The sequence below is a fragment of the Phacochoerus africanus genome, chromosome 14, assembly GCF_016906955.1.
Source record: "Phacochoerus africanus isolate WHEZ1 chromosome 14, ROS_Pafr_v1, whole genome shotgun sequence".
NCBI lineage: Eukaryota > Metazoa > Chordata > Mammalia > Artiodactyla > Suidae > Phacochoerus > Phacochoerus africanus.
Window position 1 is genome coordinate 22,934,633 of NC_062557.1, and position 286,813 is coordinate 23,221,445.

Consider the following 286,813-nt stretch of genomic DNA (forward strand, 5'->3'; position numbering starts at 1 on the left):
AACCAGATGGCCACACTTTGGCCCCTCTTGAGCCTGGGTGTCCCATGTCTGAGGGTCTCAGAGACACTGTCTGGTGGCCCCTCTATAGCCCACTTCCAAAAAGCACAGGCCTCGTGGTCTCTAAACAAAGGGGTTATTTGCATATTATTTGCATGTTGCTAATTAGATGAGAAAGGCAGATTAATTCAGCCCCTTCCTTCACGTCTGTCTGTCCTATCGCATGCCCATTGAGTTCTTCTTCCTCAACTATCTCGTGACTTCAGCAACTTCTCTCTTAACTCTAGACCCGGACTTAGCCCTCAAGTCCCCTTCTTACCCAGCTCCAGCCCAGCCTCTAATGTATTAAGGGGTTGGTCCTGCCTAAAAAAACTACCTGGTGGGTCTTGAGTATATTTAGTCTGGGTGGAGGATCTTGGAGCATGTTGCAGTGAAAAAGCGGTGATGGGCTTTCCAGCTTGAGGTTTTCTCGGAAAATGGGGAGTGATGAGTTCTGACTCCCAGTAGCCCAGGGGCCATCTGAATGGGACTATGAAGTGGGGGAGGAGGGTGCTCCTTGGGGATGAGGTGGGCAGGTGCCAGCTGCATGCCCCAGGCCTGCCCCAAGCCTCTTGGCTGGCAGCCACACCAGCCCACAGAGGAGCTGGCTCCTTCTTTGAGGGAGGGGGAATCCTGGGGAAGGTCAGGGAATATCCCTTGGCCTGGCAGCTTAACATGGATGTGGTTGAGGTTACCATGAGAGTTACTGTGGATCCTCCAATGGGGATAGCACAGCCAGATCCTGGGGCTGTCGTCAACCCAGTCCAGAAAATTAGGAGGTACTATGCTAAACTAAGCACAGTGTCTCCCCGAGGGTAGGCACTCAATAAAGATTTTCTGATAATGAGGGGCCACCTGTCTCCTGGAGACAGGTAAGTAGGAGAGGAAATCAGAGAGAGACACCGATTCTGCCTCTCCTCTCCCATTAGCCCCCTTACTTCTGAAATCAAGGCTATGCCCAGCACCTCTCTCAAGTGAGCCGATCACCTCCACACTATAACCAAGGCTCCAACTCTGTAGCCTTATTCGGACAGAGTCGCTGTGGGGCTCTGTCACCACCATGGCTGACTCAAGGTAGCTGCCAGGAGCTGGAGAATGTTGGTGTGTTAGGATTTATGGGGAAACCTGGGGTTTGGTCAGGCTAGCATCGTGCAGAAACCGGCTAGCCCTGGTTAGGGCAGTGGCCTGGCTATGGGAAAAAAGACTGCCCTGCACATGTGAAAATCCTTTCTCCATGTAGAGTGGTGCACAAGGTGCATGTATGTAAGCTGCAGGGGGACTCAGAAAGCATTCTGACCTGCATGCACAGCTGTGTGTACACATCCCTGGGTTGCATGTGAGGGTCCTAATGGAATTCTACCTTTCCTCTTCTCTGCTCTGGTCCTTCTCTTTATTTCCTGGTAAAATGGGAAGTGGGATTGGAATGTCATTTTCAAAATCCCCAGCCCTGCTCCCTCGTGTAGCGATTCCTTGTCTCCATGTGCCCATGACAGCAAGCAGTGGATCACTTCTTGGTCCTGGGTGGAAGGATCCCAGCTACTTACTGACCCAACTGACTCTATCTTGCACCAATTCCTTCTTCCCCTAGGGTGTCCCATACCACTCTCTCATCTAATGTCCAAGTCAAGGGGAGAGGTGGGAGGAAGTGGGGTGATGCTACATGAGTGGGAGTGGGAAGGGTGGATCGGATACTGTCGATTTTGCCTAGGTCCCTCTGGATCACTGCTGCTCATTTAAAATTCCGATTTAAAGCCGAGCAGCTCTTTAAATTTCCACATTAGCATGCCGCCCTGATGCCAGGCCAAGATGTTGGGATGGATTTGGCAGGAACGCCTCCAACAGCAGCAAGCAGCAGCATTTGCCAGCAATAAAACAACGCATGAATAAAAGAAGGCTGGCTTGGCAGCAGCAGCAGCCCAGGTAGCTGGGTGAGTCAAGGAGGGGGCCCTCATATTCAGAGGCTCAGAGGCATGAAGGCCTGGCAGGGGCATGTGTGAGTGGAGGCCTCTGTGGCTGTTCTGGCTTTCACCCTCAATCTGTGCCTGCAGTGGAATCTGGGGTGAGGACCCAGGCAGGATGGGGGTTCCTACCCTGTGCCTGTCTCACCCACCTCTGCAGGGTTATCTTCTTGGAGGAGACAGATGTTGCTTTTGATGAGGACACAAGGACTTGGCCCATAGCCTGAGTTGTCCTACTTCATTAGGGGTCCAGAGTACAGGTGGGGTCAGAGGGAGCAACAATGCCTAGAGTGGTTTCCAGATCCATGACTGAGGGGCACTGTCAGGAAAAAGGGACTGGGTGAGAGGCCATCATGAGGACCGGGTATTGGTTCTAAGCTGGGTGGGAGAGACGCTCTGGGCCGGGTGGCTGGCTAGAAGGAGGAGGGGCCAGGAAGAGCAAAGGGCTGCTGGGCCTGGCCTAACTTTAACTTCTTGGAGACTCGGGAATATCATTTGAGGTCAGGTGGCAAGGGCAGCAAAGGGGTCAGATAAAGCCCTGGATTGAAGGCTGGCTACACCTAGAGGTCATTTTGTCCACCCCTGCTTCCCAGGGTCCTCAAAGGACTTGAGGCTGCTGGATCCTGTGTTCCTCTGCTCCAATCACCTGGCTGAGGCTTATCCAGCAACCCCCTAGACATTTCAAGGAACAGGCAGACTGGTTTGCTCTTACCATATTCTACCATCTATCCCTCCCACTTGGTCAAACCACCCGCTTCCCTGGAGCCCAGGGAAAGAAGACAGAAGCAAACAGAGGGGTGGTAGCAGGTGGTCTCTGCAGTCTCAGCTAAGGCAGAAAAGAGGGGTTTTCTGCAGAGTATCCTTCCCCAGTGAACTTCTCCCTTCCAGCACCTGAGTGATTTCCGGCCTCAGTGTGGAGAGACACATTGGAACATTGAATTCTCTCAATCCCTGGAGAAGCTGGAGAGCAGACAGGCAGGGCCAGACTTAGGCAAGAGAGGGGCTCCATATCTGGGCATTTGGGCTGTCCTGTCTTGTCAGCTTTTTCCAGAGAGAATGAGGTGGCCTGGCTTCCCAAGCACCCTGTTCTCTCATCCACACATTGCAGGCAAGTCAGCTCTGGGGTTGTAGAGTGACTAAGAAGCTGAGTTTAGGCTGGAGAAATGACCCTTTGTCATTTATTCATTCATTCAACAAATATTTACCAAACAGCTGCTTCATGGCAGGTACTGTGCTGGGCACCAGGAGCACATTGGTCACTGTCCTTGTGGCACTTTCTATCCGGTGGGGGAAATAGGATCATTATTAAAATGACTGCACAAATAAGAGTGAAATAACTGTGCTAAATGCTATGAAAGAATATACAGTACCATGAAAGTATATAATCGGGGGACTTGGCTGAGTCTAAGGAGTTGAGGATGAGTTTGCAAGGGAGACAGAGAAAGAGCAGCCACAGTGGTAGGAGAATTGGCAGTGACATCGCAGAATCCAAGGAGGAGGTGGTCAGCTGTGCCGAGAGATGCTGCGAGCTTGCGAGACACCTATTTGCCCTGACTCTTCACCTGCTAGTTGTGAGTACAGGTATGGAGAGGCTCTGGCATCATGCCTGGCTCACAGTTGGTGCTCTGTAATGTTAGCTCCCTTTCCCCCCTCCCTAAACTGAGCCTCCCTCCAGGGACCCCAGACTTCTGGAACAAAGGAATTGTCTAGGCTCGGCCTCCTCTGTCAACTCAGGCTCCAAACCCCAGCCATCCAGTCCTCAGTGAGGGACTCTGGGCCTTTCCCTGCTTCTCCACATTAGTCCCGTCGCATAGAGCTCCACCATCCCCCAACCTGCTCTTCCTTTGCACTGGTCTTCCATGAAGAGCTGCTGGGGTCTAGGTCTCAGAGAAAGATACTGTTCTGGTTCTGCTTCTGGGGCTGAGTCTGAGAAGAGAGCTGGAATCCTCAGCAGCTCCCAAAGCTGCCCGGGGTGAATCTGAGTGTCTTAGGTAGGGAGAGGGAGTAGTTGGGAGATGAGGAGGGGGGCTGCCCACCCAAGGCGGCGTAGAGCCCAGAGCCTTTTCCATTGCAGACACCCCATCTGTCTCCCACAGAAGGCTTGGGTTGGAGGAGGTGCTGAGAAGGGGGGTATAGAGGGTGAAATTGTACAGTCTGTAAGCCGGAACAATGGCAGTGAAGGTGCTGTCGGGGGAGAAGGGTGTGGAGGGTCAGCGTGGGGTATCAGCGGGAAGAACTAGAGGTTAGAGGTTGGGAATGGAGATCCAGGAGGCGGGTACGAACACTGGGCCACTATTCTCCCCAGACAGCTTTGTGTTTGATTTTGATTTAAAGCTCCCTACCAACCAGAGGGCAAGGAATCACATCCTTCTGACCCAAAAACTAATGGCCTTTCTAAGCCCAAGGCCAGGTTGGATTCATGATGCCTCCCTCTTCCCAGCAGTCAGACCTTTGCCAGACCTTAAAATGATATTTTAGTCAAGTCTGATAGCTTCCAAGGTGTTTCCTTTCACATATTACTTTAACGGATGCAGCTAAAGTCCTGGGAGGTGAATGTTATTACTACTCTTGATCTACAGATGAAGCAACAGGGGTTTACAAGATTAAGTGAGTAACTTGGATCACAGGAAAGTAAGGAGAGGGCCCCAAACCCGGGTCTCCTGACCAGACCGGAAATGGTCAGGTCAGAGGTGTAGGGCAAGGTGAAGGGAGGGAAGATACCAGTCCGGGAAGCAGCTCTGTTGGTGTCCATTCTGGGTCCTGAGTAGACCCTTTGGGAATCCCCGTGGACATCTTATCCCCACATTCCAAGCTCTAAACACTATTTTTTCCCTCTACCTATACTTACGAGAATATGATCCCATAGCTTCCCTACCTACTGCAGGTTTTTTCTTTCTCCCACTCTTGTTTGGAAGTTCTTCCTCAGGTGTAACTTTATAAGGCTGCAGCTTATTCCCTCTAAAACAGATGCCAAGGGAACCCAAGACAGGGCTTCAGCTATTAAATATAAATAGACAAGGGAGGGAAACTGAATATAGAGACAGATATTATATCTCTCAGTCCCTGCGAGTTATTAGGAAGAAGGAGCTGGTGGTTGCTAAGCAACAGGTCTCCACAGAGGACAAGGCACCTAGAGGAAAAAGCCTCCTTTGACTGAATATTGGGGTGAGAGGGTAGGGACGGTGGGGGTCAAAGGGCTACAGATTGGCAGGTGGGCCTTGGTGGTGGTGGGAAAAATGGCTCTGGCTCATTTATCCAAGACCAGCCCTATCCCCCAGGCCTCAGCAAACTCCGCCTTTGTAGCCTTCAGGATTGGTGGAAGAAGGAAGGCCTCAGGCACTCCTCCCTTCCTGCCAGGAGGAGGGAACCTGGTTTCTATAGCAACCCAGAAACAATCCTGGCCTTGTTTTACTTATGGCTTCTCTGTAACCCTCTCACGGAGCACCAACTTTCGTACACTCCTGTCTCTGACCCTCAATTTCTGACTTGAGGGGGAGGGTCCATGGAGGGATCATGGAAAGGTTGGGAGTGGGGATGCCACAAAGCTAGTCACACTTGGCCCTAAAGTGACCTATTAACACCCTAAAGGGGGAGTGACTTTTAGGGGAAAGGGCTTCCAGATGTCCCCTGACTTCTGCACCTCCTAAGGGGCTGAAGAAAGCAGGGGAAAATCCTGGCATCAGATGCAAATTCTGGGCCCAGGCTTCCTTTCTGAAGGGCAAATATAAACTGAGGGGTTGGAGGTCAGGAAGAATGAGGAGGCAGGGTCTTTTTTTGGCCCTTGGCCACCTAGTCCCTCATCCTCCTAGATCTGAGGTCCACTGTCGTCAAGCCCCGAGAATGGAGATATAGAACATTAACGTACGTCAAGTATAAGTGAGTGGCACCGAGGGGCATAATCTGTTTTTCTAATATGACCACAAGCAGAGTGTTAGAAGAATTAGGCCGACAGCTGCTGGTTTCCCCCCTCCCTTCCTACCCCCCCTTCCCGCTCTCCCTCTCCCTTCCTCCTCGGCGTTTGCACACACCAATGGCAGCGGAGCCCTGCTCGCGATTTCTCTTAATCTTCCTCCGCCATCCTGCGTTCTTTCCGCAGGCGGTGCTGCGAAGCCGGCAGAGCCCCGCGTCACACCTTACTGCTCTCTGAGATTGCTCCACAGAGAGCTCAAGGAGATGGCAATTCGGCGCTGATGCCGGCTGGCAGCAGTTGGGAGAGGGGAAGGAGAGAGGGAGGAAGGGGGGGGGGAAGTTGGCACAGATACCAAGTTTTTCCCTAGAGAGACATGGTTGGGGGGGGTGGTAGAGAAGAAGGGAGAAAATGACACAGAGAAAAGGAAACAAGGAAAAAAGAGGCAAAGAGAGAGGGCACGAGAGAATTGAAGTTCTCTCAGACATTCACATGTGGGCATCCTCAGCCCATCTCACTCACAACCCTCTAAAGATCACACCACCTTGTCCGGGGTTCCCACTCTCACCCCCCATCCCGGTCACAAATGCACACACGCGTATACACACGCACACACTCCCAACCAACCTGGAAGTCAAAGCGGCAGAGGCATGTTGTGTGTATCGGTGTAAGAGTGTGTGTGTGTGTGTGTGTGTGTGTGTATGTGTGTACGCCTGTATGTTGTCTCTGTTTTGGATCGCAGTAGAATGCAGTATGTAAATGAGATGGTTATTACCGCAATGTTCATCAAGCTGAGCCGAGAAGACATTAATAGCCTGATGAATATGCATGTGAATTTGTTAATTAAGTTAATTATTCTGCTGAAAATGCATTCGTCTTCCAAGGACATTTTCCCAATGATTTTTACATGCTCTAGCCATTAGTCATGCTATATTTTATCAGGGAAATGAGTTTGCTTAAGTTGTAAAAAAAAAAAAAAAGAGAGAGAGAGAGAGACTGAGAGCAGGAAGAGAAATAGAGAAAGGAAGGAAGGAAGAGGGAAAAAATGAAAGAAGACAGGGGAAAATGTGTTGAAGTTGAGGATGGGAAGGCATCTGAGGCCAGCCTGAAGTTTGAGGCCCAGCTGGGCTTTTGAAGCCTGCCCTCGATTTTTATGGGTATCTCACTTCACAATTTTTGCCCCTTTTTTTGATGACAAACTTTTTTTTTTCCAGTGCCAAATTTCCAACACATTAATTAATTGTTGTAGCCAATTAACTGTAGTTGTGCAAATGAGTTTAGCACTAATTACCATGCAGTGCCTGTAATCACATAAAAAACTTGCTGAGAGAGGGAGAGAGAGAGAGAGAAAGAGAAAGAAGAGAAAGGAGGAATGGGAAGGGAGCGGTGGCAGGAGAGGAGGGTACCTGCAGCAGAGGGGCAGCCAAGGAAAGGGAAGAGACAGGGATCCTGAGGCTTCCTGGTTAGGCTTCAAGGGAAGGCCTCCACATCCAGGACCTCTGACTCAAGAAATCTCAGTAGGATACGAGCCAGAAAAGCGAGGTCTCCTTTTGTCTAAGAACTTCCAACCAAAAGACAGAGGTTTAGAATGGATAGCTGGTTGTTTCAATAATGCAATGTAGTCCCTATAAATCCTGAAGCCCTCAGTGTTTATCCACCATGGCTGGAATTACTGGGTAAGGATGGAGGGCACCACTGGAAGAAGATGTGCCATTTCTGATGGGCCAGGGGAGATGGAGAAGAGTGGTACGTGCTCTCAGCCTGGTTCTGGAGCTGGAAGTAGGAAGGAAAAGTTGTTTTAAGTCCATAGCCACTGGAATAGGCCAAGGGAGCAGTGGTAATATCAACTGTAAAAAATCCAGCTCCAGCAGGAGGTGGGAGGAGGCAGCCTTTGGCCAGACATAGCTCCCAGGAGAAAAGCCAAACCTCTCCTGCAAGCTGGCATCTCTGCATTCATCACTCTGGGGCTGACTCTAGGTTTCCACCTGTCAGCTTCTACCAGTGCCCAGAGGCTGAGGGATAGACCAAATGATCTATCTCCTTCTTAGTTGTCCATGATTGGTAGAGAAAGAAGTGGTAAAAAAAGTCAGGAGTAAGCATGGGGAGTTCCCGTCATGGCACAGCAGTAACAAATCCGACTAGGAACCATGAGGTTTTGTGTTTGATCCCTGGCTTCACTCAGTGGGTTAAGGGCCCGGCGTTGACAAGCTGTGGTGTAGGTTGTAGATGAGGCTCAGATCTAATGTGGCTGTGAAATGTGACTGTGGTGTAGACTGGCAGCTGTAGCTCTGGTTTGACCCCTAGCTGAGGAACCTCCATATGCCACAGGTGCGGCCCTAAAAAGCAAAAAAAAAAAAAGAGTAAGCATGAACTGGCATTTTTGCTTCCACTCTACTTTCCCCTATATCATGTTCCAGGCACTAAGCCCGCCCAAAGTGTGTCTGTGTGTGTGTGGGGGGGTGTTATAAAAATGACCTATAGTTCTTCACTACTACCAAATTTTGTTTCTAGTGCAGGTATACCTCCCTGCACCCCTCCAGAATAGAGAGCTTACTTGTCATGGGACTCAATTTCCTCAGGCCTCAACAGAAACACATTCAACTTCATATTTCCAAGGAGAACCTTGACCCTTTATTTATCCTCTAATAGATACCCAAAGGCTGAGTTCTCCCTTTCCCATTCCAGGTCCCAGGTCTGTGGCTCATGGACTCTATCCACTTCAGCCTTGATCTTCCCTGACAGAGGGGATACAATTTCAAGAGCACAAGCCATATTGCCCCCTGCTTCATGGCACTGAGCTTCTCACCTATAAACCAAAGTCAGCTGTGAGAACTTGAATTAACCCAGGCTGCTCCAGTGCTTTTCCTGCCTCTTACTTCTCTCTACCGGTTTTGCCCACACCTAGCAACCCTATCAAGGTCTCAGAAAGCCTGGGGTAGTAAAAAGAGCCTGAACTATTGTCTTGAGTTCAAGATTTTCTTTTGCCTTTTAACAGTATGTGATAACGAAAATCAATTTTCCCTCTATAGGAAATGGAAATAATAATAGGGACTATGCTTGAAGAGTTAAAAATTTAATCACTGTAAATATAAAACAACACTCAGCACACTAAGTAAAATAAGCTACTTCACTAATTGCTACTGAGCACCAAGTGAGAGTACAAAGTGTTCTTCAGTAGGTGAGTAGTTAAAGTGTGGCACATCCACATCATGAGATAAATAAAAGGAACAAACTACAGATACATAACAAAAACTTGGGTGGATCCCCAAAGAATTAAGCTGAATGGAAAAAACCCAATCCTAATTTACATAGTGTATAACTCCATTTTTTTTTTGGTCTTTTTTTAAGGGCCACACCTGGGGCATATGGAGGTTCCCAGGCGAGGGGTTGAATTGGAGCTGCAGCTGCCAGCCTACACCACAGCCACAGCAATGCCAGATCCCAGCCATATCTGCAACCTACACCACAGCTCATGGAAACGCCAGATCCTTAACCCACTAAGGGGGTCCAGGGATTGAAACCCGTGTCTTCAGGGATACCAGTCAGGTTCGTTGCTGCTGAGCCACAATGGGAACTCCCTCCACTTTTTAATTTTTTAAATGATTTTTATTGTTTCCATTTTTTAAATGACAAAATTTTACAAGTGGAGAATAGATTAGTGACTGCCAAGGATTAAGAAGCAGGTAAGGCAGCATCATTATTAAAGGGTAAAATGAAGAATCCTTGTGGTGTTGGAGCTGTTGAGTATCTTTTTTTTTTTTTTTTTTTAAGGGCTGCACCCACGGCATATGGAAGTTTCCAAGCTAGGGGTCGAATTGGAGCTGCAGCTGCTGGCCTACACCACAGTTCATGGCAATGCCGGATCCTTAACCCACTGAGCCAGGCTAGGGATCGAGCCTTGCATCCTCTTGGATGCTAGTGAGATTTGTTTCCACTGAGCCACAAGATACTGAATTCCCTGTTCAGTATCTTGACTGCATGGCAGATGTAAGAATTTACATAGGTAATAAAATTGCATTGAACTTAACAGACACACAAACACAGATAAAACTGAGTAAATATGACTAAGACTGGTGGATTGAACTAATGTCAGTATTCTGGTTGTAATGTTATACTATAGGTTTTTTCTTGGTCTTTTTTAGGGCCGCAACCAGCAGCATATGGAGGTTCCCAAGCTAGGGGCCCAATCAGAGCTGTAGCCGCTGGCCTATGCCAGAGCCACAGCAATGAAGGATCTGAGCCGCGTCTGCAACCTACACCACAGCTCACGGCAACAATGGATCCCTAACCCACTGAGCAAGGGCAGGGATCGAACCCAAGTCCTCATGGATGCTAGTCAGATTCGTTAACCACTGAGCCACGACGGGAACTCCTGTTATACTATGGTTTTACAAAATGTTACTACTGGGTGAGAGTGGACAAAATGTACAAGGGCTCTCTGTATTATTTCTTACAATTGCATGTGAATCTACAATTACCTCAGTTTTTAAAAAAAGGCTATGATAGATTATTAATGTCTCTGCTGGGTATAGGAGAGAGAAGGGGCTGCTCTTGTGTTTCCACTGCAGAATTCCAAAGAGGAAGATTAAAAATATTATTCTCATTATGGTATACCAATAAAATGATCATAACTATGGGGAGGGGGGAATATTTGTATCTGTTGATCCAATAATTCCACTTCCTGGAATTTACTATAAAAATGCATGAAATTTTATGTGTTAGGATGTTCATTTATTATAGTATTATTTATAAGAGTAAACACATCTAACAATTAAAAACAGTGGATGAGGAGTTCCCATCATGGCTCAGCAGTGACGAATCTGACTAGCTTTCATGAGGACGTAGGTTCTATCCCTGGCCTCGCTCAGCAGATTAAGGATCTGGCATTGCCGAGAGCTGTGATGTAGGTTGCAGACAGGGCTCGGATCCCATGTTGCTGTGGCTGTGGTGTAGGCCGGTAGCTGTAGATAGGACTTGACCCCTAGCCTGGGAACTTCTGTATGCCGTGGGTGTGGGCCTAAAAATAAATAAATAAATATATAAATAGTGGATGGGCTTTATAAATTATGGCATATCTAAGTGATGAAATAACCCTATAGACTTTAAACATATATATATATATATATATTTTTTTTTTTTTTTGGTCTTTTTGCCTTTTCTAGGGCCACTCCTGAGGCATATGGAGATTCCCAGGCTAGGGGTCTAATCAGAGCTGTAGCCACCGGCCTACACCAGAGCCACAGCAATGCAGGATCTGAGCCTCGTTTGCGACCTACACCACAGCTCACGGAAACGCCGGATCCTCAACCCACTGAGCAAGGCCAGGGATTGAACCTGCAACCTCCTGGTTCCTAGTCAGATTCGTTAACCACTGCACCATGACGGGAACTCCATAAAACATATATATATATTTCTAAATATACTGAGCACAATGCCTGGCATTCAGTAAATGGTAGTCCACTTTACTGAGATATTCTGGGTATTAAAAGAGCTAATGTAGGTAAATGCACTTGACAAACTGTAAAGTGCTTGGCAGGTGCTGTGTTGCTATCTAAATAACTGTCTCTTCCAGCTCCACTCTAGATGAAGCTATACTTCCAGGTAGAACACTGCCTAAGGAGCTCCTAGCTTCAAGCATGGGCATGGGAGGGTGAGTCAAAGAACTGGGGATACTTCTTTTCCAGGAGACTGCCACCCCCTGCTCCAAATTATCAATAAAACGCTGGACATCCTCCTTAGCATAGGCACATACGCACATTTGGCCTATAATTCCAGGGGACCTAGAGTCTTTGAAACAGTATTAGCCCTGATGACTCCCTAAAAGTACCAGACTACTGTATGAACCACTGAGTACCTGCTCAGTATCAGGCACTGTCCTCAGTACTTTACACACATTATTTCACTAATTTCTCTTCGCCACCTTAAAAGGCTGCTTATCTGCATTTCACAGACAAGGAAACTAGGGCTAAAAGAGGTTAAGTGACTCAAGGCTGTCTGCCTCTGAGTCTTACAATCTAACTATCATACTTTCTTTCCTTTCCTTCCTTTCTCCCTCCCTCCCTTCCTTGACAGTGCCCTCAGCATGCAGAGGTTCCTGAGCCAGAGATCAAACCTGCGACTGTGACAATGCTGGATCCTTAACCACTAGGCCCCCAATGAACTCCCACACATACAGACAAACTGAGGAGCGGGGCACCGTGTAAGCACTGAGGCCACATCTGCAGAAGCCCCAGAAAAGTTCCCATGTTTTTTTTTCTTTTTTTAAAATGGCTGCACCCATGGCATTTGCAAGTTCCCAGGCCAGGGACTAAATCCAAGGCACAGCAGCTGCTGCAATGCCAGATCCTTTAACCCACCGTGCTGGGCCAGGGATTGAACCTGCACTTCCACAGCAACCTGAGCCACTAGAATTGGATTCTTTTTTTTTTGGTCTTTTTAGGGCCGCACCCGTGACCTAAAGACACAGCAATGCTGGATCTGAGCTGCGTCTGCGACCTACATCACAGCTCATGGCAACACCAGAACCTTAACCCACTGAGCGAGGCCAGGGATTGAACCCGCAACCTCATGGCTCCCAGTCAGGTTCATTTCCAATGCGACACAAGGGGAACTCCCTACAGTTGTATTCTTAACCCACTGCACCACAGCAGGAACTGTGTACCCGTTTTTCCAGTGCCTCTTGGGTATATACAGACTTAAACCCACCCCAGGCAGAAGAAAAGTCTCTAAAGACCAGTAGGTCTATTTGGAAGCCTTATATCCCAAGAGTAAATTTTCCCATATCTAACCGCTATCCTTTCTGCTAAAATCCAATCCCATTTCCTCACCTTTCCAGTGGGGATGGTGAATATATGACATGTTGCTCCTCCATAAAAGGTCCTGTGTTAGGTGGAAACAGAGGAGCCTCTCTTTCTCCAGGACTGTTTTTCTGTTTTTGTTTTTCTTTTCGTCTTTCTAGGGCCACACCCATGGCATATGGAAGTTCCCAGGCTAGGGGTCCAAAGGGAGCTGTAGCTGCCGGCCTGTGCCAGAGCCACAGCAACGTGGGATCCGAGCCTTGTCTGAGACCTATACCACAGCTCATGGCAACACTGGATCCTTAACCCACTGAGCAAGGGCAGGGATGGAACCCAAGTCCTCATGGATGCTGGTCAGATTCGTTAACTGCTGAGCCACGACAGGATCTCCTCCCCAGGACAGTTGAGGCTTCAGTTTCCTGGGTCTCTTGAGTCTTCCCCAAGGTATCAAACCAGGAGAAAATGGACCAGGAAGAAGAGCAGAGGGAGCAGCCTAACCAGATCAAGGAGACCAGCGTGGAGGATGGCCTAGGGCTCCCTCAGGACCTAGTGCTGGGCTCAGGGTAAAGTCAAGGTGGGCAGCTCTTCCCTCTAGGCTCAGCAGCCAGCCTCATGTTTGACATCTACCCAGCTGTGGATGTCTGGCCAGTGTCCCTCATGCCTGAGCCTCTTGTCTGTCTCAATATGTCTATAGAAAGGGGGTCTGGGGGTTCTGCCGGTCCATGTTTATTCCTCCCGTCTCAGTACTGCCTCGCTGTACTTCCTCAGGACCAGGAAGCCCAACTAGGGGGCTTAGAATACACAGGGAAGAGAATCATCTCGTCAGGAGGATCCTGGGATCCCAAGACTCCGTCCAAAGCTCTCTTCTCTCACCATGAGAGCCAGGAGGGAGATTGGGGCCTGTGTCTAGACACGGACTGGGGAGAGGTATCTTCCCTCCCTCCCTCCTTCCTTCCCTCCTCCACACACTCCCCTAGTGGGGGCCAAGTATGCCTACTGCTCACTTTGGCTTCCCTTGACCCACCTACCTTATGGACAGTAGAGGGTTAAAGGCATGGTATGGGCAAGCTATAAATTTCCCATCAGTGTGGGGAGAGTAGGATTGTTGGCAGGGAGGGGGTTGGGCTGGGGGGGGAGGGGGAGCTGGGAAAAAGCCAGGAGGTTGTCTCTAGGTAACAATAAACACTGCAAGCAAGGAGCAGCTGTTACACTTACTCTCTCTGCATCACAATGCTGAAATAACACTAATAAACCAGTGTGCCCAATGCACGGGCATATATGCATTTAGGGCCAAGCCCCACTCCACCCATGAAGCTGCCCTTTGCTTCAGGTCAGGGCCCTTGGTGCCAGTGGACATACCAGCCTTGGCCTGGCTATACTTGTGTAGAAGATGAAGACTGATGAGTCAGTCTCACAGTCAGAGGGGCACTCTCAGAGGCAGGGGGGGTTGTAGAGGCTGGGGATTCTGGGTTCAGATCCTGATGGCATTCGCTGGTAGAAAGAGTTCAAACAGGGTAACTCTTGGCTAGAAGTCCGGAGGAGAGAAGGGTGAGAAACATGCAGAGAACAGACAACTACTTACCATGTCTTCTCAGACTGGAGGGCACAAGGCAGCCAGGAGTGGAGTCAGCCGAAGAGAGATGGAAGAGGGGGGGTTGGTTGCTGAGGAGGTTTGAGAAAGAGCAGGAACATGGGGTATTGAGGAGTGATCTTTGGATCTCCTGGGGCTGACCTCCCCACCCATGCCTACACTCCGCCTGGTGTACCCAGGCTCCCGCTACACCATCACTTTTACACCAGAGCCAGGTGATAACGTCGGTTCTGTTCAGGATTGAGCTTTATTTCGTTTTCTTTTCTGGCCAACCCCCAGCATGTTGAGCTCCCAGATCAGATCTGAGCTGCAGTGCGACCGTCATTGCAGCTGCAGCAACGCAGGATCCTTTAACCCACTGTGCCGGGCAGGGGATCAAACCTGCGTGCTGGCAGAGACGCCAAGCCTATTGCAGCACAGCGGGAGCTCCAGGACTGAGCTTTATTATGGGTGTTCTAACAGGGGCCCCTGGGTTTGTGATGCTGCCAGGGAGAGCTGGGGGAGTGGAGTTGGCCCCATCTCCCTATAGGAAGAGTAGCTAGTCTGTCCCTTTCTCCAATCAAAACTGTTCCTGGATCCCCAGGAGCATCCTGACAGACAGCCCCTCGTTCCAGCTGGACAGCAGAGCCACCGGCAGTGAAAGGAATAGAAATAGGCAAATAAAGTGGCACAGTGGGTTAAGGATTGGCTTTTTCCTGCTGTGGCTTGGGTTGCTGCTGTGGCTCAGGTTCGATCCCTGGCCTGGGAACTTCCACACGCCTCAGGTGCGGTCAAAAACAAAAAAAGAGAAAAGAAACAGGCAAATGAAAACTTAAGCTCTGTCAGAAAACCCGCCTCCTCTTAGCCTATTCTCTGAGGTTAGAAAGAGAATATCCATTATGCATCTGGATATACTGATATCCAAGAACCCTATTTCCTTTGGCTGAAACAGGGAGGCTCCTGGGACTGTGGTCAGAGGCATCACCGGTTCTCCCGGTCCACCTTCTGGCCCTGTTCTGCTCGTGCTGTGTGACCTCAAACACAGTACCCTATCCCCCTGATTGAGAACGTCATCTGGAGAAGAGACGCACGTTGCCCACCTGCCCTTCGGGAGGAGGGAATCAGCGCCTTGAAGATCGTGGTCTCTGTTTCCGGAAAAGAGAATACTGAGACCAAGTGATAAGCCTTCCAGGCTCTGGTCTTATAATAGTGCTTTCCTTTCCTTTTCTTTTTAAATTTTAAGTCATGTGGTGTCACCTGGGTACCCAGAGGTCTGAACAGGCGAATGAGGGCAGGGAGGAATAGCTATGTCTGCCTGGAAGGTCCCTCTCTGGGAAGGTGCCCAGATGTGCAGAGCGGCCTCAGCACAATCCCCTCTGTGCAGGCCACGGATACAGTAGGGCAAGAATGACTGGCCTCTCCTACCCTTTCCTCACAAGGAAGCCTCTCCCTGGGAATGCTCAGCCTCGCCTACTAGTTCTCTTCCATTTCCCTCTCTTTTCTCTTAGCTGCGGCCTCCTCTTGCCCCACAATACAGAGCTCAGAGTAGGGGAGATCTGGGGCAAAAGAGAGCTCCAACAGGCCTGGGCCCCCTTCCCCTCTGCTGTTTTCATGAGCCACCCCCATGGCTATGAGTCACCAGAACCTTGGATTCCGCTGAGCTGCCAGCAGCCTTCTTCCCCCCAACAGCCGCTCTAGCCAGGCAGATACTCACCCAAAGGGCCCCGAGCCCACCATCTTCCTACTCGCAGGGCCACAGCCCCCTCCTTCATCCCTTGGAATCTGTACCACAGACACACTGAGATGAGTGAGGAAAGAAGCGTGAGAGACCCCAGCATGTGCTCTGTGCTGGAGCAGGGGGCCAGCTGCCTGTACGGCAAAGCAGGATCACCAGCCAGGAGAGCTGGCACAACTTGGGTGCACAGCCTTGTCGGCGTGTGAGAGCGGGCGCGGGAGGGGACAGGGTCTGAAGGCTGTTTCAGAAGCACGCTTCTCCTCCTGGCCCCCTCTCTGGTCACTGTTTCTTCTCCGTGGCTTCTCTCCCTGGTGCTGATGGACATCATGGCACTGCCACCTCTGAACTGCCTTCCTTCACCTTCTCCATGGCTTGCGGAGCTAGAGAGGGGATCTGCACGATAGCCTTCGAGGTGTCAAGGTGGGAGGTTCAGACATCCAGATCTCTCCCCAACCAATGGGACACACTGGGGGTGGAGGAGGAAAGGAGTCCCATCAGAGTAAAAGCTAAACCCTGGGCCAGGCCTGAGCTCCTCAACAATTCCCTCCTCTCTAGAGTGCAGGGGGTTCTGGGTACTACTGCCTTCCACTTACCTCGGGTCTATCCCTCTTTCCCTGCAAAGGCTCAGAGTTTCTTCTGGACTCCAGAGCAGGCTCCAGGCTCTGACTCCAGCACTGTAGTCATACCCTTGGCTAAACCTTGAGAGTATGAAGTGGGGCTGGTAGGGGTCGAGGGGAAGGAGGGCTTGTTCCTTACAGAAACATGGAGAGTCTAGATTGAATGCTTTAAGGGCCTTTTAGCCCCTCCAGTATACCTCCAGTCTTGGAGTAGGGATGGACAAGGGGTGAGAAAGAGGGCTTACAGGAAGCCTGACACCTCCTCTCTTTCTTCACTGCATGCTCCTCCACGGCTCTCTATTTCAGAGGAGAAAGAGTAGCTCTGTAAGCAGGAGCCATCTAATAAGGCCCTTGAATAACACTCAGTGAGAATGGCCTGTCTTACATTAGGTAGGCAGCCCCACAGGTGGGACCACAGGTCCCCGTTTGTCTTCTCCCCTTTTACAGGCTCCTCTTCGATCTCCCCCTATAAAAGAATCTTCCTTTTCAGCCCCCTGGCACAGTTTTCCTCCCCCACTCTCACCCCTGCAGGCCCTTGGAAGCAGGGCGTAGCTAGATGGATTCCATCCAAGCTGTCTTGGGACAATGCAAGGGGGTCCTTCTCATCATGTTGGGAACAGAGAAGGCAGAGAATCAAATACCAAGGAGATGACCCTGAGGGTCTAAGGACAGGCAGGGTGGGCCTGGGGCATATTTTGCTCTTCCCTAGGGGCTCTGAGGATATTAAATGGTGTACTAAGACAGAGAAAAAGACCATTTTGGGAGTAGGGGATAAGTATTTGAGGCTTGGAGAGTGTCACAAAGTTTCTACCCACACTGCTTTCCAAGCTCTGTGCCAATCCTTGCCCTGACCTCAAATGAGTCTCATGAAACACAGAACAAAGAATGCTGATTTTTTTTTGTCTTTTTGTCTTTTTGCCTTTTCTAGGGCCTCTTCCCCTGGCATATGGAGGTTCCCAGGCTAGGGGTCTAATTGGAGCTGTAGCCACCGGCCTATGCCAGAGCCACAGCAACTCGGGATCCAAGCGGCGTCTGCGACCTACACCACAGCTCACGGCAACACCAGATCCTTAACCCACTGAGCAAGGCCAGGGGTCGAACCCGCAACCTCATGGTTCCTAGTCGGATTCGTTAACCACTGTTCCACAACAGGAAACTCCAGAATGCTGAATTTTTTGAGGAAGGAAGAAGCCAGGAAATGCCAACTTTGGCAACAGGGTGGGCAAGCCACTTCTCTCCATCATTCTTTCTTAACCCAGTGGAGGAGGTGGGGGTGGGACGGGGACAGCTGGAAATGTGCCCTTCTCTCCGGTGTGTACTGACACCACATAAAGCCAAGTGGAGCTTACTGAGAGCGCTGGACATGGCACCAGATGAATCCAGGGGCATTTCCTACCACTTTCGGGGCCTCGAGTTTTATTTCTCTCTTTTCGACTTAGACATGGGATAAGACCACTCCTTGCTGGATTTTTTGGCGTAATTTTCTCCAGTAGCTAATATTGCAGCAGAAAAACTTGTGATAAGATCTCATAAAAAGCTTAATATTTAGTCACCATTGGGGACATTTATTTCTTGGTTAAAGGACTGGGGTAGTTGGTGTATTTCCTTCCCTGTAGACCTTTTAGAATATGGTAAAGCTTCATGAGAGTAGGAGGTTCCGGGGGATCTGCCTACTTGGAAGCAAGGAAATGGATGAGATGATCTCTGGAACGGGGAAAGCGTCTCCCAATAACGCACCTGACTCCCCTGAGTTGCTTCCAAGACTCAGGGGCCAGAGATATGAGACTCCAAGCAATGGAGAATAGTATCCTGCCAGAACTCTTGCCTTGACTTTCTTTCTCGCACCCTACCTGCCCCTGTGTTCCCAGGAACTGTCCAAATCCAGACACACAAAGCAACTCCAAGACAGGATTCAACTGACTTCCCTTCTCTGAGTCTCCATTTTCACATCTGCAAAATGAACGGTTGGGCAAGATGAGTTCCAAGTTCTCTTCTTTGCAGCAGTAAAGGGTCTATGATTCATACCCCAAAGGCATCAGGCCTCATTTGCATGTTGTTTTGCATGTAATCTCCATGGCACTTATTTTATGCCTAAACACACAGAAATATCTCTGAACCCTGCCCTTCTCCCTCTCACCACATCTCTGGCTCTCTGGTCCCTAGGTCTTGTCCTCTCTCTTCAAGGTCCTCAAAGCTCTGTCCCCACCTTCCTTTTACAATTTTAGAGCACTTACTAGGACAAGCCTAACTGGACAAAACCCCAGGAGCAATAAACCAGCCTTACCTAGTATCTTGGCTGTAATTTTGGGCCCCAGAATGGAGTCAACCACTACAGCTCCATTCTTTCTGAAGGTCCTGGCGGTTGGGGGGAAACCTGGCACCTCTCCCTAGCGCCTCCCCTCCTCCGCCGCCTCACTATTCTCCATGCCAGAACGCAAAGTGGCCAGTGATTGATGGGCCTGGGTTCCCAGTAACCGCACCCAGTGGCCCAATCCTCCTCCCTTACCCAATCCCTCCCCTGTCCCTATTCAGAGATCAGATTGTCTCATGTTGGTCCCTGAGGTCCCATTAATTAAAAATACATCCAATTAAATGGCAGGTGAAAACGTGCTATTGGAGCTCTCCACCCCCCTGCCCCAGCTTGGTTCCCCCCCACCAACCTTTTAAGGCTCAGCTGTGCTTTGAGCTGAGAAAAAAAAAGGGGGGGGGGAGGAGAGGGAGAGGAAGAAAGAGAGAGAGAGAAGAGGAAGATTCAGGAGTGGGGGTATGGGGGGCTATTTGAATCTCTGCCAGGGTAGCATGTGCCAGCTTGGGAGGGTGGCACTGTGCCCTGGTGTCTAATTTCTGGAGGTGTGAGTAGGTTCAGTCAGCTGGGTACCCACTTTCTTTTCCCTTAAAGGGGCAGAGGGAAGTCAAAGGGTGTGGCTAGTTATGCTGCCCACCTTCTGGGCTTGGGGAATGAAAGGGAGAAGTGTAAACGGGAGAAGGCCCTTAAGAGGGGTTGTGATGTTCAGGGGTTGGGAGAATCTGAGGCCTCCGTTCTCGGCATATCCCGGCTCTTCCCCAAACTGCAAAGATAACGAGAAGCCAGTTGGGACCCAGGTGGCAGGGCATGGCAATGCTCCCAAGCAAGGCTGTGTCTACCCCTGCCCACAGGAAAGCTGTGAAAAAAATGGAGAGAGGGAGGAAGGAGCCATAATTTGGGTGGGAGCAGATGGGTCAAAGAGGATAAACTATATAAGCATGGACATTTGTGTGGGCAGTACCTTATGGGTAAGAGAATCTGGAGGGACCTGTCCTATTTGCCCTTTCTCTAGGCAAAAGGAAGCAGCAGTAGTGTGAAGTCACCTCAACCTGGCAGACTGTGAGTAGGGCATCTCCCTGAATGAGCACTGATCACTCTCATTCTCCTCCACTCTTATGGTGTCCCCAGCATTTTGTCAGTTAAGTTATTTGCCCCACCTCCCACCCCTCTGAAGCCCTCTGGCTCCAAGCAATGTGAAGCTAACAGGCACTAAGGGCTGTTGGGAGAGCAGCTAGGATAAAAAGGGGCACTAAGGGTGGTGCTCAGAATCCAGGCAGCAGTGGGGGTATCTGCTGACTGAGGGCCCCCGCCTGGCCTCCTTGGCAGCCACAGTACCTCCTCACTTCACTTTAACGCTAATTGGAGATTTTAATCTGCGCTGCTGCTCTGCTCGGGGTGCTGGGGGGAGCGCCAGCTGTGCAGCAATTCCAGCAGCACCGACTGTTTAATCAAGCTGTCCTCCTGGGGAGGGGCCCTCGGGCATGAGGGTAGGAGGGAGGAGCAGAACCTCTGTCATCTCCCTTAGCCTGTTCAGCCTGGAAGGGCTTCATGGAGACAGAGGATCAATTGTGGGATACCTCATCCCCATAAGGGCTCCATAGCCACTTGGATCCCAAACAGACCTGTTATATGATATGGGGGTGGCGTGAAGCTCATGGGCCAAAGCAGCCCCCATCCCCATCCTGCTTTCTGACACCTTTTGGGGTGCAGAGCTCCAGAGCATCCTGGGTTCCTCTAGCCACTCAAGCTGCAAAAATCCTCTAGACGGTCTTAAGCTCTGCAGATTTATGCTGGGGGAGGTGATGGGGGCACAAAAGGTTCATCTTTCCTACTCTCTGCCTTCTAGGTCCTCTCCCCAACACCCTCTCCTAAGAGAGCTACTTCTTTAAGAGCTACTTTTCTTTTTTCTTTTGTTTTTTTTTTTAGGGCCACACCCATGGTATATGGAGGTTCCCAGGCTAGGGGTTGAATCAGAGCTATAGCCACTGGCCTACGCCACAGCCACAGCAATGTCAGATCCAAACTGTGTCTGCGACCTACACCACAGCTCATGGCAATGCCGGATCCTTAACCCACTGAGCGAGGCCTGGGATCGAACCCACGTCCTCATAGATACTAGTCGAGTTTGTTAACCACTGAGCCACAATGGGAACTCCAAGAGCTACTTTTCTTAAAACAATTGTAAGAGATTTTTTTTTTTCCTCTCTGAAAAACCAGATACTTCCACCCTCTAGGTTGGAAAGTAACTGTCTTAGAGGCTGAGGACAGTGAAGGGGACAGCTGGAGCTTGATACACCCTGAAGGAGAGAAACACCTGTGCAAGGCGTTCGGTGCCTAGAGCTAAGTAAGGGGCTTCGCAAGTTCAGCTGCGAACTTCCTATGTCAGTCCACTAGGGCAGCACATTCAGGGTCTCAGGCCATTTTTAAGAAAGAAGAACTAATCGTTCATCTAGCTCCCTGGGCTCCTGTCTCAGGCGCTGTGGGAGCATTTCTGACCCCTGTTTTGGGGAAAGAGTGTGGTTGTCCCCACCCTGCCCTCCTCCAAACTCTCTCTGCTGCGAGGCAGGAGTTTTAATTGGTCAGCAGCGCCCTCGTGTGGCAGAAACCAAGACTGCAGCTGCCCAGAAGCTTTGATGAATCCGACAACTAGGTTGGTGGACAGCTGGAGAGGGTACTCCAGGTCCCCCACACATACTGCTTGACCACTTCCAGAGCCATTTACTACTTTCTAACACCTACTCTATTCCTCTATCCACCCCCTCTAGTTGCTTCGCCTCTAATTCTAGGTATGTGCCTACCAGGGAGAGCACCTTACCCAGAGCTGGCACTTATTTAGGCCTGCTGCTTGTACTGTCTGGATTGCAGGGGCTGCTGAGAGAGGAGGCCTGAGGTTAAAGGGTAAGCTTATGTCATCTCCAATGGCAGAAGAGACTCTAGAACCTCTGCCCACTCTACAGGCATCAGACAAGAGCTGCCACCTGAGCTGGAGAGAGTACCACCTACTGGTGGGTTCTGCCCCACAGCAATCCATTTGCTACGCCCTGGAGAGGTCTGGGGATGAATAGAGACAAATTCTCTGGGTCGGAAATCGTTGTCCTCAGGAATGGACCCCAGGTAAAAAACCCTTCCCTCTAAAAGATTCAAGTATTCCCCAAGATGCCAGGCCACTGGGCAGAGTGCACATATGAGACTTCAGGCTTCCAGCTCTAAGAGAAGGGCTGCCTGTCATTAGACTCTTCCCCTCCAGTGTTGTATATCATCCACTTACTGGTTCCTTCTTCCTACACCCACTAACTGGGTGAAATGGTTCTGAACTGCAGAAAAGGGGATGGAGATTTAACACCAGGAAGATCTCTCTAAAAATTAGGGCTGAAAGTCACCAAGACCTTCCCCTTGTAGGAGATATTTAACAACAGAGAGAAATATTCCCAGAGAGAAATATGACCCTGTTTGGAGTTAGTGGGTCGGGAGAAGAGCACACCTACCTGGCAGAAAAAAGGGCAGGAGTGGGCACTGTAGGTTGGTGACTTGCCCACTTCTGGGCATTGAGGATGGACGTAAGTGGGCTGGTAGACCACCACGTCTAGTGTCTTGCACAGTGTTTGGACAGGGGAAATCTCCCTTCAAACCTGGAAAGGAGGTGGAGAAGCAGATGAGAGGGAGTAACAAGGGACAGCAATGCCCTATCCTGACTCAGAAGAAAGAGGAAATAGTTTCTTGGGGAAGAAGATGAAGGCAGGGCTATGTGTGTGGATGAGGTGCTGGGTGAGTGGTGCAGGTGTTGTGAGAGAGGCTGAGCATCACACTATGGGGGAATATTCATTAGCACAGCTGGCCAAGAGAAAAGAGCAGGACCGAAACGACCGCCAGTGCCGGTGAAGGAGGTTACCCACTCTAGCCAGGAGGGAGTAATTGCTAATCAGCAGGCAGGACATCATAATAGGGTCAAGTAAAAAGCTAAGGAAACTCCCATGGAGATCTCTGCAAATAAGAAAATAAGAACTTCCCTCAGATTCGTGTTTGTGTGTGTGTGTGTTTTAATCCCTTGTAAGAGCAGGCCAGTGGCTTCTGATTGGCCTTAGGTTCCTACCTGGCTTTAAAGTCTGTGAAAGAGACTGAATTTGCCAGGGCTCCAGATGTCAGGTGACTGATGGACATTACCAAATTCCTCAGGGCCATCCCTCCTGTTGCTGTTGCCACCTGGAAAGGAAAATGACAGGTTACATTAGATATGAGATAAGGGACTACACACCAGAGAGGGTCTGTGGTCATTCACGCAGGGACCATGGCCTTGGTAGGGAGAGTGATGGTGATGGTCACCGCTCTTCTAATTCACAGAGTTGAGAAGGATTCAAAAGAGCCTTAAGCATATTCCCCAAGAGAGTTACAAGTATTCTAAGATTCCTACCTCCGGAGACCTAGCTCCCAGTCTGATAAACAAAAACTTTGGTTCCTTTACTTTAAGAGAGAAGTTAGGAATTCTACAGGAATAGAAGAAGCTGTGAAACCCAGAATTATAAAGGGCAGTGAAGGTTCAAGGTTAAGGCAGTTAATGCAACAAAGTGAGTCAAAGGAGGCCATCTAGTTGTAGATTAGATCATCAGCTTGTATTTGAAGGCTCTCTTGTCCCAACGGCTTCTTCAAGAAAGGCTCGGAGGCCAGAAAAAGGTCCTATGAGATAGAAAGGAGGTTTGCGGGATAGCAGACTAGATGCAATTTGGGCAAGTAGGTCTATTATACAGTCTGTGTAGGTTTGAATCTGCATGGAGACCAGCTCCACATTCCCTCCATGCTGTCGGTCAGGGTGTGATGGAGAAAACGTATAGGGTGCGTACTGGGCTCTATTTCTTGGTCATCAGCACTCAAGGCTTATTTTGCAACCCCCTGTCCCTCTGACCTAGACCCATAATCCTTTCTACCTCTAAGCTGCCCAGTGGTGCCTTTCTCTTTCTAAGATTCTGCTTCCAGTTTAGGAACTCGTTAACATTCCCCTCTCTGCTCATCAGTGCCTCTCAGACACTTAGGCTCAGAAAAGAAGCATTGGAAGGGACTGTAGATATATCTGGGAGAGGTCCAAAGAGGGAAAGGAGTCTGAGCACCAGAGTGAGATGACTTCAGAAACTACCGCACACATCAGCCCATTGAGCTCACTATTTGGGGCATAGGTCACTGTGGAGCACACCACTTCCTTCTGCCTCTCAGAGGAGAAACTTGAAAAAAAAAAAAAAAAAGGAAAGAAGCAGAGCCCCCTCCTCCCGTTCCCCCCAAAAGAAATTTGCCTGTAATCTCAGAGGCGATCTCATTTTACTCAGAGTTCTACAATCCCTTCTCTCATTCAATGATCCCCTGAGTTTCGCAGCAGTTGCGCTGTTTTCCTTCTCCTTTCCTCCTGATTGTTTTTCAGTATGGCTGTATTGTAACGCCAAGGAGCCTGAGTTAAGATTTAGGGTCCATTCCTCACAATGCCTCTGAGGACCTTTTCCTGCTATCCAAACCCCAGAGATGCAACAAGTTCCTTGTACTTTGGGGTAACTCTGAGGCACCAGGATCTTTGGCCATGGCTGCCCTTGCTTCTCAATGAATTGAAGCTCTTGACTTTATTTTATTTATTTATTTATTTTTGCTATTTCTTGGGCAGCTCCAGAGGCATATGGAGGTTCCCAGGCTAGGGGTCTAATCGGAGCTGTAGCCACCAGCCTACGCCAGAGACACAGCAACGCGGGATCCGAGCCGTGTCTGCAACCTACACCACAGCTCACGACAACGCCGGATCGTTAACCCACTGAGCAAGGGCAGGGTCCGAACCCGCAACCTCACAGTTCCTAGTCGGATTCGCTAACCACTGCGCCATGACGGGAAATCCTTGACTTTAAATAAAAATTACACTTGTACAATTTGCATGTCACTGAGAGATTAGTCTTTGAGGTAAAAAATACATAAAGCTGCTCAGTTTTTCTACCAATTTTTTAACCTAACTTTCCCCCTCAATCTGTCCTTCCCCCCTCAAAATCTCACAGCCCTACCTTCCTTTCTTGAGGAAGGACAAGGCTGACAGGAATTGATGATCTTAAAACTGGAGGCTCTATACTCAACAGATTAAGATTCTGGGGACTCGGATTCTAGTCTTGGCTGGCTCTGTCACTCACTCACTGTGAGACGTGGGCAAGGCATTTCCCTTCCCTAAGCCTCAGTTTCCTGCTCTGTAAACTGAGAAATTGGATTAGGTGGTCTCTAGTTCCCTTTCTAGCTCTGGCCATCTATGATGCTATCAGGAAGAAAACACAAGTGTCCTTCCGACAGGAAGTGAGACATTCTTGCCCTTCACACCTTTCTCTGTGGCCCACTGCATAAAGAAGCTCTCTGTAGATGCCTGTTTTTCTCATGCCGGCTTAACTCAAGGGACAGACAAGTGAGTTCTAGTAGGAGGCCAAATTCCTTTTACTATGAAGAGAAGGTGTAAAAAAAGGTCACCTAACTCTAACCCTGAATCTTGACAAAGCAGATGGGAGACAGGGATGGGGACAGATAGGAGACAGGCAGGTACAGAACAGGGAAGCATATGATAAGCACTCCCCCACAAAAGACAACGTAGACTATTTAAGAGTCTGAGCACATACTTGGTCTTGCCCTAGGGAGCCCCATACAACCAGTGACTGGTTAGCCAACACAACCGTGTGTGGATGGATGAAGAAAGCAAGGACATGTGTAAACACTTCCAGAGCACAGACATAAATGTCCAATCAATGCGTGTACCCTCACTCCTCTTGTCTACTTTAGGCCCATACGTGTCTTGTAAGAAGCTATCTTGGGAGGGGACATCACATCCGTCTTCCCCCTCCCCAAAGTGAGAAAGGAAGAGACAGTGAGACAGGAGCTACTTGGCTTCCTATAAATTGTTTTGTCCTTCCTCACAGCTGCAATCAGAAGCTAAGGGCTCCCGCAGGCCTTGTTCTGATCTGCTGCAGGCGATGGAGGGTTTTTGAAACCGAGAGGACTTGGCTGCGGCCCCGTTTCAGCTGCCGTTGGGGCTGGCTAATGGGCTCATTCGGGAAGACCCCCGCCTGCTGCACTAAAGAGTCCCCTGCCGACCCCCTCCCCAGTCCCAACCCAATTAATAAATGGGGGCTCCCACTTTATGGCTCTGGGAGCAGGAACCAGAGATACAAATGACCCCTAGGGAGGGACAGGAAAAGGCCTTCCAAGAATCAAGCCAGAGAATTGTATATCCACAGGCACATGCTGCCACAGGCTAGTCACATCCCATTTTCAAAGCATTAAAGGGGAAGAAACTGGCAAAAAAAAAAAAAAAAACACCCAAAAAATAAAACTGTATTTTCTTTCCCAGATCCAGTAGGATAACATTCTTGAAGCCTGCAGGTACACCCCAGAAATAAACACTCTTTCACCTGGTTCTCCAAGCTGAAAAAGGCAGAGTGCAGGTGATCATCTGGGCACATAGCCCACATTCAACTGTTTTCCAGGGGCCATGTCCCCTCCTAGTCTCTGCAATACTGAACATAGACAGCCCATCTACTGGTTAATAAGTGCTTTCTTAGAAACAAAGCAATTACCTTTTCCCAAGTCCTTATCACCATCAACAGCATAAATATGTCCTGGGGTTATCATCTCCAGTCTTTTATTCCTCCCCTCACATCCAAACTATCATCAAGCTTTGCTAATGTTACTGACCCACTTCCTTTCTTCTCAACCCCCTTGTCCTCCCCTCAGGGCCTCACATCTGGACAAAAACAATAACATCCCAGCAAGTTTTCCTGCTTCCATGACCTAGTAGAGCTGCAAAAGTCAACGTCATAGTCATCTCATGCTCTGCTCTGTCATTGCTCAACAAATCAAATTCAAATTCCTTATTCAGGCCAACGAGATTGCTCTCCAACCTCATTTCCTAATATTCCTTTCCCCCACTACCCAGACTACTCCATTCATGGCCCTCTGCACAAAACACACATAAATCCTAAGTTTTTCTCCCCCTGATCACTTTCCTTTCTTCTGTTCCATGTCTTCTATCTTCATCACCTTCAGAGAATCTTTTCTGGTTAACACCAGTTTTTCTGATTATTTCTTTGCTTTGGCTCCCTCTGAACTATGTTACGACTTTATTTTGTAACCTGCATGAATATGACTTATAAATATCAAATCCCCACTTCCCCCCAGGTATAAGACTTGTCTCTCACTAGACCCAGAATCTTCCTAAAGATGGGACCCTCCCATAATCGTGCCCAGAAGTTGCCCTGTACTCAGGGGATGATAGAGCTAGTATTACTGGCTCCTCATGGAAGCAGCCCTCATGGTATTAACTCTTGAGATATCATATCAAACATCGACAAGAAATACAATCTTATTCCCAATGTCAATTTTCAGGCTGCCACCTGTCCTTATCAACATTGAACTTGGCACTCTTTCCCCTTCCAAAATCACAAGTTGTTTCAAGACTTCAAAACGTGTTACAAAACAAAAACATTAAAAAAAAAAAGGCACAGTCATCAAAATTTTTTTATCACCTCAATGCACAGTATATAAACACTAGTTTCATTGTAGACACCTCGGGATGAGAAGCCTCATTTCATTGTTCCCCATTTCTAAAATTAATCCTATATTCTTAGGTCATGATCTGACTTTCTAGCATGCAAGTCAATCCCAGAGGCAACAGTAATCTTGTTTTCCACCAGCCTTGCCTCTAGCCTATCTCTGACCATCGCATTTTTGGAAGGTCCCTCAGAATAGAAAACTTATTCATGAGTCTCCCTCACTTTTTAGCAAGCACCTTAGATTAACCTCACTCTCAAATTTCCTCTAGTTTAGTCCTGTGTGATTAGACAGGAAAAAATGATCTGCTACCCTCTTTTATCTCCTACATATTGCTCAGGACAACAAGGATTTGCCTTGTATTCTTTCCATTCCTTAGCCTCAAGGTGTTAAATAATCAAGGTAACAAAAGCAAAGGTACTGTGGTACCTGACACATAGTAGGTTCCAGACAATGTTAGTTTCTCATTCTTTCCCTTTTTCCTCCCAACACGTTCTCAACCCCTCTGGGTCTGTTTTTTTCACCGGCTAATGACAGCACTGAACTAGACCAACTAGTGTCCTTTTGTAAGCTCTAACACTCTGTGACTCTGATTCACACGTTCTGGTTTGTTTGCTCTTCTGTGAGTCACCCTCACTTAGATCTAAAATGAAGGGGAGAGGAATATTAGTTTCCTAAAACATGTAAAACCACTTGCAGAAGAGTTTTAAAACTCAAAAAACAATTTAGCTTGATGCTCAATCATTGATGCCCAATGCTATATCATTCCCGCCTTATTCCTGAAATACTCTTGAACCATGTAGAGAGCAGTGCTAAGCAAAATGTTCTTGTATAAATTATTTGCCTAATATAACTGTCTTCATAGCATGCCCCAACTATAAAGGTAACCCTATCACTAACATTAATCAAGGGGACAGTTTGCTCTTTAATGGGGTCTCCTTGAAATGAATTGTGAAACTTTAAGGCATTTATCCCCTTTCTCTACTCCATTGATTTTTCCTTCCACCCTTATATCCCTCTCTCTTCTTTATAAGCAATCATACACTGCCTCTTTCTGCAGTCCCACTAAGACTTCTCCAGTTCCCCCTTCTTTACATTTCCTTCTCATATTGCTTCATGTTATATGAGAACTTTTGGGAACTTAGAAGTTACTGAATTTCTAAAAGGGATCAGGCTCTCTAGGTCTCTAAAGCACCTTCTTTTCTCCAGGGTTAGAAGCATGAAAAATTGTATTAGCCTTGGTGGGGAGGTTATCTGTCTATAAGCTGATCCTTACCAAGGGTGTCCCTCGTGAAACACAGGAGGGGGAAGGATGCTCTCCTTGAGACAACCCCTCAGATAGGATCCTTAAACAAAGACAAGACATTCTCAAAACTCAAGCTCTGCTCTTGGCTTAGCTCTGACTGCTATATTGTAGCCTTTTTAAAGTCTCTCGGTGCTGCCTTCCTCAGAGATGTTTTGGCTTGGGTAAAATGTCTTTTATTCCTTTAGAACTACCAACATTATCTTCAGGCTACAATCATGCCAGAGCAAAACATCCAAAAAATCCAGCTATTTCCAGGTCCTAGGGAACCTATGTCTAAATGAATTAACTTCATGGCTTATACCCTCTCATTGCAGAGAAGCATAATGTGGCTGAGGACTGGGTATTGAGAAAACTTTGCTAACAATTACCCACCTAGAGAGTATTAAGAACTAACTGTATATCAGCCTCTCTCAGCCTTGAACTATTAATTCATTCTTGAGACAGAGATATGAGAACAATCCAGTGGCCAAGTATTTGGGCAACCTTGTGACTAATCACCAGGGCATCAAAGCAGCCCTCATCTGCTTTCTCATGGACAGGAGGACCCTCTTCTCACCAAGCTTTACTTCCCATAGACACTATCTGCAACTGAGCTTAGAAATGACAGCAGCAAAATCAAGTGTCAGGATATGAGGGAAGAGGATGAAGTGAAAGTTGAGACTTTTCCTAGACCAGTAAATCTCTTATACTTCATGCAACATGAATTAAAAGCTCCTTTCCTTAGCAGTTAGCAATAAGAAAGTGATTTTGCTTTCTCTTTCAGTTCTCATCCCATAAATTGAGGAACTGGAATAGACATTTGTCTCCTGAATTTCTTCTCACCACCCTTCAAAACTATGAAGCAGCAAAACTCTAAATACCCTGCAAGGTTAAGCAATCAACCTCCCTGGCTCGACTAAAGCATGCGAATAGTGAGTGGGGAGGAGAGAGAGAAATAGGAAATGAAGTGGATGGACAGGAGATGGAGAGATAGCTGCACATGGTGAGGAGTGATAAGAGTACCACCATTAATTTCTTCATATTTCCCCCAAAGCCTCTCAATCCTGGCTTGGAGTAAACTCTCACTTGAGAATATTCCTACGGCTATGGGAATACTGGAAGTGTTCCTACAAATGAGAGACGCCACACCTGGACAGTAAAATTAACCAAAGCGTCCAGGAGTGCTCACCCTGCCTCTTAGGACAATGAAGATTTAGCAATTCCACTTCTCCCTTGGAATGTCTGAATATTTACTCACTTGAGGAACTCCCCACTTCCACTTCCATTCCACTAGCCCTTCAGGATGACTAAGTTGTGAACAAAGTCACTCAATACCTAAAAAAAAAAAAAAAGCCAAGCTATGGGGTATCCTTCAGTAACAATGAAATCCCAGTTCAGCACAAAGAACATTAACTGTTAACTTTCTTGAGGCTTTGACTTTACCATACAGTTAAGAATGCCTGTCTGGGAAAAGAAATTTAGGTACTGAACGGTAAAACAACCTTGAGTGTGATAGAGAAAAAAGTCCAGATTAGGTTAGGTCTTCAGTTTTCAGGCCCAGAATTGAAGACACACATTGCTATGAAGTGGAAAACAATATTCTCTAGAAGGTTGAAGTTCACACTCCTAGTCATGAATATATAAAGACTGGAAAACATTTTCCTTTCTCCGGAGGCTAACCAGAAACACAGGACTCCAGGAATTCGAACAATCTCGAGCTCTCCATTCTCCTTCTGGATAAAGACATGATAGCCCACAGGCAATCATACTTAAAACTGTGGGGATTCAAAATCAAGCTGGCAACCCTCGTCACCACCAGGTTTTGACTGGATTTCTTCCTAGCTTCCTTGTTCTGGTGTACCCCTTGTATGATTGTTTACCCTGCTCACAACTTCCCGATACCTATTTCCCTTCTTCCTTTGTCTCCAGATGCATTTTTCCTGTTCTCTACCTACTTATGTCATATCTAGCAGGATTGCAGCACATACTACAAGGGAACGTTTAGTCCTCATTTTCCTAAACCATGAAAGAGAAGGGACATTTTCTCCTCACGTGGAGACAAGAAAAATACCAACAGAGCTAGGAAGACTTAGCCGAGCCCATGCTGACCCTACTCATGGTAACAGGAAGTGGTGTAGGGGTGAGGGTTTCTGATTTAAGGGACTAGCTTTTATTCTAACCAGCCTCTTACCAACTTCTCTTGATGACAGTTGAGCTCAAACCCACTTACCTCTCCTTTCAGGAGGAGTCAGGGTACATGAAGCTCAACTCTTTTGATGGCCTGACACCATCATTACTTTTGTGCAGCTGCTACTTTAAAAAATCACATGGCTTCCCCCAACTCTTTATTATCTAATTCTTAGTCTAGGGTTTTGAAGCACCTCTTCAAACCCTGAAAACTTTTGTCTTTGGTAGTTTATGAGTCTATAGAGATTCTAAGACAAAGAACCCCTAAGATAAAGTGGAGGAAAAATGCCCTTCATACATAATTAGATCTGTTCAAAGGGTACAGAATAAGAAGTAAATGCAATGGAGCAAGAGTGGTATAGTAACAGGAAATATTTAATTTTCCAATCTCCACTTTCCATTTTTATAAACTGAAAGAAAAAATTTAATATATTACAAAATATCTGTACATAGACAAGGTAAAACCTGATGGGGAGCAAAAACGAGAGAGAAAGGAATACAGTGTCAGGAACCTAAATCAGGGAGAATGAGGTGGCAACTGACACTTTTCTGATGCAGCATTCTCTCTCAAAACCTGCTGGTAACCATTTTAGTACTGTAACTATATATGCATATTAAACACACACACACACACACAACACACAAGTGGTTGGGTGATGTCTATAGCATAAACTAACAGAAGTCCTACTTACAAATTTGTGCTAACTGCCCTGCTTTTAAATGTATAACTCTGATACAGTTTTCAAGTCCCTATTTCTATCGATAGTTGAAGAAAAACCTAAGGAAACTGTGTCAAGCAAAGTGGTTTTCAAAACCACAAAAATGATAATGGTCAAAGCGTTTTTGCCTCTCATTCATGAACAGAATCAGATTCCTCATCTGATCAAAATAATGTATTTAATTAAAACAAACCAAACCAAAACCATAACCACTTTTGAATATAGTTGGGTTTGTAATTTCCTAGCTGTTGAGTAGAAATTCTGCCAAACTTTTACTTTCATCACATTTACGGATAACATAGCTGAAAAATTAATACCTTTCTTCCTCCACACAGATTCCAGGATATTTAAGTGAGTTTCTGTCCCTCTGCTTTTAGAAATGGTCAAAATCACCAACTTTTTTTTTTTCTTTTTAGACTCCCAAAATGGGGGTGGGGGATGGGATGGGATCACACATAAACACACACACACACACACACACACACATTCACCCTTTTCCCCAATAGTAGGGATGGGGAAAGGAGACTTAAGTATATTATTTAGAATATTTGGCATAATTAAAAATATGCAGTGGGGAGGAAAAAACATTATTGATGACTGCTGATAACCAAAATACAATTAAAATATATAATTTTATTCATATTTGATGGGAAACCAATTTTTTTTTCACTAGATACTTTTGAAAGTATCCCAGGCTTGAGTTCTTTAATCAAAAATGGGAGAGTGGGGCCCAATGCCTCAAATCAAATATTCTAAAATACAAAGGCCCATGTCTGAGGACTAAGACAGTCAACAGACAAAAGGTTCAGATGAACTTTAATGCAATTTACCAACAGCATGTCAGTGAGCCTAGCAAATCTAATTGGACACACTGGTATAAAAAGCCATCAATGCCAAAATGGCTAGAAGGTTCTCTTTTTAATCAATGTTTGGCCCTGAGGGCAAGGCCAGACCAAAACCCAGAGAATAAAGAAATACACACACCAGATATCTGCCTATTTTTATAACAGGGGAAAATAATCTTCATGTAAGTACCAGAAGAGGGGTTCTTCTTTCATTTCTTTAAAGTTTTGTTTTCTGTTTTATTAATGCACCTCTCTCTTAAAAGTAGTGTTTATTTTTTAATATAAGAACTTGGCATTGAAACATGAAACTTTGAGTTCAAAACTATTCTCCAAAATGCTGAAGCATATCTATCTTCTCTTTGTAAAAGGGAGCTAACCTACATTTCACAAAGGTCTAAGTCTGTGCAGGTAATTTATAGAAATGTGTATGTTTTTAAAACACATTACATGCTGGTACTCACACAGAACTGGAAGCCAAAATGAGAAGCCCATGTTATCCCCCCATGAAAACCTTTCCCTCCTCCATTTTTTGTTTATAGTAAGGCAAAATTCTTGCCATGCAATTCATAATTTAACCCCCTTTATCAAAAATCAAAATCAAAACCAAATCCCTCTGGAGGAAAATTCCTAAAAGAATTGGCAGGATATACATGCTGAGATGTGTATATGTCAATACTGTTCTTTCTTATAGTCTGCTCTTTTAAAATTATTTTTTAAAAAAGGTCTTAGGTAGTGATACATCTTCAGAAAAATATCCACCCTAAACTAAGTTACATTTCCATGTATTTTCAGGATGTATTTTTTTCTTTGACAATATTACAATGCTCTGTTTAAAAGTTTTTTTTTGACAAAAATATATGTGTAAACAGTATGCTAACTGTTCTTACTAGCCCTCTAGGTATGGAGGCATCATCTCTAACCCTAGCTCAGCAGCAATGTCCTAGGCTATCTGCATTTATAAATCAACTTCACCACTCCAACATGGTTTAAAAAAAAAAATTTTTTTTTTAGAATTGAAGAGTTACAGAGAACAATATAGGAGTTTGAATTTCCTTTCCTTTATTTCAAAAAAAAGTAAAGAATTATCCCAGGTTCTTGGGCATCTCGACAATTTTTTTCCAAACAAATGCCTCAAAAAGAGAGAGACAGAGAGAGAAAGAGCAAACTCTATATAAAGATAGGGGTAAAAAAATTAAGGGATAGGGTAAAGTCCACCTACTTGCCCAAGAATGCTACTTTCTACAACCTGCTTCATGTGCAGGGAAAGGGGGCATGTCTTTTCTCAAAGTGGAGCAAACTTTAAGGATGAGCAATTTATTTGGAAAAAAAAAAGGTATGTTCAAGATGCTCAATGGGGGGAAAAAGAGTTCACTTGAAAGCAAAAATGTGAGATGGTGGAGAGGAAGGAAACATTTATTTAAATCAGCCAGTCACTCTGTTTCCCTTATAACAAAAGCCTAGGAGCAGCTCAAATTTTGTGAACACTATTCTCTAAAAAAACAAAAAAAACCCCACTAAATTCAAAAGTAAGAAACCATTAAAATAAAAAACTCACAAATCCAAAACTTTAAAAACCTATGGAGAGCTTCTCCTGAGCCATCTCAAAATTTAAACTGTTCTCTTCTGCTGCTGCTCAAGAAGCACAGGCTATGAACTAATAAAACATTTACTTTTCAATTTAATGACCCTCTTCATATTCTCTACTTATATTTACTAGGCAGAGTTGAAGTAGATGTTCTGGCTATGGCCCATCCGGGGAAGTGGTGCCAACATCACTATTTTATAAGTCGCCTGCTAGTAGCAAGTGAGCAAGGAATACAACAGACAGCTTTGCAATAGCCAAATGCAGATGATTACCTCGCTCTGGCAAATGATTTCATTAAAGGTTCAGAGGACTGGATGGAAGGATGGACAGGGAAGGAATCTTTCAGGACACTGAAGTCTCTGGGTTAGTAAGGAACTCCTCTCCCTCTTCCCCCTCTTGGAGGGACTCTTGTAGGCCCCCGATAGAGTTTTCCATAAGCAGAAGACTGAGCTGGGGCCCCCCAATTAAGGCCTGCTCCTGAACTGCTGGCCCCAGTAGTTCCTGGCCCCAGCTCCCCATAGTTTTGCAATTTGGTCTCTGCATGTACCACAGAGTTGCTGCTTCCCTCAGCCTTCAGGAATGGTTGCCCGACCACCGAGTGTAATGCTAAGGGGACCCTGGCAAAACGGAGGTCCTGGTCCCCTGGGAACTGCACTGACCCTGTGCCCTGGTAACTGCTGGACTCCCCAAGGTGGCTCACAGAGCCGGAGAAGGTCCTGTTCTTCACCAGGGTCTGGGCCAAGGATTCTGTCAAGGCTGGACCAGAGTTGCGTTCATCAGTGTCAGTGGCACTGAACCCTGTTTCAGGCCCATCAGTGTTTCCGTAAGTCCTGGTGGGATGGGGTCGGGTGGAGTAATCCATTGGTCTCAAGGCCTGGTGCTCATGTGGCAGGTGGCCAGGAGGCTCTGCTTCAGGCTGGGATAAAAGTTGCAGCAAGGCGGCTGTCACGGCTGGGTTCAACTCCTGGGGGGCGCTGGAAAGATCGCCTTCAACCAGAGGGGGTGGAGGTGGCGGCGGTGGAGGTCCGGGGGGCTCAGGGGGCCTCTTCTCTGGTGGAAGAATGTGAGGAGGACATGCTGTGGAAGGGTTACTTCTTTTAAACACCATCTTAAAAATCACATGTGATTATAAACACAAACACACACACACACACCAACACACACTGCCCAACACAAATACCAATACAAGTAACCAAATATATATAAAGAATAAAACTTTGGGATCAGGAAATCGCAATTTATAAATAAAATCAAGTGATTAAAAGTAAAACAGTTGCATTCTAGATCTAACAGCTTGTGTAAAAAGATCGTATGTTTCAAATGATTATCCTGATTTCCTCCATTTCCTTCCTTAAGGAACCGTTCTAATACGTAGGCTGTTGGCAGCCTCCCCACCCTTTTTTGCTGTTGGATCAAAACATTAATGAAAATAAAGTAGAAAGAAGGAAGATGAGAGGGAACAATACATATGCTGTGGTCACATTTCTAGGACATAATCTTGCTGTACAACAGGAGACCTTGTGTGGACTTAGCTAACACATTTTACAGAATGTTTGATGATAGAAGGTTAACACCTGAAACAGAACTTAATGTACAGGAGAGATGAAATAAAGTAAAAACTTTTCATTACCGTCGTGTATAAATATACACTTGCTTCTTCAAACTTTAGTCCCTTCTCCTCATAATCACATTCTGAAGAAAATGATATTAACCACCATACTGTCATTCAGCTTCCTATGTTACAGTAATTATAAAAAATCACTATAGCAATGTCATGCAGAATGGGCTGTTGATAAACATTTGTTTATCTTGCAGACCTTGACAAGAAGTGAGTATTTAGAAAAGTACTGAACTAATACTATACTCTGACATTCCAAAGATCTTTCTAGAACCACTCCCTAGATTTTTCATCCCCCACTGCTGGATTAATTTGCCTAACCATGGTAATCACTGTCTGATAATGAACTCCTGCCAAGGCAAGAGATTAGAAATGTAAAGTGGTGTGAGTCTGAGGACATATAAAACCAAGTACAGTCAGAACTGTGCCCTTAGAGATTTCGGAGTCATCCTGCTGAAGAAAAGGTTTAAAGTTTTTGATATCTTCCAAATGATTGATTTTTGTTCCCTATGGAAAAGGTTTTTTGTTTTGTTTTCTTTTGTTTTAGGGCTGCACTCTCGGCATATGGAGGTTCCCAGGCTAGGGGATGAATCAGAGCTGCAGCCACCAGCCTACACCACAGCCACAACCACGCCAGATCCGAGCCACATCCTCCACCTACGCTGCAGCTTGCAGCAACCCACTGAGAGAGGCCAGGGATCAAACCCTCATCCCTCATGGATACTAGTTGGGTTCTTAACCTGCTGAGCCACAATGGGAACTCCTGGAAACATATTTTTAAATGTCCATATCATCAACTCTTTATTATTTGAACTAGTGAGTGATATGAAAGTCATTACTCAGGCAAGCCAAAAATAGTTTTTATAGTTATAATTAGGTATTTTGGTAGCATATTTACCACAATTGTATTTTACAAAGACAGTAAGTAAAGTATGCCCTTAGAGTACAGTTGAAAGAACTTTGAAAACACTACAAAACTGTTGTGCAGTGGGAATATAAGGTCAGGTGCTATACATATAATACAGATAAACAGTCCCGATTTGCCTGGGACTGAGGGGGTTCCCAGGTTGCTAACTTTCAGTTTTAAAACCAGGACAGTACAGGGACAAGTTGGTTATCCTACATATAGTACCCACCCAAGTTAATTGTTAAGATTAGCTGGCTGACTAGGTGGTAGTGAAAACTAAATTAAGGACAAAAAAATTAGCTATAGAAAATTCACAATTTGAAAAGTAGACAGCCTAAAAAAGGAGGCCTAACTGGACTACAAACATTTATAGATTTCAAACTTTTTGCTGTCAACACTACATATCTCACTACATAAGAACATCACAGTACCAATTATTTTTAAAAAGTATTTTTGGACTATACATGAAATGAAACATCAGGTTTTTTTTTTCATATTGAAGGCAAACAACTTCCAGCTATACTACTTTTCATATTTAAACTTTGCTTTTTTAAATAAATAGTCTAGTTGTGTTTCAACAGAACTAATTCTTGAGCTCAAATTCTTTCACACGTTATGAGGATGAAAACTATTTCAAAAATAGCAAAGGCAGATGGGTTGTAAAGAACTATTAAAGGTTAATAAAACATCTTAAGAGAATTAAAAATAAAGATCACATTAAAAAAACATGTTGTTATAAGATTCAAAGTGTTAACAATATTGCCAATCCTTAACAGTCTGTACCAATGTCAGGAGGTATTAATCAAATGTACAAATAACTTAAAAACTTCATTTTACTCATTAAATTTCAACCATTATACCCTTTTCCCAGTCAAGTATAGAGTAGCTAAATAGTAGCCAAAGTGATAGATTTTTTTTTACCTTCTCTGGCTTACTCAGTCTGCCCTCTGGTGGAAGTGCTAATGAACAATAAAATGGCCAAATGAGAGGTAGCAGGGGAGGGAAACAAAAACAGGAGAGATACCAACTGGATAATCCAAAAGTGACTGTAATAATTAGGAATGGCATTTTTAGTCTCCTCTGAAAAGTAAAATCCAACAATTTCTGGGCATGAGCCAGGCCTTAATTTTAGTTCAATCTCACCATTTGGCTAATAGCTTGTTGGCTCAATTATTGGGTAAATTTCTTTCAGTCACTCTGCTATTTAATTTGAACCAGTTCTTTCAGATACTGTGACTATAGCTGAGTTTTTTTTCTGCTGGGGGTAGGTGGTGGTGTGGTGGGGGAGGGTATGAGAGATGAGATAAAGAGGCCTGCTTTAATTCTAGATTTGCTTTCTCTGTTATTCCATGTCCTAGAGTCTTTCTTAAAAACAACTGGAACTGTTATGACAGAATAGCAAAGTGAATCAAGAAATACATTAAAAAGAAACACATTAAGTACAGGAATTCTAGCTCTGCCTTTGTCAACAGTACGGTTCCAGCAGTGGGACAATCAGCAGGCTTACTAAAACTCCTTGGATTGCAGTTTCTCTATCTATATAAAGTAAGGGTGTTAATTTTATTTGTCACCTTCCAGTTTTTAAACTTTACATATGATAACTCACTTATATACTTGACACCATACCAGTGGAAATAAGATATACTCCTCTCTACACCATCCCATATGAAATGTGAATGCAACACTCTAAAAGGTGAAGGTTAGTGTACCCCATCAGTCCTTGTACCTCTTCTCATCCCCCAAATTCATGGGGTCTTCATGAACCGCAAAAATTTCCAAGGATTTGAAAATATTTTCAGATAAGTAAAGATTCTGCAAGTAAAGACTGTGAATCAGAACTGATTAGAATACTGAAACTTCTTTTCCTTTTAATAAATTGCATGCTGTGGTCAGGTGAGATCAAGGTATACATATTTCCTTTTTTAAGATTTTTCCTTATATATAATGCTCAATTCTTAATCTAGGGTCCATTTAGTTATCTCTTTCAGGAACAGAGATTCAAAGGAATCATTTTTACATGGTATTTTTTTGGAAAGGAAATGTATGGTGTTAATAATCTACTTGGGAAATCTTCTCAAATTATTCTTCAGGAGATTAACAATGACATTTTATTACAGCTTTCTTGACTCTATCTTTCCAGCAAAACTCTGGTATCCGACATCCACTACACTAGAGTACAACTGCTTATTTGTACAATCTGATAACGATTTTTGTTTGGAAGGCAGATTTTCAAGTGCTAGTATACTAGTTGGCCATGACACACACAGTGGTTCAAGATGCATCACTAGTACTGTTGTGGATTCCTTGGGTGAGAACACAGGGACTTTACTTACCTACCTCCTAGGAAATGGAAAAATGGAAAAACGATCAGTATATGAAAGGTGCTTTGAGAAGCTTCGAAATTTATATAAAAGAAGCTGGGCAAGAAACATATCACTTGGTGCTATGTTCTCCTGTAGACTAGGTTACAGAAAAACTGAAACTGAGGCCACTGATGTGAAAAAGAAAATGTTAGAGATTTGTAAGAGGATCAACAGCACCTGAGCTCAGTGAGATTCATGACCGGTCTGTTTACCTGCTGCCTCCTCCTGTGGCATTGTGGGAGTTCTTCGGGGCCCCTGTGGCCCACTGTTCTTGTTGTCACTGTTGTTTTCCTCCAGGTTGCCTGCTGGCTCCTGGGTTTTCATCAGTTGACCCAAGAGAACTGCCAACATATTCTGCATGTCAGCTGGTGTGCTTGAAGCTTCAGGGGTTGTCTGTTCTGCTGAAGGCTGGACCACTGGGGCAGGGGGTGCCTCCTTTAAAGACTCCTCTGGGACTATGGACTCTGAGTCCTGCTGCTGGGAAGCAGCTTCCGTTAGGGCACTGATAGACTGGTTCAGGGCCTCCAGCTGCTGTTGTATCTCTGGGTTGGAGTGGATGTTAAGCAGCTGTGCCATTTGAGGAATGCTCAGGTCGGTTTGGCTCTGCAGCAGGTTTAATAACACTGCCAATTCGCTTTGATTCAACTGCTGTGTGATGTCACCAAGGCCTGTGGAGAGACAGTGAAGCCAATCAAAGGATGAGGCAGGGTAAGGACCTTTGCCTTCTTCAGCTGGCAACAGCAACTTGCAATATCCAAAGAATGAAGCTTCATTTTGAATGTCTCATTTCTCATGCCTCAAACTGTCGAGACATATTTGTTATACTTTATATTTTCACTTAAAAATACAGGGACTAATTAAAACATATCTCTGTATTGTGAGTAAAAGCAATTTCATTTTACCTCTATTCTTCGAGGTCAGTGATTTTCAACCCTTACTATAAATCAGAATAGGAAAGATTTTTTTTTTTCTTTTTAGGCTGCACCTGCAGCACATGGAAGTTCCCCGGCAAGGGACTGAACCTGAGCCACAGCAGCAACCCAAGCCACTGCAGTGACAACACCAGATCCTTAACCTGCTGAACCAAAAGAGAACTCCAGGAGATATTTTAAAATTCAGAAGCCTCAGGTCCCATCCTAGAGATGTGACAACTGTCCTGGGGGTGTTTATGTTTAAAGTTTCTTAGATGATCCTAATGTACAGCCAGCACTGAAAACCCACTGTTGTAAATGGACAAGGACAGAGAAGTGAGCCAAGGAAAGCACAGCTGTAGTTCAGAAAAAACTGCTGTACCAGAGAAGAATTCCTTTGTTATTTATAATAATTCATTATTACACAGTTTCAGATATATTTAGATCAAATAACAGTCTACAGAACTAACTACATTTAGCAATTGAGATTTAACATGATAAAATTCTAAGAAGGTCTTAACCAAATCTAACATAAACAGGGCTCCAAATTATGTGGGTAAACTAATCTTGAATTTGGATTACCTAATTCGCTGATATATATACCACATGTCCAAGTGAGATATGGTATTCAGAAAGGGAAAATAATCTACTGTAAAATTTCTAGATTACACATACAAAACTGGTTTATCTCCTTCTCTCCATATTGAGGACATCGACCTCTTTATTCATGCTTTAGTGGCTAAAAACTAAAACACACATCACACAAATCCTTGCATTTGACCTTCAAAACTGTCCAAGTGCTTAATAAAAGCACAAAGGCTCCATCCCAGCACTGACCTATTGCATCCCCAGCCCCAGGCTCCATCTTGCCAGGAGCAGGCTGAGGTGGTGCTGGGCTGCTGTTCTTCACAGGCTCAGCACTTGTCCCTGAGATAGTTTCTTTTCGAGAGGCTTTAGGTGGAGGTGGCTCTTCGACCAATAGACCACTTTGCCGCTGCCGTCGCCTTTTCTTACTCCATAATTCATGGCAATCCTGCCAGTGGGGTAGGCTGGAGAAAGACAAAATCAAAGCAGAAAGGTGTTTGGGAATGCAGTAGTGAGTGAATGGAGCAAACACAGATTAAAATGCAAAGAGCAAGGGGAAATGGAAAGGATAAAGAAAACGTAAAAATAACCAGAAAAGTTAGTAAATAAATTGTAGCACTGTAAACCGTATTGTGGCATGTAGTAGTCTGAGAAAATAAAAATCCAAAAGCCCAAAGGATTTCTTTCTACTGTGAGAAATGAGGATCTTGGAAGTTCCCTTGTAGTACAGGGGGTTAAGGATTTGGTGTGCCAGAGCTTGGTGTAGGCAGCAACTGCGGTGTTCAGTCAATCCCCGGGCCCATGGAACTTCCACCTGCCAAAGGTGTGGCCAAAAGACAAACAAAAAAACCCCACAAAGCTCAGCTCAAAACCCGACTAGTATCCATGAGGACTCGGGTTCACTCCCTGGCCTCGTGCAGTGGGTTAAGGACTGGTTCGGATCTGGTGGAGTTGTGGCTGTGGTGTAGGCCAGCGGCTACAGCTCCGAGTTGACCCCTAGCCTGGGAACTTCCATATGCCACTGGTACGGCCCTAAAAAGACAAAATAAAAACAAAAACCAAAAACTCTCCACCTGCCCCCCCCCCAAAAATAAATGAGGATCTTGCTAATACCAGAGACACACCTGCTATATAAATGTCCATATTCCAGTCAAATAGTTAAGTTATAATTGTTCTTGCTTGGCATAACAAGAATAAAAGAGACCTTTGCTGGTCGAGTTTCAGTTGGGAATAAATAGGACAGAGATGACTGCCTTGTTAATATCTACAAAAAGTCCAAACAAAGTGATAATTTAAATCTTGGAACTAAATATGCTTATCATTAAATCGTCTCTGTATGAAATCAATTTATGTGTTACTGAGTCTGTGAAGACCACAAAACTGATTCTTTCTTCTTTATGCCACTAATTTCCAAGACTGAGTATTTTAATTTGTGGGGTTTGTTTTAATACATTTCCAGACTTTCTTATACTCAGTAATGCAAATAACTCCAATGGGTCTAACTCTACTACGATAAAGATTACCATAGTCAAAAGTTTCCAGTTTTTACTAAAAAGCTTATGTATTTCAACATATCAAAATTCAAATACAATAAATGAATGTGGCTATTTCTCTGGATTACCAGATTGGTACTTACTACCTGTTCATGTACTAACATCCCAAACACTTAAGAAACATAGTGTTTCTCTAAGAAAGAGACATCCCGAAACTCTTGACATGAAAGCTATAATGCTATGCGACAGTCAAAAACTTTTTTTTTTTTTTGGTCTTTTTACCTTTTCTAGGGCCGCTCCCGTGGCATATGGAGGTTCCCAGGCTAGGGGATCAAATCGGAGCTGTAGCTGCCGGCCTACACCAGAGCCACAGCAACATGGGATCCGAGCTGCGTCTGCGACCTACACCACAGCTCACGGCAACGCCAGATCCTTAACCCACTGAGCAAGGCCAGGGATCAAACCTGCAACCTCATGGCTCCTAGTCGGATTCGTTAACCACTACGCCACAACAGGAACTCCAGCAACAGTCAAAAACTTTTTATCTGAGGGTTCCCGTCGTGGCTCAGTGGGTTATGAACCCGACTTAGCATCCAAGAGAATGAAGGTTTGATCCCTGGCCTTGGTTAGTGGGTTAAAGATCCAGTACTGCTGTGTGCTGCGGTGTAGGTCACAGACACAGCACAGAACCCAAGTTGCTATGGCTGTGGCATAAGGGAGCAGCTGCAGCTTTGATTCAACCCCTAGCCTGGGAATTTCCACATGCCAGGGGTGCAGCCTAAAAAGACCAAGACAAAAAAATAAAAAAGCCCCCCAACTTTTTATCTGTCAAAATGTGAGATGTGAGTATAGAACCTCTGAGGATCCTATACAATACAGGAAATTCATAAGATTCTGATGGAAGACATATTCAAAGACCATATTTTCTGTATCAAAATTCAGGATATATGACCTGACAATGAGAAAAACTATTTAAAACTAGGACTGTCCTTACCAGTGTGAGATATACATGGTCACCACAGATACAGAGAATTAAAGTAGTTTAAATGGTTATGAGCAAAAACTAGGAGGAATACTTTCAAAGAGGCTGTATAGGGCAATATGCTGGGGGATCCAAGAACAAAAGAAGATAGCCTGAGTACAATTATGACAAATATCATATCTAAATCTATTTCTTGTTTAAAAAGAAATCAGGAGTTCCTGTCATGGCTCAGCAGTAGCGAACCCAACTAGGATCCACAAGGACTCAGGTTCAATCCTTGGCCTTAATCAGTGGGTTAAGGATCCGGCATTGCTGTGAGTTGTGGTATAGGTTGCAGATGCGGCTCAGATTCCACTGGCTGTAGCTGTGGAGTAGGTCAGCAGCTATAGCTCCAATTCGACCCCTAGCCTGGGAACTTCCACATGCTTCAGGTGCAGCCCTAAAAAACAAAACACACACAAAAAAAAAAAGAAAGAAAGAAATCACAGGAGTTCCTATTGTGGCTCGGCAGTTCCCATCAAATCAGACTTGTATCCGTGAGGATGCAGGCTCAATCCCTGGCCTTACTTGTGGGTTAAGTGCCATAAGCTGTGGCGTAGGTTGCAGACGTGGCTGGGATACTGCATTGCTGTGGCTGTGGCTGGTAGCTGCAGCTCCAATTGGACCCCTAGCCTGGGAATTTCCATATGCCTTTAGTGTAGCCCTAAAAAAAAAAAAAAGCAATAAACTCTCCCCCCACCCCATTTTTGGTCGCCCTGCAGCATATAGTTCCTGGTCTGGGGATCAGACCTGAGCCATAGTTGTGACCCTCACCACAGCTGTGGCAATGGCAGATCATTTTTACCCACTGCGACCAACTGGGGATCAAACCTGCATCCTGGCACTGCAGAGATGCCGCTGATCCTGTTGCACCACAGTGGGAACTCCAGCAAAAAACTTTGTGTATCAATCATTATACTCAAGGACACCTCTTAATTTGGTACTTGGCCACTGCAGTTCCTTTTTTTTTTTTTTTTTTGGGTATTTTGTCTCTTTTTAGGGCCGCTCCCATGGCATTCAGAGGTTCCCAGGCTAGGCGTCGAATTGGAGCTGTAGCCACCGGCCTATGCCAGAGCCACAGCAACACCAGATCCGAGCTGCGTCTGCAACCTACACCACAGCTCACGGCAACGCCAGATCGTTAACCCACTGAGCAGGGCCAGGGATCAAACCCGCAACCTCATGGTTCCTAGTCAGATCCGTTTCCACTGCACCACGATGGGAACTCCACTGCAGTTCCTTTTTTTTAAAAAAACTAGGAGTTCCCATCTTGGTGCAGCAGAAACAAATCCGACTAGGAACCATGAGGTTGCAAGTTTGATTCCTGGCCCTGCTCAGTGGGTTAAGGATCTGGCGTTGCCGTAAGCTGTCATGGAGGTCGCAGACGAAGCTCGGATCTGGTGTTGCTGTGGCTCTGGCATAGGCTGGCAGCAACAGCTTCCATCAGATCCCTAGCCGGGGAACCTCCCTATGCCATGGGTGTGGCCCTAAAAAGACATAAAGACAAAAAAAACACAACTATTACTAGGATAGACCATGATGGAAAAGAATATAATAAAAGAGTGTGAGAGTTCCTGCTGTGGCACTGTAGCGAAATGGGATCAACAGCATCTTGGGAGCACTGGGACAAAGGTGTGATCCCTGGCCTGGCAGTGGGTTAAGGATTCAGCATTGCTGCAGCTATGCTGAAGTTGCAGCTGTGGCCTCAGATTTTATCCCTGGCCCAGCAACTCCATATGCCGTGGGGCAGCCAAAAAAAAAAAAAGTGTGCGAGTGTTGTATCACTGGGTCACTTTGCTATACGGCAGAAACTGGCACAAAATTGTAAATCAACTACACTTTAATTAAAAAATACATTAAAAAAAAAAGCATCTAAGAGTTAAGAAACCAAAAACCTATTATTTTGAGTTTCTCATCTCCTGAGGCCTACATGGTTTAAGGTCCAGCACTTACTCTGGAGGATCCATTTTGCTGAGCTCGACATCTTTAAGGAAGTCACTCTGTAGGGTCTGTTCAGCTGTACAACGTTTGCTAGGATCTAGTGTCAACATGTGGTCCAGTAAATCAAGTGCTGCTGAAGGAATGCTGTGGAAAAGAAGAGAGAAACAAGTTCACAATGACCCACAATGACCCCACAGTTCTTTTTTTTTTCTCTTTCTTCCTTTCACTTTCCGCCACCTCAAGGTATATGGAGTTCCCAGGCCAGGGATCAGACCCAAGCCGAAGTCACAACCTAAGCTGCAGCTGTGGCAATGCTGGATTCTTAACCACTGTGCTGGGATGGAGACTGAACCGGCATTCCAGTGCTCCTAAGACATTGTCAATCCCACTGTGCCACAGCAGGAACTCCAACCCCACGGTTCTTAAACATGCAACCTTGTGTCAAAGGCCTCTGAATTTCCAACTCCATTTAAAACTATGGGAAGCAGAGTTCCCGTCGTGGCGCAGTGGTTAACGAATCCGACTAGGAACCATGAGGTTGCGGGTTCGGTCCCTGCCCTTGCTCAGTGGGTTAACGATCTGGCGTTGCCGTGAGCTGTGGTGTAGGTTGCAGACGTGGCTCAGATCCTGCATTGCTGTGGCTCTGGCGTAGGCCAGTGGCTACAGCTCCGATTCGACCCCTAGCCTGGGAACCTCCATATGCCGCAGGAGCGGCCCAAGAAATGGGAAAAAGACAAAAAAAAAAAAAACAAAAACCTGTGGGAAGGGAGCTGGAACCTGGCTAAACAAGCAAGCAAATCTGCTTCTCACACAGGATTCAAGAAATACAATAATACAGGTAGAAAACATCAAGCCAGAACTTCCATTCTCTTTTTGTCTTAGAAAAATCAAAAGGACCATGAGAAAACTTACATATTGTTCAAAATAAAATGGTTTTCTATCATCTGAAGCCTTCGTATGAGAAGGGCTATGATAAAACTCACACTGCTCAAAAATAAAATGTTTTCCTATGATATTTTGCCATAATAATTGGGACAACAGTAACTCCCCAGGATAGGAAAAGGCCAAGTCCAAACAAGAGCCAAACACAGAAACTAGATATACATATAGGTCAAGCTCACAAAGAGAATTCTTCTCGTAGGCGCCTTCTATACTGCTTCTTCGGTTTCATTGTATTGAAGTAGGGCAGCTTGATAACATCAGGCCACACAGCTGGACAAGGGCTACCACAGAGTCGACTGAAAACAAAGCAAAAAGCAAGAACAAGGAAGTGAGTGAGTCAGTGTCATAAATTCTGGAGATTCTGGAAGCAGAACCTATTACCTCCTAAGGTCTGGGGGATCTTGGCTTATTAAATTAAAAGGCATGCAGAAAGGTAAAGCCTGACCTCACTGCTTTAAGGACAGAAGAAATAGGACAGAAAGACTGGTTACAAGACAGTGAAGAGAAAATACTGCCACAACAGTCCAAGATGATACACATATTTGGTTTTGTACAGCATGTTTATCATCATCCACACAGATTTTAGTTACCAATTTTGTTCTGTTCAGTTAGAACCAATTTCAAAGAGCTGAGCTGGTCCTATAATGTCCCTAAAAAGGAAAACTGGCAGAAGAGAGCCTATGATTGGAATTTTGCTGGAAAACTGAGTTTACCCAATAACCATAAGTTAAACGCCACCTTAAAAAAAGTCTGCATTAGTAGTTCCCATCGTGGCTCGCAGTGGTTAAAGAATCTGACTAGCATTCAGGAGGACGAAGGTTTGATCCCTGGCCTCACTCAGTGGGGTTAAGGATCTGGCATTGCCGTAAGCTGTGGTATAGGTCGAAGACTCAGCTTGGTTCCTGTGTTGCTATGGCTGTGGCGTAGGCCAGCAGCTGTAGCTCCAATTCAACCCCTAGCCTGGAAAACCTCCATATGCCTCAGGAGTGGCCCCAAAAAGCAAAAAAAAAAAAAAAAAAAACCCAAAAAACAAAAACAAAGTCTATATAAGCCTTTTATTTATCCCCTGCAATCCTACTGGGGGAAAAAAAAAAAAAACACAAAAACCCCTCAAACTCCACCCAAATTCCATCCCAACACAGAACCTCACAAAATTCTCTATTTATAGGCTCTCTTTTTTAAGTATCTGTATACATGTTATATCACTTACTAAGCTCTGAGCTCTCTGAAATCAGGGACCTATCTTATTTATCTCTGAAATCTAAAGTTTAACAGAGAAAGGAACTTGTTAGAGAACAGGTTCAAAAAATGTTTGCTGAATAAAGTTGATCTTAATCTAACTTAAGTAAGAATGGAACAGCTACTTGTAAATGGCATGCATTTATATGAAGAATAAAAACTATGCAAAGAAAGATGTAAGAAGTAGGTAGAATACGACCTCTTTCCATATACAATCCATGACAAAATATACAGTGAACCTGAATGAGTGAAAAGAAACTTACTTGGACATAAGGAGCATAAAATAGTTTAGTAGAATGACTGAAAAGTGTTAGAGGATGAGATTACCTATCACATCTGGGCCACTCAGAGCACATGCACAGCTGTACCTGATCAGTTCTAGCTGAGCCAGTTCCAGATTGGCTTGAAAAATAGGCTTCTTTGTGAACAGTTCCCCAAGGATACATCTAGAAAGAGTAAAACTGAGAGGTCAGGAGAGAAATCTCTGGAGTCTACTTAAAGTGTGTCTCAATAAACTTTTATAGTAGTATTATCGGGCTGCATCTGATATACCATGTTGTAATTAAGCTCCAAAACTCAGGGCCTGAGTTTCATAAAAGAAACTTGCAGTAAAACACTATAAAGGATTTAGATTTGCCAGTAGATCAAACTTTTGCCACCCATAAAGGACAGTCTATAATCAGAGACAAGGAGTCAAGAGTCCTTTTCTATAAATCCCACTGTAAATTAAGGAAATAACTAAACACTATAAAAATCCACTCTTCAATTTTACAAAGATGTTCAGCAGTTCCAATAAAAAGAGTATTAGCTTTTTTCATTCATCTGCTCCGTAGAACATGCACTATACTATAGCCCTCTTGGCACTATATCTGTAAAGGAAGTTTAGCGTCATCAGCCAGGATCAGTCACAATAGGACTTTCAAATCTATATTGTTCAAACACCTTTAACATCTCAAAAAGGCCTTTCAAAACTATATTGACAGTTTCCCTGTGACACAGTGAGTTAAGTATCTGGCTGCAGCAGTCCTGGGTCACTATTGTGGCAGGGTTTTGACCTCTGGCCCTGTAACTTTCACATGCCACAGACGCAGTCAAAAAAAAAAAAAAACAAAAACCACCCACAAAAAAACCTACATTGACATGTTTACATACTTTCCAAGTATCTCTCCACAAATTACTTATTAATCACAAAAGGAAAACTGGTAACTATTTATTGGGAAAAAGACAACATCTTAACCAAGTGACCAAAATTAACATTATCAATAAGAAGGTAAACAAAGTTCATTTAAGTACAAATATAACACCTTAAAAAGAACACTTATAAAAAAATGAAATTCTGCCATTTGCAACAACATGGATGGACCTAGAAGGTATTACATGCTTAGTGAAGTAAGTCAGAGAGTGAAAGACAAATACTTGTATGTTATCACTTATAGGTAGATTCTAAAAAATAATATGAATGAATATAGCAAAACAGAGACAGACTCATAGAGGAAAAAAATAATGGTTTCTATTTGGACAGGGAAGTGGGGGAGGGCAAGACACAGGTTAAGGGATTAAGAGGTATAAATTACTAAGCATAAAATAAATAATCACAAGGATACACTGTACAGCACCAGGAATATAGTCAATATTTTGTAATAACTTTAGATGAATAGAATCTATAAAAATTTGAATCACTACATTGTACACCTGAAATTAACACCATAAACCAACTATACTTAAAAAAAAAAGTGAATATAAAAGCAAATGTGGCAAGATGTTAAAAATTAGTGATTCTAACATGAATGATCTCAAAATAATTAAGCTGAGTAAAAGATGTCAGAGGGAAAAAAGATCATCATATACAGTATGATTCCATTGACATAAAATCCTAGAAATGAAAATGAATCTATAGTGAGCAGAACAGTGGTTGCCTGGGAATGGGATGGTGTGGACAGGAGAGGACTACAAAGGAGCACATGGACAATTTTGGAGGTGACCATTATCTTGGTTGTGGTGATGGTTTCAATGGCATATACAATACGCCAAAATTTAAATTACACACTTTAAATATATGCAGTTTATTATAAACCTCGATTGAAAGATTTTTTAAAAAATTAGTGAATCTGGATAAAGGGTATATTTAAGTTCTTTGTACTAGTCTGGTACCATTTGTATACACTTGGAATTGTTTCAAATTAAAACATAAAAAAATTACACAAATATTCTATACTTTTTGTATGACTGAAATATTTTATTTTTTAAAAAGTGGGGAAAGACAAAATGATGAACAATTAATCTCTGGGAATTCCCAACGTGGCTCAGCGGTAATGAACCCGACTAGTTTCATTACCATGAGGGGGTTAAGGATCCAGCGTTGCCATGAGCTGTGGTATAGGTCCCAGCAGCCGCGTGGATTCCAAGTTGCTGTGGCTGTGGTGTAGGTCAGCAGCTACCACTCTGATTTGATCCCTAGCCTGGGAACTTCCATATGCCTCAAGTGTGGCCCTAAAAAGACAAAAAAAAAAAAAATCTTTTCTGGCCTGTGCTTTGAAATGACATTCAATTACTTATTTATATGACATTTATTTACGAAAAGTCCTAAGACCAATGTTTACAGTCAGCTCTCCATACCTTTAGGTTCCGTATCACACAGATTCAATCACCAGATTGAAAATATTCAGAAAAAAAAATTCCAGAAAGTTTCAAAAAGAAAACTTATATTTGCCATGCTAGGAACTATTTACAAAGCATTTACATTGTATTTACAACTATTTATATAGCATTTACACTGTATTAGGTATAAGTAATGATGATTGAAAGCATACCAGAGGATGTGTGTGAGGGTATGTGTAGGTTATATGCAAACACTACATCGTTATATAATGGACTTTAGCATCCTCAGATTTTAGATGTAGGGGTCCTGGAACCAATATCCCTGTAGATACAGAGCCATGACCTCTGTAAACCTGAAATTCTTCAGCTTGACAATACTTGAGAAAGCAAAACAAAGCTAGCTTTTAAAGTTGCTAGTACCTTTCTTTTAGAATACTAATGTTAATCTCAAATAACAATTTTTAATTTTCTCTCAAACCTTATCCAGAGATAGAAAAGTAGAAGTAAAATTTAATCCTATTTCTAATATTAACTGCCAAATTAAATTCCAAATTCAGTGTTATCACCACTGGAAAATAAAATGCAGAAAAAACAAACCCCAGTGAGTTTTCAGACTCTGGGTATAATTTATTGTACTAGTCTTTCTCCCCTGATTTTCAAACTGACTGCTCCTGCTCCATCAACTGTGTCAAGAACATCCTACAGGAGTTCCCGCTGTGGCTCAGTGGCTAACGAATCCGACTAGGAACCATGAGATTGCAGGTTCAATCCCTGGCCTCACTCAGTGGGTTACGGATCCAGCGTTGCCATGAGCTGTGGTGTAGGCTGCAGATGTGGCTTGGATCCCGCGTTGCCATGAGCTGTGGTGTAGGCTGCAGATGTGGCTTGGATCCCACGTTGCTGTGGCTCTGGCATAGGCTGGTGGCTACAGCTCCGATTAGACCCCTAGCCTGGGAACCTCCATATGCCGCAGGAGCAGCCCAAGAAATGGCAAAAAGAAAAAAAGAAAAAAAAAAAAAAAAGAACATCCTACAAAAAATATCTTCAGCGATACCACCAATCACCAAAGTAGTAAGTGCACATCAAAATCAGGCAAAATCTCAATTCAAAGAGTCACTAAGCTTTAAAGAAAGTATAATTTTCTATAGTTCTAATTTTCAATTATGTTTTTGCATTTTCTTTTATTTCAGTTTCCAGTCCTTTGGTGGGGAATATGTCATTATGTAATCAACATTTTGCTACTGCACTGAGGTGGCAGGTTGCACAGACTGAAATAGTACCAACAGAGCTATGAACTTGCCCTGTGCATCTTAATGGGGCGTTAACTTTAGAGCCTGGTTGTGACAATTTAAATGCTAATACTGTTAAAGCAAATAGTCCAGAACACAAACACGCCCAGCTTGAGTCAGTAAAATTTAACTGGAGCTTCATTTGAATTGGTTATGCTACTACAGAAATTATGTTCTTTCTCCATCATCTTTTTGAATTTTGAAATAAAATCCTATAGTGCTCCTTTTAAAGAATGACATTTACAGAGAAGAGAAAGAATGGGGAAAAGTGATATGTTCCCCTGGTAAGTATGTGTATCACAATCCTGAAGTATGGAGAGCAAGGTCAGTGTATACAGATAAATCATATAGCATTAAGAAATAATTACCACGATCCATTTAAAACGTCTATGCCTCTAACATAAAAATTGTGGTCTCTAATTTTCTACTAAAAGGAACTAAGATGCATTAGAGAAATGGCCAATTCCAGGTTCTGAGGCAGGAACTGAAAAGGATGAGCCTTGGGGAGTTCCCGTCGTGGCGCAGTGGTTAACGAATCCGACTAGGAACCATGAGGTTGCAGGTTTGGTCCCTGCCCTTGCTCAGTGGGTTAACGATCTGGCATTGCCGTGAGCTGTGGTGTAGGTTGCAGACGCGGCTCAGATCCTGCATTGCTGTGGCTCTGGCGTAGGCTGGTGGCTACGGCTCCGATTAGACCCCTAGCCTGAGAACCTCCATGTGCCATGGGAGCGGCCTAAGAAATAGCAAAAAAAAAAAAAAAAGAAAAGGATGAGCCTTGGAACCAGAAAAACAATGAAGGTTACCAAAGACTACTATGGTTGTGTCAAAAAGTCCCAAGAAATAACATGAGTAAATTCCCACTGGTCAAAGACTACAAAAAAAAAAAAAAAAAGAGTTCCTGTCGTGGCTAAGCAGAAACAAATTCGACAAGGAACCATCGTGAGGTTTCAGGTTTGATCCCTGGCCTCGCTCAGTGGGTTAAGGATCCAGTGTTGCCGTGAGCTGTGGTGTAGATCACAGACACAGCCAGATCCAGCGTTGCTGTGGCGTAGGTCAGCAGCTACAGCTCCAATGGGACCCCTAGTCTGGGAACCTCCATATACTGTGGGTGTGGCCCTAAAATGACAAAAGACAAAAAAAAAAAAAAAGAAAAAAGACTGCACAGTTTGAAGAGGAATAAGGATTGATAACTATAAAGGATTAAAACACACCAAACATTTTTAAATCATGAGTTCATAAATGAAACTAAAAAATGAACCCAAAATAACTTCTCCTTGGTCATCTTTGGATAATAGCCACCCTATCACTTTGAAAACCGGTAAATGAAAGAATTAAAATTTTTCTCTATCAGTTATACCTAGGGTTAGCTAAATAGACAAGTTATATTTCTTCTAAGAAAAAATGATATGATTAGAATATCATATCACAAAACAACAAATGAATGGATGGACATGGATCACTACTAGATAATATTTCAAAATGAGACGATTATAATTATGTAAAACAGTGTGTGTGTAAATCTGCTCTAATAGGGGTGCATATTTTATTATTAGAACTGCCTGTAAAGATGTAAAATGATTAGAACTGCCTGTAAGATGATAACGAAAAAATTTTTTTAATAAAAAGCATGCTGGGGAGTTCCCATTGTGGCACATCGGTAAGGAACCCAACTAGTATCCACAAGGATGCAGGTTTGACCCCTGGCCTCGCTCAGTGGATTAAGGATCTGGTGTTGCTGTGAGCTGCAGTGTAGGTCACAGACGAGGCTCAGATCCCACACTGCCATGGCTGTGGCATAGGCCAGCAGCTGCAGCTCCAATTTGACCCCTAACCTGGGAACTTCTACATGTCACGGATAAGGCCCTAAAAAGCAAAAAGCAAAATAAAATAAAATAAAATAATTTTTTAATAAATAAAAAGCACACTAATCTTTAATAGATTGTTTCATTTGTTTTTAAATTCTCTACAGATAATGCATTCAGTTATTGCCTATATTCTGGGCAGAGGCTCCCACTACTTCCTACTCTCAGTTTTGATTGCAAGTGACTATAGAATCTGTCAGAAGTACTCAAAACCACCTGTAAAGTAGTTTCAGTGTCAGTGAGTGGCTGGGAATCAAACCTGAATTCATCTACAATTTATAGGAAATAAAAAGAACAGGGAACCATGCTAGAAAATCATCATGAGGATGCGATCAGCAAAATCCAGTCTGTGGGAAATTCTATAGGACAAATGACCCAATTTTTTCTAAAAGATTGTAAAAGGGGAGAAGAACCAAGAGCGAGAGAGGGAGAATTTGTACTTAAAAGATTTGAGATAATCAACTGCAATCTATGGACCTTTTCTGAATATATTTGGATCCAACCAAGCTAAAAAAAAAAAAAGAGGGAATAAAAAGACTATTGGGGAGATGTTAAAAAAAAAAAAGACAAGTATATGTCTGATATTGAGAAATACTCAATAGATTCCTTTGAAATCTGGCTAAAAGTTTATCCCTATACTTTTGAACTTAAAAAAGAGCTACAAAAAGCTAACGAAGAGGTAAAACAGGATACAAGTTCAACGGTATGTGAGTTACAAACAAAAGAAAAGGTGAAAACAGCCTTACCCACAGCTCCAAACATCTATTGCTGGTGTATAACGCTCTTCTCCCAGCAGAAGTTCTGGAGGTCGGTACCACAGAGTAATGACTTTGTTTGTATAAGGACGACTGAAATGTAAAACACAACCATGAAGTAAATTTACAATGTCTTCCGATGACAAACATTAGTACAATTCAATGAACATTACAATAGCTGCCAGAGTTCCTGCCATGGCACACTGGGTTAAGACTCCAAATGCATAGGCTCAGGTCACTACGGAGGTGCAGTTCAATCCCCCACCCAGCAGAGTGGGTTAAAAGGATCCAGATCCAGTGTTGTCACAGCTGTGGCTTGGATTAAATCCCTGGCCCAGGAACTTCCATATGCCTCAGATATGGCCGTAAAATTTTAAAAAAAATGAAAAATAAAAAATAGCTGCCAACTGGAGATCATCTAAACAGCTCCTCAGCAACCTAAAAGTTCAAAAGTAAACAAGACATGGAGTTCGCGTTGTGGCGCAATGGTTAACGAAATCAACTAGGAACCATGAGGTTGCAGGTTTGATCCCTGGCCTTGCTCAGTGGGTTAAGGATCTGGCGTTGCCGTGAGCTGTGGTGTAGGTTGCAGACGCGGCTCAGATCCTGCGTTGCTGTGGCTCTGGCGTAGGCCGGTGGCTACAGCTCTGATTCAATCCCTAGCCTGGGAACCTCCATATGGGAGGCCGTGGGAGCGGCCCTAGAAGAGGCAAAAAGACAAAAGAAAAAAAAAAGTAAACAAGACAGAAGTAGGTGTTAAAGAAATAATTTGCATTCCAGTTTGGGTTGATTTACTTCAGTCTAAGGTAGATATAGACTACCTTCTTTAGCTGGGGATTGAACCTGAATCCTGTAGGTGGTGGGAGTTCCTGGTGTGGTGCAGCAGAAACGAATCTGACTAGTACCCAAGAGGATGCAGCTTCAATCCTTGGGCTCACTCAGTGGGTCAGGGACCCGGCATTGCTGTGGGCTGTGGTATAAATCACAGATGTGGCTCTGATCCCACACTGCTGTGGCTATGGAGTAGGCTGACAGCTACAGCTCCCATTTGACCCTATGGGAACCTCCGTATGCGGCTTGCGCGGCCCTAAGAAAAAAAAAATAAAAGAATAAAGAAGGAGTTCCCACTGTGGCACAACAAGATCACCAGCATCTCTGCAGCACCAGGATTCAGGTTCAATCCCCAGCTCGCACAACGGGTTAAAGGATATGGCATTGCTGCAGCTTTGGCATAGGTCATAACTGTAGCTCAGATCTGATCCCCAGCCCAGGAACATCATATGCTGTGGAGCAGCCAAAAAAGAAAAAAGAATAAAAAAGATTCTTATTTCCCACATGCAATTTTGAGAAATGACTCACCTCTCTTCAGAATTATAGAGCCGAGCAAGTCCAAAATCTGCTAGTTTGATCTGCCCACTGTAAAACAAAAGTAATTATCTTCATAAGTAACAGCAACAGCTTCCCAATTATATCTAAAGTCAAGTGCTAATTTAGGAGTTAAAGGAATTACAAAATTGAATTTAACCTCTCTTCTTTCAGTTCTACTCCTTTTTTTTTTTTTTTTTTGCTTTTTAGGGCCACACTTGTGGCATATGGAAGTTTCCAGGCTAGAGGTTGAATTGGAACTGCAGCTGCCAGCCTACACCATAGCCACAGCAATACCAGATCCAATCCTCATCTGTGATCTACACCACAGCTCACGGCAATGCCAGACCCACTAAGCGAGATCAGCATCCTGTGGATACTAGTCAGGTTAGTTTCCACTGAGTCACAACAGGAACTCCCCTAGTTTTACTCTTAATGGTCACTCTCCATTTATTTGAAATTAAGCCTCTTTTGACTACTCTACTATATAAAGCCCTAGGCATTTTTTTGGTTTTTTTGGGGGGGGCGTTTTTTCTTACTGCTACTGTATCTTTGGATTTGACTCCTTAACTAAATATTTCTTTTATTTTTTGGTAAACAACAGTGGCTAGAAAATGCTAGATTAAATACCTACTCTTGGGGAAAAAAGGAATGTGCTGTTCTAGATTAAGAGAGCTTTAAGAGGCCTAACAATTAAATCCAATTCATAATCTTTGACTGATTCTGGTTTGAACAAATTAGCTATACAAAAGATTTTTTTTTTTTTTTTGGCCTCGCCTGTAGCAGGTGGAAGTTCTCAAGGCCAGGGATCAAATCTGTGCCATAGCAGCAACCCAAACCACTGCAATGACAACACCAGAACTTTAACCTACTGCACAGCAAAGGAACTCCAGGAACTCCTATTTTTTTAAAGATATTTTCTTATCATAGTTGATTTACAATGTCTGTCAGCAAGAACTCCTATTTTTGAAATAAGTGAAAAAACACAAAATATGTACTGTATGAATATAATAGGTAGTAATTAATCTGAGGGATTTTAGGGTCAAGCATAATGATGATGTCTGTGATTTACTTTAAGTCAGGCAGAAAAATAGGAAGAAAATAGAGTAAAATGTTAACTATGTATTTTTAGTTATATTCATGTCTCAATTTCTTAAAATTTGACATCTGCCACAACAAAAAGTAAAATCACAACAATACTATGGCTAGAAAAAAAAAAAAATACACACACACACACACACACACACACACGTATTGTCTTTTTAAGGCCGCACCCATGGCATATGGAGGTTCCCACACTTGGGGTCAAATCAGAGCTGTAGCCACTGGCCTACACCACAGCTACAGCAACGTGGGATCCAAGCTATGCCTGCAACCTGCACCACAGCTTATGGTAACGCCGGATCCTAAACCCACTAATCAAGGCCAGGGGAGTTCCCGTCGTGGCGCAGTGGTTAACGAATCTGACTAGGAACCCTGAGGTTGCAGGTTCGGTCCCAGGCCTTGCTCAGTGGGTTAAGGATCCGGCGTTGCTGTGAGCTGTGGTGTAGGTTGCAGACGCGGCTCGGATCCCACATTGCTGTAGCTCTGGTGTAGGCCCGTGGCTACAGCTCCGATTCGACCCCTCGCCTGGGAATCTCCATATGCCACAGGAGCGGCCCAAGAAATGACAAAAAGACAAAACAAACAAACAAACAAAAACTGATCAAGGCCAGGGATCAAACCCGAATCCTCATGGATGCTAGTCAGGTTCATTAACAACTGAGGCACGAGGGGAACTCCGAACATACATTTTCAAACAGAGAACATACCTTTGATCTGAACAATTTTTTTGATGAATGTGACCCCTTCTATCAACATACTGCCATTATTTCCTATACCATAAAATTATACAACCATGACCTTAAAGGGGTTCTCAATCACCTTAAAGGTGATTCCTGAAATAGGAATCACCGAGAAATCATGTAAGTATTTCCTGGGCTCCATTCTCAGAGATGCTGACTCAGTAGCTCATGGTCCGTGAATTAGCATTTCTAACAAGCCCACAGGTGATGCCAATGGTGGTGACCTTAGAACTACTCCCTGGAAGGGATCACAGCCACGTTTCACTCTAAGTATTATGTCTTTGACACTGATGTCAAATAATATATATTTTTTTTCTTTTTGGCCTTGAGCATGGCATGTGGAAGTTCCTGGGCCAAGAACTGAACACAAGCCACAGCAGCGACCCAACCCGTATCAGTGACAATGCCGGATCCATAACCTGCTGAGCCACAGAGGAACTCAAGTAATATTTTAATAAAATGCAACATAAAATGTTAAGAAACAATTTAGAAAACATTTTGGATTAATCATATCTATCTATATTCCTGTGGAGCCTATTTATTCACATTTACAGCTTGTGTTACCTCTTGGGGAACAAAAAGCTAGTTCACCTTTTTTTTAAGGGACTAGGAATATCACAGGTGTCCAATAGCTCAGATCTGGCAGAAAGGTGAAACAGAAGGGGGAAAAAGACTATCCTAGAAGGTGCCCCTCAAAGTCTGAGCAATGGGACAGAATATCAAAACAAGGTAACTACCACCAACAAAATTTTACATTACATCAATCTTTACCATTCCTAATATAGATTAAGATGGCACCTTTCCTTCCTGTCCCACGCCTCATTACAAGTTTAATTAATAAGCAAATTCTAAGAAAAGCAAAAGGAAAGCAACGGCTGATCTAAGCCCTATATTGAGACAAAGAGTTCCTTAAATTTCTTGGCATCCTTATAGCAGAAATTGATAGAACACTGTAAATCAACTATAATAAAAGAAATTTAGGAGTTCCCATTGTGTTGCAGCAGAAACGAATCCAACTAGGAATAATGAGGTTGCAGGTTCAATCCCTGGCCTCGCTCAGTGAGTTAAGGATCCAGCATTGCAGTGAGCTGTGGTGTAGGTTGCAGACACAGCTCAGATATGGTGTTGCTGTGGCTGTGGCATAGGCTGGCAGCTGTAGCTCTGACTGGACCCCTAGCCTGGGAACCTCCATATTAATTAAAAAAATTTTTTTGGCATCCTTTGATCCCAAAGACTCAAGGCCAAGTCCTACTAAGGTAGGACTGAAAGTTAAAATGGAAGTAGATATACGGCTATGGAAAACTTGGCTAGACCTAAACATCACCAGCACCTAGTGTATTTCCTAATTTATCCCCTCCTCACTCTCAGTAAAAAAAACTTTCTTCACTGGAAATAGAAGTCATCAAGTAGGAGCTATTTCACATTCTTTTACCTATAAACTTCTTTGCAGCTATTGGCTTTCTTCCTTCACATACAGAAAAACTGTTAACCTCTTCTTGTTCAAAGATAATCAGTACTACCACCTGTTGCCTTGACCCCATCTCCTCCCGAATATTGCTCCTTTTCGGGTTTTTGGTTTTTTTTTTTATTCAATCCTTTTTTCTGTCACATATGGAACATATCGAAGTTCTTGGGCCAGGTATCACATCCAAACCACATCTATGATCTACACCACAGCTGTGGCAATGTCGGAGCCTTAACCCACTGCACCAGGCCAGGGATCGAACATCCACAGAAGAGAAGCCAGATAATTAACCCACTGTGCCACAGTGGGAGCTACTAAAACTTTGTTCTTTTAAATTACTTTGGTTCTTTCCTGAATCTTCAATTTCCCCTTCTCTATTGATTTCCTTTTCCCTTCGCAATAAAAAACGCTCTACATTCTTAATAAAAACAAAATAATTAAAGTCACACCTACAATCACCTTCCCATCAATCGTGCTACCCACTCACTTACCCTCACTGTCACCACTGGTCTCTTAATTTTCAGATTCTCCGCTTGGGTCTTAAAATCTTTCTGCACAAGTTCCCATTGTGGCTCAGCAGTGACAAACCTGACTAGCATCCATGAGGATGTGGGTTCAATCCCTGGCCTCAATCAGTGGGTTAAAGGATCTGGCATTGCTGTGAGATGTGGTGTAGGTCGCAGATGCAGCTCAGATTCCAAGTTGCTGTGACTGTAACATAGGCCGGTGACTATAGCTCTGATTTGACCCATAGCTTAAGAACTTTCATATGCCTCAAGTGCAGCCCTAAGAAGATTAAAAACAAAAACAAACAAAAAAAACCCCTGTCTGCATCATCTGATATCCATGATCACACATTTCTTAAACCTGCCTATTTTGCATTCATATTTCCTTATTTCTATTTGTCTGACCAGTCTCTAGGTTCCATCTTCTCACCTCTTTTCTACGCTTGGTAACTCCTGAATCTACACTGCTAGCTTGGAACTCCCATGTGCCTATTTGATGTCACTACCCTGAATATATAGCAGATATATCTGAAAGGGATTTAACTCTTTTCCCCAACCACCGTGCTCTACCTCTGTATTCCCTATATTGACCACTTTGTCACCTATCTAGTTTCTCAAGTCAGAAATCTGTGAGTTATCTTTAAGTACTTTGATTTATTCCCTACCATTCATTCACTCACCAAAGGCTACTGATCTACCAAGTTATTCCTGTCCATCTCAACTAGTTAAACCTTGGTTCAAGCACAGGTCTCCCTGCCTCTAGTCCACACTTCATATAGTGAGCGTTCAGTGACTTTTTTAAAACACAGACTGTGTCCCTCCTGTATCTAAAATGATTTGGTCTCAATTATACTTGTGCAATTAAGATAAAATAAACACCGTGGAGCCCAATCCTACTGTTTTCCCTCTCTCATCAATTGCTTTCTCATCCCTGTCCAGCTGAGGACTCCTTACCATTCTCTCTAGGCCATCTCACCCAGAAGTCTCTGCAGACAGAACTAAATGGGCCAGAGTAGAGGCTGTGTGGATCAGACTAGACCATGAGACTCTTGCATCCTGCTTAGCAACCTGAGAAGGAAATTCAGTTTAGTCTAGAACCTCATCAGCTTCCTCAATATGTGAAGTCAGGGACAGAGAAGGGTCTGGGCCAAAAGAAAGGACTGCAGTTACTCCCTGGCCTGACACAATCCCTGAGAGAGAAGCAAAAGGAACAGAGGAAAGCATATTAACACTCTAGTCCAAAAAGCTGCAAGATGATAGCCGTCATCGTCAAGTTTTTATTCTTTTTTAGGGCTGCACCCAAGGCATATGAAGGTTCCCAGGCTAGGGGTCTAACTGGAGCTGGAGCTGCCGGCCTACACCACAGCCACAGCAACACCAGATCCGAGCTGCGTCTGTGACCTACACCACGGCTCACAGCAACAGCAGAGCCTTGACCCACTGAGCGAGGCCAGGGATCAAACCTGCAACCAAATGGTTCCTAGTTAGGTTCGTTTCCGCTGCGCCATGGCGGGAACTCCAAGTTTCTGAAGCATCATTACTGGGATACAGATTAACCAAGCCCATTGTGGGTCACAGGAATAGTGACAGAAAGGAATGAATGATCTTTTTTTCTCTTTTTGGGCATTTCCCCCCGACCCCCACCTCGAGCATATGTCTTCCCAGGCCAAGGATCAGATCCAAGCTACAGTTGCGACCTACATTGCAGCTGCACAATGCCAGATCCTTAATCCACTGTGCCAGGCCAGGGATCAAACCTGCCTGCCTTCCATCGCTGCTGATGCCACCGAACCACAGCAGGAACTCCAGGAATGATCTTTCAATATCACAGTTTGTGGGATTTTCCATTTTGCTCAGCAGTTAACAAATTCAACTAGGGTCCATGAGGACTCGGGTTCAATCCTGGCCTCGCTCAGTGGGTTAAGGATCCAGCGTTGCTGCAAGCTGTGGTGTGTAGCTCACAGAGGCAGCTCCAATCAGATACCACATTGCTATTGCCGTGGCGTAGGCCAGCAGCTACAGCTCCAACTTGACCTCTAACCTAGGAACTGCCATATGCCGTGGGTTCAGCCCTAAAAAAAGGCTATGTATATACACATACATACATGTGTACGTATATGTATATTTACATATATATAAAATGTTTTGTCTCATAAAGGTACAAATACATAGGTATAAAATTTGAAATAAAGCATTAATTGAATAATTTAAAAACAAAAAATTAACCAAACCAGCACCCTTCAATGGCTTGCAATTTAAGCTTCTTGGCAAGATATACAAGACCTTTAAATTGGCTCCTTGCAACTGTCCAGCTTTATCTCTTGATATTATGTACTTCACTTTTCTGTTTTTGTTTTTGTTTTTTTTTGTCTTTTTTTTTGCTATTTCTTGGGCCGCTCCTGCGGCATATGGAGATTCCCAGGCGAGGGGTCGAATCGGAGCTGTAGCTGCCGGCCTACACCAGAGCCACAGCAACGCGGGATCCGAGCCGCGTCTGCAACCTACACCACAGCTCACGGCAACGCCGGATCGTTAACCCACTGAGCAAGGGCAGGGCAGGGACCGAACCCGCAACCTCATGGTTCCTAGTCGGATTCGTTAACCACTGCGCCACCACGAGAACTCCCACTTTTCTTACCTTAGCAATATTGACTTATTTACAGTTTTCCAAACATAACATGCTATATTATTTTCACATTTATATGCTTTTGTACAAATAATCTCTTTTGTCTAGAAATGTAACCCTATGTTGTTGGTCTTTATGATAAAATTCTATTCATTCCTCAAGACTGCATCTTCCCAGGAGGAGTTCCTATAGTGGCTCAGTTTGATCCCCGGCCTTGTTCATTAGGTTAAGGATCTGGCATTGCCATGAGCTGTGGTGTAGGTCATAGACACAGCTTGGACCCCACGTTGCTGTGGTTCTGGTGTAGGCCAGTGGACCCTAGCCTGGGAACCTCCATATGCTGAGAGTGTGGCCCTAAAAAGCAAACACACAAACAAACAAAAAAAAAGGAATGCACCTTCCCAGATGCTCCCGAATTCAAGAGAAGAAAAAAGGCTTAATAAATGTTTACTGAATTGAGCAATTTATTTGCTTAGCTTTCTAAATAAAACTCTGAACTCTCGAGGGACCAACCATCCCATGCAGGACTTTTTAAAAATCAAGATAGTCCTGGGTAACCCTACAGAATTGGTTATCCCTGTTGGAGACAGGAAATAAGTCACAATTACTCCATATTCTTATCTAAATGATGTTTGTTAAATAGAACTGAACAGAAAGGTTTTTTTAAAATGGGTACATCAGACAAAGATGGCTATAAATAGCCAAATTACCTACAGAAACAAACACTGACCTTATTTCAATGGTACAAGACTTGCTTTTTATTCTTCAATAGGCAGGGCTATTACAAAGACTAGTGTCAACAGTATAACTGATATCGCCATCACAATTTAGGCAAATAGAGAGGAAGAAAGCAGATTATAAAAACTTCTGAAGAATTAGCACTGTTTTTCACCAAATTCCTTTCCGTCTATACTATTAAAAACTGGGAGTAAGTTCTGCGCAGAAAGGTCAGTCACCAACTATACCTGTGTTTACTCTAAAATTCAATAACTGAAAAAGTCTCAAGAGCAGCTAAAAGAACAGGCATATTTCTCTCCACTAAACAAAGAAGAATTTCATTATGAATTCCATGTGGGAGTTCCCGTCGTGGCTCAGTGGTTAATGAATCCGACTAGGAACCATGAGGTTGCGGGTTCGGTCCCTGGCCTTGCTCAGTGGGTTAACGATCCGGCGTTGCCGTGAGCTGTGGTGTAGGTTGCAGATGCGGCTCGGATCCCACATTGCTGTGGCTCTGGTGTAGACCAGCAGCTACAGCTCTGATTCAACCCCTAGCCTGGGAACCTCCATATGCTGCAGCAGTGGCCCAAGAAATGGCAAAAAGACAAAAAGATGGAAAAAAAAAAGAATTTAATGTGTGCTTGAATTTTCCTAGAACAACAAAAGTATTATTATTGTTGTTGTTGTTGTTGTTTTATTACTGACCCACAGCATATGGAAGTCCCCAGGTCAGAAGTTGAATCCAAGCTGCAGCTGTGGCAATCAGATACTTTAACCTACTGCACCGAGCAGGGGATGGAACCTGCACCTCTGTGGCAACCCAAGCCACCTGTAATCAGATTCGTTGCCCACTGTGCCACAGTGGAACTCCCCACAAAAGTATGATTTACTATGGCAAAAGCTCTTTAAATATTCCTGTAGGATGTGAGTTCCTAAAATATTTGCAATTCAAAAAAACCTTTACAATCCTACCTCTTAGTTCCCTTACCAACACTGAGTGTGGAGACTCTGCTGATCAGAGTACCCCATCACAGGAGTTCCTGTCGTGGCTCAGCAGTAACAAACTGGACTAGTATCCATGATGATGTGGGTTTGATCCCTGGCCTCCCTCAGTGGGTTAAGGATCTGGCACTGCCATCTGTGAGCTGTGGTGTAGGTCACGGACACAGTTCAGATCCTGCGTTAATGTGGCTGTTGTGTAGGCTGGCAGCTGTAGCTCCATTTCATCCTCTAGCGTGGGAACTTCCATATGCCGTGGGTGCAGTCCTAAAAAGCAAAACAACAACAACAACAATCGAGTACCCCTATCACAAGTTGTTCCTAAGGTACAGACATCAGACATATGTAAATGTAAAATACTGCATTATTGGGTCTACCTAAAACACAATTAACTAGCTAAAACTAAGGGGGTCAAAAGAAAATGCTTCATATGGTTTCTATGTTACCTGTTGTTCAGCAAAATGTTAGAACACTTAATATCCCGATGCAGGAAATTCTTTTTGTGACAGTAATCCAATCCTTCCATCAGCTGTTTCATGAATGACTTGATATGGTCCTCAGAAAAGTGCACCAAACCAGATTCCAACAGTCCCATTAAGTCATGGTCCATATACTCAAACACAAGGTAAAAGGCTCCTACATAAGATGAAAGAAAATATTAAAAACGAGAAAAAGGATGCTAAAATCACAATGCTTCGAATTTTAATATAATTCTGGAGTATCCATAAGCTCTCTGGAAAAAACATTTAATTTTTTTTTCTTCTTGGCCTCACCCATGGCACGTGGAAGTTCCCAGGCCAGGGATCAAAACCAAGCCAAAGTCACTGCAGTGACAATGCTGACTCCTTAACCAACTGTGCAACAAGAGAACTCCAAAATCACTTAATTTTAAACATGAAGAAACTGAAACTCAAGCAGCTGAACAATTTGCCCATTCTAATAATAAATAACAGAACTACCATTGTAATTAATCCTCTGACTCACAGTCCAATGTTCTTTGGATTACTTACTAGTTGAGGTGGGACAACTGCCCCAATTATGTTGTGTAACTAGTCTTTTGTGATCTACTGTGTTGGCAAATTAGAGATCCCTTGGGCCAAATCCAGTTAGTCTACTGCTGTAAATAAAGTTTTATTTGTGACACACTACCATGCCTATTTGTTACACACTAAGACTATTTTTGTGGAAGTCTTTACCCTAGTTAATAGCATGCACATAATATGTCGGGGTGGGAGTTCCTGCTGTGGCGCAGCAGAAAACAAATCTGACTAGCATCCATGAGGATGCACTTTTGATTCCGAATTGCTGCGGGTGTGGTGTACGCCAGCAGCCATAGCTCCTATTCGACCCGCAGCCTGGGAACTTCCATATGCCTCAAATGCAACCCTAAAAAGCAAAAAGGCCAGGGGTACATATATTATAAATTATTAACAAAATTTATAGTACATGAGAACTGAGGAGTTCCGGAGTTCCCGCTGTGGCTCAATAGGATCAGTGTCTCCAGAGTGCTGGGACAATCCTAGGCCCGGCACAGTGGGTTAAGCATTCAGCACTGCTGTAGCTTCACTACAGGTTGTAACTGCAGCTCGGATTTGATCCCTGGCCTGGGGAACTCTGTATGCCACAGGGCGTCCAAAAAAGGGGAAGAAAAAAAAAAAAAAATCAAGGAGTTCCCTAGTGGCCTAGCAGTTAAATATCTGGCAGCATTGTCACTGCTGTGGCACAGGTTCAATCCCTAGCCTGGAACTTTGGCAGGCCACAGGTGGGACCAAAAAAGAAAAAAAAAACCCATCTAATTCAACTTCCTAATGGCTAGGGGGTCAAACTGAAGCTGCAGCTGCCAGCCCACACCACAGCCACAGCAATGTGGGATCCAAGCACAGCTAAGACCTATACCACAGCTCACATCAATGATGAATCCTAAACCCACTGGGTGAGGGCAGGGATCAAATCTGCACCCTCATGGATATTAGTTGGATTCATTCCCACTGTGCCACAAACTTCTCCCTAAATTTAAAAGTAGGAAAAAGGCTAAGAGAATTGTAAAAGACTTGAAATTCACAGTATCTTTCCACTTTTGGCACAGTGCATGATAGAGGCAAATAAGAAATACTAGACCTAGGAGTTCCCTGGTGGCCTAATGGTTAAAGGATCTGGCGTTGTCACTGCTATGGTAGTTTTGACCCCTGCCCTGAGGACTTCTGCATGCCACAAGCATGGCCAAAAAAAAAAAAAAAAGAAAAAGAAAAAGAATAGAAGAGAAATACTAGACCTAAGTTAGATAATGATCCTTCCCATATAAAATTCTTCTCTCAGTATCATAAAGGCAAGGATTCTTAGTCTACTGGATAGACTTCAAGGACTCTGAACTCTCTGAAAGAGCACACAACATTTTAAACACAAGTGTACACATTTTAAATGTATTTTTTTGAAGAATGGATCCATAAGATATTTTAAAAGGGCCATGACCCCCCAAAACTTAAGAACCCACTGCATTAAAGGAGTGTCTTAGGAGTTCCCATTGTGCCTCAGTGGTTAACGAATCCGACTAGGAACCATGAGGTTACAGGTTCGATCCCTGGCCTTGCTCAGTGCGTTAAGGATCCAGTGTTGCCGTGAGCTGTGGTGTAGGTCACGGACATGGCGGATCTGGCGTTGCTGTGGCTGTGGTGTAGGCCAGCAGTTACTGCTCCGATTCGACCCCTAGCCTGGGAAACCTCCATATGCTGCTGGTGCGGCCCTAGAAAAGGCAAAAAGACAAAAAAAAAAAAAAGGAGTGAAGGAGTGTCTTAGCTTTAGCTAAGACCTCATACAAATTAGAAGAAAACACTAATACTGCTAAAGATGAGTAAATAAAGGACATAAAGAGACAGCTCAAAAAAGAGAAAATAGAGTTCCTGCCATGGTGCAATGGAATCAGTGGCATCTCTGCAGTGCCTCGATGTAGTTCGATCCCCAGCCTGGCACAGTGGGTTAAAGGATCCAGCACTGCTGCAGCTGCTGCATAGACTGCAACTGCAGCTTGGATTTGCTCCCTGGCCTGGGAACTCCATATGCCAAGGGACAGCCAAAAAAGAAAAAAAAAAGAAAAAAGAGAAAGTAAGTAAACTTGCAAAAATGGGAAAAAAATGTATAATTAATAAAAGGAATGCAATCCAAAATAGTATCATTCATACTTCACTTATCAGATAAGGTGACAAGGTTTTAAAAAGATAAAGAGCATTAGGGGAGTTCCTGTTGTGGCGCAGTGGTTAACGAATCCAACTAGGAACCATGAGGTTGCGGGTTCAATCCTTGGCCTTGTGCTCAGTGGGTTGAGGATCTGGCGTTGCCGTGAGCTGTGGTGTAGGTCACAGATGCAGCTCGGGTCCCACGTTGCTGTGGCTCTGGTGTAGGCCAGTGGACTCTAGCCTGGGAACCTCCATATGCCACGGGAGTGGCCCAAGAAATGACAAAAAGACAAAAAAAAAAAAGTAAAAAGATAAAGAGCATTAGGGAGAATAAAGTGGAATGGGACTCACTGGTGGGACATAGATCATCACTACCTTTTTTAAAAGCTATCTAACATTAAATATGAAAATTCCTTTCACCAGATGAATTCTACTTCTTGAAAACTATATTAAGAAATAAATTAAAAATGCAAAAATTTATGTACAAAGATGTTCAATGCAGTGTTATTATATTTTTTTAACTGGCAACTAATTGCTCAACAAGGACTGGTGAAATAAACATGGATCTGTCTTTATGTGCAATCATTAAAACATATTAATGATACATGAAATTGCTTATGACAAGTTATCAAACACTAAATACACCTTGATCTCAGTTACATTAAAATAAATACAATATAAATAAATTACCAGAAAGAAATATGACAAAATGCTAACACTAAAGTGATTTTCTGTCAGTGGTGTACACTGGGAGGGAAGGGGAGAGAAGAGACTGCTGTTTTCTTTTACTTTTTTTTCTTTTCTTTTCTTTTTTTTTAAGGCTGCACCTGCAGCAACTGGAAGTTCCCTGGCTAGGGGTCAAAGCCTCATCTGCAGACCATGGCTCAGCTTGTGGCAATGCCAGATCCTTAACCCACTGAGCGAGGCCAGGGATCAAACCCACATACTCATGGACACTATGTCAGGTTCTTAACCTGCTTAGGAATGAAGAGAACTCCTCTTTTTCTTATTCCTCTATATTTTCAATTTTTCCACAGTGGGCATGTATGATGTCCATTCATTTATTCATTATTTTATGATTTTTTAAAAAAAGCATTTACAAAGCACATGGTAAATTATTTAAATAGTACCTACAGAATGGTGTGGATAAAAAGCAAGAACCTCTCAGCATTCAATGAACATTTTTTTGGGTTTCCTTACAAAAATCAGCTATTCACTGTATTATTTTTATAATCAGAAGTTAAAAATATACCTGGTATCCTTAATTCTATTTCAGTCTAATTTTGATAAATCTACCTATGCAGAATTTCATTTTATTTTCTTGAAAACTACTTCCACCAGACTGAAGAGGTACTAATCTCCTAGTGCTAATATTATCAAGGCTTTGTAAAGAAGTTCAGCTTAACTCTATTCATTACCTTCCTAATTTCAATCATATTCTATCTTTTTTTTTATTTTTTTATTTTTTGTCTTTTGTCTTTTTGTTGTTGTTGTTATTGTTGTTGTTGTTGTTGCTATTTCTTGGGCTGCTCCTACGGCATATGGAGGTTCCCAGGCTAGGGGTTGAATCGGAGCTGTAGCCACCGGCCTACGCCAGAGCCACAGCAACGCAGGATCCGAGCCGCGTCTGCAACCTACACCACAGCTCACGGCAACGCCAGATCCTTAACCCACTGAGCAAGGGCAGAGACCGAACCCGCAACCTCATGGTTCCTAGTTGGATTCGTTAACCACTGCGCCACGACGGGAACTCCCTCATATTCTATCTTAACACTCCAGACTATATTCAAAGATGCCTTCTTGGAGTTCCCGTTGTGGCTCGGTGGTTAACGAATCCAACTAGGAACCATGAGGTTGCAGGTTCCATCCCTGGTCTCACTCAGTGCGTTAAGGATCCAGCGTTGCTGTGAGCTGTGGTTTAGGTCGCAGATACGGCTCAGATCCCACATTGCTGTGGCTGTGGCGTAGGCCTACGGCTACAGCTCTGATTCGACCCCTAGCCTGGGAACCTCCATATGCTGCTGGTGCAGCACTAGAAAAGACCAAAAAAAAAAAGATGCCTTCTTTTCACAGCTGCCCATCTATAAACTTTCAGATTTATTTTAATAAAAGTAGGCTGGGTGTCAAAAAGAGGCAATTTCAAACATAAGTATAGAAAAAAATGAATGAACAATTTTATCCCCTAAACAGAGATAAAACTTAGAAATCCAGGAAAACAAATCACTATGTGACCTAAGAAGGTTATTTTAGAAATACCTGCTTTGGATTCCAAACCATATGAGTAGAAACTATGTAAAAATACAAATACACGTAAATGAAAAAATGATGTAAAAATGAGAGTAACTATCAAATCTGATCTTCAATTTCCATTATTGTCATTACAATTTTTTGGGGAAAAAAACCTCACAACATCGGTTGGAGTTCCTGCTGTGGCACAGTGGATTAGGAATCTGACTACAGCGGCTCAGGTCTCTGCAGAGGTGGGGGGTTCAATCCCTGCCCCTGTGAAATGGGTTAAAGGATCCAGTGTTGCCCCAGCTGCAGTGTAGATAGCTGGTATGGCTCAGATTCAATCCCTGGCCCGGGAACTTCCATATGCTTCGGGTGCAACCATTTTAAAAAAACATAGGAGGAAAACCTTATATTGCTTACGTGCAGGCCTTACTAGGTATTATAGCAGACTCTAACTTTAATGATTAGATTAGATTTTAATGACTTACAATGACTTCTACAAGTTTAGGAGTAAACTGATGGAAAATAGGCATTTTATAAAACAAGCACTGTTCAGCACAAAAGGAATCTGTTAACCTTAATTCTGATGTGGATTAAAGAAATAAACTGGATTTTAGTACAATCTGTTAAAAACTGCCAACAAGCAAAGAAGCTAAGAAAGGAAAATAAGATATACCAATCTACTCTGTAGAAATGTGATTCTATTTAGTACCTTTGTCCTTCTTGAAGTCCAGTGCATCTTGCTTATCTGTGACAATTTCCTTCATGTTAACAACACTTCGGTGGATTAGCTGGCGAAGGATTTTGATCTCGCGAATGGCTGTGATTGGGAAGCCCTCTTTTTCATTGTCCAGTCTCACCTTCTTCAGAGCTACTAGCTCTCCTGCCACAACAAATTCAAACTGTTATATTATCAATTAGCATTTCTTAGCCACCATCATGAACCACCTAAAATAAGCTCTAGCTGTGAGAGACGGACTTAAGGCCTACTTAAATGCTACATGCCAGATGCTTTTCTATTGTTTTTAAAATAAAAAATCTCAGGAATTCCCACTGTGGTGCAGTAGGTTAAAGATCTGGTGTTGTCTCCATGGCGGCTCAGGTGGCAGCTGCGGCCAGATTTGATCCCTTGGCCCAACAACATCTAATGCCACCAGTGCTGCAAAAAAAAAAAAAAAAAAAAAAAAAAAGACAAAACCATGTTCACTTTCTTTGATTTTTTAAGACTTTAAATTTTTTTTTTTGCCTTTTTGCTTTTTCTAGGTCTGCTACCGCGGCATATGAAGATTCCCAGGCTAGGGGTCTAATTGGAGCTGTAGCTGCCGGCCTACACCACAGCCACAGCAACATGGGATCCGAGCCTCGTCTGCAACCTACACAGCTCATGGCAAGGCCGGATCTTTAACCCACTGAGCAAGGCCAGAGATCGAACCCGAAACCTCATGGTTCCTAGTCGGCTTCATTAACCACTGAGCCACGACGGGAACTCCAAGACTTTAAAATTTTAATTCAATATTTGGTTAGGCCTAAAAATTTTGGATTATTAAAACATAGCAATAATTCAACTACTTCATTTTATCTTTAAGAACCAAACCTCTACCAAAAAACAACTTATACATTTTATTTTTAGCTTCTCTTATTAAATTCTCAGCAATTTGACTATAAAACACTTACAAAAGAACAACCAGAAGAAAGGTTTTCCTAGACAGTAATAATTATACTATTCTTTTGGAAAATTTTAGTCTTTTTAATAACTTTTGGAGACCAAATTAGAACTCAAAATTTACTTTTGCTAAAATCTACTTAAGACATCAATATTGCTAAATTTTTAACCTTCTGACATGTAGAATTCTGTGGCAACATTTACCTGTATCTTTGTCCTTGGCTTTATATACTTGGCCATAGGTTCCCTCTCCAATAATCCCAATAATGTCAAACTTGTCCACACAGCGTTTCCCCCAGTCACTTTCTGTTTGTCTTCTTTCTCCGTAACGAGGACAACAAATTCTAAAAAGGGCAAAACAAAATTAAAAACAGACAAAAAAGTTATTTTTAAAAATTAAGTGTATTCAGGAGTTCCCTTGTGGTGCAGCAGGTTAAGGACCCAGCATTGTCACTGCAGAGGGCTGCTGTGGCATGGGTTGGATCCCTGGCCCAGGAACTTCCACATGCAGTGGGTATAGCAAAAAAAAAAAAAGAGCATTCAAAGAAGAAAACAGAATTATTATTACTATTTTTTTTAGGGCCACACCGCAGCATATGGAAGTTCCCAGGCTAAGGGTTGAATAAGAGCTGGAGCTGCGAGCCTGTACCACAGCCACAGCCACGCCAGATCTGAGCCAAACTTGTGATCTACATCACAGTTCATGGCTACGCTGGATCCTTAACCCACTGAGTGACGCCAGGGATCGAATCCATGTCCTCCTGGATACCAGTTGGGTTCATTACTGCTGAGCCATGACAGAACCCCCCGAATTCTTTCACGATGATTTCTTTGGCTCCTGAGTCTTTTATCAGTTTCTTTACTAAAAAGGCAATAATCAAATGATATGAAAATAGTTTAAACAGTCTCTGACAGTGGCTAAGACAGATTTTTTTTTGCTTTAGAAGGAAATAAGATCAATTAACAATAGATTTGCTGCTTACTTCTAACCTCTATTGAGTACTGGCTTCCTCAACTATAGATTGGGAAAATAATCCCTACATCATAGGGTTACTGTGAAAGTATAACATGAGGCTTTGGCAATAATATGTGATCAATAAATGGCAACTTTTTATTACTAAGATTCTACTACATTTATGGCATGTTAATTTACGTAGTTTAGAAAAAAAATTCTCACAGCTACTAATTTTTCATTAATGTGTACATTACTCTGAATAAAAGGCATTTTTTCTTCTTTAATACTCTAGGTATTATGAATCAAAAGATACAATGGCATCAATGTTCATGGTATATTTGCATCTGGAAAACTACTGCTTTTCTAAAAAATACAGTGAGGTATCCATGCAGATGAAAGGCTTTTAAACATTAAAATAAGATCTACATTTAGGCCTAATTTTATATCACCCCATTGGTACAGGCTGTGGAAGAGCAATATTAAGGCCCAAAAGTAAGTAAGAAAGCTATAATTAAGGACGAGTTCTTCCAAAAACTTACTTTGGTCTCTTTTTGTATGGTTGCTGAGGTGGTGTGATTGCCTTTGGTTCTGGAGAGTCTGGGGGAGATGGATCCCCACCAGGGAGCTCTGGAGGGAGAGGGAGGTCTGTGAGTAGGTGACGTGGCCTTTGTTCCTTCTCTTTCTTTACAGGTTTTGAAGGTAGGGTTTCTTTTGGACTAAACAACGGAGAAAAGAAAAGAAAAAAAAAAATCACAATTACTTAAAGGTTGTGCAAATAAAACTTTTCAAAGATTATAACATCTATTAAAAGATTAAAAACATTTTACTTTAAAGGGAAAAAAAACCCAGAAGTATAACAAATAAATGGAGTTTATCACAGTTAGATACTTGGATTTTGCAGAAAAACAAAAAACTACATTTAAAAACAATTTAAAAATCTAGGATATTATTTGTAGATCCTTTAATGAACTTCTTCTTTAACATCCTCCCTAAAATTCTATCTGGATTTTTTTTTAGTGAGATGAAATAAAATGCAGGAAATTATCTTAAATTTGCAAAGTACCACTGCAATTCATGGAACCACCAAACCTATTCTATATATTAACCAGGAGAGACTTAAATAACGATTGAAAGCCCAACAATGTAATATTATATTGCTAAAGATGTGGAGAGAAAATTGGAAAAAGCCAAAGTATTTCAGAATGTTTTGTAAGAAATACAGCTAAGCTTGAAATCAAAAGTAGTGGGAAATATACTGATTTAATTGGTTTGGAAGCAAAAGGCAACCACATCTGGCCAGCCAAAATGGATAAATAACCCTCAAACTAAAAACCTAAAGAGAAAGAGTCCAAGAGACTATTTCAGAATCATTAAAGCACTGGTAACAGAAGGCCTCCCATAACAATCAACAAATTATAATAGTCCGTGGGGAAAACAAAAGGGATGGCTTTTCTGAAATAGAAAATTCAGTTTACAGAGTTCTTGTCGTGGCTCAGTGGTAAGGAACCCAATTAGTATCCATGGGGATGCAGGTTCGATTCCTTGACTTGCTCAGTTGCCGCTGCCATGAGCTGTGGCATAGGTCGCAGACGTGGCTCAGAGTTCCCATTATGGTACAGCAGAAATGATTATGACTAGGAACCATGAGGTTGTGGGTTCAATCCCTGGCCTTGCTCAGTAGATTAAGGATTCGGCATTACCGTGAGCTGTGTGTAGGTCACAGATGTGGCTCGGATCCTGTGTTGCTGTTGTGGCCGTGGTGTAGGCCAGTGCCTACAGCTCTGATTTGACTCCTAGCCTGGGAACTTCCATATGCCATGGTGCGGACCTAAAAAGCGGGGAAAAAAAAAAAAAATCCCCCAAAAAGAAAATAAAAATAAAAGGACCTGAGACTGCTAACCATGGTAGGAACCTCCTCTACTTTTTACAAGTGGTTATAGAAAAAAAATTTTTCATGAATACTTTCATTGAACATAGAATTTTCATAAAGAACATATCTCATAGTTCATTTTGTGGTGCAGTGGGTTAAAGGACTGGTGTTGCTGTAGCTGGGACATAGGTCAAAGCTGTGGCTGTGGCTCAGATTCAATCCCTAGGCTGGGGAACTTCCATGTGCCATGGGTGCAAATATTAAAAAAAAAAAAAAAGATCTCTTGCAATTTATCGTTTTTATTTTTCATTTTTTGCTTTTTGGGACGTTCCTGTGGCACATGGAGGCTCCCAGGCTAGGGGTCGAATCAGAGCTACAGCTGCTGGCCTACACCACAGCCACAGCAACGCCAGATTTGAGCCACATCTGCGACCTACGCCACAGCTCATGGCAATACTGGATCCTTAACCCACTGAGCAAGGCCAGGGATCGAACCCACAACCTCATAGTTCCTAGTCAGATTCACTTCTGCTGTGCCACAATGGGAACGCTGCAATTTATCTTTTTAAAGCAAATGGCTGCCCTCTGTGTTTGAAACACAATCTGAAAAGCTACTTCCTACCAATTTTCATCATTTTAATTTCTTACAAGTCAGACAGAATAACAGAAGTTAGTTTGTACTACATCAACCACAACTGGGGTAGTCAAGGGAACACAAAACAATCACCTAAAACTTTCTGTTAAATTACTGATAGAGATGAACACACATCATTATAATCTGCATTAAGATTTGGGGACAAAACCTGTTACTAGAAAACTTTTTTTGAGTCAGAATGCCATATAGAATTTTTAAATTTCCCCAATTTTTAAGGCATTCAAGGAAAGAAAATTCCTAATTTTTCAATTACCAAGATCAAAATATTCTTTATAAATTTCAATTCCTCACAATTCATAAATAGATTGGTCTTACATCACTAGAATCAAATTATCTGAATTCTTTCACCATCATTTCATGTAAGTTCAGTCTATGTTTTATATTTAGGTCTCATTTTCTCTGAAGTTTATGGGTTTTAATATTGTTTGCTATTGTGAAAAGGTACACTGCTTCTGAAAAATTGTATTTTTAGCATGTTTATTTCAGGAAAGAAAGAGTGACAGGGTATGTACTACCATTTTAGGGTACACAAGTTAAACATATTACAAATTACAAATGTACCAAAAACCTTAGAAAAATGATGGCCCATAAAACTGCAATGCTTAACAATATTATGGTCTTTAGCATTTAAGGTATGGCACTCAAATAAAGCTCTACATAGTTCTGAGGACATGCGGTACATGAAAAGAAAATCTAAAATAATGGAGCAGAAACTAAACATCTAGTCATTACTTAGATTCAGTACCAGGGAAGTGCTGATCTACACTATCAATATCAGTATTTCCTGGTTCTCCATTTATACTTGTAGATGGGTTTCCATGTGGTGAGCAGGTTGCATAATGCTTGTATATAACTTTAAAAAAAAAAAAAAAAAGTTAGCCAAGCTCCAAGACTGCACAAATTTTAGAATCTGGAGAGTCTACTGGAACTTATGATGATGGGATTTAATCTGTAGGTACAATATAATAAATAATTATATATTTTACTAAATTAATAAATTAACTATAATCTCTAATAAATCTTTATTGTTAATAAACATATGAACTTACATATGAAATATTCAAAAAGAAAATTCTTATTTTAAAAATTTAAAATAAACTACTTTAAATATGCTCATTTATCTCCTTCCCCTTAAAACATGTTGTTTAAAAGTGATTTTTTTAAACTTCTACTAAAAATGAGTTGAATACATTAAAACCAGAAATTCTTTCAGCACTGTAATAGAAACCAAGCTTTCTATCAGCAAAATCCTATATCAAATTGGAATGTTTACATAGGTTTTTTTCTACAAGAGTTCAATACTTTAAAAACACAGCCTTTAAGAAAAATGCAGACTTTACTGAAGTCTGATAAAACTCCAAATGAACCAGGCTAAAAAAAAAAAATAAAGAGATTTTATTTTATTCTTTTTTAGGGCTACCCATAGCATATGGAAGCTCCCAGGCTAGTGGTCGAATGGGAGCTACAGTTGCTGGCCTACACCACAGCCACAGCAATGGCTAGATTCAAGCCGTGTTTGTGACCTACACCATAGCTCATGGCAATGCCAGATCCTTAACCCACCGAGCAAGGCCAAGGATGGAAACCTGGGTGCTCATGGATACTAGTAGGGTTTGTTACCACTGAGCCATGACGGGAACTCCAAAGAGGAGATTTAAAAAACCCTACCTGGTTAACTGAAAATTTAAAGAATATACAGATGAACTCCTTAAGAGCAGCAGATCCCCATGAATAGCTATGTTCATAAGGAATGTACTATTCCTCCAAGGTGGATGTTTGGCAGCCTTTGCTTCTTGAAACCGAGCATTGTAGGCCACGAATCAGAAGAGTTTTTGCAATACCATTAATTACATTTGCTCCTGCATGTGATACCTAGTTAATACACTTCTGACCAATACATATGTTTGAAAGAAAAGTTTCATTCTTTTTCTAAAAGGACAAATCCTATAATACAAGCTTTACGTCATCCATGTGCCAAACAATTTTTTTTGCCTTTTCGTCTTTTCTAGGGCCACACCTGAGACACAGGGAGGTTCTCAGCCCAGGGGTCCAGTTGGAGCTGCAGCCGCCGGCCTAGGCCAGAGCCACAGCAATGCGGGATCCAAGCCAGGTCTGCAACCTACACCACAGTTCATGGCAACGCCAGATCCTTAACCCACTGAGCGAGGCCAGGGATTGAACCCGCAACCTCATGGTTCCTAGTAGGATTCGTTAACCACTGCGCCATGACGGGAACAATTTCTTAATTACATGCCTGAAGTCATTTCACATAAGCTCTGACCCTGGCTCCTGCAGTAGTTTTACTTATTCAAATAATCAATATTTAATGAATGGATTCTCTGTTTTATATTTAAAGCATTGCAGGCAATAAAGAGATATATAAAGAGATATATAAGTCAACATTTAAGCTTTTGCAGCCTCACGAGAGATAGAGAGGAATATGAGTTCCATGTGCAACTCTTAGATTCCTTCCTGAAAAGTTTCCTTACATAAAATTATTGTTCACGTAAAAGATAGGTGCAGCTAGTACATGGGTAGGGTGACACCAAATAAATATATAAAGACAAAAACAAAGAAACTATCTTGAATTTTAAATTAGTACACAGTGGAAGTTCATGTCAAGGCTCAGTGGAAATGAACCTGACTAGTATGCATGGGGATGTGGGTTTGATCCCTGGCCCTGCTTTAGTGGGTTACGGACCTGGTGTTGCCGAGAGCTATGGTGTAGATCGCATATGTGGCCTGGATCCTGTGTTGATGTGGCTGTGGCATAGGCCGGCAAGTGCAGCTCAGATTGGACCCCTAGCCTAGGAATCTCCATATGCTATAGGTGTGGCCGTAAAAAGAAAATAAATAAATAAATTAGTACATAGCAAAAACATAAAACTGATAGTGGAAATCTTCACTTCCATTCTTCTACTTTTAATAAGGACTATTAGGTAAAACAGCTATACTTTCAGAATCAGAATTGATACATAACAAAAACAGTCTTTCTCACTTCATTCTCTCTTACACATTCTTAAAGACAGCCACACATACTCAAATAAGCACTGAATGGCCTTTACCCTACATTTGAAATCTAAAAGATAGAAATCTCTTTGTGCCTTCTATCAAAATTATTTCAGCTCTGGTTCTGGAAATCTGCACTCTATGCTGATACATGACATGTAGGTTCAACGGCTATTTGGTTAGCACAGTATAAATTTCAAAACGAAGATTCTTTGCCTCTTTGACATTGTTTTAGCCACTATGTAAACAATTTTTTTTTTGGCTGCACCTGCAGCATGCCTAACAAACCTGTGCCACAGCAGCAACCCAAGCCACTGCAGTGACAATGCCCAATTCTTAACCTGTTGTGCCACAAGAGAACCCCTAAACTAATATTTAAACAAGGTTCTTGTGGCTAGACAGTGGCCTTGGATCCCTTTGGATGATACTCAATTATTTCTTTTTCCAACAAAAATTATAAAAATACATAGTTTAGAAGTTCCTGTCGTTTGGTGCAGCAGAAACGAATCCGACTAGGAAGCAAGAGGTTGTGGGTTCGCTCCCTGGCCTCGCTCAGTGGGTTAAGGATTCCGCGTTGCTGTGGCTGTGGTGTAGGCCGGCAGCTGTAGCTCTGATTCAACCCTTACTCTGGGAACCTCCATATGCTGCAAGTGCGGCCCTAAAAATAAAAAATAAATAAATAAATAAAAGTTTTTATCCACGAGAAGTATATTGCATACTTCAAATTTTTCTATATAAATTTCAGGTTCTGTTCTTCTCCTTTGTAGTTCTTGGGATATGGCAGAATTCATAAAATATTAATATTAGAAACAGGGGAGTTCCTGTCATGGAGCAGTGGTTAACGAATCCGACTAGGAACCATGAGGTTGCGGGTTCGATCCCTGCCCTTGCTCAGTGGGTTAACAATCTGGCGTTGCCATGAGCTGTGGTGTAGGTTGCAGACATGGCTCTGATCCCGCGTTGCTGTGGCTCTGGCGTAGGCTGGGGGCTACAGCTCCAATTGGACCCCTAGCCTGGGAACCTCCCATATGCCACGGGAGCGGCCCAAGAAATGGCAAAAAGACCAAAAAAAAAAAAAATAGAGCTCTTTCCATCACCCCATTGTGAATTTATATTCTAATTAGCAAAGATTCTACATATTGTTCTTTTGCTTCTTATAGAATAATTTTTTTTTAAAGTAGCACTTTTCCTGCGTCAGGAGAAAAAAAAAGCTTTTATAACACATTTTTGAAACCACTGAGAATATTTAATATTATTATTATTGTTGTTTATATGCTATTAATATTATTTTATAAAATTAATGATAAGCTTTTTAGGGTGATAAAGATATTTTGATTATACAGAAAAATGTTGGGAGTTCCCGCTGAGGCTCGGCAGTTAACGAATCTGTCTAGGATCCATTAGGATGCAGGTTCAATCCCTGGCCTCGCTCAGTGGGTTAAGGATCTGGCATTGCATGAGCTGTAGTAAAGGTCACAGATGAGGACTGGATCCCACATTATTGCAGCTGTGGCACAGGCCGGCAGCTGTAGCTCCGACCGGACCCCTAGCCTGGGAACCTCCATATACCGTTGGTTCGGCCCTAAAAAGACAAAAAAAAAGAAAAAGAAAAATGTTGCTAGGAAAGACATGCTAAAGTATTCAGAAGTGTCATGATATCTACAGTTAAAACAAATGTGGCAAAGAGTTAACAATTGGTGAATCTAGGTAAAGAATGTAAGAGTAGTAATCATAGTCTCTTAATTTTCCTTCACTTACTTAACATTAAAATTTTTTAAATTTTGAATCAAAATTATCAATAAATACACTTGTGAGAAAAAGGGTTACTGGAGCTCATACTGTAATTCTTTTTTCCTGATGTCATACATAAGGACGTTTCCACTAAAAACCAAACACTGAAGGTGTTTCCTATTCATGAAAGCATTCTAAATAGTCATTCATTAGAGCAATTTTGACAAAGCTTGAGAACAGAAAATACATTACACTTAGATAAGTAGGGTTAAATTTTTCCAGTTAACTATGGAACTTACCTATCCATGTCATCATCTCCAGGTAATAAGGGTGGGAGAGGCAGAGGAGGCAACGTTGAAGTTTTTAGATGTGGAATAGCAGCTGTTACAGATACTTGAGTCTTCACAGAAACCTGTACAGGGGGCTGAGAATTTGCCTGAGAGGACAGAGTAGATGTCCGTGGGTGAGTAGAAGGGGGCAAAGTTGAAGTACTAGAAGCAAGAACCTGACTAAATGCTGGTTGGGGAGGAGGCAGAGGTGGTTGCTGTGGAATAGCTGGTAGTGGAGGCAAAGGTGGCAAGGGGGGTGTCTGAGGTGGAGGGGTAGTAGTTGGTAAAGGAGGTGGAGAAGTAACTGTGGGGAGAGGTGGAAGGATCTCCTTTTCAGATGTCTCTGTCTCTTTTGGAGTAACAATCTCCTCTTTCAGTGCTACAGGTTTAGAGTCTTTCGTTGCCTGTACTTTCAAATCTTTCAGGACAGGATGCTTCTCAGAGTTCTCATCCGACTTTACTTTCCCTGTGTCTAAAGAATTTTTGACCTCTGTGTTTAGATGTGTTACATTCACCAGTTCAGTATCTGGGGCAGATTTTTCCAATTTTACACCCCTGGGTAACTTTTTAGACTCCAAGCCTGAATCCTTAGCTTCTACTGAACTGTTCTCTTTTCTAGGCAAAAATATAGGTGAACCCTTGGATTCCTTTCCATCCATTTTTGCTGCAGCAGCAGCTGCTGCTCTTTCCTTCTTTTTCCTACTGAGTTCAGCTCCCAAGCTGGAGTTCAACGGAAGCCTGACAGGTGAGATACTGGAATGTCGACTGCGTGACCCGGATCTCTTCTTTTTACTATGGGAAGATGAGTGTCTTGAATACACAGGACTTCTACTTCTAGACTTCATGGATTTTCTACTGGAAAAAGAAAAAAGATGAATAGATCACAACAATATAGAAGAAAATAGAACAGTTTAACTATGGAGAACTGTAACTTAAAAAACCTGCTTTGAGTATTTAGCAATCTTAAAAAGAGATTAGGTATCATCAAATAATAATAATAACATATCAACAGCATCAGTTCATCAGTTTTAACAAATATAAGATGTTAACAATAGTGGAACTGAGTACAAGGACATAAAAGAATTCTTTGTATTATCTTCACAATTTTTCTATAAACTGTGAGTTCCCACTGCGGCACAGTGGGTTAATGATCTGACTTGTCTCTGTGGAGGTGCAGGTTTGATCCCCAGCCAGGTTCAGTGGGTTAAGGATCTGGCATTATTTGGTATAAGTTGCAGCTCCAGCTCAGATTCATTCCCTGGCCCAGGAACTTCCATATACCGGGCAGGGGGGAATGCAAAAAAGAAAAGAACAAAACAAAACAAAAAACTGTTCTTGGAGTTGTGTGGTGGCCTAGCAGTTAAGGGTCCTGTATCACCAATGCTATGGCACAGGTCTGATCCCTGGTCCAGGAACTTCTGCATGCCATGGGCATGACCAAAAACAAACGAACCCCCCCCCCCAAAATTGTTTTTACTTTAAAATTAGATTAAAAGGAAATAAATCCTGCACGGCAATATATACAACATATTTCAGTCTTTCTAACACTATGCCAGATCCCTCAACTCACCCTGCAGGGCCAGGGCTCAAACCTGCAACCTGGTGCTTCAGAGGCGCCACTGATCCCATTGTGCCACAGCATAAACTCTACAGTGATTAGGGTTTTTTTTTGGTATATGGAAGTTCCCAGGCTCGGGGTCGAATTGGAACTACAGGTGCCACCCTAAGCCACAGCCACACCAGATCCAAGCCACATCTGCAACCTACACTACAGCTCACAGGAATGCCAGATCCTTAACCCACTGATCGAGGCCAAGGATCAAACCTGCATCCTGTGGATACAAGTTCCGTATCGTGAGCCACAATAGGAATTTCACAATGATTACTTTTAGAATTTTGGTTTAAATATGTGATAAAGGAAAAACATGATTTTTGGGGGGTCACACCTATGGCAAACGGAAGTTCCTGGGCCAGGGATCAAATCCAAGCTGCAGCTAAGACCTATGCCACAGATGCAGCAACGCCAGATCCTTAACCCACTGTGCCACAGCAAGAACTCCTGAAAACATGATTTGTAAAAGTCATATTTAATGCTAAAGGTGGGTTTATCAAAAGAAACCGGCATGCTTCACCAAAACCTAATTTTACCTTTTTTTTTTTTTTCGCTTTTTAGGGCCAATCTGAGGCATATGGAGGTTCCCAGGCTAGGGGTCGAATCAGAGCTGAAGCCACCAGCCTATGCCACAGCCACAGCAACTCAGATCCCAGACATGTCTGCAACCCACATGATAGCTCATGGCAACACCAGATGTGTAACCCACTAAGCAAGGCCAGGGATCAAACCGGTGTCCTCATGGATACTAGTCGGACTGTTTCCATCACTCCATGATAGGAACTCCTCACCATGACAGGAACTCCTCCAAAACCTACATTTTTTATTTTTATTTTTTTGCCTTTTAGGGCCGCACCAGCAGCATACGGAGGTTCCCAGGCTAGGGGTCAAATCAGAGCTGTAGCTGCCAGCCTACACCACAGCTCATGGCAGCACCAGATTCTTAACCCACTGAGCAAGGCCAGGGATTGAACCTGTATCTTCATGGATGCTAGTCAGATTCGTTAACCACTGAGCCTCGAAGGCAACTCCCAAAACCTACATTTTTTTAAACTGGAGAGTTATTTAATTGAAAAATCCCAAGAAAAGATTTTTGTCCCTTGTATCCTCAGTTTATAATTAAGTTGTGCCTATACTAAACAAACCCCCAAGATATAAGAGTTAGGACTTAAAAACTAGATAAACTAGGAGTTCTCTTGTGGCACAGCAGGTTAAGGACCCAGTGTTTCACTGTAGTGGCTTGGGGTGCTGCTGTGGCAAAGGTTTGCTCCCTGGCCCAGGAACTTCCACATACCATAGGCATGGCCAAGAAAACCCAAATGAAAAAATGAGATAAACTGAAAAAACTGTCTTACCAAAATAATTTATTAGAACTTCTCAAAACTATGATGGCTTCTAGTACTTTCAAATATAAAGTTATTCCCAATCAACTTTTTAGAAACTCATACAGCAAGGTAATACTGCATGTTCAATTAATTTTATTCATCATTAAAGAATGATTGGGAAGTCAAATCTGGGAGCTTATAAGGCAGATTATTCTAAATTGAAACCCAAACCCTCATTATTTCTTTTTGCTTTTTAATAAAGCCTAATGTGCTCAGGCTTCAACGTGAAGGGAACAAAAAATTGGCATGAAAAACGTGACTAGACAAAATATCATTTGCCCAGTAGTCTAAAACAAATTGTTCCCATTCCAGATCTTCAGTATTTTCTTTTACCTTTGATCACTGGTAAGAACTTATGTGATTCAAAATGTTTCAAAAGGGAGTTCCCACTGTGGCTCAGTGGAAACCAACCCGGCTAGTATCCATGAGGATGCAGGTCCAATCCCTGGCCCTGTTCAGTGGGTTAAGGATCTGGCATTGCTGCAGCTGTGGCAGAGGCCGGCAGCTGCAGCTCCTATTCAACCTCTAGCCTGGGAACTTCCATATGCTGCACCTGTGGCCCTAAAAGCAACAAACAAACAAAAACCCCCCAAAAACAAAACTTTTCAAAACAAATACCATATGCATAGTAGAGGAAACAACTCACATGATGTTAGTCATGATTTTCTTATACCTATAATGTTTTCTGGAAATTTGCTTCAAAAAGCTAGTTAAAATAAAAAGTCATCATTGGAATCAAAGTACTCAAAAACAATAACAACAATGTATATATGGGAATTCTTGCTGTGGCTCAGTAGGTTAGGAATCCAACTGCATCGGCTTGGGTCACTGAAGAGGCAGAGGTTCGATTCTCAGAGGTGTGGGTTCAATCCCCGGCTTGATGCCATAGGTTTAAGGATCTGGCACTGCTGCAGCTTGGATTCAATCCCTGGCACAGGGACTTCCATATGCCATGGGTGTGGCCATAAAAAAAAACCAAAAAAAACAAAAAATATACAAGAATATAAGGATATAGAACAATGAAAGTAGTTAAATGAATTTACCAAATATCCATTTACCCTCAAGAAAACTAATACCTCTCTTATAAATGGCTACCACGAGACGTTTTCTCTGCTTGAATTATAGGCTGAGATAAAACTAGTATCTCTATCTCGGGATAACAGTAATGTCAGAGACCATGCATATAAACCACTGTTTCTTTCATCTTTCAGCATGACTAAACCTTCCTAAGGAACTCTACTACAAACTTCAACCTCTGAACAGAAGCCTACTGTTAATAGGACATTTGGATGGCCATATACTTCCGGTGTTTTTAGTTATACAAAATGTTACATTTGAGTTCCAGACCCACTATTTGTGGCGGGAGTGCGGTAAATAGGGGACAACAAATAGGTAAATGCAGGCAACAATAAAAAATTTATCTTCAAAAAACAAATGTATTTTTTCCCTGAATTAAGTTAGGTTCCGCCCATTTGAAATGAAACCACTACTATTAATCACCACTAATTTGGTGGATGCAAAGACCTTTCATTTCTGACAAAACATTTTCAGTCTTTTAAATGATATTGCTTAATTTTGACTGTCCCTCTCAAAGAAAAAACACAGAGAATACCCTAAAAAGGATCTGTATGTTTGTCTACTCTGACTCCAAGAAGTTTTTGTACTTATTGTTTGTACACACAACTAAAAACGTGTATGTGACTCCAGGATTATTATGTAGAGTTTATATTTGTGCCCTATACTATCACACTGTGTCTCCAATTCTTTCTTGATTTATTTTCACCATTATTGCACCAGTTCCGACTGAGTAGTGGAAGAGAGACTGAGGTCTGAATCCAAAAGGAATCGTTGCAAAACAGCAGTTTTTACTGAAACTCATTCTGGGTTTTAGCCTCAATGCAATTCTGTATTCCCAAACCCTGCAACAATAAAATATCTCAGAACAGCCTTAATGAAACTACTCCCTTAAGAAAATAAATATTGAGAATATTTCTCATGTTTCCTTAAAAAACTAAGCAATTTTACAAATGGTACACTCGAGACATCCAATTCACTGTATATAAATTTTACCCCTCATCCCTCCCCCCCCCAAAAAAAGTGAGCCCTGAAATGTTTACAGTGGAGTATACTGACGTCTGCAATTTACTTTGGGATGAATCAAAACAAAGATGGATGATGGACAAAAGATGCCTGATGGAATGATGGACAGGGATGATAAAATAACCAATATTAACTGCAGAATCTAGGTAGTACATATTTGAGTCCTAAGTACAATTTTTTCAACTTTTCTGTTTGAAAAATTGTAATAAAATGGAGGGGAAAAGCCTAAGTAAGGAACATTATACTCTGAAAGCTAGGAACTCTCACAGCTTGATGAATTCAAACTAGTTTATGAATTATAATTTTAAATCAGCAAAAATTACATTGCCATATAAAAGACATAAATGGATTTTTCCAATTATCATAATTTCTCTTGTGTTCAACATTTTCCTCACTCACAGAAAGAATTTACTGATAGGCTCCAGGTACCAGGCACTGTGCTATGCACTTCACGTTCATCAGTTAATCCTCACAACTCTAGTAGTTACTCTCATTTTACACATACAGAAAATATTTACCAAAGTTCACAAAGCAAGACTAGCATTCCACTCAGGTATAACCCCAAAAGAGCCCAAGTTCTGCTTTTGTGGAAAATGGTAAAGTCTACAAAAAGGGAGGTGCATCTCATCACAGAGGAACAAGAACAGTTATCTTTAGACAATTCACTCCAACAATAAAATATCAAATTAACATGCCTTTCTCACAAAAATATCACTGTGAAGATACTACTACCATTTTTTTAAGAGAAAGATACTGAAATTGCCTGTGGTCACAAGATAGGTCAACGGTGATGCTATAAAGAAAATCAAATTATCTTTGGAACCAATTTCTGTTAAGCTATACCATCAGAGGGAAAAGGACTAATCGGCTGAATTTTCACTAGAAACATCAGATAAAAGATAGGAGTCCTTTACAAGTTATCAAAAAATTGTCAATTAGGAAATAAACTTATGGGTTTGGAGACTCAGTGGATAACACAAATGATAGATGACCTAGGCAAACAGCCCTGAGACAATACAAATGAAAATTTGTAACTTCTTACTTCTTTTTAATCAGGCTCAATGAAGCCTAAAGCACTAATACTAAAGTGATTTTTAAAATTTTAAGACAAAGCAACCCAAATAGCTGGGAACCAGTATCAACCCGATGCACTCAAGTAAGCAGAAGCCTATGATTTTACTCACAGACGCTTACAGCTGAAGATCCCACCACTGGAAGTACCTACCTTTAGCAGCAGTAGGCATGTGAATGCTCCGCCTCTCCAATTCTGGGTTAAGAAGACACCAGACTCACCTACATGATGACTAGTGAAGCCAAGTGTTCTAGTCAATGATCAATACCGGGAACTTCAACAGAATGTTAACTTCTCTAATAGCTCCTCACAACCCACCGTAAGAAAGAAAGGACTGTTAGACAAGACAAACAGCTCACCTGGGGAGAGGACTCCGGCTCAGAGACCGCTTGCTCAGGAATGGGCTGCTGGACCGCCTTCGACCGTAAGGGCTTGGTGATCTCCCACTGTAAGAGCCACTCCTTTCATAGCTGGATGAACGTCGCCGGCTATAGGGACTCACGGACCTCTGTCTTCTACTGTAGGGACTGGGTGACCGGGTGCTGGATTGGTAGGCCGAAGGCTCCTTGTAAGGTGGGCTGACGGACTGCCTTCTTGAGGTACTTCCCGGACTCTTCTTGTAGGAGTCATAATTGCTAGAAGTGTGAGATCTTGGGGGACTAAGGTCATAATCTTGGCCATAAGAAGCTCCTGACGGGCTATCATCTTGCTTGGGGCTATCCAACCATTTCCGGTGGGGACTCCTGGACCTCCGTTTGGGGCTGTCCACTGTTTTGTAACTTTTGGGTGTTTCCCTTTTCCGATGACTTTTACTCCGGTCTTTGTGCCCAGACTTCAACTCACGTTCTTTCCGGGTCTTCTCCTTATGGAGTTTGGATGACCTGGATTCCTTGTTGCTGCTGCTTTTGGAGATCTGCGCCTTCCCATGGTCATCATTCTCCTCATTTGAACGCTTCGAAGTTCCTGATACCCGGTCCTTCATCGATCCCGACTTGCTAAAGGTTTCCAGGTTTTTTTCTTTCTCTGTCTGTTTAGTTTTTAGTAAGTCCCGGGAACGTCTGTGCTGATGGTGACGGTGTTTGTGCAGTCGGTCACTCCGATCAGTCCCGCGACGTTCATCATTCTCCCTCCTGTCCAGTTTGAAGGCCATGTCGTCAGAGAAGGTATCAGAATCAGAGCTAATGTCATCATACTCCACCAAAGGTTTGATAATTGTACCCAAAGGTGCTGCTTCGGGGGTCACCAACCCCATGTCTTTGGAGTGTTTGGACTTATGCCGCTTGTGCTTCGACACCAAGCGGTGACGCTCTCTGCTGTTGGAGCTGCCACCTCCCGATGACGGCTGCAAAGTTCCAGAAGCTCCTCCGCTCCCGTCCTTCTTGCCCCCATGTCTCTCTGGATTGGGCATTCCCTTTCCCCAGGCCTCAAAAAGGGGAAAAAGTTCCCCAGCACTCCAAAAAGTAACCCCCCACCCTCCCCCCCAACCCCAGCCCCACGCCTACCAAATCACCCCTACAAGGGGGTGGGGAGGGAAGGGACGGTAGCCCAGGCTCCTCCTCCCTCCCGACTCCTCAGCACCCTCCTACATGAGGTAGGGGGTGAAGGAGCCAGAGAAGAAATGAGAGTTCCTCAGCAGTGGAGTTGTGAGACAACGGACTGCCGCTCGAGTCTGTTTCCCCTCCAACTCCAGCCGAGCCAATCCTCAGGCCTAGGCGCCCAGGAAGGAGGTCGAGGAAGTAGGAAGCCGGCGGCCCGGGGCTGTGGGGCCGACTCGGGCTCTGGGGCCCTGTGAGGACTGCGCGGGCCCTTCCCCTACCCGGTAGCCCGGCTCGGGGCGGCTTCCTGTCGCTGGGGTCCCGCGGCCTAGGCGCCTCACACCCCCTTTGTCCCTCGCTCTTGAGGGAGCCCCGTTTCTAGCTTCCGCCTCACCTCAATACCTCACACACTCACTCGCTCCCTCACACAGACTCACAGTCACACACTAGGTTAAACCGAAACGGCACTTGGAGGAGCGGGGGGAGGGGGGTAATCCCGGGAAGTATCGCGAGAATCTGCCCAACTCTCGCGGTACTTCGTGCTTCCCGTTCACCTCTCGCGGCTGCTTGCTCAAACAACGCGAGAGCAGGTCCCCGGCCAGAAACGCGTTCCGCCAGATTCTCGCGATAAGATTCCGGCTTCCCATTCGAGCAAAGCTTTATTGGGTCTAGGATGATCTTTTAAATTCAAAACTTTATTAATAACTCATTGAACAAAAACGTGTTCTCAGGCTCCAGCGCAAACTAATTTTTGCATGCTTTGTAACAACTCTCTTAAGTACCAGGATGAAAATAATGTCAACAGAACAAAGGACAAATGTGAGGACATTTCAACTCAAGTCCCTAAGTGTTAACAATTCTTCCCACTTGTATATACTACTACGTGCATTATCTCTAATTCTCTATTTCTCATACTACCCTGCAAAACACGATTTCCTTATCCCTATTTTACCGATAAGGAAACCCAGTCTCAGAAGAGCTAAAAAACTTACTCAAGGTGACAAAGTTGGTCCATCAAGGGCCAAAAAAAGAGATTCAAATTCTTGTCTGACACTAAACTACAAGCTCTTTCATTGTGTGGCACTAACCCTTTCAACTGCTTAAAGACTTGAATGCTCATCACCTCTTGAGATCATCTTATGACTCTTTAGGAATCATTTAGCCTTTTATTTTCACAGAGAGGATTATAATTACAAACAAGCAAAGCATAATATTCATGAACGAGACAAAAATCTTACACTTCCCTTCCTTTTTATTTTTCAAAACTCCTTAGCACATATTAACTCATTCCATCTTCACAACTTTCCTCTGAAATAGGGTTGTGATAGTGAGAAGACTAAGGCACAGGGAAGCTAAGTGACTTGTCCAGGCTTTCTCATTGTTTACTTCAGTAAACATGTATCTGTAAGACTTAAAGTTCCTTCTCTGTGTAACAGTGCCATTGAGGGTCCTCAAGTAGAATATGGACAATGTATTCATACACAAGAAGATATTAGGTGATATGTTTCCTTGTGGTGCAGTGGCTTTAGGACCTGGCATTGTCACTGCAGTGACTCAGATCGCTGCTATAGCAAGGGTTCAATCTCTAGCCCAAAAACTTCCACATGCTACTGGAATGCAAAATAATAATGATAATAATGTGATAAATGTCCTAAGAATATAAGAATGATAAAGAGCAGTGCGAAGTTTCAAAAGGAGATTAGGAGTGATAAAAGAAAGCATTATAAAAGTAGGACATTTAGGGAATTCCCATCATGGCACAGCGAAAACAATCCAACTAGGAACGATGAGGTTGGGGGTTCTATCCCTGGCCTCGCTCAGTGGGTTAAGAATCCAGCATTGCCATGAGCTGGGTAGGTCGCAGACCTGGCTCGGATCTGGCGATGCTGTGACTGTGGTATGGGCCGGCGGCTACAACTCCAATTGGACCCCTAGCCTGGGAACTTCCATATGCCATGGGTGTAGCTCTAAAAAGATTCCCCCCCAACAAAGAAGTAGGACATTTAGGAGTTCCCTCTGAGGTGCAACCAGATTGGTGGTGTCTGTGCAGCATCAGGACGCAGGTTCAATCCCCTGCCTGGCATACTGATCTAGCACTGCTTCTTGTGATAGGTTGCAACTGTGGCAGGGATCTGATCCTTGGTCTGGGAACTCTATTTGATGAGGTGGCTAAACAAGAAAAAAAAAATGGGACATTTGAGTTGACCCAGGAAGAGTACATAGGATTTGTATATGCAAAGAGGGGAACACCAGCCAGTAGGTTAGAAGCCAGAAAACATTTTGAATGAAGGCAGAAAAGCTGACTCTCAAAACCACTCCCTGGAGGTGTTCATATTGCTTGGATTACATGAGTACCAAAAAAAAATTTGCCTAAATGTTTAAGTCCACATATCTTGATAAAAAAAAAAAAAACTTTTTCATGACAACTTTTAAATAATCTATGGAAGTAAAATTAATACTATCAAGAAAAAAAGAAGTAAGTACTGGAACTCAAGTGTGGTAACTCCCAATTTATTGCTGCAAGAAGGCCTGGATGTAAATGTCTCCACCAGTGTCTGACATAATGGCAGATGTCATGGGACTTAATGGATAATTAGATTAAATGACTGGCCTACTTTATTAAACATTGGCATGAGTTCACCAAAATTATTCCCATTCTTTTCCTATCTTTTAAATGAGATCATAAAGCTCCAGCTGTGGCCTCTCAGGTTAAGGATCTGGCATTGCCACAGCTGTGGCTAGGATTGAATCCCTGGCCTGGGAACTTCCATATGCTTCAGGTGTGGCCAAAAATAATAAATAAGATCAATTTTTGACACAGAGTGCACCCACAATCCACAGTAAAATAGAAAAGGGGGGCAGAAGATGGAATTGTGGAGTTCCCTTTGTGGCTCTGCACTTAAACCTGATTAGCATCCACGAGGACACAGGTTCAGTCCCTGGCTTTGCTCAGTGGGTTAAGGATCTGGCATTGCTGTGAGATGTTGTGTAGGTCATAGAGGCAGCTGGGATCCGGCATTGCCATGGCTGTGGCATAGGTGGGCAGTTGCAGCTCCAATTTGACCCCTAGCCTGGGAACCTCCATATGCCCTAAAAATACCCCCCCCAAAAAGCAGAAGAAGCAGATGGAATTGTGATTATGTGTCAAATCTTGAAAAATAAAATTCATTACCCATGGGTTCCTGCTGAAGTGCAACGAGATCCGTCGTCACTTAGGAGCACTGGAACACAGATTCAACCCCTGACCCCACAGAGTGGGTTAAAGATCCAGTGTTGCCCCGGAGACACAACTGTGGCTCAGATCTGATCCCTATCCTGGGAGCTCCATATGCCCCAGGGGAGTGGCCAAAATATGAAAAAATAAGTTCATCATCCAAATTAATTCATCATTCCAGAAGTAGAAACTTTCTTTTTGTGCGTGTGTTGGTTTGTTTTGTTTTGTTTTTCTTTTTCTGCTGCACCCATAGCATATGGAAGTTCCTGGGCCAGGGACTGAATCCAAGCCACAGCTCCAGGAATAATGGATCCTTAACCTACCATGCTGGGTTGGGGATCCAATTCGTGCCTCAGCCGAAACTTGAGTCGCTGCAGATCCTTAAACCTACAGCACCACAGCAGGAACTCCAGAAACTTTATTTCCTTTTTTTTTTCTTTCTCAGGGCCACACCTGTGGGACATGGAAGTTCTCAGGCTGCTAGAGGTCGAATCAGACTGCAACTGCCAGCCTACACCACAGCCACAGCAATGCCAGATCCGAACAGCACCTGCAACCTACACAGAGCTCATGGCAACACTGGATCCTTTAACCCACTGAACAAGGGCAGTGATCAAACTTGCATCCTCTTGGATACTAGCTGGGTTTGTTACCACTGAGCCACAATGGGAATTCCCAGTTTGTTAGTTTAGATTTTAGGTTTCAAGAATCCTCTGAAGTCTCCCTCAAAGCTTAGTCATTTAAAATTTGTCCGTTGTCCTTCCCTTATCACACATGAAAATTATGTGTACCCTGAATGCTTGTTTCATGGTTTTTTTTTTTTAGGCCCACAGGTGCGGCATATGGAAATTCCTACAACTTGCAGCAACACCGGGTCTTTAACCCACTGAGAGAGGCAGAGACTGAACCCACATCCTCGTGCATACTAGTCAGGTTCATTTCCACTGAGCCACAGCAGGAACTCCAATGCTTTTCTTATTTGTCTTTTGTCTTTTCAGGGCTGCACCTGTGGCATATGGAGGTTCCCAGGCTAGGGGTTGAATTGGAGCTGTTGCTGCTGGCCTACCCTACAGCCACAGCAATGCCAGATCGTAGCTGCGTCTGTGACCTACACCACAGCTCGTGGCAACACCGGATCCTTAACCCACTGAGCAGGGCCAGGGATCGAGCCCGCAACCGCATGGTTCCTAGTCAGATTCATTTCCACTGTGTCACAATGGGAATTCCAATGCTTTTCTTGTTTAATGATATGTCTCTTCTATCTTTACTTTTAGATTACAAATTTTCCAACAATGTCATTTCATCTGCATTTTTGGATGAGAAATAATAACATTCTATTCTGTGACCAAAATTTGGTTAAATTTACTGTTTTCAAGTCATAAGGTTTAACATTTCCTAGCTCTACTTAGTACAGATGTTATTGTTTATTTGTACAGAAAGCTTGCACAAGGAAGTGTAGCTGTGTATCCAATAGTGACACCTCGGGTAAAAGATAATTTAACAAAAACTTTTTTTTTTTTAATCTTTTCGCTGTTTCTTGGGCTGCTCCCGCAGCATATGGAGGTTCCCAGGCCAGGGGTCCAGTCAGAGCTGTAGCTGCCGGCCTACGCCAGACCCACAGCAACTCAGGATACAAGCCGCATCTATTGAGGGCTTGGACTATATTTTCAACTTTATATTACTAGTGCCTGGAGTTCCCCCTGTGGTGCAGGGTGCTGCTGAATCTGACTGCAGGAGTATGCATGTGGCTCAGTGGAAAGGAGCCCAACTAGTATCCATGAGGATGTGGGTTTGATCCCTGGCCTTACTCAGTGGGTTAAAGATCGACGTTATTTTTTTTATTTTTTTATTTGTTATTTTTTTGTCTTTTTGCTATTTCTTTGGGCCGCTCCCGCGGCATATGGAGGTTCCCAGGCTAGGGGTCTAATCAGAGCTGTAGCCGCCAGCCTACGCCAGAGCCACAGCAACTTGGGATCCGAGCCGCGTCTGCAACCTACATCACAGCTCACGGCAACGCCGGATCGTTAACCCACTGAGCAAGGGTAGGGACCGAACCAGCAACCTCATGGTTCCTAGTCGGATTCGTTAACCACTGTGCCACAACGGGAACTCCAAAGATCCGACGTTATTGAGAGCGGCAGTGTTGGTCTCAGATGAGGCTCGAATCTGGCATTACTGTGACTGTGGTGTAATTCACAGCTGTGGCTCAGAGTCAACCCCTGGCCCAGGAACTTCCATATACTATGACTGCAATCATAAAAAAAATTATCGGTTCCTAAGACACAAGTATGAGGGACTCCATAGATGCTGTTTTGTTTTGTTTTCTTTTGTTTTTTTGCTTTTTAGGGCCACACGCATGGCGTATGGAGGTTCTCAGGCTGGGGGTAGAATAGGAGCTACAGCTGCTGGCCTATACCACAGCCACAGCAATGCAAGATCTGAACAGCATCTGCAACCTACACCACAGCTCACAGCAATGCCAGATCCTTAACCCACTGAGTGAGACCAGGGATCGAACTTACAACTTCATGGTTCCTAGTTGGTTTTGTTTCCACTGTGCCACACAGGAACTCCCACAGATGCTTTCTGAATGAAGAGCACTTTGTTTGATAACAGGAAACAGCACTTTTTTTTTTTTTGTTATTGTTGTTGTTGTTGCTATTTCTTGGGCCGCTCCTGCGGCATATGGAGGTTCCCAGGCGAGGGGTTGAATCGGAGCTGTAGCCACCGGCCTACGCCAGAGCCACAGCAACGCGGGATCCGAGCCGTGTCTGCAACCTACACCACAGCTCACGGCAACGCCGGATCTTTAACCCACTGGGCAAGGGCAGAGACCGAACCCGCAACCTCATGGTTCCTAGTCGGATTCGTTAACCACTGCGCCACGACGGGAACTCCGGAAACAGCACTTTAAATACAAACTATTTTTGGAAATTCTCATTTGGATAAAGGCTGTCTATTTTAAGGTTGAAGATTTATATTATTATAATATGTGGAACATACTTTTACACTAAAAAATATTTGTTGATTATTTGAAATTCAAATTTAACTGAGTGTTCTGTATTTTATCAGACAACCCTATTAATTTATCCCAATGATATACATTGAGTCTCTCACACATCAGGAGCTGGGCTAGGCAATATTAGTGAACACATTAGTGAAAGAAATAGATGTAGTGCAGCCACCCTCCTGGATTTGACAGTTCAGCAGGGAAGACAGGCATTGAATACATCATCAGGTACTTAATTTTGATGGTGAAAGGGGTATTAAAGAGAAGTTTGAGGAGTTCCCATCGTGGCGCAGTGGAAATGCATCTGACTAGGAACCATGAGGTTGGGGGTTCAATCCCTGGCCTCGATCAGGGGGTTAAGGATCCAGTGTTCTGTGAGCTGTGGTGTAGGTCACAGACACGGCTTGGATCCCCGAGTTGCTGTGGCTGTGGTGTAGGCTGGCGGCTGTAGCTCTGATTGGACCCCCAGCCTGGGAACCTCCATGTGCCAAGGGTGGGGCCATAAAAAAAAAAAAAAAAGAGAGAAGTTTGAGGAGTTCCCTGGTGGCCTAGTGGGTTAAGGATCTGGCATTGGGAGTTCCTATTGTAACTCAGCAGGTTAAGAACTAGTATCCATGAGGATGTGGGTTTGATCCCTGGCCTCCCCTTAGTGAGTTAAGGATCCAGCATTGCCATAGTGGCTGTGGCTGTAGTGTAGGATGGCAACTGCAGCTCCCATTTGACCCCCAGCCCCGGAACTTCTGTATGCCCTGGTTGTGCCCCTAAAAAAAAAAAAAACGGATCTGGCATTGTCACTGCTATGATTTGTATCACTGTTGTGGTGCAGGTTCAATTTCTGGCCCCGAAACTTCCAAATGCTGCAAGCCAAAAAAAATTTGAAATCGTATAACAGAGTACATGATTAAGTCAGGGGTTAGAGAAGGCTTGATTTGTTACTCTAGATCAAGAGACATTTAAATTCAGATCTAGGAGTTCCCTTTGTGGCTCAGTGGTTAACAAACCCGACAAGGATCCATGAGGATGTGGGTTTGATCCCTGGCATTGCTTGGTGGGTTAAGGATTCAGTGTTGCCGTGAGCTGTGGTGCAGGTCACAGACATGGCTCAGATCCCCAGTGGCTGTTGTAGGCCAGTAGTTGCAGCTCTGATTCTACCCCTAGCTTGGGAACCTCCATATGCCACAGGTGTGGCCCTAAAAACAAAAAAAAAAAGCAAAAAAAAATTGACATTTAAATAAGAGGGCTTGGAGTTCCCGTTGTGGCTCAGTGGTTCACGAATCCGACTAGGAACCATGAGGTTGTGGGTTTGATCCCTGGCCTTGCTCAGTGGGTTAAGGATCTGGCGTTCCCGTGAGCTGTGGGGTAGGTCGCAGATGCGGCTCGGATCCTGCGTTGCTGTGGCTCTAGCGTAGGCTGGCGGCTACAGCTCTGATTAGACCCCTAGCCTGGGAACTTCCATATGCTGTGGGAGCGGCCCTAGAAAAGCCAAAAAGACAAAAAATTTTAAAAAAATTAAAAAAAAATAAATAAGAGGGCTTTAGTGAGGTGTGGGGAGGCAGGTTAGAAGAAGGCCTCCCAGTATTTAAAAAGTCCTGTTCAAGGAACTTGGGAGAGGAAGGAATAAAGGAATTTTGAATCAAAGGAATGAGGGTAAGAGGAATAGTTAAGAAGTAAAATTTAACTTCTTATAAGAACCATGGCTATAGATATCTTTGTGGCAACAGACATATTCCCAGACATTTCTTTTTTTTTCTCAGGGCCACAGGTGCAGCATACGGAAGTTCCCAGGCTAAGAGGTTGAATCAAGCTGCAGATGCTGGCCTATGGCCACAGCCACAGCAATGCCAGATTTGAGCCATGCCTGCAATCTACACCACAGCTCCAGTGCTGGATGGATCCTTAATCCACTGAGCGGGGCTAGGGGTTGAACCAAAATCCTCATAGTTGGGTTTGTTTTCGCTAAGCCACTCCGGGAACTCCCCAGACATTTTTTTTCTTTTTTATTTGTCCGAGCCAGAGACATGTGGAAGTTCCTGGGCCAGGGATGGAACCCATACCACAACAGCAACCCTAGCACTGCAGTGACAACAGAGCCTTAACCAGCTGAGTCACAGGGGAACTCCTCCCCCCCAAACATTTCTAATGTTTTTTGTTTTTTTTGTCTTTTTAGGCCTGCACCCGTGGCATATGGAGGCTCCCAGTCTAGGTGTCTAATCGGAGCTGTAGCTGCAGGCCTACGCCGCAGTCACAGCCACGCCAGATCTGAGCCACGTCTGCGACCTACACCACAGGTCACAGCAATGCTGGATCCTTAACCCATTGAGTGAGGCCAGGGATCAAACCTGCTACCTCATGGTTCCTAGTTGGATTCATTCCCACTGTGCCACAGTGGGAACTCCTAAAGATTTATTCTTGTTAAATTTACACTGCTGTGGCTGCTTACTGGAACTGTAGCTATCTGCTGGGATGCTTTTGGAGGATGTTTGCTTACCATTTTTGAAATATGGGAAAAGTCTGAGACTAGAGAGCCAGTGGAGATCCATTGCTTAATATCCTTGAAGCCAACCGGGTAAAATCCAACTTTTCAGCAGTTATTCTCAGTGATGTGCATGGAAAAAGAACATTAAAAAACAACTTATATCCAATGATAGTGCTGTTCTGTTTCAGCCTAGTTCTTCAGTTCCAGTGGCCATGAACTTCTCAGCATTACTCCAGTTATCTCTTTGTGAGGATTCACTGATACAAGAGGTATGACTACACTGTCTTTGTGATTTGTAATGTAGAGTATGAGCTAAACTGTTTTCACTATGATTACAAAAAAAGGTATACAATCAGTTGTGAACACCTTTGGGATCTTAATAACTGATGCAAACAAGGTTTTCTTTTTTGTACACGCTCACGTGGCCTGTGGAATTTCCTGGGCAGGGATCCAGTCCACACCACAGCAGCCACTATCGCTGCTGCAGTGACAACCCCGATCCTTAACCCCATCCTTAACCCACCGCCACAAGGGAACTCCAAATACAGGTTATTCTCAATCCCAAATCTCCTAGGTCTTCAAAAACATTTAATTGCTCAAGAAAAATACTTCAGTAATTAAAAAGAAAATTAGGTAATGGAAATTAAGTGTACTGGGCTAGCTTGGGACGTCGGGTTACAAAGAACCACCATCTTTTAAAAGGATATTCTAGTTTCCCAGGAAAGTGTATTACATTTAATAAGATATTTCTGATACCAACATCGAGAAAGCTAGTCTTTCAGTAAGGGGACCTGGGAATTTTAATTTGAGAAGTGCTTACACGCCAAAACGAAAGTGCTAATTTCTGCTCAGGAGGCGAGCAACACCAAACAGCAAACTCCATACCCAGCGCCGAGAAGTCTGACAACAACCGAGAGATAGGGTGGAAAGAATCTCGCGAGATGCAACGTATTAACCATTTTTCGCGATATTTTGTGCCCAGCCCTTTTCCTCTCTCTTGCAGGATCGCGCTTAATCTCGCGATCTTTGGGAAGTTCCGTTGGGGAAGATGGCGGCGGCCGCGAGCACCCTTCTCTTCTTGCCGCCGGGGACTTCAGACTGAACCTTCCCGGGAAGAGTGGGGACTGCTGGTGCCCTGCGTCCCGGGAGCCTGCACCAACTTGGTTCCTCCATTAGTGGTGGGGAAGGGCTTATCCTCTTGTGTAGGACTCAGGCCCTCCCGCTGTCAGGATGAAGGCTCAGGGGGAAACCGAGGGTGAGTGACTGAGGGGGAAAGCAGGGGGCGGGACACAGCTGGGGGAGCCAATCTCTGGGAGGAGCTGGGGGGGCCGATTCCTCCGCGGGGGCCACTCTTCCGAGGGCGCAGAGTCTAGGAGGCGGGATATGTGTGAGTTTTAGATTCTGACTGTCTTCCCTGGTGCTGATGAGCTTCGACTTTGGGGAGATGGGGGCTCCCAACTTCTGTGAAGGTTTCCTGCTTAGCTAGGGGCAATCATTTGGGCCTTAGGGCATTTTTATCCTAAAGCGATGGGAGACCTGGTGAGTGAATGTAAAACTTGCTTGTTCCGGAATAGTCTGAATGATGACATTAAAACAGAAATACAGAGCTGTATGTCATTGTACTGGAGAATGTTTTGGCGTGAATGAAATTATTGGGTCCTTATATTAAAAGCCAGCAGTTCTCAAGAGTGCCACAGTGTTCAGATGTTGGGCTATTGTATATTTTTTAAATGCGTTGAATTTCAGTCTTTCAATGGCTACACTAAGAACTGCTGAAAAACAACTTTTCTGTATAACCTTACTTAAATTCTCTAAAGTTCCACACTCTAGCTTAAATGCTTCCTTAGTCTCTTGAACATAGTTATGTTAGTACAGCTCACTGTTACTTACCAGTCTTCTCCAATTTACTCTGAACTTTGTAGATTAGGATATTATCTTAGTTATCATTGTATGGTCCCTGGTACATGATATTTGCTCAAAAAATGTTTGATTTGAGCATTTTGGTAAAGATATAGATCATCAGTCTTCTCAAGGGAAAGAAGGGTGAGTATGTTTTGAAGGAGAGGAAGAAAAAAAGTCTGCTCCTTGGGTGCAGAGGAGTAACAAGTGTAAGCTGGAAATTCGTTGAGGCAGGAATTTTGTCTAGTTTGCTCACTGCTTTATCTCCAGCATGTAAAATAGTGCCTGAGTGAAAGAGTCTCAAAAGTGGGAATTGCTAAACATTTCTCCGGAACTATAAACTGGATGAAACAGCCCCCAAATCAGTTTTCCAGAAGATGAAGGCATTGGAGGACAGAGTTGAATGTTGATTTAGAAGATATCACTGCCTCAACTCTGATTGCTAACATTCTTTTCATCTTTCAATGACACCTTTTCTGTAACATCCCCAAAACTAATTATGAACTTTTCTTCCTTTGAATTTCAGTAGTAATGTGTCTCAGTTTTTAAGAGCATATCTCAGTTTGCTTGTCACATTAACTCATCCACACCTCCCACTGCCCCCGCAGATGTCATCTCGGGCATATTGTGTTTTTGCATCACATGTTGTTTGTGTCTCCAGCACAGGTCCTTGCCCATGCTGAGCAGTAAGAATTGGGGGGAGTGGGGGTAGGGTGGGGTTGGATGGCATAGGAGTTTCGTTCACACACTCTCTGGGAGCCATTCTTTTCTACCTTTCTCTTTGCTGGAAACTCATCCTTTAGTCATTGATATCTTGTTCATACAGTTTGAGTTGAATTCAAATAGGAAAAATTTGAATGGCAAATAAAGTCTGTTTTTTTGATAAGACTTAAAAATCGATGTATTAAAATTATATGAAAAAATTAAAGTCTGTATTTTCACATTGAAAACCAACTAACCATAGTAAGGCCATGTTCAAATGTATGCTCTACATATATCATGCAGGGGATTTCACTTGTATCATGAGATTATTTTGTCACTAAATAGTATTCTTGATCCTGAAACAGGATTAGAGATGGTTCTTTTTTTGTTTCTCATTAAATTTGCTTGCTTTCTTTGAATAGAAAGCAATCCCGTTCTATGTTATTCGTTAGATTAGACCCATAATTTGTGTGTCTTCTTGTTATTAAAAACAAATTCTTGGAGTTCCCGTCATGGCTCAGTGGTTAACGAATCCGACTAGGAACGATGAAGTTGCGGATTCGGTCCCTGGCCTTGCTCAGTGGGTTAAGGATCCGGCGTTGCCGTGAGCTGTGGCGTAGGTTGCAGACGTGGCTGAGATCCTGTGTTGCTGTGGCTCTGGCATAGGTTGGCGGCTACAGCTCCAGTTAGACCCCAGCCTGGGAACCTCCATGTGCCGCGAGGGTGCGGCCCTAGAAAAGACAGAAAGGCAAAAATAAATAAATAAATAAAAAATTTAAAAAAAATTGTATGTTTTGAAGTAAATGGTATTGAAAAGATGTCAACTGAGTTCTTAGCAGGGTGAAGTATGGGAGTTTCCAACAAAAACTGTGGAAAGTCTTGATCAAAGAATAGTTGCTAATGATGTTTTCTGGTTTATATCTTAGAGTCCGAAAAGCTGAGTAAGATGAGTTCTCTCTTGGAACGGCTCCATGCAAAATTTAACCAAAATAGACCTTGGAGTGAAACCATTAAGCTTGTGCGTCAAGTCATGGTGAGGATTGTGGTGAAGTGGATAAAGTGTGTTTAGATTTAATAAGCTAAGCTTCTTGTGTAGGCTTTTTCACACTAGTTATTGTGGTGTGTCTTCAGTTTTATTTATCATAAAACATCTGAATATATGATGGCTTTCAACTTTTAATTTAAGGGTCTGCCTAAGAAGGAGGTGTATTTATAAAATTGTGTTAATCATGAGTTAAAGTACACTGGTACTTTAGGCAAAGGTGCTAATACACCTATAAAGATATACATTATAGACTGGTATGGAGATTCATTTATTTTTCGCTTCTTATCAAGCTCCTTGATTCTAATGTGATAATACTCTCATTGTATCTATACTACTGGTAGAGTTTGCAATTCTTTTTTTTTTTTTTTGTCTTTTTGGGGCTGCATCTGAGGCACATTGAAGTTCCCAGGCTAGGGATGGAATTGGAACTGTAGCCTCTTACAGCCACAGCAGCACAGGATCCCAGCTGCCTCTGCGACCTACACCACAGCTCACGGCAATGCCAGATCCATAACCCACTGAGGGAGGTCAGGGATTGAACCCTTATCCTCATGGATACTAGTCGGGTTCGTTAATCACTGAGCCATGACGGGAACTCCCTACAGTTCATTTTTAATTGACTTCACCTGTTTAGTCTGAGCCCCTCTTTCTCTGTAGTACTCCTTTCCTTCCTGAGTCATTCGCCAATATAGGGAGCCCTTAGTTAAATGGAAGACAGGGAGTGGAGGTGGAGGCTGGATGTTTAAAAGTTCATCCGTATGATTCTAGTGGTAGTAAAATGATATAGAGAACCTTACTTCCAATGATTTTAACCTTGGTAATATGGATATGTTCACTTTGTAATAGTTTATGCATCTCTTAAGATTCATATATACTTTTTTTCACGGAAGTTCCCACCCAGGGGTTGAATGTGCCATAGCAGCGACCTAGGCCATTACAGTGATACTGCTGGATCCTAACTCACTGCCCCACAAGGGAAGTCCTCATATATGCTTTTCTATATACATATTATACTTCGGTGAAAGTACTCCTTCCTTTATCAAATCTTACGTTAGCTCCAGAGGTAGTGTATTTATTAGAGTTTAATGTATCATATTATGGTCATATCTGTATAGCACTAGTAAAAGAACTGAATTTGCTGTCAAAAGACATATCTTAGGCTTAACTGCAGTACATCTGTCTACGTGACCTTAGACAAATTATTCTTTCTGACCTCAGTTTCCTCCTCTGGAGACTAGAGACACAGTATCAGTTTGCTTTTTTCGGCTGCCCTGCGGTACATGGAGTTCTTGGGACAGGGATCAAATGTGAGCTGAACTCTAGACCTAAGTGGCAATGCTGGATCCTTTAACCTACTTTGCTGAGCTGGGGATAGAACTCGGGTCCTGTTGCTGCAGAGATGCCTCTGATCCCTTTGTGCCACAGCAGGAACTCCGGTTTGCTTTTTCGCATAGTTTTGTTGTAAGGATCAAATGAGATAATGGACATCAAAATGTCAAGTTTCCAAACGATTTCTGTAAGTAAATTCTCCAAATATCTTCTGGCTCATGATTGTGTACATTAAAGTCTTTTTCTTTTTTTATTTTTTTAAATAAAAAATGGCAATTTTTTTCAGTCTTTGAGTTCTGAGGATATCATTTTTACTATAAGGAGCCATAGTCTAGTTTGAAATAAGGTCTAGGAGTTCCTGTCATGGCTCAGTGGTAATGAACCCGACTACTATCCATAAGGATGCAGGTTTGATCCCAGGCCTCATTCAGTGGGTTAAGGATCCAACAATGTCATGATCTGTGGTGTAGGTTGCAGACACGGCTCAGATCCCACATGGCTGTGGCGTGGGTGGGATTCGGCCCCTAGCCTGGGAACTTCCATATGTCACAGGTATGGCCCTAAAAAGACAAAAGAAAAAGGGTCTAAAAATGATACTGTCATTAGGGAGACCTCATGAGCTAGGGGGATTCCAGGAGGCTGCTGGGACCCTACCTTGGGTTATCATTATCTTGGTTTGGACGCCATAGCTTCCATTGTCTACTTCTCACTTCTCCAGATTCAGAAACTTAATTTTATTGGTATATTAAAAGACTTTGAAGAGTTTTCAACAACTGACATACAAAAAAAAAAAAAAAAACTCAGTAGATTAACAAAGGAATTGGAATGTCAGTTTCTTAATTTATAACAGAGAGTTTATCTTTGCTGTTACCAAAATACTGGTATCCATTGTCCAGAGCAATGGACAAGGTTCTTATCTATCCAAAGTACAAAGGAAGCCAGATTATTAATTAATCAGATGTTTGTTTTGTGAGGGTAGAATTAGAGCAATGAGAAATGGATTTAGAGCATTGAAAAGCCTGAAAATCTATCCTAACATCATAAAACTGTTCATACTTCTGGGGATTACACTGGTGCAGAGAGAAACTTCTTCCTGGATAGGGTTAGAAAAACTGCTAAATTTTTTGCTCTTTGGCTTTTTCTGGACTACGTATTCTGTTTCTTAGAGTCAATCTAGTTTGAGTAAGGTCTGGTTGTATTTCTTAAATTACACACGTATCACCATACTAGATTTGGGAATTGTCAAATATGAGCCACCACATTTAACTGAGTGAATCTTAAGATATAATCATTTCTATAGGAAGCTGATTTTATTTATTTATTTTTAAAATTAAAAAAAATTTTTTTTGTCTTTTTAGAGCCACACCCGTGGCATATGGAAGTTCCCAGGCTAGGGGTCCAATCAGAGCTACAGCTGCCAGCCTACGCCACAGCCACAGCAATGCCAGATCCAAGCCATGTCTGCGATCTACACCACAGCTCACAGCAACACCGGATCCTTAACCCACTGAGTGAGGCCAGGGATCGAACCTGCAACCTCATGGTTCCTAGTCAGATTTGTTTCCACTGCACCACAATGGGAACTCCCAGGAAGCTGATTTTATTTATTATGTTTTGATTTTTCCTAATTTTTCCTTGGAAGTTATCTTATTTTAGATCTGGAAATAGCTTTTTCTACTTTCTGTATATGGATGTATCCATGTGTGTTAACTTTTCTTCTTTTGGATGGAAGATAGAGTAACAGTTAGGAATCTATAGATTATTTAGGATATATAGAAAGTATAGAGTATATAGACTATACCATAATCTATTGACTACCCTCATTACTAGGATAATGTGTATGTTTACCCAAAACACTATTGGCTTGGTTAATTTTTACCTCAAATGTTTTCTTACATAATACAGGAAAAGAGGGTTGTGATGAGTTCTGGAGGTCACCAGCATTTGGTCAGCTGTTTGGAGACATTGCAGAAAGCTCTCAAAGGTTTGTAACATTTTTGAAATATGCCGATTTCTTTAAAAAAAAAAAAAAAGCAAAAACCCAGTTTAGGAAAAACTATTTTATACTTAAGGTAGAAATACAAATTGAGATAGGTCAACCTTCTGTGCTAGGTGTTGCTTTCATTATGGAATTGAGAAAGGCTCTTACCTGAACTTTTGAAGTATTTATTTTTTATTCTGTCTTGGCAGCTGGTAAAGACTCAAAAGATAATTGTTGAAGGGTAACTATAGGATAGTAGAGGAGTTCTTTTTTTTTTTTTTTCTTCACATGTTCTCTCCTAATTTATTCATTATGAAGATGGACTTTTGGATTCCTTTTTACAGTGTTTAGAAAGAATGTTTTCAGGAGTTCCCGTTGTGCAGCGAAAAGGAATACAACTAGGAACCATGAGGTTGCGGGTACGATCCCTGGCCTCACTCAGTGGATTAAGGATCCAGCATTGCCATGAGCTATGGCGTAGGTCGCAGATGTGGCTCGGCTCTGGCATTGCTGTGGCTGTGGCTGTGGCCAGCAAGTAGAATTCTGATCTGACCCCTAGCCTGGGAACCTCCATGTGCTGCTGGTGTGGCCCTAAAAAGCAAAAAAAAAAAAAAAAAAAAGAAAAAAAGAATGTTTTCAGGAAAATAAAATTCAAGTCATCAGCTTGATTATTGAAGCTCTTAATCATTACTTCTGTCTGTTTCTGTTTTGTTGTTTTTCTTTTAGGGCTGCACATGCGGCATATGGAAGTTCCCAGGCTAGGGGTCAGATCAGATCTACGCTGGCCTGTACCACAGCAACAGCAATGGCAGATCCAGACTATGTCTGCGACCTCCAGCAATGTTGGATCCTTAACCCACTGAGTGAGACCAGGGATTGAACCCACATCCTCATGGATACTAGTCTGGTTTGTTACCGCTGAGTCACAATGGGAACTTCATTTCTGTCTGTTTTTGAAGGAAAATAAAAACAAAAACAAACTTTACTCTGATCAATCACAAATGAACGTGATTTAGCTGAATATTGTTTTGTGGTTGTTGTTTATTTTGCTGAGCTTGCAGCACGTGGAAATTCTCAGGTCCGTGACTGAACTCATGCCACAGCAGTGACCTGAGCCACTGCAGTGACAACAGCAGATCCTAAACCTGCTGTGCCACAAGGGAACTCCTGAATATTGTTTTTTAAATTGTGGTAGACAACACAATGAAGTGAGTGCTATGATTCACTCAAACCAAGGATGGAGTGAGAGGTCAAGGAAGCCCTTATTGAAGATAAGATAGCCAAATTTGGGGAGATAGAAGAAAAGTGCATGTGAGGAAAATGCTCCAGATGAATGAAGCAGATGCTCAAAGTGTGAAAAGAAAGCACAGCATAGGGTGAAAAAATTTAAAAAATTAAAATTCTGGGAAAATATATATAAAACAAAATTTACCATTTAAGCGATTTTTAAATGTACTTTCACCTTATTGTATAACCATTACCACCGTCTATCTCCAGAACTTTTTCATTTTTCCAGCTGAAACTGTATGCATTCAACAATAACTCCTCATTTTTCCTCTCCCTAACTCTAGATACCTCCTATAAGTGGAATCAGTATTTATTCTTTTGTGACTGGCTTATTTCACTTAGTGTAACGTCTTCAAGGTTCATCCGTATTGTAGCATATGTCAGAATTTCCTTCTTTTTTAAGAAAGCTGAATAATATTGTATTGTATTTATATACTACATTTTGTTCTCACTTTCATCCATTGATGAACATTTAGGTTGTTTCCACCTTTTGGCTCTTGTGGATAATGCCACTAGGTTTCTTTTTTTCTTTTTTTTTCTTTAAACAGCCACACTCATGTCATATGGAAATTCCCAGGCTAGGGATCAAATTGGAACTGTAGCTGCTCGCCTATACCCCAGCCACCGCAACCCCCTATCTGAGCCACATCTGTGACCTACACTGCAGCTTGAGGCAACGCTGTATCCATGACCCACTGAGCAAGGCCAAGGATTGAACCCCCATCCTCTTGGGTACTAGTTGGATTCTTAACCCATTGAGCCACGACAGGAACTCCGAATAATGCTGCTATGAACATAGAGATTTATTTCTACACTGTTTTGATGTTAATCTTCTTCATTCTAGCATTAGCAGATAAATGTGTCTTCTTTATTTTTTTTTTAATTTTTAAATTTTTTTGGCCTTTTTGCTGTTTCTTGGGCCGCTCCTGCGGCATATGGAGGTTTCCAGGCTAGGGGTCTAATCGGAGATGTAGCCACTGGCGTACGCCAGAGCCACAGCAACTCGGGATCCGAGCCGCGTCTGCAACCTACACCACAGCTCACGGCAACGCCGGATCGTTAACCCACTGAGCAAGGGCAGGGACCGAACCCGCAACCTCATGGTTCCTAGTCGGATTTGTTAACCACTGCGCCACGATGGGAACTCCAAATGTGTCTTCTTTAAATTAAAGGTAACTTGTCTCAAATGAGAAATGAAAAAGAGAGGAGAAAGATCCAATGATTTCTCTTCAAATAGATCTTTTCTTTTTTTGACCATTATTACCACTTAGGTCACAGCTAAGCCTTACCAATGAACTTTGTCCACAGATTATAAGCATTTGAACTACTGAATGTGTTTATAGCTTTAGTAGGATAGATATACTTCTCAGAATGTTTCTGTCTTTGAAGAATACAATTTATTTGGAACATCCTTTGTGATTTCCTCTTTTTCACCTTTTTGTAGTAACATCTTTACCAGCAATGACTGACCGTTTGGAGTCTATAGCAAGACAGAATGGGTAAGTAGTGTATCTGTAGGCAGAAATGTTTAACTTAGTGTTGACTTTGGGTGGCTTTATTTATGTGTCTTCTATTAATTTTTGTTTTGATTTGTTCCTGCTAGACTGGGCTCTCATCTCAGTGCCAGTGGCACTGAATGTTACATCACGTCAGATATGTTCTATGTGGAAGTGCAGTTAGATCCTGCAGGACAGCTTTGTGATGTAAAAGTGGCTCACCATGGGGAGAATCCTGTGGTATGTGTTGTTGATATTTCACTGGAATCTATGGGGTTTACTTAAGGACATTAATTTTAAAAGGAATTGTTGGGGTTTGAAATAGCTTGGGTTTAGTTTTTTTCATGAGCCACTGTAGAGATGATGTGATGGGCTACAACATCAACAGAATGGAATTTAGAATAATCTGGGTCTATCTCTGACATCATCCAAAGGCCTTGATAATAGGAAAGACCAGAGGAACCCTTTCCATTTCATATCAACAAACATGAGCCGCAATTGAACAATAATAGGTGCTGGGCATACAGCTGTAAATAATTTAAAATTCCTATCCTCAAAGAACTTATCATCAAGAAGGACAAATAATCTTGTACTCTCGTCTCTGAAAAACTTTGTAATAGAGATGAATGTAAAATATGTCTAACCAGACAGTTGGATATGGATTTCAAAGATGCCTTTAAAGAGAGGTCCTAATGTTTTAAACAAGCTACTGAAAAGTTGATTCCTTTAAAAACTATTTCATATATTTTGGTCTTGAATTTCCCAATCTAACCCCATGGTTAACCAAGTAGGAAGAAGATGTTTTTAATAATATCTTAATATAAGGACTTTTCTCTAGTTGTAATGTTTTTATTATAAAGCATGTATTATTAATAAAAGAGAAAAACTTTTGATGTCTTCAAGGGTTTTAAAGTAGTTTAAAGTTTTAACATAATTTCTTTAATTTCAGAGCTGTCCAGAGCTTGTTCAGCAGCTAAGGTGAGCAAACGACATTTATATTCCCTTGTACTGGCAGATAGCACTGTCCTTTGTAGTTAGGTTTTGAGGATGGTCACAAGTTACTTTTCTGATGAACAAACTTATTTTCTTAGGTTATGATTTTTCAGAGTCTGTACTTCTTCACCTTCAGAACTGACTTAGTTTGATTTCTTACCCAACTCCACCTGTGCTAGGGTTTCACAACCTTGATAATATTAACAATTTGGATTGGGAAATTCTTTAGGGTTCATTATTGGATGTTTAATGCTAATAGTATCCCTAGTCTCTCACAATTAGTTGCCAATAATATCTCCTGAATTATGACAATCAAAAATATCTCCAGATAATGTCAGATGTCCCCTGGAGGGCAAAATCACGCCTGTTAAGAACTACAGATCTCATCTTAGGAATTCTGTGTGGAACAAAAATAATTATTGAATCAGAAAGCTTGAGGAAATTGAGTCTATATCAAGAAAAGAACTCAACTTTGAGAATAATTGTTTTATTTATTTATTTATTTTTTGTCTTTTTGCTATTTCTTGGGCCGCTCCCTCGGCATATGGAGGTTCCCAGGCTAGGGGTCCAATTGGAGCCGTAGCCACCAGCCTACGCCAGAGCCACAGCAACGCGGGATCCGAGCCACGTCTGCAACCTACGCCACAGCTCACGGCAACGCCGGATCGTTAACCCACTGAGCAAGGGCAGGGACCGAACCCGCAACCTCACGGTTCCTAGTCGGATTCGTTAACCACTGCTCCACGACGGGAACTCCTGAGAATAATTGTTTTTTTGTTTGTTTGTTTGGTTGGTTTTTTTTTGTTTTTTTGTTTTTTTGGGTTTTTTTTTGTCTTTTTGCTATTTCTTTGGGCTGCTCCTGCAGCATACGGAGGTTCCCAGGCTAGGGGTCAAATCGGAGCTGTAGCCACCGGCCTACGCCAGAGCCACAGCAATGCAGGATCCGAGCCGCGTCAGTGACCTACACCACAGCTCATGGCAATGCCAGATCCTTAACCCACTGAGCAAGGGCAGGGACCGAACCCGCAACCTCATGGTTCCCAGTCGGATTCGTTAACCACTGCGCCACGATGGGAACTCCTGTTTTATATTTTAGGTATATGGGTCCTATCATGGTAAAGGGCTAGGCTTGAAGACGGTGTCTTAGTAATTGATGGTTTTTCTAGCTGGCTTATCTTTTCTCCTTGAATGGCAATTTCCTTGCTTAAATTTAAACCCAGAATTAACTTTCTGGGAATTTGAGAAAGTCATTACAGCAGTGTTATGATTTAAGTGTAGTAAAATTATTAGATATTTTATGGAGGTATCTTAGGGTGTTAATATTGAAGAAATAAGTTTTATGTCCAGTCTTCTCAAGGATCACTTTGATATCCTTTTAGGCAAATATACCATATTTGAAGCAGCTTTGAAAAATTGCAATACAGCAAAAAAAAATAAATTTTTATGATTTCATTAAATCATTAAGTCCAGCAAAGGTGTATTACCAGAATAATCCAGGAAGTCAGTGTTTCTGGTTCTAATGTGATGTAGGAGACATACCAATTTATGAATTGGTGGTTTTCTAAGGTTAATTTGTAGGCAGTTTGAAAGTAGGAACCAGAAGGAATATTAGCCTTTACCTGGTGTTTTTAATCACTTAGTATAGATGGTAATTTTAAGCTAGGGAATATGTTTTGCTGCTGCTCTTGTTTCCTTTTACTGTCTTCATGGCACTTGGGGCAGTGTTTAATAAATTTCTTATCAGGTACCTGACATTGTCAGAGAAATTTAGCTTTCAAGAGACTTTTTTTTTAAGTTTGAAAAACAATGTAGAGCGTTAGAATGGTTGAGTTATGTTGGATTCCTAAATCTGCCCACAAAAGCTCATTTGACTAGGAATCCATGCTGAATATTGTGTTCTAGGAAGCCAGGGTTTATGCCAATCGTTTCTTTTTCCTGGGGTAAATCTAGTCATAGGAACATTTTGGAATATGTGGCTTGCCTCGACGGTATCCATTCCCCTTTTCCTTAGGTCTGTTATCTGTCTCCCAGTGTTCATTTTCCTTTTCCGCTCTAATGTTGCCATATACTCGCATTTTCTCTCAATGAAAAGTTTTTTTTTTTTTCCTCCTGACACCCAGTCATCTGTTACAAATTAAAAGGAAAAGAACATGATTTATTTAAGCCAAGTCTCATTACTTAGGAGTGAACTATACATGAATTACCAGGTCTTTTTGACTATCTTTTGTACTGCTTTATTAGCCCTTTGTCCAGAAAAATGGGGAAGATAAAGGAAAACATTACATTTTCTTTTGCTATTTTTGATTGATTCTAGAAAACTTTGAGGGGAAAAGAGAAAAGCCAATTAAGGTTAGTTTTGTATAGCCATGATTTTTGGTACTTTGCTGGTAAGATTGAATAGTAATTGTATGTTTTTTATTTTCCTCTCTTTCCCCTCTTCCCTGAACTCCTTATAGGGAAAAAAATTTTGATGAATTTTCTAAGCACCTTAAGGGTCTTGTTAATCTGTATAACCTTCCAGGGGACAAGTAAGTATTTTTATTTTTTGCTTTTGTTGAAAAAAATCGGTATAAATCTATAATTATTTTGTGCTTAAAAATTTGCCATGTCTTCTGCCCTAGTTCATTTGTGATTTCTACTCATACTAACAATCTGGATCTCAGCTTCCAACTTAATATGTTTTAAAGGTATTTTAAATAAACATTTGCATTAATGGATTATAGTACTAAAGGATAGGCTATAATCCTTGAGATGTCTTCAACATGTTGATTTTTAGGATGAAAGAAATTGTTATGAAACTGGATTATCATTTTTACACTTTTGTTTTATTTTTTTCTTTCTTGGCTGAACCTGAAGCATGTAGAAGTTTCTGGGCCAGGGATCAAACCTACATTGCAATTTTGATTTGTACCACAACTGTGGCAATGCCAGAACCTTAACCTGCTATGCTGTAAGGGAACGTCCTATCATTTTTAGATTTAACTTATTTGGATTCTGTTAACCTGCTTGGCTCTTTTAAATAGAGATAAAAATTAGTTTTGGTGGGAGTTCCCATTGTGGCTCAGCAGTAATGAACCCAATTGGTATCCTTGAGGATGCAGGTTCGATCCCTGGCCTGGCTCAGTGGGTTAAGGATCTGGCATTGCCATGAGCTGTGCTTTAGGTGGCAGCTATAGCTCCCATTCCACCCCTAGTTTGTAAACTTCCATGTGCCTCAGCTGTGGCCCTAAAAAGATTAAAAAAAAAAAAAGCTTTGATGGATCATTACTGATTTTTTGGTAACATTTAAAGTTTTTTTTTTTTTTTTCTCTTTTTTGGTTGCACCTATGGTATATGGAAGTTCCCGGGCCAGGGATTGAATCCAAGCCTCAGCTGCCACCTGTGCTACAGCCATGGCAATGCCAGATCCTTAACCTACTGCATTGGGCCAGGGATTGAACCTGCACCACTAGGGAGACAGAGACAATGCTGGATCAGTAACCCACTGTGCCACATCAGGAACTCTTTTTTTTTTTTTTAAATATTTTAATTGCCTCCAAGGTAGATTTCCTCTCTAGGCTTTCAATGTTTCTATGCGTGTATGCATATTTTTCAGCTATTTAATTCTTGTTTTGTTTATTTACTTCCTAGCAAACTGAAGACTAAAATGTACTTGGCTCTCCAAAGCTTAGAACAGGATCTATCTAAAATGGCAGTTATGTATTGGTAAGATTGTCTAAGATGTCAATTCTGTTTGACCCTTCAGAGTTCTTAACGGTTTTCATCTATGGGTTACGAGGCTACTTGTTTTTTTTTAAATACATATACGGTGTGTCTGTGTGTGTGTGTGTGTAATGTATATGTGTATGTATAGATGTATATTACTATACATTCACAATTTACCTACATTATACATCTTGTCCACCTCTTTCACTTCCCACATGATTGCATGCATTCCATTCTCTTTTCTTTTTTTTTTTTTTTGGTTTGTTTTTGTTAAGGGCCATACCTGTGGGATATGGAAGTTCCCAGGCTAGGGGTCGAATTGGAGCTGCAGCTGCCAGTCTACACTACAGCTACAGCAACTTGGTATCCGAGCCACATCTGTGACCTACATCACAGCTCACAGCAGCGCTGGATCCTTAATCCACTGAGTGAGGCCAGGCTTCAAACCCGCGTCCTTATGGATGCTAGTCAGATTTGTTAACCTCTGAGCCATGACGGGAACTCCCCATTTTCTGATTATCAGCACACCTTAGTTGCTGGTTGGCATCCCAGAGGCTTTGTCAGAAGACATTTCAAACCTAGCCTCCCTTCTGATAAATAATAGTGTAGTTGTAATTTTTGTTCACTATGTTACATACTGGCATATCCTTGGAAATATCCCCTTCACTTTGGAAGTGAAGTACAATTGTTATATGCCCAAGTACAAGACCGGGTTATAAGATGTTTAAGAGCTGAACTCATTATCACACTTTGCACTAATACCTTCAGGGTTTAAATACAAGCAAACAGATCTTTGTCTTGCAGGAAAGCAACTAATGCTGGTCCCTTGGATAAGATTCTTCATGGAAGTGTTGGCTATCTCACTCCAAGAAGTGGGGGTATGTGATCCTATCTTGCCTATTTAGAAAAATGTCTAATTTTAGAAACCTGAAATTTCACTTTGAGTTTATAGGCGAGGGGATCACCAGTCAATTGTGGTGGCTTTTTTTTTTTTTAATTTTTAATTTTTTTTCTTTTTCATCTGCCCCCATGGCATACGGAAGTCCCTGGTCCAGGGATTGAATCCGAGCCTCAGCTGTGAACTACACTGCAGCTGCAGCAGTGCTGGATCCTTAACCCACTGCTCTGGGCTGGGGATCAAACTGGCATCTCCACAGAGACAAGCTGGGTCATTGACCCACTGTGCCACAGTGGAGACTCATTTTCTAATTATTTAATTGAAATATAGTTGTTTTACAATGTTGTATTAGTTTCTAGAATAGCAAAGTGATTCATTTGTGTGTGTATTCCTTTTAGCTATAGTTTATAAGATATTGAATATAGTTCCATGTACTATACAGTAGCACTTTGTTGTTTATCTATTTTATTTGTAGTAGTTTGTATCTGCTGATCCTAAATTCCTAATTTATCCCTTCCTCTTTTTTTTTTTTTTTTTTTTTGTCTTTTGTCTTTTTAGGGCCGCACTCATGGCATATGGAGGTTTCCAGGCTAGGGGTCCAATTGGAGCTTTAGCCGTTGGCCGGTGCCAGAGCCACAGCAATGCAGGATCTGAGCCTTGTGTGCGACTTACACCATAGCTCATGGCAACGCTGGATCCTTAACCCACTGAGTGAGGCCAGGGATTGAACCCACAACCTCATGGTTCCTAGTCGGATTCATTTCTGCCACGCCACAATGGGAACTCCTCATTTGTGTATTTTTTTAATGGTTTCTGAGGTGTCCACATGCACCCTCCTCTAGTTTGTTTTTTTTTTTAAATGTGCAAAAAGTTGTTGTCACTAGAATCAGTACTTACAATTCCGTTATATTTCATAAACTCTTTTGGATCATGAGTGCTCATCTGAAACTATTTTCTTATATATAGGTTTATAGGAATGGGAATGTTTTTATTTGTAATTTACTTGACAAAAAAGTGGTAATAAGTTTTATCTTTCATAGGTCATTTAATGAACTTGAAGTATTATGCCTCTCCTTCTGACCTACTGGATGATAAGACTACATCCCCTATCATTTTGCATGAGAATAATGGTAAGACTTGAACTATGAAATAACTGAAGGTTCTTACTCAGTGTTTAAAAAATACTTTAAAAAATTTGAATGCCCAGGCCTGCCTGTAGTTTATGGTTTGCTACTCCCAAATGAATTTGCCTTCGCTACCAAAGTTTTACATTTCTGCTAGAGTTTGCATCTAATGTGTACTCGCACACATTTGTACATATGCACATATACATATATATGTACACATACATACATAACAATAAAAACTTAGTCTTTTTGAGTAAGTGAATGAATGCATGAATGAAAAGATATAAACCATCTGATATGAAACAATCTCCTTAATCATTATTTAAAGGTAGAGAAATTAGCTAAGTTACCAAAGAATTAAAATAATGGATCTTACTTTGTATTTGCCCTTAGTACATTAAAACATAATGAGAAATGGCCTGATAACTCATTTGGTCACCTTTTCATTTCAATCACTGACTGTCCTATAATCATAATTCTATTTAAATATTCATTTTAAAGTTGAAGAGAATAAGATATTGGTAATGAGCCTTTAAAAAATTCTTTTTCGGGAGTTCCCATCATGGCTCAGTGGTTAACAAATCCAACTAGGAACCATGAGGTTGCGGGTTTGATCCCTGGCCTAACTCAGTGGGTTAAGGATCCGGCGTTGCTGTGAACTGTGGTGTAGGTCACAGACTCGGCTTGGATCCTGTGTTGCTGTGGCTCTGGTGTAGGCCGGTGACTACAGCTCCGATTCGACGCCTAGCCTGGGAACCTCCATATGCTGCAGGAGCGGCCCTAGAAAAGGCAAAAAAAAAAATTTTCCTTGGAGTTTCCATTGTGGCTCAGTGGATTAAGGACCCAACATTGTCTCTGTGAGGATTCAGGTTTGATCCCTGGCCCATCTCAGTGGGTTAAGGATCCAATGTTGCCATAAGCTGCAGCATAGGCTGAAGCTGTAGCTATGATTTGACCCCTGGTCCAGGTAATTCTGTATGCTATGGGTGTAGCAGTAAAAAGAAAAAAAAATTTTTTCCCTTTGCACTGCCTTGTTTCCTATTTTGTTTTATTTACTGACAGAGAAATATGTTTGGTTAGGAAGATAACTCTAGCATTTCTAAGTTATATTGGTATTATAGTATCTACCAACAAATTAGGGCTCATGAATTATACAGAAGTTAGCTTTTCTTTTTTTCTTTTTTTAAATTTTTGGCTGCCGTGTGGCACGTGGAGCTCCCGGGCCAGGGATCAGATCTGAGCTGCAGTCTTGACCTGAGCTGCAGCTGTGGCAATGACGATCCTTTAACGCACTGTGCTGGGCTGGGAATCGAACCCACATCCCAGCACTCCCAAGATGCTGCCAATCCTGTTTGGCCACAGCAGGAGCTCCTTTTTTCTTTCTTTCTTTTTTTTAATGTTAAGTTCCTTATGGAGTTTCTGCTACGACACAATGGGTTAAGGATCTGTCATTGCTGCAGCAGTGGCATAGGTCATAGCTGCATCTTGGATTTGATCCCTGGCCTTGGAACTTCCACATGCCAAGAATGTGGACAAAAAAAAAAGATTCTTATAATTTTGTTACTTTGGAGAAAACCTTTTTTCTTTCCTTTTCCCAGTTCCTCGATCTTTGGGCATGAATGCATCAGTGACAATTGAAGGAACATCTGCTATGTATAAACTCCCAATTGCACCATTAATTATGGGGTCTCATCCAGTTGACAACAAATGGTAAGTTATATATAATTCTCGAGTAGTGAAGTCCAGTTTTTCAACTTTAAGCCCACTATGAAACAGGTATTACTTTCACTTGGCTTTACCCCCACTTGACTTTCTAGAAATGGGCTTTTTGTTTTAGCCATTTAATTTATTTTCAGTATCTGAATGTTCCTCTTTGAAGCCTGCTTATAGAACACATTCTTATCCTAAGAGAGAAAGAAGAGAACTATGCTACTCTCACTGGTTTAATGATTGCTCTATGAGATTTTCTTTCTTTCTTTCTTTCTTTCTTTTTTGGTCTTTTTACCTTTTCTAGGGCTGCACCCGAGGCATATCGAGGTTCCCAGGCTAGGGATCTAATCCGAGCTGCAGCTGCTGGCCTACACCACGGCCACAGAAACACAGGATCTGAGCTGCTTCTTCGCCCTACACCAGAGCCTTAACCCACTGTTGAGACCAGGGATCAAACCCACAAGCTCATGGTTCCTAGTCGGATTCGTTAACCACTGAGCCACGATGGGAACTCCCATATGGGATTTTCTTACGGGACTTTATGTTGATTTGGAGTTATGCTGGAGTAATAATAGAGAACATGCCTCAGGATAGATATTTGATAAAATACTCAAGGGTTAACAAATAGGGTATTCTGGAATTGGGGGAAAGAAGTTCGGAGAGTGAGTTTTTGATAGTCTTTGAGAGTATACAGATATGTCTAAGAATGGGTGTTTAGCTTTTTCATTTTCATATCAGTTCAAAAATCCCAATCCTCCACTTTTTTTTTAAGGACTCCTTCCTTTTCCTCAATCACCAGTGCCAACAGTGTTGATCTTCCTGCCTGTTTCTTCTTGAAATTTCCCCAGCCAATCCCAGTATCTAGAGCATTTGTTCAGAAACTTCAGAACTGCACAGGTGAGTTTTAAGAAGCATCAGGAGCTATCAATTGTTGTAAATGTTAAAAGCAGACTTCAGCTGAAGATTATGTTAGACGTCTTTTCACTTTTGTAGGCCTCAGAAAGCTACTGTATAGATGTCATGGTGCTTTGTACTAGTAAATGCTTAGTAACTACTTTCTGAATAAATGAATGAATGAAATAAAGCTCATGAAGGGAAGACTGAGCTGTCAACATCTTCATCTTATTGTAATCATTATATTGATATTTGTCTCTCCAGGAATTCCTTTGTTTGAAACCCAGCCAACTTATGTACCCCTTTATGAACTGATCACTCAGTTTGAACTGTCAAAGGACCCTGACCCTGTACCTTTGAATCATAACATGCGATTTTATGCTGTAAGTAAGGCTGTATGGATTGTTGTAGATTCCTTTTTGTTTGTTTTTAGGGCTGTACCTGAAGCGTATGGAAGTTCCTGGGCTAGGGGTCAAATCAGAGCTGCAAATGCCAGCCTGTGTCACAGCCACAGCAATGCTAGATCTGAGCTGCATCTGTGACATACGCTGTAGTTTGTGGCAATGCCGGATCCTTAACCTACTGAGTGAGCCCAGGAAATCAAATCCACGTCCTCATGGATACTAAGTCAGGTTCTTAACCCACTGAACCACAACGGGAACTCCTGTAGATGACTTTTGAATCAGAATCTTCCTTTTATAGGATTATTGAGGTCATATGACATTCTTTTGCACTGCTGGATCATGTCCTATTTCCTCAGTCAGGTGAGAAAGTATAGAAATCTCTGAAACATGCTGAAGAAATAGCATAAGCTTCTAAGTCAGGAAACAGTGTACATTTCATTGTTGAAATTTCAGTAAGTATGGTATTCTGGGGAGTTCCTGCAGTGTCACAGAGGGTTAAGGATCCGGTGTTCCAGAAGCTGTGGGGTAGGTCACAGGGAAGAAAATGTTGGAATGAATAAGAAAAATTTTAAAACCACATGTGAACTTGAATTTACTTGAATGATTGATAATAGTCTAAAGTAATAGTTCCCGGAGTTCCCATCGTGGCGCAGTGGTTAACAAATCCAACTAGGAACCATGAGGTTGCGGGTTCGGTCCCTGCCCTTGCTCAGTGGGTTAAGGATCTGGCGTTGCCGTGAGCTGTGGTGTAGGTTGCAGACGCGGCTCGGATCCCGCATTGCTGTGGCTCTGGCGTAGGCCGGTGGCTACAGCTCCGATTCAACCCCTAGCCTGGGAATCTCCATGTGCCGCGGGAGCGGCCCAAGAAATAGCAACAACAACAACAACAACAAAGACAAAAGACAAAAAAAAATAAAGTAATAGTTCCCAAATTCTGGTTCTATTTTAACTATGTAGGGTGTTTCATTAAAAATAGATTTTGTACTTACAACTCATAGGTCTTTTTTATGCAGATTTCTGAGGTAATTTTTATGTTAGAAGTTGGGAAACCACTAGCTAGCAGAACATTTACCAAAAAAGGGACTTTTCAGCCCAGTGAATAATTGGCATTTAATATCAGCTGACCAAAGAATTCACTATGGAGCTTTATTATTCAGCAAGAAGTTGCAGATTTTTGAGGAGTAGGGTTATTTCCAGGATAGTTCGTGATTGGAATACAATGGGTGAATAGCATTTATTTCTTTTCTTCTTTTTGCCTAGGCTCTTCCAGGTCAGCAACACTGCTATTTTCTCAACAAAGATGCTCCTCTTCCAGATGGTAGAAGTCTACAGGGAACCCTTGTTAGCAAAATCACCTTTCAGCACCCTGGCCGGGTTCCCCTTATCCTGAATCTGATTAGACACCAAGTGGCCTATAACACCCTAATTGGAAGCTGTGTAAAAAGGACTATTCTGAAAGAAGGTACTGCCTTTCCTTTTGATACACTTAATGGTAAACAGAAACTTAGTATTCTAGTAGTTCTCTAATTTGGTGGCATATCATATCACCTATGGAGCTTTTAAAACTATAGATATTTGGTTTCTATACCCAAATGAACTTTGTTAGAACCTGTAAGAGGAATTGGGAATCTAGTTTAAGCTCCACAAATAATTTTTTTTTTTGGCTTGGGTGTTTTTTTTTTGTTTTTTTTTTGGTCTTTTTGCCATTTTCTTGGGCCGCTCCCATGGCATATGGAGGTTCCCAGGCTAGGGGTCCAATTGGAGCTGTAGCCACCGGCCTACACCAGAGCCACAGCAACGTGGGATCCGAGCCGTGTCTGCGACCTACACCACAGCTCATGGTAACACCGGATCCTTAACCCACTGAGCAAGTCCAGGGATCGACCCGCAACCTCATGGTTCCTAGTCAGATTTGTTAACTACTGAGCCACGACGGGAACTCCTCCACAAATAATTTTGGTGGAACCAATCTGTAAATTGGCATTTGGAAACCACTGGGGAGGTTTGTTTGTTTGTGTGATAGATTTATTCTTTTTCTACATGCAGTGATATAATTAGGTACCCTGAGGGCCTGAACCTTGCAGCAGATAATATAAGGTACAACTTGGGGTTCTGTAAGAAAAGAGTTCTTAATATCTGAATTTTAAGTTGTTAGGACAGTACTTCCCACTTTTTAGTCCTGTATATTTCCTCTCCCCATTCTTTGGAGAACTTAATTATATTGCTTAAAAAAGGATGAGACCCGTGTCCTGTCCTTTTTCTTCCAGAATTCTGGAATGCTGTTTTTCCATTTACCATTAGAAAATTTGATATGAATTTTGGCTGCTCTAGTTAACGATCGTTAATTTTTTACTTTATATGTAAAGCACTTCACTGATAGAGATGTATCAGTACAAATGGTAGGCAAGAAGAAACAGGGAAGGTAAATAGGAGATGTCTTTTATGGGAATAAGAATTACTTTAGGAGTTCCTGTTGTGGCTCAGTAGTTAACAAACCCGACTAGTAACCATGAGGTTGCAGGTTCAATCCCTGGCCTCGCTCAGTGGGTTAAGGATCTGGAGTTGCTGTGAGCTGTGGTGTAGGTCGAAGACATGGCTCAGATCCTATGTTGATGTGGCTGTGGCTGTGGCATAGGCCGGCAGCTGTAGTTCCGATTGGACCCCTAGCCTGGGAACTTCCATATGCCGAGGGTGCGGCCCTAAAAAAGACAGAAAGACAAACAAACAAAAAGAATTGCTTTAGAAACTAGAAATCTTAGAAAGTTGGAGTAACGACATAGAGCATATGCAAGTGTCTTTATGACCCTTCTATTTCATGTATTTCAGTCCTAGGAGATTTTTCCACATAGCTTCATGGCATTTAAAACTGAGTTTTTGTAAGAAACTATCTTACAAAATTCTATAGAGTGAAATTCTATAGAGAAGCATGCTTTTTCCCAAGAAAGTATATGATCCTTGTCTCTTGGCTGTCATACACTTTGGCTTAGAAACTAATGATGACAGTTATTTGGCAATAAATATATCATTTTATTGTATTTTATTTTTTTATGTATGGACGCAGTTGCAGCACATGGAGTTTCCAGGCCAGGGATTAAATCTGAGCCACAGCTGCCAACTTTTGCCATGGCTGTGGTAACACTGGATCCTTTAACCCACTGCACCGGGCCGGGGATCGAACCCGCACTTCTGCAGTGACCTGAGCTGCTGCAGTCAGATTCTTAACCTACTGTTCTACAGTGGGGACTCCTAAGTATATCCTTTTAGACCATAGTCCCTACATCCATGCTCATCAAACTATGGAATGTATAGCCAACAGCTGTACACTTGTAGAAAGCAGAGTTTTTGGCAGTGGTTCTGATGTCTGCTTATCAGATAAAATGAGAAACTCCTCTTGGGTATGTTTATTTTCAGAATTCAATTTCATGGCAGGGTGTTTATATCTGCCAAGGACCTTCTCAATGTAGGGATTAAATACCTTCGTTTAAAAGAACTGAAGTTGGAGTTCCCATTGTGGCTCAGTGGGTTAAGAACCTGACATAGCGTTTGTGAGGATGTAGGTTCAATCCCTGGCGTTGCTCAGTGCGTTAAGGATCCAGCATTGCCTCAAGCTGTAGTGTAGACTGCAGATGTGGCTCGGATCTGGCATTGCCATGGCTGTGGCATAGGCCTGCAGCTGCACCTCCAATTGGACCCCGAGCCCAGAAACTTCCATATGGTGCAAGTGCAGCCATTTAGTCTTTTTTTTTTTTTTGCTATTTCTTTGGGCCGCTCCCGCGGCATATGGAGGTTCCCAGGCTAGGGGTCTAATCGGAGCTGTAGCCACCGGCCTACGCCAGAGCCACAGCAATGCGGGATCCGAGCCGCGTCTGCAACCTACACCACAGCTCACGGCAACGCCAGATCCTTAACCCACTGAGCAAGGCCAGGGATCAAACCTGCAACCTCATGGTTCCTAGTGGGATTCGTTAACCACTGCGCCACGACGGGAACTCCAAGTGCAGCCATTTAGAAAAACAAAAAACAACAAAAAAAGACCCTAAAGTTTAGTTACTTTGGAGTATTTATAACACAATCTGATTCCTTCAGTCACCTGTGGATGACACAGAGGGTTATTTTGGGGTGGGGGGGGCACACAGGTGCATATGGAGGTTCCCACACCAGGGTTCAAATTGGAGTTGCAATTGCTGGTCTACGCCACAGCCACGGCAATGCCAGATACGCACCGTGTCTGTGACCTAGACCACAGCTCATGGCGATGCCACATCTTAAACCACTGAGTGCGGCCAGGGATTGAACCTGCATCCTCATGGATACTAGTTGGGTTCATTACTACTGAGCAGCAGTGGTAACTCCAACATAGTAGGTTTTATTTATTAAAAAAAATATGTGGGGAGGAGTTCCTGCTGTGGTGCAGTGGGATTGGTGGCATCTCTGAAGCAACAGGACGCAGGTTGATCCCTGGCCTGGCACAGTGGGTTAAGGGATCAGGTGTTATTGCAGCTGTGGCATAGTTCACAACTCTGGCTCAGTTCTGATCCCTGGCCTGGGAACTCCATATGCCACAGGGGGGCCAAAAAAAGGAAGAAAAAAATGTGATGTGTGGGGAGTTACCTTGTGGCTTGGGGTTAAGGATCCAGTATTGTCATGCAGCAGCTTTGATTGCTGCTGTGATATAGGTTTGATCCCTGAGCTGGGGAATTTCCATATACCTCAGGCATGGCCAAAAAAAAAAAAAAAAAAGTGTGGGATTTAGTTTCCAACGAGGAAGATAAAGAATTTCATAGTTAATTATTACTGATTACTTGTCTCAAGTCTTAATTTTTTTGCTTATTTTCTGATCTTTTTTTTTGCCTTTAGATTCTCCTGGGCTCCTCCAATTTGAAGTGTGTCCCCTGTCTGAGTCCCGTTTCAGTGTGTCTTTTCAGCACCCTGTGAATGACTCCCTGGTGTGTGGTGAGTTATGTGGGTGATTAACCACACCTTTCTCCAGGTGGCAGTTTGGTCCCTTTGTCTTTTTTTGAAAAGTCAGAAGCTGAAGCTGAATCTGTCTTAAATACCTCCTATATATTTTGTCTTTCAGTGGTAATGGATGTGCAGGACTCAACACATGTGAGCTGTAAACTCTACAAGGGGCTGTCAGATGCACTCATTTGCACAGATGACTTCATTGCCAAAGTTGTTCAAAGGTAGCACTGGCCCTTTTCCATCAGAGTCCCATTAACAGGTGTATAAGTGGAGTTCCTTTTGTGGCTCAATGGGTTAAGAACAGACATAGTGTCCATGAGGATTTGGGTTCAACCCCTGGCCTTGCTCAGTGAGTTAAGGATCCAGGGTTGCTGCAAGCTGCAGCATAGGTTGTGGATGTAGCTCATATCCGGTGTTACAGTGGTTGTTGTGTAGTCCAGAGCCGACAGTTCCAATTTATCTCTTAGCCCAGGAACTTCCATATGCTGTAGAGGCAGCCTTAAAAAGAAAAAAAAAAAAAGAAGTGTATAAGGAATGTTGTTTTCAGTATTCAAGTGAATTAGAAATTTAGGAGGAAAGCATTTAGTCACTGCTTTGAATTCACCTTTCTCTGCTTTTTAATCCAAAAGCATTATGAGCATTGGTTTTCTAAATGTCATTATGAAAGTAATAGGATGTAAGGTAGGTAATTTAGGCCCAGCATTAGGGTTCTTTTATGAGGGAGGGAGCTGAAATAAGATGTAGATATTTTCTCACTTTTCCTCTGTGTCACTTTTTTAACACATACATGTAACATGTCAAATGGCAGTCTGTGGGAAGACACTTAAGCCAGTCCGCATCCCAAAAACATTAATGCGGGTTTCAAGATATTTTAGAGCAGGTACCAGTTGTTTGTTTAATAAATAAATTTTATTGGAACACAGCTATGCCAGTTCACTTACATATTGTCTGTGGTGGCTTTTGAGCTAAGATGACAGAGTAGTTGGACAGAAATCATATGATCCTCAAAAGCTTAAAATATTTTTTATTTTATTTTTTTTGTCTTTTGTCTTTCTACGGCCACACCCGAGGCCTGGAGGTTCCCAGGCTAGGGGTCAAATCAGAGCTGTAGCCGCCAGCCTGTGCCATAGCCACAGCAACGCAGGATCTGAGCCGAGACTGTGACCTATACCACAGCTCACTGCAACGCTGGATCCTTAACCCACTGAGCAAGGCCAGGGATCGAACCCACAACCTCATAGTTCCTAGTCGGATTCGTTAACCACTGAGCCACGATGGCAACTCCTCGAAAGCTTAAAATATTACTGTCTGGCCCTTTAAGAAAGGTTGCTGACATATTCTAGAGCAAACACATTTCAAATATGTTTATGAACATAAATTTATCTGTAACATAAAATGTGCTTTGCTTTAAAATACAAAAGATTTTCAGGGAGTTCCCGTTGTGGCCCATTGGTAATGAGCCCAACTAGTATCCATGAGGATTTGGGTTGGAACCCTGGCTTCATTCAGTGAGTTAAGTATCCTGCATTGCTGTGAGTTGTGGTGTAAGTCACAGATGCGGTTTGGATCCTGTGTTGCTATGGCTGTGGCTGTGGCTGGCAGTTGCAGCTCTGATTTGACCTCTAGCCTGGGAACCTCCATATGCCGCAGGTGCGGCCCTAAAAAGAAAAAAAACAAAGATTTCCAATCAACAGTTTTACTTTTCACAGTATAGCTTTTGGGGTGATGTAAGCCACTAAAGTTTAGAACTTGATGGGTTAAGAGATTTTTTTGTGGAGTTCCCTTGTAGTGCAGCAGGTTAAGGATCCAGCATTGTCATTGCAGCGGCTTGCGTGGCTGCTATGGCATGGGTTCACTCCCAGGCTTGGGAACTTAAACAGGCTGTGAGTGTGGCCAAAATTCAAAAGGAGAAGGAGAGATTTTTCTGTGGTTTGTTAAGTAAGATAAATCATGTATCCCATTAATCATATGTGAAGCCCCAAAGGAGGGCTTTTTTTTTTTTTTTGGTCTTTTTGTCTTTTTGCCTTTTTTTCTAGGGCCGCTCCCTCGGCATATGGAGGTTCCCAGGCTAGGGGTCTAATCAGAGCTGTAGCCACTGGCCTACGCCAGAGCCACAGCAACACAGGATCCGAGCCGCGTCTGCAACCTACACCACAGCTCACGGCAACACCGGATCATTAACCCACTGAGCAATGCCAGGGATCGAACCCGCAACCTCATGGTTCCTAGTCGTATTCGTTAACCTCTGAGCCAACACGGGAACTCCAGGAGGGCATTTTCTTATTCAGGTCATTATTACCAGTTTTGTTTTAGTTCAGTGTGATAATTATTTAGACTCTTGTTTATGGTTGGTTGGTTTTTGGTGGTACTTCAAAAGAGGTTGATGATTGCCTCCTGGTCCAGATTCTTTTTAGAATGAGTTTACCCAAAGCTCTGGCATTTCATAGAACTGCATCTGCTCTTCAAGATATTTGCCTTACCTGAGAACTGCTTACTGCAAACTTTTGGCATATCTTTAAGTCGCAGGCAAAATTAAAACTTGTTTTCCCAAATGAAAAATTGGTTTCATGTAGCAGCTAGTGAAATGTTAACTTTGCTTTTTTTTCATCTTACTCTACAGATGTATGTCCATTCCTGTGACGATGAGGGCTATTCGGAGGAAAGCTGAAACCATTCAGGCCGACACCCCAGCACTGTCCCTCATTGCAGAGACAGTTGAAGACATGGTGAAAAAGAACCTGCCCCCGGCTAGCAGCCCAGGGTATGGCATGACCACAGGCAACAACCCAATGAGTGGTACCACTACACCAACCAACACCTTTCCGGGGGGTCCCATTACCACCTTGTTTAATATGAGCATGAGCATCAAAGATCGGCATGAGTCGGTGGGCCATGGGGAGGACTTCAGCAAGGTGTCTCAGAACCCAATTCTTACCAGTTTGTTGCAAATCACAGGGAACGGGGGGTCTACCATTGGCTCGAGTCCGACCCCTCCTCATCACACGCCGCCACCTGTCTCTTCGATGGCCGGCAACACCAAGAACCACCCGATGCTCATGAACCTTCTTAAAGATAATCCTGCCCAGGATTTCTCAACCCTTTATGGAAGCAGCCCTTTAGAAAGGCAGAACTCCTCTTCCGGCTCACCCCGGATGGAAATGTGCTCGGGAAGCAACAAGACAAAGAAGAAGAAGTCATCAAGATTACCACCTGACAAACCTAAGCACCAGACTGAAGATGACTTTCAGAGGGAGCTATTTTCAATGGATGTTGACTCACAGAACCCTATCTTTGATGTCAACATGACAGCTGACACGCTGGATACGCCACACATCACTCCAGCTCCAAGCCAGTGTAGCACTCCCCCAACAACTTACCCACAACCAGTACCTCACCCCCAACCCAGTATTCAAAGGATGGTCCGCCTATCCAGTTCAGACAGCATTGGCCCAGATGTAACTGATATCCTTTCAGACATTGCCGAAGAAGCTTCTAAGCTTCCCAGCACTAGTGACGATTGTCCACCCATTGGCACCCCTGTTCGAGATTCTTCAAGCTCTGGGCATTCTCAGAGTGCCCTCTTTGACCCTGATGTCTTTCAAACCAATAATAATGAAAATCCATACACTGATCCAGCTGACCTTATTGCAGATGCCGCTGGAAGCCCCAGTAGTGACTCTCCTACCAATCATTTTTTTCCTGATGGAGTAGATTTCAATCCTGATTTGTTGAACAGTCAGAGCCAAAGTGGTTTTGGAGAAGAATATTTTGATGAAAGCAGCCAAAGTGGAGATAATGATGATTTCAAAGGATTTGCATCTCAGGCACTAAATACTTTGGGGGTGCCAATGCTTGGAGGCGATAACGGGGAGAGTAAGTTTAAAAGCAATAGCCAAGCTGACACAGTTGATTTCAGTATTATAGCAGTGGCTGGTAAGGCTTTGGGTCCTGCAGATCTTATGGAGCATCACAGTGGTAGTCAGAGTCCTTTACTGACCACTGGGGACTTAGGGAAAGAAAAGACTCAAAAGAGAGTAAAAGAAGGCAATGGCACCAGTAATAGTAGTCTGTCAGGGCCAGGATTAGACAGCAAACCAGGGAAGCGCAGTCGGACCCCTTCTAATGATGGCAAAAACAAAGATAAGCCTCCAAAACGGAAGAAGGCAGACACTGAGGGAAAGTCTCCTTCTCATAGTTCTTCTAACCGACCTTTCACCCCACCTACTAGTACAGGTGGATCTAAATCTCCAGGCAGTTCAGGAAGATCTCAGACTCCCCCAGGTGTTGCCACACCACCCATTCCTAAAATCACTATTCAGATTCCTAAGGGAACCGTGATGGTGGGTAAACCCTCCTCTCACAGTCAGTATACCAGCAGTGGTTCTGTGTCTTCCTCAGGAAGTAAAAGCCACCATAGCCATTCTTCCTCATCTTCTGCTTCCAACTCAGGCAAGATGAAAAGCAGTAAATCAGAAGGCTCATCAAGTTCCAAGTTAAGTAGCAGTATATATTCTAGCCAAGGGTCTTCTGGATCTAGCCAGTCCAAAACTTCATCCCAGTCAGGGGGGAAGCCAGGCTCCTCTCCTATTACTAAGCATGGACTGAGCAGTGGCTCTAGCAGCACCAAGATGAAACCTCAAGGGAAGCCATCATCACTTATGAATCCTTCTTTAAGTAAACCAAACATATCCCCTTCCCATTCAAGGCCACCCGGAGGCTCTGATAAGCTTGCCTCTCCAATGAAGCCTGTTCCTGGGACTCCCCCATCCTCTAAAGCCAAGTCCCCTATCAGTTCAGGTTCTGGTGGTTCTCACATGTCTGGAACTAGTTCGAGCACCGGCATGAAGTCATCTTCAGGGTTAGGATCCTCAGGCTCATTGTCTCAGAAAACTCCCCCATCATCTAACTCTTGTACAGCATCTTCCTCTTCCTTTTCCTCAAGTGGCTCTTCCATGTCATCCTCTCAGAACCAGCATGGGAGTTCCAAAGGGAAATCTCCCAGCAGAAATAAGAAGCCCTCCTTAACAGCTGTTATAGATAAACTGAAGCATGGGGTTGTCACCAGTGGCCCGGGGAGTGAAGACTCAATGGACGGCCAGGTGGGGGTGAGCACAAATTCTTCTAGCCATCCTATGTCCTCCAAACATAGCATGTCAGGAGGAGAGTTCCAGGGCAAGCGTGAGAAAAGTGATAAGGACAAATCAAAGGTTTCCACCTCGGGGGGCTCAGTGGATTCGTCTAAGAAGACATCAGAGTCAAAAAATGTGGGGAGCACAGGTGTGGCAAAAATTATCATCAGCAAGCATGATGGGGGATCCCCCAGCATTAAAGCCAAAGTGACTTTGCAGAAACCTGGGGAAAGTAGTGGAGAAGGGCTTAGGCCTCAGATGGCCTCTTCCAAAAACTATGGCTCTCCACTCATCAGTGGTTCCACTCCAAAGCATGAGCGTGGCTCTCCCAGCCATAGCAAGTCACCAGCATATACCCCTCAGAATCTGGACAGTGAAAGTGAATCAGGCTCCTCCATAGCAGAGAAGTCTTATCAGAACAGTCCCAGCTCAGATGATGGCATCCGACCTCTTCCAGAATACAGCACAGAGAAGCATAAGAAGCACAAAAAAGAAAAGAAGAAAGTAAAGGACAAAGATAGGGATCGGGACCGGGACCGAGACCGAGACAAGAAAAAGTCTCATAGCATCAAGCCAGAGAGTTGGTCTAAATCACCCATCTCTTCAGACCAGTCCTTGTCTATGACAAGTAACACAATCTTATCTACAGACAGGCCCTCAAGACTCAGCCCTGACTTTATGATTGGGGAGGAAGATGATGATCTTATGGATGTGGCCCTGATTGGCAACTAGGAACCTTACTTTTAAAAACAAAAACATGGCCAGAGAAAAACTAATAGGTGTATAGGCAAATCACCATAAGGGGTGAGTCAGAGAGGTCTGATTTTGTGTTAAAGAATCTTAAATGGCACGGCTTCGACACCGAGTGGGGTGAATTTAGAAAGGCATAGCCAGACCCTACTAAAGAGACCATAGGGTTTGATTCTGGTTACTAAGAATCACTTGTTTCTTTGCCAGAAAAAAGAAAAAAAAAAGTTAAAATACCTGCTTATGAAAGGGAGGGGGTGGGAAGGGCTTAGGGAAAGGGAAGGGTGGGAAACAGTTTTGTGGGAAATATTCATATATATTTTTTCTCCCTTTTTCCATTTTTAGGCCATGTTTTAAACTCATTCTAGTGCATGTATTTGAAGGGCTGGGCAGAAAATGAAAAAGCAATACATTCCTTGATGCATTTGCATGAAGGTTGTTCACCTTTGTTTGGGTAGTTGTCCATTTGAGGCATGGGCAAATGAAGGACTTTGGTCATTTTGGACACTTAAGTAATGTTTGGTGTCTGTTTCTTAGGAGTGATTGGGTAAGGAAGATGATTTTAGCTATTTATTTATAATATTTTAACCCTTTATCTGTTTGCTTTTATACAGTGTTTCTTTCTAATTCTATGAGGTTCAGGGTTCAAAATGATGGGAGGCGGGAGAGCAAGGCTTATTTGGTGGTAGGGAGCTTGTAGCTTGTGCTGGTACTGTAGTATCAAGCCCAAGCAAATTAGTCAGAGCCCACCTTTGGAGTTAAGTAGAAAACCAAAATGGTATTTTTGTTTTAGGAGGTTTTTCATAGGGTTCAGACATCATAGGAATATTAGGAGTTAATCTCTTTATGGAGGTATTGGTTTGTAGTTCTTTTTCCTTTAAAGAAAGCTGGGCTGGCTTTTTGGGATGTAAACATGTTTTCAGATGCAGTAAGGTTTAAAAGTGGGACAGCCTCCCTGAACCAGTGGCATGAAAACCATTACAGAGTTAATAGTTCTCCTGTTTCTACAGTGTGCCAAAAGTCCACATCCCAGCATTTTGTTTGTAGGAGAACTGATGCCATTCCTATGAGCTGGGCTCCTTGTTTCCCTTCATCACAAGGATAAGGAGTCTAGACTTTAATTACTCCAGTGTATGCTCCCTTAGATAAAACAGTAAAAAAAATTTGCAGCCATAGTTCACTTACAACAGTTTCAAGCTCACTTGAAGTAATGGGGGCCTGGAATGCTAGGTGGGCATAAAGATAAACCCTTGCTACTATGTAGCAACACAATTGGACCTTTTTGAAGGAATAGGTCTGAGTCTGGATTCTGGGGGACATCAATAAGAAGCCCTTCTCATAAATATAGAAATCCAGGAGACCATTTGAGTGCAACACAAGTTCTCAGTATTTGGAGGGTCCTCTCAAAATTCTGCGGCCTTACTTTGATTTTGACACCTGCACTGTGCCATTCCTGATGATTCCATTCAGGATCTGTATCAGCAGGACGGGGCACGATCCCCAGCACAACTCTTCTGGATTGAAAAAAAAAAAAAAAAAAAAAGCCAGGTGATTCATTTGTGTGTGTGTGTATATCATAAATGGAGTGACTTCATCGATAAGAAGATATCTATATTCAGCTCTTTCTGCAGGTTGGAGTTAGCATAGAGTTGGAAAATCAGCTTTGGCTTTCTTTCCTGACTGTCTCTGATTTCCTTTAGTGTTCTCCCTTTTCTGGTCATCAGCTCTCAACAACTCTGCCACTTTTGTGTCCTAAGGTAATAAGAAGTAGGAAACGAAACCTTGCAAAGTGGAGCAAGAAAAGTTATCGGTTACCGTATCAGAGTCAAATGTCTTGGGTGACACTAAGGAGGACATGGGCAAGGTGATACCAGAGTGCTTTATCTTGTGATGCTGATACAGTAGCAGCCTCTCAAACATACAACCAGGTTGGATTTCTCACAAGTTTCTCACCTAGTTTTGAATCCTATCCCATTGGTTTCTGCAGGAGAAAAAAAAAAAAAATTAAATGGTTTTTAAGTTTGTTTTGGTTGGGAAAAATCTTATGGGGAATATACTGCATAGTATCAGGGGCTCAGCTCCCCCAAACAGAGCCAACAAATACCAAAATGAGTAAACTGGGAAGCTTTTTCTCTCTTTCTGTCTTCATCCCAGATCAAAGAATCCCGAGTTAGGATCTGGATGAAGGATAAGCCCCTGAATTGTCGATGGGCACACCCCACACACTGACCCAGCATCTGAACTTGCTTAACAGGGAGCCGGGGCTAAACTGCTTCACCCTGCCTGAGAACCAGGGAGCACTGCATTTCTCCACAGGGTGGAGGAGAAGAGGCAGAATAAACCAAGCCTGGGACACCTCCCTCCTGTCTAGGTGTACTCATTCTCCTGTTCCAAAAGACGGCAAGGACATGAAGTCAACTTCTACCTATCTTCTGCTGCTGGTGTCTTGTGTATTCTTAGTTTGACCTGATTCCTCTTCTGTCTTTTGGCTTCATGTTAGGGGTCCTTGGTCAAAACCTGCTCTGATGTACATGAAGATTCCAGGTTCAAAATCAGTGTCTTTTAAAACAAGTATTGTAGAGGTGGGGGAGGGGTTAAGCAGGATATAACTGCCAAACTTAAGATTGGTGACTCTTAGAAAGATTTACCTTAAGGCCTGGGTCTGAAAATTTAGTGCAGCACTGTTATGAATTCTCAAAAGAATCTTTCCAGGGAGCCAGTGAGTCACAGTATCCAGTTGAGTCACTTAAAGCAGACGCCAGTATAGGAAACTCATTATTCACAATCCCTAGGTAATCTCATATTTGTTTACCTTTTTAAAAATCCCCTTCCCTCCCTTATTTCTACCCTTGAGTTAGTTTTTTGAGGGGTAGGAAGTATTTAACATCTCAGAAGCTAGGTTGGGAAACATGCTCAGCTGTAAAAGCTGAGCTTTAAATTTTGAGTTTTAAAAATGTACATCAGGAGCAGTTGGGAGGGGCTTTTCTAAAAAAAAAAGTAATCTTTTAAATTTGATTTTCTGTGTGTATGGCCGTTCTGTAAATACTTTGGGGTTTTTCATTTTTTTGAAAGTAGACAAAATCTGTGGGATTTTTTTTCCCGAAACATTACAGAAACCTGTTTATTTACATGCAAATAAATTTCTTTGATAAAAAGCAACATGCCTATGTGTAATAAATTTCTAACTTTTGGATAATTGTTTATTCAGCTTTTTAAAAGTCCAATCAAAAGTATTTTAAAATAACAAAGGAAAAACCTTCCTTGAAATGTGTAACTGGAAAGGATAATTAGGGAAACAGAACTGTGAAAGTTTTCTTCATTTGATTTACCTGCTCAAGCCAGTTTTACTATCTTTTACAGGCCTTAGTCACCAATTGTATCAATAGTCCTTGCTGGGAGAAAAGTTCTGCTAGATGCAACAAAAGGCTGTTTTTATATGGCTGCAGTAAAGCAATCACATTAAAAGTATCTGGGACAGGAGGAGGCTATAACATCTAGACCTGGGTTTGTGGGCCTGAGAATGAGTTACTGAAGCTGGGTTCCTGGGTTCTTTTCTAGGGAAAAAAAGTGCTTTCAGAGTTGGGTAATAAGCCTTCCAGCTACAATACGCCTTTTTTTTTTTTTTTTTTTTTGGTCTTTTTAGGGCCTCGCCCGTAGCATATGGAGGTTCCCAGGCTAGGGGTCTAATTAATCAGAGCTGCAGCCACCGGCTTTCACCAATGCCAGATCCAAGCCACGTCTGCAACCTACACCACAGCTCACGGCCACACCGGATCCTTCGAGGCCAGGGATCGAACCCGCAACCTCATCGTTCCCAGTCAGATCGTTAACCATTGAGCCATGACGCAAACTCCAAATATGCCTATTTTAGAAGATCTCCAGCACAATTTGCTCTTACAGAACTTTTTTTTTTTTTTTTTTTGGCTTTTTAGGGCCAAACCCGAGGCATATGTAGGTTCCTAGGTTGGGGTCCAATCGGAGCTACAGCTGCCGGCCTACACCACAGCCACAGCAACGTCTTATTCCAGCCTCATTTGCGACCTACACCACAGCTCATGGCAATGCAGGATCCTTAACCCACTGAGCGAGGCCAAGGATCAAACCCACAGTCAGATTTGTTTCCCCGGCAGAACCACATCTCTTAATCAGACAAGCCAGTTACTGAAAGTACAAAGTAACAGGGGTATGAAAATAAACTCATATCTGCTTTGGAATGCAATTGTAAGTCCAGCCAGCACTGCTAGAATTGATGATATAGTTTCTAATGTTTCATATTTGGGATATAATTCCGTAGTTTGTCGCTCTAAGTGTAAACTCATTTCTTAATTCATGGAAGTCAGATCATAAATTTTGAGACTTCAAGGTTTGAGGGCTGGTGTTACTAAAGTACATATTATCATGACACATCCAGCTTCTATAGAAGGAGCCTGAGTCAGAATGAATATTACTACTGGGCAAGCGCCCCCGCCTACTCGTTCAGACACGCTTGTTTCTCCCGCCAAAGTGGCGTCAGGATCAGGATCTCACCAACCAGAGCCCTGATTGGAGGGCAGGCAGGCCCTAGAGCCCATTGGGTGCCAGCAGCGGTCTGGAAGCAGAGGGGCGGGAGAAGCCGAGGCCTTTCTGCCTCACCCGCCCCCACCTTCACCAAAGCGTGCCCCTCCCCCAGCTAAAGGAATGGTCGCCCAGCTCCAGCACTGCACCCCTTGACCCCAAGGCACGAGGTGCGGCCTCGCCGCATATCCCCAGAGCAGAGGGCAGCGCAATTACCCCCTGTCCTTCTAAACCATGCACAAGGAGATCCACTCCCCGCGGCGGCCCCCTAGGCCTCCCTGCAACACCCGGTAATGCAATCCACGGGGGCGGGGAAGGCGGTGGCGGCGGCGGCAGCGGCGGCGGCGGCGGCATCAGAACAGCCCCAATCTAGAGACGGCCAGAGAGGAGAAAAATGGCTCCAAGCAGGGACCGCCTGCTGCACTTTGGGTTCAAGGCTACAGTGAGTGATAGGGGAAGGGAGTTGGGTGTCTGGGAAGGACATGTTTGCCAGCGCAAGCTACCGGGAAAGCGACAAGACTGAGGGGGCGGGGAGGAAGAGACAGCTCAAGTGCTTGGTGGGTTGGTGCGTGCTGTTTGCCCGCGGATGGGAGAAGGGGGGCTTGGGCGCTGTGTGCAGTTGTCCTGCTTTCCTCTCTCTCACTGGTCTGCGAGCACGCGCACACTCGCACCCGCCCCACAGCCCCTCCCATACACAAATACACACATAGACATATAGACACTTCCCTGCCTCTTCTTCTTGCGGTGGGCTTGGCGGCCTTGGAGGCGAAGGCGGGCTCACGCCGCCGCCGCCGCGCTCCCGGGCGGATGGTCGCGGGCTGCGCCCCGGGGTGGGGGAGGGGTGGTCCTGCGCTGCCGCCGCCGCCGCCGCCGCGCGCTCCTCCTCCTCCCCCTCCCCACACCGTTCCGAGGCCCGGGCGGTTCTGCCCAATGAGGAGCGGCGTTGCTGGCAGGTGGGGAGTGTTTTTGTTTTGGGTTGAAGTTGAGGCGGAGGAGAGAGAAGAGCTAGCGACAAGCAGTCGTCGCCACCGCCACGGGAGGCGGAGGAGGCCCTGCGGGATTCAAGAGGTCTCCCCTCCCCGCCGACGGCTCTTGCCCGCCGTTCCTCTGCCTCCTCCCGGTGCCGGAACTCCCGGGCCTGCCCCGGGCCCCCAGTCTTTGCCCTCCACACGCCGCAGCGCCCGGCCCCGGCCGCACCCGCCGGCCCCATGAGGAGGGACGTGAACGGAGTGACCAAGAGCAGGTTTGAGGTGTGCGCTTGGGGGTGGAGGGGGCTAGGGCGGCGTGAGGAAGGCGATTCCCGCTTTCATGCCCCGAAAAATTCGCTCCGCACCGAGCCTCCTCCTTTGCCTGGCGCCGTCATCCCCAGACCGCTGGGGCTGCCAGACTTCTCTCCCCTTTCTCTCCATCCGAGAGCCCAGTGCAGCCCAGCTTCCTTCGTCCTTCGGGCCGATCGCCTCTTACTATTTTGCTGGCGGGCCGGGACCGAGGATTAGCTCTGGCGCCCTAATTCCCCCTCCCCCCAGTATCACTCAGCTTTCCATTCTTTACACAACCTTTGGCGTGTCTCCCTTCACTCGGCAGAAAAAGCATCACAGCTCTGATCGACCGGAGGGAGCTTGTTTTCTTTTTGCCACCTTCGAGGGGGAAATTATGAGCCAGGGGGCTTATTCTCCGAGTTTGAGAGACCTAGGGAAGTGGAGGTGGGGGACTGAGATGGTGGAGACGACCACGGGTTTTCGGTGCTGTGTTAGGTTAGGGTATTGTTCTGATACTTCCTCTTCTATCCCGTTTAGTCTGTACTTTTGTTGTTCATTGTTTCTGGGAACTCTTCGTTGTGTACAGGCTTTGAGATTGGGACGAAGGTCTGAGAGACTTAAGAAAATCCATTCAAGTCTCTTTGTCTCTAAGAACTTTTCCTCTGGCGAAAGAGATTTATAGTAATGGAATTAAGAAATGGGTGAGGAAATAAAACATCTGAAAGCGTCTTGAGAGTAGTCAGCTTTAGGAAGTGACTCCTTTTGAAAGTGAAGTATTATAACGACAGATGAATTATAGTAGTATAGTAATATACGGGAAGACCCATTGGGGGAATAAGAGAGAGAAAGAAACTTCTACAGCAAGAAGAGTAAATGTTACCTGGCCTTTTTTGGCAGAAAATCAGGCTGACCCGGGGTCACTCACAGCTCAGTGTACCTCACTTGATGTTTTTCTTCATTTCCATTTTAAGGATGAAATTGTAAGACGGTGAGACAGAAGTTTTAGGAAACTTGCCAGCTAGGTTTAGAGGGTGAAATTGTTACCTAAGGGTCTTCTTAGTCTATTCCTGATTTCGGTTAATGCTTTTGGAAAATATTTTAATTTACCCACAAAGATCGAGACAGGAAGTGTTTGGGGGAGTTTAAATTCAGAGCTTCAGTGGTATTGTTGCAGGCCAGGAGTGGAGAAAATCAAGGAACTGGTCTCCTTAGGGTTTTTTTTTTTTTTTTTCCCCTTAGGGTTTCCGTGTTTATCTTAATCATGGGAAAAAAGTATTATAGTAGATATGTTTTGGTGTTTATGTTGCCCTTGATAGCTTCATATTCAGTATTACTGTAAAAATTTAGACTGTCCTTAAAATAACTGAATAGAGGAGTTCCTGATGTAGCACAGTGGGTTAAGAATCCAGCTTTGTCACTGCAGCGGCTTGTGTCCCTGCTGTGGCCTGGGTTTGATCCCTTGCCCAGGAACTTCCACATGCCGAGGGTGCAGGCAAAAAAATATATATATATATATATATTACTCCATAGACATTTAGCAGTTAACAAAAATCTTCAAAGGGAAACCCAAATACTGAAGTTTTGAGTGGGAGATAGTAGCCTTTTGCTATTGCAGTCTGTTCTTTATCAAGCTGACTTCATTGACATTCAATTTAAGTGAATTTTGCTATTCACTTTTAGGTTGTGTGAGTAATTGTTGAAAAGAGTTCTTTTATAGTATGTGCTTTAAAATTGCATTGCTGTATCCAGTTTTTATAATTATCTTATATTTTAATTTGTAGTTTATCTGTAATGGTGGTATTAAAATAAGAATTTATCGCTTTATTAAGCATCCCTGTTTACCTTGATTGGTATGTGTGCCTGAAAAGAAGATAAAAAAGAAGAGGGAGGAAAAACTCCTTCTGCAGTGTTCATGATTAAAGTGTTTATTTATAAACAAAAAGCTACTTTTTTATGATGTGAAGTGTTCATGCTGGAATACAAATGAGAAGGGGCTGAAAATATGTGTTAACAAGTTTCGTTATCAAATTATTTCTTAAAATCATTTACCCGTTAATGACCTAATTTACATGTAGTAAAACAATAAACTGGCCTCTTATGAAGTAATAAACTTATTGCTAATTCACTGAAGACATTTTAAATATTTAGTTGCAATGGATAAAAGATGTAGATAGGATAAAGCAGACTTTTCATATCTAAAACATTCACATCAAAATTTTTTTTAATTCTTGAAATCACAGGAGGCTTTTTAAAGGACTGATCATATTTTATGATGGTAAACAGATAGCTCTGAGAATTTTTGTGAGTGCAGGAAATTTCTATAGCAAAAATATCACAACTAACATCACATTAGTTATAGTTAATACAAAAAGTGAAAGATTGTTTTCTTTTTCTTGGCCACATTTTTTTATGGGGAGGAGATAACTAAAGCTTTTTTTTTTTTTTTTTTTTGCCTCCCCGCCCCCCAGGCATGTGGAAGTTCCCAGGCCAGGGATCAAACCCATGCTATAGCAGTGGCCTAGCTGCTACAGTGACAACCCTGGATCCTTAATCTGTTGCACCACAGGGGAACTCTACTTATTTTTTTTATTCGATTTGTTAAAATCTTTGTATAGGGAATATTCTGTGTATTGTGTCTTTGGATACTGTTGTTTTTTTTTTGTCTTTTTGCTATTTCTTGGGCCACTCCCACGGCATATGGAGGTTCCCAGGCTAGGGGTCGAATCGGAGCTGTAGCCGCCGACCTACACCAGAGTCACAGCAACTTGGGATCCGAGCCTCGTCTGCAACCTACACCACAGCTCACGGCAACGCCGGATCCTTAACCCACTGAGCAAGGGCAGGGACCGAACCCGCAACCTCATGGTTCCTAGTCGGATTCATTAACCACTGCGCCACGATGGGAACTCCTGTCTTTGGATATTGTAACTGGAGGCCACACACTTTAAATCTCACACTCAGCAGTAGAGGTGTAGAAAAATAAACTTAGGTTAAAATCAAAGAAGAGTACCTTAGTTAGCCAGCTGTGTAGCATCCTGTAGAATAGCTAAGTAGATGACTGATGGTTAAAAGAGTTAAAAAAGGAGGCAGATGTGTGAAAATCATTGTCCTTTGCTGTATCACTTTGGCATTTAATCCATACAGTAATGACCCTTATAAGTTAACATAATGTATACTGAATTATTTTAGTCTTATAAGTGAAATTAATCATTCAGGAGTTCCCATCGTGGCTTAGCAGATTCAATCCCTGGCCCTGCTCAGTGGGTTAAGGATCAGGTGTTGCTGTGAGGTGTGGTGTAGGTCACAGACTCACCTTGGATCTGGTGTTGCCTGTGGCTGTGGTATAGGCCGGCAGCTATAGCTACAGCTCCGATATGACTCCTAGCCTGGGAACTTCCATGTGCTGTGGGTGTGGCCCTAAAAAGACCAAAACAGAAAAAAGAAATTAATCGTTCAGATACTTTTTTAATTATCTTACAGTACACTTTGTTTTGTGGCAAATTTTGATAATTTCCTTTCAAATTGAATAATGATTGTTAAATGTGTCTTGTATGCTGGGTGCTCTGAGCTAGATGTTTTACCTCTGTTACTTCTAATTCTCACAATTCTATTTTGAGGAAAGCTAGGCCTTGAGAAGTATTCAAGTTGCACAGCTAGTCTGTGGTGGAGCCAAGATTCCAATCTGCTTTTTTTTTTTTTTCTCCACTCTATCATTCTGCTCTGTTTTCAGCATAACAGCACAAAAGCCCAGAAAATGTGAGGAAAAGAGCTTTCCTAAAGTTCTGCATCTAGTATTTTTTTGTTTGTTTTTGCCCTCAAGAGAATGCAGCTATCCTTCATTTTAAATGCTATAAATCCAGTGCTGGCCTAACATAGTGAAATTAATGACAGACACCTGTAAATAGCTAGGCTAGCCCTTGAATCCAAGAGTAGATTTTTTTCAGCTAAGCCTCTACCCTTTGTCCTACTCTTAGTAGCTCCATTATAAGAATGTAGTACTACTGGAGAAAAACTTCTGTCCTATTTGGTTTTATTAAAAAGTATTATGTTTTTTAAGAAAGTTATAGTGGTAACATTAACTGACATTCATATACCATTTTACAGTTTAATCAGTGCCTGGAGATGTTAAGATTCACATAGTTAGGAAGTGGTAAGTTCTAATTGGGATATGTTGAATCCCTGTTCATTATTGATTTTCATCATACCTCTCTGCTGCTCTGATAAATGTATGATATTACAGTTTGTGCAATTAGATTATAGTATTTCTTTGCCTGCTTCATTTTATTGATTCACTTTGTCCAAAATAAGAAAAATCATATAAGTTGTTTTATGTCAGAAAGAACATACGGCATTGGGAGTTAAGAGAATGGGTATTTGTTGATCTTGATTTTTGCTACCAACTCACCCCAACTTTGGTCTTCTCTCCACTTCTCTGGTTTGGTCATTTTCCTCCTCTGCAAGTCAAGGGAATTAGAATCAATTATTAAGATTCCTTTTGTTCCAGAGTCCTATGAATCTGTAATTTTTGAGTAAAAGCAGTGGACCATATTTTCTTTGTTGTTTCTTATGAAATAGCCATTCTAGTACTTTAGTCAAGTTTGCAGGCCTAGTCACACAGTACAGTTAAGGCTACAGTAATGACCTTTTTTCTCCCTTAAAGTTTTATCTTCTAATCTAAAGAACATTCTGCATAGTAAATAACCCTATTTTCCAAGTTGGTGCATGTGGAAAATGTTATGTATATTTTCCAGTGGGTGAGAGTCATTTGTTTCACTCTATTTGAAAGGCCTTGCAATGGGAAAGAATACTAGTAGAAGTAAGCAGTTTTGTTTTTAACACTTCAGAGATTGGTTGGAATGCGGTTATCTAGTAGCATTATAGAAATCTGGGTTTTTTAGACCCGTTCAGACAATTCGTCCTTTTTGAATAATGTTATTGATATTTCTTTATTATATAACCATGGGTTCTTTTAAAGCACAGTACATTATATCATGTACTTATACTGTAGTTATTCATCATTTAAAAATAAACATGTTTATATCTTGTCACTGTCTACATAAGCATTATGTATTAAAAATTATGCTTTCCATTACTTTTTTTTAACTTGGCAAAAACTTTACAAAATGTATTCTTGATATTTAAGTCATACATTCTTAGATGTAATCTATTTATTCATTGAAGATTTTCATTCATTAAATCATTTGTTAGATATTGACACTTTTTAAAAAATTGCCATATGGTTGATTTATAATGTTGTGTCAGGAGTTCCCGTCGTGGCGCAGTGGTTAATGAATCCGACTAGGAACCATGAGGTTGCGGGTTCGGTTCCTGCCCTTGCTCAGTGGGTTAAGGATCCGGCATTGCCATGAGGTGTGGTGTAGGTCGCAGATGTGGCTTGGATCCCGTGTTGCAGTGGCTCTGGCGTAGGCTGGTGACTACAGCTCCGATTCGACCCTTAGCCTGGGAACCTCCATATGCCGTGGGAGCAGCCCAAGAAATGGCAAAAAGACCAAAAAAAAAAAAAAAAAGTTGGAGTTCCCGTCGTGGCGCAGTGGTTAACGAATCCGACTAGGAACCATGAGGTGGCGGGTTCGGTCCCTGCTCTTGCTCAGTGGGTTAACGATCCGGCGTTGCCGTGAGCTGTGGTGTAGGTTGCAGACACGGCTCGGATCCCGCGTTGCTGTGGCTCTGGCGTAGGCCGGTGGCTACAGCTCCGATTCAACCCCTCGCCTGGGAACCTCCAAATGCCGCGGGAGCGGCCCAAGAAATAGCAACAACAACAACAACAACAACAAAGACAAAAGACAAAAAAAAAATGTTGTGTCAGTTTCAGGTATACAGCACAGCCATATCTATATCTTTATATATATATATATATATATATATATATATATATATGGCATGAGCTTGATCCCTGGCCCAGGGATATATATGTATATATATACTTTTTCAGATTCTTTTTCCTTATAGGATATCACAAAACATCAAGTGCAGTTCCCTGTGCTGTATAGCAGGTCTCCATTGGTTTTCTAATTTATATAAAATATGTTAATCTCAACCTCCTAATTCATCCCTCCCCCACCCCTTTCCCCTAGAAGTATCCACATGTTCTAGGTCATTTGTCACTTTTAGCTGTTAGTGTCAGTGTTGTTTTTTAAATCTTTTTGTTTTCTTTCTTCTTTCTTTCTTTTTTTGCTTTTTGGTGTCACATCTATACAGCGCGTGGAGGTTCCCAGGCTACTGGTCAGAACAGAGCTGCAGCCGCTGGCCTACACCACAGCAACTCAAGGTCCAAGCCTCATCTGCCACCCACACCACACACAGCTCATGGCAATACCAGATCCTTAACCCACTGATCAATGCCAGGGATTGAACCTGTGTCCTCATGGATACTAGTCGGATTGTTAGCGCTGAGCCATGACAGACGGGAAGTCCCAGAGTTGTCTCTTTTTAAGTCTTGGTTGCATTTTTCTTGAAAATTAATGAGTGCTTTTGTTATTCCTATCCCTTAGATTACTGTTTTCCACTGGTGACAAGTTAGAAACTAAATTAAAAATTTCAGTAATCTATCTAGTTACTGTGGTTTTAGAAGGGTATTTTTAGATGTTCAAAATAAAATACTCCATTATACCAGGAAAATCCAAGGGAGGGAGGAAGAAGAAAGAATGCCCTTAAACTGACCAAATGTAGCTGCTTGTGCATAGTTGTCTTTACACTGTTTTCCTGTTTGATATCCCAGACTTAGTGAATTCTTCGATCAGACTCCTACCCAAAAGTTGTCTCAAAAAAATGAAGGCATCCAGAGTTCCCATTGTGGCTCAGTGGTAATGAACCCAACTAGTATCTATTGCAGACGCAGGTTAGGGATCCGGCATTGCCATGAGCTGTGGTAGGTCACAGACATGGCTCAGATCCCCACTTGCTGTGGCTGTGGTATAGGCTGGCAATTACAGGTCTGATTGGACCCCTAAGCCTGGAAACTTCCATATTCCGCACGTGTGGCCTAAAAAGACCAAAAAAAAAAAAGGCATCCAACTGTGGTTTTATAGTTTGTCTTAATGCACTTGGACTTGTTTAATAAAAGATTTTAAATTAATAGCAGCTAACAATAGGTGGTGGTATTGAACTATGCAGTCGTGTTTGTGCTTGCTTCATATTGCTTAATTATATAACTTTAAAAAAATAGTTATCTTTCTGTTCAAATGTGGTAAATACAAAACAAATTTGCATTAGCTTTTGAAGACTACTTCTGTTATAGCTTTTGCTGGATGATTATCAAATAACTATTTAGCAGGCATGTGATTTATAGCTATCGGTAAGTAAGTAACCTCTTTATTCCCTAACCGTATTTCCTCTAATTTGATTTTATGACATTCTGTTGGCATTAATAAGCCTCATATCTGATGGTTATAATTGGTTGGAAATATAATTAATCCATTTTTGCTGTCTTTTTTAAGTTGCTGTGAGGTGAAATTCATCTATTAAAACATGATAGACCAGGATTTAGTCAGTTATGAAACAAATATTGGCAATGTCTTCTGTCATATTTGCCCTTGACCCTGGGGATTTCTAGTGAAAACTCAAAAAAAAGGAAATAGAACAGTGTCAAAGTAAGTAGTACCTTGATTACTTTGGTGCTGAGACAGAAATTGTATTTAATAACTTAGAGGTGACGGTTGGCAATCAAATGCCTGCCCTATTTTATATAATCAAATGTACCCCTATTATGGTATTTGTTGGTGAATGTAACTTTCTGATCTACTGGAAGATGCAGCCATATATAATAATGCAGTCAAATATATATATTTTGCCACACTTGTGGAATGCAGAAGTTCCTGGGCCAGGGATCAAGCTCATGCCACAACAATGACAACACCTGATCCTTAACTGCTAGGCCACCAGGGAACTCCAAATTTCACAATAATTGGAAAGTATAAAGTGGAAAGGCATTCATAGTTTTACTTTTAATTTGCAGTAATTACAATTTGCCATAGATATAGCCATTCTGAGTACTTTGAGGTGGTTTTACTGTATACAAAATGAGAGACTTCATTTGGCAGGAAGGACAGGCGAAAAGAAAGCAGTAAAAATTCTCTATTAGGACAGGTTTTTAAATGTAGAATACCTTTTATGCTTGTCATCTTTGGTCGACAGTTTAGGCCTAGGGAAAGTCTCAACTGTATCTAGAGTTGCAGTTACAAAGAGCCAGATTTGATTTTTTGTTTGTTTTCTTTTTTCCTTTTTTGAGGTGGGTGGGGAAAAGAAAAAAGAAAAAAAGGGATTTGCAGTTCCCTGAACATTAACAATTTAATGTTAACTATAAATGTTAGCTGCAAGGTTTTCCAGAGTTCCTGTTAGAATATGTTATCCTGAAGGAGTTCCTGTTGTGGCTCAGCGGTTAATGAGCCCAACTAAGCATCCGTGAGGATGCAAGTTCGATCCCTGGCCTTGGTCAGTGGGTTAAGGATCCGGAGTTGCTGTGAGCTATGGTGTAGGTCCCAGATGTGGCTCAGATCCCTAGTTGCTGTGGCTGTGGCATAGGCTGGTGGCTACAGCTCTGATTTGACCCCAACCTGGAAACCGCCATATGCCTCAGTTTTGGCCCTAAAAGGACAAAAAAAAATGTTATCCTTTTTTTTATCATCTTTTTTTTTTCTTTTTTCTTTTTGTCTTTGCCTTTTCTAGGGCCGCTCCCGCAGCATATGGAGGTTCCCAGGGGTCTAATCAGAGCTGTAGCCACTGGCCTGTGCCAGAGCTACAGCAACGTGGGATCCGAGTCTCGTTTGCAACCTACACCACAGCTCATGGCAACACCGGAACCTTAACCCGCTGAGCAAGGCCAGGAATCGAACCCGCAACCTCATGGTTCCTAGTTGGATTTGCCATGACGGGAACTCCTGTCATCTTATTTTTCGAACCAGATCATTTATATATTGTAAGGTCTTAATTTGAAATTAATTTAAGGAGAGAATGAAAACATTAAGATGATATCTTTAAGATTTTACAAGGGGGAAGAATTAATTTCTGAACTGTGAAGTAAGTGTATATATATATATGTATATATGTTTATATACGCATATGCATGTGTATCTGTGACCTTGGGTAAGTTGCCTCTTTGGACCTCCATTATTTCAAGGAGTTCCTTCTAACATGGAAATTCTGTGATTCTCTGTAAATAAATCCCCCAATTTACTGTAGGTTAGAGATGAGATATTAAGTTTGTTTATTTTGCTTTTTAGGGCCGCACCCGTGGCATATGGAAGTTCCTAGGCTAGGGGTTGAATCAGAGCTACAGCTGCTGGCCTACAGCACAGCCACACAGCAGCATGGGGTCCAAGCCGCGCCTACGCATAGCTTACAGCAACACCAGATGGCTGACCCCCTGAGCGGGGCCAGGGATTGAACCTGCGTCCTCATGGATATTAGTCGGATTTGTTTCCTTTGCACCACTATGGGAATTCCCAGATACTCAGTTTATTGCCCTTGTTCTTACATTTTGCTTATAACTGCTAGTAAACACAAAACATTTAGCCTTTGTGACCTTACCCTATATTCTGCTTTGGACTCCTGCTGATTTTTGCCCTGAATTTTGATAAAAATGGAGATGGGTACTAGGAAAAGAAAAAACCAGAAACTGTGGTAAATGTATATATCACATGTACATGTATACCGTATATACATGTGTATGTACTTACAGATGTAGTATATCTGTCTCACACTCACCAAGGCTTGAGTGAGGAATGGATATGATTGTGTGATGTCCTAGAGTTTAATGTGGTATGATTCAATTTCCTTCTTTCTTTTTTTTTTTTATTTTTGGCCACACTGCAGCACATGGAGTTCCTAGAACTCCATGCTGCATTGGTAGCTCATGCCACAGCTACATTACATTGCCCCCAACCCACTGTGCGGGGCTGGGGATTGAACCTGTGTCCTGGCACTGCATAGACGCCCCGATCCTGTTGCACCACAGCAGGAACTCCTCAGTTTCTTTAGTTTTTGTTTTGTTTTGTCTTTTTAAGGCTGCACCTGCTGTGTGCGGAAGTTCCCAGGCTAGGGGTTGAGTCAGAGCTGCAGCTGCCAGTCTATACCACAGCAATGCCTGATTCTTAACCAACTGAGTGAGGTCAGGGATCAAACCCATGTCTTCATGGTGTAGGCTGATAGCTGTAGCTGATAGCTGCAACTCCGATTTGACCCCTAGCCTGGGAACTTCCATATTCCATATGCTGCATTTGCAGCCATGAAAAAGAAAAAAAAAATAGTGTAAAACCTACTGCACTGGATTGTGAAGGTTAAAGTCTGATTTTTTTTTTTTTTATAGCATTGAGCAAATGGTCTGTTGTAAAATCAGGGCTCAGTAAATGATGCCTATTACATTACTTTGTGGAGTGAAAGTGTTTTTAAGTAGACTGTAAAACATTGTTTTAAATGTTTTATTAAACAGGAACACCTATGAATTTTAATCAATCTTGTTGAACAGTAGTAATTTACAGTGTTTCAGTCTAGAGTTTATTTTTTTATTTTATTTATTTATTTTATTTATTTAATTAATTAATTTATTTTTATTCAGTCTAGAGTTTATACTACAACCATTATTGTATTAATTGTTTGGCAAATGTAAATAAATGTCTTCTAAGATGAAAATTGGGCACCAAATTCTAAGTTGACATTTAAAATACTAGATCTGTCAGCTTTTACCCCAGAAACTGGCTATTCTTCTTTCTGATTTGTAGTAAATAAAGCTCTGGCATGACTGAACCTGGAGAAGTCAGTAGAGATGCATTTATTTTTTTTAAAAATAGCACTGCATAGTTGACACCCTTTCCCCATACTCCTTGTCAGTTTTTTTGAAAATTATTTACATGTCCTTCATGTAAAGACACTCATGTTACAAAATTCACATCTTAATTTATTTCTGTAGCCCATTTTTAGGAAAAGAACTTGATAAATTTTGGAGGTCTCCTAGAATAAATTAAAGCATTTATTTATACTGTAATTTTCCTAATATATCATGAATATATTCACTTCAGGAACATAAGGGACTTTAATAGTCAGTATTCTTAGTCACAGCTGACTGGAGTTATACAAAAGCAGCTTCCTAAATCTAGATCTACACAACAACAAAAAAGGCAGTTTTACTGAGGTCAACACATTCCTTAAGAAAGAATAATTGTATTTAGATTATATGTTTCAAAAGGTGGATTATAGGCCCTAAATGACATAAATTTCATCTGAGCTCATCAGTTTCTGGTCCTGGCAGAAAAGTTTGGCCTAAATATAGAAATCAAGATCTCAAGGCACCTAATGTGGGCACTACTCTGACCCAGCGCTGAGCAATGGAGAAAACCACTTACTTTTCTTTGTCTTTGCAGCTCTAAAATCAATTTCCAATATTGATTTCCCTATGTTTGTATTAATACAAGCTTGATCAATATTAAAGATTAAACCTAATATAATGTTGTATGTCAACTACACCTCAATTAAAAAAAAATTAAACCTAAAACTCTTACTTTCGTTTTGGCCCACACCTGCAGCCTGCAGGATTCCCCAAGCCAGGAATCCACACCTGCACCACTCAGCAACCCAAGCCACTGCAGTGACAACACGGGATCTTTAACCCACAGTGCCGCAGGACAATTCCTGTAACTCTTTTTTTTTTTTTTTTAATAGTGCTTCCTGAGTTAAATGGACATTAAGGAGGAATAAATTTCATTTATGGAAACTTATATAACAACCAGAATGGCTAATCAGAATCACCAGTTAAGTTTTTTGTACAATACTAATTCTAGAACTCCATGGAGAAATAGATACATATACCATGAATTTGACATCATAAAATCAATACCTTTTCTTGGATCTATCCTATCCTAAATGTTTTAGCCCTAGAAACAAGAGCAATATGTAATGTACAGCACTTAAAATAGTTATTTTACAACATGTCATTTTACATGATCATGAATGAAACCACCACACTCTTAACTGCCTCTTAAGCTACCAAGAACAAATATGTCTGGGAACTTAGCAGAGCCTCTCTGACCTTGTCCAGGGCTGAGAAAAGCTCATGTGTAGAAAACCAAGGCATGGTATTGGTAGGAGTTCATTTCTGTTCAAATTTTATTTAGCACCAGCTGTGTGTCAGATATTGGTAGATGTTAGACGTGCAAAGCTGCTCCAAAGCATTTTCTCTGCCTCGGGAGTTTGTAGTTATAATTATTATACTTATAATGTATAATGCCACAAGAGAAAAAACAGTGGGTTCTGATAAATACAGCGATGGCTGTATGGGAGATCGATAAACAGTTTCATGAAAAACATTCACACTTTCTGTGATCCTCAAATAGCTTATATGAAATGCGTTCCTTTTTTTTTGTCTTTTTTTGCTATTTCTTGGGCCGCTCCCGCAGCATATGGAGGTTCCCAGGTTAGGGGTCTAATCGGAGCTGTAGCCACCGGCCTACGCCAGAGCCACAGCAACGCGGGATCCGAGCCGCGTCTGCAACCTACACCACAGTTCATGACAATGCCGGATCCTTAACCCACTGAGCAAGGGCAGGGACCGAACCCGCAACCTCATGGTTCCTAGTTGGATTCGTTAACCACTGCGCCACGACGGGAACTCCCGTTCCATTTTATTTAGTGCTTTTAAAAGGAAACAAAGTCCAGTTGACCCCGCTTTGTAAAAATATTAACACTAAGCTATCATATAAAAGTTTACTTTAAAAAGGACAAGTATGAATTAACTTATCCTTCTTTTATGGCATTCTCTCCATGTTTACCAGGGATGACCAAGGGAAAAGATAGGCATATTTTCATTAGTGATTTCTTCAGTTTTACTGATAGCTTGTTAGAGAAACCAAGCAGCAGGACTACTAATAATAGAGCTAATCAGGGTAACTACTCTTCTCCAAAACCAGACGTTCCTCAGATTTAAGCAGAAATTAAAACGGTTAGAAAAAGATTAACAGGAAAGGAACACTTTCACCAGTAGTTCCAGGAATTCATTATATAGTATGTAGTTACACACATTGTTCCATTTGTTTTTGAAACATAGAAAAACTTTTGTTAAGGAATTTGTGAATGACTGAGTAATGCTGACGTTCCTGTACAGAGGGCGTCCTGCTAACCTCCCTTCGGCGGACGTATTTTTAACTATTTTAGCAGGACGCCCTCTGTACAGGAATGGCAGCATTACTCAGTCATTCACAAATTCCTTAACAAAAGTTATTCTATGGCTTTTATACTTAACCTACTTAATGCTGGGAAACGAACAGCCTTTCAGAGCATCTGCTTTCTTACCTGAAAAAAAATAGCAGAGAAATATCCTCTACCTGCTATACAAGAGATGAATTAACATGAGAAAGAAAAACCACAGGACTCAAATTGGCATTAGGCTGGGAACCAAGGGAGAATATTATATGCTCCACCTTATCTTAATTGGAAACTGTTTTTCTCTTGTCGAATTAGGCCTGGTTACACTAAATTCAGGTTGAAGATGCATAGCCAGCAAATAGTATTTGTAGGTAGTTGTTACCCTTAATGCAAGTAGTAGTAAAAAGGAAATGATCAGATTGAAGTCTGAGTAAAACTTAACTAAGAACTAGCTCAGTAGCAGTTTCTGTTGTGGCTCAATGGGTTAAGAACCCAACATAGCTTGGGTCCGATGTTGCAGTGGCTGTGGCATAGGCCTGCAGCTATAGCTACAATTCTACCCCTAGCCCAGGAACTTCCATATTATGCCACAAGTGCAGCCTTAAAACAACAACAACAACAACAACAACAACAAAAAACCCTGTTTCAGTAAACATTCTTGTAGCTTTTATTTACTGGGGCTGAGTTGGACTATGGCTGATGGCATGCAGTCCTGGGAAGTGTACTGTTATTTTAGCCAGTGTCCACTTCCAACCTCTTGTCTTGAAGTAGCCTCAGGTCCCTCAGTTTAATGTGTACCAGGGACATGTCTTTCTTAGGCCCACTTTTCTTTTGCAAAAACAGTACGGTTATAGGCCTATGGGGTTAAATGAAATTGTTGCTTCAGTATTCTTGGAAGAGAAGTTAAATTGTAATTTTCGATTCATTTTAAAGTCAGTCTCAAGTGAAAAGTAATTCCTTCATTCCTCTATTCTCCAGAAGAACAGTTTTCATCTGTTTAATGTGTCATTTTCTAAATTATGTATGGATAAGTTCACATTTTATGAAGAAACAAAATTATACTGGACTTGTGATTTAGAACCTTGCCTTTTTTCTCTTTTAAAAAATTATAATGTTTTGGAGTTCCCGTCGTGGCGCAGTGGTTAACGAGTCCAACTAGGAACCATGAGGTTTTGGGTTCGGTCCCTGCCCTTGCTTGGTGGGTTAACAATCTGGCGTTGCCGTGAGCTGTCGTGTAGGTTGCAGATGCGGCTCGGATCCCGTGTTGCTATGGCTCTGGTATAGGCCAGCAGCTACAGCTCTGATTCGACCCCTAACCTGGGAACCTCCATATGCTGTGGGAGCGGCCCAAGAAATAGCAAAAAGACCAAAAAAAAAAAAATTATAATGTTTTAATTTATGTAAGAAATACATGACTGAATTTCTGTTTACGGTCAAAACACTTAAAGTATGATAAAAATTCTTTATATAGCTCATAATCCTGATCTTTTTCACCTAAAGAGATAAGGACTAGTTTTAAAGTTTTAAACTTGGTGAGTATCCCTGCAAGTTTTTTTCTGTGCTTTTACATAGCTTTAGTTTTCTATACGTGTGTTTACATAAGTGGCCTCATACTGTCAGGATGCTGAAACTTTAACTCCACTATGTCTTAGACACCTGTTAGGTGTAGTTCTCTTCACAACTACTTAATGTTCCATTCCTTGAATAGTCTAGTTTATATAGCTAGCTATTAATGGACCTTTAGGTTTTCTCCTTTGTGTTTTAGACAAAAATGAAGTACATGTTCTTGTATATGTACAAGTGTTCCTTTAGGTTAAATACCAAGAAGAGGGTTTTCTGGGTCATAGGGACTCTATAATTATGATTATATTTATTAGATATTGTCGTACTGCCCACGTAGTTTATGTTTTGACCTACAGTATATGAATGAACTTGGCTTTTCCCCATCTTCACCAACGTGATGTTTCCCAAATTTAAAACTTTTAGTAATAGAAGGAAAATTGTGTTTTGTTTTGTTTTTTTGGCCATGCCTGTGGCATGTGGAATTTCCTGGGCCAGGGATTGAACCTGCACCACAGCAGCACCCAAGCCGCTGCAGTGACAGTGCTTGATCCTTAACCCACTGCACCACAAGAGAATTCTTTATTGTTTTATTTTGTATTTCCCTCATTACCACTAAGTTGAATATCTGTGTTTTAGTCTTCATGGGGTTTTTATCTTGTTTTGGGTTTTTTGCCACTCCTGTGGAATGCAGAAGTTTCCAGGCCAGAGATCGGATCTCACTACCACAGTAGTGACAATGCTGGGTTATTAACCCGCCTAGGCCACCAGGGAACTCCAGTCCTTATGTTTTATTGATCACTTGTATTTCTTCCATAATTACCTATTTTATCCTTTGTCAAGTTTTAAAAATTAAGTTGTGTCTAACTTTTTAAAATCCTTCTTAGACGTTCTTTACAGTGAATACCTTTGTCACCCATATATTTGCAAAGGTTTCCATTGAATGGGCTTGTGTCTTTGCTTATGTTTACTTTTTGTGTTTATAAAAGAAAGTGGCCCAGAGTTCTGCGCAGCAGAAAGGAACCAACTAGTATCCATGAGGATAGGGTTTTGATTCCTGGCCTCGATCAGTGGGTTGAGGATCTGGAGTTGCCATGAGCTGTGGTGTAGTTCGCAGATGCAGCTCAGATCCTGCGTTGCTGTGGCTGTGGCGTAGGCTGGCAGCTGTAGTTCCGATTGGACCTCTAGCCTGGGAACCTCTATATGCCGAGGGCACGACCCTAAAAAGCAACAGAAACAAACAAACAAAAGTGTCCTCATCTCAGAATTATAGATATTCTTTCCTATTGTTACATTTTTGCTTTTTAGGGCCATACCCATGGCATTTGGAGATTCCCAGGCTAGGGGTCCAATCAGAGCTACAGCTGTCGGCCTGCACCACAGCCACAGCAACATCAGATCCCAGCCATGTCTTCGACCTACCCCGTAGCTCACGGCAACGTTGGATCCTTAATCTGCTGAGCGAGGCCAGGGATCGAACCCACAACCTCATGGTTTCCTAGTCGGATTCATTTCCACTGGGCCACGACAGGAACTCCAATACTTTATAGTTTTTGATGGTGTTACAAATGGGCTTTTTTTTTTTCCTGTTAACATTTTCTGATCGTTAATTCTATCAGCAAATATTTGAGCACTTTCTGTATGCCTGATATTGTTGGAGATGCTAAGGATACAAAAGTGAACAAGACACAAAATTCTGCCTTAATGGAGTTTAAAATTTGTGACAGGAGATTGACACAAAATAGATAAAAAAGTACAGCCATAGTGTGTCTGATGCTGATAAGTGCTGTGGACAGCAATGAGGGGCGGGAAAAGGAGGAAGGGAGCTGAGCACGATTCATATTTTACATAGAATGGTGAAAGAAGACCTCACTGTTAAGGTTAATCTTTGAGCAGACTAAACGATGGAGTAAGGTAAGACCATTGAGGCAAAGGAATGCAAAAATGAAGGTGGAAGTATATTTGATGTTTTTTGGGAACAGAGTGAACAGGTCACTCACTGTGGCCCGATCATGGTGAGGTTGGGTAGCTGTGATGGGGAGGAGGTCGGAGAGTTATGATTGAGAATGGGAAAGGGGATGGATGGGAGAACAGAGCAGATAATGAATGGCTTTGTTGGCCATTTTAAGCTCTGAGTTTTATTCTGATAAGGGAGGTAGTAGAGGTTTTTGAGCAGAAGAGGAACATGATGTAATTCAGGCTTTGAAAGGATCGTTCTTGCTTTGTGGAGAAGTAGTGTATAACTGGTATTCAAGGCTTTTACAGTAATTCAGAAAAGTAATAGTGGCATCTTTTATAAAGTTGAAGTATAAGAAGTAGTTGGATCCTGGATGCATTTTGAAAGTAGAAATGATTGGATTTATTGCCATTAGAAAGCTATACATTTTGTGTTGATTTTTGTGTATTCATTTTTATATCTGATTAAGGTGCTCTCAGCTACAGGTAAAAGAAAACCTTTTTATAGTAGCTTAAAAAATAAGGTGTTCATATCTGAATGTCCATCAAAAAATGAATGGATAAAGTTGTGGGACATATGTGCGGTGGAATACTACTCAGCCATTAAAAAGAATGAAATGCCATTTGTAGCAACATGGATGGACCTAGTGATTATCAGACAAAATGAAGAGAAAGACAAATACCATATGATATCACTTAAATGTGGAATCTAAAATATGGCACAAATGAGCTCAACTACCAAACAGAAACAAAAATATGGCACAAATGAACTCAACTACCAAACAGAAACAGACTCAGAGGCAATAGAAAGCAGACTTGTGGTTGTCTAGGAAGAGGGGTGGGGGGGATGGATTGGGAGTTTGGGATTAGCAAATGCAAATTATTATATGTAGAATGGATAAACAACAGGGTGAGGCTATGAAAATGAATGTATGTATATGTATAACTGAGTCACTTTGCTGTACAGTAGAAATTAACACAGCACTGTATTTTCTAATTTTTATGTATTTATTTATTTATTTGCTTTTTAGAGCTGCATCTACTGAGCCACAACAGGAACTACAACATTGTAAATCAACTATACTTAATTAAAAAAATGTTAAAGACCAAGGTGTTCACTGTCTCACATTATAAAGTGTCCAAAGCAGAGTTTTTTGCCAGAATTAAGAGCTATGGTTTAAGTTTAGAGGTGGTTTTCAAACTTCAGTTTACCTAATAGTCACTTGGAAAGCTGGCAAATCACCTGAGCCCATAAGTTTACATTTCTAAGATATATAAAAGTGATGCCTAAGTAAGGACCACACTGGGTAACACTGACTTGGAGCCTAATAATTAGAAGTATTTGAGAAAAACTGTGGAGCCAGACTTGACTCAAATCTTAGCTCTGCTATTTCCTGTCTAGGTATAAAAATTTCAGCTATATCGTTTTTTTTTTTTTGTCTTTTTGCCATTTCTTGGGCCGCTCCCGCGGCATATGGAGGTTCCCAGGCTAGGGGGAGAATCAGAGCTGTAGCTGCCAGCCTACGCCACAGCCACAGCGATGTGGAATCCGAGCCGCATCTGTGGCCTATACCACAGCTCACGGCAATGCCGGATCCTTAACCCACTGAGCAAGGGCAGGGATCGAACCTGCAACCTCATGGTTCCTAGTCGGATTCGTTAACCACTGTGCCACAACGGGAACTCCTATATCGTTCTTAAAGAGGCTATTTTTGTTGTTCATTTCTGATTTTATTGTATTACATAAAATACACTTTTTTTTTCTAGGAGAAAAGTTTTATAAAATACTAAAAGTTATATTAATCTGAACTAATTTTACATATCAGTAATCACATTAAATATAAATGGATTTTACTCTTCGGAAGAAATTGGCAAAATAAATTAAAAAACAATGCAACAAATGCTGTCTGTTAGAGACACATTTTATATTAAAAGATACAAATAGGTTGAAAGTAAAAGGTTTTTTAAAATAGTAGATACAAATTAAGTGTATTAATGGCTTATATATAGGTTTTTGAAAATTTCTTTGTTGTCAAGCACATCATCAGTTTTGTAAATATTCTGTGTTGAAACAGTGAGATTTTGTTGACTGAATGCTGGGTTTGTTTTTTTTTTTTAGACTCAGTGAATTTTATTACATTTATAGCTATACAACGATCATCACAACCCAATTTTATAGCACTTCCATCCCAAACCCCCAGTGCATTCCCTCCGTGCCCCCCAAACCTGTCTCCTGTCTCCTTTGGAAACTGTAAATTGAATGCTTGGGTTTGATGTGAGAAAAAAGATCACAGGCACAAAATTTTAGAAAGAGACTGTATTGCATGAAGGAAGCAGAATAGCCCCATTTTCTTAACATCTCTCAAAATTATGTTTTTTTGAAAAATTTATAACTGAATATGAAATTGTGATGGATCAACAGAGGAGGAAGGCCTCAGGACTGTTGAGGTGGACCTTTTATTTCTGTATTTTAATTTACTTAAAATTTTTTTTAAAGTCAGTTTAAACTTAAAACACTTCAGAAGGGCTGAAAACACTTATGAAAACTGTTTGTACAGTAAGACATTAGGAATCCATTATTCTTTTAGCGATTTATGTTTTTCTTTTCTTTTTTATTTTGTTTGTTTTTAGGGCCGAACTCGAGGCATATGGAGGTTCCCATGCTAGAAGCTGAATTGGAGCTGTAGCTCCTGGCCTATACCGCATCCACAGCAAAGCAGGAACTGAGCCACATCTGCAACCTACACCACAGCTCATGGCAACACCGGATCCTTAACCCACTGAGCAAGGGCAGGGATCGAACCCGCAACCTCAGGGTTCCTAGTTGAATTCATTTCCGCTGTGCCACGACAGGAACTCTAATCCACTGGTTTTTAATATGTTCGTGGATATGTGCAAACTGTCACCATAGTCAATTTTGGACCATTTTCTGCACCTCAGAAAGAAACTTGTACCCTTTATCTGTTACTCCCTCTTCCCTATCACTCCCTTGTTCTTATCAACCACTTATCTGCTTTCAGTCTCTGTAGATTTCTCTTTCCTGGACTTCCATATGAATGGAATTGTATAGTATGTGGTCTTTTGTGACTGGCTTCTTTACTTTGCATAATGTTTTCAAGGTTCATCCATGTTTTAGCATGTTCACCATTTTATGGCTAAATAATCCATTGTATGGATACAGCAAAATTTTTGTATCCATTCATTCATTAACAGATATTTGGGTTGTTTCTACCTCTTGACTATTATGAATAGTGCTGCTATGAATATTCTTATGAATAAGTTTGTGTTTGAAACCTTTTTTCAATTCTTTTGGGTATGTACTTAGGAGTGGAATTGCTGCGTCATGTTATAATTCTATGTTTAGCATTTTGAGGAATGGCCAAACTATTTTCCACAGCAACTGCCCATTTTACATTCCCACCAGCAGTGTACAATGGTTCAGATTTCCATATATTCTTGGAGTTATTCTTTTCATTTTTTTTTAAATTATAGATCCTAGTGAGTATGAGGTAACATCTTATTGTGGTTTTGCTTCGTGTTTCCTTGGTGACTGATGATGTTATTGAGCATCATTTCATGTGTTTTTTGACCATTTATATTTCTTCTTTGGAGAAATGTTTATTCATATTCTTTGCACATTTTAAGTAAAATTGGGTTATTTTTATTTTTATTGTTGAGTAGTAAGTGTTCTTATTTTGAATACTAGGCACAAATATATATATGTTACATGTATATTATTTGCAATTTCTTTGCATGCCTTGTAATTTTTTGTTGAAAACTGAACATGTTGAGTATTAAAATGTGACAACTCTGGAAATCACATTCTTTCCCTTCTTGGATTTGTTGATGGTGCTTATTGTAGTAGTAGTATTGTTTGTTCAGTGCCTTTTTCTGAACTAATTCCCGTAAGGTCTGTGGCCTTGAAATCTCTGTTGCATTAGCTTAGTAGTCAGCTAATGATTGTACAGAGATTTCCTTAACACCTAGAGCCAGAAATGTTCTCAGTCTTTGCTGAGGGCCTCTTTGTACATGTTAGGGCATGCCTTCAACACTCAGCCCGGCGGTTTACAATTATGCCTTAGCCTTTATTTCCTGTTTCTGCAGAGCCTCAAGATCAACCAAGTGACAGTTTAGGGCCTTCTTAGGTCTTTCCTGAGCATGCATGGACCCTTCTAGATGCCCAGGAATGTATTGGAGCTTTTCGATACCCTTAGGGACATGTCATTCTCTCTCCCTTTCCCCTTGAGCTCTTTGGTCGGTCTTTGGTTTGCCCCAACTGCTATCTTTTCCTCACTGTTTGGCAGCAGTGACTAAAACATTTGCCTATAATTATTTTGGACAAAATGAGGTAATTTCTTTAGTACTTAGGTCCTTTTTGAGTCAGGCAAAATAAAGACAAGCCTTTTGAGCTGGTCTTATAGGGAGAAACCAGACAGGTCAAGATAAATAATTACAACACTGTGAAAATAAGATCTGTTCTGGTTCCTCATTTACTAGCAATGCAAGCTTTTATTTTCAAGGCTGTAGCAGCTCTGGGAGCTGGAGTAACTTAAAATGCCACAAAGCTCTCTGTTCTTACCAAGATTCAGCCTTTGTTCTTGAATAATACTCCTTGGACTGTTGCAAGTGTTCTGTTAATTTCTGAGTTTCAAAACATTTGATTTTGCCCTTTTTTTTTTTTTGGTTATGTTTATGGAGAAGTGGAATTTCAAAATTCCTCATTCTGCTATTTTTGCTGATGTCACTTCTGAGTGCACTGTTGATCTGAGGTTTTAGGAAAGACCTGATTCTGGCTCCCTAATTTCAAAATACTCCAATTACACTAAACATGTACTTTTTCAATTTCTAGTTTTTAGTCTGTGGAGGTATGATTACAACCACTAGTTTGGCCAGGCCTTCTAATTTTTTTTTCTTTTTAGGGCCTCATGTGCAGCATATGGGAGTTCCCCTGGCCTGGGGTCACATCAAGCTGCAGTTGTTGGCCTACGCCACAGTCACAGCAATGCGGGATTTGAGCTGCGTCTGCAGCCTGCACCACAGCTCACAGCAACGCCAGATCCTTAACCCACTGAGCCAGGCCAGGGATCGAACCTGCATCCCCATGGATACTAGTTGGGTTCATTACCGCTGCGCCACAACGGGAACTCCAAAAAAGAATGGTTTAAAGAAATGCTAGGTTTGGTAACCTGTAAGGATGTCCTCAGGGAGAGAAGAGACAGAGAGTCAGCCTCCATTTCAAAAGCTGCAAAATGGAAATAAAGAAACCAGCTCTTTATTTATTTATTGTCTTTTTAGGGTCACACCTGCAGCATTTGGAGGTTCCCAGGCTAGGGGTCCAGTTGGAGCTGTAGCCGCTGGCCTACGCCAGAGCCACAGCAATGCGGAATCTAAGCCATGTATGCGACCTACACATAGCTCACAGAAACACCAGATCCTTAATCTACTGATTGAGGCCAGGTATCGAACCCGCATCCTCATGAATGCTAGTGGGGTTCATTAACCGCTGAGCCATGACGGGAATTCCGATGCAGCAAATTTGACTGGTTATTGTCTTTGTCCCACGTTATAGAAAAGTATCTTGAGATATCAGTTTAGAGTCAATCCATTTCATTTGAATTCATCTCCTCAGTATAAACTGAATAATTTTCAGTTTTAGATTTATAGGGTATGTAATTAGCTTTTTAAAATCCTAGGAAATATACACAAAAACCAGAAATGGTGATAATGACCCAGTATAATGTAGAGGAAATTTGACAAGGAAAGATAGCATCTTAGTTGTAAGACCAGTTATAATCTAGTAATCTTGATATGTGGTTGTTGTGACTTTAGAATGAGTTGAACCTGAGATAGCAAGAAACCATAAAAATCTACACTTTCAATTTAAAGAAGTATTTAGCTCTTTAGTTAGTATAACAAATAATTTTTTTTTTTTTGTCTTTTTGCTATTTCTTGGGCCACTCCCGTAGGATATGGAGGTTCCCAGACTAGGGGTCGAATCGGAGCTGTAGCCACCGGCCTACGCCAGAGCCACGGCAACGCGGGATCCGAGCTGCGTCTGCAACCTACACCACAGCTCACGGCAACGCCGGATCCTTAACCCACTGAGCAAGGGCAGGGACCGAACCCGCAACCTCATGGTTCCTAGTCGGATTTGTTAACCACTGCGCCACAACGGGAACTCCAGTTAGTACAACAAATAATTTTATGATTTCTCATGTGTAAGGCACTGTGGTCAATCCACTTTCTAAAAGCTTGCGGCCTAGTAAAATAGAAGACAGTCAATACAATAAGGTACAATTTAAGCTCTATAAAAGAACTATAAGCAAGTGCTGGACTATAGGAAAGTGGAACATATCTACCTGGAGATAGTTGGAATTTCTGAAGAGGTTGCTCAGGTAAAGCATCCCTTATCCTTGCTGAAGTTCTGAACAAAGAAAACAGGAGTAGCAGATGGCGGTCAAAATATCGCTTGTATTACTAACGGAGATCAAGTTGGAGGATACAGCTTTCAGAATGTGAGCCAAATGTGCCTTTTAACTTAAGATGTCCTTTAAGTTGACCCACCCAGGTCCAAGCAGTGTTGTATTGACTCAAGGCTCCGTTTGCAAGGGAGAGTTTGGCCCTAAATAAGTAGAAAAAGCTTGCTCCACAATTTGAAAAGTAGAAACACAGAGATGAACCAAGTTTGCTTTTCATTCTTCTGAGATTAACTAGTCAGATGATTTCAGATAAGTCACTCAGTCTCTCTATAAGAAGTGCAGAGAAGTCAGGAGAGTGTTTTAAAGAAAATTCTTTTTCATGAAAACCTGAAGTGGGAAAGAGACATTCCCCTCTTACAGAGAGGATCAGTGGCGCTTTTGAACATGAAGTTGGAGCAGAGCATTAAAAAAAAGTACAGGAGTTTCTGTTGTGGCTCTGTGGTAATGAACCCGAGTAGTATCCATGGGGATGTGGGTTTGATCCCTGGCCTGGCTCAGTGGGTGTTGCCATGAGCTGTGTCTGTCGAAGACGAGGCTCGGAATGTGCGTTGCTGTGGCTTCGGTGTAGGCTGGCAGCTCCAATTTGACCCCTAGCCTGGGGACTTCCATGTGCTGTGGGTGCGGCCCTAAAAAGACAAAAAAAAAAAAAAAAATCTAGGTAGAAGATTTAAAGCCATAGCGATGAGAAAGTGTAGCCTCTGTTTGAAAAAGAAGTAGTAGTCTAATTTAACTGAGCATTTGAGTTCTTGATTTCATTTGTGTTTTTCTTTGGGAGTTATCAAATGTAAACATTTAGCCCTTGAATAGTAGTTGGCTCAATTTCAAGGTTATTTGACTTAAAAGATTATAAAAAGCATCCCTTTCTTGTTTTAAGATAGCAAGGTAAAATTATTTCCAAGCTCTTTCAAAAATCAACTAAAAACAGAATAGAAACTCCATCTTTGAGAGGATGAGACATCTGTAATCCAACTTGTATAGGAAGAAGGAAAGCAAAAAGAAGTAGTAAGTGACCTAACAGAGGAGAGGAAGGATGGTCAAACCCTGTAGAGGAGAGTATTGGCAAGAGGCAGATCGTTATTTGTCTACAGAACCCCTGAAAAGCTTGGGAGTGGAAGCACCATATATATACCACAGATGGAGGCTGAGAACAAGGGGCATTGTCTGAAAATGTGTAATGGGAGATAAATCCTTATCCGCCCCACCCCAATATTCACCCCTTTCACCCTGAGCAGTTGGACAGCTGCCCTCAGCCTTATAGAAGTCAGGAAATTATTCTTTGGAGGAATTGAACTTAAGATGTTCAGGACCTATGACCCTAAGCCCAGAGGAGAATGGGGCTTAGATGCCACATGAACAGTAGAACCTCTCAGTCTCCTTCTCTCATCTAGTTCTAGAATTCCATCAGCCAAGTAAGAGATTAGAGTGAGTCTTCCTCCTTAGTAAGGGAACAGCATCAGAAAAAAGCTGAATTTTAAAATTCTGTTGATGTATCAACAGGCTTGTGTCTAAAAGTACTGATTTTTTTTAAAAAATCAGTTTTTTGTTTTTGTTTTTACGGCTGTTGGCAATTTCATAGTCATTCATGATCAAACTCAGTAAAACTGTCCTAGAATAAAACATATATTCTAGAAAGTCCACAAAAGCCTTGAATTAGTAAAATGAGAGGAAAAAAGAGGAGGATAATGAATAAAAGGTTGCCAACATTATTTTTTTAAATGTATCATATATTAGGAGTTCTCCTCTGCAGTAAGTAGGTTGTGGTGCAGTAAGTAGCTTGGGTCGCTGCTGTGACATGGGTTCAATCCCTGGCCCAGGAGCTTCCACATGCTATGGGAGCAGCCAAGAAAAATGTATCCTATCATTGATATTTTATAATAAAATATAGATTAATTTTTACCAAATCTGAAGTGTATGATCCCAGCATTTAAAAGTGGAATTAAGGGAGTTCCCGTCGTGGCGCAGTGGTTAACGAATCCGACTAGGAACCATGAGGTTGCGGGTTCGGTCCCTGCCCTTGCTCAGTGGGTTAAGGATCCGGCGTTGCCGTGAGCTGTGGTGTAGGTTGCAGACGCGGCTCGGATCCTGCATTGCTGTGGCTCTGGCGTAGGCCGGTGGCTACAGCTCCGATTCAACCCCTAGCCTGGGAACCTCCATATACCGCGGGAGCGGCCCAAAGAAATAGCAAAAAGACAAAAAAAAAAAAAAAAAAAAGTGGAATTAAGGAGTTCCCTGGCGGCTCAGTAGTTTAAGGATCTGGTGGTGTCACTGCTGTGGCTCTGGTTACTCTGGAGCTTCTCCATGCTATGTGTGTGGACAACAAAATAAAATAAAATAAAATAAAAATGGAATTCATGTAGATTTATGAAAAATATCGTTGTCCTGTTATTTTTGTTTTGCCTTGGATCACCACTGGTTTGGGGAGATAGGATCTTGCCAAAGAACAGAGTTATTAAGCCTGTGTTCTAGGCTGAGTCCTAATTTGTTTATACAAGCAGTAAGGACACCAGCCAGCTTTTTGGGGGGTTGCTGGGGCAGAACCCCGTGCATGTGGAAGTTCCCTGGCCAGGGATTGAGTCTGAACCACAGCTGTGCCTTGTGCTGCAGCTGCGGCAACAAACCAGGTCCTTAACTTGCTGCACCACGGTGAGAACTCACAGCCTGCTTTTCCCTCAGTGTCTACTGATTTTAATTTTGATTCTTTTTTTATGTTTAAGAAAAATAACTGTATGTGTAAATCTATTTTAGTATATTCTATATTCCTATGTAAATCATATTTCTTTATTTCCGTTGGTTCCCTTTTTGGTTTCTTTTTTGTTTCCAGCTTTATTGAGATATAATTGACATAAAGCATCGTGTAAGTTTAAGGTGTACAACATGATTTGATACATGTATATTTTTACAAAATGATTACCACAATAAAGTTAGTTAACGCATCTATCACCTCACCATTGTTTTGTTGTGAGAACATTTAAGATCTACTTTCTTAGCATTTTTATGTTTTCAGTACAGTAATGTTAATTATAGTCACCATATTATAGGTTAGATTACGAAATTTACTCACCTTATAACTGGAAGTTTGTGCTCTTTGATCACTTTTACCATTGCCTCCACAACCCCAGACCCTGACACCCACCACCTATGTATGTATGTATGTATGTATGTACAAGTTTTCTTTATCCATTTTTTTTTGTCTTTTTTTTTGCTATTTCTTTGGGCCGCTCCCACGGCATATGGAGGTTCCCAGGCTAGGGGTCTTATCGGAGCTGTAGCCACTGGCCTACACCAGAGCCACAGCAATGCAGGATCCGAGACACGTCCGCAACCTACACCACAGCTCACGGCAACGCCGGATCGTTAACCCACTGAGCAAGGGCAGGGACCGAACCCGCAACCTCATGGGTCCTAGTCGGATTTGTTAACCACTGCGCCACGACGGGAACTCCCCTCTTTATCCATTAATCTGTCAGTAGGCACTTGGATTGTTTCCATGTCTTGGCAGTTGTAAACAGTGCTGCAGTGAACATGGAGAAGATGCAGATATCTCTTTGAGATAGTGGTTTCATTTCCTTTGGCTATAAACCTGAAGTGGGGTTGCTGGATTATGTGGTAGTTTTTAATTTTTTGACAAACCTCTATGCTATTTTCTTTATTTTAAAATTTTTTTATTTTCTCATTTTTTATAAAGTTTTTTAGATGTATACTTGATTTACAAGGTTGTGATAATTTCTGCTGTACAACAAAGTGTTTCAGTTATATATATACACACATCCATTCTCTTTCAGATTCTTTTCCCACATAGATTATCACAGAATATTAGGTAGGGTTCTCTGTGCTATACGGCAGGTCCCTGTTGGCCAGTCATTCCCTGTACCTTGGGGTGCTAGTCCCAAGCCCAAGTCCATCCACTTGCCTGTCCCCTTTGGAAATCAGAAGTTTTTTAAAGTCTGTGAGTCCGTTTCTGTTCTGCAGAGAAGTTCATTTGTATCCCTTTTTTATTTGTTAATTTATTTTTATTATTATTATTATTTTTTGTCTTTTTGCCTTTTTCTTGAGCTGCTCCTGTGGCATATGGAGGTTCCCAGGCTAGTGGTCTAATCGGAGCTGTAGCCACCGGCCTACGCCAGAGCCACAGCAACGAGGGATCCTTAACCCACTGAGCAAGGGCAGGGACCGAAGCCACAACCTCATGGGTCCTAGTCGGATTCGTTAACCACTGCGCCACGACGGGAACTCCCCTGTATTCTTTTCCATAGTTGCACTAATTTACGTTCCCACCAACAGTGTAAGAGGGTTCCCTTTTCTCTGCACTCTCCATCATTTATTGTTTGTAGACTTTCTGATGATGGCCATTCTGTTCATGGTAGTTTTGATTTGCATTTCTCTAATAATTAGCAATGTTGAGCATGTTTTCATGGTTTTTTTTTTTTTTTTGGCCATCTGTATGTTGTCTTTGGAGAAATGTCTATAGATCTTTGGCCCATTTTTTGCTTTTTTTTTTTTTTTTTTGTATTGAGCTGTAGGAGGTATTAGTATGTTTGGGGGGTTAATCCCTTGTCAGTCACTTAATTTGCAAATATTTTCTCCCATTTTGTGGGTTATCTTTTTGTTTTGTTTATGGTTTGCTTTGCTCCATATTATTTTCCATAGTGGCTGTACCAGTTTACATTCTCACTAACACTGCACCAGGGTTCCCTTTTCTCTGCCTTCTTACCATCACTTATTATCTCTTGTGTTTTTGATTATAGTGATTTTAACAGATGTGAGGTGCTATCTCATTGTGGGTTTTTTTTTTTTTTTGGTCTTTTTGCCTTTTCTTGAGCCGCTCCCATGGCATATGGAGGTTCCCAGGCTAGGGGTCTAATTGGAGTTGTAGCTATTATTTTGCATGTGAATATCCAGTTTTCTCAGCACTGTTTATTTAATTTTTAGTTTTTATTCTTTTGCCTTTTTTTAGGGCTGCACCCAAGGCATACGGAGGTTCCCAGGCTAGGGGTCCATTCGGAGCTATAGCTGCTGGCCTACGCCAGAGCCACAGCAACGCAGGATCCGAGCTGCATCTGCGACCCATACCACAGCTCACAGCAACGCCGGATCCTTAACCCACTGAGCAAGGCCAGGGATCAAACCTGCAACCTCATGGTTCATAGTCAGATTTGTTAACCACTGAGCCATGACGGGAACTCCTCATTGTGGTTTTGATTTGTGTTTCCCTGATAATGTTGAACACCATTTCATGTATCTATTGCCCATTTGTGTATCTTCTTTGGAAAAAAGTCTGTTCAGATCCTTTGCCCATTTAAAATAATTTTTTTTTTGCCATTGTTGTCTAAGTTCCTTATGTATTTTGAATAATAATCCCTTATCAGTTTGCAAATATTTTCCTGTTCCATTTTATTGTTTCTTTTGCTGTGCAGAAGCTTTTTAGTTTGATGTAGGTCCCACTTGTTTTTTGCATTTCTTTCTTGTACTTTTGGTGTCGTATTCTAGAAAAATCATTGCCAAGACTAATGTTAAGGAGCATTTTCACTGTTTCCCTCTAGGAGTTTCAGGCCTTACATTTACCTAAGTCTTTAAGCTATCCCCCCCCCCCCCCCCCCCCCCCCCCCGCTTTAATCTATTTTGAGGTAATTTTTTTGAATGACGTAATATAGAGATCTTATTTCATTATTTTGCATGTGAATATCCAGTTTTCTCAGCACTGTTTATTTTATTTGTAGTTTTTATTCTTTTGCCTTTTTTTAGGGCTGCACCCAAGGCATACGGAGGTTCCCAGGCTAGGGGTCCAATCGGAGCTATAGCTGCTGGCCTACGCCAGAGCCACAGCAATGCCAGATCTGAGCCGCGTCTGCGACCTACACCACAGCTCACAGCCACGCCGGATCCTTAACCCACCTCACGCTTCCTAGTCGGACTCGTTAACCACTGCTCCACGACGGGAACTCCTGAATTATTTTCTATTTCTGTGAAAATGTCATTGGAATTTTGGTAGGGATTGCATTGACTATTTGGATTACTTTGGATGGTATGGACATTTTAACAATATTGTCTTGTTTCTGATCTTAGGGGGAAAGCTTTCAGCCTCTCACTGTTGTGATGTCAGCTGTGGGCTTGTCGTGTATGGCCTTTATTATGTTGAGGTACATTCCTTCTATATCCAATTTATTGATGGTTTTTATCATGAAAGGATGTTGAATTTTGTCAGATGTTTTTTCTGTATCTATTCAGATGATCACATTTTTGTCTTTTCATTCTATTAATGTGGTGCATCACACTAATTAATTGCGTATGTTGAACCACCCTTATATCCCAGGAATAAATTCTTGATCATGGTGTATGCTTCTTTTAATGTGCTGTTAAAGTTCGTTTGCTGTTATTTTATTGAGAATTTTTGCATGTATAGTCACAGGATATTGGCCTGTAATTTTCTTGTAGTTTCCTTCTCTGGTTTTGGTTGTCAGGGTAATGCTGACTTCCCAAAATGAGTTTGGAATTGATTTCTCCTCTTCAGTTTTTGGGGAAGAGTTTGAGAAGGAGTGGCATTAATTCCTCTTTATATGTTTGCTAGAATTTTACAGTGAAACCATCTGGTCTTGTGGGGTTTTTGTTATTGTCGTTAGGAGGTTTTTGATTACTGATTACAGTTTCCATAGAAATAACAAGTAGTTATTTATTCAGATTTTCCTTATCTTCATGATTTGGTCTTGGAAGTGTTTAATAAAGAAACTGAAGCACATTAACACTTTGAAGAGTTTATTTGATTAGTAGGTTTAAGGATCTGGTATCTCTGCAGAGGCTTGGGTTGCTGTTGTGGCACCAGTTCGATCCCTGACCCAGAAACTTCTCTCTGCTGCAGGCACAGCCAGAAAAAAGAAAGAAATTATTTGATTGGCTCTATCTTAAACAATCTAATTATCTCCTTGTGAAATTAATAACTACTTTAAGAGTAAATTGTCATGTTTCTAGGAATTTATCCATTTCTTGTAAGTTGTCCATTTCATTGAGGTATAATTGTTCATAGTAGTCTCTTGTGATCCTTGATACAGTTTGTGTGTTTTTAGGGCTGCACCCGTGGCATATGGAGGTTCCCAGGCTAGGGGTCGAATTGGAGCTATAGTTGCCAGCCTGCACTACAGCCACAGCAATGCAGGATCTGAGCCGCATCTGTGACCTACACCACAGCTCACAGGAACACTGGATACTTAACCCACTGAGTGAAACCAGGGATCAAACCTATGTCCTCATGGATGATAGATTCGTTTCTGCTGCGCCACGACAGGAACTCCTTGGTTGACTTTTTATATAAAAAATTCAGTTAAGTTATATGGCCTATTATAGAGACCTCTTTCTAGATATATATATATATATATATTAATTAATAACAGCCTAATATCTAGCTGTATCGTGGACCTTTTGTTTAGCTATCTTGTTTATAATAGTACCACTGTTTTGTTCATGGCTGGCCTCGGAAGTCCAGTAGTCTTCCTTGGCCTATTAACTTGGTATCACTTTTCCTTAATGACTTTCTTACAAAGTTATTTCTTCTCTTTCACTTTAAAGAATCTTTGTTCAGAGTTCCGTGGTGACACTGTGGGTTAAGGATCTGGCATTGTCACTACTGTGACTTGGGTCACTGCTATGGTGCGGGTTCAATCCTTGGCCCGGGAATTTCTGCATGAGGTGGGTGTGGCCAAAAAAATTTTTTTAAATAAAGAATCTTTGTTTTTATTTAACATTTATTTCTTTGGGTTTCTTTTAAATCTGATTTCTCGCATGCAGTTAGGAAATCTAGAGTACTGTGTACTTTGTTTCTTATATTATCTAAAACAAGGGAATGCTTTTTTTTACAAATAAGTAGCATGGCTGTATTAAAATACTGTTGCTTTGGAAATATTTCCATAGCAGTAAGATGATTTAGAATGTGTGTTTGTGAGTGATGTAAAATTACTCTCTGACATATGTCTTTGAAAATTCCACAGATTTTGCCAGTTTTCAGTTTCTGGCACATTGACTAAAATTTGTACAGGAACCCTACTTTCCCTTGTTTTACCATTCCCTCTAGCATTTTGGAATATGAGATTCAGTTAAATGTTTGTTAATCCTGAGTCAAATCCCATCATTGCCTTCTTGTATCTACTAGGGTTTTTGTTTGTTTGTTTGTTTATTTGTTTTTTGTCTTTTTAGGCAGCACATGGAAAGCCCCCAGGCCAGGGTTTGAATCAGAGCTGTAGCTGCTGGCCTATGCCACAGCCACAACTCGGGATCTGAGCCGTGTCTGCAACCTGCAACACAGCTCATGGCAACACCAGATCCTTAATGCACTGAGCAAGGCCAGGGATTGAACCTGCGTCCTCACGGATGCTAGTCCAATTTGTTTCCACTGAGCCACAACAGGAACTCCTACTAGTTCTTTTATAAGAATATGATGGAGTGAAGCTGGGGGTGGAGGAGGAAAGGGAAGAATATGTAATTAATTATATTGCCACCTTGGCTTTGTTTGTTTGTTTTGTTTTGTTTTTGTCTTTTGTTGTTGCTGTTGCTATTTCTTGGGCCGCTCCCATGGCATATGGAGGTTCCCAGGCTAGGGGTTGAATCGGAGCTGTAGCCACCGGCCTACGCCAGAGCCACAGCAACGCGGGATCCGAGCCGCGTCTGCAACCTACACCACAGCTCACGGCAACGCCGGATCGTTAACCCACTGAGCAAGGGCAGGGACCGAACCCGCAACCTCATGGTTCCTAGTCGGATTCGTTAACCACTGCGCCACGACGGGAACTCCCACCTTGGCTTTTTAATTCTTTTGTCTCACTTCATAACTTTAAAAGACATTTTCAGTAGGGCCTGGAAGATTTCCAGGATTGAGCTGTACCCACATTGAATTCCAATCCGTGGTTTGTCAATATCCAGTGGTTTATCAAAGGTCTGGTCTTGGTGCTCTAGAATGTTGCTGGGGATAGCTAAAACTGAATAAGTGGAAGAGATTCTTAACAAGGAACAGAATAAAAGTATACACTAATTCTAGACTGAGAGCAGTGAATTGGCAGTGGATATTGATTTTGTTTAAGTAAACAGAAGTCAGGATAAAAGACAGCTTGGAATAGTGAGTCAGATATTAGAAGGTATCCAAAGCAGAAAGTTTGATCTATTGAGTAATGTATCTCTTTTCTAAATGTATCCCTTCCTTGGTGTTTTACTCTAGGGATTTCTTTCTTAGGATAAATTTAGTCGTGAGATGGTGATGCACTGACAGCAATTTTCTTCTAAAAAGCAATTATATTTCTACTAGGGACAAGATGTTGGGTGGAGGAATTACAAACTTATTTTGTTTTAGGTTTATTTAGCCGTAAAAAATGTTTTTCCTCTTAGATTTTAGCAAAAAATAAAAAATAAAAAATAACCCAGCCAACCGGAAAAACATCTGATATTGGTTGAGTGAAAGAATGGCATAATCAGTAAAAATTACTTATAGGAAAAAATAGTTTAAAGATATTTTTCTGCTTCAACTCTAGATTTCCTTATGACAGCTCTTTCTTAATCTCTCCCAGGAATTTTCTTCCCACCAAAAAATTTTATCTAGTTTGGGCTACTTTTGTATGTCTCAGATTTTATTCATATCTAGGAAATTTAGATCGCCAAGTCGTAAACTTTTTATTTTTTATTTATTTATTTTTTTAATATTTTTTCTTCCTCTTTTGTATCTCTGTGAGATAGATAATGGGTGTTTTTTTGTTTTTTTGTTTATTTTTTTTTTTCCTTTTTCTAGGGCTGCTCCCGTGGCACATGGAGGTTCCCAGGCTAGGGGTTGAATTGGAGCTGTAGCCACTGGCCTGCGCAATGTGGGATCCGAGCCGCATCTGCGACCTACACAACAGCTCAGGGCAACGCCGGATCGTTAACCCACGGGGCAAGGCCAGGGATCGAACCCACCACCTCATGGTTCCTAGTCAGATTCATTAACCACTGCGCCACGACGGGAACTCCGTCATAAACTTTTTAAATGTGGAACTTGTTTTTGTAGTTTTTGCTGTCTAACTCTGAAACTTAGTGGCTTGAAACAATTATTCAGCCTGGCAGTTCTTCTGCTGGTCACTCAAAAAGGTTACTCATAAGGCTGCAATCATCTGGTAACTTGACTGTGGAGTAAGTGTCTTATGATGGCCTCACTTACAGTCTTGGTGTCACTGTCAGCTGGTACTCTTTCATCATTCAGAAATTTCTTATGTGGTGGCGAGACTGTTTCAAGAGGATAAAGTTTCAGTTAAGGCTTAGCCTTGGAAATTTCTGTGTTAGTCTCACCACATTCTTCTGGTCAGATCAAGTCATCACGTGAACTCAGATACACAGGGCGGGAAAGCAGACTCCACCAATTGAAGGGAGGTGCAGCAAAATCCCATTGCAAAAGGGTACTGTAGCAAGAAGATGACGACTCTTTGCAGGCTCTTATTACTAAAGTTCTACCATACATACATAGCCTGCTTTTTTGGCTCCAATGATTCACATTTTTGTCACATGCAAACCATTCCCTCCTAAGACCTCCAAAGTCTTATCCAAAAACAGATGACCTATGTAAATATGCAAGTAAACAAATAAGGGTGAATACCTGTAATTTGTTCTCTGCATCAGATTTAGAGGTGGGTAAGGGTCCTCACAGTTCCTCTTGGTCCAGAGACCTATGAGCTAAAAAAAAGTTATCTGCCCCTTGGAGTTCCCGTCGTGGCGCAGTGATTAACAACTCCGACTAGGAACCATGAGGTTGCGGGTTTGATCCCTGGCCTTGCTCAGTGGCTTAAGGATCTGGTGTTGCCATGAGCTGTGGTGTAGGTTGCAGACGCGGCTCAGATCCTGTGTTGCTGTGGCTGCGGTGTAGGCCGGCGGCTACAGCTCCAATTAGACCCTAGCTGGGAACCTCCTTATGCCTCGGGAGCAGCACAAGAAATGGCAAAAAGACAAAAAAAAAAAAAAAAGAACTGTATCATATACCTGGAAATAAATGGGCTATATTAGCCAGAACCTACTGTATAGCACAGGAAAATCTACTCAATAGTTTCCTGTATGGGAAAAAGGAATGGATATGTTTATATGTAAAACTGATTGGCTTTGCCTTATGCTTGAAATTAATACATTGTAAGTTAACTATAGTCTAACAAAAATTTTTAAAAATACGTAAATGGGCCATAGGCTGAGTTTCTAAGCTTTTCTTTCTTCAGACATTTTAATTGTTATTTTTTGTAACGGTATTCAGTCTGTTGCTGTGTTGATGTCATTTGCCGAATTTAGAGTAACAGTCAATTTGGTTTGTTTCTTTTCCCTTCCCTTCCTTTCCTTTTCCCTTTCCCTTCCGCTTTCCTTTCCTCCTTCCCTTTCACCTCCACAATTGCGATACAGAGTGAAAAAAAAAAAGAAGAAGAAGAAGAAGAAGCTTGCTGGGAATTTATAGTCAAAAAGAATATTTCCTGATCCCTTTAGTATAAACAGCATTCATTGGTTCAGGAATTTCTAGGCATTGTGTTGGTTGCTGACTATACCGTGGTGAACTAAACAGGCAAAGCCCCTTTCACCTCAGAGCTTAGTCTTGCTGTAATGGACACCACGCCAGTCCAGAGTGCTTTGGTGTTTCATAGGAGAAGGGATATTCAGTTAGGGTAATTGGAAGAGGTTTCATGGCTTAGACAGCGTCTCCAGTGGGCATTGATCTATTACTGTTGTCAGAATAGGCAAGTTTGGTTGTGTGAGTGCCCTAGAGAAGATAGCGTGAACAAAAAGCACAGAGCCCGTTTGAGGAGAAGCAAGTGGTCCTTCAGTTCTACTTTAGCTCTGTTTTCCTCCTGTTGGTTATATGTATAATAACTATATATAATTAAGTAATAACCTGTATGGAAAAAGTTGCTATGAGTTATAAAATGTACCATTATCTTATGCATCACAAAAAGCTTTTGATTTTAATTTTAAGATGCTTCCTAAATTCAGAAATGTTAAAATGTGAAAAAAAACTTAAAAACTTTTTAATTGTGGAAAAATATGTATTGTAAAAGTTTGCCATCATATCCTTTTTTTTTTTTTTTTGTCTTTTTAGTGCTGCACCCACAGCATATGGAGGTTCCTAGGCTAGGCGTCAAATCAGAGCTTTAGCTGCCAGCCTACACCACAGCCACAGCAGTGCAGGATCTGAACCCCATCTTTGACCTACACCACAGCTCACAACAACGCTAGATCCTTAACCCACTGACCGAGGTCAGGGATCGAACCTGCATCCTCATGGATACTAATCAGGCTCGTTAACCACTGAGCCATGATGGGAACTCATATGCATTTTAAGTGTACAGTACACTCACAGTATTGTGCAACCATTCTCCAGAACTGATTTCATTTTGTGAAACAAAAAATTACCTTTTAAAATAAAAATATTCTTAGCTGTATACATCAGAGACCCAAATATAAAATGGCTTAACTGTAATAGAAATTTATTTTTCTCTCATATGAAAGTCCACAGATATCTCTGCAGTCATCTGCTGGCTTCTTTTCTAGTTTTCTGCTTATCTTTAAAACTGTAGCCATCAACCTCATGTTACAGGATGGAGTCTGGTCATCCTAACCAAATTTTAAGCAGCAAAATTGAGGAAAGAGTAAAGAAGGGGCACAGCCTCTCTCATTAAGGACTCTCCTGATACTGCACACATTACTTTTTCTTACATCTGCTGGCCAACACCTAACAACCTGGCCTTATTCAGCCATGAGGGAAATAAAGTCTTTCCACACACCTATGTGCTAGCTAAAACTAGAGAATTCTCTTACTATAGATGAGTAGAATGGATATTGGGGGATTACTAGTATTCTATGCCAAAATACACATTAAATTTTGGTGGTTTTTTTTGTTTTTTTTTTGTCTTTTTGCTATTTCTTGGGCCGCTCCCGCAGCATATGGAGGTTCCCAGGCTAGGGGTCTAATCAGAGCTGTAGCTGCCGGCCTACGCCAGAGCCACAGCAATGCAGGATCCGAGCCGTGTCTGCAACCTACACCACAGCTCACAGCAACGCTGGATCGTTAACCCACTGAGCAAGGGAAGGGACCGAACCCGCAACCTCATGGTTCCTAGTCGGATTCGTTAACCACTGTGCCACGACGGGAACTCCATAAATTTTGCATTTCTTTTATAATGCTTGAATAATATAGACTAGATCTTTTAACTTTAACCGTTTTTGAGTTGGTAGCTATATTTTAATTTAATCAGCAGGGGTCACTGTTGAGTAAATATTGCTTTCCTATTTCCTTTGTTCAACCCATCTGCCACTTCCCACCCAGATCCTGAATTTAAAGCCACTTGAATTGGTTTCCTCTGTCTTTTTTTGTGCGTTTAGCATTTAAATTCATTGTGTTAGTAAACTAATCCCCAAAATGTGCCAGAGATTTAAAAACTGATCAGAAAGTCTAAAATAATAGCAAAAAAATTCTTCTTATTACTCAGTAGCTATTAGATGATGTATGTAATTAGCGGTTTGTAACAAGTGGTTTCAAAGTTATATTTCAGCTATATAATTTATAGAAAAGCAGTTACAGTTTTATACAAGCAACAATAAATGCTAATATGTGACAAACCAAATCACTTAGATTTTTAAAAACCTGAATATTTAAGAATGTCCTGGAATTCCTGCTGTGGTACAGCAGGGTTGAGGATCCAGTGGCTTCCTGCAGTTGTGGCTGGGATTCGATCCCTGGCCTGGGGACTTCCAAATGGTGCCAATGTGGCCAAAAAAGGAAAAAAAGAAGTCCTACCCCGCTAAAGACAGGGCTGTTGCAGTGTCTCTTTGCTTGTCTAGGTGATGATGATGTCCTACCCCAAAACAAATAATTGAGAGAGAACAATGTACTTGCTCTCACGTTCCCCTCCACACCACTTCCTTGTAGTTGTCTGTGGATAGATTATTAAAATAAGTAATGATAAATCTACATGTTAATGTGAAACCAGATGACCTAAGAGTGTCAAATGTTTGAATAGTGACTTCATTTCCAACGATAATGTTCTAAGCCTTCACAAATTTGTTACAGTTCATTATATCCTTGATCTGATTGGTTTTGACACCCTTTATACTTTTTATGCAAAATGCAGAGGTTGGGTTCGGCTGAAATAGTTAGATATCTAAACATATATTCAGTTGCTTCTGTGAAACATTTATTTCACAGACAATACCATGAACTGAAGCAGAAGCTACACATTTAAAATATGTCTCTATCTCTAGGATATTTTCCAAGCTCCATTGCTGTGTCACTTCAAATAATAAAATATCCTAATTATGTGCTAGAACTGTAATTTCTTAAGTCCCAAGATCCTTGATCTATTTTATCTTGTCCATTGGTTCTCAAACTTTAGGAAGTATTAGTATCACATGGAAGCCTAGCACCCTAGTTCTGATTCTAGATCTGGAATATAGCCCAAGAATTTGTGTTTCTAACAAAGTCCCTTTTTTTTTTTAATTGAAGTATAATTGATGAATAATGTTGTGTTAATTTCTGCTGTACAGCAAAGTGACACACACACATATATACATATATATACATTCTTTTTTATATTCTTTTCCATTATGGCTTATCATAGGATATTTTATATAGTTCCTAGTGCTATACAGTAGGACCTTGTTGATCTCTTCGATACATAATAGTTTACATCTGCTAACCTGGAACTTCCAGTCCATCCTCCCCTACCTTCCCCTCCTTGGCAACCACAAGTCTGTTCTCTGTTTGTTGAGTTTGTTTCTGTTTCTTAGATAAGTTGATTTGTGTTGTATTTTATTTTTTAATTTTTTTTTGGGGGGGGGTGCTGGGCCTACAGCATGAGGAAGTTCCCAGGCCAGGGCGCCAACCCACACTACGGCAGCAAGCCGAGCCACAGCAGTGACAATGTTGGATCCTTAACCTACTGCACTACCAGGGATCTCTGATTTGTGTCATATTTTAGATTCCACATATAAGTGTTGTCATATGGTATTTGTCTTTCTCTGCCTGACGTACTTCACTTGGTATGTTAATCTCTAGGTCCATCCATCTTGCAGATGGCAGTATTTCATTCTTTTTTATGGCTGAGCAGTATTCTTTTTTTTTTTTTAAAGTTTATGTTATTTTATTTTTTTTTGTCTTTTTAGCTATTTCTTGGGCTGCTCCTGCAGCATATGGAGGTTCCCAGGCTAGGGGTCGAATCAGAGCTGTAGCCACCGGCCTACGCCAGAGCCACAGCAACTCGGGATCCGAGCCGCATCTGCAACCTACACCACAGCTCACGGCAACGCCGGATCCTTAACCCACTGAGCAAGGGCAGGGACCGAACCCGCAACCTCATGGTTCCTAGTCGGATTCGTTAACCACTGCGCCATGACAGGAACTCCAGCAGTATTCTATTGTACATATATAGCAGTGTTAGTATCTTTCCACCTGCCTGTTGACTTTCTGTATGTCCTCTTTGGAGAAATGTCTATTAGGTCTTCTGCTCATTTTTCGGTTGGGTTCTTTTGTTGTTGTTGAGTTTTTTGTTTTTTGTTTTTTTTCTTTTTAGGGCTGCACCTGTGCCCTGTGGAGGTTCCCAGGCTAGGGGTCGAATCGGAGCTTTAGCTGCCAGCCTACACCACAGTCACAGCAACGTGGGATCTGAGCCCCATCTGTGACCTACACCACAGCTCACAGCAACACCAGGTCCTTAACCCCTTAAGCAAGGCCAGGGATCAAACCTGAATCCTTATGGATACTAGTCAGAGTTGTTACTGCTGAGCCACGATGGGAACTCCCTTGTTATTGAGTTTTATAAGCTGTTTGTGTATTTTGGAAGTTAAACCTAACAAGGTCCTGTTTGATGATGCTGCTGCTAATCAGGTGACCACAGTTTGTGAACCACTGATCTTACTTTTTCTTGTGATCTTGGAGTAGGATACATACATGCAGAAAGAAGGAGGAGGGAAATGTAAATCTGGACAGATCCTGTACACATGATATTTCCCAGATACTCTCAGGACACTGTTCCTTTTTTCTTTTTTTCCTACAGAGACAACAAGATTTGGTCCATTTAGACTGATTTAGGGGGGAAAATGATCTGCTAGGTGTAATTTTTGTTCTTTTTTTTTTTTTTCGTCTTTTTGCCTTTTCTGGAGCCACTCCCTCAGCATATGGAGGTTCCCAAGCTAGCAGTCCAATCGGAGCTGCAGCCGTCGGCCTACACCTCAGCCACAGCCACGAGGGATCCGAGCCACATCTGCAACCTATACCACAGCTCACAGCAACGTCAGATCCTTAATCCACTGAGCAAGGCCAGGGAACGAACCCTCAACCTCATGGTTCCTGGTAGGATTTATTAACCACTGCGCCACAACGGGAACTCCTTTGTTCCTTTTTATATCTAGAGTTGTACAAGTCATGTGAACCACACATAGCAGGTTTATATTTTTTTATCAATTTAATTACTGTGTATATTCAAGTGAGCAAAGCGCCTTACTGCAGGAGATAGGTAGCATTCAATTAAAAGCTTTGAATATACAAGATAAAGAGCTTAGCATTTCTGGTATAAAAATGATTACTTTTTACATTTTGTGGTTTTGAGTTGGGCATAGTCTAGTGTAATGGGTGTTGAGTGATACTATTTTATACTTACAGACTTCATTTTTGAAGTTCCCCAGGCAGGTTTCAACTTTGATACGTTAGCTATCTTATAAGACGTTGTTTATGTCATCACTCCTACTTTATTTAGGGTATACTTTATGAATCTTTCATGCATTCTTTCCTATAAGTATACCTAGAGACGAATGATCATTATGGTGTAGAGTCTTAGAAACCATGAAATTTGGGGAGAACTTGTTTAGGAGGAAATGTGATGGCTTCATTTTGAAAGTTTACCTTATAGAAGAGGGATATGATTTTCTCTTAATAGCTTCCACTAATGGATAGAGATTTTAGGGAAACAAATTTTTCTTTTCTTGTCTTTTCTTTTTTTGGCAGCTTTTTAGTGCTGCATCCGTGGCATATGGAGTTTCCCAGGCCAGGGGTCAAATTGGAGCTGTAGCCACCAGCTTAGCCACAGCCATAGCAACACCAGATGCAAGCTGTGTCTGCGACCTACACCACAGCTCATGTTAATGCCAGATCCTTAACCCACTGAGCGAGGCCAGGGATCGAACCTGCGTCCTTATGGTTCCTAGTCAGATTCGTTTCCGCTGAGCCATGACGGGAACTCCAGATTATACTTTGATGTCAGATAATTTCCTAAAACATGTAATTGTCAGGCAGTAGCATTATTTATTGTAACATAGTATGTTTGCTACACTGAAACTTGGCTGATGTTCCAACTTTACATCACCAAGTCCTGTAGCTTCTTCAAAAACCCTTTTCTGTAGTTTTTTTTTTTTTTTTCCTTTTCTTTTCCAACACCCCTGTAACCTTATGGAGACCTGCATCATCTTTTACTTCAACTGTAATTTTATTAAAGTCCTAGCTTATCGGAGTTCCCATTGTGGTTCAGTGGTTAACCGACTAAGAACCATGAGGTTGCCGGTTCGATCCCTGGCCTTGCTCAGTGGGTTAAGGCTCCGGTGTTGCCACGAGCTGTGGTGTAGGTTGCAGATGTGGCTCGGATCCTGAGTTGCTATGGCTGTGGCGTAGGCTGGCAGCTATAGCTCCGATTCTACCCCTAGCCTGGGAACCTCCATATGCCATGGGAGCGGCCCAAGAAATGGCAAAAAGAAAAATAAATAAATAAATAAATAAAAATAAAGTCCTGGCTTATCTCCTTACTACCAGTCCAGAATTAGTATTTGCTTATTTCTGTGTTCTTTATTGTAGAGCATGATCTCCTTAAGTACAGAGATAACATACTACTGCCTTTGTATCTCATTTCCTAGAAAAGTGCCTAATACTTAGAGGGTGTTCAGTAAATGTTCATTCCATGAAGTCAGGAGGCAACTCTATAACACTTAATAGCAGAGACTGAACATATTCCTCTCAGCTTCAGTGACATCGTATTGCAATTTTTCTTGTGCTTTTTATTAGATATATAGGTATTTGTGATTTTTTTTTTTTTATGTAGCTTATGAGATAAGCCATATAAGTCATGATGTCCTTTGTGGAAGAAATGGTGACACTGTTTAAAAGTACCCATGTGAGGAGTTGCTACTGTGGCACAGTGGGTTAAGAATTCGACTACAGTGGCTCAGGTTATTGTGGAGGCACGGGTTCAATCCCTAGCCTGGTGCAGTGGGTTAAAGGGTCTGGTGTTGCCACAGCTGCAGCTCAGGTTGCAGCTGCAGCAGGAATTCAATCCCTGGCCCAGGAACTTCCGTATGCCACTGGGTACAGTCATTAAAACAAAAAACAAAACCAGTACCCATTGTGAGCTATTTGATCACTCTGTGTATCCAGAATGCATAGGTTGGTGGTTATGAAGCATTATTAGTTTTCAGCATAATGTATAAAACTTGGAAAAGATTGTTCCCTATCCTAGGTTTCAGAACACCTCCATGAAGAGTGAGTTAGATTTGGAGAATAACCTTACCTTAATGATATTTTTAAATGGTCACTCTGTAGTGATACGATTTTAAGCAAGTAAACCTTTTGTAATTCAGTTTCCTTATATGTCAAATGATGATTAAGGGTAGGATGAGGAGTCAGTACATGAGTTCATAAAATATACCTCAAGAGCATCTGACATATAATATCCTTCTGACTGCTATTTCATTTTTTCTAAAGACAGGAAAACTAATTAAATGTAATTTTTTAGCCTAGAGTCTCTGAAAATATGAGTTTGGTTCACTGTACTTGTTCACCTCCTTCTTAAGAGGATAACCATGTAACTGTTGAGTTGAACATAATAAAATGTTAAGTAATACTTGACACAATGATTTTGTTTTTACAGATGTTCTCAAATAGTGATGAAGCTGTAATCAATAAAAAACTTCCCAAAGAACTCCTATTACGGTAAGTCTAACTTTATGTTGGTTTTGTTTGTGTGTGTGTGTGTGTGTGCGTGTGTATCATATCTGCCTGTTTAAAAAATTTTAGACTTGTTGCCAATTTCAGGTCTAGATTATCTGAATTTTAAAATTTATTGATTCTTTTGTTAAACTATCTTATTCCGTATTTTCTAGATATGAATCAAGATTTGAGTGTTTAATTTAGTAACAATTTCCTCCTACCCTGTTGGTAGCTATATATGGTTTTGTTTACTAGTTTTCCCTTTGCCCTATTATATATAATGTGAAAGAGGTAGTATTTTTAAATTTTATTTTATTATTTTAATACTTTTTTTTTGTCTTTTTGTTATTTCTTGGGCTGCTCCCACGGCACATGGAGGTTCCCAGGCTAGGGGTCCAATCGGAGCTGTAGCCACCGGCCTACGCCAGAGCCACAGCAGCGAGGGATCCGAGCCGCGTCTGCAACCTACACCACAGCTCACAGCAACGCCAGATCGTTAACCCACTGAGCGAGGGCAGGGACCGAACCCGCAACCTCATGGTTCCTAGTCGGATTCGTTAACCACTGCGCCACGACGGGAACTCCTGGTTGTTTTTTTGTTTTTTTTTTTTTTTTAAGAATGATTCTAATCCATCCTTCCCTCTCACTTTCTATTCCCAATGTCAAAATGTGTCTGTGAAATGACTTATTTGCAGCAAAATATTACATATACTGAGGCACTGTATAGAAGAGTTATAACCTTTGAAAGATAAAGACAAGTTATTTGAAACTTTCCTATATCATGTTTATGACTTTACCATCCTTATTTGTTTTTTGGGTTTTTTTTTTTTTTTTTTTGGCTGTACCTGTGGATGTGGAAGTTCCCAGGCCAGGGATCAAACCTGTGCCACAGCAGCAACCCAAGCCACTACAGTGACAGTGTCAGAGCCTTAACCTCCTGCACCATCGGGGAGCTCCTCACGAACCGTATTTTCAGTGTGTACAAACTAATTTGGGATCACCCATAACATAAAACACACAGCCTCCCATCTGACTTAGGAATCACCTAGGAAGAAACAGGTGTCTGGGAAGTTATTTTCAGTGCCCATTTGGGGGCACATAATCATATCATTCTTTGTTTACTTGTGCAGAATATCATGACTGAGAAAGGCACACTTGCTTTGCAAATGTTAGAACTTAACAAGTTTCTGTGCTCAGGGGCATCTACTTCTTGCTTTTAGCTGCTACTGCAGTCTAGCCCATAACCAGCCCAGTCCCTACTGCAGGGTGGAAAATAATCTCTGCCCTTTTGGTGGTAAAGAGAATTCCTGGTGTTGGCATGCTGAGTCTTCCAAGATGCTTAGAAACATAGGCTAAATCCTATAAATATTTATGTAGTACTTAGAATTTGAAGATACTAAGGAAAAAATAACTGAATTTAACTTGGAATTGAGTTTTTCCATGAAAGCAAAACATAACATATATGTGCTAGTTGACTATAGGTGGAAGAACATCCTAGACTAACCAGAGCCATTGGAAAATGTATCCTGAACATCTTGCGTATCCCTCAAATTTTAGCTGTCTTTTTTTTTTTTTTTTTTGTCTTTTTGCTATTTCTTGGGCCGCTCCCGCGGCATATGGAGGTTCCCAGGCTAGGGGTCTAATTGGAGCTGTAGCCACCAGCCTACACCAGAGCCACAGCAACGTGGGATCCGAGCCGCGTCCTCGACCTATACCACAGCTCACGGCAACATGGGATCCTTAACCCACTGAGCAAGGGCAGGGATTGAACCCACAACCTCAAGGTTCCTAGTCGGATTCGTTAACCACTGAACCACAACAGGAACTCCGAATTTTAGCTGTCTTAAAGCAAAATATTTTTAAAACTGGTTATGTTCTTCACTGTTACCAAAAACTGAATACCCTAAGACGTACTTTAGTATTTCTTAATGATAATGTCATTGTTCTCAATATTAATGATTATTTTGTGCTATATTAGTTTACCTTAAGACTCAGTAAGAGAGGGAAATATATTTGACTTTTTGGCAATTGGCTGCATCCTATTGTGGTTATGTTTTATATTTTGTCGGAATTTTTCAAATTCCTTACTGTGCCCTACAAGACCTCTCATGATCTGACAGGGGAATAACATGATCTAGGTTTATATTTTTAAAGGGTTAGTCTGGGTACTTTCTGCCAACCAGATTGGGGATTGGAGAGCAATAAGGATTTTTTTGTGTGTACCCCCCCATCCCCCACACTTGTGGCATGGAGAAGTTCCCAGGCCAAGGATTGAACCTTCTCCACAGCAGTGATCTGAGCTGCTGTATGGACATCTATAGCTCCTTAACCCACTTTGCCACAGGATAACTCCAGTTTTCTGTCTTTTTTGTTTTTTTCTTTTTAGGGCCATACCTAAGGCGTATGGAAGTTCCCAGGTTAGGAGTCGAATTGGAGCTGCAGCGTCCTGCCTACACCACAGCATAGCAACGCCAGATCTGAGCCATGTCAGTGACCTTCACCATAGCTCATGGCAACACCGTATCCTTATTCCGCTGAGCGAGGCTAGGGATCAAAACCCGAGTCCTCATGGATACTAGTCAGGTTCCCCATCACTGAGCCACGGCAGGAACTGCTCTGTAATTCTTTGCACTGCAGATATAATTGACATAAAACCTGTTTTTTTTGTTGTTTTTTTTTTTTTTGTCTTTTGTTGTTGTTGTTGTTGTTGCTATTTCTTGGGCCGCTCCCTCGGCATATGGAGGTTCCCAGGCTAGGGGTCGAATTGGAGCTGTAGCCAACGGCCTACGCCAGAGCCACAGCAACGCGGGATCCGAGCCGCGTCTGCAACCTACACCAATTGACTTTTTGGCAATTGGCTGCAACGGGTTTGATCCCTGGCCTTGCTCAGTGGGTTAAGGATCCGGCATTGCCGTGAGCTGTGGTGTAGGTTGCAGATGCGGCTCAGATCTTGCGTTGCTGTGGCTCTGGCGTAGCTCACGGCAGCTCACGGCAACGCCGGATCCTTAACCCACTGAGCAAGGGCAGGGACCGAACCCGCAACCTCATGGTTCCTAGTCGGATTCGTTAACCACTGCGCCACTACGGGAACGCCATAAAACATGTTTTGACTTCACTCTAGTACCTGATGAGCTGTAAGATTTATAGTTGCAAAACTGATGGTATTTGGAGGGAGATTGGATAAGGAAGAATTCCTGTGTCTACTCATTTTGTTACCACGAACAAATCTCAATGGCTTTTCCTTACCATTACATGAAGCTGTGGGATGGCTGTGGCTTTCTTTAAGGCAGTGGGTCAACTTTTTGTTTAAACCATTTAAGCCAAATAGGAAAGAGGCTTTTGTTTTATCTTTGACCTTACACTAAACAGATAACAATTGATTGGTGTAAATATTAGTAAATTATATCCAGGGCATTTGTAATGCTTTGAAATTCATTGAAAGTAATATTTCCTTTAAAAGTTTAAATAGCTTGGTAAATATCTTGGGGGGAGCTGTATGTTAAGACGATTTAAGTGTTGTTATTCATTTTTGTCCACTAATTTTAGCATCCATTGATGTTACCTGAAATACTGTCATGTTTGCCAAGATTTTATACTTTCATAATTCTGCCTTTATATATTAATCTACAAGGAGAAAAATTACATTAGTAGGGCCATAGAATTTATATTTTCTTGTAAATACAGAGCCACAGCCAAGTTACCAATGAAGTAAGAAAGTGTTCTTGTTTCTTCTTAACAGTAACTTACTTTAACTTACTGATTTTCTTACTCCCTTTTGAAGTTTATTGGTAATGCTCTAGCAAGCTGGAATCCTCTGCATGCATAGGGTGAAATTCAGTTAGCAGGATTAACAGTACTTCTTTTCAGAGCAGAACCATATGCATTTATTTAGTAGTACCCCTTGAAAAATGAACGTCAGTATTCATAAGACAAAGATTCATGTGTGTTTTCCAAGAGCTAATGTAAAGTGACTTGTTTCTCAAAGATTCCTGCTGAGGATGGTATTGATAACTGTAAAAATAACGTGAGTGATGAGACTCTTTGAGCCCACACATGCCTTTTTGGCTCTAAAACAAAGTGTAGTTTCAGAATGAGGATTATTATTATAAGAATCTGAAACTTTTTTCCTTTTTTTTTTTTTTTGTCTTTTTGCCATTTCTGGGGCCACTCTCTCAGCATATGGAGGTTCCCAGGCTAGGGGTCAATTGGAGCTGTAGCCTCCAGCCTACGCCAGAGCCACAGCAACGCAGGATCTGAGCCGCATCTGCAACCTACACCACAGCTCACAGCAATGCCGGATCCTTAACCCACTGAGCAAGGCCAGGGATCAAACCCGCAACCTCATGGTTCCTAGTTGGATTTGTTAACCACTGCGCCACGACGGGAACTCCTTTTTTCATTAAAACTTAGATGGAAAGAATGAATTGGCTGGGTGGTTTTTTTTTTTTTTTTTTTGTCTAAAATAGATAATCATGCTATGTTGGAGGTCGTCAGGACCACCCCTGGGTTTGGTGATTTACTAGAAGGGCTCAGAGGGCTCAGCATATAGTCGTTATACTCATGGCTAATTTATTACAGGGAAAAGATTCAAAGCAAAATCAGGAAAGGGAAGGGAGTTCCATTATGGCTCAGCAGGTTAAGAGGGCTTAAGGATCCAGTGTTGCCACAAGCAGATACAGCTCAGATCTGGCATTGCCGTGGCTGTAGTGTAGGCCGGCAGCTGCAGCTCTGATTTGACCCCTAGCCTGGGAACTTACATATGCCGCAGGTGCGGCCCTAAAAAGAAAGAAAAAGTTGGGGGGAGCTGTAATGGAGGTTCGCCTCAAACATTATATTATAGCAAGCTCACATGTAAGACTTTACAGCCAACATTGGAGAGTTCAGAAGATGCTTCCAAGCAAGTGAGACATGAGTTGAGTCTTAAGGGGGTAAGTGGTGGTTAACTAGACACTAAGGGAAAAGGGCATTTCAGATATGAGAGAGATTATTTCCCCTTGTGGACTGAGGCAAAGTGTCTTTGATTCAGGTGTACTGCAAGATTTGCATAATAAATAGTGTTATAGTTGAGGATTTTTTCCCCTTAAGGTTTGCCTGGCAAGCAGACTGTCATTTGTGATATTGTTTGTATTGGAGAATTTATAAACTTTGTGCGTATAGTCCATTAGGAAATTGGACTATAGAACTTCATCTCTTCTGATTTGATTATTTCTTCATAATTGCCATTTGCTAGTTTAATACTTCCAAGTCTAACATTCCATACTCTGGGGAGTAAATTGGATGTTTTATTTTAGTTCAGTCAGGGAGAGAGTTATCCTCAAATTTTCTTAGCCAATTGCAACTCCTTTGCTGCCTTGACATTATGGTAGTAATGAAGTATTAATAAGGTGGACTATTAAGAAGATACGTTTTAGGAGTTCCCGTCGTGGCGCAGTGGTTAACGAATCCGACTAGGAACCATGAGGTTGCGGGTTCGGTCCCTGCCCTTGCTCAGTGGGTTAAGGATCTGGCGTTGCCGTGAGCTGTGGTATAGGTTGCAGACGCGGCTCGGATCCCGCGTTGCTGTGGCTCTGCCGTAGGCCAGTGGCTACAGCTCCAATTGGACCCCTAGCCTGGGAACCTCCATATGCCGTGGGAGCGGCCCAAAGAAATAGCAAAAAGACAAAAAAAAAAAAAAAGATACGTATTAGGCACACTGCCTGTATGTAAGTCGTGCATAAATGTGGACAGACGGAGCTGTTGGTATTTTGACATAAAGAACCCCAACTAGCTATGTGAAAATACTTTCTCCCCCTCAAGTCCCATTTGTCTTCCTCTTAAACATCCCAACACCATAAGCTCCCACCAGGCTCAGCTTGGCACTTTGAAGCTGGTTTAATAGCCCTAAAATCATGTCTCTGTCTAGGTCAGCTCTGTCTTGGGGACAGAGGAATATGAGTCTTCTAGGAATGTCCTGGAAGAAAACATTTACAAAATAATCTTAAGAAATCAGGTTTAATTTTGTGAAGACGATATAAGCAATTTTGTTTTAAGTGATCACTTAGTTTCCTGAAGTTTATGTGTTTCTGCAGGTTAAATGTATTCAAGGCTTGAATGTAGGAGTTAGCTTGCAAAATACAAGATGACCCAATTAGATATTTGTGACTATTGCTCGTATTTTTGCTTCTCCCAACTCTTTTGAGATTTTAATGTATTTTTTACCTCCTTTTTTCTAATTTTTGTTTTTAAATAATTTCAGATTTACTGAAAAGATGCAGAAATAGTTCACAGAATTTCCATAAACCTTTTACTTGGATTCCCCAAATTTTACCTCACTTGTGTTATCATTTTCTCTATTTTTTTCTGAACCATTCAAGGTAAGTTACAGACCATACTTTCTATCCAAGACTTCAGTGTGTATTTTCTAAAAATAAAGACATTTTGTTACGTAACAACAGTTCAGAATGAGGAAGTGAACATTGATTTCATATTATTATCTAATTTACTGACCTCATCCCTCTTTTACTGATTATCCCATTCCTGCTCTTTATAGTAAAAGGGGAGAAAAAAGATTTTTCTTTCTGAGTCAGGCTGCAGTCCAAGGTCACAAGTTGCAATTGCCTGTCTCTTCTCTTCAGATGGCTTTAATTTTGAATAGCCCCTCAATCTTTGCCTTTTATAGCCATGATAATTTTATAGATTGTAGGCCAGTTATTTTATAGACTGTCTCTCATGATTCAGTTCAGTTGGTGCAGTTTTATAGGAATGGAATACCACAGAAAGGATGTAGTAACCTTCTCACTGTTCACATCATAGACAGAGGTGTCTGTCCATCCCATTAATGTTGATATAGCTTTGATCATTTGGTTCGAGTGGCACGTGCCGTATTTCTCCACTGTAATATTACTATTTTCCCTTTATAATTATTGAGTGTCCTGTGGTGAAATAGTTTGAGACCATGCAAATATCTTGTTTTTCATCAAATTTTGACTCCGTAGTTTGATTCTTGCCTGAAACAGTTGTTACTGTTGTAATTGCCAAATGGTGATTTTCTAATTCTGTCATTACTTCTACATTTTATTTACTAAAGAAGTAAATTTAAGTCCCTTCTATTTCATTTGTTTCTTAATTTATTAATATCAGTATAGACTCATGGATTTCCATTTTATTCAGTGTATTGTAATCCTGGTTGTGTTATCCTTGTTTAATGCTCAAAATAGTCCAGATTTAGCCTCTGACAGTTGTAGTCTGTGTTCCTGGAATATATCCCCATTGTTCTTTGATTATATCCTTGGGGGATTTTTGTTTGTGGTTTTTTTTTTGGCCACACTTGCAGTGTGTGGACGTTCCCAGGCTGCAGTGACATTGCCGGATCCTTAACCTGCTGCCACAAGGGAACTCCTATATCCTTGTTTTTTGACATAGCAAGATTATTCTAGGACCTTCTTACATTTTTCCTAGCCTAGTCCTGGAATCAGACATTTTTATAAGGAGTTTGGGGATGTTTTTTCGTGGAGAATGGTATTTAGAAGCTGACATCTCTGCCCTAGCTGTACTTATTGCTACTGGGGCATCAGTGCTTATAGATGGAGCATAGAAATACATATTTAGAAATGGGTGGTGCATAAATGCACATCTTTATGCAATTTTATATCTGTCTATATATATAGATGGATAGATTACTAACATCTCCAATTCCAGTCTGATACCATAGGGCTCATTTTAGCTTTCTTCCTTTCCATATTTATAACTCTCTCTCTCTCTCTCTCTTTTTTTTTTTGTCTTTTTACATTTCTTGGGCCACTCCCGCGGCATATGGAGGTTCCCAGGCTAGGGATCCAATTGGAGCTGTAGCCACCAGCCCATGCCACAGCCACAGCAACGCAGGATCCGAGCCGCATCTGCGACCTCCACCACAACTCACGGCAACACCAGATCCTTAACGCACTGAGCAAGGCCAGGGAACGAACCCTCACCCTCATGGTTCCTAGTCGAATTTGTTAACCACTGCGCCACAGTGGGAACTCCTATTCATACTTTTACTATTAGTTCTACTAATGTTTGGTTGTTTCTTAGATTTTCTATATATTTGTGACTCCTGCCAGAAAAACAAAAACCAAAGCAAAAAAAAAAAAAAAAAAAAACCTCTTCCAATATTTATATTATTTTTTTCCTCATTGCTTTAGCCAGAACCTCCAAAATAAGTGTTGGATGAAAGTGATGTTATTGGTCATTCTAGTTTGGTTCCTAACCTTACCATAGTTTTCAAAATTCCTTCCTCATTAGACTCTAGGTGTTTTTTCCAGTTGTCTGCTGTCATGGCACAGCTATTATGCTCTTTCTTCTTGTGAATCTTTGAAACAATCCTTTATGATTTCATTAGGATAAAATCTTAGTGTGGTTTATTAAGGTGAAGAGTATTTTCTTAATCTCAAGTTTATAAAAAAGTTGTAGTATGGTACAAAAAAACTTTTCTTCCTAAACTATTAAATTGCAGACCTGATGTCCCATCAGTAGGTCCTTAATATTTTATTTTGTATTTTCCAATCTAGCACCATATAAGTCTGCTTTTCTTCCTTTCCAGATTTGTAACTCCCTTCTGTGACAATGATAAACCGATTGTTTTTGTCCTTAATACGTTTTGTTATTTACTCAGTCTTCCTGATGGTAGTCAACCTCAGACTGCTGCTGCTGCTGCTGCTGCTGCTGCTTCTCTCACAAGGATTCCATCTTTGCCCACACTGGGTTCATGTACCTCGTGCTGGACCATCCCCCTCCTCTTGCCCTGGACACTCTTCTACTCTGTTTGGGTTCCAGAACCCATGCTGTGTTTTTCCTCTATGTAGATACCCCTCTTCACCTGGCCCAGACACTGACACCTTATGATAGGTCACTCCAGTGTGTGGACACCCTCAGTTCTTTCAGACTTCAACTCCTTATGCTGAATCACCTGCTTGGATGTGCTTCTCAGCCTTCCCAACCTGTGACAGTCCACTCCAGGCTGTTCCTTTACTGGACTTATCCAATATCTCATGTTAAGTCATCCTCCCCATGGATGCTCTCCTTACTCATAACTCATCATTTATACTACTCTATTCAATTATGTTCACACAAAAACTTATACATGAGTGTTCATAACACCCTTATTCATAATAACCAAAAAGTGGAAACAGCCCAAATGTCCATTAACTGAAGAATGGCTAGACAAAGTATGTTATAGCTATACAATGGAATATTATTATTCAGCCACAAAAAGGAATGAAGTACAGATAGGTACTTCAGCGTAAATGTGTGATTTAAAACATGTTAAGTGAAAGAAGCCAGACACGAAGGCCACATACTTTATTGGTCCATTTATATGAAAAGTCCAAAGTAGACAAATCCATAGAGATAGAGGTTGTCAGGACTGCAGTAAGGAGGTGATGGGGAATGACTGCTAATGTGTATGGGGTTTCTTTTATGGGTGATAAGAATGTTCTGGGGGTTCCGTTGTGGTGCAGCAGGTTAAGAATATGGCTTTGTCACTGCAGTGGCTTGGGTCACAGGTTTGATCCCTGGCCTGGGAACTTCCACATGCCATGAGTGGGGCCAAAAAAAGAAAAGAAAAGAAAAGAAAATGTTCTGAAATTGTAGATAATGATGATTCCACAACATTGTGGATGTGCTAAAACTCACTGGATTGTGCTCTTTAAAAAGGTAAATTTTATGGTATGTGAATTCCCTCTTAAAATATACATATATATTATATATAATATATAAACTTATTTTAATTTACAAGATAATATAATTTATCCTAAGTGTATAATAATATAGTTGTGAATATAATTATATAATTATATAATTTTATTTATATAATTTAAAACAAAAAATTCTTCCCTTTATTGGGAAGAAGTGATAGCCTGAACCCCATGGTAATGATAGGCTAGAGAGAAAATGGACTCAATTGGAGATTTTTAAGAGTTATGATTGGCAACATATTTGCTGGTTGACTTGATGTGCTGATAATGGGGGTTGTATTAGAAAGGAGTCAAAGATAGAGTTCTTGTGGCTCAGTGGGTTAAGAATCCAACTAGTGTCCATGAGGATGCAGGTTCAATCCCTGGTCTCACTCAGTGGGTTAAGAACCCAGCATTGCCACAAGCTGTGGTGTAGGTCACAGAGAGCAGCTTGGGTCTAGCATTGCTGTGGCATAGGCTGGCAGCTATAGCTCTGATTCAGCCTCTAGCCTGGGAACTTCCATGTGCCACAGGTGTGGCCCTAAGAAGGGGAAAGAAAGAAAGAAAGAGAGTGAAAGAAAGAAGATTGCGGAGTTCTCGTTGTGGCGCAGTGGTTAACGAATCCAACTAGGAACCATGAGGTTGCGGGTTCGTTTCCTGCCCTCGCTTAGTGGATTAATGATCCGGTGTTGCCGTGAGCTGTGGTGTAGGTTGCAGATGCGGCTCGGATCCCGTGTTGCTGTGGCTCTGGCGTAGGCTGGTGGCTACAGCTCCGATTCGACCCCTAGCCTGGGAACCTCCATATGCCACTAGAGCGGCCCAAGAAAATGGCAAAAAGACAAAAAAAAAAAAAAAGAAAAAGAAAAAAAAAGAAAGAAGATTGGTAGAAGAACAAGGCTAATGGGAAGAAAATAAAATGAGTTCAATTTTGGTAGTCGCAGCTATCCAAGTAGGAATATCAAAAGGCAGATGTATACATAGGTCTAAAGCTTACCAGCATGATTTGGAAGTCATCAGCATACATATAGTAACTAAAGGCAAGGAAGAGACTATATTGTGTTTATTTAGCTCTTACAGGATTTACCAGTACCCATGGGAAATAAGGAAGCCAGAAAGAAATGCATAGCCTCTCAGACACCAAAATGAAGAACTTTGGGTCTAAAATATCATGTAGCCTAGTGGTTATCCTATAGATTGGGCAGCCTTTGGGTCAGGTGTCCATCTAGGTTCAGTCAGATTCCAACTTGGCATCATCATCACATGGTGACTGAAGCGGTAGGAGCTCTAACACTTAAAATAATAGTGTCTAGGGAGTTCCCGTCGTGGCGCAGTGGTTAACGAATCCGACTAGGAACCATGAGGTTGCGGGTTCAGTCCCTGCCCTTGCTCAGTGGGTTAACGATCCGGTGTTGCCGTGAGCTGTGGTGTAGGTTGCAGACGCGGCTCGGATCCCGCGTTGCAGTGGCTCTGGTGTAGGCTGGCAGCTACAGCTCCGATTGGACCCCTAGCCTGGGAACCTCCCATATGCCGCGGGAGCGGCCCAAGAAATGGAAAAAAGACACACACACACACACAAAATAGTAATAATAATAATAGTGTCTAAAAAATGCATGCTTCAGGCCAGTTGAGCCAAACTTGCTTTCAGCTGCAAGTAATTCCAACTCAATTTTGGCTTAAACAGGGAGTTTATCTCATAGAAAGTGAAATATAAGGATAGGTCAGGCTACCTATATCCTAAGGATAATTGATTTAGGAGCTCTGTGGTGTCATCAGCAGTTTCCTTTCTGTATTCTGCCATATTCAATTTCAGCTTGGTCCTAAAGCTGCTTTTCCTTATGGGCCCGGGTAGATGCCAGCAAATACTGCATCAGCATGTGTCTTTGTTCATGCCAAAGGGAGAGATAGCCAGCACTGATACTCCAATAAAGCCTCTTCTCAGATCTCATTAGTCCAAATTGGTTTAGACCTGAACCAGTCACTGTGACAGGGTTAGACTAATTAACTGGGATGAAATGGATGTTGGAGAGTCAGTCACAGTGCCCAGCACAAGTGGAATATTGCATATATACCGGGATCATCAGTGTCCTTTAGACGATTTTCCGTGAGTATCACTATAAATGTGAACTTTTCATAAGATTAAGGTAGCACAAAGACTATTTCTTTTCTGGGTCTAGAGTAAAAATAGTCTTAGTTGTGGATTGATGATTAATTCCTATATTTCAAACCGGGTGGATGGGTCGTAGATTTGTCATCCTCTGATGAAAAATGAAAAGCCTAACCATGACTTCACCCCCAAAAAGCACTATCTACTTTTACACTTAATTTTATTTTTATTTCCTCAAGAAAAAATTATTTTAGCATGTGAGCAAATGGTTCAATGAGTTGCTCAAAATTCCTGCCACAGTTCATACCTAAGATGACTGGAAGGTGATTCTGCCAGTTGCTTACTGTGGTCAAAGCCTCATTAACATTCCCATTGCATCTCATTTAGAAAGAGAGAACTGCCCAGTCAGCTTGTCTCATTAGTAATAGTAATAGTTACTTGGACACCTAAGGAACTAAATGATTTAGTATGCTGCATGGGATTACCAGATATGAATAGATTAGGTTTGCATAATTTATGCTGAATATAATCCCTTGGAAATAACTCCATTATAGCTACAGGTAGCATGCATTGCCTCTAGCAGAGTTCCTCACAAGAACATGGATAATAATCATAATGTCATAATTGTACCCGAAGTCCTCTTACATAAAACAGAGGCCTAGCAAACCTACACCTATAGGCTGATAATAAGAACACTTGCATACAGTTATTGGGTTTGTTTTGGTTTGGTTTATTTTGGTTTTGGCCATGCCCGTAGCATATGAAAGTTCCTGAGCCAGGCGTCCAACCTGTGCCATAGCAGTGACCCAAGCCACTGCAGTGACAATACCCTAATTTCAGAGCAAGATTTAACGTTATGTGGCCAAAGATCTGAATCTAGTGCCTTAAATTTTTTTTTAACAAATAGGTATGAATTACTCATGAGCCCAATACTTTAAAAAACCGTAAATAAAAAGTAATAAACAGGAGTTCCCGTCGTGGCGCAGTGGTTAACGAATCCGACTAGGAACCATGAGGTTGCGGGTTCGGTCCCTGCCCTTGCTCAGTGGGTCAACGATCCGGCGTTGCCGTGAGCTGTGGCATAGGTTGCAAATGTGGCTTGGATCTCGCGTTGCTGTGGCTCTGGCGTAGGCCGGTGGCTACAGCTCCGATTCAACCCCTAGCCTGGGAATCTCCATATGCTGCGGGAGCGGCCCAAGAGATAGCAACAACAACAGACAAAAGACAAAAAGACCAAAAAAAAAAGAAAAAAAAGAAAAGGAAAGTTGGGAATAAATTCTTTTTGTAGAACCATACCATGGGTAGCCATGTCCCAAAATATACTCAGTTTTACTTTAGCAACCAACCCTATGTTTTCCTCTGAGGATCTGGTATTAAGGGTTTGGTTTGTGGGGGCTGGGCAGAGTGTCTTTTTTCCCTCTTTCCCTTTTTTTCACCGTTGGCATGTGGAAGTTCCAGGGCCGGGGATCAAATCCATGCCTCTGCAATGACAATGCTAGATCCTTAAACTGCTGAGCCACCAAGGAACTCCTTTTTTCTTTTTTACTGCAGCAATTAGACTTATTTATAATTAGATCCTGTCTTCTTCCACATTATGTCTCAGAAACCTGGCCAAAGTCATTTTGCTTGAGTGGGGAAGGTGAGGCATACTCTCCTTAAACCTGGGCAGCCTAAAGGTAGGCCAGTTTTTTTTGATAAGAGATGGAAGAGGACTTTTATTGAAACAGCCAAGGAGGATCCTTCAGCAATAACTGGCCTTTCATTCTATCTCAGTTTTCTTCTCTCTTTGATCTTAACCTTATGGACATACATATCCTCAGAAGGAATTACGTGAAGGGTTAAAGTCTAAGGTACCAAGCCTGAAGATGATGAAAAGCAGGAAGGTGCTAAGTATACTGTAGTTTATTTATATCATATAGAGATATCGATATCATTTCCCCTTGATTTATCCTACAAATGCACACTTCTAAGTGCAGTTTTTTAAGTTAACATTATCATATCCAGAAGAATAAATGCACATTGTGAGCCTCCTCTGCTCCCTGTCCTTCATTCTCTCTACCTCCAAAGTTGCTATTGGTAAAACCCTAGCAGCTTATCCCATCAATCCTTATATTGGGGTTTCTAAAGCTAATTGTCTCTTTTGTCAAGAACATAGAATAAGTAGAAGTCAAAGGTTAGTAAATAATAGCAGACATTTAGAAAGACTGCTTGTGGAGTGGTAAAAGGGATTGAAGCGTGGAGGCTTATCACACCCATCTGACCAGGGAGCAGAATCAGGACTGCAAAGTCCAAGCTCTTATTTATTTATTTATTTTAGGGCTGCACCTGCGGCATATGGAAGTTCTCAGGCTAGGGGTCATATCAGAGCTGCTGCCCACCTACACCACAGCCCCAGCAATGCTGGATCCTTAACCCACTGAGCGAGGCCAGTTATTGAACCTGCATCCTCATGGATACTTGTCGAGTTCTTAACCTGCTGAGCCACAATGGGAACTTCGAAGCTTCTATTACTTGAATAGAGGAACGTAGCAACTGTATTTGTCTTCTCTTTCTCTCTCTGATATACCTTGATGTTAAAATCCAGGTGAAAAGCTATCTCACGGAAATTTTGACATCAAGAACCCCAGCAGTTCATTCTAAGAATGGAATTACAGTTGTTGAGACGTGTGCTTCCGAAGATTTCCTAGGTCTGCATTTGACCTCCAGTGTGAAGTTTCATGTCTATCTATTGTGCTTTCTTTTGTGGAGAACCTAGCTCTTGAGTCTAATAACCAGGATCATTATCTGTAAAATTTCTTACTTGTGCCTCTGCCATTGTATAACAAATTTGTTATACAAATTTCCCAGGGATTAGTGGTGATTTGCCAGAAACAGGATCTTTAGATGAGGAAGCTCCACTAAAAGTACTATATTGTGGATGACAGGAAAAAGCAGCAGCATTTAAGCGATGTAAGAATGTTTGTTGAGGAGTTCCCATCGTGGTGCAGTGATTCACGAATCCGACTAGGAACCATGAGGTTGCAGGTTTGATCCCTGGCCTTGCTCACTGGGTTAAGGATCCATCATTGCTGTGAGCTGTGGTGTATGAAGGTTGTAGACGTGGCTTGGATCCCGAGTTACTGTGGCTCTGGCGTAGGCCGGCGGCTACAGCTCCGATTGGACCCCTAGCTTGGGAACCTCCATATACCATGGGAAGCTGCTCTAGAAAAGACAAAAGGACAAAAAAAAACCAAAAACATTTGTTGAATTAGATAAACTTACTGTTTTAGGAGTTCAGGTACCTAGATTGAGGGTATATGTATATATTGGGTGATGGAGTTGGTAATCAGTATTTTTTTGGGGGGGGGCCTTTTTGCCTCTTCTTGAGCTGCTCCACGGCATATGGAAGTTCCCAGGCTAGGGGTCCAATCGGAGCTGTAGCCACTGGCCTATGCCAGAGCCACAGCAATGCCAGATCCAAGCCGAGTCTGCAACCTATACCACAGCTCACGGCAACGCCAGATCCTTAACCCACTGAGCGAGGCCAGGGACTGAACCCGAAACCTCATGGTTCCTAGTCAGATTCATTAACCACTGCACCATGACAGGAACTCTGGTAATCAGTATTAAAAGGATGAGAAATGCATTAAGGAGATCCGTCAGGGTGGTAGCAAGTCTATCTCAGAGGAGCAAGAAAGGCATCTGGCCTTTTCCATCTATGGGCAGATGTATAAAATGTGGTATACATAAACATTGGAATATCATTCAGCATTAAAAAGGAAGGGAATTGTGATGCGTGCAACAACGTGGATGAACTCTGAAGACATTATGCTAAATAAGTCTGTCACAAAGGGTTAAATACCATATGATTCCATGTGAAGTACCTAGAGTAGTGAAATTCATAGAGTATAGTGGTGGTTATCAGGTGCTGGGGGAATGAGGAACGAGGAGTCAGTTGGGAAGATAAAAAAGTCCTGGCCCTGGATGGTGGTGGTGGTTGCACAACATTGTGAACGTATTTAATACTCCTGAGCTATATACTTAAACATGGTTAAGTGGTGAGTTTTATGTTATATATGTTACCCAAATAAAGAAAAGGTTTCCAAGAGTTCCTGTTGTAGCTCAGGGGGTTACAAACCTGACTAGTGTCCATGAAAATACAGGTTTGATACCTGGCCTCTCTCAATGTGTTAAGAATCTGGCATTGCCATGAGTGTGGCAGATGTGACTCAGATCCTGCCTGGCTGTGGCTGTGGCTGTGGCCTAGGCCGGTGGCTATAGCTCCGATTCATCCCTTAGGCTGAGAACTTCCATATGCCCCAGGTGCAGCCCTAAAAAGAAAAAAAAAGTTTTTTCAAAAAAAAAAAAAACTTTTCAGAAAACATTTACAAAATACACTTATCTTTCTGTCTGATGTGATCATTGACTCAGTTTATTCCACGTTCTCAAATGTGACTGATAGCTTCTAATCACTAAATAACAAAATTTTGTTCCATTAAGCTAACTCAAAGTAATAAGGGAATAGAAAATATACCCTTCATTAATTAATACGTCCTGACTTCCGTTTTATAACATTCCGGGTATCTCCAGTTAGCTCAAGGAATGTCATAAAATTCTTTTTTTTTTTTTTTTGTCTTTTTGCTATTTCTTGGGCCGCTCCTGCGGCATATGGAGATTCCCAGGCTAGGGGTCGAATCTGAGCTGTAGCCACCTGCCTACACCAGAGCCACAGCAATGCAGGATCCGAGCCGCTTCTGCAACCTACACCATAGCTCACGGCAACGCCGGATCGTTGACCCACTGAGCAAGGGCAGGGACCGAACCCACAACCTTATGGTTCCTAGTCGGATTCGTTAACCACTGCGCCACGACGGGAACTCCAATAAAATTCTTAAAGCAAGCCTAACTTTGATTTCCTTAACTCTTTAAAATACATGCTATATTATACTTTTTGCCACTTGCAGAAAAGCTTCATTGTTATTCAGATCACAATGACCTTTAAGGGAGTCCTTGAGTACGGAGAGTTTTAAAAGAAATGACATTAATCCCGGGAGGCTGCAACCTGCCTTTACAGGCAGCTTACACTGTAGAGAGTTATCAACTATTTATTTATTTAAATTTTATGGCCACACTTGCAGTATATGCAAGTTTCCAGGCCAGGGTTTGAATCCGAGCTGCAGCTGTGGCAATGCCTGATCCTTTAACCCACTGCACAGGCTGGGATTCAAACCTGTACCTCTGGAGTTCCCGTCATGGCACAGTGGAAACGAATCCAACTAGGAACCAAGAGGCTGCTGGTTCCATCCCTGGCCTTGCTCAGTGGGTTAAGGATCTGGCATTGCTATGAAATGTGTAGGTGGCAGATTCGGCTCGGATCCTGCATTGCTGTGGCTGTGGCGTAGGCCGGCAGCTGTAGCTCTGATTCAACCCCTAGCCTGGGAACCTCCATATGCCATGGGTGCGGCCCTAAAAAAAAGCAACAACAACCAAAAAAACACCAAAAAACCTGCATCTCAACAGTGACCTGAGCCACTGCAGTCAGATTCTTAACCCACTGTGCCACAGCAGGAACTCTGAGATTTAACATTTTATAGTTGCTGTTTCTTATGTGTTAGCAATATTATTTTATCTTTTTTCATTCATAACTGTAAAATTCTTTTTTTTTGTCTTTTTTTTTTTTGCTATTTCTTGGGCCGCTCCCGCGGCATATGGAGGTTCCCAGGCTAGGGGTCCAATCGGAGCTGCAGCCACTGGCCTACGCCAGAGCCACAGCAACGAGGGATCCGAGCTGCGTCTTCGACCTACACCACAGCTCATGGCAACGCCGGATCCTTAACCCACTGAGCAAGGGCAGGGATCGAACCCGCAACCTCATGGTTCCTAGTCGGATTCATTAACCACTGCGCCACAACGGGAACTCCTGTAAAATTCTTTATGAAGCTATTTACCTAGCCTATTTCTTCTGATAACCGGAGTGTGAACATTGGTTTTTTGCTTTTAAAAAATTGTATCAGTTAGAAATATTTTATCATCCTTTGATGTGAATAATTGAACGAGTGTGGTACTTATACATACATCATCAAGGAGATAACTTTCCCCTCCTCTGTTTTATACTGGCAGTATTAAGTTGCTCCGTCTTTTTTTTTTTTTCTTTCATTTTTTTTATTACTCAAATGAATTTATCACATCTGTAGTTGTGTAATGATCATAACAATCTGATTTCACAGGATTTCCATCCCACAGCCCAGGCACATCCCCCCACCCCACAAACTCTCTCCTCCGGAGACCATGTTTTTCATTGTCTGTGAGTCAGCATCTGTTCTGCAAGGAAGTTCCGTCTGTCCTTTTTTCAGATTCCACATGTCAGTGAAAGCATTTGATGTTGGTGTCTCATTGTATGGCTGACTTCACTTAAGTTGCTCCATCTTTTTATGTAGTTGTTTAAAAGAACTTCTGCCAGAGTTCCCGTCGTGGCGCAGTGGTTAACGAATCCGACTAGGAACCATGAGGTTGCGGGTTCGGTCCCTGCCCTTGCTCAGTGGGTCAACGATCCGGCGTTGCCGTGAGCTGTGGTGTAGGTTGCAGAAGCGGCTCGGATCCCACGTTGCTGTGGCTCTGGTGTGGCTCTGGTGTTGGCCGGTGGCTACAGCTCCTATTCAACCCCTAGCCTGGGAACCTCCATATGCCGCGGGAGTGGCCCAAGAAATAGCAACAACAACAACAAAGACAAAAGACAAAAAAAAAAAAAAAAAAAAAAAGAACTTCTGCCAATTATTTACAGGCAAAAATCAAGAGAAACTATTTTATTATATAATAAACTTTTTCTCCGTCTCTTTTTAGGATATTTTCTTTTCTGGATGTTGTTACCTTGTGTCGCTGTGCTCAAGTCTCCAGGGTAAGAATGGCTGACGTAATTGCAAGACCGTTCCTTCCTGACCCTGATGATAATCAGCTTCTGTAGAAGGCCAGCAGTTTACTTCATAAGTTACTTATATGTTATGTTTCCAAGGATGTAGTTTACCCAGGGCATACCCAAACCCATATTAATTCTGCAGTGGAATGCTACTGTGTGTGCTATTTCTAACTGATTTTTGAAAACTCTTGACTGTTTGTATAATACCAACAGAGGAAATATTTTCAAGGAAAAAAAAATTCAACACGCAAATAAAAAGGTTAGGTTTTTTTAGGGCCCCACCCTCAACATACGGAGGTTCCCAGGCTAGGGGTCGAATCAGAGCTGTAGCTGCTGTCCTGTGCCACAGCCGCAGCAACACCAGATCCCAGCCACGTCTGTGACCTACACCGCAGTTCACGGCGGTGTCGAATCCTTACCCACTGAGTGAGGCCAGTGATCAAACCTGTGTCCTCATGGATACTAGTCAGATTCGTTTCTGCTGAGCCACGACAAGAACTCCGAAAAAGTTTAGGTTTGTAATAATACGGTGTTTCATTATGTTTTCCTACCTCATTTTATACACATACAAGGAAGGCTCTTGATATCTCTCTGTATTTTTTCCTCAAAAGATAATAGCAGAATTTAATTTTTTTGATTGTAGAGCAAACCAAATTCTATTCTCTAAGTCAGTTGCTGCATTACTCTTACTTATCCATTTTTGTCAGTTGACATTGCTGTGACAAAATAGTGAAACATCTTAATTTTATTGGTGCCACTAATATTAAGTAAGAATAGAATCTCTGTTGTGGGAAAACTGCTTTATGAGCCATTCCTAGTCTCTCTCCTTTTTTTTTGTCTTTTTGCCTTTTCTAGAGCCTCTTCCCGCTGCATATGGAGGTTCCCAGGCTAGGGGTCTAATCAGAGCTATAGCCACCGGCCTACGCCAGAGCCACAGCAATGCCAGATCCGAGCCGAGTCTGCGACCTACACCACAGCTCACAGCAACGCCAGATCCTTAACCATTGAGCCATGGAGGGAACTCCCCCCAGTCTCTTTTGTAATACAGATATATAATAATTAACTTAAAATGAATGTATACCTACAACTATCATCTTTTTATAACTTGGACAGTGGCTTTTACTTGTTTATTTAACATATGTTTATTGAGGAACTAGCTATACCAGGTATAGTCCCAGGTGCTGAGTGTGTAATATGGTTATATATCATACAGAATTATATTTATCTTTGTAAGTGGACCCAGGTTTCCCTTAAGATATCCAGTACCAGTTCCCTTAAAAACAACCCACAAAACTTGCCATAAAAAATTCACTTTGTCTTGCTAATTTTTTTTTTTTTTTTTTGGTCTTTCTAGGGCCGTACCCACAGCATATGGAGATTCCCAGGCTAGATGTCAAATCAGAGCTGTAGCCACCAGCTTATACCAGAGCCACAGTAACGCAAGATCTGAGCCGCCACTGCGACCTACAACGTGAGATCCTTAACCTGCTGAGCGAGGCCAGGGATTGAACCCATGTCCTCATGGATGCTAGTCGCAAACTCCCTGTCTTGCTAATTTAATTTCTACATCCTAAAAGCCATGCTAAATCTGTGTATTCAGCTATTTAGGAACGAATCAATAGTATTTTGATGATTTCTGTTCGTCGCATTTTTGTCCCTGGTACTGAGTGGTTGCTCTTGTCATAGCTGGTATGAGTTAGTGGGGTTTCTTTTCTCTCTCCATGTGAATGAGGTCATCATTGAGAAATGAAATTCCCGGACGAGTGCCTAAACCTGTTTAGTTACAAAGTCTTGTCTCAGGAATGTAGATTTGAGTGAGTTATAATTGTCGTTTTCATGTTCAAGTTCCTCTTCCCTCTTAATGTTTTAACTTAAAAAGAGGAACAATGCCAATTTTCATTAAATCTGAACAGTTGGTACACTGGTGTAGGCCTGTTATTCTCTGTACTTGAAGTAGTTAATTTGCTTTAAAAAAGACTCTAGAGAGGAACCTGTCATTCTTAATTTTAGTCTCAGTTTAGCATGTTTCCTGCTTCCTGGAGTAGATAGTATAAGGAAATGAGAAATTTCAGAGCAAGTCAGAGGTATATTTAGCCAGAGAATCTAGTTAACAAATAATCTTTAAAAGTTTTATCTTTTGTCTCTTGTGGAAACTGTTGGAAAAATAGGGAGCCACTAAAAAAAAAAAAAAAAAACAACTTTGAAATCCTCTGAAAATCTTGAAGATCTCTAGAATGATAACTTTTTTTACCCTCATACCTCTGACATATTTCTGCTGATTGTGTGACATTTACCCTGGGGTTTATAGGTATTATCTGCAGTTTCCTTTTTAGAATTTCAGTATTGATTCTGTGGTGTTTTTGTTTTTGTTTTAGGGCTCCACCTGCAGCATCTGGAAGTTCCTGGGCTAGGGGTTGAATTACACCACAGCTCACAGCAGCGCTAGATCCTTAACCCACTGAATGAGGCTAGGGATCGAATCTGCGTCCTGATGGATCCGAGGCACATTCGTTACCGCTGAGCCACATTGGGAACGCCTCCAGTCTGTGTTTTGATATGTTGTAGTAAGAGGTGGTGTTCTGAGTTTATAACTCAACAGTATTAAAACTGTTGTTTACACTTTAATAGGGAAAACTGTTAAAGGCTTTCTGATTCAAATTCAGAATGATCCACAATAAGTTAACTCTTAATGGAGTCATTTTTCACCTTATCCTGAAAGATTGAAAAGTGTGGAAACTTTCTTGCCTCCCTTTAGGAGACGTTTTAAGGCTTTCATCGTTTAAAAAGAAATTTTTTTTAATGGCCGCGCCTGTGGCATGTGGAAGTTCCCAGGCTAGGGGTCAAATTGGAGCTGCAGCTGCCGGCCTGCACCACAGCCACAGCTCCCCGTGCCAGATCTAAGCTACATTTTCAACCTATGCCACAGCTTGCAGCAGTGCCAGATCCTTAACCCACTGAGTGAGGCCAGAGATCGAACCTGCATCCTAATGGATACTGGTCAGGTTCTTAACCCACTGAGCCACAACGGAAACTCCAGCTTTCATTGTTTTGAGTTTACCACTGAATCAAGTTGAAAGGAAAGATGACCAAGTAAAAAAAACATGCCTGAGGAATTCCTGTGTGGCTCAGTGGGTTAAGGATCAGGCATTGTCACTGATATTGAGAAGTGATACTGTCTTTTCTGTAAGTCCCAGGTCACAATCAGGGGCAGTCAAGTGATGCTGTGGATGTGTATATATATATATATGTGAGAGAGAGAGAGTGTGTGTGTGTGTGTGTGTGTTATATACATATATAAAAACGTAGCAAATATATTGAACACAGTACATTCAGAGTACTACCTTCTTTGATTTCATCCTCACCTTTTTCCTAGTTGAGGGATAGAGTAACTTTTTATCAGCTGAATTATCTCATTTTGGGATTAGAAACTCCAGTTAGTAAACAGTTTCTGGCTATGATACTTATCAAAACGTGTGCTTTCCCCATCCCCCCAATGTAAGATGTTTCTTAGCTGCTAATTTCTGTACCCACTCATTAATGAGATAATTTACTTGGACAATAAAGTATGAATCAGAAATAAGACAGACCTTTTGGGAGTTAATGGTGTTTGGGGGTGGGGGGGCTGCTGAGAAATCTTTGAGTCAATTGATCAGTCAATAGTTTGAAGTGTGAACTTGAATATTGCCGACTTTCCCCCTTTGTTTCACCTTCTGCTCATTCTTTCTCCTTTTCTTCAAAATAGGCCTGGAATGTTCTGGCTCTGGATGGCAGTAACTGGCAGCGAATTGACCTGTTTGATTTCCAGAGAGATATTGAGGTATAATTACGTGGTGTGTGGCCCCATTTCTCTTGTTAGAATGTAATTACAGCAGGAGACAGATTAGCCCCCAACCATATAAATCTCCTTTCCCTGGAGAGACAAACTATTAATTTCAGTGCACCTGAACCTCATGGGAGTCTGCAGTGTTCCCAGGAACTTGTTCAGTTTTGAGAATGAGCAGAATTATTTTACTGAAGTAATACTAAATTATTTAGTATTAACAAGACTCAAAAAGTTTTGTTAGGATTTTTTCCTGGTGGAATTGTGAACCTGTGTTAGTTCATTTTAAGGAAGTCTTTTTATATGTGCTTATTGAAAAAAAAAAGTAGGGTTAACAACCTTTTGAGACATGATATTTGCATCAATTCTTCTTGATAAGCATAAGATTTAGGGTTTTTTTGGGGGGGTGCACCTGTGGCATGTAGAAGTTCCCTTCGTGGTGCAGTGGTTAACGAATCCGACTAGGAACCATGAGGTTGCAGGTTCGATCCCTGCCCTTGCTCAGTGGGTTGAGGATCCGGCATGGCCATGAGCTGTGGTGTAGGTTGCAGACGTGGCATCCTGCATTGCTGTGGCTCTGGCGTAGGCCGGTGGCTACAGCCCCGATTGGACCCTTAGCCTGGGAACCTCCATATGCCGCGAGAGTGGCCCAAGAAATGGCAAAAAGACAAAAAATATATATATATATAAGTTCCCAGGCCAAGGGTCCAATCAGAGCTGCAGCTGCCAGCCTACACCACAGCCACAGCAACTCCAGATCTGAGCCGTGCTGCAGCTCATGGCAACACCAGATCTTTAACCCACTGAGGGAGGCCAGGGATTGAACTTGCGTCCTCATGGATACTAGTTGGGTTTGTTACCATTGAGCCACAACAGGAACTCCAAGATTTTTTTTTTCAATTGGTTTTTCTTTAAAGTTCTGGTGGAACTTAGTTGTCTTGAAGATCCATGTAAGACGTTTAAAAAAATCTCGTGTGAACTTTCCATTATCTTCATACAGTGTTGTTTTTTTTTTTTTAATAATACCCACTACATACTAGGTTTTTATGTTTTTCACAATTTCCTAATCTTAATGGATGTAAATGTTTAAAGCACCATAGCCACAAAATCGTTCGGTGAGCTTTTGTTAAATGTTCATTGAGTCTGCTATGTTTAGAGTACAATCATAAATGCACAGAAATAATAAAGAGTTAACGTTCTTCAGTAGCAACAGTTTAACCAGGGGTGGGGGAGCTACATTAATATAGTGTGATAAGACACCTGTGGAGCACCATTTCTTCAGATACAGAATATCTTACCAGATGAACAAGATAAATAACCATATAGGGTTTAGGCATGTCGCAGGTAGATGGGGTAATCAGGAAAGCTTTCTCACAGTAAGGTGAAATTTTCCTATTGATTTAACAAGAGAAGAGGCTGCCTCAAAATTAGAATGTTATCTTAAAAACAATGTGGCTTATCTTTCTGTGTGCCTGGGGTTTTTTTGTTTGTTTGTTTGCTTTTACAGGGCCGAGTGGTGGAGAATATTTCAAAAAGATGTGGGGGCTTTTTACGGAAGTTAAGTCTTCGTGGGTGTCTCGGAGTAGGAGACAATGCATTAAGGTAAGAACCTGTTGATTAACTCATTTTCTTGACTGAAGTGAATAAAGAACAGCCCCGAACAACACCACCTCACCCAGAAAAGGCTAGAGTAGTTTCATATTCCTAAGCTGTTCTGAACCCAAATACACATTCATTGCTTGTAACACAATATCCAGTAATGGGATGTGTGGTTTTGAGAATAAAACAAGAAGTGCTCTCCCCCACCAAACCCCAAAGCCAGATTCCCCATGTTATAAATGGTTCTTTTGGAGCCTTAAGTTTTTTTTTTTCTTTTTTTTAAGTGTCTTTACTCAGTTAGGATAATTTTAACTTTGGTTGACAAAAAGATCAATGTTTTAAGAGGTTTATGGTTGAAAATTAATTTATTCATAATTGTGAACTACTTTTATACCGACATCTAGCATCATTGGTAACTTTTATCATTTTTTTAAATGCTGAGTATTTTGCCCATTTCACTTCAAATGCTTTCTTTCTTTCCTGTAAAGGACCTTTGCACAAAACTGTAGGAACATTGAAGTGCTAAATTTAAATGGATGCACAAAGACTACAGATGCGTAAGTATCAAAGAAATAAAACATACTTCTCCGTCTTTGAGAGTTTGCTGTCATAGACCCAGCAGACATAGAAGGTAGACATAAAAACTTTCAGCCCAAAAATCTATTAGTAATAACATGTATCAAATAACATTTAAATATTATATAGGGACTGTGATGATCTATGTGGGAGAAGAATCAGAGAGAATGGATATATGTACTTTGGGTCACTTTGTTGTACAGCAGAAATTATCTCAACCTTGTAAATTAACTATACTTCAATAAAACAAAAAATATTGTATAGGGAAACTGTTGCCTATTGGGAGGTGAAGAAGCTTATTTACAAAGAAGGGGACAGAATTATTCAGTGAATCATTCTGTTCTTCCAAAAGACCTCTTGAGGAGTTCCCTTAGGGTGCAGTGGGGCTAGCACCCATTGTTGTCACTGCAGCAGCTCGGGTTGCTGCTGTGGCTCGGCTTCTGTCTCTGGCCCAGGAACTTTCCATATGCTGTATGCTCCCCCACCCGAAAAAAAAGGTTTCTCAAATAGATGGGCCCTTTACAGTTGCTTGAGTGAAGAAAAGTAGAAGATGCTTCAAGCACATTGTTTATTTTATTCCTTTCTTTGAGGTCGCAAGAAAGAGATAAATATAAAATAATCAACAAGGGTCCTCTACTCAGTATTCCGTAATAACCTATGTGGGGAAAGAATCTGAAAAAAGAATGGATATGTGTGTATGTACAACTGCATCATTCTGCTGTACACCTGAAACTAACACAACATTATAAATCAAGGATATACAATATAGAAGAATATGTGTATAACTGAGTCACTTGTGTACAGCAGAAATTAATACAACTTGTAGATCAGCTAGACTTCAATTAAAATATAAATTAAAAAAATAGATACTGGGAGTTCTCTGGTGGCCTAGCAGTTAAGGATTTAGCGTTGTCACTGCTGTGGCTCAGGTTTGATCCTTGGCCCAGGAATGTCCACATGCCGAGGGCATGGCCAAAGAAAACGGAAAACTTTAATATCGTAAAATCATCAAATAACCACTGGTCCATTCTGACTTCTGCTTGTTCTGGTGACCCCAGCAGTGTTTTAGATACAGTTTATAAAAAAAAAAAAGATACAGACTTTAAAAGCAAAAATGGAGACTTCTAATGATGACAGTCACTGCCTCTGGTTGTAAACAGCTCTATAACCGTAGAAAACAAGCCGATGGAGATGGCAGGACTGAGAAACAAATGAGGGGAGTCCTGTGATATTTTCCAGAAAATGGCACAAGGAGAAGGAACCCAAGCAGAGCACAAAGTTCTGGCTGATTTGAAGAGAAAGAGTTCAGAGACCAGGGTGACTCCATTTGTGTTTGGAGACAGTGGAGCTCCTCAAAAAAATCTACATTTTCTTGGCTGAATAGTAAATTGTATATCTGCTTATTATGACCCCACATAGCTGGGCAAAGAACATGTGATAAGGAAAGAACAATTACTGAGGAACTGTGAATTGAAGAATTGCCAGAATTTAAATAAGGCTGAGAGAAGTTCTAACCACCCTGGAGAAAGTTCTTTGATCCACCTTAGGTCATTTAGTAGAGACTTCAGAAAGATCACACCTTGATAGAAAAGCTCAGCAAGACCTGCCTTAATACAGGTTAAAAGGAAAAAATTTAGGACCAGGTTAATTCACAACTAATTAAACTGCCTACCAAGTCAAAACTCAGCATTCATCCCACTGTGACGCAACGAGATCAGTGGTGTCTCTGGAGTGCTGGGATGCAGGTTTGATCCCCAGCTCAGCATTGTGGGTTAAGGATTAGGTGTTGCTGCAGCTGCAGTGTAGGCTGTGGGTCAAATCTGATCTCTGGCCTGGGAATTGCATATACTACAGGGCGGCCAAAAATGGGGGGAAAAAAAAGCAAAGAAAAAAAACAACCACAACAACCAACCCAGCATTCTTTAAAGGGAGACGCAAAATCTGACACTCAGCAGTTCAATAAAAAATTACAATACAGGAGTTCCCATTGAGGCTCAGTGGGTGACGAACCCCACTGGTATCCATGAGGATGTGGGTTTTTTTTTTTGTCTTTTTGTCTTTTTGCTATTTCTTGGGCCGCTCCCACGGCATATGGAGGTTCCCAGGCTAGGGGTCAAATTGGAGCTGCAGCCACTGGCCTACGCCAGAGCCACAGCAACGCAGGATCCGAGCCGCGTCTGCGACCTACACCACAGCTCACAGCAACGCCGGATCCTTAACCCACTGAGCAAGGGCAGGGACCGAACCCTCAACCTCATGGTTCCTAGTCCGATTCGTTAACCACTGCGCCACGATGGGAACTCCAGGATGTGGTTTTGATCCCTGTCCTCACTCAGTGGGTTAAGGATCCAGCGTTGCCGTAGGATCGCAGACATGGCTCAGATCCTGCGTGGCTGTGGTTGTGGCAGCTGCAGCTCCAATTCAGCCTCAAGCCTGGGAACGTCCATATGCCACAGGTATGGCTCTAAAAAGACAAAAAGAAAGTGAAAGCCGCTCTTGATTTGTGGGCCGTATAAAAATAGGCAGCTGGTGAGATATACTGCCCTCTGGAATAGAGGACCGCAAAAACCACACGATCATCAATATGAAACAGCCTCTGTCATGGCCCCCAAATTATCCCTACCTCTTTTAATTGTACCTTTGTATAACCTCTTCCCCTGAGCTGGACTGGGCCTACTGACTCATTGCTAACAATAGAATACTGCAAAGGAATTGGATGTCACTTTGGAGATTAGGTTACAAAAAGACTATAACCTCTATCATACTCTACTTGCTCTCAAAGCTCCAGCTCCGGAGGAAGCTAGCTGCCCCATTGTGAGTAGCTCTATTGAGAGGTCCATGTGGCAAGGAACTGAGGTCTCTGGCCAACAGCCTGCAAGAACCTGAATCCTATCAAAAACCAAATGAGTGAACTTGAAATTGGATCTTCTAAGGTCTGCCAGCATCCACCAAAATGAGCTTGGAAGGAAATCTGTACCCATTTAACCTTTGGGATGGTTGCAACTGTGGCCAGTACCTCGACTGTACCCCTTGTGGGAGACCCTGAGTTAGAGACACCCTGCTAAGCTGCTTGTGCTTATATTCCTGAAAACTAAGATATATTGTTTTAAGCCGTTCAGTTTTGAGGTGGTTTACTATGCAACACAATAGATAACTAATGCATGTGCCAAAATCCGGAGTTCATTCGTGATAAAAATTCTCAACAAACTAGGAATAGAAAGGAGTTTCCTTAATATGATTAAAGGCCTCCATGAAAAAGCTACTACTGGCATTATACTTAATGGTAAAAGACTGAATGCCTTACCCTAAGGTCAGGAGAAAAGCAAGGATGCTAACTTGCATCATTTCTTTCCTTTTTTTTTTTGTTTTTTTGTTTTTTTGCTATTTCTTGGGCCGCTCCCACGGCATATGGAGGTTCCCAAGCTAGGGGTCGAATCGGAGCTGCAGCCACAGCAACGCTGGATCCGAGCCACGTCTGCAACCTACACCACAGCTCATGGCAACGCCAGATCGTTAACCCACTGAGCAAGGACAGGGATCGAACCTGCAACCTCATGGTTCCTAGTTGGATTCGTTAACCACTACGCCACGACGGGAACTCCCGCATTATTTCTATTCAACATTCTGTTGGAGGTTTCAGTCAGTGCAACAAGTTAAAAAAAAAAAAAAAAGCATATCAATAGGAAACAAGCAAAGCTCTTTATTTAGAGCTAAAAGAAGTGTCAGATTTCTACACTGAAAACCGCAAACATTACTGAGAGAAATTAATGAAAGTGTGTATCAAGAATGTATAGAGAACTCTTTCTTACAATCAGTAATGAGACAGCCCAATTAAAAATTGGGCTAAACCCTTAGACATTTCACCAAGGAAAGAGATGAATGGCTAACAAGCACAAGAAAAAGTGTTCATTACAAAACTGCAAGATAAAACCATACCCACTAAAATGGCTGTCATCGAAAAGAGAGACAGTGCCAAGTATTGGCAAGGATGTGGATGCATTGCTGGTGGGAATTTAAAAAGGCCACTTAAAAAAAAGTTTGGTAGTTTCTTAAAAAGTCAGCCATGTACTCAGTATATAAGACCTAGCAATGCTCTTAGATATTCACCCAGAAGAAATGAAAATGTAGGTTCACATAAAGACCTAAGAAACATATCTGCCTACTAGAATGTATTGGTCTTATTTGGATCCTAATTTGAATAAATCAGTTTGACACAGGCATTTATTTATGAGACAACTGGGGACTCTTGAACACAGCCTAGGTGTCAGGTATTTATATGTATATATATGTCTTTATATAGTTTGAAATATTTACAGGTGAAATAATAAGTCTAGGATTTGCTTTAAAATACTGAAACCCCCCCCCCCAAAAAATGAAGGAAATAGGTGAAATAGTAATAGTAGATTTTTTTTTTTTTTTTGCTTTTTTAGGGCTGCACTTGAGGCTAGGAGGTTCCCAGGCTAGGGGTCGAATTGGAGCTACAGCTGTCAGCCTACATACACCACAGCCACAGCAATGCAGGATCCAAGCCGCGTCTGTGACCTACACCACAGCTAATGGCAACACTGGATCCTTAATCCAAGTGAGGACAGGGATTGAACCTGCAACCTCATGGTTCCTAGTCAGATTTATTTCCACTGCATCACAACAGGAACTCCAGTAATAGTAGATTATTGATAAATGTCAAACCTTAAGGATGATACATGTACATTCTCTATCACTCACTCTTAAGTATATTTGAGATTTTCCACAATTAAAAAAAAAATTAAGGAGTTCCTTTTGTGGCTCAGCGGTAATGGACCTGACTAGTATCCATGAGGATGCAGGTTCGATCCCCTGGCCATGGTCAGTGTGTTAAGGATCCGGCATTACTGTGAGCTGTGGTGTAGGTCGAAGACACAGCTCAAATCGCAAGTTGCTGTGGCTGTGGCATAGATTGGCATCTGCAGCTCCGATTCAACCCCAAAATTTAAAGTGTTTTCCCTAGAGTGAAAAAAAAGAAGAATTAACACCTGACCAAAGATTAATTTTTGAAGAGAAGCAAGATGGGGAGACAAAAATCATGCTGAACAAGTGCCACAGGGTGTGGCCTTAAAAAGCAAAAAATAAATAAAAAGTTAAGAAACTTGGAGTTCCCGTCGTGGTGCAGTGGTTGACGAATCCGACTAGGAACCATGAGGTTGCGGGTTCGATCCCTGGCCTTGCTCAGTGGGTTGGGGATCTGGCGTTGCCGTGAGCTGTGGTGTAGGTTGCAGATGCGGCTCAGATCCTACGTTGCTGTGACTCTGGTGTAGGCCAGTGGTTACAGCTCTGATTAGACCCCTAGCCTGGGAACCTCCATATGCCAAGGGAGTGGCTCGAGAAAAGGCAAAAAGACGAAAAATAAAATAAAATAAAAAAATAAAATAAATAAAAATAAAATAAAATAAAATTAAAAAAAAGAAACTTGACCACTGTGGGAAAAGAGCCTTTAAGAAATTCATAAAGGAAAGCAGGCAGTAACATTATGTAACTTAGCTAGTTTCAGCCAACACTGGTAAATCCTCTGTACACCTTGCAAAAATCCAGTTATTGCATTACTGCCATGCAAAAGGTTATCTTGAGGAGTTCCCTGATGATACAGTGGATTAAGGATCTAGTGTTGTCACCGCTGTGGCAGGGGTTTGATCCCTGACCTTCTAAGGTCATCTTGAGCAAAGGTTTAAGGAAAAGAGCAGAGACAGAACTTTTGGTCTTGTTTCACCACTTGCTAGCAAGTACTAGCTAGCTTTCCAGTGTTCTTGGATTTGCAGAATGCATGTAAATCATTTATCAGCATAAATGTACTTTGCTGTCAGTAGCTATTGACATTTCCAAATGTGAATCAAGCACCATCTTCCCCTCATGCAAATTCTCATACGCAGCACAGCTTTTTTTTTGTGAACCTGCCTCTTCCTCAACATGAAAGGTCCCTGGATTTAAAACCATTTTTATTTGACATATGAAAATTTTACAGTTTTATATGTATGTAAATATATATATATATATATACACACACACACACACATTTAATGAGAATCGTGTATGGTAGTCTAAGGATGTGTTCTTATTTGTTCACTCATTATTTTCTCCTTTTTCCATTTTTCAGTACATGTACCAGCCTTAGCAAGTTCTGTTCCAAACTCAGGCACCTTGACTTGGCTTCCTGTACATCGATAACAAACATGTCTCTAAAAGCTCTGAGGTAAATTTCTTACAAGAAGAATGTCCAAGAAAATGAATGTACATGTATGTATGACTGGGTCCCTATGCTATACAGCAGGAATTGGCACAACACTGTAAATCAACTGTACTCTAAGAAAAATAAACATTGGTTTAAAAGTTAAATAAGGTGGGGTCCCCGTCGTGGCTCAGTGGTTAACAACCCGACTGGAATCCATGAGGACTCGGGCCTCACTCAGTGAGTTAAGGATCCGGCATTGCCGTGAGCTGTGGTGTAGGTCGCAGACGTGGCTCAGATCTGGCATTGCTATGGCTGCGGTGTAGGCTGGTGGCTACAGCTCCGATTTGACCCCTAGCCTGGGAACCTCCATATGCCAGGGGTGCGGCCTAAAAAGACAAAACACAAAAAAAAAAGTTAAATAAGGTATCATTGATTAGGGAAGAAAAAGAATGTCCAACAATCAGAAGAAATATTTATTTTTTTTAATTACTGAAATAAAGTTGGAACTGAATAAAACTACGTCTTATAGGTATGTACTGCAATTCAGAATTGATCTTTTATGTTACCACTTGCCCAAGTTAAAGGACACGGTCAAGTGAAGTGGCTAGAGGTAACTAGGATTTCTGAACAGAATACTACAGTTTGTACATGATTGAAGTGCTTGGCAGGGTTCCTGGTGCATAGTAAGCACTTAGCAAATTTTAATTGTTCTAGTGTTAATGTATTTTTTAAATATAAAAATATATCTTAAAAGGAAGGTGAGAAGTTCCCTGGTAGCTTAGTGGATTAAGGATCCGGTGTTTCACTTCCGTGGCTCTGGTTACTGCTGTGGTGTGCGTTTGATCCCTGACCCGAGAACTTCCACGTGCCATGGGCACAACCAACAAAAAGGAAGGCATAGTGCCCATTCTCTTTGTACTTTTACCTTTTTATCAGCCTTTTATGAATGTATTGGTTATATTTATGAATAGTAGAGTTAAGCCATTAAAAGAAGAAATATAAATTTAGTTGAGTATAAGTACTTTGAAAATGTGGTTGCTTCTTGACCTTCCTTAAGAGCATTGCACACATAGGTACTTAAGGCTGTTTGCCTCATAGGATAATAAATAGGGTAGTATAAAATGTCTAGGAGTTTTCTGGTCACTCAGCAGATTAAGGATCCAGCACTGTCACTGCTATGGCTCGGGTTCCTGCTATGACACAAGTTTGATCCTTGCTTGGCCCTGGGGCTTCTGCATGCTGCAGGCATGGCCAAAAAAACTAGTGTCTGTAGATCATAATAAATCACATAAGTGGTGTCATTTATTTGAAAACCTTGTGAGGTAGATAGGACAGACACTTTACAGATAAGAAAATCTGAAAGATTTTTGAATGCCAGGTGCTGTGATTCAACCATGCGGAGTACTGAGTAAGGGTCGCTGCCCTTAAATTGATAGCGTCTAGTGGAAGGAAAAAACACTAAGCATTTCACACTTACAGCACGATAAGTGCTGTGATAGAAGTGAGTGCTTCAGTTGGGGGAAAACCTTGAAGAGTTGTGGCTAATCTTGACCTTGGAGAGGTTCTCGAAGGCTTCTTTAAGTGAAGAAGCCTGAATTCTTAAAGTGAAGAAGCTTCTTAAAGTGACTTGCCTGGATTCTCACTATTGATGAAGAATAAGCTGGAACCAAGATCCCCTAGCTTTATTTTATAAAACAGTTAAAGCAGTGTTTTCCAAAGTATGCATAGAGCTTAGGATTCTTCCATAGTTTATACATGAGATCAAAGATCAAAGAAGAAGCTGGTGTTTGATAGAAGGCAGAGATCTAATAAAATATATCCTGAAGTCAGCCAGTGGAAACTGTACTCTAGATACCTCCCAGGAAAGAAAAAATTTAAATCCTTTGTAATTTTTTTAAATAAAAGTTGAAATGTCCTAATTATTACTTTTATAAGCTTTTGAATTATGTGATAGAGAATTTGAATTAGAGTCTTACTCTTTATTAATTACTCTAACTTGAGCAAGTAGCTTCATTTCCATTTACTATCTATAGACCTTTAAATTTGTGTTAAGTGCAAAAAGAATATACTTGGAAAAGTATAAATCTCCATAAAAATCTGCATTAAGTATTTCCCTGACTAGATAGCCAGTAAAATAAGACTTTGGTGCCTTTGGAATTGGATTTAGTCACGTGTTTGTTTCATTTTGTTTTATCCTAAGTGAGGGATGTCCACTGTTGGAGCAATTAAACATTTCCTGGTGTGACCAAGTAACCAAGGATGGTATCCAGGCACTAGTGAGAGGCTGTGGCGGTCTCAAAGCCTTGTTCTTAAAAGGCTGCACACAGGTAATACTCCATGTAGCACTTGTGAATGATAGGAACCATGAACTTGGCAGACAGCCCAAGTTGCTGGTCTGAGGGAAATGTAGTTGTTATGTATTACGACTAAGGACACATGCTTACCAAAAATTAAAGTGTTTTCCCTAGAGTGAAAAAATATAAGAAGAAATCATACTGAACAAGTCCCATAGGCAAGAGGGTTTCATTCAGCTTAATTTGAAAAGAAAACTTACCATGTTGTCACTGCCTGAGACCTTGAAGTGGATGGGCAAGGAAGACAGTCTTGGCAATTTCCACTGCTTGTTTAGCCACCAGGCACTTTTCTTAAATGTGCCAAGGATACAGCAACCTACATTTTATAGTGTTGGTGCTTATTTCCTGTTAGTCTCATCAAAAATCCCACATATTTTGTCATTAAAAATTTTAATATCTCTGTTTTATAGTGGAAAAAAAAAAGAATTGACTTGGTAACACCTCGAAGGAAATGATCAAGAGGGTTTTAAGGGTGACTGACAGGGAGTTCCTCTTGTGGCTCAGCAGGTTGGGAAGTGTCCCTGAGGGTGTGGTTTCTATCCCTGGCCTCGCTCAGTGGGTTAAGAATCCAGTGTTGCAGCAAGCTGTGGCATAGGTCTCAGATGCAGTGCAGCTCAGATCTGGCTTGCTGTGGCCTAGGCCTGTAGCTGCGGCTCTAATTTGACCCCTAGCCCAGGAACGTCCATATGTCTCAGGTGTGGCCATAAAAAGAAAAAGTGACTGACAGGGAGTTCCCACTGTGGTGCAGTAGGTTAAGAACCTTGGGTCACAGGTTAGATTCCCTGCCCAGCATAGTGGGCTAAGGATCTGGTTGTGGGTGTGGCTATACATTTTTTTTTAAGTGACTGATAGGAGTTCTTGTTGTGGCTCAGCAGATTACTAACCTGACTAGTATCCAGGTTCTATCCCTGGCCTCACCCAGTGGGATAAGGATCCAGCATTTCTGTGGCTGTGGTGTGGGCTGGCAGCTGCATCTCTAATTCAACCCCTAGCCTGGGAACTTCCGTATGCTGCAGGTGTGACCCTGAAAGCAAAAAAAAAAAAAAAAAAAAAAAAAAAAAAAATTAAAAAAAATGACTGAGATTAGGGTTAAGCCCTTATTTTATTAATTGTTGCTAAAACCATCTCTTGGATTGTATTAAAAACACCCTTGGGAGTTCCCGTCGTGGCGCAGTGGTTAACGAATCCGACTAGGAACCATGAGGTTGCGGGTTCGGTCCCTGCCCTTGCTCAGTGGGTTAACGATCCGGCGTTGCCGTGAGCTGTGGTGTAGGTTGCAGACGAGGCTCGGATCCCACGTTGCTGTGGCTCTGGCGTAGGCCAGTGGCTACAGCTCCGATTCAACCCCTAGCGTGGGAACCTCCATATGCCGTGGGAGCGGCCCAAGAAATAGCAACAACAAGACAAAAAAAAAACCAAAAAACAAAAAAACACCCTTGGAGGTCTTACTAGTATCCATGAGAATGTAGGTTCAATCCCTGGCTTTGCTCAGTGAGTCAAGGATCCCTCGTTGCAGTGAGCTGTGGTGTAGGTCACAGATGTGGCTCAGATCCCTCTAGGCCAGCATCTGTAGCTCCAATTCCATGTGCCTCGGGTGTGGCCCTAAAAAAGGAAAACAAAACAAAAAAAAACCACCCTCATTCTCCTACCATGATGGGAGACTTTCCATTGTTTGTAACAAAGCTCTGAAACAACAGCTTGAACTTCTGGTGATTTATGGAATCCTGAAAAATATTGATTGGGATGCCTCATTATAATCAATTACTTGCCATCTGTTCTCAGCACTGTATGCATAGCACTGATCTTCCAGCAGCAGATAAATAGCAAACTGCAGATTCTTTTCTCAACTCCTGCTCTTAAAGTTTGTTGTTACAAACTTTATAGGGAGTGTAGAAATGTGAAAGTTATTTTAGTTTCAAAATCCCTCAGCAAAATGCTGCATGGCATGTTAAATTTATCAGAAGAAAAATCCATAAACATTAGGCAGTGTTTATCTTTTCCTTGATTTGGTGATGTATGAATTTAATGTGGTCAAAACCGATAAATACTGATGACTGTACTAATCATGACTTATATATTTGTATGATCATCATTCATTTATTTCTGGTTCATTGTTCCTTTGAAACTTGGCTATATTGAGAATATATTGATGAACATATACACACTTAAAATTTTAATTTATTTTTTAAATTAAGTTTATAAAGTTTTAAGATTTAAAGCAATGGCAGTAATTATTTTTTTTCTCTCTTTAATCTTTCTAGCTAGAAGATGAAGCTCTCAAGTACATAGGTGCACACTGTCCTGAACTGGTGACTTTGAACTTGCAGACTTGCTTAGTAAGCAGTCCTTCCTCCCAACCTCTTCTGTATTAGTAATTCATTGTGTGTGGGTTTTTTGTTGTTGTTGTTGTTGTTGCTATTTCTTGGGCCGCTCTAGTGGCATATGGAGGTTCCCAGGCTAGGGGTTGAATCGGAGCTGTAGCCACCGGCCTATGCCAGAGCCACAGCAACTCGGGATCCGAGCCAAATCTGCAACCTACACCACAGCTCACGGCAACGCCGGATCAACACCGGATCGTTAACCCACTGAGCAAGGACAGGGACCGAACCCCCAACCTCATGGTTCCTAGTCGGATTCATTAACCACTGCACCACGACGGGAGCTCCTTTTTCTTTTTGTTGTTGTTGTTGTTGTTGCTAGGGTTTTGTTTTGTTTTGTTTTGTTTTGTTTGCCTTTTGTCTTTTTAGGGCCACACCTGCAGCATATGGAGGTTCCCAGGCTAGAGGTCGAATTGGAGCTGTAGCTGCCAACCTACACCACAGCCACAGCAACATGGGATCCAGGCCGCTTCTGCAATCTATACCACAGCTCTCAGCAATGCCAGATCCTTAACCCACTGAGCAAGGCCAGGGTTCGAACCAGTGTCCTCATGGATACTAGTCAGGTTCGTTAACCACTGAGCCATGACAGGAACTCTGGAAGTTGTTTTTTTGTTGGTTTTTTTCCAGTAATATTATTGTAAGATTTCAGTCATAAAGACAGAGCAGTTTGTCCACTTCAACCCCAGGGATACAGTAAACACAGATGATTTACATGCTCAACAGTACTCACTCCTGGGGACCTGATAATCAGATGAGATAAAGAGTAGGTTATACAGAATTCCAAATAAGCTAAACTGTAACTCCACCCCTTTCTTTTCAACTTAAGAAAACACTCTCTTGGAGTTCCTTGGTGGTTGCAGCAGGTTAAAGATCTGACATTGTCACTGCTGTGGCTCAGGTCGCTGCTGTGGTGAGGATTCGATCCCTGGCCCAGGAATTTCCACAGGCTGTGGGTGCAGCCAAAAAAAAGAAAAAGGAATAGTTTGCAAACTATTGCCTTTGGAATGGGTAAGCAGTGAGATCCTGCTGTATAGCACTGGGAACTATATCTAGTCAGTTATAATGGAGCATGATCATGTGAGAAAAAGAATGTATGTATGTGTGTGTGACTAGGTCACCTTGCTGTACAGTAGAAAATCGACAGAACACTGTAAACCAGCTATAATGGAAGAAATAAAAATCATTATAAAAATAAATATATAAAACCTTAGCTAATAGAAAAAGAAGAAAAAAAAAAACACTATCCTTTAGAAGTAAATAATTTGCAGACTTCAGTATTTAAAATATTTTTTGGTGAATTAATTGCAGTCACACCAGTTAAGCCTATCAGTGAGCCATAACCATTGGTAACACACTGATCTTAGCAGATAACAAGTAAAATGTACCCTTTAAGTTATTTTAGAGTAGGAGTTCCTGTCGTGGCGCAGTGGTTAATGAATCTGACTAGGAACCATGAGGTTGCAGGTGCGATCCCTGCCCTTGCTCAGTGGGTTAAGGATCTGGCGTTGCCGTGAGCTGTGGTGTAGGTTGCAGACGCGGCTCAGATCCCGCGTGGCTGTGGCTCTGGCGTAGGCTGGCAGCTACAGCTCCGATTGGACCCCTAGCCTGGGAACCTCCATATGCCGCAGGAACGGCCCAAGAAATGGCAAAAAGACCAAAAAAAAAAAATTTATTTTAGAGTGGTATTTGTAGTTCACAGTTGGATTGTTTAGACTGTCAACTTTTTTGTTTATCCCAAACCCTGTGAATTTTTCTCAGAGAATTTGCTTAAACTATTCGGGGTCCTAGAGCATTGACCGTACACCTTTAACTTTTCTCTCTTGCCTTGAAAATTACATATGTGTGTTGCCTTGGAGTGAGAGTGAGAGCAGGAATGAAAATAGTTGGTGAAGGTTTTCCTTGTTTTTCTAAGCCTTCCGATTGTTGTATTCACCCCTTCTTGTTTGGTCACCTGGAACTCTAGAGCATAGTGGTGGTTTCTTTCAAAGGTGATACATACGGGGCCGTATTTTGTACAGTTAAGCAGCCTACTCTTCCAGCCCATAAGGGATGGTGCTTTATAAAGATCTGTTGAAGACACTTATGGAGACTGAGTTAAAGGAATGCTAATCCTTTTAATTTTGATTCCCATAGTTACTACCAGAATTTGCCAACTCTCCTTTATGAAACTGAAATATTTGGCCTGAAAGAAAGAGCTGCTACAACTATTGTAAATATGAAACCATCATCTTACAATGATAGGAAAAAACTTCTTGCACATCTTTAGATTTTTTTTTTTTTTTTTTGTTTTTAGGGCCACACCTACAGCATATAGAGGTTCCCAGGCTAGGGGTCCATTGGGAGCTGTAGCCGCCGGCTTGTACCACAACCACAGCAACTCAGGATCTGAGCCACATCTTTGACCTACACCAAAGCTCACAGCAATGCTGGATCCTTAACCTACTGAGCAAGGCCTTGGATTGAACCTGTGTTCTCATGGCTGCTAGTCAACCACTGAGCCACAACATTAAGAAAGAGGAGTTCCCATTGTGGGTCAGTGGATTAAGAATGAACCTGAGGGGAGTTCCCGTCGTGGCACAGTGGTTAACGAATCCGACTAGGACCCATGAGGTTGTGGCTTCGATCCCTGGCCTTGCTCAGTGGGTTAAAGGATCCAGCGTTGCTGTGAGCTGTGGTGTAGGTTGCAGACGCGGCTCAGATCCCAAGTTGCTGTGGCTGTGGTGTAGGCTGGCAGCTACATCTCTGATTTGACTCCTAGCCTGGGAACCTCCATATGCCGCAGGAGCGGCCCAAGAAATAGCAAAAGGACAAAAAAAAAAAAAGAATGAACCTCAGCATGCATGTTCAATCCCTGGCCTCCCTCAGTGGGTTAAGGACCTGGGTTGCCGCAAGTGGCGGCTTGGGTCACAGAGGTGGCTTGGATGTGGTGTAGGCCTGCAGCTGCAGCTCCAATTTGACCCATAGCCTGGGAACTTTCACAGGCCACAGCTGTGGCCCTAAAAAGAAAAACAAAAAAACATTAGGAAAAGGCAACATGGCCCTCCCAGTATTTTCCTAATGTTACGGGACACTGACTCCATTGGCCTGTTATAAATATGCGTGTTTATGGATTGATGCTTCTCCCTTTACATTTCAGTTACCCTTGTTTAGTAATAATGATAGTCCCTATTTTTAGGTACTTTTATATGTGTATATACCTCATCAGTTTATTTCATGACATCTTGTATCTGCCTTAGCATCCTTTTTTTTTTTTGTCTTTTTGCTATTTCTTTGGGCTGCTCCCACAGTATATGGAGGTTCCCAGGCTAGGGGTCAAATCGGAGCTATAGCCACCGGCCTACGCCAGAGCCACAGCAACGCAGGATCCGAGCCGCGTCTGCAACCTACACCACAGCTAACGGCAACGCCGGATCGTTAACCCACTGAGCAAGGGCAGGGACCGAACCCACAACCTCATGGTTCCTAGTCGGATTCGTTAACCACTGCGCCACGACGGGAACTCCAGCATCCATTTTTCATCTGTATTTTGTTTCGGTTCTACCGAAACATACTGATTTAAGCAGTGACTGTTTGAAGTTTGATTTTTTTTTTCCAGTTGTCCTTGCAACCTGAGAATGCTGTTTGATTAAACAGAAAGGGCAGTAGAGCTTTATTCTGAGGCTTAAACACAAAATTAGTGAATCTAGCAGGACAAATTAAAGTGCTAATCACATCCACCATGTTAAGATATTTGTACGTGACGTCTTTTTTTTTTTTCTTTCTTTCTTTTTTTGGCCACAGCATTTAGTGGCTTGATGTGAGATCTCAGTTCCCAGACCAGGGATTGAACCCATGTCGAAGCAGGGAAAGCACCAAGTCCTAACCACCAGGGAACTCCCAACGTCTTTTTTTTTTTTTTTTTAACGTAACATCTTTTTGTGTTCATTTTTTCATCTAAAAATAAAATAATTTAAAACATACAAATTGGAGTTCCTGTTGTGGCACAATGGAAACTAATCGTTCTGGGAACCATGAGTTTGAGGTTTCGATCCCTGGCCTCGCTCAGTGGGTGAAGGATCTGGCGCGGCTCTGAGCTGTGGTGTAGGTCACAGATGAGGCTCGGATCTGGCGTTGCTGTGGTTCTGGCATAGGCCGGCAGCTACATCTTCGATTAGACCCCTAGCCTGGGAACCTCCTTATGCTGAGGGTACGGCCCTAAAAAGACAAAAAGAGAAAAAATAAAATAAAACATACAAATTTATATTTGAGTTGGACGCAACTATTTATTTCCATTAAATTAGGGTAGTATTTATATGACTAAAATTCAGATTGACGCTATCATCCACAGGTTGTTTCACTTTTTTTCAGTAACTTAGTATCAATTTTGAACTTGTAAATATGTTTATACTATTAAAATACTGCTGTTCTTATCTGTTTTCTAGGTTTTAAAATCATTTAATTGAACCTGGCACTTATTTCACAGAGGTAACTTCTGTATCTTTTGCTAAGTAACTAATATCTATGGGGTTTTTTCTCTTGTTTTGTTTTGTTTTGTTTTTTTAGCAAATCACAGATGAAGGTCTCATTACTATATGCAGAGGGTGCCATAAGTTACAGTCCCTCTGTGCCTCTGGCTGCTCCAACATCACAGATGCCATCCTGAACGCCCTAGGTCAGAACTGCCCACGGCTTAGGTAAACATTTCTTGTTTATCTCAAAAAATCAGGGGAAAGGAACAGAGGTCTCCTTCACTCTTGGAACCTTGAAATTTTTAAGGTAGACGCTACAAAGCCACTGTGACCCTTTCTCACCTACTTGCTTTGTACCTCATTTTTTTTTTTTTTCTTTTAGGGCGGCACCCTCAGCATATGGAAGTTCCCAGACTAGGGGTCAAATCAGAGCTGTAGCTGCCGTCCTACACCACAACCACAGCAATGCTGGATCCGAGCCGAGTCTGCGACCTACACCACAGCTCACGGCAAGGCCAGATCCCCAACCCATGGAGCAAGGCCAGGGATCCAACCCACATCCTCATGGGTACTAGTCGGATTCGTTTCTGCTGAGACACAACGGGAACTCCATGCTTTGCACATCATTTGATTATGTAATTACATAATGGGCCTGAACCATACTAAAAAAATAAAATAAAATAAAAGTAAAAAGATCAACCTTTTACTTCATTACTTGAGAAAAGAAATAAAAGCACTTTCTCTTATCAAAGCTTTCATGTCATGTAATTCCTTTCTGAAGAAAGTTTTTAAAGGCCCATCCTGTGGTCGTTTTTATTGTAATGTGCCAGGTACATAGCAGGTAGTATTCAAGGAGAAGAACACAGCCGCCTCCTTTCTGCTGATGGCCTTTTAAAGCAACCTTTATTTCTCTGTGGCTCCTCTTTACCTACATATAGGATTGGGTGAATATTTATTATTAAGAATGCTGTGTTTGCATACATGTGGTTTCAAGCCCATATTGATTCTGTCAGAATAGATATCACAGTATTTTGCAATAAATAGGAATGATTCCCCATATACCTTTTGTTTTAAAAACAAAGCTTATATTGTACTTAATATATATAAACATATTAGCCATTGTTTTAAATGATTCGCAAACATTAATTCACTTAATTCTCATAACACCATAAAGCACTATTATTATCTCTATATTGTAGATGAGAAAACCAGACCACAGGTAGGTCACGTAAGCTGTTCAAGGTCACGCAGTAAGTGTCAGAGCAGGAGTGTGAGCCCAGGCAGCCTAGCTCTAGAACCTATGAAACCGCTTGTCTTACATGTAATAATTATTGTTGGAATTCCCGTTGTGGCTCAGTGGGTTAAGGACCCAGTGTTGTCTCTCTGAGGATGTGGGTTCAATCCCTGGCCTTGATCAATGGTTTAAGAAACCACTGTTGCCACAGGCTGTGACATAGGTTGCAGAAAAGCTCAGATCGGATGTTGCTGTGGCTGCGGCATGGGCCTCAGCTGCAGCTCTGATTCGACCCCTAGCCCAGGAACTTCCATATACTGCAGGTGCAGATGTTTAAAAAAATGTGTTATTGTCAGTAATATTATTATAAACCAATAAAAACTTTCTTAAACTTTTTTTGTAATCACCTGGCTATGGGCCTCAGTAATATCAGAAGCCTAGAGTAGAATACTATTCAGGAGCTAAGTCCTCTCTCTAAAAATATTACACATTTCCTTTTGTTTGTTTGTTTTAAAGAGAAGGATGTTCAGTTCCATTCTTCTTCATGGTTTAGTTTAAGAAATTGGTCATGCTTTCCCATTAGATAGAGCTTTCTAATTGATTGTCAGCTGATAATAATGTCTTATGCTTTATTTTTTTTCAGATTCTGTAGTAAGTAATTTTTAAGCAAACATAATGTTCTTTAGTACTGTCATGCAGACACCACCAAACTTTTCACAGAGAAGAGCTGCTACTTTTGATTCCTCTGATTCCCCAACCCTGTGGTCTGTATTTAGGGTGCTGGTTAGCAGTTCATGAATAGGCAAGTGCCTGCCAGCCCAGCTCCCCCTCTCTGCTGGGCCTCCCTGGGAGCATGTGGAAGGAGGCAGGAAGCTTACTTAAGGATTTTTTTTCATAAGTTTGAAATTTCATGTTTGGGACAGGCCTGTAATTAATCAGTCCCTTCCTAGCATTTTTATTTATTTATTTTCTTTTTAAGGCCACACTCTTGGCATATGGAGGTTCCGGGGCTGGGTTGAATCAGAGCTGTAGCACGGCCACAGCAACATAGGATCCGAACTGTGTCTTCAACCTACACCACAGCTCATGGCAACACCGGATCCTTAACCTAGTGAGCGAAGCCAGGGATCAAACCTGCGTCCTCATGGATTACTAGTCAGATTCATTTCCACTGAACCATGATGGGAACTCCCACTTTCTAGCATTTTTAAAAGCTGTTTGAATCTGAGTGAACCTACATGTAAAATCGGGAAAGAGAATAAATTACTTTAGCAACAGATTAACTGAAACAGAGTATTTATCTCCATTTCCTTTGTTTTCTAGGAGCAGGCTGCCCTCTGGGGGTAAGCAGTATGCCATCAAGAAGGCCTTTAAATGTGTTTCTTGTGCATTTTGGCATTAACTACAAGCCTCTATTATATACTTTGATTTCATCACCCTAAAATGTGGTATTTACAGGACTGCTTTATGAGGACTCCATGAACAAAATCTATATACAGACTTGCTCAGCTCTGAATGTCACTCTATGTTATATAGACCTTAGGGAACAGGAGGTTGTTTTCTTAAATCCTCGCTATTTTAATAAACCTAGTTTCAGGGACCAAGGGATTGACTTTGACTTTGTTTTTTTAACAGAATATTAGAAGTGGCAAGGTGTTCTCAATTAACAGATGTAGGCTTTACCACTCTGGCCAGGGTAAGTATTTTCTTTAGGTTCTATAGCTTTTGTCCAGGATTTTTTATTTGAGAAGAATGAACAATAAGGGAAGTGTTTATTGAGGGAATGAATGGCAGCAGAATTGAAGATGTAGGATATAGGGGAGCTTCTCTGTGGCTGGTGTCCCTGAGCGTTCTCATGCTACAGCCACAGGCAGTGCTCTGGAAAGGCAGACGTAACGTTGGAGAACATGGAACTCCTTCACGAGACGTGATTTTCCATCAAATGAAAAGTAAAGCTCGTTCCCGTCATGGCTCAGCAGTAACGAACCTGACTAGTATCCATGAGGGCGCAGGTTCGATCCCTGGCCTCAATCAGTGGGTCAAGGATCCGGCTTTGCTGTGAGCTGTGGTGTAGGTCACAGATGAGGCTCGGATCCTGCATTGGTGTGGCTGTGGTGTAGACCAGCAGCTATAGCTCTGATTTGACCCCTAGCCTGGTAACTTCAGTATGCCTCGGGTGCAGCCCTAAAAAGCAAAGCAAAGAAAAAGAAAACTAAGCAGGGCTATACTAGTGCTTCGTGAAAGAAACTCACTTGGTTATTTGGTATGTAGCTGGCAGATAAGAGAAATGTTGAAAAAAAAACCATATAAGCCTGATTTAAATAGGTTTTAAGAGATTTTTCTGGTATTCTCCACAAGATCTTAATACTTGAAGTGGTTTATAAATCACTATATAATAATAGTGTCTAAAATTATACTGTCTGTGACCAGTGTAATGGAACATGGAGAAGGGCATTTGCTTCCAGGCAGATTGATGGATACTAATTGCAGGGGGAGGAGGCGGCAGGGAGCGCATGGCCCAGCTAGATGAGGACGTATAAATGGAGAATAAACATACAGAAGGGGTTCTGTGCTTCCAGAGGACTCCTTTTCCTTAAATTACTTTTTGGTTGAAAGGATCTCTATAATCTTAATTAATGTTCAGGAAATGTATTCCCTTTGACTTGTAAGATGTTAGTTACTTTGTGCAATGATTGAGAAATTTCACTGCAAGTAAAGACCTTTTAAAATGTGTTATTAATGGAATAAGGCAGGAAGTGATATTAGAATGACCCTAGCTCTGAAGCGCTTAAGATTTCATAAGAATATTTAATACTACGTATTAGTGTTCTGGCCTTGAATTTCCCCATGTGTTAAATATTTGTACTGTAATGTCTGGGTTGGTATTTTATAGAATTGCCATGAGCTTGAAAAGATGGACCTGGAAGAGTGCGTTCAGGTAAGATTGTGAATTTTTACTCAGAAATACACTATGATAGAAACTTGCACGCACCTCTCAGAACATTCAGTTTCCTCCCCTAGTAGGAACTGCTGACTCCCCCTTTATTGAGATGTCCTCCAGGCATACCAGGCAGAGGTGCTCATGGTGTTTGTGCTTAAGGAAGTAGGAAAACACATGCCGCTGGAGAGGAAGAGGGCTCAGGAATTCAGGCCATAAAGAGATTATTAGTTGACTGGGAAGAAGTTAGTTGACTCCTCCAAAGAAGCCAGAGAGAGGAATTTTTTAATGGTGAAAGTAGGGAAGAGAAGATAGCTTGCTAACTGTAGAGGTCAGTTTTTCTAAATGTCCTCTGGACATTACTCAGTCCCATTAGTTCTTACCAAGCCAAAACTTCTTCGCATCCATCTGTCTCTTGCACAAGCCTGAGTGTCCGTGTGTCCTTTCCAGTGTTAGTCCTTCTGAGTGATGTGCACACCTGCCCATTCCCGTCTCCCCGACCCCCTGCCGTCTCTCAGCCCCTGTGAGGCTGCGTGTATTACAGTAATAATCTCAGAACTGGAGGCAAATTTGGAAAGAAACAGTGATTTTCTTTCCATCCTAAGATAACTATAAAAGACCAATCTTCCTCCAGGAGTTCATAGTTAACCCAGCAGCCTCTTTCTGCCACCCTTGGGCAAAATAACTGATACCCCAGTTACTAGTCCTGAGGTGGGGCATGGCTTGGAAAAGTATGGGCCAGATATCTCAAAATTTGGGGATATTCCTACCTTTTTTTTTTTTTTCATGGAACATTGTCTTCTGATTCAGTTCTGCGATGGTTCTATGGAGGTCTAACACAAAGCCCAGTGGGTGGAACTTAGGAAGGACACATTTTCATTTATTTCAAAAACAGTTTTCAGTAGGCCTATTCAGAGATGACTGACATGTTTAAGCCTGGCCTGAATAGATGCTCAAAGAACAGGTTTGGGTAGCTGATGGGATTTCAACTTTAAGATTCTGTTGTTTGGTGATTGATATCTGATATCAGTATCAGTCTAGGATACAAGTGTAGTGAAGAATGAGGTGTGGCCCATGAGTTTTATGGAATTACACCTAAGATAAACTTTACCGCATTTCTTTCAGATAACAGATAGCACATTAATCCAACTTTCTATACACTGTCCTCGACTTCAAGTATTGGTGAGTTTGACTTTGGAAGTTTTCTGCATTTATTGGATTTAATCAAAACCCAGCTCTTACTTTCTACTTGGTGTTTGGCTACCATTTCTGGAAAATATATTTCTCCAAATTGTCAACTTACAGAGGTCCAAGGGAAGGGAGAAACTGAGATAGGAACTGGAAAAGCTAAATGCTTTCTGCGTCAGTGCTTGGAGACTGAAAACTGACATGGAGAGTATCAGTTCTCCTTCCCACATGAATTACACCCCTGCCTGAATGATGCTTAAATTTCTGGAGATCCACGAGGCGAAATGACCCCATATTGGGACCATATGTTCCTATAGAACAGAACCAACCAGAGCTTAGGGGGAGGTCTCTCTCCTGCTTCTAATAACACTGTGGGAAAGAAAGCATTTTGGTTCACTCTTCTGCGCCTTGGTTTATTTTTGGTGTTTCATCACATATTAAACTATGTTTCAGTTGAGGGTTCTGAGTTTCATGTAGATGAATCAGGGATTTAAGGAGGTGGCCGCATGTTACAGCTGTTAAGAATCATTTTCAACCAATTAACTTTTGGGCATGCCCCTGTCCTAGGTATTCAGTATTTAGTCTCGATTCTGGAAAAATTTTTACAGGATACACCTGAACCCCACTTTTCCCTGTAGAGAAGAAAAGTGTTAATAACGTGTGTGGGGTGGGGGGAAATACTTTATGAACTATTTCACAGTCACTACAAGAATTCGGAAAACATGTACATATTTATTAATATACAAAAGTAAATTTTTATTTAGAAAGAGGAAAAGAATATAGCAAGTCACAAATTTCAAAAAGTTGACAAGCACCAAAACATTACACAAGTCAGAAAAATGGCGAAACAGCACGTATATATGTGTGTGTGTGTGTGTGTGTTTTGCTTTTTTAGGTCCACACCTGCAGCATATGGAGGTTCCCAGGCTAGGGGTCAAATTGGAGCTATAGACGCCGGCCTGTCTATACCACAGCCACAGCAACACCAGATCCAAGCCGCATCTGTGATCTACACCACAGCTTACGGCAACGGCCGGATCCTTAACCAACTGAGCTGGCCAGGGATTGAACCTTCGATCTCATGGATTCTAGTCAGATTCGTTTCCACTTGTGCCATGACGGGAACTCCTGAAAAACATAAATTTAGAATCACATATAGAAGTGTTGATCATTGGTTGTCAAAAGCAGAACCCCAGAAACTCTAGTATGCTTTCGTTTTACCACATGGATCTAGTGATGGCTGCATATATATCAGAATCAAACCAGAAAGTTCTCCTTTCTGATTGCACACAGGCCTCTGGCTTGAAGAATGTCATTAAATATTTCAGTGTCCTTCCTTGCTCTATTTGGCTGCAGAGTCTGTCTCACTGTGAGCTGATCACAGACGATGGAATTCGTCACCTGGGGAATGGGGCCTGCGCCCATGACCAGCTGGAGGTTATTGAACTGGACAACTGCCCCCTAATCACAGATGCATCCCTGGAGCACTTGAAGAGCTGTCACAGCCTTGAGCGGATAGAACTCTATGACTGCCAGCAAATCACACGGGCTGGAATCAAGAGACTCAGGGTAAAGATGATAGTATCACCCTCTGGCTCTAGTGTTCTCAGCACCCTTTCCTTCTTCCTTTCTTTTCCCTTCCTCCATGTCCTTATTTCAGATTTGGATTCTGTGGTATTTATATTTACTTGGACATTCAACAAAGAGAAAAAAAAAAGATGGAGAGCAAATCTAAGAGTAGATAGTTTCGAAGTGTTGTTCCAGATGGAGATTTAGTAGGAAGATACCCACCGAAAGGGAGAAAAGTAGGTCTCCTCCCAGCAGAATCTAATAACATGCCCAGAGTCAAAAAAGCACAGGCCAGATTTTGGTTCTAAAGGAAGAAAAGGAATAACATAAAATAGTTAAGTGGAGTTTAAAGTTTTAATTTGTATTTCCTTTCACATCAAACTCTTTTGCTGGGGTTATTATTATTATTTTTTAAGACAACAAATGGATCAAGTAGTTTTTTACATTTCCTTTTGCCCTGTCCTTCGTAATAGACCTGTGTATAGCCAGGTGACTGAAGGACAGGTTGCTAGCAAGGTCACAAAAGTCTAGATGAATCTCTGTGTTGGATTATTCAGCTCAACAGACGTTGAAACATCTGCTTCACACCTGTGGTGGGAAAGGCACTGTGCTTATTTTGGCCCTTATAAATAAACACAATTAGTACAGGATGTGTATTAACCTCTGTACATACTCATTTTTTGGGGAAAAAAAAAAGCCATTTTGGCCTGATGGCATGTGAGTGCATAAAGGAACTGCAGATTTCATCCTGCGTTCCAGTAGACCTCAGTTCCGCCTCTCCCTTCAGACCTAGAGGACTGAGAACATAACTGAAGTGGAGAGGCCTTGCACCATATCTCTTCTATTCCAAAAGAGGAGAGCCGCAGGTCACCCAGAGCCTCTTCTGTGGCCTACTTACACTAGGGTCTCTTCCATCTGAATCCTCAAGAGTGACTTAGCACTTTTCCACTGTAATTTAACTATTTGTGTGCATGTCTAGACTATGAGTTCCCTAGAGCAGGATCTCCATCTTGACCCTCTTTGCACCCCTTTTGCATAACGAGCATAGTGCCTTGAACATGATAGGAATTTAGAAGTGATTTATGTTGTAAAAATTAGAAATATATTGTTAAGAGAGGATAATGAGGTTTTTAAAAATATCAGAAGAAACATGGTCTGCAGTAGCTTAGAAAAAATTAATTTTGTAAGCTTATATGGTTTCTTCCAGCTGTGGGAATCAAACCACGAATCCCTGTGGGAGAGGTTAAGAGACTAGCATGAAACTTCTCCCTAGTGGTATTATTATGAGAGCCGGTACCAAAGTTACGTGGGCTGATTTGGTCTGCAGAGTAACCTGGGATGGTATAGATTAGAACCCAGGTCTCTCAGCATACTGATACTGCTCAGCCTTTTCCTCCCTGCCTTCATGTCCCCTCAGTCCCTGAGTGGTTCTTCTGAAAAACAACATCGCTCTTGGTGTTTTAAGCCTTCTGTCTCGGTATATTTCTGTCTTGTTTCAGACCCATTTACCCAATATCAAAGTCCACGCCTACTTCGCACCTGTCACTCCACCCCCATCAGTAGGGGGCAGCAGACAGCGCTTCTGCAGATGCTGCATCATCCTATGACAATGGAGGTGGTCAGCCTTGGTGAACTGAGTATTTAATGACACTTCTAGAGTTACCGTGGATCTCCATTGGAAACGACCCCAGCGTTCCAGGCAAGGGTTTCAAAGTGAGGGCAGCGTCCAGATCTCCAGAGCCACACATACATACACGTACCCACCCTAACCCCCCGCCCACTCTGTCTCTGTGACCAGGGGACTGAGTCCGTGCTGGCTTTATCACATGGGTTGGTAAAACTTAACCATTCCTGTTGGATGTGCCCAGAAGAAGATCATAAGCAAGGTAGACGGAAGGGGGCATTCCACCAAACCCAGTGTTACTGCTACTGTGGTTTCTTTATTTTGTTAAGGGGTTTCTTTGGCAGTTTTGGAACGGCAACTGCAGTCCTCCAGGGTCAAGGAAAGCATAGAAAAAAACAATACATGTTGTATCCAGGGACCAGAGGGAAGTTTTCTTTGCATCCTATAAATGGTGGCCATCCATTATGCGATGACTGCAGAGCTTCTGTGCTTCCTTGTCCCCATACCCACATGCTGAGCATGCTCACAAAGACGCCTGTCCATTCCTCCTCCTGTGTTTTCGAATTGGGCCCAGAGGTTTCCTAAATGGTTGCACCGAAATCGCTGTGGTCCAGATGTGATTACGTATTCACTCAAGTCGTCGCTCTCTGTAGCACACTGTGTACCTCCCTGTCTCATCCTCCGTCGCTCCCTCCTACACTCTTGCTTAGTCTGTCATCTGTTCATGGTCGGCTTACTCACACTCAATTGTTACTCCTTTGCTGTTGTTGTGTTTACAGTTTGCCTTTTGGATGATTAGTTGGGGTTACCAAACATTTTTAAAAGAGACATTATCAATAAATATTTTTTTAATTCTAAATTTTATCATTAGGGGACCCTGCCTGAATCTTTGCCAGTCTGAAGGGAAACTATAACAAAAGCAAGAAAAGTTATGAGGAGAAACTAAGCTAAAGCTATTATGATGAAAACAAACTTTCCCTTTTGGTTTCTGTTATATCTTGTGATAAAATGATAATACGCATGATACGCTCAGTATTCCCCCTGCCCGTTTTTCCTCCTATCTGACTTAATAAGGAGAGAGAAATGCTTTATTAGTAAAGCGTGGCATGGCAGATCCCAAAACTGAACCTGAAAGCCACTGCCACCCAAGCACAGACATGTTGTGTGTTCACTGAAATCTAGGTGTCATCAGTGGCCTCTCAGATACTGTGTCTGTGAGGTTCGTTCTGCTTTAGCAGGAATGCTGCTGGAGGAGTTGTGCTGTCGAGCCAGGCAGTTTCTCTTCTTTCCCCCCATTTGAACCCTTCAGGGATACAAGAATGACCTCATCACAGCTGGTCAGCTGTATGTCAGTGTTGATGGTATCATATCTAATGTTGGCGCCTCAAAGGACCAGAACCTTTTCAGAACCCGTCAGCCATGTCTCTCTCATGCTCCAGACTTTCCGTGCATGAAACTCTGGAGTAGCCAGATGAGGGCATTGGGGCAGCAGAAAGAGAATGTTGAGAGGAAGTAGGGGGTTCAGTGTCTTTGCCTAGCCTGGTCCCCAGAGCCAAGGGCAGGGTGTTCAGTATCCATGACTCAGAGTCAAAGAAGAAGCTCCCCCCCCACCCCCCACCCCCCGCCAGAAAGGAAAAAAAAATTTAAATCATGGAGGATGAGGAAAATAAAATGAGTTTCTAAAGTACAAGATGTAGATTTCTAAACATCAAGGTTAGAAATCTCGTGTGCTTTATAATAGGGTGACCATGTGCAGTCTGCCGTCATCTTCCGTATGATCCAGGCTGTTAAAAGGCTTGTTTTAATACTGTAGGTGGTGGTTCTGCCAGCATATATAAGAATAAAGTGTGATTTATTTTTCCACAAGCAATCAGTTGAAATGTCCTGGGAATCTATCTACCATCATTTAGCATGTAAAATTTATTTTAAATCCTGTTTTTTTATTATGGCCTTTCAAAAGCTCAAACTATGCATATTTTTCATTTCCCTGCCCTTCTCTTATCCTCTTTTTAAATTACCATATAAGGAATATACTTTTTAAAGTGAGACCCACTCTCCTGGCTGTGAGACCCACATATACAAATATACACATGTACACACACACTTCCAGATGTGGTTGATAATATTCAGATCCCGGAGTTCCCATTGTGGCTCAGCGGAAACGAATCCGATTAGTGTCCATGAGGACGCAGGTTCAATCCCTGGCTTCGCTCAGTGGATTATGGATCCCACCTTGCTATGGCTGTGGCATAGGCCAGCAGCTATAGCTCTGGTTCAACCCCTAGCCCAGGAACCTCCATATGCCTGAGTGCGGCCCTAAAAAGATAAAAAAAGAAAAAAGAATATTCAGATTCCCCAGGTCTCTCACTCAAACAAAACTAAAAAGAGAAATATTTAGGAGGCAGCCGCTCTAACAAGTTTAAAAAAAAAAAAAATAGTGCCTGAACAAGACTCTGATTTATTAGTGAGTGTGGATTTGAATTTCCCAGGAGTTGAGGCACCAGTATGTGACTATCTTGAGAGAAATGCTGTTTCTCTTGAAGAGTGAGATGCAATCCGTGTGGACTCATGCAGGTGATCCCTGCCCATCTGGGCCAAGAATAGCGTCAAGTTAGGGGATAAAGGCCCTGGAGTGCACAGGCCTGGCATGTATGGGTCAGGCAGGAGCCTTGTTCCTTTCTCAAGAAAATTATAGGCCCTTCATGCTTGGAAGACCATATATTTTTTTTATACCAATCTGAATCCTAGGTCAGCTGATGCAGTGTACCAGGACTCTGAGAACCCAAAGCATGGTAAGTTTTGGTCAGGTGGAAAGGGTAATAAGAAGGTGTCCTCAGAGTTATACATCCAGATTCTCTTTTCTAAGCAGCCTTTTCCCCTTACATTTTCCAGCATCATTAGTATCTTTTATATCCTCTTCATTAGCTCCCATCAAAGTGATGATTCCAGCTTTTTTTTTTTTTTTGGAATTGATTTCTCCCATTTCCTTCCTATACCGTCCTTGCCCTCGATTTAAAGCTTCTGTCTCTCTCCTAATGATACTGCTAATTTATTCTCATGTTTCTAGTCTAGCTTCCTCTCGGATCCTTGTCCTGCTCTGGGCAGCCTTGAATTCAGTAACAATCACGCGGCTCAGGCCATTTTTCACTGGGTGATCTTGGATGTTTGCTGACTGAATTTGAAATCAAACTGTTAGAGGTGAAGAGTAAGGGAATCTGGCTTCATCCTTTTTTCCAATATTTGGAATATGAAAGCACATTGTGCTTTATGTAAAAAAAAAAATGTGTTCTCCTTCTATTCTGCTCGTTAGTAGATATAAAAGTATTTCTTAAGTGGTTTTTATAAATTTCCACGTTGATTAAATTGATTAACAGATATATAAGTCAAAAACTTTTCTTATTCCTTGTATCACATTTTAGAGGGAAACCTGGTAAATATTTTTATGATGCTTTATTTTGGGCTTTGCAAACTGAAGAGTTCGATATAGCTCTACTGTGATAGCAGTCGGGTTCTTTTATGTCTTCAATCTGCCTTGTAAAATGCATTGTTACTGGTTTGATGACCCACTATGCTGTGGGGCGGGGTGGTAAACACAGTGGGAGTTGGAAGCTGTTTTGGCTTGACGTTGTTAAGAAGTGTGCGAGTGTCCCTGGAAAGGAGAGGTGGTTTCCTGCCTGCCCATGGGCAGCATGTCCTTGGGTGACTGTGCTGTTCGGAAGGAGAGGAACACTTGCTAACATGGTTGACCCTTGGCCATTTGATGTTTATCATGCGGAAAGATTGCTCGTGACACCTGCCACCAGTAAGAGAGGAGGGGTTTAAAGGAAATTGGTCAGCTCTGCCTTTTCCCTCCTTGTGTGCATGATTTCAGGTTAGGTTTGTGCATTCTGACCGACAGACTCTTTCGGTGGTATGCTTTGAGCTTCCAGAACATTTTATAAAAAGATTGCCTTCTCTTTCTGTCCACCTGTTCTAGGATCTTTAACCACCTCAAACCCAGGCAATGTAAGGAGATGTGTAGGATGTTTAATTGGGGGTCTTGAGGCAGAACCTTCTCCCTTGCAACAATCTCGAACCAAAAAGAACCCAAACGCTATAGGAGGGTGAAGGGAACTAAGAGTCTCAGCCTCTCCTCACCTTTATTTCTATGATAAATTTTAATTTTAAGATTAAAAGGTAACAGAAAGCTGAGTAAGGCCATGTCGACAGGGCAGAATTAACCTAGGTAATTTGGGAATAAAATGTGGCTTGTATTTGCTGTATCCAGATGCCCTAACTTAATATCTCAGTTCTCCAGCCAAGAACTTGCTGCTCTAACCTTGCTCTCTTACTTGGGACAAACTTTCTACCTTCCAGAAACTACCATTGGAGGCAAATGAGTTTTCTGCAGCTCCCCCCCTCCCAAGTCCACCTGTTTTGCCCATTTTTATTCTTAGGAATATCAGTTCCGCATCTCTGAAGCCTTTGATCCTCAGGAAAGTCAGTAAAAACTTCTCAGCTGAGTCTGAGTGAATCTTTAGAGCCCAAAAGAGTTATACTTAATTTTCAACAGAAAAAAAAAGAAAAATTGTTGGACAAGCTCAAATAATGTGTCAAGTTCTGTAATGCATTTCTTCCATCTCTGCCTCATGTGTCTTTTTTTTTTTTCTTGGTCTTTTGAAGGCTGCACCCACGGCATATGGAGGTTCCCAGGCTAGGGGTCAAATCGGAGCTGTAGCTGCTGGCCTACATCACAGCCACAGCAAGGCCAGACCTGAGCCACCATAGCTCAGGGCAACGCCAGATCCTTAACCTGCTGAGCGAGGCCAGGGATTGAACCTGCGTCCTCATGGTTACTAGTCAGGTTCCTTTCTGCCGAGCCACTGCAGGAACTCCAGCCTCACGTGTCTTTTGAGTAAGCCCTTGGTAGAGGTTGGTCCGCAGGCGTTGAGACTCAGTGCTTCCTCAGCCAGGGTGGTTCACTGCTGCCCTTTAGGGAAAAGAACCACGAACAACCACAACTGTTACCAATAGACCTTTTTTTTTTTTTTTTTCCTGTGTTTTTCAGTGTCTTATTTTGAAGAATTGGGGTGGGGAAGTGGTAGAGGAGATGCCGAGTAAAGGCGAGAATCAGTTCTGGAGCTGGGGTACTTGGCTTCAGGTACAGGCGTCTGTCCTGAATATGTAAACAGCTGCCTCACATGTGAGATTTACTTTCCTCTCCATCTAATGAACTCCATGCCCTTCTTACTGGCAAGGAGAGCTTCTGTTTCCACACACCTAACCAGTGTCATCCAGACGGGGATTGGTGCCACTGAACTCCCACCAGTGAGTCCCAGAGGCTGCCGGGCGTGGTTTTCACCAAGGTCAGAGCAGGTAGGCGGTAAATGAGGAACGCAGAAGAAGGAAGCTTTGCCTCACTAAGTTTTGGCTTGTCTCTGTCCCTTACCCTCCTTGTTCTTATTAATTCAAGTCTGTACCACACTGCTGCTCACACACGTATGTGTTTCTTACCTTGGCCTAACTGTTCTCAGCCCCTGAAGTCATGATTCTATTTTTTTTTTTTTTCTTAATGGCACTAGTGAATAAGAACCCTACAGTCTTAGAAAATCCTAACTTGAAAAGGAGTCTCTAACTGGCTTCGTTTGATGACTTTACCTTTTCCCCATAAAGACGTGAATGATTTTCTTCCTTACTGCTATGTAATAGATGTGTAACAAGTGAAACCTTTGCTGCTACTTTTCTGGGTTTACATCAGTTTGTTCCTTCCCTTGAGAATAATTTATTACCTGTGCTTCTCTCATGACTGTTAATTGCTAATAAGTACAGGAAGAGGTGAGCCTGAGAGTTCTTCTCTTACTCCCCTCCTCACCCTACCCCCAAATTACACACTAACCTCTACCATGTGCAAGGTCTTGGGATGGGGCTCATCATAAGATGCTTGTGTTTTGGGGGTGTTTTTGTTTGTTTCTTTTTCACTGTGCTGCAGCTCTCAGCCCTTGAGGATCTGTGACTACCCCGTGGAAGGGTTACTACAGGGGGAGAGAGGCCTTAAATGTTCCTTTCTCCATCCCTGTTTTCTGATCATCCTTCAGATGCCTCCCATTCTGGCTGCCTCCTTTTTCCTCCCAGGAATTGTTCCCAGTGGGAAAATGACCCGCCCTGGTCATTTCCCCACTGCTCTCCTCACCTCTGCCCACCTTCCAGTGACCCCGAGAGCACGGACCTGAGAAATGGGACCTGTGCAGAGCTCAGAGCTGTGAGGCCTGCCCCTGCCTGTCAGACTCTGCTTGGGGACAGACATGGATGGGTAGATGGTGCTGTGGGAGAAATACTTTTATCTTCCAACCAGGCTGATTTGCCCTTGCACTGTCCCGCCTCCATCCCCTCTCCCCTGAGGAGTGGGTAAAATGCAGAGGATGCTCTGTAAAATGCTGGCGCCGGGCTCTGATCCCAAACCTTGCTGTCTCGCCTAAGCCCTGGAGCGAGAGCTTCGGTGTGTGGGAGCTGCTGCTTGCTTGTTTCTCCACCAGGCCTGCCCCGACTCTTAAGCCAGTCCCTGGGGCCAACACAGTCCCCTGTGTAGTGACTTCACACCAGCTTCCATTAGCTGTCCAAGTGACCTGTGTTTCCACCCAATACTTTTGGCGCTTGAGGATTGGGGGGGTGGGGGGGTGGGTATTTAAAAATAAATAAATCCAAGGTGGCAGTAGAGGATTCCTTTTGCTTTAAAATCTTTGGACTAAAAAAAAAAAAAAGAAAAAAATGTTTTTTATATATAAATATATAAATTGTTATGTAACTATTATTGTTTCCTGTATGTTCTAATTTTTGTTTTATGATGTAATTAAAGGAAATAAGCTGTGAAGACTTTTCATTTTACTGTGGAAATAGCCTGACTTGGAGCTGTGATTTTTTAACTTCCTTGAACTCTTGAATCTATAAAGGCTCCAGAGGCTGAATGAAGGGGCTTCTTTTTGGCATCTTTTTTTTTTTTTTAATATACCTTAATGCCCTTTATTATTTAATAGTCTTTAGTTCCTTTTCATTAGCCTCTATTTAGTAACCTGCACTCCATTTGTCTCTAAGAAAAAAGATACAGTATAAATCAAAGTTTCTTAAAAAAAAAACAAAAAACTTTGTCTTAATAGTAAAAATTCAGTCTGAGTCCCTTATCTGTACAGAGCATTGCCTTTAGCTGGACTAGGAAGGAGTAAGGGAGTGGTGTAATGGCTGAAAAAAACAAACTCCAGGGAGTTCCTGTCGTGGCGTAGTGGTTAACGAATCCAACTAGGAACCATGAGGCTGCAGGTTCGGTCCCTGCCCTTGCTCAGTGGGTTAAGGATCCGGCGTTGCCGTGAACTGTGGTGTAGGTCGCAGACACGACTCAATCCTGTGTTGCTGTGGCTCTGGTGGTGCTGGTGGCTACAGCCCTAGCCTGGGAACCTCCATATGCCCACGGGAGCGGCTCAAGAAAAGGCAAAAAGGGCCAAAAACAAAAACAAACAAAAAACAAGCTCCATGTGACCTCAGCAGGTTAACCCTTCTGTTTCAGTTCCTCCCTGGTAGGATGAAGGTGGCAGTACCTGTGTTAGAGTTGTGGAGATTACTATTAGCCACTATTAGTGCTTTTAAACACTCATGTGTTGCCTGGTTTTATTCCCTTGATTTCAGTAATATTTCCAGGAGTTCCCTTTGTGGCTCAGTGGTAAATGAACCCAACCAGGATCCCTGAGGATGCAGGCTTGATCCCTGGCCTTACTAAGTGGATTAAGGATCTGGCCTTGCCATGAGCTGTGGTGTAGATCGAAGATGCAGCTGTAGCTCAGATTTGACCCCTAGCCTGGGAACTTCTATGTGCCACGGATGTGGCAGTGTTGTGGTATCTAGTCTATGCCAGAGGCTCCCAGGTTGAGATACACAAAGGCTAATGCAGCAAGTTTCCTATCCTTTTGGTGGAGACCCCAGGGAGCCACGTCAACAACCTGGACTTTAATCTCAGGGAATCTACCCTTCCCTGAAACACCCTTGTGGAGCCTGTGGAACCATAGGCCTCACTTGAAATCCACTTGTCCTGAATGGGGTAAACGCCTGAGTCTAGATCGGTCTTCTGGGGCCAACATAGGCCCCTTCCAGGGGGGCAAGCGGTACCTGCTAACTTGCCCATGTGGAGGCAGCTTTGGCCTCTGAGGGAGGCAAGTTCTGGATATCTGAACTTCCCATAAACACACTTAAAGCCTGTTAATCAGTTCAGCCAGTGTTTAGAAAGGCCGCCAGGTTTTAGGTGATCAGTACACAATAAATGGGGTAAAAGATTAATAAAGGCACCTTGGCCTATCTTCCATTCCATGCAAATTGGTTTTTTTTTTTTCCCAGCATGCTTCAAATTTTTATCTTTTTTTTGTCTTGTCTCTTTAGGGCTGCACCCAAGGCATATGGAGGTTCCCAGACTAGGGGTTGAATTGGAATTACAGTTGCCAGCCTACACCACGACCACAGGGCCACAGCAATGCCGGATCCAAGCCACATCTGTGACCTACACCACAGCTCAGGGCAACATCGAATCCTTAACCCACTGAGTGAGGCCAGGGATCGAACCTGCATCCTCATGGTTCCTAGTCAGATTCGTTTCTGCTGTGCCATGACAGGAACTCCTGAAATTTTTCATAATAAAATTTTGAAGAGAGGGAATGAGTGGTGCAGTGGTTAACGAATCCGACTAGGAACCATGAGATTGTGGGTTCGATCCCTGCCCTTGCTCAGTGGGTTAACGATCCGGCGTTGCCGTGAGCTGTGGTGTAGGTCACAGACTCGGCTCGGATCCCGCGTTGCTGTGGCTCTGGCGTAGGCCGGTGGCTACAGCTCCGATTTGACTCCTAGCCTGGGAACCTCCATATGCTGCGGGAGCGGCCCTAGAAAAGGTAAAAAGACAAAAATAAGTAAAAGATGTTTTTTTAAAAAATGAATAGGATAAAATATGGCCCAATATCTTTTATCTTTTTTAAAACTACTTAAAATCAGTTTTCTACATGGAAAAAGTGAAACAAAGTCACTCAGGAAATTGTATTTATGACCTTAATACACGGAAAGATTCAGACCTTAAAATTACAACCTTAATTTTAATTCAACTACTGTTTTTAAAATAAAGCTCCAGGAGTTCCCGTCATGGCTCAGTGGTTAACATATCCAACTAGAAACCATGAGGTTGTGGGTTCAACCCCTGGCCTCGCTCAGTGGGTTAAGGATCCGGCATTGCCATGAGCTATGGTGTAGGTTGCAGACATGGCTTGGATCCCGTGTTGTCATGGCTCTGGCATAAGCCAGCGGCTACAGCTCTGATTAGGCCCCTAGTCTGGGAACCTCCATATGCCAAGGGTGCGGCCCTCAAAAGACAAAATAAAATAAAGCTCCATAAACCTCACCATGCAAGAATAGCTATGGTAATTCCCAGATCACTAGAACTGAAGTTTTAAAATAAGCACAGTGATTTAATAGATGAATAATCTTTTGGAAGCTTTAGTAATAAGTTTTTGTCCAAACTAATGCCGGGAAAAATCCAGTCAGATTTATTTTACCTCTGTCCCTTATAACTATAAGCAGAGGATATTTCCCCAAGAAGACCATAACCCCAAGAGACGGACAACGCATATCTTTCTAAGTTAATTTAAAGGGGGAGCAAGTAAAATGTTAAATAAGCATGAATTAATGCACTCTGTTCAGCAGCACTACTTCGGGGCAAAGCTCTTTATCCGCATTGCCAGGCTGTTTACCTCCCAAGCTTGGCCATCTCAGCATAATGGGAGAGGCTGTATCCTAAACCCGGGGGCTACTTGTTCCCTCCCCAGGACGAGGACACACAGGATGATTTGGCTCTTGGCCTGGAGCCTCATGAGGCAGCTGAGGATTTTAACAAGGCTTCTGGTGAGCGCAGGATCCAGGAGAACCCGGCTGGCCTCAGTCTCCTCTTGCAGCGGGCACTCCTGGGCCTAGGTCAGAACCAGGTAGTAGCCATCTGGATTCTGCACTGAAAGAAGTAGAAAAGGGCACCACTGGGGTGAGGCGGGCCCCCGACCACCACTGCTGCCCTGCTCCCAAACCTCCAAGCAGCCTGCAGTGCATCTGACACACCCAGGTGTTCTTCCAGCCCCCGCCTGGGTGCAGCTCTTCAGGAAGCCCCGCTGGGTAGCATGGAGGAGGGATGGGGGGCAGGCCTCAGAGTAACCAGGACACAAGCCACCTGATCAGAAGGTCTCTGCTCCAGGTGATGTCCAGTGAACACCTGCCCTTCTGATGTATGTGACTGTAGGAGGGGAAGAGCAGGGGCCTTACCTTCCCCTCTAATAAACTCCCCTCTAAATAAATAAAGGAGAGCATCTTTCCCTCATGATGATGCGTTCATTCAGTTTCCCCTGAGCAATAGATTGCTCAAGCTGCATGGATCTGTCCCTTTGACACACAGCTGGCTTTCAATAGATGTTCCCCACTAGTTTTGGGACTCAGCACCCAACACCCCCCCCCCCAAACACATAAAGGAACCTTTTAATCTCATTTAGGAGATAACATAAGCAAGGATAGAAACATCGCTCTTTGTAGGGCCTGTCGGACACGTGCCTCTGCTTCTAAAACCCCTACCTTTCTTCACCACAGCCACAAAGTAGGATTCATCCTTAATATTCTGAACCACCTGCAAGGGAGAAGGGGCCACTATGGCAATGCTGATAGAGCCAAACAGAATAAGCCAGGGCAGAGAGGGGGAGATGGGGCCTGAGGTTGGAAGAGTGACCCAGGCCTTCGTGAGGCTGCTACCCGTTTACCTGGTCACTGAGGAGAATGAGGATTCCCCCAGGGCCCTGGTGGCAAAGACGATGGATCTGATTGGCTGGGAGGGCCAGGATCTCAGCCAGTTTCCCCAGGAGCTCATCAGCACTGAGTTCATCCAGAGAGATCTCTTGATAAAAGCCTGGGGGTGGGGGCAGCACAGGGGCCGTGCTCAAAGAGGGTACAGGGCCCAACGGAAGGAGAGGACAAGTGACAGCCTCATGGGGGGAGCCCAGGTTGGAGGAGTGAAGAAGGAAAAAGGCTTATGAATCCACTTCATTTTCACCTCCTATTCCTCACCTTTGGGGAGGTCTCAAATTGAGGGGAACCCCCAGTTTAAAGAGGAGATGGGATATTGTATGAATGACTAAAACCCAAATACAGTAACAAGATTGTAGAGTTCTAATCCCTCCTGCTAATAGAATGACAAAATCAGACGGGGTCAGAGTGTAGAGCATGGAGGAATAAACTTAGGGAGGATCCTGTAAGGAGAGGACTCACCTGGACAAGGAAGCTGGGAATGCCAAGGGCATCCCGGGCCCCAGAAAGGGAGCATCCCCCTCTCTCCCGACTAGAAGGGGTTTCATGCAAACCTAAGTTTCTTGTCTTCTGGAGAGGCCAGAACCTCACCTGAGTCAGGGTTCTTAGGAACCTCATTCTGTTGTCTTGAGGCCTCCTGAGCGACATACAAGGTCAGCCGGTGACGGATGGGCCTGGGCCAGGAAAACAGCCTACATTCGTGCCTGAGCTATTTAACAGATCCCCAACCCTAGAACTCACCTTCTCCCAGGTCCCTAGGGAAAGGGGTCACCAAGCTTTTCTTAGGCATTTAATGAATGCTAGAAAAGCCCATCTCTGTTCCCTGAAACTGAGTGATGTGGGTGGGAGGCCACAAAAAGAAGTCACAGGAGCCTAACTTTTAATTTTAAGCCCAGCCCTGGTAGTCTTGCTTGCTCTGTGGCCTCAGGTTGGCCCCTGTCAAAGTTTCTTCCTTTGTAGAAAGAGGCAGGAGTTCCCATTGTGGCTTAGTGGAAATGAATCTGACTAGGAACCATGAGGTGGCGGGTTTGATCCCCGTCCTCGCTCAGTGGGTTAGGGATCTGGCGTTGCCATGAGCTGTGGTGTAGACTGGCAGCTGTAGCTCCAATTTGACCCCTAGCCTGGGCACCTCTATATACCATGGGTGTGGCCCAAAAAAGCAAATGGGGCTACGTGGTGCCTTTGACTTGAACAAGCTGTGAAACACAACTGCCAGCTGAGTTGGTAAGTGCCACTAGAGTGGAAAGGGGACCCTGGTTGGCAGTGTCCATCACCTGGCTCTAAGAGTATTGAAAAGGCGAATCCCGTCGGCAGCCCCACAAATTTGGATAAGGTCCTGGCGGGTAAGCTTCAGCAGATCAGTGCCTGCAGAGTCAGACAGGGCTAGATTAGGGGAAGAGTGACCTGGGATCAAGGGTGGCAAGGGCTACCGTCCAACAGCCTACAAAGAGCTCTAGTATGTCCAGACTTGGGAGCCAGACTTGGGTTCAAATCCCACCTCTGCTACTTGCTAGCTGTGTGTCCTAGGGCAAATTATTTAACCTCTCTGAGGTAGTATATAAATTACCAAGCCAGGACAGAGACAGGCTTCCTCCCTGACTGTCCTTCCCTCAGTTCCCTACAAGTCTGGGTCCCTACCAGACCCCACCCAGCCTTACCAGTGAAATTGGCCAGCAACCGGCAGTAGCTGGTGAACCGGTGCCTATGTAACCACTGCTGTGTCTCTAGGATGGAGGCTCCAGGGTTCAGGTCCTGAGGCATAAAGAGAGCGGTCCAGGTAACACTATGGACCCACAGACTGAGAACAAAGTGAGGGGAGACAGCCCCTACCCTTGGGGGTCCCAAGTCTGAGAGGGGAGGCTTATCCTGCCCATGGGAAGTGCCCAGCACCGTGGGGGAACCTTTTTGCCATCTGTGGCCGTACCATTTCTGTCCACCAGGGGGCAGGGCCACCCTCTTGCGGAGAGAGATGAAACTGCTGTGAAGGCTTTGGCACAGTGGTGGGGGTGTTGCAAAGACTCACCTGAGCTGGGCTTGCCCCCAAAGTGTCCAAGGCAAATGGTGGTGAGGAGCAGAGCCTGTGGGGCAGCAGAGAGTCAGGCTCGGTGGAGCAGTGAAGCCAGTCTCCTGCTGCCTGCCCTTCCCCAGGCCTGTCCTGGTGTCACCCACAAATTCCCCAGAAGCTGCCTCAGCTGCACGCTCCGTCCTGCCCCTCCCCCGCTGCCTGGCCAGAGGAGCTATTCCCTTCACCCTCACCCCAAAAGGCTGACAAAGGTGCTCATCCTGCCTCACCTCTCCGGGGACAGGAGCTTGCAGGACTGAGGGGAGGTCAGAGCAAGAGGGCTCAGAGCCAGGTGGGGGCCCAAACTGGGCTCTGGCCACGGTGAACACTGTGGGCAAACAAATGGCAAAGTTAGCCTGGACAAGAGTTCCCGTCGTGGCGCAGCAGAAACTGAATCCGACTAGTATCCATGAGGACACAGGTTCGATGCCTGGCCTCGCTCAGTGGGTTAAGGATCCGGTGTTGCCGTGAGCTGTGGTGTAGGTCAGACTCAGCTCAGATCCGGCATTGCTGTGGCTGTGGTGCAGGCCGGCAGCTGCACCTCCGACTGGACACCTAGCCTGGGACTCTCCCTATGCCTCGGGTGCAGCCCTAAAAAGACAAAAAAAAAAAAAAAGTTAGCCTGGACATCCCAGAGGGCAGTGGTGGCTGTTGGCACTCTGACAAGAAGACCAAATGAACACACCGAGAGGAGAGTAATCAAGCCTGCAGGTCTGGGGGAGTTGGGGAAGGCTTCCTGGGGGAGCTACAGCAGGAAGGGAGATGCTCCAGAAGAAGGTGAAGTGAGGTGGCCGCGATGGCAGGGCACAGAAGAGGCAGCTCCTGGGAGTCTTGAACAACAGACGGAGCTGTCTGTCCTTGCAGGGAACAGGTGGAATCAGGGAGCGGCTGTGAGGGTCCTGGAGCCATCGCAGCCCCTGAGGTCTTGACTTCCCCAGGGGTACAATGAGGATCTTTCCCCTCCCACCCCCAGCGACCAGCACACACCTCCATGAAGATGGTGCTGTCGCAGCCAGTCTGATACTTGTCTCTCTCGTGCACAGGCTGTTTCTCAATCTTCTCCCGGTCAGTTTTCAGTTTCCGGTCAGCTCCTTTGGGCTACATGAGAAAGTGATAAGGAAACCTCAGCGGGCCCTTTCTTTTTTTTTTTTTTTTTTTCCTTTTTTAGGGCCCCACCCTTGGCATATGGACATTCCCAGGCTAGGGGTCGAATCAGAGCTGTTGCTGCTGGCCTACGCCACAGCCACAGTAATGCCAGATCCGAGGCGCATCTGCGATCTATACCACAGCTCATGGCAATGCCAAATCCCCGACCCACTGAGCAAGGCCAAGGATTGAACCCACATCCTCATGGATATTAGTTGGACTCATTTCCACTGCACCATAACTGGGAACTCCCTCAGAGCACCGCCTGCAACCATCCTCTTAACCTGTCCACTTCTCATTCCGGGAGGGCCTCAAGAAAGATCAAACCCCACCCCTCTGTGCAGAGAGAAGGAAACAGTCCCAGAGATGGGGACCACGGGCGGAGGGTCCACAGCAAAGCAGGACCAGATCCATGCAGCCAGCGAGGCAGGGTGACAGCCCTGAGAGGGAGGGGAAAGGGCCCTGTGCCACCTGTACCTTAAAAACCTTGATGAGGCAGCCAGCCGAATGCAGGTGCTCAGGCGGAAGCTCCTTGTCACCCGGCTTGAAAGTGTCGATCTGGAGGCGGAACGGGACACCTTTCTCTCCACCTTTTTTCCGAGGAGTGAACTCGGTGCTGATGCAGTGAACCTGAGGTGAAAAATAAGGGTGATTCCAGGTCCCACCTCCATTCAAACCTGAAACCCGTTACCTGCCTATAACCTGTCAGCCACTACTCACAGCAACTTTCCATCCCCAACCTGTGTCTATTCTTAAAGTGTAGCTTTATTAGGTTCTTTCCCTTGTTCAAAATCCCTCAGCAGCTTGCCAAGGTTATGGGATGCTAAGTCCCTGACCCCGGCATTCAAGCGCCTTTTAGAGTCAAGTCAAGCCCTTCTCCCATCTGAGCCAATACATCCCATTCCAGGGTAGGGTTGCCAGTTAAAATACAGGATGCCCAGTTAAATCTGAATTTTTTTTTTCTTTTTAGGGCCACACCTATGGGATATGGAAGTTCCCAGGCTAGGAGTCAAATTGGAGCTGCAGTTGGAGCTTTTGCCACAGCCACAGGAATGCAGGATCCAAGCTGCATCTGCAACCTATGCCACAGCTTGTGGCAATGCTGGATCCTTAACCTGCTGAGCAAGACCTCATGGATACTTGTTGGGTTCCTGCTGAGCCACAACAGGAACTCCTAAATCTGAGTTTCTGAAAAATAGCAAATAATTTTTTAGTGTAAGTATGTCCTTGAATGGGATATACTTATACTAAAAAAAAATTTATTTTTTGGCCCTACCCATGACATCCCTGGGCAGGGATCAAATCCATGTCACAGCTGTAACCAGAGCCACAGCTGTGACATGGATCTTTAACCTGCTGAGCCACGAGGGAACTCCCAAAAGATTCTTTATCTAAAATTCAAATAGGAGTTCCCTGGTGGCTCAGTGGGTTAAGGATCCAGTGTTGTCACTGCTGTGGCTTGGGTCACTGTTGTGGCGTGGGTTTGATCCCTGGCCCTAGAACTTCCAAATGCCACAGGATTGGCAAAAAAAGAGAGAAAAGAAAAAAAATTTTTCAAATTTAACTGTGCGTCCTGTGTTTCCTGTATTTTATTTGTTAACTGTAGTGGTCTACTCCAGGAAGACTTCCTGGCCTGCATGCCCACTATAGCCCCTCCCCGAGCCTGACTTAAGGGAGTTCCTGTCATGGCGCAGGGGTTAACGAATCCGACTAGGAACCATGAGGTTGCAGGTTCGATCCCTGGCCTTGCTCAGTGGGTTAAGGATCTGGCGTTGCCTTGAGCTGTGGTGTAGGTTGCAGACATGGCTTGGATTCTGCGTTGCTGTGGCTGTGGTGTAGGCCGGTGGCTACAGCTCCGATTAGGCCCCTAGCCTGGGAACCTCCATAGGCCCCAGGAAGTGGCCCTAGAAAAGGCAAAAAAGAGACCAAAGAGTCTGACTTAACAGGGGAATTAAGGCTCAGAGAGATCCTGTGACCTGGGCAAGATCCATGCCAGGAAGCAGTGGAACTGAAGTTGTGCCACATCCACTCACTCTTCCTCCAGATGCTTAGACTACAGTGGACACTCAAAAATGAGACTTACAGCGGACTTTTAACAACACTGTTAACAGCAGTTTCTCTTGTCAGGAAATATTCCTTAGAGAAATCATTTTAATGGCTACACAATTTCCATTAAAAACCTGTACTAAAAACATCTCAAAGGAAATCCTCTTCTGATGGACATTTTGATTGTTTAAAATCTCTTAATATGAAAACGCTGCTGGCGTGAATGGCTGGTAAATATATCTTTGTGTACTTACTGAACACGGCTATAGAATACATTTCTTGAAATAGAACTTGTAGGTAGATGAGTATGAACATTAAATTTAACAAAATTTGCCCAAATCCCACATATTGACAGACTGGGCACACCAATTTGCATTCTCAGGGGATGAGGGTATCTGTTTCTCCAAACCTTACCAATAATTGTTTGTTTTTGGCTTTTTGTCTCTTCAGGGCCGCTCCCGCAGCATGTGGAGGTTCCCAGACTAGGGGTCCAATCGGAGCTGTAGCCGCCGGTCTACGCCACAGCCACAGCCACGCCAGATCTGGCCGAGTCTGCGACCTACATCGCAGCTCACAGCAACGGCAGATCCCTGACCCACTGAGCTAGGCCAGGGATCAAACCCGCAACCTCATGGTTCCCAGTCGGATTTGTTTCCACTGTTCCATGACAGGAATTCCAGCAGTAGTTTTTAAAAGGCATTGCCAAGCTGTGGCGTAGATCTCAGCTGCAGCTGCAATTCGACCCCTGACTCAGGAACTTCCATGTGCCTCAGGTGTGGCTGTAAAAAGAAATAAGTAAATAAAAATTAAAAATACAAAGTCTTTACCAGTTGTATTATATAATTTTATTTTTTATATCAAGTTAGCTTATATAGTTTCTTTCATTATATTGCTTCCCATATGTGATTTTAATTAGCATTATTAGCATTTTGTGAGTTTGAACTGTCAACATTTATTAGTAATTTATCAATTGCTTATATCCTTTGCTCTTTATTCTTAATTTTCTTTTTTATTTTTTTTTTGTCGTCTTTTTGTTGTTGTTGTTGTTGCTATTTCTTGGGCCGCTCCCTCGGCATATGGAGGTTCCCAGACTAGGGGTCGAATCGGAGCTGTAGCCGCCGGCCTACACCAGAGCCACAGCAACGCGGGATCCGAGCCGCGTCTGCAACCTACACCACAGCTCACGGCAACATCGGATCGTTAACCCACTGAGCAAGGGCAGGGACCGAACCCGCCACCTCATGGTTCCTAGTCGGATTCGTTAACCACTGCGCCACGACGGGAACTCCTTAATTTTCTTTTTATGGTTGCACCTGTGGCATATGGAATTTCCTAGGCTAAAAGTCCAGTCAGAGCTGCAGCTGCCAGCCTATGCCACAGCCACACCAGATCCAAGCCGCATCTTCAACCTACACCACAGGCATGGCAATGCTGGATCCTGAACCCACTGAGTGAGGCCAGGGATCAAACTCACATCTTCATGGACACTGTGCCAGGTTCTTAACCTGCTGAGCCACAGTGGGAACTCCCCTTTGCTCATGTTTTCTATTGAGCTTCATCTATTTTTTCTTATTGACATATAAGAACTTTTTTTATCTATCTTTCATGTGGCTGCAGTGTGCTGCAGCTTGATGTGGGATTGAACCCTCACCAAAGCAGTGACAACACCAGATCCTTAACCTGGTGAGCCACCAGGGAACTCCACTGCCTTCATGTTTAAGAAATCCTTCCCTATGGTGAAATTGAATAAACACGGATCTCTTTTTTCCTCAAGGTGTGTTCTGGAAGTGATTCATTCTTACCCTCACCCTCTCCACCCCGACCCAAACTCCATTTGCTTTCCCACCTAGACTGCTGCCACCTCCATCTGACTTCCAGCCCCCTCTGTGTCCCAGCTTCAGACTCACCTGCAGGAAGAGGGAGGTCCTCTTAGTTGGGTCCCAATAAAACTCCACCGAGTTGAGCTGCGAGGGCAACACTTGGGGTTCTATCACCCCCACGGACAGTGGCACATCTGCAAGGTGGCAGCAGCGAGCAAGGCTCAGCCCTCCCCATCCACAAGGGCCTCTGGGACAGAGAGCAGCCCTATAGGGTCCCTGGTCCCTCCCCATTCACCTATGTCCAGGATGCGGTCCCCAGGCCGGCTCCACCTCCAGCCGTCCAGCTGCTGCTGCTCCATGTACTGCAGGCGCCGGTCGTGGAAAACCACACGCACTACACTCTGTGGCCACAGGGCGGCGCAGCCCACAGGTCAGAGGGTGTAACGACATCTGGGGTAGGCAAGCCATGCCACCCTCTCCCCTACCTTTTGCTTCCCACCTCCAGGGGCATAAGAACTTGGACCCACTAGATCTATGTCCACATGCCCACTTACCACTCACAGGCTATGAAAACTGAGGAGGTAGCCTAGAGATCCTGAGCCTCAAGATTTCCTTATCAGGATCCTTAACTGTTAGAGCACCAGGGAACGCCAAGAAATACTTTTTTTGAGAGAAGGAATCATGGGTGTAGATAATGCTATGTCAGTGTATTTTTGTTTTTTGTTTTTTTTTTAGGGCTGCCCCCACAGCGTATGGAAGTTCCCAGGCTAGGGGTCGAATCGGAGCTACAGTGGCCAGCCTATGCCACAGCCACGCAGGATCTAAGCCACATCTGTGACCCACACCACAGCTCATGGCAACACCGGGTTCTTAACCCACTGAGTGAGGCCAGGGATCAAACCTGCATCCTCATGGATACTAGTTGGTCTCATTACTTCTGAGCCACAATGAGAACTTCCCTGTAAATGTATTTCTAAATCCTTTTTTTTTTTTTTTTTGCTACTTACTGGCTCTGTGTCCTTGAGAAAATACTCAACCTCTCTGTGCGTTTTTCCTCAACAATTTCTGCCCACCACTAAGCTGTCGTGAAGGTCAAATTAAAAGATGGACTTGAGGAGTTCTCTAGTGGCTCAGCAAGTTAAGGATTCACCTGCTGTGGTGCAGGTTCAATCCCGAGCACCTGGGAACTTCCACAGGGCAGCCAAGTACATAAGTAATAAAAGGTAAATTTGAGGAAGTTCCCTTGTGGCACAGCGGATTAAGGATCCGTCATTGCCCACAGCTGTGATGATGGCTGAAACTGCCTCGAGGGTTCAATCCCTGGCCCAGGAATTTCCATATGCCACAGGTGTGGCAAAAATAATAATAATAAAAAATAAAATAAGAGTTCCCGTTGTGGTTCAGTGGGTTAAGAACCTGACTAGTATCCATGAGGATGCGGATTCGATCCCTGGCCTTGCTCAGTGGGTTAAAGATTAGCCATTGCCTCGAGCTACGGCATAGGTCACAGACGTGGCTCAGATCTGGCTGTGGCTGTGGCGTAGGCCAGCAGTTGCAGCACTGATTCGACCTCTAGTCTGGGAACTTCCATATACGCAGGTGTGGCCCTAAAAAGAAAACAAAGAAGTCGACTTGAGAGGGCTGTTACTTGACAATGATATCATAGTGACGACACTGGCTTCCTGCCCAGAGGGACTGTCATACTCACCCAGCCTTTGCCTGTCCTAGGAGGGGGGGTACCCACCCACCTTCAGCAGCTGGGGCCCCTGGGTGGCATCGCCCAGCTTGGGGTTGCAGAGCATCCGCACCTCATAGGACTGGCCTGAGGGAGGTGAAAGGGACCTGTGAGCCTCCCTCGGAGGGGCAGAGATGGTGCCCACCACCCCCAGCCCACCCTGGGCCTGGCCTCCAGAGCTTGCGCCCTGCCAAGCAGCATACCCTGGTTCAGGTAGGTGAGGGTCTCCTCCTGCTGCCTCACTGCTGGCGAGGTGGCTGCACAGAGCACATACTGGAACACAGGGCAGGGTGGCTCCGCGCTGGGGATGCTGGGCAGCTCTTCCTGCTTCAGGTAGGGCAAGGGCAAGGACTCCCTGCCAGGGAGAGGTGGACAGGGCTGGCTTTCTGCCCCATCCACCCCATCTTCTAAGAGGCTTTGGAGTTCCCGTCATGGCTCAGTGGTTCATGAACACGACTAGGATCCATGAGGACGCAGGTTCGATCCCTGGCCTCACTCAGTTGGTTAGGGATCCAGCCTTGCAGTGAGCTGTGGTGTAGGTCGTAGACCCGGCTCACATCCCTGTTGCTGTGGCTGTGGCATAGGCCGGCAGCTATAACTCCGATTCGACCCCTAGCCTGGGAACCTCCATATGCTGCAGGTGCCGCCCTAAAAAGATAAAAAAGAAAGAAAAAAAAAAGAGGCTTTGACTCTGTCTGCCAACCTCTCCCTCCAGGGAGCCTAGAGCTTGCTGTAGCAGACACCTCAGCAGCAGCTGGAGCCCCTCTGCGGCTCCTCTGGCCTCTGGCAGGCTTCCCTTAAGGTGCAAATCCCAGATTCTACTAAACATTTGCAAACAGCTGTCATCAATTGCTTGTTTCCAACCTCAGGGCTTGCCTGATACCCATTAAATGCACAACACAAGTGTCCTGGGTGGGTAATCAGGGTGTTTTGAGGTGTCCTGGGATGCACTAAACCCCAGGAAATTTTGAGCACTTCCTCATCCCCAAAGGAACCCAAGCAGGAAGGCCACACCCTTTAGCTTGAAACGGAGGCCCTGCCCTGTCCGTCACAACTCAGGCCAGGGCCTTCCTCAGGGACGGGGCGGGGTGGGGGGGGCAGGGAAGGGGATCTGGACCTTACCTGAGCAAGCTTGGCGGCCCAGGATACAGTTCCCCGGGGCTGGGCCACAGGTGCTCTGGCTGGTTGTGCCAAAAGAGCATCTTGGAAAGGGGGCAGGACCAGCTGTGTTGCCAAGAGCTCAGCACTGGATTCCGCTAATGGACCTAATGGGCCAACCGACTGGGACCTCAGGCTTTATACACAAAGGTAGACCCACAAAAGGGTGGGGCAAGACTTTGGCTTCTTATTGGCTGAGTAACCAGGGCTCTAGGAGACTCAGGACCTATTAGGCAGCCCAAGTTAAGGGGGGTGGAGGAAAGCAAGAAACGATGTCCCAGGAATTCCCACTGTAGCTCGGCTCTGATGAACACGGCTGCATCCTTGAGGATGCAGGTTCGACCCTTGGCCTCACTCTGTGGTTTAAGGATCCAGTGTCGCCCTGAGCTGTGATGTAGGTCGCAGCCACGCTTAGATCCTGCATTACTGTGGCTGTGGAGTAGGCCAGCAGCTGTAGCTCCTATTCAACCCCTTGCCTGGGAACTTCCATATGCTACAGGTGTGGCCCTGAAAAAAAGAAAAAAAAAAAAAAAAAACCCAGTCCCCAGATCCATAAACCATGTAAGACTCCTAGAGATCCACGGGCCCTGACCTCTCCCTCGACCCCATGGGGGCGGATCTGACTATGCCAGGGGCCAGGACAAGCATGCACACAGCCTCACCTTTGCTCCCCACTGGCCTCCCCTCTCACCCCCCCACTTCCCCCCACCCACAGGTGCAATAATGGCTGGACACCTGTCCTACTGCTGGGGGCTACCTGGCTAGGGGGAACTGGAGTTTACAGAACATAGTCCAGCTTGCTGTGGAAACAACTCAGGGGGTGGTGCTGGGAGGGAGATGGAGCCTATGAGGAGGAGGTGGTGTGCCTGGGAGTGCCCCCTGCCAGGAAAGCAGTGGGAGGGCAGCTGCAGCTGGGCTGGTTTCTTTGCCCCTCCTCCGCCCTGGGGCGTGGGGTGGGCTGTGTTTATGGACAAATAGAGACCGCCTGGGGGATGGCTTCCTTCCCCGGGCTCAGCCCCTGTTGTCACTGTACACAGTCAGCCTGGGCACCCCCCCCCCACTACCTTGTTTGGTATAAACAGATAAGGGCCTTGCAGAGAGCGGGAGGTGGGGCTCTAAAGATGTGGCCTGACCTCACCTTACTCCAACTATCCAGGCCTTCAAAGAGCACGCCCCATGCACACTGGGCAGGGCAGCTCCAGGTACCTGGGTCCTGAACATACATTCTTCTGCCAGGAAGCCAGACGAAGGAGAGAGACGGGGATAGGAACATTCCTGCCAATGGGGGCCAAAGAAACCTAAGTCCCCCAAGAGCCTCAGTAAGATCCTGAAGACTTTTTTTTTTTTTTTTGCTTTTTAAGTGCACACCTGCAGCATATGGAGGTTCCCAGGCTAGGGGTGAAATCGGAGCTACAGCTGCCAGCCTACACCACAGCCACAGCAACACGGGATCCAAGCTATATCTGCGACCTTTCACCGCAGCTTGCAGCAATGCCGGATCCTTAACCCACTGAGTGAGGCCAGGAATCCAACCCATGTCCTCATGGATGGTAGTTGTGTTTGTTGCTGCTGAGTCACAATGGGAACTCCAAGAGATACTTTTTTTTTTAAATTTATTTTATTTTATTTTATTTTTATTTATTTATTTATTTATTTTTTTGCTTTATAGGGCTGTACCTGTGGCATATGGAGGGTCTCAGGCTAAGGGTCCAATCAGAGCTACAGCTGCCAGCCTACGCCAGAGCCACAGCAACATGGGATCCGAGCCGTGTCTGCGACCTACACCACAGCTCATAGCAATGCCAGGTCCATAACCCGCAGAGCGAGGTCAGGGATAGAACCTGCAACTTCTTAGTTCCTGGTCAGATTCGTTTCCGCTGAGCCATGGTGGGAACTCCGAGATGCTTTCTTTTTTAATGGATTTTTTTTTCACATCCAAAATACTCTGTCATTTTCTAGATCATGGAGTAACCTAAGAGCTAACTGCAATACACTTTGGGGTTCCCTAAGCCAAGGAAATTATTATTATTATTATTATTATTATTATGCTTTTTAGGGCCGCACCCGTGGCATATGGAGGTTCCCAGGCTAGGGATCCGAATCAGAGTTACAGCCACTGGCCAACACCACAGCCACAGCAACGCGGGATCCGAGCTGGGGCTGCGACCTACGCCATAACTCACGGCAAGGCTGGATCCTTAACCCACTGAGTGAGGCCAGAGATTGAACCTGTAACCTCATGGTTCCTAGTCAGATTGGTTTCAGCTGCACTACGACGGGAACTCCAAGGAAATTATTTTTTACCTGGGAAAATTGTGGAGAAATAATTCAGTATCTTCTCCTCTAACCAGAATGTATTGTGTTGTCTTCTATGCTAGGCCACATTCCTTTTTTTTTTTTTTGTCTTTTTACCATTTCCTTGGGCCACTACCTTGGCATATGGAGGTTCTCAGGCTAAGGGTCGAATCAGAGCTGTAGCCGCTGGCCTACGCCACAGCCATAGCAACATGGGATCCGAGCTGCGTCTGCAACCTACACCACAGCTCACGGCAACGCCAGATCCTTCACCCACCGAGCAAGACCAGGGATCGAACCTGCAACCTCATGGTTCCTAACCAGATTCGTTTACCACTGAACCATGACAGGAACTCCAATGCTAGGCAACATTCCAACCTGGAAGAGTTGAACAGTGAAATATGCCACCCCCTCAGAGAAAGAGGGGCTGAGGCGAGTGGTCCCCATTCATTCATTCATTCATTCAACATATTGTGATCAACTGCCTACCAGCTCTCCCTCTCCTTCCCTTACACCAGTGTAGGTGGAATCCTGCTCTAGCCAGGGCTCAGTCACCCCTGTTTCCCCCACATTAGCCATCAAAATGTCTGGGCACTGAGTTCTAGGAAAACAATTTTTTAAAAGTAATGCGAAAAAATAAACTCAAAATGGCTTAAAGACTTAAACATAAGACAAAACACCATAAAACTCCTAGAAGAGAACATAGGCAAAACATTCTCTGACATCAACCGTACGAATGTTTTCTTAGGCCGAATTCCCAAGGCAACAGAAATAAAAACAAAAATAAACCAACGGGACCTAATCAAACTGACAAGCTTTTACATAGCAAAGGAAACCATTAAAAAAAAACAACAACAACAAAAAGAGGAGTTCCCGTTGTGGCTCAGCGGCTAACAAACCCAAGTAGCATCCATGAGGACTCGGGGTCGCTCCCTGGCCGTGTTCAAGTGGCTTGAGGATCCAGCATTGCCTTGAGCTGTGGTGTAGGTCACAGCTGCAACTTGGATCCTGTGTTGCTGTGGCTGTGGTCTAGGCTCCGACTGGACCCCTAGCCTGGGAAGCTCCATATGCCATGGGTGTGGCCCTAAAAAGACAAAACAAAAAACCAAAAAGACAACTATAGTATGGGAGAAAATAGTTTCAAATGATGCAACTGACAAGGGCTTAATCTCTAAAATATACAAACAACTTAAACAACTCAACAGCACAAAAACCAACAACCCAATTGAAAAATGGGCAGAAGACCTGAATAGATATTTCTCCAAAGAAGACGTACAGATGGCCAAGAGGCGCAGGAAAAAATGTTCAACATCATTAGAGAAATGCAAATCAAAACTACAAGGAGGTACCAGCTCACACCCGTCAGAATGGCCATCATTAACAAGTCAACAAATAACAAATGCTGGAGAGAGTGTGGAGAAAAGGGAACGCTGCTACACTGTTGGTGGGAATGTAAACTGGTACAACCACTAAGAAAAACAGTATAGAGGTACCTCAGGAAACTAAATAAAGAACTATCATATGACCCAGCAATCCCACTCCTGGGCATCTATCTGGACAAAACTTTCACTGAAAAAGATACCTGCAGTTCATGGCAGTGCTATTCACAATAGCCAAGACATGGAAACAACCTAAATGTCCATTGACAGATGAATGGATTAAGAAGATGTGGTACACGGAGTTCCCGTCGTGGCGCAGTGGTTAACGAATCCGACTAGGAACCATGAGGTTGCGGGTTTGGTCCCTGCCCTTGCTCAGTGGGTTAAGGATCCGGCGTTGCCGTGAACTGTGGTGTAGGTTGCAGACACGGCTCGGATCCCACGTTGCTGTGGCTCTGGCGTAGGCCAGTGGCTACAGCTCCGATTCGACCCCTAGCCTGGGAACCTCCATATGCCGTGGGAACGGCCCAAGAAATAGCAACAACAACAAAAAAGACAAAAAAAAAAAAGATGTGGTACATACACACAATGGAATACTATTCAGCCATAAAAAAGAACAAATTAATGCCATTTGCAGCAACATGGATGGAACTAGAGCCTCTCATACTAAGTGAAGTAAGTCAGAAAGAGAAAGGCAAGAAAAAAAAGAAAGAGAAAGGCAAATACCAAATGATATCATATATCTGGAATATAATATATGGCACAAATGAACCTTTCCACAGAAAAGAAAATCATGGACCTGGAGAACAGACTTGTGGTTGCCAAGGGGGAAGGGGAGGGAGTGGGATGGACTGGGAGTTTGGGGTTAGTAGATACAAACTCTTGCCTTTAGAGTCGATAAGCAATGAGATCCTGCTGAACAGCACAGGAAACCATATCTAATCACTTGCGATGGAACATGATGGAGGATAATGTGAGAAAAAGAATATATATACATGTATGTATGACTGGGTCACTTTGCTGTAAAGAAATTGACAGAACGCTGTAAATCAACTATTAATAATTCTAAATAAATAAATAGCTTGGAAGTTCCCATTGTGGCTCTGTGAAAACCAATCCGACTAGGAAGCATGAGGTCACTCAGTGGGTTAAGGATCTGGCATTGCCCTGAGCTGTGGTGTAGGTTCTTGGATCCTGTGTTGTTGTGGCTGTGGTGTAGGCCGGCAGCTGTCGCTGCAATTCTACCCCTAGCCTGGGAATCTCCATATGCCGTGGGTGCGGCCCTAAAAAGCAATAAATAAATAAACAGCTTAAAAAAAAAAAAGTAGTGGGAGTTCCTGTTGTGGCTCAGTGGGTTGGGAACCTGACTAGTATCCTGAGGATGTGGGTTTGATCCCTACCCTGGTCAGTGGATTAAGGATCCAGTGTTGCCGAGAGCTGTGGTGTAGGTTGAAGATTTGGCTTGGGTGTAGCTGTGGCGTAAGCAGCAGCTGCAGCTCCGATTTGATTTCTAGCCTGGGAACTTCCAAATGCCACAGTTGGGGCCCTAGAAAAAAAAAAATTTTTAATTTAAAATTTTTGAAAGTAATGGATGAGAGCACAATTTTTCAGACACATGCACACACGCAGAAAGCTGGTAATATCATACGCCAATCCTTGTGTGGTCTGTGTGTCTGTCTGCATAAACGCCCCCACCCGAGAAGGGAGGTCCTTTTTCCAGCAAACTGTCTCTCAGGCCTCTCCTGGACACAGCTCCACAGAGCAGCCCAGTAAACAGCGCCTTCTGGAGCTCGATGATGCATAGGCCTGGATCTAAGCCCTAAACTTTCTCACCTTGGAAAGGTATTCTGTGCATGTTTCAAACTTACTGTCTCCTTTGTGGGTTTTTGTTTGTTTGTTTTTTGGTTTTTTTGTTATATGTCTTTTTAGGGCCGCGCCCGTGCATATAGAAATTCTCCGGCTAGGGGTGGAATTGGAGCTGTAGCTGCTGGCTGCACAACTACACAGCCACAGCAATGCCAGATCTGAGCTGCCTCTGTGACCTCCACTGCAGCTCAGGGCAACGCTGGATCGTTAACCAGGAACTGAACCCACATCCTCATGGATACTTGTCCGGGTTTGTCTGCTGAGCCGGGATGGGAACTCCCTTTTTTTTTTTTTTTTTTTTAAACTGCCTCCTTCTTAAAATCCTTCCTGCAACCCAGCCAGCTGGCATTTCTGTTCCCCATGTCCTGGCTCTCCCCTTCCCCAAATTCCTTCATCGTGGTCATCCAATGTGCAATTTATTCTTTGTGTACTTTGCCTAAAGTCTGTTTCCCATCGGAGTAGAAGCCCCTTGAGGGTAGGGAGTGAAAGGTGTGCTAGTGTTGGAGTTATGAGTATGTTTATGGGGAAAGACTCACAAGTGCAAGCTTAGCTTTGTGGCTTTGGGCAAGCAACAATCTTTCTGAGCTTCATACTGCAACTATTAAAAAAAATAATAATAAGATGATGAGGAGTTCCCATCGTGGCTCAGTGGAAACAAATCTGACTAGCATCCATGAGGACTCAGGTTCGATCCCTGACCTTGCTCAGTGGGTTAAGGATCCAGTGTTGCCATGAGCGATAGTGTAGGTCACAGATGCGGCTCAGATCCTGTGTTGCCTTGACGGTGGTGTAGGCCGGCAGCTGTAGTTCCAATTTGACCCCTAGCCTGGGTACCCACCTCCACATGCCGTGGGTATGGTCCTAAAAAAGGAAACAAAACAAAATAAAACAAAACATTGAACAGCTCCCCCCAAAGTATCAGACCCTGGAACCTGGATTCCGATGATGGCTGTGACCTCTGGTCTTTCAGAGCTTCGGCCTCTCCATCTGCAAAACGGCGACAAAATAATTTTTGTTCCACTCCTGAGTTGTGAGCCCTGAGGATGAGTAAATATGAATGACAGTTGGCTAGGCGGTTTCAGGGCTTTTTGTTTTATTTTCGCCTTTTTTTTTCCCCAGCTGCAGCATGCAGCAGCTTGAGGGGGGATCTCAGCTCCCGGACCAGGGCCACAACAGACATCACTGCGGTTTTGGTAGATGGGGGTGGGGCACTTATGATGGCAGGAGGGGCAGGAAATGGATTTTTGTCTCCTCCAGTGTGGCTGTGACCTGAGAATTCCCTTGGGCTGAGTAACACTTACAGGCTGCAGGGCAGAGGGAGAAGCAGGCAAGGGATGCAGCTTGCCCTGGGGATAGGAGCATGCGATCCACTGTCCAGGTCCTGCTGCACCTTATAGCCACACCTGGAGGTAAGACGCTCCTCAATTACAGTCTAGGAGAGGGAGGTGTGCAACTTGCCCAAGGTTATTGGCCCGTGAGGGTGGGCTGGAGGCTGAGTCACCTCACTGCCCTGCACCCCTGCCATGCACCCAGGCCAAGACCCAGGACTCCTTCCTGGAGTAAAGCCTTTGGCCGGAGGCCCCTAAGAGCCCACTCCTCTGGCTCTATTTTTATGCTTGCTGTCGTTGGGGACCAGAGGGATCTCCCTGAGACACGGAAGTGAGCATACCGCTCCTCCATGGATGACACCCGGCCTCCCACCGCGCTCAGCACCATTCTCAAGCTGGGCTGTGGAAATCCTTGGGTAACCATGGCCCATCTTCCAGGGCTTCAGAGGCATACAATGGGTAGTGCTTTAAATCATCTCTTGGGGAGTTCCCATTGGGGCTCAGTGGAAATGAATCTGACTAGCATCCATGAGGATGCAGCTTCTGTCCCTGGCCTCATCCAGTGGGTTAAGGACCCGGCATTGCCATGAGCGGTGGTGTAGATTGCAGACTCAGCTCAGATCTGGTGCTGCTGTGGTGCAGACCGGTGGCTACAGCTCCAATTCGACCCCTGGCCTGGGAACCTCCATATGCAGCGGGTTTGGCCCTAAAAAGACCAAAAAAAAAAAAAAAAAACCCAATCATCTTTTGGTAGGAAAACCAATATGGTTATTCCTGGAGTCAAACACAAGGCTTGCACAAACATTATTTATTTACTTATTTATTTTTTCTTTTTTGGCTGCACCCAAGGCATAGGGAAGTTCCCGGGCTAGGGATCGACCACAGCTTCAGCAATGATTGCTCCTTAAACCACTGTGCCTCAGCAGGAACTCCTAGAACCATGTCTTTATTTTTCTTTATTCTTTTTTTTTTTTTCTTTTTATGGCTGCACTTGCAGCATATGGAGGTTCCCAGGCTAGGGACTGAACTGAAGCTGCCAGCCTACGCCACAGCTATAGCCAATGCTGGATTCCAGCTCAGGGCAATGCTGATCATTAACCCACTGAGCAAGGCCAGGGATCGAACCTGCATCCTTACAGACACTATGTCCAGTTCTTAACCTGCTGAGTCACAGTGGGAACTCCAAGCCATGTTTTTAAATTCCTTTCAAGTTCCGAGTGAGTGACTTTGCCTACCTGCCCCGCACCCCACCCCGGGCCTCCGTGGTACCTCTGGCTTGCTCACCTCGGCTCCAATCACTGAGTTTGAGAAGCCCCTATGTGCAGGAAAACCCATCTTCTTGGCCCAGCCTCCAAGGCTATTTGTCTCCTTTTTTCTGCCTTTCCTTCTCACCACTCCTCCTCCCCACTGGAGGAGCTTCCAGAACAGGCTGTTCTGTTTCACACACACTGTGCCTTTGCCCAGGCTGTTCCCTCTGGCTTCCAGTCCTTCTGATGGCCTCTGTCAACTCAGCTCAAAGTACACCTCTGTCCCCACTGCTCCCTACCGAACAGTTGATTCAGAGGGACCTCTCTGTCTAATTGGCACTTTCTGGGTCAGGATTCACAAGAGAGCCTCAAATGCAAGAATCAGGCATCCCCAGTGCCCAGAGCCTCTCTCGGCACTTAGTAGGACCACGTTTAGCGGTCTCAAAAGTAGACCCTCCAAGGCCCCGCCTACACACTCCTCCCTGAAAGACAGGCAGTGCTGCTTTCTGTGCAGCCTGCAGGGGGCGGTGTGGACCCAGGCTGGCCCCAGGCTCCCCAGCTGCTGTTTCAACGGGGTCTAGACTCTCCCAGCCGGAAAAACCTCTCCCCAGGAAGAGTTAGCAAGCTGAACCCCAAAAGAGGGGTTAAAGGCAGTCTCCATTCCCACCCCCCACCCCCACCCCCCGCTTCAACATCTCCTAGGCATCCACGCTCGGGCTCCTCCCGCTGAGTAAGCCACCGTCACCTCTAACACCCAGATCTGCTTGCTTCCAGACTTCAGCCTCCCTCTTTTCCACCAGCTCTCAGCAGCACCTGCACCTCAGTCTGTGCCCAGGGCCCCTCCGCAGCAAAAGATGCTCCTTTTAGAGTTTGGGGACCCTCAGGGTTCATATCTCCAAAATCCTAACTCCTAAGAGCACCACCCTGTCTACTGGGCTCCACCTCCTTGCTCACCCCAAAATGATGATATTGCTGTTACCTTGGTAACAGATGCTTTGTGGGTGGGGACGGGGAATGGACTAGAGAAAGAGAGCAGTGGCTTCAGGACACTCTCAGAGGCATGGGAGGTGGGGGTGGGCAAACTGGCCCAGGGCCTGGGGAGGGGCAGCTAGGGGCTATGACTTCCCCCACCACAGGCCACTCTCAGGGCCATGTCCCCAGCCTCAAGGAGAAAAGAAACAGAACAGAAGAGGATATTTTCTCGGAAAGAGGTTTTCTTTTCTTTTCTTTTCTTTTTTGTCTTTTTTGCTATTTCTTGGGCTGCTCCGGCGGCATATGGAGGTTCACAGGCTAGGGGTTGAATCGGAGCTGTAGCCACCGGCCTACGCCAGAGCCACAGCAACGCGGGATCCGAGCCGAGTCTGTAACCTACACCACAGCTCACAGCAACGCTGGATCGTTAACCCACTGAACAAGGGCAGGGGCCGAACCCACAACCTCATGGTTCCTAGTCGGATTCGTTAACCACTGCGCCACGACAGGAACTCCAGAAAGAGGTTTTCTTCACGGAGGAATGTGTAGGCGGGGCCTTGGAGGGTCTGCTTTTATTCCTCTCCCAGGAAAACAGGTCTCTGGGGACAGTCTGGACTTGGTGGGGCAGCGGGGGTCGCATACACTGAAGCCCAGGTTGCTCCCCTCCAGGGAGCCTGGGGCACAGAGAGAGGGAACAGCTTACCCAGGACATGTTAGGGACAGTGCCACAGGCAGTGGGAGGGCGGCTCTATGCCAGTATCCCGGGCTCCAAGGGTTGGTGGCAGCAGGAGGTGGAGGGGCCCTCCTCCAGCCCCTGGGGACCTGGCTGTCCCAGATGCCACAGCCAGGAAGTGTGTCAGGCACTTGCGTAAGAGCTTTCTATATTTCCATAAAATCATAATCACCGATGCCTGCCATGGTCCTTAGCTCATTAGAGCGGTATCTGCCTCTGGGGCCCTGGGGGGGCTGGCAGGGCAGGTAGGGGAGATGGGCCAGGCCTCTCACTGAGTTCTCTGCATCCCCAGCCCCACTCAGCCGGGCCCTCGCCCCAGCTGGGAGATGAGAACCCAGACTTGGCCTCAACCATGATGCACTCCCCTCCGCTAGAAGCCTCAGCTCTATACCTCGAGGGAAAGGCTAGCCTCTCAAGTGTTTGGCTTGGGCAGTCCTTGGCAACCCATGGGGGCAGAGGTCACAGAGGGGAGGGGCTCGAACTGAGGATGTGCCTGGGAGAAAATTGGTCAGGCCTTATAGAAAAGGCGCTGCCTCACATCTGAGAGCCTCAACCCCTCAGAGTCGGGGGGCCCTGGGGTCATTTAGGCCAGTGGGTCCTAATCTTTTGGGGAGCACAGATTCTCTGAGGAGTAGATGAAAGCTCTGGGCTCTCCCTAGAAAATGCTTATCCTCTAAAATTTTATATAGCTACAAGGGGTTCTTAAACACCCTGAAACTCACCTTCAAGCCCAAAGTTAAAAAATCTTTCAATTGCTTTTACTCCCCTCCCCCCCTTTTTTGGCCACTCCCATGGTAGATAGAAATTCCAGGGCCAGGAATCAAACCCACACCTCCAAAGGGACCTGAGCCCCTGCAGTCAGAGTCTTAACCTACTGCATCACAATGGGAACTCCAAGAGAACACCTTTAAATTTTTTTAAATAAAATAATAATACCTACTTATGGTGCACTTGCTCTGTCCAGCCCTTCACATATATTAACTCATTTAATCCTCAAAAGAACACTAAGAGATATACAATTATTGGCACCATTTAGCCTAACTCCCCCATTTCACACTAACCTAGTCCAAGTCTGCCAATCTGATCTGTTTCTGTTTTTGTTTTTGGCCTTTTTAGAGTCGCACCTGCAGCATAGGGAAGTTCCCAGGCTAGGGGTCAAATCAGAGCTGTAGCCGCTGGCCTACACCACAGCCACAGCAATGCCGGATCTGAACCGCGTCTGTGACCTATACCATAGCTCACCGCAGTGTCGGATCCTTAACCCACTGAGCGCGGCCAGGGATCAAACCTGCAGCCTTGAGGATACTAGTCAGGTTTGTTACCACTGAGCCACAGTGGGACCTCCCAACTCTGCCGATCTGAAGAGAAGGAAATCAAAGACCCTGTAGCGATGGACAGCTCTCCGCTCAAGGTCATGGAACAGGAAAAAAGGCAGATCAGGATGAGGACCAGGCTCTCGTATGGTGCTGGACACCACGCCATATGCAGATTTGAAGTCATCTGGCCCACTGCTCTGTCCCCAGGCTCACAAGAGCCCAGCGCCCAGGCTCATTCACTCAGTTCTCCTGGTAAGAGGCCTCCCGGGCATTCTATTATGACTTCCAGTCTGAGAGACTTTCTGAGAGTGTCATTGCCACACACCCTCCTGGAGCACCTTGCCACTTGCTCTGCCCACCCCTCATTTCTGCCCTCCGAATCTAAGAAGGGACAGGGTTCTTCCAAGAGAAGTTGGCCCAATCCTTCCCGTCCCGTCCCTGAGCCGCTGCAGTAGGAACTCTCGGCACTGAGACAATGACTCAGGCTCAGTTCATGAAAGACTGCTCTGAAGCACGAAGGCAGCAGTCCAGAAAGGACATCCAGAGGTCATGGGATCCAGCCCCTGCCTCTTCCACATCTGTCCCATCTCTGGCTTCCAATGCCAAGTCAGTTGGGCCCTGGGCCACACCAACGTCCTGGGCTTTCCTTGGTCCCTGTACCACCGATTCAGAATTCTTTCCCACGTCCAGTTCAAGTCTCCTCCTGGCTCAGTTTTCCCAAGAAGTAACAGGCTTCCAACAGTGGAGGAAAGTGAGGGAAGGAAGCTGTTTCTTCTCTCTGTCTCAGAAAAAGACCTAGGAACAGGCAGAAGAGGCAGGTCTCCCAGCAGAAAGGAGAGAAAGAAAAAAAAAAAAAAAGAGAGAGAGAGAGAGAGAGAGAGAGAGATTTCTGTGTCTGTCTTCCCTGGGCTAAATGGTGTATTACACTCTTATTCATTCTCCTAACAGTGAGATGGGCAAAGACTCCATTTTGCTGATGAAGAAATCAAGGCTGTAAAAGTTACCTACCCAGGGAGTTCCCATAGTAGCTCAGTGGTAATGAATCCGACTATTATTCATGAGGTTGCAGGTTCGATCCCTGGCCTTGCTCAGTGGGTTAAGTATCTGGTGTTGCCATGAGCTGTGGTATAGGTCACAGACACAGCTCAGATCCTGAGTGGCTGTGGCTGTGGTGTAGACCGGCAGCTGTAACTCGAATTTGATCCCTAGCCTGGGAGCTTTCATATGCCACAGGTGCAGCCCTAAAAAAAAAAAATTACCTACTCAATGTCAAGCGACTTAATGATGACACAGGGACAAAACTCTAAGGAGCTCGAAGCCTCTGCTTTTTGAAGCCAAACAGGAGCAGGAAGTCTCCAAACACAGAAGAAGTCCTTGTTTGCTCCAGCCCTGGATGGAAGTTTGATGACCCCATCTCAGGGTGCTCCAAGGATTCTGAAGTCAGAGTTGCCTAGGGGGGGCTTGTTGGGCTGCTCTGAGCTGGGCAGCGGGGAAGTGGGTGGCCTTCAGAGGGGAACCAGAGAAGCCTGGTAACGAATGGGCCTTTAAGAAACTTGGACCTTTGGGAAACTGATCTGAGGGCCGAGGTCCTATTGAAACTCCTTTCAGGAAGCTAGTGTTCAGAGAGCCTACAGATGTAGTGGGTGCATGGGGGCGGAGGGCTTTGTCCCCCGACAACCACAAACCCTCACAACTGCCCTTGTCTTACTTCTGCCACTGGCAAATAAATCTCTATTCCTGGACACAGTAACCTGAGCAGTGCTCCACTGGTGAGCTCATCCTCAGGATAGAAATTGCTTGAATGACTATGAGTACTGGGGGTGGGGGGTGGGGGTGGTGACGACACCGGGTTCAGCTCCTCCTCCAGGACTGGCATAAAGTCAGGACCCTCTTGAGAGCCACCCATCCCTCATCTTATCACCCACAGCAGATGAGGAGGAGGGAGGCTTAGACCCAGAAGTCTGTCCACCCACAGCCAGGAAAGGATTCTCACAATCGCCAGCCTCCTTTCATTTTCTTGGACAGGCCTAGAGATGAAGCTAGACCTTTTGGTCAGGACCAGAAATGGCAGGAGATGAGGGAGTTGGGGAAATGGCTGGTAAGCAACACGCATTGGAAGAGGTACCTTCAGGGAGTTCCCATTGTGGCTCAGTGGTAATGAACCTGGCTAGTATCCATGAGCGTGCGGGTTCGATCCCTGGCCAGGCTCAGTGGGTTAAGGATCTGGCATTGCCACGAGCTGTGGTGTAGGTTGCAGATTGGCTTGGATCTGATGTGGCTGCGACTGTGGCTATGACCGTGGTGCAGGACAGCAGCTGCAGTTCCAACTAGACCCCTAGCCTGGGAACTTCCATATGCAGCAGGTGTGGCCCTTAAAATAAAATAAAATAAATTACTAAATAAAAGGTAGCTTCAGGCCAATTGGAGGGTAAGAACGCTTTTCCTCCCACCTCTCCCTAACCCTCATCTAATTCCATTTGTGGTAGGAGCTTTAGGAGGGGGATGTATCTTGGAGAGTTTTGGGAACCTTAAGTGTGGGGACTGAGGCTTCTTTGCTAAAGTCCAGACAAGACTGGAAAGCGATACAGTTGCCCTGCTTTCCAGGACAGGGCTGGCCTTTGACATATGATGTTAAATTGTCCAGTCCCTGCTGAGAACACCCCTACCTCATAGTCCCAAGGATGTGTGTCTTTGGAGAGAGTGACTCCAGGGCAGAAAGACATCCAGTTAATGGGGTGGAAGTGTTTCCATTCTTCTTCCACTTCACTATCAGCAAGTCCTACCTTCATCTCAGTCTCAGCTAACCTGCAGTTGCAACCTATTTCTATTCCCCCTCGACCCCATCCAGACCATCTTCAACCTTGTCACGCCCCCCACCCCTACCCCATTCCGGGTTTTTCAGTGTAAAACTGCCCCCTCCACTTCCCTACCCTCCAAGCCCCTCCCCGTCTTGTCGAGCCCCGCCCCCCCGCTCCGCCCAGCTCAGCCTCCTGGCCACAGCGGTAGCCAATAGCTGAGAAGCTAATTTGCATAGAGGCGAGGGGGAGCCGCGGAGGGAAGGGGGGGAGGGACTAGGCGACCTCCTAAATCAAAGTTGGGAGGCGAGGACTGGGCGTAGGGGCCCGCTGGGTGCCCGACTGGGGCCCGCGGGGGGAGGGGGAGGGCTGGGGGCGGGCTCAGAGGACAGCTGAGCTGGCCGGACACCGGCAGCTCCCTCCCTCGGCTCATCTCCCGAGTCCCCACTTCCCTCCTCCCCTCGCTCCGAGCAGCATCCTCTACAGACCCTGGGTCCTCACTCTTGGGGTCCTCCGGATTCCGCGGCTCCGTGTAATTACCACCTCTCACCCACCAACCCGGGAACTTTCTCCGCCCGTACCTGGGAGTGAGGGATTGCTTTGCCTGGGCGGGTTTCTCCTGGGGTTCACTGGGGGGAGGCAGTCTCCAGAGAAAGGATTTAGGGTCCAAGAGAGACGCCCGCCATCCTCAGCCTGCCTCCAGCAGGGCTGCCGTCGGGTCTCTGCACCTCTCTTCCCCTTTCCCCTAACGATGACCGAAATGAGCGAGAAGGAGAACGAACCGGATGACGCGGCCACACACACACACCCGGGGACCGTCTCTGCCCTCCAGGAAACCAAGGTAACTCGGGAGGCGCAAGGCCTGGACCCCTGACCGGTGCGCCCCCGGCCCGGTGCGTCCTCCTCCCGACGCAGTCGCCACTGTGGCCTCGGATGCCCTGGGGTCGCAGTAGGGGGGCCCGAATGGTTCCTAAGGCTCCCCGCAGCGATCTGAGGGCAGTAGGTTCGTGATGAGGTGCCCAAGGAGCCCCTATCACACAAGCACGACACGCCCTTGCGCGCGTGATGGGCGGACGCGCCGCCGCGACCCTCCAGGGAGGTTGTAACTCGGCTTTGTTGGAGGGAGTCGGCGCAGGGAAGGCGGAGGAAGTGTGTAGCGGTGTGTAGCGGCTGGGGGCCGGTGTGCGCGCCCGAGTGTAGTGCGAGGCGCACCCCTCCGGAGTCCGCCAGGTCTCTTGTCTGTAGCTCAGCCTGTCCCTCTCTCTTTGCCTGTGTCTCTCTGAAAATGTCTCTACAACCTGTTTGTCTCTGTCTTGGTATCTCTCCGTGTGCGTCTCTCCCGGATTCTCTCGGCGTCTCCGTGTGTTTATCTCTGAGTCTCTCTAGCTGTCTCTCTCTGCCCCGCCGCAGTCCTGCATTCCACCCCTCCCAACCGGGTTAGGCTTGGGGACGTGTGAGGACGCGGTCCGGGGGTGCGCAGCTTCCGAGTTGGCGCTGGGGGCTGCGGCAGCGCGGGCCCTCACCGGCGGGGACCAGGGGACTGTTGTTGCGGCTCGCGAGCAGAAAGACAGGCAGCCCCACCCCCTACTCCGCCAGCGGGACGGGGGCTGCGGTGGCAGGGGGGAAGCAAAAGGGAAGTCATCGTAATTAATGAATGTCATAATTAACCCTAATTATGTATGATTGTTACTCCTGCGGGAGTCACAATGAATAAATTATTCCCCAATGAAGTCAGGCGGAGCCCAGACTCCCGGCAGTGAAGGGGGCGGGGCGGGGCGGGGAGAACGCGGCGCACATTCAACCCTCCCAACCGCTAATCTGTCTGCTCCCTCCCCAAGTTCTAGGTGCTGACCTGCCAGAAATTCTGAGGGAAAGGAACCTGAGCAGGGGTGGCTGGGGATGGGGAGAGAGGAAGGGGCAGTGCTCTCTCTGCCTGCTCCCCAGACTTCAGGCCAAGACTCCCCTCTCCCTGCCACCCTGGTAAATTGTTGCCACCTGGCTCCTGTTACTCTGAGGAAAGGGGCAGCCAGGAGCAGAAATGGGTGGGGTCTTTCTTTGGCCTCCCCTGGTATCACTCGCTTACCTATAGCTCTTTCCAGTCCATCTTCCTTCTAATTCTGCTTGACACCCCCCCCCCCCCCCCGAATATGAGGTAATTCAAGGTCAAGGTCATCAAGAGAGTGACCAGGGGAAGATGAGTAGGGCCAGAGTGAATGGAGGCTGGCTGAGGCACCCCAAATAGGCCCCCAGCCCTAAACCAGAGGGACACAGTGGGTCTCCATGTCCAAGTCTTCAGATTCACACTTGACCTTCTCCTGCTCCCTTCTGAGAACTAGACCTTGGGCTATCAGACCACAGAGTTCACTCTCCCTGGGAGAGCCAAGTCTACTGGGAAAGGAATGAGGTGCTGGGGTGGGAGGAATATTTGTGACAGCTTCTTTCAAGCAGAGGGTCCCAGGAACTGAGCCCCATGCTGAGTTCCAGTGTCCCTGACCTTCTCGGGGGCGTCCTAGGCACATTGGACAGACACATACAACCCCCCTCCTTGCTTTCCAGGGGATTGGGGCCCTCCCAGGTCCTGCCCTGATGTCCACACCACAGCCTGGCCACTCAGCTCCCTCCTTACAGAACTCTCCAAAAGTGGACAGGAGCGCTAGGCAGTGCTGCCTCAGCAACCATCAGGCTGCAAGTTTAGCTGCGTGGGGAGGGGGTGGCCAGGGCTTGGCAGGTCTGTGCCTCCCTCCTCCCAGCACAAGGACCATCCCATGCCATTCCTCTGGGTCCTCTCCCTTCCCTGCTCCCTCTGTGCCAGGCCAGTTGGAGCCTTGCCCCTCTGCCCCCTCCCCTGCACCTCATTTAAGAAGGACTCAGTAATAACAGAAGTTGGGCTGCGGGTCTTGGGGGAAGGTAGTCAGGAGGGCAGAAGTGGGCAGAGAGGGAATTCAGGACTCAGTGTCCTTCCATCCCCCCTTGTCCCAAAAAAACTTCTGTCTTCAGACTATAGGGATGGAGGAGAAGGAAGGGAGAGGATTGGTAGCTGCTCACCCAGCTCAGTTTGAGGCAGGTTCAACAGAGGTGGCTAGTGGAGTTCCCGTCATGGCACACTGGTAAACGAATCCGACTAGGAACCACGAGGTTGTGGGTTCGATCCCTGGCCTTACTCAGTGGGTTAACAACCCAGCGTTGCTGTGGCTCTGGCGTAGGCCGGCGGCTTCAGCTCCGATTAGACCCCTAGCCTGGGAACCTCCATATGCCCAGGGTGCAGCCCTAGAAAAGACAAAAAAAAAAAAAAAAAGAGGAGGCTGGTGCCTATTAGGCAGTGAAGCCAACATTCCAGACATATTCATCAGTGTTGGGGGCCCCCTGGGCATTTCTTGCCAGGCCAAGCCCAGCCTCCTGCCCAAGCGAAGGTTGGGTATCACTCCTGCTGAGCCCAAGCTACTCAGTGCCCGCCCACACACTCAGTGTCAGCATCACGCTCTCTGGGTCCCCATCCCAACCTACCACACAGGGCCTGCCATCATTCCCTTTGATGCCATCCTTGGGAAGACCCTGCCATGCCAGCTTGGCCATCTAGGTCAGCCTGTGCCACATCTGCCACCACTCTCTACCAACTGCCTAGTGTCCTTTCAGGAGCTGGTGGGAATTGAGGGAAAAAGGGATAGTCCAGGGTGTGGAGAGGTGAGGAGCAGGCAGGCAGGTGAGGCTCTGCTTCTAAAAGGGGATTCAGAAGTTCCTGTCATGGTGCAGTGGTTAACGAATCCGACTAGGAACCATGAGGTTGCGGGTTCAATCCCTGGCCTTGCTCAGTGGGTTAAGGATCCAGCGTTGCCATGAGCTGTGGTGCAGATCACAGATTGGATCCCACATTGCTGTGGCTCTGGTGGAGGCCGGCGGCTACAGCTCTGATTCGACCCCTAGCCTGGGAACCTCCATATGCTGTGGGTGCGGCCTAGAAAAGACCAAAACAAACAAACAAACAAACAAAAAAAAACCTTCCAGGAGGGAATTCGTAATAACAGGCCTGGTGGTCCAGGCTCCAAGCCAGACAAGCTCCTAGTGCTTGGGAGGGAATGGGATCCAGGTGGGCCAACTTGCCAGGGTACATACACAGCAGGTTTTCCCCATGCCAGGGGATGGGTCCTGGCCCAGTGGAGACACCAAAAAAATAGCTGATAGGAAGGTAGAGAAAGGTCTTCTCTGGGAAACAGGAGTCCCAGGTGTGGGAATACCTGGCCAGGTTGAGCAAAAATGAGGTTTGAGTAGCCAAGCCAAATGTCTCTGGAGCGAGCAGGCATTAAGCCATTTGGCAGAGGTACCCCCATCCTGCCCTCCAGCCACAGCCCTTCACACCTGCCAGCCACTTCAGACCGCATTCCTTCCTGCCTCTCCCACCCTCCTGGGATCTGGGGCAGAGTCAGGGCAGCCCTGGTGCTGGAGAACATTCTGTTCCAGAGGCCTCTGGTACCCTGCAGAGATGGCTCTTGGCACTGAGGCCAGCGGGGACCAGGAGAGGGCCAGGCTGGAGAGCAGAGAGGTTTGAAATCTCATCCTGTGAGCATTACTTTGGAAATAATGGCCTCAGGAGGTGGCTGGGAGTGGGGATGGGGGACCTGATTGATGTCTTCAAATATTTGAAGGACTGATGGGTGTAAGAGGGAGTAGCCCTCTCTGGAGCCAAGGGAAGAAGAAGGGCTGATAGGCAGGGAGGCAGGTTTCAGCTCTATATAGGGAAGCACTTTCCAGTGAATGCAGCTGCCCAAAGATGGAATGACTGTCCCAAGAGAGGGTGTGCTTCCTGTCACAAGAGGTGACCAACAGAGTCTGAAAGTCCGACAATGATTCAGAGGGGACGTGGCCAGGGTAGTGTGTGGTGGGGACTGCTCTAGGTGGCCAGTCTGTTTTGTTTTTTTTTTTTGCTTCTTAGGGCTGCACCCGCAGCATATGGTGGTTCCTAGGCTAGGGGTCAAATCAGAGGTGCTGGCCTACACCACAGCTCAGGGCAGCACTAGATCCTTGACCCACAGAGTGAGGCCAGGGATTGAACCCATAACCTCATGGTTCCTAGTCAGATGTGTTGCCGCTGTGGCGCAACGGGAACTCCTAGGTGGCCAGTCTTCAAGTCCCTTCTGACCTTAAATTTCATGACAAGCCCATCGCATAATTGAGAGGCAGAGGTGAGGGCCAAGGCAGGGCCAGGAGCCCCAAAGATACTCAAGAGCCAAAGCCACTGGTTCAAGTCCTGGCTCTGCTGCTTACCAGTTGAGGACTCATGAGGAGTGAGTGGTTTCAACCCCTAGGAGCCTCAGTTCCTCATCTGAAAAATGGGACAATAATTGTCACCATTGGAGTTCCCATTGTGGCTCAGTGGGTGAAAAACCCGACTGGTATCCATGAGGATGTGAGTTCAATTCCTGGCCTCGCTCAGTGTGTTAAGGATCCGTTGTTGCCGTGAACTGTGGTGTAGGTCGAAGATGTGGCTTGCATATTGCGTTGCTGTGGCTGTGGTGAAGGCCGGCAGCTGCAGCTCCGATTGGACCCCTAGCCTGGGAACCTCCATGTGCTACAGGTGCAGATCTAAAGAAAAAAAGAAAAAAAAAGGCAAAAAAAAATTGTCACCACTAGGGTTAGTGCCAGGGTTAACGACATGCAGCATGTAAAGTGCTAGCTCAATTCCAGGACTCTGACAAGAACAGCCTGTCATTATGTTTCTAGATTTAGGTTTTTGCTTTTGGGACTTGAGCCTGTGTTGCTTAGAGAGCATCTAGCCTGGACTCCTTCCTCTTGGATGTGGGGAAACTGAGGTTCAGAGAGAGGAAGGGAAGAGACTTGCCTTCAGGCGGCAGGTTTGGTTTTGCCACCCACCCCAGCACATCCTCCCAGAGACCTCATGAGCTCTGTGCCCACGGCCCCTGGGCAGAGCAGTGGGTGGTTCACCTGCCCCTCTGGGCCTGTCAGAGCCTCCAGAGCTGCATTTGGCTCGGAGAACACATTTGTGTTCTAATTAATCATCCCTCTGGGCCTCCATCTCTGCCCCATCGCCCAGGCATCTGGGGCCTGGGGCCCTTCTTCTATGAGAAGCACAAAGAAGCCCACAGTGCCATCCAGGAAGCTGGGTTTGGGAGGAGCTGGGCAACTCAGCATGCCTGTCACCCTGGGGCTCTGGCCTTTCAGCTGGCATGCCGGGCTGCCTTGTGCCCAAACATTTCTCTCCCCACCTCCCCCGTGGTCTTGGCTCCCCAGGGCTAGAAGGGCCACCACTTCCCTCTCCCTTGGCATGGTTACTAAGCTGGCAGCCATGGCACACAGGCTGCCTGGTGTCCCCACCTGGAGCCAGGCCTCTGCCCACCACCCTCTACCCTTATTTTCTTTTTGCATCTTTTTAGGGCCGCACCCTCAGCACATGGAGGTTCCCAGGCTAGGGGTCAATCTGAGCCTCGTCTGCAACCTATGCCATGGCTCACAGCAACGCCAAATCCTTGCTTAACCCATGGAGTGAGGCCAGGGATCGAACCTGCATCCTCATGGAGACTAGTCGGATTCATTTCTGCTGAGCCACAATGGGAACTCCCCCTTTTTCATCATTGGTGGAAAGGAATGGGCAGGAGTAAGGACTCTCACCAGGAGGGGAGTGGGGCAGGGGTCTGGGTGGAGAGGTCCAGATCTCGCCCTGGGTGGAATAAGCGGGTGTTGGGGTGAGCTGTGAAAGTACCTCTGGCCTCACCGCAGAATCCACCCCTCCCTCCAGAACAGAGGCTCCATTTAGGATTCCATCCACTTGCTCATCATTTATTCAACAAAGATTTGAGGTTCCTGCTGTGGCAAAACAGGATCAGCGGCTTCTGCACCAACAGGATGCAGGTTTGATTAAGGATCCTGTGTTCCCGCAGCTGTGGCAACTGCGGCTTGGATCTGATCCCTGGCCTGGGAACTCCATATGCAGCGGGGTGGCCAAAAAAAAGAGAAAAAACAAACAAACAAAAACAAACAGGGGAGTTCCCGTCGTGGCGCAGTGGTTAACGAATCCGACTAGGAACCATGAGGTGGCGGGTTCGGTCCCTGACCTTGCTCAGTGGGTTAACGATCCGGCTTTGCCGTGAGCTGTGGTGTAGGTTGCAGACGCGGCTCGGATCCCGCGTTGCTGTGGCTCTGGCGTAGGCCGGCGGCTACAGTTCCGATTAGACCCCTAGCCTGGGAACCTCCATATGCCGAGGGAGCAGCCCAAGAAATAGCAACAGCAACAACAAAAGACAAAAACAAAAAAACAAAAAAACAAACAAAAAAACCCAAACAAACAGGGAGTTCCCGTTGTGGCTCATCAGTTAAGAACCCAACTAGTATCCATGAGAATGTAGGTTCAATCCTGGGCGCCACTCAGTGGGTTGCCGTGAGCTGTAGTGTAGGTTGCAGCCTCGGCTCAGATCCTGAGTTGCTGTGGCTGGGGTGTAGGCCAGCAGCTGCAGCCTGGATTTGACCCTTAGCCTGGGAACTTCCATATACCGAATGTGCAGCCCTAAAGAAAAACAAAGCCCCCGAGTTCCCATCATGGCTCAGCAGTAACGAACCCGACTAGTATCCATGAGGATGCAGGTTCGATCCTTGGCCTTGCCGAGTGGGTTAAGGACCCGGCGTTGCCATGAACTGCAGTGTAGGTCGCAGACGTGGCTCGGATCCCATATGGCTGTGGCTGTGGTGTGGGCTGGCAGCTGTAGCTCTGATTTGACCCCTAGCTGGGAACTTCCATATGCCATGGGTGCAACCCTAAAAAGACCAAAAAAAAAAAAAAGAAGAAAAACAAAACCCCCAAAACAAAGAGTGACGGAGCACCTACTAGTGTTTAAATCTTCTCTGCCCTCCTGGGGCTCAGAGCCTCCCCGAGGAGTGAGAAGTAAATGATAACATGCAGGTGCAGCCAGCAGGAGGAGGGAGTGGGCCCACTCAATGGAATTTCTGCAGAAGAGATGGCTTCCCAGAGGAGGAAGAGCCACAGGAAACCCTGAAAGAGAAAGCGGGAAATAATTGGACGAAGCAGAGAAGAAGACAAATATGTCAAAACGCAGAGGCATAAAACATGGATGAGTTCAAGTCCTCGCATCTGGGCTCAGGTGGGAGGCATAGGGTGGAAGGGCAGCTTTGGCCAAGTGGCAGTTTCCCGGCTGGGACAGGGGCCTTGGCTGGGTCCTGAGGAGCCATGAGAGGTTTTAGCTGGGTCAGGGTCACCTCCCCAGCAGCTGCATGGAGAGCGGGGGCTGGGGGTGGAGGGTCAAGGTGGAAGCAAGGAGCTGCGGGACTGAGGCGGCTGGAGCCTGAACTAGGGCAAGGCTGTGGGTGTGCTGAGGTGTTGCAGGGGATGGACTGGAGAGATATTTTGGAGGAAGAAACAGCCCTGAGGATGAAGGTCCAGGGCGGCTACTCCCTCACTCCCTGTTCAAGAACTGGGGACTTGATGTGTTTGGCCCCCAAAGTATTTTGGGGGGGTCTTTTGGCGGGTGCACCTGCCGCATGTGGAAGTTCTCAGGCTAAAGCTTGAATTGGAGCTGCAGCTCCCGGCCTACACCACAGCCACAGCAACACCAGATTTGAGCCATGTCTGTGACCTACACCACAGTTCATGGCAACCCCAGATCCTTAACCTACTGAACGAGGCCAGGGATCGAACCCGAGTCCTTAAGGATACCAGTCAGATTTGTTACCACTGAGCCACAATGGGAACTCCCAAAGTATTATTATTATAATTATTATTATTATTTTGCTTAGGGCTGCACCCGCAGCATATGGAGGTTCCCAGGCTAGGGGTCCAGTCAGAGCTACAGCTGCCGGCCTACACCACATCCATAGCCAGGCCAGATCCGAGCCGTGTCCCCAACCTACACCACAGCTCATGGCAATGCTGGACCCTTAACCCACTGAACGAGGCCAGGGATCGAACCCACTAGCTCATGGGTTCCTAGTCGGATTCATTTCCGCTGTGCCATGACAGGAACTCCCCAAAGTATTATTTTTTTAACTCCAGGAAATAGTACACCCATTCAAAGAAATTTCTGTGCAGCCGTAAAGAAAGAATGATGAGGAGTTCCCATTGTGGTGCAGCAGAAACGAATCTGACTAGGAACCGTGAGGTTGGGGGTTCCATCCCTCGCCTTGCTCAGTGGGTTAAGGATCTGGCGTTGCTGTGAGCTGTGGTGTAGGTCGCAGACGCGGCTCATATCTGGCATTCCTGTGGCTGTGGTGCAGGCCAGCACAACTTGGATGCTGCATGGTTGTCGGCTGTGGTGTAGGCTGGCAGCTACAGCTCTGATTTGACCCCTAGCCTGGGAACCTCCATATGCTGCAGCTGCAGCCCTGAAAAGCAAAAAAAAAAAAAAAAAAAAAAAAAAAAAAACAAAAAAAAAACGAAAGAAAAAGAAATAATGATGATAAAACTGTATATTGGTATGGAATGATTTCCAAGATTTACTGTTAAGTGAAAAAAGCAAGGCACAGGAGAAGTGGTATACTACCTTTTATGCGAAGAAAAAAAGAAAAACTCTTGAGTTTGTTTCTACCCAATTTCACATAAAAGTCTTGATTTCTTTTTAAAAACTGGGAAACCTGGAGTTCCCTGATGGCCTAGTAGGTTAAGGATCCAGCGTTGTCAGTGCCGTGGGTCAAGTCGCTGCCTTGGCTCAGTCCCTGGCGCAGCCAAACAAACAAACAAAAAAAAACACAGGGAGTTCCTGTTGTGTCGGAGCGGTAACAAACCCAACTAGTGTCCATGAGGACGCTGGTTTGATCCCTGGCTCTGCTCAGTGGGTTAGGGATCTGGCATTGCCATGAGCTGTGATGTAGGCTGCAGACCCAGCGCGGAGCTGGTGGTGCTGTGGTTGTGGTGTAGGCTGGCAGCTCCAGCTCCATTTGACCCCCAGCCTAGGAACTTCCATATGTCGTGGGTGTGGCCCTAAAATGAACGAACTAATTCATTCATTAAAACGAAAAGTAAAAGAAATATTGGGACGTCTCGCCATGCTGGGTTGTCCACATGGACCAGCCTCAGTTAGCTAGAGGAGACCAGCAGCCGCTCGCTGGCCATCCAGTTTGCCACAGTCCTCACCACTCCTAATGAGGTGCCTGTCCCGCCAGAACGCCTTTGCTGGAGGAGGTTCCCTGGCTCCTGTGCGCCTCTGGGAGGATGACCTACCTTCTGGAACTTGGCAGCCTCTCTCGCAGCACGTCTCACCTCTGGCTCTCAGCCTTCAGGCTGCCGCTGGCCAAGGAAAGAAACCAGGGAGCCAGCCCCCACCTGGCTCCCGCTCACAGCCCCTCTTCCTCTCTCAGCTCCAGCGGTTCAAGCGCTCCCTGTCCCTCAAAACCATCCTCCGAAGTAAAAGCATGGAGAACTTCTTCCTCCGCTCAGGCTCCGAGCTCAAGTGCCCCACTGAGGTGCTGCTGACGCCCCCGACCCCGCTGCCACCTCCCTCCCCCCCACCCACATCCACAGACAGGGGCCTGTCCACCCCGGCTCCGTCCCCCTGCCCAATCCCACGACCCCTGGCACCAGTCAAGCCGGTGAGACTGCACAGCTTCCAGGAACACGTCTTCAAGCGAACCAGTCCCTGTGAGCTGTGCCACCAGCTCATTGTGGGTAGGTGCCTAGTGGCCTCAGGAGGGGGTATGGGGAGTGGGTCTGTGGAGCTGACTGCCTGATGTCGGGCTTCTGCTATTCAGGCCCCAGTCCTTTTTTTTTTTTTTGGGGGGGGGGGGTCTTTTTGCCTTTTCTAGGGCTGCTCCCGTGGCATATGGAGGTTCCCAGGCTAGGAGTCTAATAGGAGCTGTAGCTGCTGCCTTACACCAGAGCCACAGCAACAAGGGATCCGAGCCGAATCTGCAACCTATACCACAGCTCAGGGCAATGCCGAATCCTTAACCCACTGGGCAAAGTCAGGGGTCGAACCCGCAACCTCATGGTTCCTAGTCAGATTCGCTAACCACTGAGGCCCCCAGGCCCCCAGTCCTAATTGTGCCCCTCTCCCTGGGTGGACATGTAAGGACGCTTAGGGGTGGGTGGTGGCCCAGTGTTACTGTGTTCACTGACAACTCAGGCTTCAGAGCCAGCTCACACCCTCACCTGGTAGGAATGAGTGCTTGGCCCCAGGCTGGCCCAACAATGCCCCACCCCTTGCTCTCTCAGGCTGTAACCTGCCTCCTCTGCTCCTGGACCTTGGCCATAGCCTTTTTTTTTTTTTTTTTTTAATCTTTCTGTCTTTTCTAGGGCTGCACCCATGGCATGAGGAGGTTCCCAGGCTAGGGGTCTAATCAGAGCTGTAGCCACTGGCCTACACCATAGCCACAGCAACGCCAGATCCCAGCCGCATCTGCAAACTACACAACAGCTCACGGCAACGCCAGATCCCCAATCCACTGAGTGAGGCCAGGGATCAAACCTGCAACCTCGTGGTTCCTAGTTGGATTTGTTAACCACTGAGCCATGACGGGAACTCCAATATAGCCTCTTTTGACCATCTTCTCCTGCCAAACCCAAATTCTCCCCAGGAAACTCCAAGCAGGCCTTGCGGTGTAAGACATGCAAAGTCAGCGTCCACCTCTGGTGCTCCGAAGAGATCTCCCACCAGCAATGCCCAGGCAAGATGGTGAGTGGGCACCAGGTGGAGATGGCTGGCCCAGTGCTCCCAGGACTGGCATGTACGGGAATGAATGCCCTTCAAGGCTGCCTCCTCATGGGAGGGGGAATCCTTGGGATTGGGGCAGGCCAAGCTCCCCTGGGCTGTGACCTCCCCATGCCCTCTCTCTGCCCCTCACGCCACAGTCCTCCTCCTTCCGCCGCAACTTCAGCTCCCCTCTCCTGGTACATGAGCCTCCACCAGCCTGTGCCACAAGCCGAGAGTCTCCACCCATCGGTGAGTGTCCACCGTTGCCCCTGATCCCACTGTGGTGTGATGAGAGACCCACACATTCCTCAGATGGGTGCTTGAGTCACCCTGGCACTGCCTGTTCTTGGCACTGCTACCACTTCCCTTCTTTATATACTCCTGTCCTGAATGTAGGGTCTATCCATCCATCCAACCAGCTACCCATCCATCCATCCAACTGTCCATCCATCTATCCATCCATTTACCTGTCCATCCATCCATCCATCCATTCACCAGTCCGTCCATCCATCCATGCATCCATGCCTCCATCCATCCATCCTTCAACAAACACTTTACTGAGCAGCTACTAAGTGCCAGGCATTGTGCTAGACATGGGGACACCTCCCTGAAGAAGGTGGAGCTCTTGTCTAAGTCAGGGAGCCAGACATGAAATAGATAATGATGCAAACCATCGGTTAATCACCATTGGGTGAACACCTGAAACAGAAGGATGGGAAAAAAGAGAGGATTAAAAAAAAAAAAAATGGAGTTCCTGGAGTTCCTATCGTGTGTGGCTCAGCAGAAACGAATTTGACTAGCATCCACGAGGACTCAGGTTTGATCCCTGGCCCTACTCATTGGGTTAAGGACCCAGCATTGCCATGAGCTGTGGTGTAGGTCTCAGACTTGGCTCAGATCCCATGTTGCTGTGGCTGTGGCTGTGGCCAGCAGCTACAGCATGGATTCCACCCCTAACCTGGAAACCTCCATATGTCGTGGGTGAAGGCCTAAAAAGACCAAAAAAAAAAAAAAAATGGAGTTTCTGTTGTGGCGCTGTAGAAATGAATCCCACTAGTATCCATGAGGATGTAGGTTGGATCCCTGGCCTTGCTCAGTGCATCAGGGATCCGATGTTACGTGAGCTGCAGTGTAGGTCACAGGTGCGGCTTGGATCCTGTGTTGCTGTGGATGTGGTCTAGGCCAGCAGCTGGAGCTCCAATTTGATTCCTAGCCTGGGAACTTTCATATGCTTCAGGCACAGCCCTAAAGACACACACACACCAAAAAAAAAAAAAGAGAGAGGAATTCCTGTAGTGGCGCAGTGGTTAACGAATCCGACTAGGAACCTTGAGGTTGCAGGTTCAGTCCCTGCCCTTGCTCAGTGGGTTAACGATCCGGCGTTGCCATGAGCTGTGGTGTAGATTGCAGACGTGGCTCGGATCCTGCGTTGCTGTGGCTCTGGCGTAGGCTGGTGGCTACAGCTCTGATTCAACCCCTAGCCTGGGAACCTCCATATGCCGCGGGAGGGGCCCAAGAAATAGCAAAAAGACAAAAAAAAAAGAGAGAGAGAGAGAGGAAATGATAACGCTGGCACCTACTTCATCCACAGAGACAAAGAATGCCTGTGGGAGACTTGCAGGATGGGGAATTAGCCCGAGGATCTGAGGATCACACTGGAAGACCAGTGTGAGCAGAAGGCAGGCCAGAGGCAGGAAGAGGCAGAGAGTAAAAGGATAACATAAAGGATAACGAAGAGTTCCCCCTCTGGCCCAATGGGATAGGTGATGTCTCTGGATGCAGGTTCGATTCCCCCTGCCGTGCATAGGGGTTTAAGGATCCGGCATTGCCACAACTGCGGCTTGGATCTGAGGATCTGATCCCTGGCCTGGGAACTCCAGGTGCCACAGGGCGGCCAAAAACCAAACAAACAAGAAACGGACCACGGCGAGGGGGTGTCTTAGGGCCCATTTTAGGAATGTCCTTTGGACTTTATTCTAAGGTTAATTTTTGTGTTTTTACAAGAGTATTCTGGCTACTGTGCTGATTGGAAGGACCCGGGCAGAAGTGGGGAGACCAGTTGGGAAGGAGTTGCCAGGAAGGAGTTTGGTAGCATGGACCAGGCTGGTGGCAGTGGAGATGGAAAGAAGTGAGCAGATTCTAGAAGTGCTTGGGAGGTAGGATGAGGGGATGGAGTGAGGATGGGCAGCAAGGGGTCCAGGATGCTCCCAGTCTCTGCCTGGGCACCGTGGGAGGATGTGGAGCTCTCACTGCCATGAGGAAGACCCGGGGAGGGGGGGGGGCAGGTGAGGGGACATGCAGAGTTCAGCTTAGGGCAGACTGAGCAGAGGAGCCTGCAGGGCAGCCAGGGCTGAGATACAGGGCTTCAGGGCAGAGCCAGACTGGCAGCTGGGTGCCTGGCCTTGACTGTGGCTCCTCGGCAGGGGCCATCGGGAAGGTGGACCCTGTCTATGAGACTCTGCGCTATGGCACGTCCTTGGCCCTGATGAACCGCTCCAGCTTCAGCAGCACCTCTGAGTCTCCCACACAGAGTCTGGTATGGGGGGCATTGGGGGGTGGTTCTTGGAGGCAGGGGTCTCGGAGGTTGGGGGTCCAGGAGCTAAGCCCCCCCCCCACATCCCCAGAGCGAGCGGGATGAGCTGACCGAGGACGGGGAAGGCAGCATCCGCAGCTCCGAGGATGGCGCTGGTGACAGTGGTGAGTGGGACTGGGGACCGCGGGCAGGAATGGAGCACAGTGCAGTGCACTGCCTGCTGCCTCACACCCTGGCCCCGCCCTGGCATCTCCAGTATTCACAGCCCCCGCCGAGAGTGAAGGGTCAGGACCGGAGGAGAAGAGCCCCAGACAGCAGGTGAGGCTGTGCTGATGCTGAGCCCCGGCAGGTGTGGTGGGAAGGGATGTTCTTTTCCTTGTCACTGATCCCAGGTGTGCAAGAGTGTGGCGGGTGGGGGTATCATTGTCCCATAATTTATCCTCAGTCCACAGGGATGGACCGTGGCAGGTGAGCAGGTGCGGGAGGCAGGACTGTTACCCCTCCCACCTCTGACCCGATGCCCACTGTGCCCACTCCTACCCCCTCCAAGGGTGGGCAGTTGCAGGGTGCAGCAGACAGAGGAGGATCCCCCTTCTCCATCCCTGGCCCAGTCCCTGCAGGGGGTGCGAGCACAGCAGAGAGGAGAGTCTGTCATTGACCCAGGGGCCACTGTGGACGGAGAAAGGTGTCACCCTCCCATCCATGACCCAGAGCCTTTCCTCAGCCCCCCAGACTCCCCCTGCGGAAGGATGTGGGGCCCATGTACTCCTATGTCGCACTCTACAAGTTTCTGCCCCAGGAGAACAACGACCTGGCTCTGCAGTAAGTCCTCCTGCGGCCCTGCCGCCCGCCCCCCAGCCCCCACCGACTGGGCAGCTGCCTGGCTCCAGCCTCAGGGCTCTGTGCTCCCAGACCTTGGAACATGAGTGTGAGGGGGACCTTCAGGAACTTTCTCCTGGCATGCTTGAGGCTACTGAGCCCGAAGAAGAGGCAGAGGTGCCAGAGTCCAAGAGGGATTGGTGCTGATGCCATGTCTCCTGCTCCCTGCCCAGCCTCTGCCCTGGACAGCGGCCGCTGTACCTTGGGTCACGAGTGTACTGAGCGCATTGAGAACCTTCCCCCAGCTGTCGAGGGTGTGCAGGGGACCTGGGGGCCTAGGACTGCTGGGACGCAGACCCCTCTATATGCCAACCACCACCTCTCTCCTCCCAGGCCTGGAGACCGGATCATGCTGGTGGATGACTCGAACGAGGACTGGTGGAAGGTGACTTGGCAGAGCGGGGAGCTGAGGCTGGGGAGTGGTAGCACCTTGCTAGCCCCCACCCTCAGAGGGCCCTGCCCCACCTTCTCTCCAGCCCCAAAGACCTCCCCTCCTTCCTCTGCTGGCCCCAGACAGGCCCACGCCCACCCTCAGGCCTTGCTCTCACTTTGCCCCTCTGTGCACCAGCCTTGTCCCCCTCCCCCAGCCCCCTGCCCACCTTGTGCCTTTCCCAGCCCAGAAGCCACCTGACTAGGGGCTCGAATACAGAGAGCCCCAAGATGTGGAGGATGACGGCACTGGCTCTGAGTGGGCATTAGGTCTAGAGAAAGCAGTGGGGGGCAGGGTGGCCTGGGGCTCATTGCCGGCCTCATTCCCAGGGCAAGATCGGCGACCGGGTTGGCTTCTTCCCAGCCAATTTTGTGCAGCGGGTGAGGCCGGGCGAGAACGTCTGGCGCTGCTGCCAACCCTTCTCTGGGAACAAGGAGCAGGGCTACATGAGCCTCAAGGAGAACCAGGTGAGGGCCCGGGCCCAGCCTGGCTGGAGCGGTGGGCCTGGGAGAGAAGCAGCAGGAGTGAGGGCGAGTGCCCTGGAGGAGGCTGCTTGCAGCCTGGCAGCCCAGAGGGAAGGCAGGTTAGACGCAGCGGGACTGAGGGCAGGGCCCTCCTGTCATCCCCGCTGGGAATGGGGGGCTGGTGGTCAACACAGATGGGGGCTGAATTATGTTAGAAACAGTTGGGGAAGCCCTGGATTGGGAGCCCAGAGGCCTGGGTTTGAATGCCGGCTCCGCCTCTGGGTGGCTGTCCTTTTCCTGGTAACCTCTGCGAAGTGGGAGTTTGGCAGGGGCGTTGGACGAGCCCCTCTCAAGGGTCAGCTGCTCAGTGTCTGCTGATGGCGTCTGGTCTGGCTGCTGCGCCCTGTACCCTCCTGGGATCTGCTCCCATGACCCCGGCTCCAACCACATCTGAAGCTAGTCCCGTCATCCTCTGGGATGCGTCCCCTGGGAGCCGTCAGCAGGACTCCGGGCCAGTTATGCAGGCAGTGCCAGGCCTCAGCTTCGTGCCTCTCCTGCTCAGATCTGCGTGGGCGTGGGCAGGACCAAGGATGCTGACGGCTTCATCCGCGTCAGCAGCGGCAAGAAGCGGGGCCTGGTGCCAGCCGACGCCCTGACCGAGATCTGAGAGGAGCCAAGAGCACCCAGAAGCCACCCTGCCTGTGCCCAGCCCCTCGCTTCAGGCCCCAGGAGGGGAGCAGGCATCTGCCCACACTCTCCCTCCGCCTCTCTCCTAGGGGCCACTCACCACAGCTTGGGAGCCTTCTGCACTTTGAGGAAGGTTTTTTTTTTCCCTTGGGGCCTGAGGTGCCCTGAGGAGGTTGCTGCTCTGAGACTTGGGGGTGGGGAGGAGGAGAAAGTGGGAGGGAGAAAGATCCAGGTGGGTTCACCCCGGAGCCCAGCCACCCCCAGGCCAGCTGCCATGCGGAGTCCAGCCCTGAGAGGAAGTTCCTGGCGGAACTTTCTTGCTGCGTCCTCCAGAGCCCCTTCCCATGCCAGCACCTCTGCATGCCGGACCACCCCTCTCCTCACAGAGCCTCTGCTTGGGTCTCTGTGTGCGTGACCCTGCAGCTGCCCCTTTGGAAGTGGGGTCGTGGGAGGTGCCTTCCCGGCTCCCTCCGCCCTCCGCTCTGGGCGGGGAGGGAATTCAGGGCTGCAGGAGGGTCCTGATTCACCTCCTGGTCTCCCCACCTCTGTCACTCCATCAATTCTCAGGAAAGTTCTGCGGTTCTCTCTCCCATTACTTGAAACCCTGGGTGGACAGAGGAGGGGGGAGGGCTGAGGTCGAGGGAGGAGGTGGCAAATCAGAGACTGTCCCCTCAAGGAGGACAGTCATCACAGAGCGGCCTCACTCTCCCAAGAGCAGCCTGAGCGCCGAAACCCGATGGAGATCCAAAGACTGGCCCAGGCTTGGTCAAACCACCCCCATGTCACTGTCAGGACTCTAAAAGCCCCCAGTTGCAGGACTGACCCACCAGGGGAGGCTGAATTTAGTTCCTGTTCCAGCCCTGCCAGGCCCACCCCAGGAACCCCCCCCCCCCTCAGGTCCTACCTCCCTGTGGGGACCTCACAGGAGCCCCTGCTCTGCCAGGACAGGGCTGCCTTTGCAGGGACCCCTTGTTCCGGCTGTATCTGCTCCCTGGTCCCGGACAAAGAGCCCCAGCCGGAAGAGGGAGTGGGAGAATTCTGTTTGGCTACCAGATAAGGAAGGGGGTAGGCACCCTGGGGGTTGGGTCAGGGGGGTGGGGGGACACAGAAAGAGGACCCTTCCTTTGCAGACTGCTTTTCTCTGGTGCCAACCTCCCTCTTTCCCCCAGCTCGGAGCCTCCTCTTGTGCCCTTGATCATGCCAGCCAATGCCACCACCCCCCATCCTGGGCACAGTCACACCCTCCCATCAGTGGGAGGGCCACATCCTCCTACCCACTGACCCCTGCCCACTTCTCCCTCCTAGTGGGTGGGGGAGTCAAGCCACACTGCCCTGTTTGCTGCCATGAGGCCCCCCCCCAGCAATATCCCAGGGGTGGGCCCGATGCCCACTGTACATGAGGCTGCATGATGGGTCTGCTGGGGCCTTGCTGAGCCCCCAGACCCCCAATTAAACGTTTCTTCTCCCAACCTGTCTGCTCCATGTATCTTTCAGCTTGGGTGAGAGGAAGGGAAGGGGCAAGGAGTGGGGCGGGGGCTGGAGGTACTAAAAGGGGACAGGTTGAAGGTGGGAGAATGTGGCAGGCGTTGGGGCTGGGCTGGCCCTGACCATACAGGGTCCCCAGGCCTCTTCCCTCCCTTCCACCCAAGCAGCCTGAGCCCGGGGGAGATCTGGGGAAGCGTTTGAGAGAACGGGCTGGGGAGAGCCAGCGGGGGTGGGGGTCAGGGTGGGGGGTGGACGTGGAAAGGCCCCGAGGCAGCGAGGAAGGAGGTTTGGGGGACACTGGAGGGAGAGAGGGTGGGGCTGAGGTCAGTTTCTGGTTTGCCGCGCACCTGCCTCGCGCAGGGGGCGGGCACACACCTCCGCGTCTGGACCGTTCCCGCCCACCCAGAGGTGCCGTCGGAGACCAGCCGTACCCAGGGGGGCTCATTACCCACCCGAGCTCAGCCTCGCCCCCACAGTCCCCTAAGCCCGAGGCAGATACGCCGGCGGCGGCGAGGACAGTCGCGGACAGTGGGGCCCTGAGATGACTCAATCGCGCCCGTCATCGGGAGCCTGGCACCAGAGGGCCGCGGTGGCGCCCCTCCCGCAACGCAGCCGTGCCCGCCCGCCCACCTGCTCCGGCAGAGCTGCCTCTTTCCGCTCGATATGCCGGCCACGTCATCGCCCAGGCGAGCACGTCCTATGCTATTTATAGGCCGAGGGGAGCGTGGAGCAAGAGAGAGGCGGGCTGCGGGGGTGCCAGGGCAAAGCCGAGCTGCCAGAATGCAGAGGGGGTGGGGGCCTGCTCCTCTAGATGGGCACCCTTCTGATTCTGCCTCCCACCCCACCACCCCCAAAACAAGGTAGGCCAGGGGGGACCAGACCCTAGGTCTCCTGCCCGCTTTCTTTGGGACCCTTTTCTCCAGGGAGGATTCTGGAGCTTGGGGAGGTGGGCGGGGGCAGGAGGAGGAGGGTGACCTCCCCACCCCCCAGGACCCCTGATGGCAGCAGTGGATAAAGGGATCAGGAACCCAGTCCAAAGGCTTGAAAAGAGGGAAAGTCATGCAGATAGGTTCCCCCACACCCCCCCACCCCCGCCCCCGTGCCCAGGGCACCAACCCAGGAACTTAATCTTGTTTTATCCTCTAGAACCCAGTGAGGAAAGTGTCGGTGTCCCCTTTTCACAGCTGATGAAACTGAGGCACAGAAATATTAGGTGGCTTGTTCACAGTCACACATTGTCCAGCCCAACCATGCCCCTTTTATACACAGAGCACCTGAGGCCCAGAGTAGGCTAGTAACTTGCCCAAGGTCACCCAGCAAATTAATGGTCAAGCTGGTCTCAGAAATTACATTTCGTGCCTCCCAGTTCAGCTCTTCCTGCACCTGACCCTGGGTCCCTCAGTGCCTTACACCAGCAAGGTAGACACAGAGACACCTTGAGATGCTGAGGCTCCAGGGATCAAGACCCCACTCCCCTGGATACAGTGAGAGCCTTTCAGCAGAACTTCCTGCACACTCGCTTGTGTTTGCACCAGCCGCAGCTGGCCTGGACCCCCGCCTCCTCCTCAGCTCATTTGCCGCACTGCTGAGCACAGTGGCTTTTTCGGGTGGCTGAACCACTGACAGCAGGCTCGCAGCCTGGGGGCTGAGAACAGCTGGTGCCCCCACTCTAGCCTCTGCCCTCCTCTGCGCTACTCCGGGGGTGGCAGCACCTGCAACACCACTGGCCTGGAGCAGAGGATGCCCAGTAACCTGCTGGTGGTTCCAACCCACCATTTGGTTCTGTCATTTGACCACACGCACCCTCTCTGCCCCATCTCAGCCTGAGCTTAAGCTGGGAGGTACTCTGTGAGGGTTAAGGTTACCTAGGCTTGGGGGTGATGCCAAAAGGGGGGGGGGGTCTGGGGGCCAGACAAGAGGCCTAAAATGGCAGAGATGGATACCAGAGGTGGGGGTTGGGGGAAGACAGAACGAGCCCCTCTCTGCAATCCCATCCCCTTTTTTTTTTTTTTTTTTGCTTTTTAGGGCCGCATTTGCGGCACATGTAAGTTCCCAGTCTAGGGGTCGAATCAGAGCTGCAGCTTCCGGCCACAATCACAGCAACTTGGGATCCGAGCCTCGTCTGCGACCTACACCACAGTTCACAGCAACGCCAGATCCCCAACCCACGGATCGAGGGCAGGGATGGAACCCACTAGTCGGATTTGTTTCTGCTGCACCACAGTGGGAACTCCCCACTTTTTTTTTTTTGGCCATACCCTTGGCTTGAAGAAGTTCCCAAGCCCAGGATCACACCAGCGCCACAGCAGTGACAGCTGTAGGATCCTTAACTACTAGGCCACCAGGGAACTCCTACAGCACCCACCTTGCTAGCCCCACTCTCTCTGACCTCTTCAGCCTTCTTTACCCGCTTCTCCCAATCCTGTGGGGTTTTTTTTTTCTTTTTTTTTCCCATTTGATAATTTACTCATTTAATTTTTAATTTTCCTGGAGTATAGTTGATTTACAAAGTTGTGTTAATTCAGGGGTAAAGCAAAGTGAATCAGTTATACATATACAGATATCCATTCTTTTTCCGATTCTTTTCCCATATAGGTTATTACAGATTGCCTTGTGCTATACAGAAGGTCCCTTTTATTTCCCTTTTATTCTTTTTCCTTTTTATGGCCAAATCTTTCACATGTGGAAGTTCCCAGGCTAGGGGTTGAACTGCAGCTGCCGCTGCTGGCCTATGCCACAGCCGCAGCACCAACAGATCCAAGATGCATCTACAACTTACTCCCTAGCTCAGCACTGGGTCCTTCATCCACTGAGCGAGGCCAGGGATCAAACCCTCATCTTCACGGAGACTATGTCGGGTTCTTAACCCACTGAGCCGCAATGGTAACTCCAGTAGGTGCTTGTTAGTATCTTTTTTTTTTTTTTTTTTTAAGGGCCACACCCGCGGCATATGGAGGCTCCCAGGCTAGGGGGACAAATCAGAGCTGTAGCTGCCGGCCTGTGCTACAGCCACAGCAATGCAGGATCCAAGCCACGTTGGATCTACCTACACCACAGATCATGGCGATGCTGGATCCTTAACCCACTAAACGAGGCCAGGGAGCAAACCTGTGTCCTCATGGATGCTAGTCAGATTTGTTTCCACTGAGCCATGATGGGAACTCCTCCCCCCTCCCAATTCTTTTTATTTATTTATTTATTTTTAGGGTCGAACCTGCAGCATATGGAGGTTCCCAGGTTAGGGGTCCAATCAGAGCCGTAGCCACCAGCCTACACCACAGCCACAGCAACGTGGGATCCAAGCCATGTCTGCCATCTATACCACAGCCCACGGCAATGCCGGATCCTTAACCCACTGAGCGAGGCTAGGGATTGAACCCGAGTCCTCATGGCTACTAGTTGGGTTTGTTAACCACTGAGCCATAACAGGAACTCCCCACTCCGAATTCTTAACAGCCTGTCCCCAGTGCTTAGGACAGGCTCGGGGCACCTGCTGCAGGGTATGAGAAAGGCAACATGTTCTTCCAGCCTCAGCCCTCCCTGTGCTTTCAGGGAGCCAGCCTGGGTGGCCCACCTCTTAGCCTTAGAGAGAGGACCAGGAAGGAGGCCAAGGACCCTGTACCCCTTCCCCAGCTCATGGCCCTGCACAGCAGCTGTACTCCGTACCTCTCCTCGGCTGCCCACTCTGAGTCACACACCTTCCCACATCTGGGGGAATCCAAGGCGGGCGCTAGTGTTCATGCCATGCTGAGGTTCTGGGGAGTCACTGGTGCTTTGAGGCCAGTTTCCTCCTCTAGAAATAGAGTCGGGGAGTTCCCGTCGTGGCGCAGTGGTTAACGAATCCGACTAGGAACCATGAGGTTGCGGGTTTGGTCCCTGCCCTTGCTCAGTGGGTTAACGATCCGGCGTTGCCATGAGCTGTGGTGTAGGTTGCAGACGCGGCTCGGATGCCACGTTGCTGTGGCTCTGGCGTAGGCCGGTGGCTACAGCTCCGATTCAACCCCTAGCCTGGGAACCTCCATATGCCGCGGGAGCGGCCCAAGAAATAGCAACAACAACAACAACAACAACAACAACAAAAGAAATAGAGTCGGACTTGCCTGGGGAGTCTTTACCTGGGGGCCATGAACCCCTTTAAAGGTACGCAAAAGTATGTGACGGGACCAGTTGCAAGTGCTTGAGAGAATGGACACATGTTGTTGTCAGCATTTCACAAGACTCCAGGGCCTGGAAGAGACCCGGTGGTTCTGCTAGAGGATCTGCCTGCCAAGGGGGCCCTCCCAGGCACTGCCGAAGGAAGGGGTTAGAAGCCCAAGGTGGAAAGAGATAAACTTAGGCCTGGGGTGAGCTTCAGAAAGAAGGGACTAAACTTGGAGTTCCTGTCATGGCACAGCGGGAACAAATCTGACTAGGAACCACGAGGTTGCGGGTTCGATCCCTGGCCTTGCTCAGTGGGTTAAGGATCCGGCGTTGCTGTGGGCTGTGGTGAAAATCACAGATGCAGCTCAGATCTGGCATTGCTGTGGCAGTGGTGTAGGCTGGCAGCTGTAGCTCGGATTAGACCCCTAGCTTGGGAACCTCCCTATGCTGCAGGTTTGGCCCTAAAAAGACAAAAAGAAGAAAAACAAAGGCAGGGAGAGAGAAGGGACTAAATTCAAAGCTTCCCAAGAGATAGGTTCCTACAACCTAACTCTTCCCTCACACCCCAACCTCCCACCACCCCAAACCTCCCCAGAGTCAGCATCCTACACCTTCAGTGACCTGTGGGAGAACAGCACCATCTCCTGGTCTATGGTGGAAATGGTTTTCTATGCTGCAGCCTTGGGAACCCCAGGGAAGCTCCTTACTCTCCCTCCTGTCAGCCAGGAGGAGGAGGAGGAGGTGGAGGTGGACGGCCTTCAGGGCCCCTCCTCCTCCGGTCCAGGCCTGGGAAGAAGGCATCTCCAAGTAGCTTGGCCAAGGCCCTTCCCCTTCCAGGCCACAGCATCCCCACTTGAAAGAGTTAGAGCAAGGCTGAGGGTACATTATGCACAAGCCACTCTCGTGGCCACAGAGGACCTCTCAGCCTGGGCTCTGGTGCACATGGGTGGTGGTGGAGGCCGTCTGGAAAATTCTGTCTGGCCTTCACTGCCTTGGGCTACCCACCTCCCCACCCTGTCCAGACTGGACAAGGACGCTACAGGCAGAGCTGGGAAGGTCTGCGGCCCCTAAGAATGCCTGAGCCTGCCCAGCACATACCCTGAAGACTTCTCATTGGCTTTCATATCACTCCTCTGCCCCAAACAAGTGTTCCTAAGATGGGTGGAGGGCAGGGAGGGGACCAGGACAAGCACACCTGTTATAGCTGTTCCCAAACTCATCTTTTCTTTTTAGAGCCACACCCACAGCATATGGAAGTTCTGGGGGCAAATTGGAGCTGCAGCTGCCAGCCTACACCACAGCCAGAGCAACACGAGATCCCTAACCCACTGAGTGGGGCCACGGAGCAAACCTGCATCCTCATGGATATTAGTCAGGTTCACTCCCGCTGAGCCACAATAGGAACTATTTTACTTCATCTAGAATTCACTTTTCCCACCCCCAATGATGCATTAGTTCGAGCTGAACAGGTGAACCCAATGTCCCTACACCGTTTTCTCATCTATAAAATGGAGAGGCTAATATCCTACCTTACAATGTTGTAAAGATTAGAAAATCAATGTAAGTCAATGCAAAAAGTGCCTTACAGTACTGGGCTTAGAGAGGATTTTTCAGTAAATGTGCTGGTTACTACAAGTGGCAAAATAAAACCCATTGCCCGGTTGTAAAAGTTATTAACCCAGAATGGCTTTGACAACTGTTATGTGCCTTTATTCCAGTTTCTGCTGAGAAAGCCATCTTTTTTGTTGGCTGCTCCCAAGGCACATGGCAGGTCAAACCCACACCACAGCACTAACAGCTGCTGGATTCTTCACCTGCTAAACCACTAGGGAACTCCCTCCTGTGAGTCATTTTCTATGGTTATAAATAAAAAAACAAGTCTTATTAGGATCAGAAAGAAAAAAGGTTTAGGGAGTTCCCGTTGTGGCACAGTGGTAATGAACCACTTTGTCCACAAGGACGAAGGTTTGATGCCTGGCCTTGCTCAGTGGGTTAAGGATTTGGTGTTGCCAGTAGATCACAACTGCAGTTCAAATCTGAACCCTGGCCCAGGAACTCCATATGCCAAGGAAAGGCCAAAAGAAGAGAAAAAAAACAAAGACAGCTTAGGCAGCAGTCTTCAGTTGAAGTCCAGGCACCACTGCTCCTGGACTGGTGGTGGTTCAAACCCCCAGTGTCCTGGAGTTCCAAGGGGGTAGACCTTCACCTTGAACCTCAAGCTTGCAACTGAGAAGTATAAACATACTATTTTCTGCTGTCTTTAAACAATGGGACAACTTACATAGCAACTACTGCACATCTGAGACCACTCACGCTCTGCCCTAAGGGGCAATTTTGAAGCACAGTATTTTAGGTTTGGGTAGAAGCCATCCGTCCCTTCTCTTCAAACAGGCCCCATACCCTGGAGATGGAGGGGGTATGAGCCTGGCCAGAAGCCAGGAGCCAAGGAAGCAATGAAACAGGAACCCAGGGAAAGGCCTCTAACCGGGTTTGGTTCTGGTCCTGTAAATAGTGAAGACCCACCAAGCAGCCAGAAACTTTGGAAGTGAAGAGGTAGGCAGATGAAGGCTTAACTTTTTGTTTTTGTCTCTTCTAAGGCCGCTCCGGCGGCATATGGAGGTTCCCAGGCCAGGGTCAAATCAGAGCTGTAGCCGCTGGCCTCCGCGCTCCGCCAAAGCCACAGCAACGCCAGATCCGAGCCGCGTCTGCAACCTACACCACAGCTCATGGCAGCTTAAGTGGATCCTTAACCCACTGAGCGAGGCCAGGGATCAAACCTGCAACCTCGTAGTTCTTAGTCGGATTTGTTAACCACTGAGCCACGACGGGAACTCTTGATTGTTTTTCCGGCCACAGTGTGCAGTGGCTTGATGTGGGATCTCTGCTCCCAGACCCAGGGATTGAACCCCGGGCCGCAGTGGTGAAAGCACCTAGTCCTAGACACTAGACCACCACAGAATTCCCAAGGCTCATTTTTATTGAATCTATGTAACTGCCAAGGCCACTATGTACAGAGAGGAGGGGGAGAACTTTATTTCTTGGTCTCTTCCTCCTTGGACAGAGTCTTGATGATTTCCTCCTTCTTGGCCTGGAGTCGCTCTTCACGGCGCTTGCGTGCTTCCTTGGTCTTAGACCTGCGGGCCTCAGCCTGGTCCCTGGGTAATGAAAGACAGAAGACGGGTGAGCTGCTGGGGACACCAAGAGCTCCTGCTTCAAATAACCTCACGCTACCTTGACCCCGGGAGCAGCAGGCGGTGTTCGGGTGTGGGTACAGCAGGAGGATCACACAGCTGTACTCTGGACAGACTGCGTCTAATTGGACGTTTTCAGGGTCTCAGAACCTGACGCAAAGAACACAGGGGCCAATTCCTAAAGAAACTTACGCCAGAAGCTTCTTGCGAGCCTTGTCTGCCTTCAGCTTGTGGATGTGCTCCATGAGAATCCGCTTGTTTTTGAACACATTCCCCTTCACTTTCAGGTACAGACTGTGATACCTGCCGGGTGCAAGGATGGGGTTCTGCTCAGCAATTGGATCAACACAGACTGGCCCCTGGGATCTGCTTTCTACACAAGGCACCGAGGGTCCCTTTCCTCTCCTCTTGTTGCAGGGACGCCTTTCTCCCAAACCAAGACTTTTGGTGCAGTTTTTAGACAGAAGAGCTGGCCTGCAGAGACTCGATTCTTGGGCTATCCTTTTTTTTTTTTTCCGGTCTTTTTGCCATTTCTTGGGCCGCTCCTGCAGCATATGGAGGTTCCCAGGCTAGGGGTCGAATCGGAGCTGTAGCCGCTGGCCTACGCCAGAGCCACAGCAACGTGGGATCCGGAGCCACGTCTGTGACCTACACCGCAGCTCACAGCAATGCTGGAACCTTAACTGAGCAAGGCCAGGGCTCGAACCCACAACCTCATGGTTCCTAACCAGATTTGTTAACCACTGAGCCACGATGGGAACTCCACTTGGGCTATCCTGATGGTGAACAAGTGAGGAAAACCAGGACAGAATGGAAAAGCCTAAGAGACAGAGGGCTCCCTCCCAAGGCCAATGAGACGGAGCTTGCATCCCTGCGGAAGAACAAGCCATCAAAGCCCAAGGCAAAGTACTCACATGTGGCGGTCAATCTTCTTAGATTCACGGTATCTTCTGAGCAGCCGGCGCAGAATTCTCATCCTCCTCATCCAAGTTACCTTCTCAGGCATTCGAGCATTGGCAGTACCCTTCCGCTTACCTACAAGGAAGCTGAGTCAGGCCCACTCTAGTGCATCTGGGTGACCAGAGCCAGCTGAGAGTTCCAGGGACGGCTACCAATTCTCTGGGATACTTTATAACTCAATGGGTCATGTGCCAAGAGTTGTACCTCATTTTAAGGAGCATTATTTCCATTTTACACATGATGATTCCAAGTATCTAATTTCTTTCATTTACTCAATTTTTAAGAAACCACAAATAAGGCAATTATTCCTCAGTCACTTTGCACAGAATGTGGATGACAGGGTAGGTATCAAGACAGTGTGGTAAACCAGGACTCAAAAGGTGGTATGAGTTCCTGTCACGGCACAGCGGAAACAAATCTGACCAGCACCCATGAGGACACATGTTCGATCTGTGGCGACACTCAGTAGGTTAAGGAAATAGCGTTGCTGCAAGAGCTGTGGTGTAGATCACAAACGTGGCTTAGATCTGGCATTGCTGTGGCTCTGGCGTACACCAGCAGCTACAGTTCTGATTCAACCCATAGCCTGGGAACCTCCATATGCCGTGGGTACGGCCCTAAAAAAAAAAAAAAAAAAAGTAAAAAGTAAAAAAAAGGGTGGTGTGTATGACTTTCATCTTCCTCGATCAATCATCCTGAGCCGAGAAAGGGCTTTTAGGATTTATTGGACAACATTTTCCAAGTATCCAGAAGAATCCTTGGCAGATAAAGGTGACCTCTTTCTACCAATACTTTCGACACCAACACCAGTTGTCAACTTTCTGCTTTGCAGACAGAGAAACACCAAGTATCAGAGTAAGAAAACACTCAAAATGAGTCAGAATGGGAAATCGAGACTTAATCATCTATCATTCCTAAGTCTAAGTAAAGGGAAGAACACACTTACCGATGCCCATATGCCTGCCCTTCCGGCGGGCCAGGGTGTTTTTCCGGCATCGAGCCCGGGAATGGACAGTCACAGGCTTCCGGATGATCAGCCCATCTTTGATCAGCTTCCGGATCTGCTGACCTGGGAAACCACAATGTATCTGGTCAGTCACCTGGGGGCTGCCTGGCCTCAAGCACACCAGTCCCAAGCCAGGACACAAACAAGAGGCCAGAGATACCACTCACATCCCTGGTTTCAAAAGCAGTAGAAATAGGGGAACCTCTGTTTCTTAAAATACATAAGAATTTCATCCATCGAGAGTATTTTATAGCAAACTCTCTCTATATTTGGGGAGGGGTGATTAAAATAGTATACAAATACAGCCTAGTCCTTCAAATCCTGTCTCAGCTGTTAGCTACCAGCCTAAAATAAGGTGAGGAAGTTTTGAACACTCATTACACCACCACAAACCCAAACAGGTTAAAAATTTCTCTGATGGTGACAAAGATTCCTGCTTGACCCAACCTTTGTCAGGCTTCCGAGCTTTCTAGGCCCATCCTTACAGTTCCTTTGTAAATTCTCGTTTTGGAAAGAACCCCGCTTAAGTTAGTTAACCAGAAACCCCTATCCTGATTTCAGGAAGAATCCTTTTTTTTTAGGTCAGTTTAGTCAGAATCCCCCTTACCTCTGTTTCTTCTTAGTAATTTTCCTCCCACTGACCCCTACACTGTGCTCCTTGGCTGTCAATCCCTACTTGCTCATGCTACCTTCTGATTTGAGCCCAATCTCTCCCCCTCACTGTAAAATCCCACTGCACTGGTCCCCGTATAACTATTTCAATGGTCCCGAATAAAATCTGCCTTGCCATCATCCCCCCCCCCCAATATGGCTGCTCCCATGGCATATGGAAGTTCCCGGGCCAGAGATCAAACCTGAGCCGCAGCTGTAACTTATGGCATAGCTGTGGCAATGCGGGTTAAGACCCGCTGTGCTACATAGGAACCCTATTTATGGAAGTACTGTGGTATGCTAATGTTATCTGCAGGACTGACATTGTCTAACTACTTTGAGTAATTATGTACAAACATGCCTCTGTTCTGAGGCCCAGGCCTTCCCAATTCATCCCTAACCCCCAGTCCTCCAGTTTGCTTCTTCACAAACCCTTCACATAGCTATACAACAGAACATCCATTCTAACCGTATTTACTAATATAATACTGGGTAGTTCCATTAACCTCCATTCTCTCATTCTGGCAAATGGCAGGAAGAGAAGAACCCCTGGCATTTCCTATTTCTCTGATTCCTTCCATTTCCTAAGGATGCCCACCCCCCAATGTCTGACTTATGAGGTCTCCTAAATCTGCACAATCAAGTTAACACAATTGTGCCACCTTTCATCCCTCAAGGGTTGAGCAGGTGATAGGGCAAAGAAAGGTCGCAGAACCCAAGAACTCACGGGAGTTGGCGTTGGCGATTTCATTAGTCTCATTGGGGTCCAGCCAGACTTTCTTTTTGCCACAGCGGAGGACACTGGAGGCAAGCCTCTTCTGAAGCCTGAGCATACTGTAACAAACAGAAAACACTATCAGGCCCTGGAAACCATTCCTGGGCAAGGAGCATCCCCAGCAAGACCTGCCCTCCAAAGCCTTCTAATGTGAAATATACCACAGGATATGGATGTATGTGCATTTAGTACTAAGGACAAACATATCTCTCCCGCCCCAGGCTTTTGCCACCCACAACGGCACCTCCAGATTAAAAATCTCCCCTGTATCCAGATTTTTGTTAACGCCTTGGCAACTACCCATCCCATAATGTAGACAAAGCCCAAGCTACATCTTGACGTATTTGCGCCTCAGTTTTCTCCTCTGGAAAATAAGATGAACGGATGAAACTGAAATTTATAGAGAGAGCTAATACTCTAACATGCACCAGTGAAAATGAATTTATTTAACGCGAAGAATCTGAGGCCAGCGGAGCCGATTCGCTAGTCAGTCTTCTGATTCCTGGGCTCGTTTTTCTCATCTTATCACAGTAATATACTAGCCTTAAGGATTTTCTTATGATGGCTCTACCGAACAAAAGGCATCAAAGAACCAGGGTTTGCTTCATCCCGGACAGTCGGAGGCTCGAGACCTACGCGAGGCCCGTCCTACGTCACATGCAAGTAGACATTGGCTCGGAACCACAGATTGACCCAGCGAGTAAGCAAGCCATAGCCCGGTCCCCGCCACCGCCTCTCTTCTGCCCGCAGGGGTAGCCTCGGACACGTGTGGGGCGCAGGGCTCGCCCTTCTTTCTGCGTAAGAGTGCCCAGGACGCTCTCCCACCCCCATCCTCTCCAGGCCAAGAGCTAGTGTGCTCCGGCCTACCCTAAGCTCCGAGACCGGCCGTTTCAGGGCCGTCTCCACCTCAACTCTCCCACCAGGGGCTGAGGTATCGAGCCGTCGAGTGCCCTGGCAGCCGGAATCAACCAAAATCGGAGGCCCTGGTGCCCTTACCTCATGGCTGCGGCCGCAGCGGCGAAAGGAAAGAACTTGCTCTCGCCAGGCTCCTCCCATTATCTGTGCAGGGGAGAGCTCATCCCTGGCTCCGCTTTCGCCCGTATTCCCCTCCAGTCTTTTCATCTTCTGCCACCCTAAACGTACTTATATCTTCTGTAAAGACCCGGGATACTCGAAGCCTAATATCAGAAATCGGTTTTAAACTTAAAAACATAGAAAATATACCCCTTCGGCATGGCAAAGTGGTATAG

General features: G+C 44.3%; 6 protein-coding genes across 25 annotated transcripts; 3 read left to right on the forward strand and 3 right to left on the reverse strand.

The window, feature by feature from the left end:
* Positions 1-14,517: 14,517 nt before the first annotated feature.
* CDK12 (cyclin dependent kinase 12) lies at positions 14,518-86,931 on the reverse strand. Of its 8 annotated transcripts, XM_047759253.1 has the most exons (18): positions 85,279-86,930; positions 78,721-79,605; positions 71,696-71,872; positions 70,406-70,545; positions 69,251-69,421; positions 63,583-63,772; positions 54,974-55,030; positions 53,606-53,707; positions 47,479-47,556; positions 46,051-46,167; positions 44,942-45,073; positions 40,727-40,938; positions 39,191-39,646; positions 34,750-35,167; positions 23,016-23,125; positions 22,411-22,554; positions 18,471-18,570; positions 14,518-16,469 (listed from the first exon to the last, which is right to left on the reverse strand). In XM_047759253.1, the coding sequence occupies exons 1-15, from the start codon at positions 86,325-86,327 to the stop codon at positions 23,095-23,097; spliced, it is 4,215 nt and encodes a 1,404-aa protein (XP_047615209.1). In that variant the 5' UTR covers positions 86,328-86,930; the 3' UTR covers positions 14,518-16,469; positions 18,471-18,570; positions 22,411-22,554; positions 23,016-23,094. The 8 variants fall into 8 exon arrangements, with proteins under 8 accessions (XP_047615209.1, XP_047615211.1, XP_047615210.1 ...); XM_047759255.1 differs by lacking the exon at positions 34,750-35,167; XM_047759254.1 differs by lacking the exon at positions 22,411-22,554.
* A 9,228-nt stretch (positions 86,932-96,159) lies between these two features.
* On the forward strand, positions 96,160-127,865 carry MED1 (mediator complex subunit 1). 2 transcript variants are annotated; one of them, XM_047757022.1, is made up of 18 exons: positions 96,161-96,409; positions 98,682-98,788; positions 102,035-102,113; positions 104,842-104,896; positions 105,001-105,133; positions 105,843-105,871; positions 108,343-108,414; positions 109,517-109,591; positions 110,396-110,469; positions 111,530-111,619; positions 113,215-113,326; positions 114,099-114,223; positions 114,485-114,603; positions 115,885-116,086; positions 119,482-119,577; positions 119,705-119,810; positions 122,210-123,462; positions 127,720-127,865. In XM_047757022.1, the coding sequence occupies exons 1-18, from the start codon at positions 96,385-96,387 to the stop codon at positions 127,731-127,733; spliced, it is 2,766 nt and encodes a 921-aa protein (XP_047612978.1). In that variant the 5' UTR covers positions 96,161-96,384; the 3' UTR covers positions 127,734-127,865. The 2 variants fall into 2 exon arrangements, with proteins under 2 accessions (XP_047612977.1, XP_047612978.1); XM_047757021.1 differs by lacking the exon at positions 127,720-127,865 and having other exon boundaries at positions 96,160-96,409; positions 122,210-125,720.
* A 2,247-nt stretch (positions 127,866-130,112) lies between these two features.
* Positions 130,113-223,853, forward strand: FBXL20 (F-box and leucine rich repeat protein 20). 4 transcript variants are annotated; one of them, XM_047757018.1, is made up of 16 exons: positions 130,378-130,461; positions 160,489-160,562; positions 173,304-173,365; positions 191,978-192,032; positions 195,793-195,867; positions 197,378-197,472; positions 197,958-198,026; positions 204,173-204,268; positions 206,448-206,574; positions 208,863-208,937; positions 213,525-213,655; positions 216,300-216,360; positions 217,558-217,602; positions 218,728-218,784; positions 220,147-220,359; positions 221,859-223,853. In XM_047757018.1, the coding sequence occupies exons 3-16, from the start codon at positions 173,304-173,306 to the stop codon at positions 221,964-221,966; spliced, it is 1,269 nt and encodes a 422-aa protein (XP_047612974.1). In that variant the 5' UTR covers positions 130,378-130,461; positions 160,489-160,562; the 3' UTR covers positions 221,967-223,853. The 4 variants fall into 4 exon arrangements, with proteins under 4 accessions (XP_047612971.1, XP_047612974.1, XP_047612972.1 ...); XM_047757017.1 differs by lacking the exon at positions 130,378-130,461 and adding an exon at positions 131,243-131,269; XM_047757015.1 differs by lacking the exon at positions 160,489-160,562 and having other exon boundaries at positions 130,113-130,461.
* Positions 223,854-231,449: 7,596 nt separating this feature from the next.
* LOC125114780 (transcription factor CP2-like protein 1) lies at positions 231,450-242,932 on the reverse strand. Of its 6 annotated transcripts, none has more exons than XM_047758260.1 (15): positions 242,751-242,929; positions 241,832-241,983; positions 241,642-241,715; positions 240,189-240,294; positions 239,981-240,087; positions 236,505-236,657; positions 235,869-235,979; positions 235,112-235,209; positions 234,843-234,897; positions 234,478-234,571; positions 234,094-234,184; positions 233,411-233,493; positions 232,777-232,922; positions 232,595-232,646; positions 231,450-231,981 (listed from the first exon to the last, which is right to left on the reverse strand). In XM_047758260.1, the coding sequence occupies exons 1-15, from the start codon at positions 242,828-242,830 to the stop codon at positions 231,917-231,919; spliced, it is 1,467 nt and encodes a 488-aa protein (XP_047614216.1). In that variant the 5' UTR covers positions 242,831-242,929; the 3' UTR covers positions 231,450-231,916. The 6 variants fall into 6 exon arrangements, 5 of the variants coding, with proteins under 5 accessions (XP_047614216.1, XP_047614218.1, XP_047614219.1 ...); XM_047758262.1 differs by having other exon boundaries at positions 231,450-231,986; positions 242,751-242,928; XM_047758261.1 differs by lacking the exon at positions 231,450-231,981 and adding an exon at positions 232,009-232,262 and having other exon boundaries at positions 242,751-242,931.
* A 14,155-nt stretch (positions 242,933-257,087) lies between these two features.
* STAC2 (SH3 and cysteine rich domain 2) lies at positions 257,088-274,824 on the forward strand. 4 transcript variants are annotated; one of them, XM_047758106.1, is made up of 12 exons: positions 257,088-257,249; positions 257,421-257,558; positions 266,837-267,338; positions 268,247-268,344; positions 268,521-268,611; positions 270,786-270,898; positions 270,987-271,059; positions 271,152-271,213; positions 271,620-271,717; positions 272,108-272,159; positions 272,534-272,671; positions 273,231-274,824. In XM_047758106.1, the coding sequence occupies exons 2-12, from the start codon at positions 257,469-257,471 to the stop codon at positions 273,333-273,335; spliced, it is 1,422 nt and encodes a 473-aa protein (XP_047614062.1). In that variant the 5' UTR covers positions 257,088-257,249; positions 257,421-257,468; the 3' UTR covers positions 273,336-274,824. The 4 variants fall into 4 exon arrangements, with proteins under 4 accessions (XP_047614062.1, XP_047614063.1, XP_047614061.1 ...); XM_047758107.1 differs by having other exon boundaries at positions 257,424-257,558; XM_047758105.1 differs by having other exon boundaries at positions 257,088-257,558.
* A 7,115-nt stretch (positions 274,825-281,939) lies between these two features.
* RPL19 (ribosomal protein L19) lies at positions 281,940-286,636 on the reverse strand. Its single transcript, XM_047758184.1, has 6 exons — positions 286,560-286,636; positions 285,516-285,622; positions 284,078-284,200; positions 283,086-283,206; positions 282,364-282,474; positions 281,940-282,135 (listed from the first exon to the last, which is right to left on the reverse strand). Exons 1-6 carry the CDS (start codon positions 286,562-286,564, stop codon positions 282,012-282,014), a joined length of 591 nt encoding a protein of 196 aa, XP_047614140.1. The 5' UTR covers positions 286,565-286,636; the 3' UTR covers positions 281,940-282,011.
* Between the last annotated feature and the right edge of the window lie 177 nt (positions 286,637-286,813).

What these genes read in the sequence shown, in the direction of transcription:
- CDK12 (XM_047759249.1), bottom strand. Translation starts at nt 86,327, where the DNA reads ATGCCCAATCCAGAGAGACATGGGGGCAAGAAGGACGGGAGCGGAGGA. An exon ending in CTACGAGAAGAATTCTCTTT is followed by an intron (nt 45,074 to 46,050) that starts GTGAGCTTGACC and finishes TCTTTTCCACAG; the next exon opens with CATTCCTTCAGCAGCACTTG. An exon ending in GCCACAGGAGGAGGCAGCAG is followed by an intron (nt 35,168 to 39,190) that starts GTAAACAGACCG and finishes ACCCTTCCACAG; the next exon opens with CATGTCCTCCTCACATTCTT.
- MED1 (XM_047757021.1), top strand. Translation starts at nt 96,385, where the DNA reads ATGAAGGCTCAGGGGGAAACCGAGG. An exon ending in TATAACCTTCCAGGGGACAA is followed by an intron (nt 108,415 to 109,516) that starts GTAAGTATTTTT and finishes TTTACTTCCTAG; the next exon opens with CAAACTGAAGACTAAAATGT. An exon ending in CATCCAGTTGACAACAAATG is followed by an intron (nt 113,327 to 114,098) that starts GTAAGTTATATA and finishes TTTTTTTTTAAG; the next exon opens with GACTCCTTCCTTTTCCTCAA.
- FBXL20 (XM_047757015.1), top strand. Translation starts at nt 130,414, where the DNA reads ATGGCTCCAAGCAGGGACCGCCTGCTGCACTTTGGGTTCAAGGCTACA. An exon ending in TGCACAAAGACTACAGATGC is followed by an intron (nt 198,027 to 204,172) that starts GTAAGTATCAAA and finishes TCCATTTTTCAG; the next exon opens with TACATGTACCAGCCTTAGCA. An exon ending in GCTTTACCACTCTGGCCAGG is followed by an intron (nt 216,361 to 217,557) that starts GTAAGTATTTTC and finishes GGTATTTTATAG; the next exon opens with AATTGCCATGAGCTTGAAAA.
- LOC125114780 (XM_047758260.1), bottom strand. Translation starts at nt 242,830, where the DNA reads ATGCTCTTTTGGCACAACCAGCCAGAGCACCTGTGGCCCAGCCCCGGG. An exon ending in GGGCCGCCAAGCTTGCTCAG is followed by an intron (nt 241,984 to 242,750) that starts GTAAGGTCCAGA and finishes TCTCCCTGGCAG; the next exon opens with GGAGTCCTTGCCCTTGCCCT. An exon ending in GGACCGCATCCTGGACATAG is followed by an intron (nt 240,088 to 240,188) that starts GTGAATGGGGAG and finishes GCCACCTTGCAG; the next exon opens with ATGTGCCACTGTCCGTGGGG.
- STAC2 (XM_047758105.1), top strand. Translation starts at nt 257,469, where the DNA reads ATGACCGAAATGAGCGAGAAGGAGAACGAACCGGATGACGCGGCCACA. An exon ending in AGCAATGCCCAGGCAAGATG is followed by an intron (nt 268,345 to 268,520) that starts GTGAGTGGGCAC and finishes CTCACGCCACAG; the next exon opens with TCCTCCTCCTTCCGCCGCAA. An exon ending in CGAACGAGGACTGGTGGAAG is followed by an intron (nt 272,160 to 272,533) that starts GTGACTTGGCAG and finishes CCTCATTCCCAG; the next exon opens with GGCAAGATCGGCGACCGGGT.
- RPL19 (XM_047758184.1), bottom strand. An exon ending in AAGAAGATTGACCGCCACAT is followed by an intron (nt 282,475 to 283,085) that starts GTGAGTACTTTG and finishes TGCACCCGGCAG; the next exon opens with GTATCACAGTCTGTACCTGA. An exon ending in GCTCGCAAGAAGCTTCTGGC is followed by an intron (nt 282,136 to 282,363) that starts GTAAGTTTCTTT and finishes TTCATTACCCAG; the next exon opens with GGACCAGGCTGAGGCCCGCA.